Here is a 230,285-nt window from a genome sequence, read left to right on the forward strand (position 1 = left end):
ACATCACTATGAAAACTGTAGGTAATTACCTAATGTAACGTTCTCTAAAGTTGTGGGAATGTTTGTTAGCTGGGGACATACAACAGAGAAGGAACAATAATTCGCTGGAGCTGTCAGAGTATCTAATTATTACATTGTAGGCATTTAGCAGAACAATTAGGGTTAAGTGCCTTGCTCAAAGGCACATCAACAGATTTTTCACCTTTCTCACCTTTCGTTTACTGGCCCAACACTCTTAACCGCTAGGCTACCCATCTTCTGATACACAGAGCTGTAGCTAGCCTCTACTACAGGCCTCATCATGAGACCCTTTCTACCGAGAGTCCTCAGATCTGAGGTTCACACATTTTTGTATCGCACTTTGAAAAAAACTATTTTTTTACATTCATATTTAAATATCAACAAGCCTTGATTGAGCGTGAGTGTTTTAATTGGCTGATGGAGATTTGCTGATGCTGACCCCACACATGCAGCTCTCAAACAGACTCTCACCTTGGAATTATATGGGTTAACTCTGATATTGTATGAGGAAAGTACATTTACTGTAGATTTGGGCCTCCTGTTGGTTACAATCCCACAGAAAAGTCAGCCAGTTATTTCACATTGATTTCCTTAAGGAAAGCCCCAGGTCCAGTCCCCTCCAAAAATCTTTGACAGACAGGTAAGCATTTCACTGTAAGGTCTACACCTGTTGTATTCGGCGCATGTGACAAATAGAATGTGATTTGATAACGCTTAAATGCTTTAATCCATTAAACATTAAATTTGATTAGGCCTCTCGGTCCAGGCATTGAAAATCTGTGTATTTTGTTTAGATTAATCGACAGAGGCAAGCGAACACTGTCATTGTGGCTGCATTGTAAAGTCTCAGTCCACAGAATAAGGCATCCATTATAGATGGAGTTTTAGGGGTTTTAGACTGGGTTTCTGTATAAGCACTTTGTGACCTTTGCTGATGTAAAAAGGGCTTTATAAATACATTTGATTGATTGATTGATTGATAGCACAGGCGGTCTGTGGCACCTTAATTGGGGAGGACGGACTTGTGGTAATGGCTGGAGCGAAATAAGTGGAATAGTATCAAATACATCAAACACATGGTTTCCATTTGTTTGATGCCATTCCCTTCACTCTGTTCCAGGCATTATTATGAGCTGTCCTCCCCTCAGCAGCCTCCACTGATTGATAGAGCCTGTAACCAACAGCTATGCATGCACTTTCTTAAGGTGGCTACACAGTGTTGTCCATGGATATCTTTTTCTACATTTTGCTACATTGCCATGGCAGCCAGCTGTGAGGCAATGTTTCCAGGGCAACAGAGGCCCTCACCCCTCCAACCCCCCACAACCCTGTGTAGACAATCAGGACAGAGATGGAACAAAGTCTTACTGTGTTTGTGTGTGTGGTGTTGTGTGTGTGGTTGTGGTTGTGCGCATGCTGCACATGTGTTCTTGCATACATGTGTGTTTATAGAAGTGTTGGTTAATGGAAGAGACTTGGGTGAGGTCACTCCTGGACTTGACATGCACCACGATAGCTGCATCATGCAGGAGCAGTGAGTGGGTCCAGAGTCAAGCCCAGCCAATCTCATATGGCTATGCTTGTGTAACGGATGTGAAATGGCTAGTTAGTTAGCGGGTACGCGCTAACAGCGTTTCAATCAGTTACGTCACTTGCTCTGAAACCTAGAAGTAGTGTTGCCCCTTGCTCTGCAAGGGCCGCGGCCTTTGTGGAGCGATGGGTAACGATGCTTCGTGGGCGACCGTTGTTGATGTGTGCAGAGGGTCCCTGGTTCGCGCCCGGGTCGGGGCGAGGGGACGTACTAAAGTTATACTGTCGCTCTGGATAAGAGCGTCTGCTAAATGACTTAAATGTAATGTAAATGTTACACTTGTTTTTAGAGCGTGTCCATCTCATCTGCCAATGTGTGCTTGTCTGTTGGCTTTTCCAGCTTTGAGATATTTAGATTGACGTCAGTGAATTTGATTAGAAAAGATCATCTCTGTGGTCAAGATGATCCATGCATACACTGCAAGAGTGTAAGCCAGATTGTCACTAGGTAAACTCTCTCCCCAACATGATTATGCTTTTCTTCACATATTCAAATAGGTGATCAGGGCCGGCCCTAGCCTTTTTGGAGCCCTAAGTGAGATTTGGTTGGGGGGCACTTTGCATTCAAAACATTTGAGAATAATTAAAGTTTTAAAGTACATTTCCTGCAATTCTACCCATTTGCCATGGGGTGGAGAGCCATTTTCTTCAGTTTCAAAGCTGTGCCTGCGAGCTGGCCCTGTAGGGGATCAGTGCCTGTGTTTGTTGCTGGTACTCTATGTTCCTGTCACAGTGAAGATAGATAGCGTATCTCTACAGGTAGCAATCACGTAAGTCTCAATCCTCTCTCCTGTATCTCCCTCCAACTCCCACACTCCTTCTTTCAATCTCTCGCCCTGACCATCCCTCCTTCTTGTGCTTTTCCGATTTCCCTGTTTTCAAGGACACTTACATGGCTCTGCAGCTTCAAGGAACAAATGCAACGCTTACTGGTGAACATGTCATGTAAAAAATGTTCTAATTGGCGAAAAAAATCAAGGCATTATCGACTCTTTAGCGGTACCCCCACACATATAATCACAGTGCCCATCATTTAATCTGAAGCTGAGGCAGCATCCTTCAGCAGCATCCTGCCATATGACCACATGTTTAGCTATTTTGCTATTGTTTATTTTACTGATCTCTTCTTCCTAAGTATTTGTGTGTGCTGTATGCTATTGTTCTCTGTCTTTTTTTGGGATGGTTCCCAAGCTTTTTGGAAGCATTTTGGCAAGTCCAGGCTGGCCCATTTTGTAAACATTGAAATGTTTGTGGATCAACAATCTTTCCTGTATGTAAGTCTTTCTGTAAATCTGATTCAGTGAGAGTAACACGCATCTCTGCACAATCGCAATCCAGTATGTAGCCATGGAAACCTGAAGTCTCCTCTTTGATGAAAGCAAGGACATTTTTCATTGGGTGGCATAGTTAAAAGAGTACAAACACCGATCCTACTGAACTAGAATGAGAGATTATATTTATATGACTGATCCATCCATTACCAATGACTCAAACATGTAATTACAACAGGTGTTGCATCACAACCATTCATCTACGTAGGGCCTACCTACACTGTGGCCTGAGAGTTTAAGAGCTGCATTCAAATGTGCTTTTCAGCGCCAACGTATTATGGTCCAGTCATTGTGTAACATTATTTGGTGATTGTCCCTTTCTTTCTACATGTCATGTCTGGTCTTTGTCAACCCAGTGCTTTGGCCCTGCTGCAGATACTCTGTCTCCTTTCATCTGTAAGCTTCGGTCCCCACAGAGGCCCAAAGATAGAAGCACATCCCCTGTTCTTCCCTCAGAGACTGGCCTGAGAGAGAGAGCGAGATGAGGTGTTTGGGGGGATAGACAAAGTCACAAAATGCATTTAGCAGTAGAGATGGAAAGTGGGTTTTGGCTGAGGCAGGGGAATAAGGGAGATGAAGAGGCTGCTATACTGAGATATAACAAACTCTAATTCTGTTCAATTAGATATGCTCCTAATGAATGGGGCTTTGTTTTGTTTTGGGTTGTTTGTGTTTGGGTATGTGGTAGCTGAACAGACTTGACAAGCACCAAACCACAAATGTAACGTCTGATAAGCATCATTATTCTGTGCTATTCTGGTAGGGTAGGCATGATTCATCTTATTTTTCAAGAGGTTTGGGGTTTGTTTTGAATATAAAGACCAAGGAAAGAGTAAAGGCCGAGAGGGGCTCAGACAAGGGGGCTTTCTTTACAGCAGACACAATAACTTGAACGACACAAAAGCTTTCAAATCAAACACTGTCATGAACTCAAAAACCCAGGTAAATGTCAGTATCTCTATTGCTGGGAATGCCACGATGCCTGTGTGTTATAAATGCACAGTCTATTGATTCACACCCTCACTTATATTATCTCCTCTCTCTCCTCCAGCTGTCCACCACTTTCTGAAAAGCGGTGTGTTGGTGTCTCAGGAGGACAGGGACCTGGAAACAAGCAGATAGGGAGCAGGAGCTATAGGAGCTACAGGGGCCACGGTGTCTATCTGCTCCTCAGTTCCCCTGTGAGGCTGTCTTTGTGTCAGGGATCAAGAGGTGAACACACACACAGACAAGGACTGTCTAACAGCAGGACTGCACCACTTTGCAGGGAACTGGAGGGACACTGGGCAGAAGGTTAGCATCTGGCTGGCAGAGAGAGGGAAGAGAGTGAGTAATGTGGTGGGCAGGCGACTGCAGTGCCGAGATTACAGATTAGGGAGAACAGCAGGTCAGGGCACATCATCCCGACAAAGCCTGTACTTCCACCAACACTACACAGCAGAATTAAATTAAACCCTACAGCTACTGGCAGGCAGTGGCCCAGCCTCACATACACATACACTCACACACAAATAGACAAAGAATCTCCACTGCTGGACAGCTGCTGAGCTCCCCTTCCCTCTTGTCCTATTTGATGTTCAGTGCCAGATGGGATTTTTTTCTTCTGATTGATTTGTCTTTTTTCAATCCAGTCACTCATAGCCTCAGTTCCTTTCAGGGCATTCATTGGTAAGCCCTTTTAAGGTCCTCATATTTAATTTTCTTAAGACTCTGTGGCAATCCTCTTTGTCATTACGGCCAGAATGCTTTGATTACTTTAGGAGGTTTTACAGTATTGCTTTTTCTCTGGCTGAAGAGCACTGGAATTCTGATGGTCGCGCAGACTTTTTGAGTCTGCACTGCTATGAATATTTGTGCCCATATTCTCCTGTCAATCAGACTTGACATGTCCAGAGAGCTCCTCCCCCAGACAGACAGACAGAACGTGGATACAGAGCATCTGGAGGGCTGGTAGATGCTCAGTCTGCCACACAGAGATACAGACACACCACTCACAGCCTCGATGACAACTAGACTACAGGACACCTGGCCCTACGTTCTAGTGGAGGAGAACACAAGGTCCTGAGTAGCTCTGCTTTTTCTGCAAGTCTCAAAAACTCCAAAGTGGATCTTCTGACAGAAAAAATAAAGCTTGCGCGAGACAGGGGTAGAGAAGTGAGAAGAGAGGGGGAGAGGGGGAGACGTATTATTTGTTCAGGTTGACTAGAGACTCGATGGAGCTTCTTTCATGCCAGCCTGCCTGCAGTCGCCGCCGCCTTTTACCCTCCTTCTCCCATCTAGCCCGCTAGAGCATACTAATCAGAAGACTGCTTCAGCACTTGACAGAGGACCTCCAAACACTAGGGCGGGCTACTCACATGGACGGCTGAGATGACACTAATGACTCGCTACCTGACTCTTACCATGGATATCACTATAGGTGGATATGACTGCTAACACAGCGTGATAAGCTCTGACAGTTTATCAGACTCTAGCAGTGTACAATTTGTGCAGAGTTCATCAGAGTTTTGTATGTGCAGACACTGCTGGAGCTCCCATCGAGGCCTGGAGCAGTGCAGGGAGTGGAGAGCCGGGCTGGTGGGTGATAGGTGTGAAGAGCGGCAGCTGCGTACGGAGAGCGGGGAGAAGCAACAGACACAGACTCTCTGACAAACTGTTTAGTGTGAGACACTGAGAGACTCACTGTGGAGCAGCGACTCTCCCTCTGTCTGTCGCGCTGGGAGAGTGTTCTCTCTGAGCCAGCGTGAGCCAGCCAGCACACTGAGTGGAGCTGAGGCCAGCAGGGTGGGGACGGTGGCAGGAAACAGCGCATGGCATTGGGGGGGCCGGGTGCCCTCCATCACCCAGCACCGGGAGGGGCACTGGGGTTGGGGCTGGGTGTGGGGCAGCCCTGGAGGGGCGAGGGTCCAAAGGTCAGGGGAGCTGAGGCCCATGTTGACAGGCGGGACCAGCGTGGAGCGGGGTGGTCGGACGGCAGGGGCCAGGGCCGGCGGAGGGGGCATGCGGTGCTCATTGAGGGTGTGGGTTCTGCTGGGCTCCCTGGGCCTCGTCTTTCTCACCTCCCTCTTCTTCTCCATCTCTCTGAGGGGGGGCGTTGGCCTGCCCTACCTGGAGCCCCCCGGGTGGGAGAAGTCCAGCCGAGTAAAGCTAGTGCCCAACTACTCTGGTGTCCACCAGCTGGGCCCACTGGAGAGCACCCAGCAGCAGAAGACATGTGCCTGTCCCCGCTGTGTGGGGGACCCTGGGGTGTCGGACTGGTTTGATGAGAACTACGACCCGGACATCTCCCCTGTGTGGACACGGGACAACATCCAGCTGCCTTCAGACGTCTACTACTGGTGGGTGGTAAGTGATCCAGCTGAACAGCTTCTATGTTTTACTCCATTTTACCATCCTCTATCGTTCTTCTGGTCTCCCTGGAAAGAATGAGAGCAGCTCTGCCAATCATATTAAAGGAAGGCAAGCACATGATGGGTCTGTTAAAGAGGATATTGAGTAATGTCTGAAAATTGAAATTATCAAGTCAGACAAAGCTGTAGAGGTCCAGTGGAAAAATATCCCCTGTAATTCTGTTTGAATTACAGACAGGAAAGCACGCATAGGTGATTACGTAGCTAAAAGAGGTTGATATTTTTAACAGACATGAACACTGAAGTAGAAGACGTGTGAGAGAAAGATGCTGACCTGTGAGAAGTAGCATTTAGAAAACTAAATTAGTTTGTGTTTGGTCAGAAGTTTAACTTATTTAGTGTCACATCCTTGAGTTTCTGGCCTTGCTTTATATATTCTGAACAAAAATATAAACGCAAAAATGTAAAGTGTTGGTCCCATATTTCATGAGCTGAAATAAGAGCCCATACGCATTAAATGCTTATTTCTCTCAAATGTTGTACACAAATTTGTTTACATCCCTGTTAGTGAGCATTTCTCCTTTGCCAAGATAATCCATCCACCTGACAGGTGTGGCATATCAAGAAGCTGATTAAACATCATGATCATTACACAGGTGCACCTTGTGCTGGGGACAATAAAAGGCCACTCTAAAATGTGCAGTTTTGTCACACAACACAATGCCACAGATGTCTCAGGTTTTGAGGGAGCGTGCAATTGGCATGCTGACTGCAGGAATGTCCACCAGAGCTGTTGCTAGAGAATTTCATGTTCATTTCTCTACCATAAGTCCCTACGTAGATGGGTGGTTGTGATGCAACACAGTTGTTTTAGAGAATTTGGCAGTACGTCCAACCGGCCTCACAACCGCAGCCCATGTGTAACTGGCCAGTCATGTGAAGTCCATAGATGATGGCCTAATTAATTGATTTAAATTGACTGATTTCCTTTACTGTAACTCAGTAAAGTCGTTGAAATTGTAGCATGTTGTGCTCATGTTTTTGTTTAGTATATATCCCACTCGATAATTAGGTGATTGCAAACAGAGGCAGACCAGCTAGTGCCAAGCAACTAAGTGGTGTAATGTAAATGAGCTGGTGAAAGGATGAGATTAGAGAGAGGAGCTAATGAGGTAGGTGCACAGGAAAGGTGAAAGAGGGCATAGATTAGGGTTAATGGATCTCTCGAAGAGTTAAGTCGAGTCTTCACTGTTGAGTTGGTTAGTACATATATACCTAGTATATGGTCAAGGTGTTTGAGCAATGAAGAGCATGTCATAGTTTCTCTGCAATGGCGCCTGAGAGGAGCAGAGCAGGAGTGGAGCAGAGTAGTAAAGACACTGTTTGGCAGCAGCAGTAACCACTGAACATCTGCCAAGAATTAGTGACCCTGCAGAAAGCCGGTGTGCTGTGCCAGGTGCTGGTATCGAGGAGGGGGAGGGAGCAAGACAGAGTAAAGAAGAGAGAGAGCATTGGGGAGAGGTCATGCAGGGGAAACTTAGAATTGGGGAGGGGGTGGCACGGGGAGAAACTGGAGAGAGAGAGAGTGCTATGTGAGAGAGAGACAGAGAGTGCTATGTGAGAGAGAGACAGAGAGTGCTGTGTGTGAGAGAGAGAGAGAGAGAGAGAGAGAGAGTGCCGTGTGAGAGAGTGCCGAGAGAGACAGAGAGAGTGCCGTGTGTGAGAGAGAGTGCCGTGTGTGAGAGAGAGAGAGAGTGCCGTGTGTGAGAGAGAGAGAGTGCCGTGTGTGAGAGAGAGAGAGTGCCGTGTGTGAGAGAGAGAGAGTGCCGTGTGTGAGAGAGAGAGAGTGTGCCGTGAGAGAGAGAGAGAGAGAGTGCCGTGAGAGAGAGAGAGAGAGTGCCGTGAGAGAGAGAGAGAGAGAGAGTGCCGTGAGAGAGAGAGAGAGAGAGAGTGCCGTGAGAGAGAGAGAGAGAGAGAGAGTGCCGTGTGTGAGAGAGAGAGAGAGAGTGCCGTGTGTGAGAGAGAGAGAGTGCCGTGTGTGAGAGAGAGAGAGTGCCGTGTGTGAGAGAGAGAGAGTGCCGTGTGTGAGAGAGAGAGAGTGCCGTGTGTGAGAGAGAGAGAGTGCCGTGTGTGAGAGAGAGAGTGCCGTGTGTGAGAGAGAGAGAGTGCCGTGTGTGAGAGAGAGAGAGTGCCGTGTGTGAGAGAGAGAGAGTGCCGTGTGTGAGAGAGAGAGAGTGCCGTGTGTGAGAGAGAGAGAGTGCCGTGTGTGAGAGAGAGAGAGTGCCGTGTGTGAGAGAGAGAGAGTGCCGTGTGTGAGAGAGAGAGAGTGCCGTGTGTGAGAGAGAGAGAGTGCCGTGTGTGAGAGAGAGAGAGTGCCGTGTGTGAGAGAGAGAGTGCCGTGTGTGAGAGAGAGAGTGCCGTGTGTGAGAGAGAGAGTGCCGTGTGTGAGAGAGAGAGTGCCGTGAGAGAGAGAGTGCAGAGAAAGAGAGAGTGCCGAGAAAGAGAGCCGTGTGAGAGAGAGAGAGCTGTTAGAGCAAGAGCTGGGTGAGCGAGAGAGAGTGCTGGGTGAGAGCTGTGTGAGAGAGAGGTATTTAAAGGGGGTGTCAATTAGAGGTCGACCGAATATGATTTTTCAATACCGATACCGATACCGATTATTGGAGGACAAACAAAGCCGATATCGATTAATCGGCCGATTTATAAAATATATATATTTTTAAACATTATATATATATATATATATATATATATATCATACACACACACACACATTTTTGTAATAATGACAATTGCAACAATACTGAATGAACAATGAACACTTTTATTTTAACTTAATATAATACATAAATACACACGCACACAGCTCTGAAGTGACAATGATACTGAAGAGTCTGCTTAGGAGACAAATACTCTCAACTGTTTGAATAAAAATAGAGTTTAAGTTACCTGTGATGAATGTTGAAAACAAAAACTTTACTTTCTATATGCAGGAAATCCTATTTTAATAATGGGCATGGTAAGAATTGACAACCAAAGTGCGAGTCATAATTCCCATGACACCTAGCAAAATCTGAAAAGCGGTTCCTTCATTTATTCCATAGGATATTTTTAGATTCACTTAAAATAAGATCTGTGTTTCGTGTAGGCTTACATCACCGTGCCAATTTTATAACTGTGTAGATATCCATAGGACAAGGTAACTCTGATCAATATTGGCTAAATATAAGCGAAGATAAAAAAAATTGTAGAGTGGATTTATGAAAATATGTTGACAAACGTTACCTTATCCTAGTGAGATTTACACGGGTATCAAAACGTTGAGGCGGTTTAAGCCTGCACGAAACACAGACCTTATTTGAAGTAGATCAAGACATTCTCTATGAAAGACATGAACGGTAAAATAACGAAGGAACCCCTTTTCAAATTCAGTCCCAAGTTATTACAGGAATTATAACGCGTCGACTATTTCTCTCTAAACCATATACCTTTGACTAATCAGGAAACTATCACCTCGAAAACAAAACGTTTATTCCGTTCCGTATTTTATCTAACGGGTGGCATCCATGAGTCTAAATATTCCTGTTACATTGCACAACCTTCAATGTTGTCATAATTACGTAAAGTTCTGGCAAATTAGTTCGCAAAGAGCCAGGCGGCCCAAACTGTTGCATATACCCTGACTCTGCGTGCAATGAACGCCGATTTCAAGTTTTCATAACAATCGGAAATCGGTATTTTTGGGCGCCGATTTGTCTTTTTTTTTTTTTCACCTTTAGTGTCCTCTAGTGTCAATAGCCTGATGGAACTGTTTTGTTTGGGGGTTGGGATGTTCACATGTGCTCCTATAGCAAAGACTTGAAAAACAGACTCTGTTTCACCTTCAATGTAAATGTTTTGGTCACCTCTCCCTAAAACATCTGACCTCTTTTCACCTCCATTTAAATATTTTGTAACATCTTCTCTTTTCCATGAGTCAGTCACTAGGATACTAAAACCTACCCCTCTGCCCTCTTTTGACATCCTGTCCGAGGAATGAGAGAAAGTCTATGGTATTCTCCCAGTCCCTGACTGCTCTCCTGACTGTGTGGCCTCTCTGTCGCCCCCTGCTTGTAGATGCTGCAGCCTCAGTTCAAGCCCCACACTATCCAGCAGGTGCTGTTGCGACTGTTCCAGGTGATCCCTGGCCGCTCCCCCTATGGCTCCTGGGACCCCGCCCGCTGCCTGCGCTGTGCCGTGGTGGGGAACTCTGGCAACATGCGCGGGGCCGGTTACGGACCCACCATAGACAGCCACAACTACATCATGAGGTGAGGGAGAGCGAGGGGGTTTAGAACATAGGTTAGGTTAATCTGTTTAGTAGTTGAGGGGGTTTAGAACATAGGTTAGGTTAATCTGTTTAGTAGTTGAGGGGGTTTAGAACATAGGATATGTTAATCTGTTTAGTAGTTGAGGGGGTTTAGAACATAGGATATGTTAATCTGTTTAGTAGTTGAGGGGGTTTAGAACATAGGATATGTTAATCTGTTTAGTAGTTGAGGGGGTTTAGAACATAGGTTAGGTTAATCTGTTTAGTAGTTGAGGGGGTTTAGAACATAGGTTAGGTTAATCTGTTTAGTAGTTGAGGGGGTTTAGAACATAGGATATGTTAATCTGTTTAGTAGTTGAGGGGGTTTAGAACATAGGTTAGGTTAATCTGTTTAGTAGTTGAGGGGGTTTAGAACATAGGATATGTTAATCTGTTTAGTAGTTGAGGGGGTTTAGAACATAGGATATGTTAATCTGTTTAGTAGTTGAGGGGGTTTAGAACATAGGATATGTTAATCTGTTTAGTAGTTGAGGGGGTTTAGAACATAGGTTAGGTTAATCTGTTTAGTAGTTGAGGGGGTTTAGAACATAGGATATGTTAATCTGTTTAGTAGTTGAGGGGGTTTAGAACATAGGATATGTTAATCTGTTTAGTAGTTGAGGGGGTTTAGAACATAGGATATGTTAATCTGTTTAGTAGTTGAGGGGGTTTAGAACATAGGTTAGGTTAATCTGTTTAGTAGTTGAGGGGGTTTAGAACATAGGTTAGGTTAATCTGTTTAGTAGTTGAGGGGGTTTAGAACATAGGATATGTTAATCTGTTTAGTAGTTGAGGGGGTTTAGAACATAGGTTAGGTTAATCTGTTTAGTAGTTGAGGGGGTTTAGAACATAGGTTAGGTTAATCTGTTTAGTAGTTGAGGGGGTTTAGAACATAGGATATGTTAATCTGTTTAGTAGTTGAGGGGGTTTAGAACATAGGTTAGGTTAATCTGTTTAGTAGTTGAGGGGGTTTAGAACATAGGATATGTTAATCTGTTTAGTAGTTGAGGGGGTTTAGATCATAGGTTAGGTTAATCTGTTTAGTAGCTAGTAAGTTATATTATGTGTTGTGCTATAATGCTACTGTAGGCTATTTACAGTTTTTGTAGAGAGAGAGAGAGATTTTTATTTAACGAGGCAAGTCTTGTCTAGATGTCTTGATATCCCTCTGTTTGTGTGTTTGTCTATCATTGGAGCTGCTCCCAGTATGGTCTGATTACCTGTGTCTGTCAGGATCAACCTGGCCCCCACGCTGGGCTATGAGGAGGATGCAGGCAGCCACACCACCCACCACTTCATGTACCCAGAGAGTGCCAAGAACCTGGCAGCCAATGTCAGCTTCGTCCTGGTGCCCTTCAAGACCCTGGACCTGCTGTGGATCACCAGCGCACTCTCCACTGGACAGATCCGCTTGTGAGAGCAAAACTGCCAGCACACACACACAGTCCATTCAGTTCCGGTCCTTGCTGTTCTGCAGCCCTAAGCTAGACCAAAAAAATGCTGCTAGACTTTAAAAAGTCCCAGTAAGCAAAATGACGTTGAAAAGACAACTAAAATATTCAATTTAGGTTCTGAATGAATGGTGAAAGTATATATTTTCTGTATGTTTAGAATACTTATTTTCACTTATTTTTTTAGATGTTGAAATCAGGCTAATTTTTGGTTCTGAATGAAGGTTGAAAATACGTAATTTATAGATGTCTATGATTGGTTCAGTTTTGGTCCGTACCGGATGTGGAAATCAGGGCCGGTCCGGTCTGCACCAAAAAAAGATTGTCCAAAAGGCGTCAGCCTCAATCCGTGCTTACTGAGGTGCACCCTACAGTGTTGCCTGAAATTACATTTTATGAATGCCCATCTATGTGGTAAGCCTACCGTTTGTAAAATACCCCAAAAAAAGATGTCCAAAAGACGTTGGCCTGTGCTTAATGGGATGTAGCCTAATGTGTTGCCCCACAATGGAATTGTATGAATGCCCATCCATGTGGTAGTCCCACCATTTGTAAAACAGGCTGTTGCATTGGCTTTATTAGTCCTGATTCCTGTAACTAATCCATTTGTCTATTTAAGCTCTGAATATCAGCTACCCAACTTTATCAGAAGTTATCGTGAGCCTATTTGAAATGTGTTTATACTGCGGGAAATGCAGAAGTATTCTCTTTTTCGCTATGATCAGCTTGTCAAAAATGTACCGATACAAACTTGAAACCAATGATCATGACGATGGTTGTGATTGTCCATCCATGTTGTCCATTTTACTTTGACCTGTTCTGTTTTTAGGATATGTTGTTTGTTAACATGACAGCACATTTTTTATTTGATTGAGCACCATTTAGGTTACGCTATATGATTGGAGGTTAGGCTATATGATTGGAGGTTAGGCTATATGATTGGAGGTTAGGCTATATGATTGGAGGTTAGGCTATATGATTGGAGGTTAGGCTATATGATTGGAGGTTAGGCTATATGACTGCATATGTAAAAAAGTGTCCATCTCATTACTTTGTCATTTTATCTCCAGCCAGTAGCCTACAGAAAAGTCCACACACTCTTTCTACCATATCCTATATCTGCTACATGATTTATGTTAGATTATTTTCTTGACAGAACGTTGGTGGAGCTCCGCAGCGTTGCGTCCGCGGCGCGCTGGGATTGGACAAGCAAAATATTTTGCGCCCCTGCCTTTGACAAAGTGGGCACTGCTTATCACAGGGCGGAATCAACGCTCGCCTAAAAAGCCCTTATGCCCCTGGTTGAGAGAAATTGTCATTTTTGAGGGGGCAGAATTGTGTGAGGATTTATGTGTTGTTGTTGGAGTTGCGTCTTGGTCAGTTTAGCTCAGAAAATGCTGCCCTCGTCAATCTGCCGCCTTAGGCGGACGCCTAATCCTGCCTAGTGAGCAGGCTTGCCCCGAGTCCATTTATATTGTTTAACATAAACACACCTTTTCGCACTAGCACATTTTGTTCACATTCAAAGTGAACTGCTTGCTTCACAATCACACCTTCACGAACACATTCTCACGCTGCGCTCTCTCTCTCGCTGTCTCTGTCTCTCTCTCTCTCTCTCTCTCTCTCTCTGTCTCTCTGTCTCTCTGTCTCTGTCTCTCTCTGTCTCTCTCTCTGTCTCTCTCTCTCTGTATCTCTCTCTGTCTCTGTCTCTCTCTCTCTCTCTCTGTATCTCTCTCTGTCTCTGTCTCTCTGTCTCTGTCTCTCTCTGTCTCTCTCTCTCATATATTCCAGGTCAGAGCACATCATCAACAGAGCACTCTCTCTGTGGAAAAAGGAACAGCGTGCCATCTGTGAATCAGTCAATCATTTCACAGCAATTTAGAAATTAAAGGATAAAAGTGTGCTAAGTCTCTTTCGCTCTCTCTTTCAGTACCTACGCCCCTGTGAAGCAGTTTCTACGGGTGGACAAGGACAAGGTGCTAATCTATATTTATAATCTCCATCCAACCTTTGTCATGTATTTGTTCAATAGTGCAGAATTGTAAATAAATATGTCTGTCTCCAATATCATTGGTAAACCCAGCATGGTACACTGTGCTGCTATCTAATCTCCCCAGGTTCAGATCTTCAACCCAGCCTTCTTCAAGTACATCCATGACCGCTGGACCAGGCACCATGGACGCTACCCTTCCACAGGCATGCTAGTCCTGTTCTTCGCTCTGCACGTGTGTGACGAGGTGAGGACCTCGCTAACACACTTTCACACAAATACCCAATACAGACACATCTCTCTACCTGTTTTTAAAACGTTATCTTTATTCCAGGTGAATGTGTTTGGCTTTGGCGCTGACAGTCGAGGCAACTGGCACCACTATTGGGAGCAGAACCGCTACTCTGGAGAGTTCCGGAAAACAGGGGTGCATGATGCAGATTATGAGGCCCTGATCATTGACTCGCTGGTTAAGGCTGGCAAGATCACCATCTTCCCAGGAAAGTGACGAGGGCTGAAGGTGTGGTGGGCTGGACAGGTTTACAGGAACACTAGAACACCCATCACCACAAGGCTTTTTGATGTTGTCATCTGCTTCTTTGTGCTTTGCATAGAGAGGGATCCAAAACAGTACATTATACAATGCCTGCTAATCATGTTCCCATTGTGCAGGATGGTAAGATGATGGTGGTTTTGGGTCGAACTACATGTGATTACACTCTGCCCCCAACAGGCCTACTACCTCCATAGAAACGACAGAACTATAAAGGGGGCAGATAAGTCTGGCCTAGCCACTGTATGGACCTGTGAACCAGTCCCATCCACGATCCCCCCTCTTGCTCAGCCGTTGGGAGTTGAGTCATCACACGCCTTGGGGGTCTCACGCCCAGAGACTCAGTCCCCTCCCACTCTGTCGCCCCCACCGTAAATACCATGACAACCAGTGATGGTCACTGAGCTATCCCTGCCATGTCCACACTCACCTGCAGAGCTGCTGCTAAAGCCCTCTCGCTAGCCACACCTGCATGGAGCTAGGAGTACTAGGTAATTGAAGTTTACATGCTTTCAAGCCCAGAGGCTACTTCAAAATAAGAGTCCCTGTTGTAATTACATGACTATCATCTTGAAGGTATGTACAGCCCACAGGGATTTGACCACATATACGGTATTAACCGTTTTATTTGTGTTAACCATTTTAAGTGACTAATCATACTGCTGATTAGGTAAATTGGGGAGAGGCTTACACACAGTCAACAACACAAGCAGACACAGACACAAACACAAGCTGACATACAGATAAGAATTAAACCACTCACTCATTCACACATATACTGTACAGTGCCTTCAGAAAGTATTGCAGCCTGAATTCAAAATTGTTTTGTTTTTTTAAATATCACCAATCTACACATAATAGCCCATAATGACAAGGTGAAAATATGTTTTTCGATATTTTTTCAAATTAATTGTAAATGAAATATAGAAATATCTCATTTGCATAAGTATTCACACCCCTGAGTCAATACATTTTAGAATAACCTTTTGCAGGGATTACAGCTGTGAGTCTTTCTGGGTAAGTCTCTAAGTTTTGCACATCTGTATTGTACAATATTTGCACATTAATATTTTTTTAATTCTTCAAGCTCTGTCAAGTTGCTTGTTGATAATAGCTAGACAACCATTTTTAAGTCTTGCCATAGATTTTCAAGCCGATTTAAGTCAAAACTGTAACTACGCCGCTCCGGAACATTCAAGTCGTCTTGGTAAGCAACTCCAGTGTATTTTTGGCCTTGTGTTTTAGGTTATTTGAAAATATATATTTAACCATTATTTAATTAGGCAAGTCAGTTAAGATCAAATTCCTACCCCGGACGACACTGGGTCAATTGTGTTCCGCCCTATGGGACTCCCAATCACGGCCAGATGTGATACAGCCTGGATCTGAACCAGGGACTCTAGCGACGCATCTTGCACTGAGATGCAGTGTCTTAGACCGCTGTGCCACTCATGCAGCAGGTTATTGTTCTGCTAAAAGGTGAATTTGTCCCAGTGTCTTTTGGAAAGTAGACTGAACCAGTTTTTCCTATAGGATTTTGCATGTGCTTAGCTCTATTCCGTTTCTTTTCATCCTAAAATCTCCCTAGTCCTTGCTGATGACAAGCATACCTATGACATGATGCAGCCACCACTATGCTTGAAAATATGAAGAGTGGTGCTCAGTGACGTGTTATGTTGGATTTGCTCGAAACATAATACTTTGTATTCAGGACAAAAAGTGAATTGCTTTGCCAAATTCTTTTCAGTATTACTTCAGTGCCTTGTAAACAGGGTAAATGATTTGGAACATTCTGTACAGGATTCCTTCTTTTCACTCTGTCATTTAAGTTCGTATTGTAGAGTAACTACAATGTTGTTGCTCCATCCTCAGTTTTCTCCTGTCACAGCCATTAAACTCTGTAACTAGCATCATGGTGAGATCCCTGAGTGGTTTCCTTCCTCTCCGGAAACTGAGTTAGGAAGGACGCTTGTATCTTTGTAGTGGCTAGGTGTATTGATACACCATCCAAAGTATAATTAATAAGTTCACCACAAAGGGATATTCAATGCCTTTTTTTTCTTTCTTTTGTTTATCCATCTACCAATAGGTGCCCTTCTTTGCGAGGCATTGGAAAACCTCCCTGGTCTTTATGGTTTAATCTTTTTTAAATTCACTCCTCAACTGATGGACCTTACAGATACTTGTATGTGTGGGGTACAGAGATGAGGTAGTCATTCAAAAATCATGTTAAACACTATTATTGCACACAGAGTGAGTCCATGCAACTTACTGTATTATGTGACTTGTTAGGCACATTTTAAGGCTTGCCATAACAAAGGGGTTGTATACTTATTGACTCAAGACATTTCAGCTTTAAATGTTTGATTAATTAGTAAAAAATATCAGAAAACATCATTCCACTTTTATATTTTGGGTTATTTATTGTGTTTAGGCCAGTGACAAAAAATCAAAATGTAATACATTTTCAATTCAGCCTGTAACACAACAAACTCAATGGGGTGTGAATACTTTGTGAAGGTACATACACACTCTCCCACACAGACACGGGTTCACACAATGTTCTTGGTAAATTCAAGCTAATACCACTAAGAATAAAAGATGGCCTGCTGCCTCCTGCTGCCTGTTAAGGGATACTGCATCACTCTGAAGCCCAGACATTACGCATGCATAGGACAAACTGAAGGCTGCCTCTTCTGTGTCAAATGATGACCACTTGATAGCTGAGAGTAATATGGCTTAACATAACTAAACCGACTACTAGTAAAAAATGCCATTATATTTTCAGATCAGATCGCTAGTTACGAACAGAGTTTAGGAACTCTGACAAAAATGATGATATCATGTTGTTCTTATCAGACACCATGACATTGATCTGGGAAGGTCTCAGATCAGTGTAACTGACTCCATTACTATGTCTCATTTCTTTGTGGAATTTTAGTTGGTTTCAAGTAAGTGTCTCTACCTGACACACACGCCTACTTTAAGTATGTTGTGCTGAGGGCTGGCACAATTACCATGTAACCGTGTAACGGACGGTTATGGATGTAGACCGTCATGACTAAAATAACCCTCATAACCGTTTTTACAAAAATTGTGTGTGCGTGTGTGGAAAGAACAGCTGACTGAAGATGGGTCGGCCGGGTGACCGTGGTCATTTGGCTACCAATAGCCGTCATCCAAAATTCCATGACCATCTCAGCCATAGTTGTGCATGCGTGTGTGTGAGAGAGAGAGAGCGAGTGCCTGTTAAAGAAATGTGATTATCTTAGTTTTGTCAGTTTGATTTTCAGGAAGAGCCCTCATAACAAAGACACATATCAATTATTTACAGCCATGTGACAACACACACGTCCATGCTTGCGTGCCTTTTCCCATTGTTGGACATACAGTACCTTTTCTGTAGTGCACCATAAACCTCAGCTACAGTACAGTGCTATCTTAAGTTTTGGTAGTCATGCACATTCACACACCTACTATAAATACCTGCATGTGCTATTCAAATCTTACTGTTTGTTAGTCATGTCTCTTACACATGCACATTCTGAGGGATTCAAATGGCTTCTTTTCCCTGATTTAGACCACACACCGTACATTATACACACCCCTGGTCTCGGCCTGGCTGAGAGCTGTGCCTTCTGGACCCACACACATACGTTTCACTCTGCCTTTCTCTAGGAGCCACGTAGAAAGGCTTTCTTTTATGTTACTTTTTACACAGAACACATTACCTTGACATGAACTCTATCTGTGACGACTAGTTTTGGGTGATATGACGATGGCTGAATTAATTTGCTGTGCTCAATCTGTGTTTTGCCATTGTCGGTGAGCTAACGTGTTCCAAGATGACAGCCAATGGCAATGTATCTAGCTCTTAAAACACATCTCCACCATGTTTTACATGGAAAGTTTCGAAATATTCCCACCACTTTTCTGGGTGGTGCTGTCCATGCCAGAAATAGAATGTGCAATACTTCACCAAAGAGAATCAAACATAATTGACATTGTTCTAATGACTTCTATACCTTTAATTCCATTACTCCCTATCACTTTTGTAACTCCATAAATGTTTATCCAACAGTATATAAGGCCCATATGTAATGTATCAATAAAGCTAGCCCACTGAAGCTTAACGCCACGTCCTAGCTCAACTTGCATCATTTTGTTTTCACATAGTAAGGACACAGCATTTCCCCTATTATGTTGTTCAATTGCAGTGTACCTTCTGGGAAATTGACTGTGTGAAAGGTGAGATCCCTTTCCACTCTGCTGTTCCTGAGTGTATTGTTGGATAATGGATAGTTTTTTTTAATGTATTTGGGTTTATTGGTTCTGGTTTGTAGCGTTACCTAAATGGTTACTAATGACACATACTGTATCCATTCTGTTGCATTGTTTTGGTGGTCTGCATCTCCAGCTCTTCATTAGAGTTCTCTTGTGCACAACAACAGTATTCACCGACAACAGTGTTTTATAGTGTTACTATCATATTACTACTATTACCAATAGTATCCTCATTAGTATTATGACTATCATTGGGTCAGTCAGTACTCCATCTCTATTTTAAAACTCGATCTATATGATGGACTGTTTTTATCATATGCTATTGTAAAATAAAAGCAAAATGAAACAAATGTGGCTTTCTAGATCTTTTCTTAAAACCTCTTATGGCTGCAATCCTGTTAACGGGATGATATGACAACAGCCACTGAAAGTGCAGGGCGCCAAATTCAAAAAACAGAAATCTCATAATTAAAATTCCTCAGACATGTGTCTTATACCATTTTAAAGGTAATCTTGTTGTTAATCCCACCAAAGTGTCCGATTTTCAAATATGCTTTTCAGCGAAAGCACTACAAACGATTATGTTAGGTCACACCAAACCACAATAAGCACAGCCATTTTTTCAGCGAAAGATAGCAGTCACAAAAAGCAGAAATATAGCTAAAATTAATCCCTAACCTTTGATGATCTTCATCAGATGACACTCATAGGACTTCATGTTACACAATACATGCATGTTTTGTTTGATAAAGTTCATATTTATATAAAAACATCTGAGTTTACATTGGCGCGTTACATTCACTAGTTCCAAAAACATCCAGTGATAGTGCATAGCCACATCGTTTCAACAGAAATACTCATCATAAATGTAGATGATAATACAAGTTATACACATGGAATTATAGATATACCTCTCCTTAATGCAACCGCTGTGTCAGATTTCAAAAAAACTTTACGGAAAAAGCAAACCATGCAATAATCTGAGACGGAGCTCAGAACAATAGTAAAATTAGCCGCCATGTTGGAGTAAACAGAAACCAGAAAATACATGATAAATGTTTCCTTACCTTTGATGAACTTCATCAGAATGCAGTCCTAGGAATCCCAGGTCCACAATAAATGCTTAATTTGTTCGATAATGTCCATTATTTATGTCCAATTAGCTACTTTGGTTAGCGCGTTTGGTAAACAATTCCAAAGTCACAAAGCGTGTCCACTATAACGTGACGAAATGTCCAAAAGTTCCGTAACAGTCAGTAGAAACATGTCAAACGATGTATTGAATCAATCTTTAGAATGTTGTTAACATACATCTTGAATAACGTTCCAACCGGAGAATTACACTGACTTCAGTTGAGCGATGGAACGGAGCTGCCTCTCACGTGAACGCGCGTGTTCAATGCGTGGTCACCGCATGGCAGTGGTGAATCATTCCTGTCTCCTTCGGCCCCCCTTCACATTAGAGTCATCAGACAAAGTTCTATTGACTGTTGACATCTAGTGGAAGCCGTAGGAAGTGAAAACTCATCCATATCTCGCTGTAATTTCAATGGGAGCTTGGTTGAAAATCTACCAGCCTCAGAAAAAATCCAAACAGGAAGTGGAACTTCTCAGGTTTTTGCCTGCCATATGAGTTCTGTTATACTCACAGACATAATTCAAACAGTTTTAGAAACTTCAGAGTGTTGTCTATCCAATACTAATAATAATATGCATATATTAGCAACTATGACTGAGGAGCAGGCCGTTTACTCTGGGCACCTCTGTGCACCTTTCATCCAAGCTACTCAATACTGCCCCTGCAGCCATAAGAAGGTAAGTGGGGTAGTAGGAGCAGAGACAACATCTGCCCTGTACTAAAGCTTGACATCTTTACCTAGCATCTGACTGACCAGTCAAACAGGTCATCTTACAATACCATTGCCCATTAACTACAGGAGAAGAGAGATCTAACTACTAGTATTCGTGGAAAGAATGCAACAGAAATCAAGCGTTACCAGTATTTTCATTCCACAACATGGAATGCATCAGACATGGACGCAGGGTAAAGTTCAGGATGTGGGTGGCAGTGTGGTTACTCTTGATGGGCCTATGACCAGCCTGGGAGAGAGGCAGTGGAGGTTGGACAATAGAGAGAGATGTAATGAATTTCTTTCAATACCAAGTCAGTTGAGAAAATATCTCAAAACTGAGTCATAAAATGTACTTTTGAGTGATGTATTACCTCATACACGTGCAGGATGACGCAATTGCCCACCTCCAGAGTGCCATAAACTGTTCCTACAAGCTGCACATATCCACCACGAACCTGAGTGTTCTTCACTGTGAACTCCATCCTCTGAGGAAGGGAGTAAAATGTGGTGTGATATGGACCTCTCCTCCCTGTGGCGTGTCCTTACATTGTTTCAACGGTTTGATATGCTTGTTACAATAACGGCCATAGTTTGATTGTCCTGTCCTTACGTCATCCCCAGAGTCGTCCTTCCTCAGCATGTAGCCCCCGTTAAAGCTCTGTCCTCCCTGCTCAGCATAGAATGAGATATGGTCCAGCAGAACCCCACACTCCTGCCCTGTCATTACCTCATCCACGAAGGCACACTCCCTTCTCAGAGACAGTACTGTCCCCACAGCCTGCTCAAACTGTGGGACAACCACAGAAACATATAAAGAGATTAAAACACGTTACCAGTATTTTCATTCCACAACATGGAATGCATCAGACATGGACCAATCACAATGCATTCCTAGGAAGTGGCAATAAAATGCATTTCACAGATTTGACAATGTCATGTCATCCACGTAATGAATTAATTTACAATTATTTATTGGACACTACATATGAAAGAGACAACAAGACTGTTACAAAGCTAGCGGCACTTACAGATGCTAAGGTTGCTTCTGCCTTTCATGGCTACTGTAGTAGGTGTGAATCTACATTACAATCTCCCCACAGTCAGGGCAGGGAAGTGAGACACAAACACAATGACATGGAGAGACCACTGGAATAGAGAGGAACAGGCAATGAACAGAAGCAGTTTACCATGGAAATACTCAATCATTAGTTTAAAAGGGATGGTTTAAGAGGATAGTTGTTGGGCTTTGACTACTAGAGGACAGATCAGGTAGGAGGCTGTCGGGTTAGCATCTCGCATACACCGATCATCATTCAGTTACCCAATCAAAGTGATTAGCCTCCTTTGAGCACACAGACCATTGAAGGAGCCATCAGAATTGTGCATCGGCTCAAACCTTGATATCATCCTTAAATTGCAGATGCATCTCCCTTTCAGAGAAAGAGACAGAGGGCTTGTGCATCTTCTTACCTTTCTAACCATTAGATGGGTGAATGTTCATTTACAATTTCCTGCCTGGAATGTCCAGTCCAGAGTCACAGAGAACAGAGCTAGAACATTCCAGTGGGGGTGGTAAGGGTTTTCCCTACAATCCTTCACCACACCCCAGTCTCCATATTAGTTTTCACCCAGTTTAAGGCAGGCAAACTGGTTGGCCATCTGTGGTGTCTTTGCTATACAGTGTGTGTTCCTGCCAGTGCCCTGGGCAGACATAACCTTGCCACCACCCTTGCCATCCATCAGAGGGCTAAGCTCCTGCACACACTCACTGGCCTTCAGACCTCGGTTGGCAACATCTTGGTAGAGGAGAGTCAACAGATAAGATACTGTCCCAACAAAATATGCAAGTTATTGCATTAAGCACAAATAAGGAGCTCATCTGTGAATTATGGTGTGAATGGATGCAAATACACATGTAGGTTAGACGAATGGCTTACCTGGGGAACCTGGCATAAACAGATGATCTTTCCAGCTTCATTGTCTACTGTGAAGAGCATAGCAGCAGTCTGGGGGGACTGGGTCTTCAGCAGCTTCAGAGACTCATTCAGAGCCTGGGACAGAGAGATGCAGACAAACACCAGGTTAGAATTACACTTCTGATTAGAATTGAGGGATCTCTGTGCTGTGTTGTGGTGTTGTAGTTTTTGGGATGCCTTAGAAAAGATGCTATTGTTACCTTGGCAGAGACTCCATTTTCCATCTCCATGACTACCAGTGGCTGATCCATGACGCAAAGGTGAGAGGTCATAGGCCACTGAAAGTATGAGTAGGGGTATGTTATTTTCTGTTTGATCAAGTTTGTATTTACACAGATCTATGGTTTCTGGTGTTATTGATCTCAGGCCTTTTGTCTATTGTTTTATTTTCGCATTCCTGGGCTGCTTTGCTTCTTCTTTGGCAAACAACACCATTGCACCTTAACATTCCGCCTATCTCCCTTTTATTGGTATACAATATGTCACCCCAAGGCGCCTGTCATTATTTTCTCCTCCTCACAGAATACAATGTTTTCAAGCACGTATTACCAAGTCACTGTGTTGTTGCAGTCTCTGGGCATAGCGGTGATCTCCCAGTGGGAGAAAGATGAGATGAGGGAGGCTTTGAAGGGACTGAAGAAGACCATGGATGACCTGGACCGTTCCAACAAGGCTGATGTCCAGAAGAGGGTGAGAGAGAGCGGGGTGCCAGGTCTAGGCTAAGAGGGGTTGATAGAGGTTTTATGACCGTGTGAAGGGATTAGTACATGTCAGAAAATTGTATGCAGGGCCATTCTATAAGTATTGTTTTTCATGGTTGAGCTGGTATTTCATTGCTATGTGCTCTCCTCCCCCAGGTTCTTGAAAAGAGATGATTGACAGCAGTCCTAACCAGCATAGCACAGGCAATCTTCTCTGTGCGTCGCACCGCTCCTGTGCGCAGAGCACCCTTGGCGGTGAAGTCAAAGTGCAGGCGGTCAGGAGCCACCAGGGAGCCACGCTGGTCAGCCTCTCCCAGGACCCCCGCAGGGTAAAGTTCAGGATGTGGGTGGCAGTGTGGTTACTCTTGATGGGCCTATGACCAGCCTGGGAGAGAGGCAGTGGAGGTTGGACAATAGAGAGAGATGTAATGAATTTCTTTCAATACCAAGTCAGTTGAGAAAATATCTCAAAACTGAGTCATAAAATGTACTTTTGAGTGATGTATTACCTCATACACGTGCAGGATGACGCAATTGCCCACCTCCAGAGTGCCATAAACCGTTCCTACAAGCTGCACATATCCACCACGAACCTGAGTGTTCTTCACTGTGAACTCCATCCTCTGAGGAAGGGAGTAAAATGTGGTGTGATATGGACCTCTCCTCCCTGTGGCTTGTCCTTACATTGTTTCAACGGTTTGATATGCTTGTTACAATAACGGCCATAGTTTGATTGTCCTGTCCTTACGTCATCCCCAGAGTCGTCCTTCCTCAGCATGTAGCCCCCGTTAAAGCTCTGTCCTCCCTGCTCAGCATAGAATGAGGTATGGTCCAGCAGAACCCCACACTCCTGCCCTGTCATTACCTCATCCACGAAGGCACACTCCCTTCTCAGAGCCAGTACTGTCCCCACAGCCTGCTCAAACTGTGGGACAACCACAGAAACATATAAAGAGATTAAAACACTGACACAAGCAAGAAACTGATTTGAATAAATATCAAGCAAACCATCTTTGAGTTGGTTAATGAAATTGAGTTGATTTTGTTTGTGTCTTACCATATTTGCCACTGTCATCAGCACTGTAGCTGTACTTGGGTGAGTCGTCAGTAGCAGCGATGCCCTTATTGCGTAGGTCCTCGGTGGCATAGATGTCCAGCATGATGTGGTCCTCATCCCGAGCCCTTCCCTGGGACATGGAGGAGAAAGCCTTAGCCCAAATCCCCAATCTCAGTTCTATTTCCATTGCAAAAAACCTGCAACTAACTTTACTCTAATGCTGGATCAGTCATTCATTATGCTGAAGCATCATACTCATTCCTTGGATAGAAAGCCAACTTGCATGTTTAGCACCGATATCATATGGCTTTATTGAAGTGATTTTGACCTTCACTCCTATGTGGAAAGGAGCTTTTCAGTATGAATTACCACTGCAATGTGATGGATCTGTAATGTACTGTAAATACTGATTTATCTAATCAGCAGAGCAAGGCACTTCTCACTTAATAGTGCAATAATTGACTGAGAAATGCTGACAGATAGGAAAGCATTCCTGTCTTTGTACATCCGCAAGTCAGTACTCAAGACAGGCAAATTCACATAAACTCCCATGCCAATCCAAGGCTCTATCTTTTCTACTGGTCACCATTTCTCCAACATCCACCATCATCCCCCTCTGTAACGTCCACCATCATCCCCCTCTCCTCAGCGATGAGGGCAGTGAGATCCATTGGGGAAACCGTATGTGTTATACAGCAACCAGGCTGTGTCACCTACACAGGGAGAGAAAGAGGAGAGAAATGGGTTCAGAAACATTCTGTTTTGACAACAACTTAAATGTTTCTAATTGATCCCATATTCTAATGTGGCCCTTCAGTACCAGGGATGGTCTTGCTGTCTCCCAGACTCTGGATCTTTCTGTCCAGGATCTTTCGCCCCCTGCTGAGTGTCTTGAGGAACTGCTCCTCCTCCTCATTGACGATATCCTTCACCATGTCATGGTCCTTCTTTAGCTCAGGGACGTCATCACCTTGGAGAGAGGGGACCGCAGAGGAAGACAGGTAAGGGAGGATGACTAAGAGGGAGAGAGAGATACAGATAGTTAATAACATGAAGAGTAGGAGTGGGATGAGATTCCATACTAGGCACTCTACCACCACATCAACTAAGGTGGCAAAGAAGCCTCTATGAGTACCCAGCTTCTCGTGAGAGCAACACAACTGCACACAAACAGTGGGAGAGGGTTAACATGTGCACATTAACAGACTGATGTTCAGACAAGCATAGATCAAAGACAGCCAGACAGTTAAAAGGGCACCCTCTCCCTGTGTTGTCTGGCCTGCCCTCATCAGAGAGGGCGATGGTGATGGTGCGGGCGTGGTCAGCCAGGACACAGTAGGCTATGTCAATGCCATTTACGTCCTCAGCACCAACCGTTCCTGTGTAGTCCCTAGCTCCTGTGCCCTGTTTGGAACAACCACAGTGGTACAGTCAGCTAGGCCATTCAGAGCACAGAGAACACATGATTCAATTAATAATGACTGGCAGTGGTGCTTGCCTTCTGGATGGCCTGGAAGTAGGGGATGAACAGGTCTGTGTCATAGTTGGACATCTTGTTCTGCAGAACAGAGACAAGACGCTCCAGACCCATGCCTGTATCAACACTTCATAGGCAGGGGATTCAGCTCTGTCTCAGACTCCCTGGTGAGGGGGAAACAGGTTCAGTGACATCATAATGCTTGTATGTGACTGTGCGCATCTGCATATGTATTATACAGGACTTGAACTGTATGAACTTGAACAGGAGTAAGGCACCATGTGCGCATACGTTTATTACACATAAGACAGCTTATTGCAAGCCACTTATTTTCAATGTTTTACCTGTTGAACTGGGTGAACACCAGGTTCCAGATCTCCAGCACGTTGGGGTCGTCCATATGGACCAGGCAGGTAGCATCTCTCCCCCCGATACGGTCAAAGTGAATCTCACTGTAGGGCCCACAAGGACCTGTGTCCGCATCTCCCAGAAGTTATCCTTCATGCTGCCTGGCAGAATACGAGCCTGTCACCCAGAGAGGACACACAGGTAAAACAGGTGAGACCCAGAGGTGAGACAGAGAGGACACAGTGGGAGCAGGTAGGGAGGGAATGAAGGCACAGAGTGAGAAAATTACTGTTTTTGTAACCAGTAGAGTGCCATCTTCAGGTTTGAAAAGGTTACCGTACCCTGAGAGTAGAGGTCGACCGATTATGATTTTACAACTCCGATACCGATTATTCGCTGACCAAAAAAAGCCGATTTTTATATATACATCGGCCGATTTTTATATATACATATTTGTAATAATGACAATTACAACAATACTGAATGAACAATGAACACTTTTATTTTAACTTAAAACCTTTCTGGACTACCCATCCCGGATCCGGGATCATTCTCATCAGAAACGCTGACTAGCATAGCCTAGCCTAGCGCCACAGGGATATAATATAATTTCATGAAATCACAAGTCCAATACAGCAAATGAAAGATAAACATCTTGTGAATCCAGCCAACATGTCCGATTTTTAAAATGTTTTACAGCAAACACAACATATATTTATGTTAGCTCACGACAATAGCCCAACACACAACGCCATTTTGTTCACCGCAAAGATAGCTTTCACAAAACCCACAAATAGAGATCAAATTAATCACTAACCTTTGAACAACTTCATCAGATGACAGTCTTATCACATCATGTTATACAATACATTTATGTTTTGTTCGAAAATTTGCATATTTATAGCTACAAATCGTGGTTTTACATTGCCGCCATGGTCACAAATGGCAGAATACAAGACAATTGAATAGGCGATGCCTTTCACAGAGACCCATTTCAGAATTTTCACTTCCTGTTTGGAAGTGAAAATGAGTTCTGTTTTACTCACAGATATAATTCAAACAGTTTTAGAAACTTCAGAGTGTTTTCTATCCAATAGTAATAATAATATGCATATCATATGATCTTGGACAGAGTACGAGGCTGTTTAAATTGGGCACAATTTGTAATTGAAAAAAAGCTAACATTTAAGTGCCTTACTCAGAACATATGGTTCTTTTTAACATGAGTCTTCAATATTCCCAGTTAAGAAGTTTTAGGTTGTAGTTATTATGGGACTATTTCTCTCTATACCATTTGTATTTCATATACCTTTGAGTATTGGATGTTCTTATAGGCACTTTAGTATTGCCAGCCTAATCTCGGGAGTTGATAGTCTTGAAGTCATAAACAGCGCTGTGCTTCAAGCATTGCTAAGAGCTGCTGGCAAACGCAGTAAAGTGCTGTTTGAATGAATGCTTACAAGCCTACTGCTGCCTATCACCGCTCAGTCAGACTGCTCTATCAAATATCAAATCATATAGTTAATTATAATAAACACACAGAAATACAAGCCTTTGGTCATTAATATGGTAAAATCCGGAAACTATCATTTAGAAAACAAAACGTTTATTCTTTCAGTGAAATACAGAACTGTTCCGTATTTTATCGAACGCGTGGCAACCCTAAGTCTAATTATTGATGTTACATTGCATCACCTTCAATGTTATGTCATAATTATGTAAAATTCTGGAAAATTAATTACGGTCTTTGTTAGGAAGAAATGAGCTTCACACAGTTTGCAACGAGCCAGGTGGCCCAAACTGCTGCATATACCCTGACTCTGCTTGCACTGAATGCAAGAGAAGTGACACAATTTCCCTAGTTAATATTGCCTGCTAACATTAATTTATTTTAACTACATATGCAGGTTAAAAAAATATATACTTGTGTATTGATTTTAAGAAAGGCATGGATGTTTATGGTTAGATATATTTGTGCAACGATTGTGCTTTATTGGCGAATGCGCTTTTGTTAAATCATCACCTGTTTTGCGAAGTTGAAGTAGGCTGTGATTCGATGATAAATTAACAGGCACCACATTGATTATATGCAACGCAGAACAAGCTAGTTAACCTCTTAATATCATCAACCATGTGTAGTTATAACTAGTGATTATGTGAAGATTGATTGTTTTTTATAAGATAAGTTTAATGCTAGCTAGCAACTACCGTGATCCATGCAGCCACAAGGTCCTTTTGATGCTGCACTCGTGTAACAGGTGGTCAGCCTGCCACAGTCTCCTCGTGGATTGCAATGTAATTGGTCATAATCGGCACCCAAAAAGGCAGATTACCGATTGTTATGAAAACTTGAAATCGGCCCTAATTAATCGGCCAAGCCGATTAATCGGTCGACCTCTACCTGAGAGACTTATCAACCAACACATAGTGTTACTAACCACATTAACAAGAGTAGAAATGGGTCAGGATATTTGTATCATTCAGGTAGATTTGGATACCTAATAGCCCTATTAGTTCTGACCAGAACTTCCTACTCTTGAAACTCACTCACCCAAGGTCCAGCCAGATCTGTTTACACTACAGATCCGGCTCCAGCCCAGCTTCTTCGTGACCCCTGAAGTAGGTGACATACAAGCACTCGATGGGAATCCCAAACTCCTTAGTCAGCAACTCCAGGGCCATGGTACAGGCAAGGTGCTGCAGGGAGAGGAGTCAGCAGGAAAGGAAATGAGAGAAAGCAATTAATCTTTCTAACACGCATCCACATTTACATATTGTTAATCGTTGACACACATCAACACCTTCCATCTTGAGAGACTTGTTAAATGTTGCAGAATCATAACAGGTCAGATGACAACACTATCTAACAGGCGGTTGGTTGGTCTGCTTGATTTACCTTAAAGTAGTCTCCAAAGGACCAGGAGCCCAGCATCTCAAAGAAGGTGTGGTGGTACACGTTCTTGCCCAAATCATCCAGGTCATTGTGCTTGCCCCCAGCGCAGATGCACTTCTGTGTGTTAGCTGCATGCTTGAGTCTGGCCATGGGGTGGGACGGGTCAATGGTGTTCAGGACAACAGGTTTGAAATGGGAGGGGTTGGTGTGGGGACAGAGAGGGTAGATAAGAAAGATGGAGCGATAACCATTGGGATGAGTACAAGTTGGAATTTCTTCAAATAGTCTAATAACAGTACAACTGAAAAAAAGCTTTGAATATGGAAAAAACTGATATCAGGAGAGTGGAACTGGTATCTAGCTACTAGAACACATCTGCTTCAGGACAAGACACTCCCAGAGTGTATAATTCCACTTTGCTAAGACATAGTCACTAAGGTGAGAGGTCGTGATTAGCCAATGGGGCCACACTAACTATGGACCTGCAGAAGGGAGGGAGGGGGTAGGGATAGTTGGATGGGCGGTGATATTATTGTAGCGTACCTGGTTCATGCCAGCATTGGCGAAGAGTAGTGTGAGGTCGTCCAAAGGTATGGTGGCGGACGAGTGGACATACTGGTGGTCATAAAGACGGAAGAAGTCAATGAACTTCTCACGGATCTGAGCATTTTGTTGATATCGTTCATTATGGTAAGTAGCCTATACTAGAGAAATATTACATTTTATATCAAATTAGTTTGCTAATATGGGTGGTTGTTAATGGGGCAATTACCTTCACCACTGACTGTTCAAGTTTTACAGCTGGCTAGGCAGCTATAAATTCCTTGAACTCCCTTTGATATTATAAACTTTAATGCAAACCATACAGTTTACATACACTTAGGTTGGAGTCATTAAAACTTGTTTTTCAACCACTCCACAAATGTATTGTTAACAAACTATAATTTTGCCAAGTCGGTTAGGACATCTACTTTGTGGATGACACGAAGTAATTTTTCCAACAATTGTTTACAGACAGATTATTTCACATAGAATTCACTGTATCACAATTCCAGTGGGCCAGAAGTTTACATACACTAAGTTGACTGTGCCTTTAAACAGCTTGGAAAATTCCAGAAAATTATGTCATGGCTTTAGAAGCTTCTGATAGTCTAATTGACATCATTTGAGTCAATTGGAGGTGTACCTGTGGATGTATTTCAAGGCCTACCTTCAAACTCAGTGCCTCTTTGCTTGACATCATGGGAAAATCAAAAGAAATCAGCCAAGACCTCAGAAAAAAATGGTAGACCTCCACAAGTCTGGTTCATCCTTGGGAGCAATTTCCAAATGCCTGAAGGTACCACGTTCATCTGTACAAACAATAAAACGCAAGTATAAACATCATGGGACCACGCAGTCATCATACCGCTCAGGAAGGAGACGCGATCTGTCTCCTAGAGATGAACGTACTTTGGTGCGAAAATTACAAATCAATCCCAGAACAACAGCAAAGGACCTTGTGAAGATGCTGGAGGAAAGATGCTGGAGGAAACGAGTCGACATAACCTGAAAGGTCGCTCAGCCAGGAAAAAAACACTGCTCAAAAACCGCCATAAAAAAGCCAGACTACGGTTTGCAACTGCACATGGGGACAAAGATCGTACTTTTTTGGAGAGTTCTGATGAAACAAAAACAGAACTGTTTGGCCATAATGACCATCGTTATGTTTGGAGGAAAAAGGGGGAGGCTTGCAAACTGAAGAACAACATCCCAACCGTGACGCACGGGGGTGGCAGCATCATGTTGTGGGGGTGCATCATGTTGTGGTGCACTTCACAAAATAGATGGCATCATGAGGCAGGAAAATTATGTGGATATATTGAAGCAATATTTCAAGACATCAGTCAGGAAGTTAAAGCTTGGTCGCAAATGGGTCTTCCAATTGGACAATGACCCCAAGCATACTTCCAAAGTTGTGGCAAAATGGCTTAAGGACAACACAGTCAAGGTATTGGAGTGGCCATCACAAAGCCCTGACCTCAATCCCATTGAAAATGTGTGGGCAGAACTGAAAAAGTGTGTCCGAGTAAGGAGGCCTACAAACCTGACTCAGTTACACCAGCTGTCAGGAGGAACGGGCCAAAGTTTACCCAACTTATTGTGGGAAGCTTGTGAAAAGCTACCCGAAACATTTGACCCAAGTTAAGCAATTTAAAGGCAATGCTACCAAATACTGATTGAGTGTATGTAAACTTCTGACCCACTGGGAACGTGATGAAAGAAATAAAAGCTGAAATAAATCATTCTCTCTACTATTATTCTGACATTTCACATTCTTAAAATAAATTGGTGATCCTAACTGACCTAAAACAGGACATTTTTACTCGGATTAAATATCAGGAATTGTGAAAAACTGAGTTTAAATGTATTTGGTTAAGGTGTATGTAAACTTCCGTCTTCAACTGTAGGTATGCACGTCAGCTTTGACATCGGTTTTGCACATCGGCGTTAAACTAGACATCGGGCTGATGCCAATATTGGCATTTATAGCTAATATCGGCCGATTCCGATATGTTCACCGATATATCGTGCATCCCTAAATATTAGATTTTTTAGTGTTGCACCATTATTTTTACATAAAAGCTATATACAATTTCAGTATCATGTCTTAAGAGTGATGAACAGTGCCATCACCGTGGCCTCCGCAATGGATAAGTCGACTGAGACAGGCGTAAATCTTGTGCACCATGAAAAAAAGAAAAAATAATTGCGACTGTTCAAAAGAGACCAGGCCGGGATTTGAGAAGTCAATGAGAGAAGTGAAAAACTCTTCCTTAGTTGTTCAATTTCTCTAAAACTAAAGGCACAACCTAGATTCGAGCCAATGTCTTAAGCAGTTGAAAAATGTTATTACTCCAACCACGTGAGTGACGAACGTATTAATTTTCGTCAAAAACAACCTTGTATCAAAGGAGTGTCTTGGATTTGAGGACCTGCACATGCGCAGTTTGGCGCTAGATGACCGTTCGACCAGATGATGCGTTCTACGCATAGTTGCGTTGAAGAGTTCAATTGAACTCGACCAAAACAATGGAATTGCCATGGAAACACGTGGGGGAAAGAGCTGTGGGGGGGAAAGATCCTGAGTCTCCTCATTGCCCCCCAGCAAAATTAGACGACATTTAGGCTATTGTTTGTATGTGTATTTCACACTATGTTGAGGTAAAAATCAGAGTATAATGATTGTATGGGGATGTCAACCCTAACACATGTTCTTGTCATCGTTACCAATCAACTGAATTACAGTTAAAAACGAATTTGATTACAGCCACCGATTTCGGTATGCTAGCTGTGCTAACCAGCTTATGTGAACGGGAGTTAGCATTTAGCAGTCACATCTTCTTAACATGAATAGAGACAGCTTCTACATGTTATGCAACGAAAACAGCCAAACATATCAAAATCGGACTTACAGTGCATTCAGAAAGAATTCAAAACCCTTCCCCTTTTCCACATTTTGTTACTTAACAGCTTTATTCTAAAATCGATTAAATAAAATGTTTTCCTCATCAATCTACACACAATAACCCATCATGACAAAGCGAAAACAGTTTTTTTTTTTTGCAATTTAAAAAAAACTAAAACAAATACCTTATTAACATAAGTATTCAGACCCTTTGCTATGAGACTCAAATGAGCTCAGGTGCATCCTGTTTCCATTGATCATCCTTGAGATGTTTCTACAACTTGATTGGAGTCCACCTGTGGTAAATTTAATAGATTGGACATGATTTGGAAAGGCACACACCGGTCTATATAAGGTCCCACTGTTGACAGTGCATGTCAGAGCAAAAACCAAGACATGAGATCGAAGGAATTGTCCATAGAGCTCCGAGACAGGATTGTGTCGAGGCCCAGACCTGGGGAAGGGTACCAAAAACCATTTCTGCAGCATTGAAGGTTCTTCCATTCTTAAAATGGAAGAAGTTTGGAACCACCAAGACTCTTCCTAGAGCTGGCCGCCCGACCAAACTGAGCAATCGGGGAAGAAGGGACTTGGTCACTGTGAAAGAGCTCCAGAGTTCCACAGTGGAGATGTTAGGACCGTCCTGAAGGATAACCATCTCTGCAGCACTTCCCCAATCAGGCCTTTATGGTAGAGTGGCCAGATAGAAGCCACTCCTCAATAAAAGGCACTCCTCAGTAAAAGGCACATGACAGACTGCTTGTAGTTTGCCAAAAGGCACCTAAAGGACTCTTAGACCATAAGAAAGAAGGTTCTCAGGCCTGATGAAACCAAGATTGAACTCTTTGGCCTGAATGCCAAGTGTCACGCCTGGAGGAAACCTGGCACCATCCCTACGGTGAAGCATGGTGGTTGCAGCAATATGCTGTGGGGATGTTTTTCAGCGTCAGGAAAACTAATCGGGATCGAGGGAAAGATGAACCGAGCAAAGTACAGAGAGATCTTTGATGAAAACCTGCTCCAGAGCATTCAGGACCTCAGACTGGGGCGAAGGTTCACCTTCCAACAGGACAACCCTAAGCACACTGCCAAGACAATGCAGGAGTGGCTTCAGTTCAAGTCTCTGAATGTCCTTGAGTGGCCCAGTCAGAGCCGACTTGAACCCAATCAAACATCTCTGGAGAGACCTGAAAATACCTGTGCAGCGATGCTCTCCATCCAACCCGACAGAGCTTGAGAGGATCTGCAGAGAAGAATAGGAGAAACTCCCCAAATACAGCTGTGCCAAGCCTGTTTACATCATAACCAAGAAGACTCGAGGCTGTAATCGCTGGTTAAAGAGCTTTAACAAAGTACTGAGTAAAGGGTCTGAATACTTATGTAAATGTGATATTTCCATTTTAAATTTTTAATGAATTTGCAAACATTTCTACAAACCTGCTTTTGCTTTGGTATTTTGGGATATTGTGTGTAGATTGATGAGGGGGAAAAAACAATCTAATCAATTTTAGAATAAAGCTGTAACGTAACAAAATGTGCAAAAAGTCACAGGGGTCTGAATACTTTCCAAATATAATTCATTATGTTTAGCTGAGTGGAAAATGTAGGCTTTGATGAAGGTAATTGCTTAATTAATTAGTGCTGGGTATGTTCTGATGGGAGGGGCTTCCCCTACAAAAGGAGCCTCTCTTTCAGTTCAAGGGGGGAACCATTTTGGTTTGTTTTTAAGCTGTCTCCATAATGCATACTTAGGATGGCAGTACTGTTGTTTTTCTTCCGGATTCACTATATAAATAAACACCCTTGCACAGAAGTACTTTTGCCATCTTTTTATTTGATAGAGGTTAGGTTTTTCAGTTTAGGCTTCTGGCCTACTCTACATGACAAAGGGTATGGTTACATTAGTCTCACAAATATATTTAGTCTCCGGACTCTAGCAATACTTTTGGATTCAGAGACCCATCTTTCTTTGCCAAGGCTTGTAAATCCCTTCATAAGATCATCAAGAACAATAGAAGAAAAAAAACACATGATTTTGCAACTCACTTTCATTTTGCATTTACAGGGCAATTGTTTTTATATAGAAATATACATGATATGATATACATTGTTAATTGACAGTTCACTTGTTTCTCACAATCAAAGTGGCAATGCCTTTAACATCCCTTATTCTGTCTGCATCAAAGTCGACCATCAGTTTTCTCAGGCCTGCTCGGGTGGGCTTGAAGGACAACTTGACCTTGACCTCTTGACCTGGTCCAATGTCATCTCTGTAGGAGAAAAGAGATTGTTTCACTACAAGCACACATTGTTCTTTCAATTCAGTCTTGCTCTGTTCCACTAACGGTTAAAATACTAACGGAGGTCTCCTGCTGTATTCAACGAGACCATGTCAAACATGTCACGCTATACTGAACAAAAATATAAACGCAACATGGAAAGTGTTGGTCTCATGTTTCATGAGCTGAAATAAAAGATCCCAGCATTTTTCCATATGCACAAAAAGGTTATTTCTCTCAAATTTTGGGCACTCATTTGTTTACATACCTGTTAGTGAACATTTTGCCTTTGTCAAGATAATCTACATGACAGGTGTGGAATATCAAAAACATGATTAAACAGCAGGATCATTACACAGGTGTGCCTTGTGCTGTGGACAATAAAAGGCACTAAAATGTGCAGTTTTGTCACACAACACAATGCCACAGATGCCTCAAGTTTTGAGGGAGGGTGCAGTTGGCATGCTGACTGCAGGAATGTCCACCAGAGCTGTTGCCAGAGAATTGAATGTTCATTTCTTTACCATAAACTGCTTCCGTCTTTTTAGAGAATTTGGCAGTACTTCCAACCGGCCTCACAACCGCAGACCACATGTAACCACGCCAGCCCAGGACCTCCACATCCAGCTCCTTCACCTGTGTGATCGACTGAGACCAGCCACCTGGACAGCTGATGAAACTGAGGAGTGTTTCTGTCTGTAATAAAGCACTTTTGTGGGTAAAAAACTCATTCTGATTGGCTGGGCCTGGTTTCCCAGTGGGTGGGCCTGGCTCCCAAGTGGGTGGGCCTCTGTCCTCCCAAGCCACTCATGGCTGTGCCCCTGCCTAGTCATGTGAAGTCCAGAGATTAGGGCCTAATTTATTTATTTCATTTGACTGATTTCTTTAAATGAACTGTAACAGTAAAATCGTTTAAATTGTTGCATGTTGCGTTTATATTTTTGTTCAGTGTATTTTAACACCTCTTGCATGGAAGCCAAAAACCAGCTCATTCAGAAACATTGTCTGGTAATAGAAACTTTTTTGTAGCCATATATTTCTGGGAAAGGCCACACAAATTGTTTAACATTCAGGTCTGCTGGAATTTTAAACTCGATTAGCTGCCAGAAATGACAGTTGTGGCTATGTCCTGCTTAGGCTTGGGTGATATACTGTACCTTTTATACCGTATGCCGGGGTATTTCAAAATACAGATGGTATGATTTCAATACTCCCCTGAAAAAGTGTTTATTGGGTTGGGGGAAACTGATACGCCACTGCTTATAAATTAAGTATGACTATAAGAAATTAAGATGTGTCAAATAAATGAATCATCTCAGGACTCCAGCTATGCATTTTGTTTGCTAACTGGCTAGCTATGTGGCTAGATGTCAAAAACAAGCTTCTTGTTTACAGCAGAGACATTCAATCCCCTCCTGGATCAAGATCCCTGCTGCCTAAATTTGTATTTTTTTTGTGTTCTTTTAAATACCGCCCCTTGTGTGCGTGCACATTCGGAAATACCACGGATGGAACAATGAGCCAGATATTTCACCGGATGTATAAATGTGAAGCATCCGGTTGATGTTTCCACTCATTACCAAATATGATGATGAGAGGAAGCCCAGTGGCCGGCAGTGGGAGAAGATGGAGCGAAATGGATTTTTGCCGACATTCTGCACATTTTCTCATCTATAAAACATTTGAGCTCCATACAGTTTTCTGTTTCCAAAACTAAAATCTGTAACAAACCGAGTGGACTGCATTTTGTAGACTTTACCCTTTGCCAAAGTTTTAAAAATTGCAGTGTTTAGAAGGAGTGCAAGGGCGAATTGAGTATTTCACACGCACATTTCACAGAGTCGATATTCTCTAACAGAAATATGCAAATAAATGCTAGAACACACCAATAGGATTTCACTAGCTCATGCTTGGCTCTGCCCACCTTGCTTGTTCGGCCCACTATGATTAAGTTCTGGTCTATCTTGGGTTATTTATAAAAAATCTTTGGTAATACCATATACCCCAGTATGGTACAGAAAAGATATGACTGCCCAACCCTAGTGCTGCTATGAAAATGTGGATTTTTTTTTTCACACTTGAGCTACATGAGATGACCAAAAAATTAAGTAGGCTAGGTCCATCCAGGAAGTGTGATGTTTTGTCAAAGAATGTTAAATTCACCCAGACGGCCAGCAGAGAAATTATCCTGTGTTTAGTCTGAGGGCATATGTTTACACTGGCATCTCTTTTTGGAGGTTATGTGTGGTAACATTTGGCCTGTGGTCCTGGAGAGCCACGCGGGCCGGTATAATCATCTTTGGCCTGGAATGAGGAGGATATGTCAGGCTCTCTCTTTGTCTTTTTAAGGGAGGTGGAGCGAGAGAAAAGCAGATCTTGTTATTTTTACTCATGCAATGCGGTCAGACTATGTCCTTGCTGAGGAATTTACAGTGGCAGCCAAGAGCTCTCTGAGAGCTCTCTGAGAGCTCTTCCGGCGCCGACAGAGATGGCCGCCTCTCTTCGCGTTCCTAGGAAACTATGCAGTATTTTGTTTTTTTACGTGTTATTTCTTACATTGGTACCCCAGGTAATCTTAGGTTTCATTACATACGTCGGGAGGAACTACTGAATATAAGAGCAACGTCAACTCACTATCATTACGACCAGGAATATGACTCTCCTGAAGCGGATCCTGTGTTTTGCCTTCCACCCAGTACAATGGATCTGATCCCACCCGGCGACCCTAAACAACGACGCGGTAAAAGGGGCAAACGAAGCGGTCTTCTGGTCAGGCTTTGGAGACGGGCACATCGCGCTCCACTCCCTAGCATACTACTCGCCAATGTCCAGTCTCTTGACAACAAGGTTGATGAAATCCGAGCAAGGGTAGCATTCCAGAGAGACATCAGAGACTGTAACGTTCTTTGCTTCACGGAAACATGGCTCACTCGAGAGACGCTAACGGAGTCGGTGCAGCCAGCTGGTTTCTTCACGCATCGCGCCAACAGAAACAAACGTCTTTCTGGTAAGAAGAGGGGCGAGGGGGTATGCCTTATGATTAACGTGACATGGTGTGATCATAACAACATACAGGAACTCAAGTCATTCTGTTCACCTGACTTAGAATTCCTCACAATCAAATGTCGACCGCATTATCTACCAAGGGAATTCTCTTTGATTATAATCACAGCCGTATATATTCCCCCCCAAGCAGACACATCGATGGCCCTGAACAAACTTTATCTGACTCTATGTAAACTGGAAACCACACACCCTGAGGCTGCATTCATCGTAGCTGGGGATTTTAACAAGGCTAATCTGAAAACAAAACTCCCTAAATTCTATCAGCATATCGATTGTGCTACCAGGGCTGGTAAAACCCTGGATCATTGTTATTCTAACTTCCGCGATGCATATAAGGCCCTCCCCTGCCCTCCTTTCACGAAAAGCTGACCACGACTCCATATTGTTGCTTCCAGCCTACAAACAGAAACTAATACAAGAAGCTCCAGCGCTCAGGTCTGTTCAACGCTGGTCCGACCAATCTGATTCCACGCTTCAAGACTACTTTGATCACGTGGATTGGGATATGTTCCCGCATTGCGTTCAACAACAACATTGACGAATACGCTGATTCGGTGAGCGAGTTCATTAGAAAGTGCATCGGTGACATAATACCCACAGCAACGATTAAAACATTCCCAAACCTGAAACCGTGGATTGATGGCAGCATTCGCGTGAAACTGAAAGCGCGAACCACTGCTTTCAACCAGGGCAAGGTGACCGGAAACATGACCGAATACAAACAGTGTAGCTATTCCCTCCGCAAGGCAATCAAACAAGCTAAGTGCCAGTATAGAGACAAAGTAGAGTCGCAATTCAACAGCTGACACAAGAGGTATGTGGCAGGGTCTACAGTCAATCACGGATTACAAAAAGAAAACCAGCCCCGTCGCGGACCAGGATGTCTTGCTCCCAGACAGACTAAATAACTTTTTTGCTCGCTTTGAGGACAATACAGTGCCACTGACACGGCCCGCTATCAAAACCTGCGGGCTCTCCTTCACTGCAGCCGAGGTGAGTAAAACATTTAAACGTGTTAACCCTCGCAAGGCTGCAGGCCCAGACGGCATTCCCAGCCGCGTCCTCAGAGCATGCGCAGACCAGCTGGCTGGTGTGTTTACGGACATACTCAATCAATCCTTATCCCAGTCTGCTGTTCCCACATGCTTCAAGAGGGCCACCATTGTTCCTGTTCCCAAGAAAGTTAAGGTAACTGAGCTAAACGACTACCGCCCCGTAGCACTCACTTCCGTCATCATTAAGTGCTTTGAGAGACTAGTCAAGGACCATATCACCTCCACCCTACCTGACAACCTAGACCCACTCCAATTTGCTTACCGACCCAATAGGTCCACAGACAACGCAATCGCAACCATACTGCACACTGCCCTAACCCATCTGGACAAGAGGAATACCTATGTGAGAATGCTGTTCATTGACTATAGCTCAGCATTTAACACCAAAGTACCCTCCAAACTCGTCATCAAGCTCGAGACCCTGGGTCTCGACCCCGCCCAGTGCAACTGGGTACTGGACTTCCTGACGGGCCGCCCCCAGGTGGTGAGGGTAGGTAACAACATCTCCACCCCGCTGATCCTCAACACTGGGGCCCCACAAGGGTGCGTTCTGAGCCCTCTGCACGCCTCCAACTCAATCATCAAGTTTGCGGACGACACTACAGTGGTAGGCTTGATTACCAACAACGACGAGACGGCCTACAGGGAGGAGGTGAGGGCCCTCGGAGTGTGGTGTCAGGAAAATAACCTCACACTCAACGTCAACAAAATAAAGGAGATGATTGTGGACTTCAGGAAACAGCAGAGGGAGCACCCCCCTATCCACATCGACGGGACAGTAGTGGAGAGGGTAGTAAGTTTTAAGTTCCTCGGTGTACACATCACGGACAAACTGAATTGGTCCACCCACACAGACAGCGTTGTGAAGAAGGCGCAGCAGCGCCTCTTCAACCTCAGGAGGCTGAAGAAATTCGGCTTGTCACCAAAAGCACTCACAAACTTCTACAGATGCACAATCGAGAGCATCCTGTCGGGCTGTATCACCGCCTGGTACGGCAACTGCTCCGCCCACAACCGTAAGGCTCTCCAGTGGGTAGTGAGGTCTGCACAACGCATCACCGGGGGCAAACTACCTGCCCTCCAGGACACCTACACCACCCGATGTCACAGGAAGGCCATAAAGATCATCAAGGACAACAACCACCCGAGCCACTGCCTGTTCACCCCGCTATCATCCAGAAGGCGAGGTCAGTACAGGTGCATCAAAGCAGGGACCGAGAGACTGAAAAACAGCTTCTATCTCAAGGCCATCAGACTGTTAAACAGCCACCACTAACATTTAGTGGCCGTTGCCAACATACTGACTCAACTCCAGCCACTTTAATAATGGGAATTGATGGAAATTTATGTAAAAATGTATCACTAGCCACTTTAAACAATGCCACTTAATATAATGTTTACATACCCTACATTACTCATCTCATATGAATATGTATATACTGTACTCTATATCATCTACTGCATCTTGCCATCTTTATGTAATACATGTATCACTAGCCACTTTAAACTATGCCACTTTATGTTTATATACCCTACATTACTCATCTCATATGTATATACTGTACTCTATACCATCTACTGCATCTTGCCTATGCCGTTCTGTACCATCACTCATTCATATATCTTTATGTACATATTCTTTATCCCTTTACACTTGTGTGTATAAGGTAGTAGTTGTGGAATTGTTAGGTTAGATTACTCGTTGGGTATTACTACATTGTCGGAACTAGAAGCACAAGCATTTCGCTACACTCGCATTAACATCTGCTAACCAGGTGTATGTGACAAATAAAATTTGATTTGATTTGAGATGCTATCCCTCTCTAAATCTTCAGCTGCTGCACAGGGTGCGAGATCTTAAAGAGCCCTGGGTTTTAAACAGTTTCAGGTCTACATACATTCTCTCATTGCTGAAAAAGCATATACAAATTCAATGAAGATTGGATCTCCTCTCTCACATAGAGATACTTACGGTGCTTGGATCTCCCGCGCTGCTGTCAGACCTGCACCCTCCACAGTAAACACGCCCCCTCTGAGGGTAATAGGCAGTGGATTGGTGAAGCTGATGTGGGCAATCAATTTCCGAGATACAACTGCATCTCCCACTACCTGGAGAAAGAACATGGACAGTGCAGGCATCATCAGAAATGATAATTTCAGTAACAAACAACCTTAAATCAATATACTATAAGCCACTGTTTGCACTTGAACATATCCATTCTCATGACCAGTAGTACTCAATTTAAGCATTGCTTCACCAGAGCCATTTCCAGTTCCAGATAGTACCTTGACATGGAGCTGAGGCATGCTCAGTTGGATGTTGACCTCTTGTAAGACGACTTCGGGCTGGCCGCTGACCTGGAGTAGTGCTGTGACCCTGATCAGGTTATGCTCAGACACACATGCCCCGTAGTGAACGTACCGTAGCCGCAGCACTTCCTTATGAGCTGTGAGAATAATAGGGATGAGAGGAGAAAGTGTGTTATTGTATTGTTTCACACTTTTTCCATGGTATAGTTTAGCACTGTTTACTTGGTTCCTAAACATACAAGAACACCAGGGGTCAGACTGACCCAGTGCCACTAAAAAATAAATCAAACACAGGGTCTCACATTAGTTCCAAGTTTTCAGTCATGATTCTTGATTCCTCTCGCCTATTGCACAATGATAAACTTCACTAAAAAGTTTGATTGTGTGATGGCAGTTGAGGCCCACCTTTCTGGGCTGGCACGGTCAGGCTGGCAGTCTTCCTATGGCACTCCCCCCGGTGGAGGCTGTTGTAGGTGACAGCGTTGGACGTCACAGTCAGCTGCGCTGGGGTGTCCTCTCCACCGAAGTTGTGCACCTCCACTATCACATCAAAGTCTGTCCCCAGGATGGCCTGGGCGTGTTTGATCTTCAGCTCCAGCTGCCCTGGTGCTCCATTCGGCTGCGTTACCCGCCGTCCTGCCTTCTCATACACCTCACGCTCTTTCACTGAACCTGGTAGAAAGGAAGGAGGTTGTCATACTGTTAAATTAACGGTGTGTTCGTGTGGTATGTGTCCAAAGTGACACCCTTCCCTTGGGGGTATTTGTAGTGTGTAACAGTCTACTGTACTCTTTAGGTTCTCTTCCCATCTGTGCTAGTATTTGTGCAGGTGTGAACATTACAGTATGTTTGTTTAAAGGAAGGAAGTGAATACCTTCGGGGTATTTGTAATGTTTAGTGATGTCCTCTCTGTAGTCTCCGTACACGCTCTTGGTGCTGATGTTTTGGCCAACTGTATTCTGGTTGAGGGAAACTTGTGAGCGTTGGCCATCTGGGTAGACTATCCAGGTGACCAGGTCTGCGTTCACCTCAGAGAACACGAAGGCTGCATCATACTTCATCCCCACATCACCATCCCTCACTGCCTTCACTGGACAGGGCCCACAACAGTACACCCCTGAGAAGGAGGAGATAGGGATGAGGGCAAGAAAAACAACTTTACAGAAAAAACATGTATGAAATGTAACTTCCTGTAGTAGCCCAACCATAAAAAATAGATTTTAGAGGGGCTTAGTAAACCAAGGCTGGTCATGAATATGAAGTACCATCACTCCTCTCCTGTGGGGTGGGATCCAGAGCCTGCCACCCATCATAGCCTTTAGGAAGATCCTCCCTGTCCATCCAGGACTCCACCCAGCAATGGTAGTTCCTACACACACCCACACATACAGTGCTGATTCTGCATAATTCTAAGCTGATATCTAGAAATGAAAGCAACATGAAAACTATAGAAGTGTAGGTTGTGAGCCTTACCAGATCATGTCCTTCCTGCCTTCAGACACACTCTCCAGCTGCTCATCATACAGATAGTCCACATTCAGGTTGCCATCAGTGTCATGGGCAGAGGAGTAGTTTGTAACTGGGCGAGTGGGTATGCCCAGACAGCGAAGAACTGTGTGATGGGTGAGAGAAAGGAACCAATCAGCAAACAGCATATAGTCTGTTTATAGCTTAATATACTGTAGCTGAATGAAATATTTGATAGTGCAAATATAGAACCAGAGAGTGTTAGGAAATTAGCTGAGAGAGAGCCGAAGAGAGAGAGCCATCTTGTGTCAGTGTGTTGTCTCCTATTTTTTTATTTTATTTTTATTTCACCTTTATTTAACCAGGTAGGCCAGTTGAGAACAAGTTCTCATTTACAACTGCGACCTGGTCAAGATAAAGCATAGCATTGCGACACAAACAACAACACAGAGTTACACATGGAATAAACAAACGTACAGTCAATAAATGAATAGGGAAAAAATCTATATACAGTGTGTGCAAATGAGGTAAGATTAGGGAGGAAAGATAATAAATAGGCCGTAGTGGCGAAGTAATTACAATTTAGCAATTAAACACTGGAGTGATAGATGTGCAGAAGATGAATGTGGAAGTAGAGATACTGGGGTGCAAAGGAGAAGAAAAAAAATAATAATAATAATATGGGGATGAGGTAGTTGGATGGGCTATTTACAGATGGGCTATGTACAGGTGCAGTGATCTGTGAGCTGCTCTGACAGCTGATGCTTAAAGTTAGTGAGGGAGATATGAGTCTCCAGCTTCAGTGATTTTTGCAATTCGTTCCAGTCATTGGCAGCAGAGAACTGGAAGGAACGGCGGCCAAAGGGGGAATAGGCTTTGGGGGTGACCAGTGAAATATACCGCTGGAGCGCGTGCTACGGGTGGGTGCTGCTATGGTGACCAGTGAGCTGAGATAAGGCGGGGCTTTACCTAGCAAAGATTTATAGATGACCTGGAGCCAGTGGGTTTGGCGACGAATATGAAGCGAGGGCCAGCCAGCGAGAGCATACAGGTCGCAGTGGTGGGTAGTATATGGGGCTTTGGTGACAAAACGGATGGCACTGTGATAGACTGCATCCAATTTGCTGAGTAGAGTTTTGGAGGCTATTTTATAAATGACATCACCGAAGTCAAGGATCGGTAGGATAGTCAGTTTTACGAGGGTATGTTTGGCAGCATGTGTGAAAGATCCTTTGTTGCAAAATAGGAAGCCGATTCTAGATTTAATTTTGGATTGGAGATGCTTAATGTGAGTCTGGAAGGAGAGTTTACAGTCTAACCAGACACCTAGGTATTTGTAATTGTCCACATATGTGTCTCTCACCTGTACAGGCTACGCCTGAGAACACCCAGCACTGTCCGTAGCGCACCCTCTGTGCCCCGGCCTCACTCCAGCGCCTGAGGATGGGCACACTGCCAGTCCAACGTGTGGGCGGCACCCCGTCATCGTACTTCCCGTCCCAACGGCCAGACACCACGCCACGGTCATCATTAGCATTCACCTGCACAGGTGTAGAGTAGGTAGGTTAATTACTGTGAGATTATAACTATTCCCAATGTGTAGAAATAATGAAGTTGAAGGGTGAACCTTACCATGGCAGTAATTGTCCTGCTCACGTACACTGGGTCTGCTCGGTTGGCTGTGTCCATCTCTGGGTTTGTCAGTGCAGCAGGTGAATTGTCCAGGATTTCAAAACAGATGTCCACCACATCTTGTTCAAACTATGAACAATGACATGAGGGATTATACGTAAAAATATTATGAGAATGCATTAAGTGAGCTCATGATGACGTAGATACAAATCTCAAACTAGTGTTAAAAAATACATACATAGAATTGTTGATTGTGACTGTGACTCTATGTACTTTCTCCTCACTAGATGGAGACAATAAGCCATGCAGGTTGTTTGTCTGTCTCTTTCTCAATTTCTATGTGACTATGTCTCTGTCTCTCTCAGATGAGACAAACCCACGTTTGAGTGGTTGGCATTTTCACACATCCAGTGTAAAAATGTCTTACATCCACCAAAGACATTTCCTCTGCCAGCTGGTGCATGGTGTCTCCAAACGACACCAAGCTGTGACAATTCACACAGGCCACCATCAAGCCTTCAGACTTGACAGAAACCACTGGCTGCCAACACCCACCCACATGCCCCGTTGTTAATCTTTCTGTTTGGAACGCCTCAGCTAGAACTGTGATTCAGGCTGCACATCACTGAGATCTGGTTCTCATTGGATCGATGGGTTGATAATGGGATCAACAGGTTTGGGTTCTCTATTCTGTCTCAGCTGTGTTGGCTGTATGTCCTTCAGAAGTGCTGTTTGTTTGCTACCTGTCCAAAGTTCCAGGGTAGTGAGGAAATCTGGTCCCAGGAACCCTGGTAAAGGAGGCCATTTTCATTCAGGATGTACTCCTCTAGCAGCTCCTCATCAGGGAGGTACACAGAGTCAGCTGGGAGGGAGAACAACAAAGACCCAGAGAAGAGAGAGGCATTCTTATTGTAGTGATATCACACAACTAACAACTTTCATATAAGATATCTGATCCACTAATTTCATATTTTTCTATATGTTGTTATAATTTCATGTTCGGCTCAAATGTATTTCAAAGTAATCACAGGGACGGACACAAATACACAACTGAAGACAGTATCTTCCCTGACTCTGACCTTCTGAGAGTGGCACCTTCCTGAGCCCTCCACCTTACCAAAAGAGCAAATAAAACAGGACAGGGTGCAGTGCCACAACACTGAGCACTTTCAATATCTTTACTGATTCAACTAGTGTGTGTGTGCATGTGCACGCAGCGCATGCATGTGTCAGCTCACCTTTGCACCAGGGGTTGAAGAGCAGGTAGAACGACTCTGGTGTTGTCTTCTCCAGGATGTGTCCATCAGGGGAGAGGAGCAGCACTGTCACGCTGTAGATTCCCACAGGGGCGTCTGCTGGGCTGTGGATCGTCAGCAGCACCTCACTCTGAGCCCCCTGCTGGCGGAACCACCACTTGTCACTGCCAGCACGGGCATCCAACACCTTCACAACCACCTCACCCTCCTTACCTAAACACACAAACAAAACCACACATATACTGTCAGTCAAAGCTGTTTTACCAGACCATTTTATTTTTATATCTGTCAATCATAACTAACTCCTCCTCCCACTGTGCAGTAGTATCCACTCTATTGCTGACTTAAGCTTATGGTCCTTGTCCTTGAGTTGCTTACCTAGATGCAAGATCATGGCTAGTTTGTGTTTAGGGGGCAGGGTTGTGAAGCACTGCAAGGCAAGGGAGAAGGGCTGCCCCCTACGAACCAGCAGCCTTTCCACGTCCATCTCCTCTGTACGATGGGCATGGCTGTTCACCTGGCAAAGCAGGTCCATCCCCATGAATACACCTGGAACACAATGAAAGAAAAAGCATAGGGTTCAGTCACTTCTAATAAAAACCTATTCTACTGTATAGTTACAAATAATGAGTTCAAGAGGATGTCTTAGGGGGTAATCCGACCACACCTGTACTATTACTCTTGTAAATATTCATATTTCTAGAGAGATCTCTAGTTTAGTCATATCAATCACAATGGTCCCATGTTGTACAGGTCAAACCACAGAAAGGTCAGACAAGTCATTTATTTGAGCCTGACTATCAGTGTGAGTCATAAAGTCAAGGACCCCACTTCATATTTATAGAAGCTACTGTAGGTAGACAACTCCACTCAAGCATGTGGCACTGTGTGAAAACATTAACATTGCTGTTTTGATATTAAAGGGTTATGACAATGATTGTCAGAAATGTGTGTTAATACTATATTTTAACAGTAGCGCGGGAGAAAGCTTTTTTTAAAGAACAGAGGTGAATAACAAAGTTTGATGCTTTTTGGAGATGTTTTTTTATAAACCATCAAGAAATAAGTAAGTATAGACCTGGTTTGCCAGGTCAGATTGGCACAAAAGAGACCAATCTAAGCCATCAAACTGAAGTCATCCTTCACCCATTCCTGAGGTTAGACACACTTGTGTGCCATATACTATGATCACACACAGAGACAGAGACAGAGACAGAGACAGACACACAGACAGACACACAGACAGCGACAGACCAACTTTCATTTTTGACAAGGAGAAACACAGATATACTGTATATTCTGTTTAAATTTAGAAATGTACACATTTGAGAATAAACTTTGTCAGATAACACCTCTGCTCCATCCTCATATTTGTATGATTAGCGCATGTGAGCCTGTTTTTCTCATGCTCTCCTGGTATGCATTGCTTAAATTAGAATGAGTGACCTTAACACACTGCTGTGAATTCATCCGGCAGCACATTTTTTACAGATATAGAAATTGCTTGTAATATTTGTCTCCTCTACTTCGGAGGGCACTACCAATGGTTTTTAAAAATATGTGAAATAATGGTAAATCCCTTACCGTTTTGGTCAGTCATTCTCCACTCTTTGTGGTGAATAACTCCTCTGTGAATCTTCTCTTCTCTGCCGTGTAACCTCCTTTTATGATAAGTTTGACTCCTCTTTTGTCTTTTCACACAGTCCTGAAGGTGTATGCATCACTTTTCTACCCGTCTCCACCAGGACCCAGTATTTATACTGGAGAGGAATGGCCCTGTCCTAGTGCTCCAACACACATGTTCACCCATACACACCTCCCGTTCACTGTTCTCCCTGACCTCTGACATCACACTCTGTGGAGATCCAGAACAGAGGTGTATCCACAATCTGTGCGTGCGTGTGTGTCTACGTGCGTGATTGGATGCGTGCCCATGCGTGTGTGCGTGTGTGTACAAGCTTGAATTGGGAAGCACAAGCTCTGCCTACTTCAATATTTTACTTCAACTGAAAAAAGCATGAGAGCCCAAATATTTACTATAGTTTGTGTCAGCCGTGTGCGGGAACCTTTTTCTCCCACTGTGATCTAAGCTCAGACACTGTGTTCTTTGTTAAGCGGATAAAGGGTTCAGGGCATAGGGCACACTTTTACTAATCCAACAGTTTTCCAGTAAATGTTTTGCATCATATACAATTTTGCATACATGGCCACTTTTTTTCTTTCTGTATAAAGCCTGAAAGTCACCAATTACAAAATATACAAGTTGAATAAGTTTACAGCATGATATACTTGAGAAGGAAAATAAGATTTTGTTCAGCTGAATTGCAGTCCAGGACATTGACTGGAGCTATTTTTCCTGGCACATGGTAAAGCAAAATAATCAAACCCAAGCTGGTTTTAAATAAAAAGTTAAACATCCATTTAAACAAACGTTTAACATCAACTATAGAACATCGATTACACATCCAATAGAGTGAAAGCTGGGGCTCCTGAGTGTCTCAGCGGTCTAAAGCACTGCATCTCAGTGCTAGGGGCACCACTACAGACCCTGATTCAGCTCCTGGCTGTGATTGGGAGTCCCATAGGGTGAGGCACAATTGGCCCAGTGTTGTCCAGGTTATGGTTTGGCTGGGGTAGGCTGTCATTGTAAAAAATAATTTATTCTTAACTGACTTGCCTAGTTAAATAAAAAGATGAAAGTGTATTTCTACTAAAATTATGTGAAAAGTGGGAAGGGTATTTCTGCTAAAATACATTGTGTTGAAATATCATAATGGTGATCTTTTTACTTATCCATATGATGTCTCTATGTCCCAATGTTAAAGAATAATAGTAAAAGCAAGAAGGATTTTTTTTTATACTGGAACGCATGGTGTTGAAATATCATCTCATGTATCATCTGTCGTTCAATGTCATGTCATGAGGGTCAACGCTCCAAGTTCAAGTCGTTATTCAATTTGTGAGACTCAACTTTAAGTCCAAGTCATAGGATTCAAGTCCACTATTCTATTACTAATATACAATATAGTAATACAATATAATAGAGTACTTTTTGAGTGTGTACATGCTCACTATCAGTTGCACTTATTAGGCTGTGTGAAGTTACACTTTTTGAGTAATGGAATGGTGAGTGCGTATGAGGTATGTGTGTTTGCCAGCCAGACCGTGTGTCAGGAAGTCATATTCCAATAATGGAGTAAGGAGACACATTACAAGAGAAACAATATGAGGGAAATTTCTTCATCACCATGACAGCACCGAGCCCCCTTGCTACAGTGTGTGACATATTTGGTTAATTCTCAGTGACTATAAATAAGAAATGAGGCCTATGGAATTGCGTGAGTGGAAAGTGGAGGGGACAATAACATCTCTAACAATAACATCTCTAATCACTCTGATGGCAGTAGATTCTCACTGTGCTGTTACATCGCTTGGGTGGTGCTTGCTTTTGCTGACACACAGAAGCCCCTCTGTCCTGCTGACACAGGGGGCAAACAACCCGGTGATCACTCTGCCCCACCCAAAAGAGAGAGATAAGTGTGTTAGACACTGAACTGAGGAATGCTGTGACAGTAAGATTTCGGGAAAATTGGGTGTCCACCGCTCACAGAACTTCTTCCACATAGCACCTAGGTGACGATGACCAATCACACACCACTACTATGTGACTCCCTTATTGGGAGGTCAGAGAGGATATGAAAACAACATGGCAGGTTGTAAAGGTCAAGTCTGGTGTATAGTGATATACAGTCAGTGAGTGGATAAGCCAAGTTTTAATAAAATAATCACTGGTCCAAATGTTCACACCAGGGGGAGCAAGTAACTCTCCACTCTCCACAGACACTGAAACAATGCATCTTTCATCTTATTTCTCTCTCATGCTTGTGCAAACGCTGAGACATAAATACTCTTCTCCTGACAGAGCGGGAGTATTTTTGGAGCATAGCCCATCCTACCTTAGGAAGCATTGCAGCCTGTAGGCTGGTTGTGTAGACACACAGGGCAGGGACAACCCAGATCGAGTGACTCCCTGAAATTACACCCCAGGTGAGTCATGAATCCCCTCTTTCACTACAACAGTAACACTGAAGTACGGACAGCGAGTCAGACAGCTCTGTCAACATGTACACAGACTATGAATAAGAGATTTAAAGTTGTCTGTGGTCCTCAGGAGGTCTTGTTCTTGCTCCTTCCTCCCCCCAAGTATGCAGCTGTGGCACTTGGTGTGCAGACATCTCCATCAACACAGGCTGAGTGCGTGCTGCAGTGATGCCAGGAGGAGGTCACATCAGGAGACAGAAACCTCTGCTTAGAGTTTGAAACCACGTGCTAACGTTAGCTAGCTGCTAGGAATTATGCATGATAGCTAGCTGCTCATTTGCTTGCTTGCTCGCAGATAAACGTCCTTGTTTCATGATTTATTCAGTTGTTATTCGTCGTACTATTATCACTAACTATCTTTTCAACCGTCTGATTTGAACAGTTGTTATTCACCGTACCATTATCACTAACTATCTTTTCAACCGTCTGATTAGAACAGTTGTTATTCACCGTACCATTATCACTAACTATCTTTTCAACTGTCTTATTAGACAATTGCTAGTCCAAAGTCTGTGTTCATATATGGTAAGGTCTTCTGACAAACCGACGTCAGGATGGCCGAGCGGTCTAAGGCGCTGCGTTCAGGTCGCAGTCTCCCCTGGAGGCGTGGGTTCAAATCCCACTTCTGACAAAACTTTTAGGAAAGGAAATGTAATTGTCATTTTGTAGGTATCAGGAAAGTTACTGTTAACTAACCAGAAGTTAATCTACACCCACCAGTTACATGTGGTACTAGGTTATTTGTTATTTTGTCTCAACGTTAGATTTGGCCCTATGTGCGCGTGACAGACAACTGGGAAAAACTAGCTCCGACTGGGAAAAATCATTTTGAACAGTCATCCAACTCGGAATTCCAAGTCGGAAACTCGGACCGACGTCATGATTTGACCTAGTTTTTTTCAAAGTTCCCATGCCGTGTTGAAAAGAACTGGGAATTCTAAAAAAAAATACGAGGTCAAATCATGAAGTCAGAGATCTTCAGGTCAGAAAGTCGGAGCTCTAAAAAGAGTAGAAAGAGGCCAGAGTTCCCGAGTTGGAATTACGAGTTGGATTACCGTTTAAATAGTTTTTTTTCCCGGGTTCCCAGTTGTTTAGAACGCACTGAAGTCAGAAATCTGAGATTTCCCAGTTCCAAGTTGTTTTGAACGCGGCACCAGTTGTCTTGAAAGCACCAAAGGTAATGTCAAAGTAGCAAAGACAGTACAGCATGAAGATAGATTTAAACTGCTTCTCCAATAGAAATCCCCAATCACACTTGTAGGCGGTGTCATGGTGAAGTTGGCTAGCTAAGGTCATGCATAGAAAACGTCATCAGGTCTAACGGGGTCATGGCTAGAAGGGATCCAGTTTATGTCAAACTAACGTCAGATTTTATGCTTCGTAGCAGGTAAGGATAATTAACATCTCGAGTTAGGAGAATAGTTTAAGGTTAGGAAAAGGGTTAGGTTTGACATTAATTTGACAAAAGCTAGATCCCTTCTAGCCATGACCGTGTAACGGTCGTATCTCGCCGACCTGCGCATGTCGTCAAATCAAAGGCACTTTCAATTTAAAGTTGTTTTTCATAAAAATGAAAACATCTCAGTTTATCCCTTTCACGAGGTTGGAGTAATAACATGTTCAACTACTTAAGACATTGTATCAAATCTAATTTGTGCCTTTAGATTTCGAGAAAATTAATAACTAAGGAAGATTTTTTCACTTCTCATGGACTTCTGTTTGGCATTGAGGGATTCTGTATAATTGGATCATGGACTTCCTGTTCAATCGAGTCATACGGGTGAGGGTGGGTTCAGAATTGTCAATGTGGTTTGATGTGAACAGTGTACTCCTCAGGGAAGTGTGGTTAGTCCAGTGTTGTTCACCCTGATGATGACAGATGACATATTTGAGGTGGGACAGGGCGTGGGTGTGGCCTTGTATGCCGTTGATGGGGCTGTATGGAAGAGAGGTGGGAATGTGAAATATGTGATGACAAAGTTACAAGAAGCTGTGGGAGTTGTGGAAGATTTGTCTCTAACATGGGAGTTTAGGATGTTTGTGGCCATGTCCTGCTTTATGGTGTTTTCTAGGAGGAAAGTTAAAGATGCTAGGCTGAAAATATACGGTCAGGATATAGGTATGGTGTCTGAGTTTAAGTATTTCGTTATGTGGTTTGATGAGAGGCTTACATAGAAGAGACATGTTGATTATATTGAAATTAAGTGTAGGAAGGTGCTGAACCTCATGAGGGCAGTGGTAGGATATGATTGGGGGTCGGATAGACAAACACTGTTGTATATGTATCAGGCATTGATCAGGTCATCTTTGGATTATGGGTGCTTTGTATAAGGATCGGCAGCCAAAACGGTACTACAGCGCCTGGATAGGATACAGTCAAGGACACTGAGATTGTGTGTGGGTGCCTTCAGGACGACACCTAATGAGGCATTGCAGGTGGATAGTGGGGAACTGCCACTGAGGATAAGGCGGGACAAACTTGCATTAACGTACAAGGCGAGGTTGAAAGGGAGTTAAGAATGACATACTGCGGTCACGGCGACTAGGGAATGATGGGATCGAGGAGGGGGTAAGCAGAGGAGGGGGTAAGCAGAGGGGGGGCAAGCAGAGGGCGTACGGGTGGACAGTCGGGCAGAACCTGGTAGAATATGGACTGGGGGAGAGAGAGGTAGGGCTGTCAATTGCATTGGGGAACGTTCCTCTGTGGCTATTTCCGAAACCAAGTGTACATTAGATGTGGACATGATTGAGGGCAGGATAAAACTGCGTGACGACGTGAGATGGTGTGTGGAGACTGGAGAGATATATAGATAATCATTTTTATTCATTATTAAGGATATATACAGATGGTTCAAAGGATCCAGTCAGTGGTAGGGTGTAGAGGTCGACCGATTATGATTTTTCAACGCCGATACCGATTATTGGAGGACCAAAAAAAGCCGATACCGATTGATCGGCCGATTTAAAAAAAAAAAAAAAAAATGAATTTGTAATAATGACAATTACAACAATACTGAATGAACACTTATTTTAACTTAATATAATACATCAATAAAATCAATTTAGCCTCAAATAAAATGAAACATGTTCAATTTGGTTTAAATAATGCAAAAACAAAGTGTTGGAGAAGAAAGTAAAAGTGCAATATGTGCCATGTAAAAAAGCTAAGGCGCAGCGTGATTTGGGTTCATCATATTTTATTAAAATGTGAACCAGCAAAAAAATATATAAACAATACAACGAACGAAACGCTTCGTCATGCAAAATACATGCAACCAAACAAAGACTAGAGCCCACAACTGAAGGTGGGAAAAAGGGCTGCCTAAGTATGATCCCCAATCAGAGACAACGATAGACAGCTGCCTCTGATTGGGAACCATACTAGGCCAACAAAGAAAAAGAAAACATACAAAAAAAAACTAGAGTACCCACCCTAGTCACACCCTGACCTAACCAAAATATAGAGAATAAACAGGGATCTCTAAGGTTAGGGCGTGACAACTGCAGCTAATCAAGAAAGTAATAGGGCTAACAGAGTGTTGCATAGGAATATTACTCCTGAGAATCTAGTTGATTTCCAAAGGAAGATAGCTTTAGTACGTAGGGTCATTAAGTCTGTCAAGAGAAATGCTTGGAGACAGTTCTGCTCTACAATAGACAGGGGTACTGAGCTGGGGGATGTATGGTCTATGTTGAAGAAAATAACTGAAAGAAGCAAGTCAACTTAAATTCCAGTTTTGGTTGTGGGTCAAAAAATGGCCGTAACTGATGAAGAAAAAGCTGACTTGTTGGGGAAGACATTTGCTAGGGTACATAGTGGGGTTACTTTGGATCAAGTATATAAGCAACGCAGGTGTGAGATTTTAAATGCTCATGTTAATGTTAATAAGAAAAGGGATACTGCTGACTCTTCTTTGGATATTGATTTTACTGTTAATGAGATGCGTTCAGCCTTTAGGCTATGGATATACTGCCCCAGGTTATGATCAGTTGGCCATGTAATGTTTAAGCATCTACCTGATGAGGTCATACATGTTCTTCTAGGATTATTTAATAAGATTTGGAGTGAGGGGGTTATACCTTCTGGTTGGAAACGTGCAGTAATATTACCTTTTGTAAAGCCTGGTAAGGACTCTTCATGAGCGGACAGTTATAGACCAATAGCACTGACCTCTAACTTGTGTAAACTGATGGAAAAGATGACAGTCATATTTCCTGGAACATAGAGGTTTATTGAGTCAATGTCAAAGTGGATTCCATAAAGGTTGATCTACTTTTGATGCATTAGTAAAGGTGAGCAATCAATCAATCAATCAATTTTATTTTATATAGCCCTTCGTACATCAGCTAATATCTCGAAGTGCTGTACAGAAACCCAGCCTAAAACCCCAAACAGCTAGTAATGCAGGTGTAGAAGCACGGTGGCTAGGAAAAACTCCCTAGAAAGGCCAAAACCTAGGAAGAAACCTAGAGAGGAACCAGGCTATGAGGGGTGGCCAGTCCTCTTCTGGCTGTGCCGGGTGGAGATTATAACAGAACTATGCCAAGATGTTCAAAAATGTTCATAAGTGACAAGCATGGTCAAATAATAATCATGAATAATTTTCAGTTGGCTTTTCATAGCTGATCATTAAGAGTTGAAAAACAACAGGTCTGGGACAGGTGGCGGTTCCATAACCGCAGGCAGAACAGCTGAAACTGGAATAGCAGCAAGGCCAGGCGGACTGGGGACAGCAAGGAGTCACCACGGGCGGCAGTCCCGACGCATGGTCCTAGGGCCCAGGTCCTCCGAGAGAAAGAAAGAGAGAAGGAGAAAATTAGAGAGAGCCAAGATTTTCAAAATGTTCATAAATGACAAGCATGGTCAAATAATAATCAGGAATAAATCTCAGTTGGCTTTTCATAGCCGATCATTAAGAGTTGAAAACAGCAGGTCTGGGACAGGTAGGGGTTCCATAACGCAGGCAGAACAGTTGAAACTGGAATAGCAGCAAGGCCAGGCGGACTGGGGACAGCAAGGTGTCAGCATGCCCGGTAGTCCTGACGTATGGTCCTAGGGCTCAGGTTCTCAGAGAGAAAGAGAGAACGAGAGAATTAGAGAGAGCATACTTAAATTCACACAGGACACTGGATAAGACAGGAGAAGTACTCCAGGTATAACCAACTGACCCTAGCCCCCCGACACATAAACTACTGCAGCATAAATACTGGAGGCTGAGACAGGAGCGGTCAGGAGACACTGTGGCCCCATCCGAAGAAACCCCCGGACAGGGCCAAACAGGAAGGATATAACCCCACCCACTTTGCCAAAGCACAGCCCCCGCACCACTAGAGGGATATCCTCAACCACCAACTTACAATCCTGAGACAAGGCCGAGTATAGCCCACAAAGGTCTCCACCACAGCACAAACCAAGGGGGGGGCGCCAACCCAGACAGGAAGATCACGTCAGTAACTCAACCCACTCAAGTGACGCACCCCTCCTAGGGACGGCATGAAAGAGCACCAGCAAGCCAGTGACTCAGCCCCTGTAACAGGGTTAGAGGCAGAGAATCCCAGTGGAGAGAGGGGAACCGGCCTGGCAGAGACAGCAAGGGCGGTTCGTTGCTCCAGAGCCTTTCCGTTCACCTTCACACTCCTGGGCCAGACTACACTCAATCATATGACCTACTGAAGAGATAAGTCTTCAGTAAAGACTTAAAGGTTGAGACCGAGTCTGCGTCTCTCACATGGGTAGGCAGACTGTTCCATAAAAATGGAGATCTATAGGAGAAAGCCCTGCCTCCCGCTGTTTGCTTAGAAATTCTAGGGACAATTTGGAGGCCTGCGTCTTGTGACCGTAGCGTACGTATTGGTATGTACGGCAGGACCAACTCGGAAAGATAGGTAGGAGCAAGCCCATGTAACGCTTTATAGGTTAACAGTAAAACCTTGAAATCAGCCCTTGCCTTAACAGGAAGCCAGTGTAGGGAAGCTAGCACTGGAGTAATATGATCAAATTTCTTGGTTCTAGTCAGGATTCTAGCAGCCGTATTTAGCACTAACTGAAGTTTATTTAGTGCTTTATCCGGGTAGCCGGAAAGTAGAGCATTGCAGTAGTCTAACCTAGAAGTAACAAATGCATGGATTAATTTTTCTGCATCATTTTTGGACAGAAAATTTCTGATTTTTGCAATGTTACGTAGATGGAAAAAAGCTGTCCTTGAAACAGTCTTGATATGTTCGTCAAAAGAGAGATCAGGGTCAAGAGTAACGCCGAGGTCCTTCACAGTTTTATTTGAGACGACTTTACAACCATCAAGATTAATTGTCAGATTTAACAGAAGATCTCTTTGTTTCTTGGGACCTAGAACAAGCATCTCTGTTTTGTCCGAGTTTAAAAGTAGAAGGTTTTCAGCCATCCACTTCCTTATGTCTGAAACACAGGCTTCTAGCGAGGGCAATTTTGGGGCTTCACCATGTTTCATTGAAATGTACAGCTGTGTGTCATCCGCATAGCAGTGAAAGTTAACATTATGTTTTCGAATAACATCCCCAAGAGGTAAAATATATAGTGAAAACAATAGTGGTCCTAAAACGGAACCTTGAGGAACACCGAAATGTACAGTTGATTTGTCAGAGGACAGACCATTCACAGAGACAAACTGATATCTTTCCGACAGGTAAGATCTAAACCAGGCCAGAACTTGTCCGTGTAGACCAATTTGGGTTTCCAGTCTCTCCAAAAGAATGTGGTGATCGATGGTGTCAAAGGCAGCACTAAGGTCTAGTAGCACGAGGACAGATGCAGAGCCTCGGTCTGACGCCATTAAAAGGTCATTTACCACCTTCACAAGTGCAGTCTCAGTGCTATGATGGGGTCTAAAACCAGACTGAAGCATTTCGTATACATTGTTTGTCTTCAGAAAGGCAGTGAGTTGCTGCGCAACAGCTTTTTCTAAAATTTTTGAGAGGAATGGAAGATTCGATATAGGCCGATAGTTTTTTATATTTTCCGGGTCAAGGTTTGGCTTTTTCAAGAGAGGCTTTATCACTGCCACTTTTAGTGAGTTTGGTACACATCCGGTGGATAGAGAGCTGTTTATTATGTTCAACATAGGAGGGCCAAGCACAGGAAGCAGCTCCTTCAGCAGTTTAGTAGGAATAGGATCCAGTATGCAGCTTGAAGGTTTAGAGGCCATGATTATTTTCATCATTGTGTCAAGAGATATAGTACTAAAACACTTAAGTGTCTCTCCCGATCCCAGGCCCTCGCAGAGCTGTGCAGATCCAGGACAGCTAAGCCCTGGAGGAATACGCAGATTCAAAGAGGAGTCCGTAATTTGCTTTCTAATGGTCATGATCTTTTCCTCAAAGAAGTTCATGAATTTATTACTGCTGAAGTGAAAGCCATCCTCTCTTGGGGAATGCTGCTTTTTAGTTAGCTTTGCAACAGTATCAAAAAGAAATTTTGGATTGTTCTTATTTTCCTCGATTAAGTTGGAAAAGTAGGATGATCGAGCAGCAGTGAGGGCTCTTCGGTACTGCACGGTACTGTCTTTCCAAGCTAGTCGGAAGACTTCCAGTTTGGTGTGGCGCCATTTCCGTTCCAATTTCCTGGAAGCTTGCTTCAAAGCTCGGGTATTTTCTGTATACCAGGGAGCTAGTTTCTTATGACAAATGTTTTTCGTTTTTAGGGGTGCAACTGCATCTAGGGTATTGCGCAAGGTTAAATTGAGTTCCTCAGTTAAGTGGTTAACTGGTTTTTGTCCTCTGACGTCCTTGGGTAGGCAGAAGGAGTCTGGAAGGGCATCAAGGAATTTTTGTGTTGTCTGAGAATTTATAGCACGACTTTTGATGCTCCTTGGTTGGGGTCTGAGCAGATTATTTTTTGCGATTGCAAACGTAATAAAATGGTGGTCCGATAGTCCAGGATTATGTGGAAAAACATTAAGATCTACAACATTTATTCCATGGGACAAAACTAGGTCCAGAGTATGACTGTGGCAGTGAGTAGGTCCAGAGACATGTTGGACAAAACCCACTGAGTCGATGATGGCTCCGAAAGACTTTTGGAGTGGGTCTGTGGACTTCTCCATGTGAATATTAAAATCACCAAAAATTAGAATATGATCTGCTATGACTACAAGGTCTGATAGGAATTCAGGAAACTCAGAGAGGAACGCTGTATATGGCCCAGGAGGCCTGTAAACAGTAGCTATAAAAAGTGATTGAGTAGGCTGCATAGATTTCATGACTAGAAGCTCAAAAGACGAAAACGCCATTTTTTTTTTTGTAAATTGAAATTTGCTATCGTAAATGTTAGCAACACCTCCGCCTTTGCGGGATGCACGGGGGATATGGTCACTAGTGTAACCAGGAGGTGAGGCCTCATTTAACACAGTAAATTCATCAGGCTTAAGCCATGTTTCAGTCAGGCCAATCACATCAAGATTATGATCAGTGATTAGTTCATTGACTATGACTGCCTTTGAATTGAGGGATCTAACATTAAGTAACCCTATTTTGAGATGTGAGGTATCACGATCTCTTTCAATAATGGCAGGAATGGAGGAGGTCTTTATCCTAATAAGATTGCTAAGGCGAACACCGCCATGTTTAGTTTTGCCCAACCTAGGTCGAGGCACAGACACAGTCTCAATGGGTATGGCTGAGCTGACTACATTGACTGTGCTATTGGCAGACTCCACTAAGCTGGCAGGTTGGCTAACAGCCTGCTGCCTGGCCTGCACCCTATTTCATTGTGGGGCTAGAGGAGTTAGAGCCCTATCTATGTTGGTAGATAAGATGAGAGCACCCCTCCAGCTAGGATGGAGTCCGTCACTCCTCAGCAGGTCAGGCTTGGTCCTGTTTGTGGGTGAGTCCCAGAAAGAGGGCCAATTATCTACAAATTCTATCTTTTGGGAGGGGCAGAAAACAGTTTTCAACCAGCGATTGAGTGCTGAGACTCTGCTGTAGAGCTCGTCACTCCCCCTAACTGGGAGGGGGCCAGAGACAATTACTCGATGCCGACACATCTTTCTAGCTGATTTACACGCTGAAGCTATGTTGCACTTGGTGACCTCTGACTGTTTCATCCTAACATCGTTGGTGCCGACGTGGATAACAATATCTCTATACTCTCTGTAATGAATGAAGTTGAAAAAACTCTGATCATGAAAGAAGTAATGGTTCCTGTCTTTTTTTTTTACATTGAAAAGGCTTATGACACTACAGTATGTGGAGAGAAAGCCTACTGATTAAGATGGAAAGACTTGGTATTGGTGGGAGATTATATAACTGGGTTTTGACCTACTAATTTAATTGCTCTTTTTGAGTTAAAATAGGATCCATTTTATCTGATGCCTATGGAGTTGACAATGGTACTCAAGGCAGGGCTATCAGTCCAATTTTGTTCAACATTATGATTAAAGATGTGTTTTTGAATGTAGGTAGGGGGCTTCCCTATATGCTGATGATGGAGCTATTTGGAAGAGGGGAAGGAATGTCTCTCATGTGATCAAATCTATTCAACAAGCTACAGTGGATGTTGAAAGAGGGTCGATTGACTGGGGTTTTAAATTGTCAGTGGCAAAGACTTGTTTTATGTTCTCGAAGAAGAAAGTTGCTGATAATATACAGTTGTTTCTGTATGGACAGCCTATGGGGAGAGTTTATAAGGACAAATGTTTGGGTCTATGGTTCAATGTCAAAAATCATGTCCTAAATGTTTAAACAAAGTGTAAGAAGGTAGTGAATCTTATGCGCTCGGTCTCTGGTTATGAATGGGGTGCTGACAGACAATCGTTGATGGATATTTATAGAGCTCTGATCAGGACGACAATTGATTACAGGTGTATAGTTTATGGAACAGCGTTGAAGACTTGGCTTCAGAGCTGGGCAGAATCCAGTATTTAGCTTTAAGGATATGTATTGGTGCATTTAAATCAAGATCTGTATGTGCCTTACTAGTGGAGGCAGGTGAGATGTCTTTGGATATACGGTATAAAAATGGTCATTAGCTTATTAGGTTGAAAAGCTGTGAGGTTGAGCATCCCACTGCTACTGTTCTAGATGACTGTGGGAATATACTAGTAGACAAGGCAGTGGTTTTGGTTGGACAGTTGGAAAGCTTGCTAATGAGAGTGGTTTGAGGAAGTTAGAGGTTGGCCCTTCTGTGGTGATAGGGACTGTTCCTCCATGGTTACTCCCTGATCATGTTGTTGATCTAACCTTGGTAGGGAAAGGAAAGATTGGTCAGAGGTCAGTGATATAGGGAAACTGGTTGACAATTACATTGGTAGAAGTTTTTGTGCTTTTCACAGATGGATCCAAAGACCCAGATAGCACAGGAGCAGGCGTTTACGTTCCTGAATTTGATGTGCAGATATGTAGAAGACTAACAGATGAACGAACTGTCAGTATACTCAGTTAAGATTTAGACATTTCTCCAAAAAGTACGATCTTTGTCCCCATGTGCAGTTGCAAACCGTAGTCTGGCTTTTTTATGGCGGATTTGGAGCAGTGGCTTCTTCCTTTCTGAGCGGCCTTTCAGGTTATGTCGATATAGGACTCGTTTTACTGTGGATATAGATACTTTTGTACCTGTTCCCTCCAGCATCTTCACAAGGTCCTTTGCTGTTGTTCTAGGATTGATTTGCACTTTTCGCACCAAAGTACGTTCATCTCTAGGAGACAGAACGTGTCTCCTTCCTGAGTGGTATGACGGCTGCGTGGTCCCATGGTGTTTATACTTGCGTACTATTGTTTGTACAGATGAACGTGGTACCTTCAGGTGTTTGGAAATTGCTCCCAAGGATGAACCAGACTTGTGGAGGTTTGCAATTTCTTTTCTAAGGTCTTGGCTGATTTCTTTTGATTTTCCCATGATGTCAAGCAAAGAGGCACTGAATTTGAAGGTAGGCCTTGAAATACATCCACAGGTACACCTCCAATTGACTCAAATTATGTCAATTAGCCTACCAGAAGCTTCTAAAGCCATGACATAATTTTCTGGAATTTTCCAAGCTGTTTAAAGGCCATGTCAACTTAGTGTATGTAAACTTCTGACCCACTGGAATTGTGATACAGTGAATTCTAAGTGAAATAATCTGTCTGTAAACAATTGTTGGAAGAATTACTTGTGTCATGCACAAAGTAGATGTCCTAACCGACTTGCCAAAACTAGTTTGTTTAACAAGAAATTTGTGGAGTGGTTGAAAAACGAGTTTTAATGACTCTAGCCTAAGTCTATGTAAACTTCAACTGTACATATGAGATGAGTAATGCAAGATATGTAAACATTATTAAAGTGGCATTATTAAAGTGATCCATTTATTAAAGTGGCCAATGATTTCAGGTCTGTATGTAGGCTGCAGCCTCTCCGTGTCAGTGATGGCTGTTTAACAGTCTGATGGCCTTAAGATAGAAGCTGTTTTTCAGTCTCTCGGTCCCAGCTTTGATGCACCTGCACTGACTCGCTTTCTGGATGGTAGCGGGGTGGACAGGCAGTGGCTCGGTTGGTTTTTGTCCTTGATGTGACATCGGATGCTGCAGGTGTCCTGGAGGGCAGGTAGTTTGCCCCCGGTGATGCGTTGTGCAGACCGCACCACCCTCTGGAGAGCCTTGCAGTTGTGGGCGGTGCAGTTGCCGTACTAGGTGGTGATACAGCCCAACAGGATGCTCTCAATTGTGCATCTGTAAAAGTTTGTGAGGATGTTAGGTAACAAGCCAAATTTCTTCAGCCTCCTGCCTGTGTGGGTGGACCATTTTAGTTTGTCTGATGTGTACGCTGAGGAACTTAAAACTTTCCACCTTCTCCACTGCTGTCCCGTTGATGTGGATAAGGGGGTGCTCCCTCTGCTGTTTCCTGAAGTCCACAATCATCTCCTTTGTTTTGTTGATGTTGAGTGAGAGGTTGTTTTCCTGACACCACACTCACTTCAAGTGCCCTCACCTCCTCCCTGTAGGCTGTCTTGTCGTTGTTGGTAATCAAGCCCACTACAGTTGTGTCATCTGCAAACCTGATGATTGAGTTGAAGGCGTGCATGGCAACGCAGTCATGGGTGAACAGGGAGTACAGGAGGGGTCTGAGCAGTTTGGAACCAGTTTTGAGGATCAGCGAAGTGGAGTTATAGTTTCCTACCTTTACCACCTGGGGGCGGTTCCAATTATTTTGGTAACGAGTTTATAATAGCAGTAAGGCACCTCGGGGGTTTGTGGTGCGTAAGAACAGCCCTTCTTACAGTTCATCAACTGTAATGTATTTGTCTGTGTTACAGTGAGGCTGCACCTGCAGAGGAGCCAGATGAGCTAAGGTAGTTGTCTATTATTACATGTGTATTTTTTCTGTAATTTTCAATAGTTCATAGCAGATTTATATCTCCAGTGACTCACTGGATGAGGACCCACAAGCTGAGAACATGGCTTGCCAAATTATGCTCAGGTATAGACTTGCTATCTGAACTTCAGTCACTTTAGTGTTTTTGTGGGTTTACATTATTTGGTTTAACATCAGTCACTAGCTCCCAAATACAATCTTTCGCAATGAATACTCAGTTTCTGCCCCGTCTACTCTACACTTAGGCCATGCAAGTACATTTTTCTGTCAGCGTTATTAACTCCCAAGTATTCATTTGCAAACAAAAAAATAACTCCCAAGTATTCATTTGCATGGCCTGTATTTGGAATAGAAGATGTAGAGCTGATAGTACTAATTTTAAAAGCATTTTTCTTCCCTTCCTTTTCACCTTGCAGTTTTGGTGAAGAGGTGGCGGCAAACGTACCACACCTTGACCATGATTATGATCAGAATCCTCTGCCTGCGGAGGAGCAGCTTGAAGAGGCATCAACGAGGTTGTTCGTCAGGCTGAGGAAATTGCGAAGCTTCAGGCAAACCAGTTCCTCCTTCTATGCTTCCAGTGTGAAAAAAGAAAAATATTTACACTGAATTTAGAGACTACAGTACTATAAAGCTGTTTTTCTGGCTTTACAGCCAACAGCAGAGACCATGGATAGATGGAGTCAGGTACAGTGCTTAAACAAAACAGATGAATACCCACTTAGAGTTGGCTTTAAAGCTTAACCCTAATGGATCAGTTCTTCCTCTTTCTGTGCCGTGTTAGACAGGGCCTCCTTGAACTGGATTTAGCTGTTCGTTTCAATGTATCACACTCCACAGTCACTTGGGTAGGATATGTGTCACCTGGGTAAACTACCTTTACTTCATGCTAGGATCCCTTCCAATTTGTCCCTAAAGGGTAACTGTTAATGAGCGGATGCCCCTCTGTTTCAGGAACACATTCCCACATACCAGAGTAATACTGGACTGTACTGAATGAAATACTTATGGTAGAGAAATTAACATTAAATTCTCTGGCAACAGCTTTGGTGGACATTCCTGCAGTCAGCATGCCAATTGCACACTCCCTCAAAACTTGAGACATCTGTGGCATTGTGTTGTGTGACAAAACTGCACATTTTAGAGTGGCCTTTTATTGTCCCCAGCACAAGGTCCACCTGTGTAATGATCATGAAATCAGCTTCTTGATATGCCACACCTGTCAGGTGGAGGAATTATCTTGGCAAAGGAGAAATGCTAACTAACAGGGATTGTAAACACATTTGTGCACAACATTTGAGACAAATAAGCATTTTGTGTATATGGAACATTTCTGGGATGTTTTATTTTAGCTCATGAAATATTGGACCAACACTTTACATGTTGCATTTATATTTTTGTTCAGTATAGATGAGGTAATGCGCTGAGAGCGCACACGATGACAGACTTTATAGTTACTTTGCGCTCTAGTTTCCCTCTTGAGATGTTCTGCGTCAGACTGTCTCCATACCACTGTAAAGGTCCATCTCATCTTGATTCAGAACAGTTGTAAAGCTACTGGGCTGTGGAGGCAGTGGAAAGGTGGGTAATCATCAGTGGGGGTGGGCTCTGGCACATTGAGAGTCTGATATTCCAAGGCAGATCACTATACTGCAAGGGTACACTTTGGCTGATGTGCTGGAGTGCATGAATGTGCTTCCAATGTCAGAGGTTCTTAAGGCTTTGTGCAAATTCTTCGCAAGGCAGGGGGAGTGGTACTGGGCAGTAGAGGTCACTTACAATCCCTCACCTGTCTGGGGTAAAGAAGTTTTGCTCTGCGTGGGAGGGACAGTCTTGCATCCCATTTTGATGTAGTTTGCTAGTGTACAGCAAACCAATAAGGTGATTACACTGTCCTTGTCCAGCTTTGCAGTTGCACTATGACTTTTCAATGAAGGGACTCTCAGGCAGTGATGCCAATTTAGCAATTTTGTTGCTAGATTTAGCAACTTTTCAGAGTACCCTGGCAACTTCTTTTTCAAACAGCACCTAGCAACAAATTTAGCTACTTTTAAAAATGTATTTGGAGCTTTTAGCAACTTTTGGAAAGTGACTCAAACGCTAAAATGCACTCATTTTCCCTCTAAATGACACAAAAACAATTTTCGCTGTCACATACTCAGTCACAACACACGTCCTGGCTGCAAAAGTGCATTGTGAGTGACATCAGCAGCAGGCGCTCAGCTCTTGCACAGGCAGCAGCAGGCCAGCAGCAATTTCAGCAAATTAAAAATCATTGTTGGCTGACTGCAGCAGCAGTAGTATGCGTTCGACGAGACAAACCCAAAGAATATAGTTGGTCACAAATGTTTGATCTTGAACAGAGCTTACAACATCAATCAACATGTCTCAATCAAAATTGTACAGCCAGAAGTACAGAAAAGAGTGGGAGTCTGTACCTGAGTTTAAAGGGTGGCTGAAGCTAGTAATTGGGGATGATTGTCGGGCATACTGTGTGTACTGCAAATTAGATATGCTTGCAAAAATGTATGACATCAAAAAACATTGTGCTACAGCAAAGCATATAAATAAATCAAAATCGTACAACCCCACAACGCAGTCTACATTAACACAGTTGGTTAAAAAAGTGGATAACTGCAAAAGCGCAGAAGCTACTATGGCAATGGCCACTGCAGAGCATTGTTCGCTGCTAGCATGCGACCATTTAGGTATGGCTTGCAAAGCTGCCTTTTCAGATTCTGTGGCAGCAACAAACTTCCAAATGCACCGCACCAAGTGCACAGAATTGATTAGGGGAGTACTGGCTCCTTATTTTCTCAAAAGGGTAACATCAGATGTGGGGGATGAGAAGTTCAGTCTCCTTTTGGATGAGTCCACTGATGTCAGTGTCTCAAAATACCTGGGTGTGGTGATTCGGTATTTCAGTGCAAAAAAAATAACCGCTGTGTCCACATTTCTCGCGCTGGTTGAATTGGAGGGGGGCGATGCCAGATCAATAGCAAAGGCGGTAGTTGAGTTTCTTGAGAAGTGTAATCTTAAAAAGAGAATCTTCAGGTTATTGGCACTGATAATGCGTCCGTGATGACTGGGGTGCACAACGGGGTGCACATGATTTTAAAGGAAGAATGTGCATTGCCCAATTTGGTACTCATCCGCTGTGTGTGCCAGTCTTTACAATTGGCTGTCTGTGCAGCATCCAAAGAAACCATTCCTAGGAGTGTTGAGTACTTAATCAGGGAAACCTACAACTGGTTTTCCATTTCCCCAAAACGGCGCGAGGCGTACAAAGCAGTGTATGCCACCATTAATTGTGGCCAGAAACCCCTGCAGATCACCAAAGTGTGTGCCACATGTTGGCTATCGATTGAGCCTACGGTAACTCATATATTGAGCCAGTGGGAAGAACTGAAACTCCACTTTGAGTTGACCAAGGCCAGTGAGCGTTGCTACATGGCGGATGTGCTCCACGCCATGTACATGGACAAAACCAACTATGTCTACCTGACATTCTTGAAATCAATTCTGTCTGGCGTACAAGTTGCAGTGAAGTCGTTTGAGGGAGAGCAAACAGATCCTGTCAAGCTTTTGGACCTCTTAACATCAATTTGCAGCAGAGTAGTCAACCCTATGGCAAAAAATGATGTCCTGAAGGATGCCATTGATGGACATCTCAGTCCATCACCATACCTTCGGTACCTTTTCGAGAGCACGGTGTACCAACTCAGTCTTGCGCCAGAGGACAAAAAGGTCATTCGGAGACAGTGCATCAACTACATTGTTGCTTTAAGCAAGGAGCTGCAAGCAAGGCTCCCAGACAACCTTGAAGCCTTGCGAAACATGGCCTTGTTCAGTGTTAAGGAAACGCTAAAGCACAATAAAGGCACCACTGAAATGATTAAAGTAGCTGAGCTACTGGGATACCAACCCCAAACAATTGATAAAATTGTTTCCCAAAGGAGAAACATCCATCTGTTTAGGTGGGACTCAACTGAAAATACAGTCGAGTTTTGGAGTGAAGTCAATAACTACACAGACTCTTCCGGGTCAAATCCATTTGAAGAACTGTGCAAAGCTGCACTCGCTGTCCTCTCCTTGCCACACTCAAATGCGGAGGTTGTTTCGGCGGCTGTTCAGCCAAATGAGTGTGGTCAAGTCAAAGTTAAGACATAGAATGTCACTGCACACTCTCAACTCCATACTCCTGGTGCGGTATGGACTGAAATGGCTGGTGATACCTGTTACCAGTGTCATGACGTTGGCAGTGGGGGTAGGTTTATGACAGTCATAAATACCTCTTTCCCCCTTTTTCTCTCTCCCTACTATAACTGATGTGACATAAGGAAACCCATGGGTTAACATAGAGATTCTGGGTAACATCAGAAGTTGGGGGAAATGAACTATATTCTGGTAGTCCGACCAACAGTGTCAGTTCGGTTGCCCTCTGACACATTCTCATCAAGGATAGAATGACATAAACTCTACTGTGGAAAGTCTAAACGTCAGAGGTATCGGATTCACATGGAATTGTTGTTTAATTCAAATGTTTGAATATGACATTATTTGTGAAGAGATGAAATTTAATTTTAGCTTCCAAATGAGAGATGTGTTTTCATAAGTTTGGGCTTCTGGTCAACTAGTGGCCCGCCCCTGTGAAGAGGCATGGGTTATAAACTTTTCAGACACACCCCTCTCCCTCCACTATAAAAGCCAAAGGACAAGAATATAACTTCCTGTTCCGGGTACGCTAGGATGACGATCCAGTGTCAGAATGGTTCAGATAATCACTATAGATGAAGCCAACATCAGCATGGACTTTGATTGTGAATGGTATGAACTTTGAACTCGTATTCACTACAGAAGTGATATCTCCTAGCCTTTGAGTTAGCAACAGCTAAACGCAGGTTCGGAAGGACAGTCCAAGTACCCCGTCTAATACACACAACGTTATCCCGTGACTACCAGAGACATTCTTCAAAGGACAGAGGACTCGGGTTGGCGACACGGTCCATCTACCACCAACCTACTGAAGCGCAGCTCAGAGTAAATATGTATTGCATTTTCCTCTTCAAATGGGCGGTAATTTAGAATGCATAAGATACTGTATTTACGATAGTACAGCTCGCCTATGTTCAAGTCTCTCGCTCTTTCACTAGGACTCAGCCCCCCTTTCCTTTGTGTAACAAGCTGTCATATCTATTCCGCCCGCTAGGGACGTTTTTCTGTGTGACGTAATTTGTGATCAAGTTATGAGTTAATTGTATATGTGTGATTCTGTGTGATTAGTTAGGTATTTAGTAAATAAATAATTAAACCCAATTTTGTATTGCTGATTCAACTTGTTAGCCAGGATTCTTGCAGATAATCAAGGACTTACAACTTTCAGATGAGACTGAATAAAATGACGATTAATGTGACTGCTATTTAGTAAAATATTACTAAATCTTTAAGAGTTTATTCGAAAGATAACAGCTCTATAAATATTCTTTCGTGGTGTCCCTCTCTAGTTAATTCATATTTACATGATTAGTTCAATCAGGTAATATTAATTACGGAGAAATTATTTTATAGAATAGCATGTCATAGCAATTAATCTGGCATAGTCAAAGACACAACATATTGGTGCCCCCTGTGAGGAGTCTAAGATAGAATGAGGTTTTCATTTTGATTCAGCCTGTATAAAATTGAAAAGCAGATTACATAATATACCACGTTTATTATACACATTTTTGGAGTGATAGACAAGCATTTTTGGGTGTGTGTGCTTTAGATTCCCCCGCCCCACGTTGTTCTCTGACGTAGTCAGTGGATAACGTAAGCGAATACATTTCTTGTATGAGGCTGAGAAAGCTAATTATAGAAATCTGAGAAATAGTGCGTTTGGCCAAACGCAGGGCTATTTCTGCCTGGCGCGTTTCATACGCTGGTAGGGCAGGTCATTATTAATTTCTCGAGCGAGGACAAAGAGCCAGCCGATTGAAATTCAGGAGATATAGCGCGACCAGCGATAATTATCTCTCTCTCTCTCGCGATTCAACGCGAGGAGACCACGGTGCATTTCATGTTTGCCGCGTGTTCCGGTTAAAACATCGTCAAAAAACGCCGAAAAGGGTTTGAACATAATACGTTATTAGTAAAACCTTTTCCCTGCCAAGGGAATCCTACGTGCTACATTTTCAGGATCAAAGGAGGGTTAGCTGGCACGAGGTGCTAAAGCTAACAGGGAAAATAGCATTTTTTTCTTCCTGGTGCCACGCTGAAATTCCTCCGCCTAGCGGAACAGAAGTCCCGCACCGGGTAGTTCCGTTTTATTTCAGCGTGTGAAGTCAGTGACCGCTGAAGTGTGCCCAGGATATTCGTTCATGAAGAATTATTCAGGTCACACTCAAGTCATTACTTATGATATCCAGACGAATATCAATGTCTTATCCAATTGAACTAATACGTGTAAATCTGGCCATTTACATTCTGAAATAGATATTTTAAATAATATCCAAATTGTTGAGTTCTCTAAATAAGACATTGCAAACTTTTTCCAAACTAATCTAGATGAAGCAACTTCTCAGGTTAATTAAAGTTTAATTCACAAATTGCCTATACAGGTTTGATTTATCATTAAATTGATCAATCAGTAAAATTTGGGTTTTTCAAAACCCATTCAGTAATCCAGTATTGACAGAAGCCCCGCCCCAGCGGGAATCCCATGTGGTTTCGGCCTTAGGGAGAAGTGCCACAGTGTTGAATGTGCCCAACATTTGGTCTACTGTTTTACACTTATGATATCCAATCAACAGAGATTTTATGGATTATCGTCTCATTCAATTTAATAAGTTAAATTGTTGAACATAATTTAATGTTCTTCCAATCAAATGAGACACTTTTAAACTTATCATATTAACCTAGATGAAGCCACATCTCATGTTAATTAAAGTTTAATACCCAGATAGCCTACACAGGTAGGATTAATCATTGGCATTGATTAATTAATTCAATTTGCTTTTGCAAATTCATTCACGTCCAACTTCCACATTACTGGTACAGTACTGGTAGTTCGTCAACATCTATAAATAGATGATACTTGTCTTTGCAGCTTCCAATTAATTCCAAACCCAAACTTTGAATAAATTTAGGGAAAATTCTTCCTCTAAACTTTTCTAATAATGTGCAAGCTATCAAAGGAGGTGATCACCACTCCTCCGCTAAGTAGTGAACCTCCACCCATAAAAGGATTAATCTCTGACCTCAGCAGCGATACCAACCCTAATTATGCCATTAGTGAAAAAACAGCCGAAATTGCGAACGCTCTCCAAAATCAACCATCAAACGCAGGCTTTGTGACGGTTCTCCCCACTTTTGCACTGATGTATCGCCATAAAAATGTGGCATCGGTTCAATACCACCGTGCACAGCTGAAGCACGTGCCAGTCATGGCTAGCATCAGGGGACAGGTGGAGAGAACTGAGCAACTATTGACAAAAGCAGGAAATGAAAACATTCTGCTAGCCGAGGAACTGCGTTTGAAATCTGAACAATTGAAAGTAATTGCAAATACTTATGACGATGAACGAGCACAAACTCTTCAACAAAATCGTTGTCTCCAGGAACAACTCGATTTAGCCAAAACTAAATACGAGGTAGTCCACTCCAAACTAGATACATCTGTTGAGTTATCTACAAATAGGAGCGCGCAATTTGATAACATGCAGGCAGTTTTATTGAACGTTACTCAGAGTAACACGGTTCTACTCAAAATTCTGCAGACCAAAGACGATCAGTTGATGAACACAATGACGAAGTTGGATGACAAATCAGCAGAACTCATTGAAGTCGCTGAACAAATGAATGATGAGAGAACTCGGGTGATGAAGATGGAAATCTCATCACTGAATCTCTCGCTCCGTACTCAAGACCTTTATCTGCAAGCCATGACAGATAAGTTTGAGACTGAAAAGAGCAAGTGCGACACTCACGTGTCCAAAATCAGTACTCTAAGCGCTCAAGTGGACTCTGCAATGCAGCAGAATACCACCCTTAGGTACCATCTGGAGGAAGTCCAGAAGGGTCACGCTCTACAGCGTGACTATCCATCCAAGCAACCGGAGCCCGGTACTCAAAGGAGTGAAGACGATAGGTTTCAGACATTGCCTCCGTCAGGTGTCCCCCAGTCTTCTCCGTTTGGCCATTCGGCACTGAGTAATATGGCGCCTCTTGGCCAACAAAGCCAAAGCTTGGCTTCTCCTCTTGGTCTTTTGGCCCCACTTTCCCCACAGGATAAAGCCCACCCTCTCCGCCCTCTTGACGCGAAATACCTTGACAAACTCGTCAAGTATTTCCCCACCTTTGACCCCGTTCCAGGTCAGCCAAACGATACTGAGACGTTCCTAGCTGACATAGAGGACGTGTTGGATGGCTACCCGAACGCTACGGGTTCTGACAGGGTTTACCTGTTGAAGCGAACGTCGAATAGACACGTGACAAGGTTCATTCGCCTACAACAGAAACACGTGCTAAATGACTACGCTAAACTTGCCACAGCTTTGAAATTAGAATTCAGTGGTTCTGCAACTCGCAAACACGATAGCTCACTGGCTAACACGGTCAAACAAGCTCGGAATGAACACCCACAAGCTTACTATCATAGGCTTCGTTCAGCTTACTTTGGCCTACTCACTGAAACAGGCATGGAAGACCTGTTACCATTTAAACAAATGTTCCTGTCGAACATGTATCCCACCTTCATTACCTACTTGGGCACTGCAGCCCACATTGGGTTGCCTATCTTACAACTCAGAGAGCTTGCAAGCACAGCTTTTGAGGCATCAAAAGCTCGCAACGCCAAGAGCCCTGACCACTCGGTTTTGAAGTTTGACCAGGAGCACTCACTCCAGTCAGAGGGTGCAGTATCAGGTATTGGAGCGTTAAGAGATGACGCACAACAACAGTTTCTACCACGAAACCATGATTCCAATAACCTCCGCGGTCGAAATAACCGTAAAGCACGTCGCCATCAAAACGACTACCGCTACAATCGACCTGTTCACTACGTTCCTGCACCCAACCCACACAAAGTGTCAGAGCACAAGGGTAACAAAGGGTTGAAGGATGATCAAAACGTAGACCAATGTTCTCCAGAAGTTCCACTTGGTGAAGAACTAAAGCGAGAAACATTTGAGAAAAGGGTAAAAGATAAGTCACAAGGACTAGACAGGGAATTACCGGACTCCAGGTCCGCAGGAATTAACACCCATAGCAAGGACGTTAAAATTCAAATCCCTCCTGCTTTCACTCGAGACCCTATCCAGGGCCCGATTGACCAAGAAACAAGCCCACGGGCTTCGTCTATAAACTCTGATACAAAGGTTGCGAAGAAAAAGGTCAAACGCTTCGTTAAAGCCAAGCCCACTCAAAATCGTAAAAGTCAATCTGCTTCCACCTTGAACAGAATTGACACATCACGTTGTTGCGAAAGACCACTCCACTTTGTGGGGAACATGTCCACTAAACACGAATCGAAACGACCATACCTGGAAACAGTCCTGGAGGACTGCTTAACTTGTCATGCGCTAATTGATTCGGGTGCGACAATATCACTCATCTCTCAAACATTGTTTGATGATCTAAAAAGGGCTTTGAAGCCAACTAAACGTTGGTTAAAAGTGGAACGATGCGACACTACACTTCGAGGGGTCACTCAGACTACCTCGCCTCTCACATTGAGAGTCATGCTGAAACTACACTTCAAGGACTTATCGCTCGTCCACCCTGTGTATGTTACTAGCCTCGAAACTGTACCCCTGCTACTTGGAGCAGACTTGATGGATCGGTTACTCCCATTGATGGATTGGAAAACCAACCAGGTATGGTCACAGGCCACAGTGCCTTCTCCACCGACCACACTGTCTTTCCCTAACGCTAGCTGCAATGCAGTCATTCACGAGGGGTATCTGTCGAAAGCACCCCTTGGGAAAAAGACGTTTAAAAACCTGTTGGGGCAGAATCAGATCCAAGGAGATATTACGATATCTCAACACATTCCATCAGCCAACCTGATTGACCATTCTTTTCAGGATTTCGAGCCAGCTGTCTCTGTTAATAAGCAACTTCCCTCCTCCGTGCAGTCGTGCAATACGGTAGTTGAGATGAACTCCTCTTGCCCTTCAGACATTTCCGCAAGCACTGCGGCCGTCTCAGCAAGAAAAACATCGATGCGCAGAGTATACTCTGCTTCCGATGATACACCTTCCGCTTTGTGGGGGACTGTCAACCCTTACAATGACACTAATGGCGTCAGTCCAGCAACTGACCCGATGACTCCCACTGGTGAAACACTTTGCGATATCACAGACCGATATCCTCGTCTCAGTTCGCAGGTACTGAAGCGGTTGCCACATGCGGTGGTGACTGACAGACCTCGACAGCCACTGAGGGTGTTGAAGCACAAACACCAGGAGATTTGGTTGAAAGGTTGCAGCCATTCTCATAATAACGCGGCCACTGACAACTCGTACATAGGGTCCGAACCTTTCGTTTGCGCCTCGGATACCAACACCACATGCTGGTGGGGGGGTCCCGAGACACAAAGGGGGGGAATAGTAGCCCAGACCCATGATGAGCCGTATCGAGGCCGGTGGGGGGGTCGAGACTACGGACAACACCGTACGAGGCCGCCAGAGCATAAATCAAATCTAGTTGTAAACTCCCCTTTGAGAACAGTGAGGAGCAGACATAATCCCTGTCTAGGGGCCTCTTAGAACACATCTAAGATAGTACTGAGGTGTACCACACTGGTCGTAAAGGAAGTCCAGTGGACTTGTCCACCTCCAAAACAAATGGCAACAATAATCATTCCTTGCCTTGTGTAGTAGTCACTACAAGACAACTAGTAAAATGCCCTAATCATGTATTCCTGTAGGATAACATTTCAGAATAAATCGGTAGGACAACTGGACCCCTTGAGTACCAGTACCAATACCACAGTCAGTCCAGCAACACTCAGTAGGAGGATTAGTAACCTCACAAGTTAAATTGCTATTGATAATAGCAACATAGGAGTCACTCAGAGTGCAGCACGGGGAAGGGAATCTCCATTGCACTCTTCCAATGGTTACACACGCCACTAATAAATAGAACCCTCCGTTCAGGAGAAAAGTTATTAGAAGTCAGGAACCACGATCACACCATGTACGACTGGTCTAATACTTACAGTACTTCCGTCATGAGGTTAGCTCCTCCGTGGATAACATAGCTATGAAGAATACTTCTTCATACCTACTGCCACTACAATAGTGGAAGACAGTGACTGGTAGTAAAACCACTACAGACTCCCTCGACACCAATTCTGACTGACCTCCAGGCATTGACCTGAAAATTACCTGACGACGTCAGACTCATTCTGAACAAGTTGTAATCTGCCAGGATACTTGGTTTCATTCCCTTGACATGTGTGCTTGCGTAAGCATAAACGCACATGTACAACGGAACATCCAATTAGGATTTATGCTAGGATCACTTAAGGGTCCGAGCAAAATACCAGCCTTAGTAAAGTTGAACATTTATTTTGAGGCCTTTAACTCTACAGCTACAGAACTCACCAGTTTTCTTCTCAGAAGTCCATAGGTCATCCCTGTAGACTGCCCAAAACTAGTGCCTTACAGCTGTAGACGTATCATATAGTTATCAACTTAGGATAGTACCCTAACCAACACCCCGCAAATTAGAAGAGCCCTAGATATGACATTAGACAATGCCATGATAGGGTCATTTTGCCAAGTTATTTTGCCAATAACTATATTTTGTTTTGTTTATGCTTTCATTTATTTTGTTTCATTTTCTTCGGCATGTAGAAAGTGATAGCCATAAACAACTTCCCCATACAACCATCAGTTAGTGCCACAACGCCGCTCATTTGGGAGGAAATGTAATGATATATTTCATGAGTGTGTGTGCGTGCGTTGTTAACATCTGCCTAAGTTACTGCCCAGATCTTCCAGTTTGGACGACCAGACTACGGGTCCGGAACGGCGATCCCAATCCGGACCTCCGCTGCCCAGCCATGGAGCAGACTTCTTCATTTGCAGACACCCTACCCGGGTCGACCACACCAGAGGGGGGACTGCAACAGCGATCACCAACTGGACATCTGCTGTCCAGCCATGAAGCAGACTTCTTCATTTCCAGACACCCTACCCGAGTCGACCACACCAGAGGGGGGACTGCAACAGCGATCACCAACTGGACATCTGCTGTCCAGCCATGGAGCAGACTTCTTCATTCGCAGAAACCCTACCCGGGTCGACCACCAGATGGGGACCACAACGATGGTCCACAACCAGGACAACCCACGGTCATTTTTATGTTGGTTTGCAACATGCAGGTTAATCGCAAGATTGAACCCAACATGGGGGGACTGTCATGACGTTGGCAGTGGGGGTAGGTTTATGACAGTCATAAATACCTCTTTCCCCCTTTTTCTCTCTCCCTACTATAACTGATGTGACATAAGGAAACCCATGGGTTAACATAGAGATTCTGGGTAACATCAGAAGTTGGGGGAAATGAACTATATTCTGGTAGTCCGACCAACAGTGTCAGTTCGGTTGCCCTCTGACACATTCTCATCAAGGATAGAATGACATAAACTCTACTGTGGAAAGTCTAAACGTCAGAGGTATCGGATTCACATGGAATTGTTGTTTAATTCAAATGTTTGAATATGACATTATTTGTGAAGAGATGAAATTTAATTTTAGCTTCCAAATGAGAGATGTGTTTTCATAAGTTTGGGCTTCTGGTCAACTAGTGGCCCGCCCCTGTGAAGAGGCATGGGTTATAAACTTTTCAGACACACCCCTCTCCCTCCACTATAAAAGCCAAAGGACAAGAATATAACTTCCTGTTCCGGGTACGCTAGGATGACGATCCAGTGTCAGAATGGTTCAGATAATCACTATAGATGAAGCCAACATCAGCATGGACTTTGATTGTGAATGGTATGAACTTTGAACTCGTATTCACTACAGAAGTGATATCTCCTAGCCTTTGAGTTAGCAACAGCTAAACGCAGGTTCGGAAGGACAGTCCAAGTATCCCGTCTAATACACACAACGTTATCCCGTGACTACCAGAGACATTCTTCAAAGGACAGAGGACTCGGGTTGGCGACACGGTCCATCTACCACCAACCTACTGAAGCGCAGCTCAGAGTAAATATGTATTGCATTTTCCTCTTCAAATGGGCGGTAATTTAGAATGCATAAGATACTGTATTTACGATAGTACAGCTCGCCTATGTTCAAGTCTCTCGCTCTTTCACTAGGACTCAGCCCCCCTTTCCTTTGTGTAACAAGCTGTCATATCTATTCCGCCCGCTAGGGACGTTTTTCTGTGTGACGTAATTTGTGATCAAGTTATGAGTTAATTGTATATGTGTGATTCTGTGTGATTAGTTAGGTATTTAGTAAATAAATAATTAAACCCAATTTTGTATTGCTGATTCAACTTGTTAGCCAGGATTCTTGCAGATAATCAAGGACTTACAACTTTCAGATGAGACTGAATAAAATGACGATTAATGTGACTGCTATTTAGTAAAATATTACTAAATCTTTAAGAGTTTATTCGAAAGATAACAGCTCTATAAATATTCTTTCGTGGTGTCCCTCTCTAGTTAATTCATATTTACATGATTAGTTCAATCAGGTAATATTAATTATGGAGAAATTATTTTATAGAATAGCATGTCATAGCAATTAATCTGGCATAGTCAAAGACACAACACCAGCATAAACTACCAAGTGAAGTTCTGCAGCAGTTTGGCACCATAGCAGCATACAGCTTTAAAACTTATTGCGAATCATTGGGACGCTAACGTCCCATCTGGCCAACATCCGGTGAAATTGCAGAGCGCGAAATTCAAATTAAATTACTATAAATATTTAACTTTCATGAAATCACAAGTGCCAAACATCAAAATAAAGCTTAACTTGTTGTTAATCCAGCTGCCGTGTCAGATTTCAAAAATGCTTTACGGCGAAAGCAAACCATGCGATTATCTGAGGACAGCGCCCAGCACACAAATGCAAAACAAATCATTTTCAACCAGGGAGTTGCGACACGAAAGTCAGAAATAGTGATATAATATATGCCTTACCTTTGAAGATCTTCTTCTGTTGGCACTCCAAAAGGTCCCAGTTACATTACAAATGGTCCTTTTGTTCGATAAAGTCCTTCTTTATATCCATAAAAACTCAGTTTAGCTGGCGCGCTTCAGTCAATAATCCACTCGGTTTCCCTCCTACAAAATGCATACAAAATGAATCCCAAACGTTACCAATAAGTCAATCAACGTTTATAATCAAACCTTAGGTACCCTAATACGCAAATTCACAATCACATTTAAGACAGAGAATCGTTATTGTCTTTACCGGAGATTAAAAAAAGAACGCCCTCTTTCGGCCAGGCGCTTGGAAACACTACAGCCAAAATGGGAGCCACTAGAAAAACTACAACTTCTCCCTAATTTTTCCAAAAACCAGCCTGAAACTCTTTCTAAAGACTGTTGACAACAGATGCTGCAGCCACATGATGTCCAAAAGTACAGCCTGGTCTCATAGACTAGACGTAACATAGTAAAGGTAAATCCGGACACTCAAATTAGTATGTGTTACGTTTTGGTATGGTGGTTGGTCGGGGTGGATGGGTAGACCTATAACACGAACGTCTAGTAACCCAAAGGTTGCGTGTTTGAATCTCATCACAGACCACTTAAGCATTTTAGCTAATTAGCAACTTTGCAACTACTTACTATTTGTTTGCTACTTTGCAACTACTTAGCATGTTAGCTAACCCTTCCCCAAACCTTAATCCTTTAACCTAACTCCTGACTCTAACCCTTGGCTCCTGAGTGGCGCAGCAATCTAAGGCACTGCATCTCAGTGCAAGAGGTGATCGCTATAGTACCTGGTTTGAATCCTGGCTGTATCACACCGTGATTGGGAGTCAAAGAGGATGGCACACAATTTGCCCAGTGTCATCTGGGTTTCGCCGGAGTAGGCTGTCATTGTAACTGATTTGCCGAGTTAAATAAAGGTAATAAAAAAAACTAGCTAATGTTAGCATTAGCCACTTAGCTAACATTAGTGTTATCCACCTAGCTAACGTTAGCCACAACAAATTGGAATTCGTAAAATATACGTTTAGCAAATTTGTAACATATTGTACAAATTGCAATTCGTAACAGATCATTTTAAATGGATGATGGACATCCACAAATTAATACTTGTGGTGCTTTCAAGACAACTGGGGGAAAAAATAGGTCAAAAACTAGGTCAAAGTCAAAGCTCTAGAAAGATGCCCGAGTATCCGAGTTGGATGAACGTTCTAAATTATTTTTCCCATAAGGAGCTTGTTCCCAGTTGTCTTGAAAGCACTGAAGTCAGATAATTCAGACAAGTTGTTTTGAATGTGGCAGTACCATACGAAATGTAACATATCATACTATAATTTACATTTACTATGTTACATCTACCCCTTTGTCAAGGTTGCAGCCAGCCAGCATAGAATAGGGCTAATGACTTATAACGTGAGCTAATGACTGTTTAACCCAGTGATGTAGCCGAGTCCGAATCAAGTCCCAAGTCCCCTGTGCTCGAGTCCAAGTCCGAGTCACCAATGGTTGAGTCACGAGTCCCTATGGCTAGTCCAATATCCAAGTGCTCAAGTCTTGGTTCAAATACTCAAGTCTGAGTCACTGGGTCCACATTAACACAAAATAAAGTTATTTATCCAGTCAGATATAGTGTAGTGGCAAGAGGGATTTAGTCAACATATTGTTTGCTATCCCTTATCCTTTCTTTCTGTGCCACCAAATGTGCCACCAAAAACGTTCTCAAACATTGCAGATAGAAATTCCATGAATAGAGCTGACATTCAATAGTGTGCAATTCAGGGCGTTCCTGCATGTGGGCATTCCTGCATCCCATTGGTTTTTGCATGAACTGAGAAAACACTGTCCCTCAGTCGCCCCCGCCTCCAGCTAGCACAGCAGGGGGGAGGGAGGGAGGCTGGGGCGACACGTTAACTAGCTAGCTTGCTTGTTAGGGACACCATGCGTCGCAACCCTCTCCCGCCTGCTGTGTACTGGACTAGCTGGCTAAGCTAGCACACAGTCTCCTTTTCTACCGACTGCCAAACACTTGCCCTCGCAGTCGTTAACAGAACTGCGGGAAAACAGTGCCTTACAGCCGGGGACAAAGGACACTGTCTACCGGTGTAAGGCTAACTAGCTACCATTATCGCCCCTCCCCTTTTTCTGTTGGATTTAGTTTATAAATTGACCAATAGAAGTATTAAGAGGGGTTCCTGCAGATGCAGGAATGCCCACATGCAGGAACGCCCGGAATTACAGGCCGCAATTGCACCCTTCTCACGTTATTCCTTATTCAGTATGTTCTACATAGAAATATGCTATCTGAACGTTCCAAAACGCTGCATCCCGCTGAACGCGGCACATATTGTTGACTGAACAAGGTGTAGCCTTAACAAATGGTTAAGGGTCCGTCCACAATTAGTCTTGTTTTAGAACAGCTTTATTAATGTAAAATGTGACCTGCCAATGCATGATAGAAAGAAAAAGACATAGTGCCATATAGGTCATATCTTTCCACGGTAATGGCTAAAATCAAGACGTTTTCTCAAAGGAAAAGTGGGACACTTGGCTAGTGCGTTGTCTACAGAACCTGGCTATGAAATGCAATGGTCATCTCAGTTTCTGGACTTGAACGCCATTGAAAACCTGTGATTTGAATTGAAGAGTGCAGTTCATAAGCATAGGCGAAGGATATCAATGATCTGGAAAGATTATGTATGGAATGATCTAAGATCCCTCCTAATGTGTTTTTCAATCTCATAAAACATTTTAGGAAAAGGCTCAGTGACGTTTTCCTCGCGAAGTTGAGGTATTGAAAACACGGGTGCCAATACTTTTGAACCCTATCTTTTTGAGAAAAAATATGATTACTTTTTAAACAAAATCTCTTTGTCTGAGTAATTGTATTAGTATAAAATAGGATTAAAATTGTTTTTATGTAGCATACAATATAGCTCAGTATGTGTTACTTATTTTATACAGTATTTTTTGCTCATCTTTATCAAGGATGTCAATAATTTTGGACCTGACTGTAAATTCAAATCTATGTAGTGTTTTCAGTAGTTAATTCATTTTGCGCCATGTAGCGGTGTAGCTAACTACTGGAACTACACACTACTTTTTTTGCAAAAATAAAATATATACAATAAAATATACAGTCTATCTCAAGGCCTGCTGAGACTGCTGAATACTGTTAAATAGCCATCACTAGCACATTAGAGGCTGCTGCCCTATATACATAGACTTAGAATCACTGGCCACTTTAATGATCGAACAGTTAAGTAAACTATATTTTTCTTGAGGGAGGCTTTAGTTCTTCCTGTGTGAGGTAATTGGTAGCTTGGTAAACTATATATTTTCAGAGTAGCTTCCCCAACACTGCTCATTCCCCCCCTAGGCAACCCCGATTGGCATTCCACCCTAGGCAACCCCGATTGGCATGATGACTCCTTGCTGTTCCCAGTCCACCTGGCCGTGCTGCTGCTCCAGTTTCAACTGTTCTGCCTGCGGCTATGGAACCCTGACTTGTTCACCGAACGTGCTACCTGTCCCAGACCTGCTGTTTTCAACTCTCTAGAGACAGCAGGAGCGGTAGAGATACTCTTAATGATCGGCTATGAAAAGCCAACTGACATTTACTCCTGAGATGCTGACGTGTTGCCCCCTCGACAACTATTGTGATTATTATTATTTGACCATGCTGGTCATTTATGAACATTTGAACATCTTGGCCATGTTCTGTTATAATCTCCACCCGGCACAGCCAGAAGAGGACTGGCCACCCCTCATAGCCTGGTTCCTCTCTAGGTTTCTTCCTAGGTTTTGGCCTTTCTAGGGAGTTTTTCCTAGCCACCGTGCTTCTACACCTGCATTGCTTGCTGTTTGGGGTTTTAGGTTGGGTTTCTGTACAGCACTTTGAGATATCAGCTGATGTAAGAAGGGCTATATAAATTGATTTGATTGGCAGGACAAAGGCCTACAGAAGATAGCTACAGTTGATGTTGGAAGTTTACATACACTTTACATACACAATTTCTTGTTAACAAACTATAGTTTTGGCAAGTCGTTTAGGACATCTACTTTGTGCATGACACAGATATTTTTGCAACAATTGTTTACAGACAGATTATTTCACTTATAATTCACTGTATCACAATTCCAGTGGGTCAGAAGTTTACATACTAAGTTGACTATGCCTTTAAACAGCTTGGAAAATTCCAGAAAATTATGTCATGGCTTTAGAAGCTTCTGATAGGCTAATTGACATATTTTGAGTCAATTGGAGGTGTACCTGTGGATGTATTTCAAGGACTACCTTCAAACTCAGTGCCTCTTTGCTTGACATCATGGGAAAATCAAAAGAAATCAGCCAAGACCTCAGAAAAAAATTGCAGACCTCCACAAGTCTGGTTCATCCTTGGGAGCAATTTCCAAACGCCTGAAGGTACCACGCTCATCTGTACAAACAATAGTACGCAAGTATAAACACCATGGGACCACGCAGCCATCATACCGCTCAGGAAGGAGACACTTTCTGTCTCCTAGAGATGAACGTACTTTGATGCGAAAAGTGCAAATCAATCCCAGAACAACAGCAAAGGACATTGTGAAGATGCTGGAGGAAACAGGTACAAAGTATCTATATCCACAGTAAAACAAGTCCTATATCGACATAACCTGAAAGGCCGCTCAGCAACGAAGAAGCCACTGCTCCAAATCCGCCATAAAAAAGGCAGACTACGGTTTTGCAACTGCACGTGGGGACAAAGATCGTACTGGAGAAATGTCCTCTGGTCTGATGAAACAAAAATAGAACTGTTTGGCCATAATGACCATCATTATGTTTGGAGGAAAAAGGGGGAGGCTTGCAAACCGAAGAACAACATCCCAACCGTGAAGCACGGGGGTGGCAGCATCATGTTGTGGGGGTGCTTTGCTGCAGGAGGGACTGGTGCACTTCACAAAATAGATGGCATCATGAGGCAGGAAAATGATGTGGATATATTGAAGCAACATCTCAAGACATCAGTCAGGAAGTTAAAGCTTGGTCGCAAATGGGTCTTCCAAATGGACAATGACCCCAAGCATACTTCTAAAGTTGTGGCAAAATGGCTTAAGGACAACAAAGTCAAGGTATTGGAGTGGCCATCACAAAGCCCTGACCTCAATCCTACAGAACATTTGTGGGCAGAACTGAAAAAGCGTGTGTGAGCAAGGAGGCCTACAAACCTGACTCAGTTACACCAGCTGTCAGGAGGAATGGGAAGCTTGTGGAAGGCTACCCGAAACAACATTTGACCCAAGTTAAACAATTTAAAGGCAATGCTAACAAATACTAATTGAGTGTATGTAAACTTCTGACCCACTGGGAATGTGATGAAAGAAATAAAAGCTGAAATAAATCATTCTCTCTACTATTATTCTGACATTTCACATTCTTAAAATAAATTGGTGATCCTAACTGACCTAAAACAGGGAATTTTTACTAGGATTAAATGTCAGGAATTGTGAAAAACTGAGTTGAAATGTATTTGGCAAAGGTGTACGTAAACTTCCGACTTCAACTGTATATACCTACCTACCTGTACTCAAACTGGTGGCTGTTGTTAATGTGTCATTAATGTGTTAATGTGTCGAGAGAGAGAGAGAGAGAGAGAGAGAGAGAGCGAGAGAGAGAGAGAGAGAGAGAGAGAGAGAGAGAGAGAGAGAGAGAGAGAGAGAACATAAGACACCTGCCAGTCTAGAAAAGCAACCCAGGTGGTAACAACGGCTGCATTCCCCAGATCTGTATATTTGCTCTGGAAGGGTTCTATTCTCTGACTAGAGACAAAAGGAAAGTTAGTTTGTTATTGTTGTCCATTATTGTGTGGATTTGAAGGAGTGATGTCAGACTTTCCAGATAATGTGGCCACCGAGACCAGCTCCCCCCAGTCCCAACAGGGAGGGTCCAGCTTTCAGCTTGCCAGTATTTCCATGGACCTGGGCTTGATCAAGAGCATTCCTGGAATCCTGATGTTGGCTGAGATAGTGAGTGACAAATACCAGTTTCACCTTTGTATTTACTTTATCCATCATCAAATCAAGTTTATCGGTCACGTACACAGATTTGCAGTTGTTATCGCAGGTGCAGCTTGTGTTTCTAGCTCCAACAGTGCAGTAAACCTAGAAATAAATGTTTTTGTCTCCTGTACCCAGTTCATTTTTCCTTCTTTCTCTGTCCTACTCCTCATCTTCTAGGCCAATCTATATATATGTATCTTTTCAGAATCCCTGTTTTCCTCTATCTTATTGTTTTGTACGGGCTTGAGTTATACCTAGTGGTTGCTAAAAGTTGTAGTAATGGACACACACAGGGACATTAATCAGGTGACAGCTTGTTTTATTTTATAGTTTTATTTTTATGCAAAACGTCCTGTGTCTTGAATATGTTTTATGTTGACATATTTACATAATGTATTGATAATTAACAGTACATTCAGAGAGTCATATATAAAGCAGATATTTCAATATGATGCCACTCCCTTTGAACCTGTAGTACATGTGACTGACCCGGCTAGGTGGGTCACTGCACTAGGCTTCATATCACACCCTTCATAGCCATTTCAATAATTACATGAGAAAGAAATATCAGAACTCACACTGTTCCACTTGAGTACAGTGGTACATACTTGTTAAATGTGTGTATCAACAGCCATTACCCATGATTATAGACATCTCATAACACAAGACATCACATTCCTATAATTGAGCATTACCAATAACATTAATATGAATTGCTGGACCCTGTGATGGTATTGTGCAATCATGTCAATTGTGCAATCATGCCAGATATTTTGAACCCTGATGATTTTGTGAGCCCATATCTTGGATCTTCTATATTCATTATAGGTTTACTGCAGTTGATTGTTAACAGTTCACGGATATACGCCCACACACCCTATACAAAACCAGGCAGGCACACTCAAACACACACACCTTAAATTGACACAACTTAAACAAACCTGCCTTAGGCCTCAGATTGACTCCTAATAAAGCCTTTCACAGTACCAGTCTGTACTGAACAAAGATAAATTAATCGAGGGACTACCTGAAAAGGGGTTAGTTTGAAAAGCATTTGTTTAGGAAGTGATCATGCTATACTGTATAAAAGTAGACATTCTCCTGACTGTGGGCCTATACTTTGGCAATATTATGTCCTCATGTGTACACTGTAGACAAACGTAGGCCTACATGACAGTACACTGTAGACAAACGTAGGCCTACATGACAGTACACTGTAGACAAACGTAGGCCTACATGACAGTATACTGTAGACAAACATAGGCCTACATGACAGTACACTGTAGACAAACGTAGGCCTACATGACAGTACACTGTAGACAAACGTAGGCCTACATGACAGTACACTGTAGACAAACGTAGGCCTACATGACAGTACACTGTAGACAAACGTAGGCCTACATGACAGTACACTGTAGACAAACGTAGGCCTACATGACAGTACACTGTAGACAAACGTAGGCCTACATGACAGTACACTGTAGACAAACGTAGGCCTACATGACAGTACACTGTAGACAAACGTAGGCCTACATGACAGTACACTGTAGACAAACGTAGGCCTACATGACAGTACACTGTAGACAAACGTAGGCCTACATGACAGTACACTGTAGACAAACGTAGGCCTACATGACAGTATACTGTAGACAAACATAGGCCTACATGACAGTACACTGTAGACAAACGTAGGCCTACATGACAGTACACTGTAGACAAACGTAGGCCTACATGACAGTACACTGTAGACAAACGTAGGCCTACATGACAGTACACTGTAGACAAATGTAGGTCCTACATGACAGTACACTGTAGACAAACGTAGGCCTACATGACAGTACACTGTAGACAAATGTAGGTCCTACATGACAGTACACTGTAGACAAACGTAGGCCTACATGACAGTACACTGTAGACAAATGTAGGTCCTACATGACAGTACACTGTAGACAAATGTAGGTCCTACATGACAGTATACTGTAGACAAACGTAGGCCTACATGACAGTACACTGTAGACAAACGTAGGCCTACATGACAGTATACTGTAGACAAACATAGGCCTACATGACAGTATACTGTAGACAAACGTAGGCCTACATGACAGTACACTGTAGACAAACGTAGGCCTACATGACAGTACACTGTAGACAAACGTAGGCCTACATGACAGTATACTGTAGACAAACGTAGGCCTACATGACAGTACACTGTAGACAAACGTAGGCCTACATGACAGTACACTGTAGACAAACGTAGGCCTACATGACAGTACACTGTAGACAAACGTAGGCCTACATGACAGTACACTGTAGACAAACGTAGGCCTACATGACAGTACACTGTAGACAAACGTAGGCCTACATGACAGTATACTGTAGACAAACATAGGCCTACATGACAGTACACTGTAGACAAACGTAGGCCTACATGACAGTACACTGTAGACAAACGTAGGCCTACATGACAGTACACTGTAGACAAACGTAGGCCTACATGACAGTACACTGTAGACAAATGTAGGTCCTACATGACAGTACACTGTAGACAAACGTAGGCCTACATGACAGTACACTGTAGACAAATGTAGGTCCTACATGACAGTACACTGTAGACAAACGTAGGCCTACATGACAGTACACTGTAGACAAATGTAGGTCCTACATGACAGTACACTGTAGACAAATGTAGGTCCTACATGACAGTATACTGTAGACAAACGTAGGCCTACATGACAGTACACTGTAGACAAACGTAGGCCTACATGACAGTATACTGTAGACAAACATAGGCCTACATGACAGTATACTGTAGACAAACGTAGGCCTACATGACAGTACACTGTAGACAAACGTAGGCCTACATGACAGTACACTGTAGACAAACGTAGGCCTACATGACAGTATACTGTAGACAAACGTAGGCCTACATGACAGTACACTGTAGACAAACGTAGGCCTACATGACAGTACACTGTAGACAAACGTAGGCCTACATGACAGTACACTGTAGACAAACGTAGGCCTACATGACAGTACACTGTAGACAAACGTAGGCCTACATGACAGTACACTGTAGACAAACGTAGGCCTACATGACAGTACACTGTAGACAAACATAGGCCTACATGACAGTACACTGTAGACAAACGTAGGCCTACATGACAGTACACTGTAGACAAACGTAGGCCTACATGACAGTATACTGTAGACAAACGTAGGCCTACATGACAGTATACTGTAGACAAATGTAGGCCTACATGACAGTACACTGTAGTCCTTTCCAGCTGTCAATGACCAAATGCGACCTCTTTGGCCTCATGGGTGGAATGTTATTAATATTTCTCATAATTTCATAATTAAGATTTTTTGTAACTGACGAAAACCTGGTGTTTCAATGTCAAACAGTTTTGTTATATTTCAATCTTCTGTGATGTGTAGAAAGTGTAATATTGGTATGCAAACTCAAAATTGAATAGATTTCAACTCTATATCTGACATGGTACAGGTGTCTTCTTTTATTTAAGCTCATAACCATGTGTGTGAGGTGTATACTTCTGTTTTGAAGTAGATTTGTTTAAGACCACCAATAATCACTCTGTTTGGCCCTTACTGATTTAGCCCACTGCAATAAAAGGTTAAAGCTTGTGTAACACCTTTAATATTTGCTGTGTGTGCTTATACTGTACTGTATATTAACACGCTCACACTCCTCTGAAACTCAATAGTGAGAGAAGAAAAAGTCATTGACAATTTATGAGATATATCAATGTTTTGTAACAACATATGGCACCTGATTTTTCATTATTAATACATTCGATGTGACAAAACTTCATGTAAGTAGAGTTATGCAAATTTTTAAAAAACAGAACAACTATTAAAACTCAATTCATTTGAATGTTGTCATATTGAGTGGTTAGAGTTAGAGATACAATATGAGAGGGTATAAGAAGGAGGATGTTATGCTTACCATTATCAATCTTTGACACGTTTACCAGGTGTGTGGGTTAACCTGCAGATCAAAACTTGATCCCTAAATACATATTTGGATTATGCTTTTTTATTGAGAAAGAGTTCTGTTTGCCCTCCTGATCTTGTCTGGGGTACTAAGTAATACTGTCAAGGTTATTTGACAGAACTATTATATTCCTGTCTGTGCTGCTGATTAATGCTCAGTGGGTAGTGTAGATTACTCCCAGGTCTTCTACACTGCTCTTCAAGAGGACACTGACTTGATCTGGCGTGAAGACTTGGATTAGAGACTCAATAGAAGGTTCACCTGTTCAAATGTCACCTAAATGTTTCTGAACATGTACCTTGTTCTGTCTTACTCTCCTCAGGGTCTTGGCCTGCTGCAATGGGCTCTAATTGCCAGTGCCTCCTCCCTTATTCCTGCCTATGGCTGGGTGATGTTTGTAGCCGTTACACTGTGGCTGCTCACCATTATCCTCTTCTTCATGCTCTTCTTTGGCGCCTATCACAAACTCAGCTCTGTGCCCTGGCCAATGTTGGTGAGTGTCCTAATCCACTAACCTCTGGTGTGATTGCTGACCTGACCTCAGGCTTATGTCATGTGTGGGTCGTTCTATAACAATTATTTCTTATTTAACAGCTTTATGTATTTTGGTATTTTTACTACATAAAATAAAAATAATTGTGTTGCTTTTTTGTCACTAGCGTTACCTATATTTTAATGACGATTCCGGCTTTCCAGAATGTAATTTGACTATTTAATTTGCATATATAATCAAAGACAGAAAGCGTTAATAATAATATTAAGAAATGTTTTTGATTAGTAATAATTGACATTAAACAAAACACTTTTTTCTATAATAACACCAGTGACGGTAACACCAGTGACCGTAGCACCAGTGACGTCAACACCAGTGACCGTAACACCAGTGACCGTAACACCAGTGACCGTAGCACCAGTGACCGTAGCACCAGTGACCGTAGCACCAGTGACCGTAACACCAGTGACCGTAGCACCAGTGATGGCAACACCAGTGACCGTAGCACCAGTGACCGTAACACCAGTGACCGTAGCACCAGTGACGGCAACACCAGTGACCGTAGCACCAGTGACGGCAACACCAGTGACCGTAGCACCAGTGACGGTAACACCAGTGACCGTAGCACCAGTGACAAATCTGTGTATATAATGGCGCCGAAGTAGATGGCTGCCGTTTTACGATCCCGTAACCAATTCCAAATCAAATCAAAGTTTATTTGTCACGTGCGCTGAATGCAAATTGTCCGGGTAGCCATTTGATTACCTGTTCAGGAGTCTTATGGCTTGGGGGTAAAAACTGTTGAGAAGCCTTTATCTAGACTTGGCACTCCGGTACCGCTTGCCATGCGGTAGCAGAGAGAACAGTCTATGACTGGGGTGGCTGGGGTCTTTGACAATTTTAGGGCCTTCCTCTGACACCGCCTGGTGTAGAGGTCCTGGATGGCAAGCAGCTTAGCTCCAGTGATGTACTGGGCCGTACGCACTACCCTCTGTAGTGCCTTGCGGTCAGAGGCCGAGCAGTTTCCGTACCAGGCAGTGATGCAACCAGTCAGGAAGCTCTCGATGTTGCAGCTGGAGAACCTTTTGAGGATCTCAGGACCCATGTGATAGCAATAGCAATTGTGCTATTGTGTATGTTTTTTTGTGTTATTTATATCTTATTTTGTATATAATGTTTCTGCCACCGTGTCTTATGACCAAAAAGAGCTTCTTGATATCAGGGCAGTAATTACTCACCCCGTACTGGAGGAATTCTTCTTCTTCAATGAGTCGGACTGGAAGGATTTACTTCGGACGCCTGACAGGGCCCTCATCCCCGTCATTCGCAGGAGGAAAAGATGGAGATATCGGGGACGACAGTCCGGTTGCCTTGTCGCCGAGAAGGTAATTTACCTTTACCATCGGTTCTATTAGCCAACGTACAATCAATCAATAATAAAATAGACGAACTACGAGCGCGTATATCCTACTAATGGGACATTAAAATATGTCATATCTTATGTTTCACCGAGTCATGGCTGAACGACGACATGATTAACATACAGCTGGCAGGTTTTAAGCTTTTTCGGCAGGATAGAACAGCGGCCTCTGGTAAGACAAGGGGCGGCGGCCTATGTATATTTGTAAACAACAGCTGGTGTTGTTCTCTAGGTTTTGCTCGCCTGAGGTAGAGTATCTCATGATAAGCTGTAGACCACACTATTTACCAAGAGAGTTTACATCTATATTTTTCGTAGCTGTCTATATACCACCGCAGACTGATGCTGGCACTAAGACCACACTCAATGAGCTGAATACAGCTATAAGCAAACAGGAAAATGCTCATCCAGAGGCGGCGCTCCTAGTGGCCGGGGACTTCAATGCACGTAAACTCAAATCCGTTTTACCTCATTTCTACCAGTGTGTTAAATGTGCAACCAGAGGGAAAAAACTCTAGACCAACTTTACTCCACACACAGAGACGTATACAAAGCTCTCCCTCATTCTCCATTTGGAAGATCTGACCATAATTCTATCCTCCTGATTCCTGCTTACAAGCAAAAACTAAAGCAGGAAGCACCAGTTACTCGGTCAATAAGAAAGTGGTCAGATGAAGCAGATGCTAAGCTACAGGACTGTTTTGCTAGCACATACTGGAAAATGTTCTGGGATTCTTCCGATGGCATTGAGGAGTACACCACATCAGTCACTGGCTTCATCAATAAGTGCATCGATGATGTCGTACCCATAGTGACCATACGTACATACCCCAACCAGAAGCCATGGATTACAGGCAACACCCTGAGCTAAAGGGTAGAGCTGCTGCATTCAAGGAGCGGGACTCTAATCCGGAAGCTTATAAGAAATCCCGCTATGCCCTCCGACAAACCATCAAACAGGCAAAGCTTCAATACAGGACTAAGATTGAATCGTACTACACCGGCTTCGGCGCTCGTTGGATGTAGCAGGGCTTGCAAACTATTACAGACTACAAAGGGAAGCACAGCTACGAACTGACCAGTGACACGAACCTACCAGACAAACTAAATTACTTCTATGTTCGCTTCGAGGCAAGTAACACTGAAACATGCACGAGAGCACCAGCTGTTCTGGACGAATGTGTGATCACGCTCTCCGTAGCTGATGTAAGATCTTTAAACAGGTCAACATTCACAAGGCCGCAGGGCCAGACGGATTACCAGGACGTGTACTCTGAGCGTGCGCTGACCAACTGGCAACTGTCTTCACTGACATTTTCAACCTGTCCTTGACTGAGTCTGTAATACCAACATGTTTCAAGCAGACCACCATAATCCCTGTGCCCAAGAACACTAAGGCAACCTGCCTAAATGACTACCGACCCGTAGCACTCACATCTGTAGCCATGACGTGCTTTGAAAGGCTGGTCATGGCTCACATCAACACCATTATCCCAGAAACCCTAGACCCACTCCAATTTGCATACCGCCTCAACAGATCCACAGATAACGCAATCTCTATTGCACTCAACACTGCCCTTTCCCACCTGGACAAAAGGAACACCTATGTGAGAATGCTATTCATTGATTACAGCTCAGCGTTCAACACCATAGTGCTCTCAAAGCTCATCACTAAGCTAAGGACCCTGGGACTAAACATCTCCCTCTGCAACTGGATCCTGGACTTCCTGACGTGCCGCCCCCAGGTGGTAAGGGTAGGGAACAACACATCCACCACGCTGATCCTCAACACGGGGGCCTGTCTGGGGTGAGTGCTGAGTCCCCTCCTGTTCTCCCTGTTCACTCATGACTGCATGGCCAGGCACGACTCCAACACTATCATCAAGTTTGCCGATGACACAACAGGGGTAGGCCTGATCACCGACAACGATGAGACAGCCTATAGGGAGGAGGTCAGCGACCTGGTAGTGTGGTGCCAGGACAACAACCTCTCCCTCAACGTGATCAAGACAAAGGATATGATTGTGGACTACAGGAAAAAGAGGACCGAACATGCCTCCATTCTCATCGACAGGGGTGTAGTGGAACAGGTTGAGAGCTTCAAGTTCCTTGGTGTCCACATCATCAAAAAACTATCATGGTCCAAACACACTAAGACAGTCGTGAAGAGAGCACGACAAAGCCTATTACCCCTCAGGATACTGAAAATATTTGGCATGGGTACTCAGATCCTCAAACGATACTACAGCTGCAACATCGAGAGCATCCTGACTGGTTGCATCACTGCCTGGTATGGCAACTGCTCGGCCTCCGACCGCAAGGCACTACAGAGGGTAGTGCGTACAGCTCAGTACATCACTGGGGCCTAGCTTCCTGCCATCCAGGACCTCTATACCAGGTGGTGTCAGAGTAAGGCCCTAAAAATTGTCAAAGACTCCAGCCACCCTAGTCATAGACTGTTCTCTCTGCTACCGCACAGGCAAGCGGTACCGGAGCGCCAAGTGTTGGTACCAAAAGGTTTCTTAACAGCTTCTACCCATAAGCCATAAGATTCCTTCCACTTGTTTTCATTTGTTTTCTTAAAACTTCTTAAAGCATTGTTGGTTAGGGCTTCTAAGTAAGCATTTCACTGTCAGGTCTACACACCTATTGTATTCGGCACCTAAACATTTGATTTGATTTGAAATATATTTGATTAGATTAGATTTTTGCAATATAACTGTCTGACATATGTTTCATTAACAATAAAACACTTCAATTAAAACAAAAACTTTTTAAAATAGTTTTTCCTGGTGGTTAAGGCGGGGGACAGAAAAGACACCATTGTCGTAGAATGACCCGTCTAGTCCCTGCTATGCTGCATTTTTGCTATACATTTATTTCAAAGTTATTTTGTCATTGTTATTCAATGTAAAATATATTTTAAATAAAATGTAGGCTGTATTCATCAACATCTGTTTTCTATCTTGTAGGTTATGGTGTATAATGCTATGGCAACCGTTTTGTACCTCACAGCATTTCTGGTCAATGCTGCATCAGTCGCTCCTTACATTTCAACATACTTCTACGGCCATATGGCAGCTGCTGCGGTAAGTCTAGAACAGACAACTTAATATCTACAGATATACAAAGACATGCAGACACTCAACATTCAACAAGCGCTCCCTTACATAGGGCCACATAGATTGAGACTGAGTACATTACGTTCAATACTTGCACATTTTTTTATAGTCACAAGATAACCTTCAACAGGATGTGCTGATATCTATGTTCTGGGTAGGATGAATAGAAACCACAAAAGTGTGTTTCTGGCCCTTCTACTTTCTGGCACTCCTAAATGTTTGACTAAAGAGGCAGGACTGATGCGTCATGTGCACACCTGACTGTGACAGGTTCAAAGATAAAGAGAGAGGGAGAGGGAGCTAGAAAAAATACAAGGTAGATGTGCTTTTATGGTGTGGTCTCTCTCCATGGCAATCCTGGCCAGAGTCCATTTGCTATTTACAATGAGGCACATGACCAAGCCCATTGATCTTCCTGGGAGGAACAAGCCAGTCACCATAACATTGGCCCTGTTGCACAAGACCCAGGGCTATTGGAGTATATCTAACAGGGTTTGTCAACAGTAATTGCTCCTGTAAGTCGCTCTGGATAAGAGTGTCTGCTAAATTACTAAAATGTTAATGTTTCACCATGCATACATATGTAGGATCTTAATTTGAACCAGTTTGCTACAGCAGGAAAAATAATCCTACTGCAACAGGAAATGTGAATTATTATTATTATTATTATTATAAGAATGGACATTTTTTTATGGGGTTGATACATTTTTCATAAGAAAAACAAAATCTAAATGGATATTAAAAACTTCACAAGCTTTTTAAACCTCAAATACACTACAGTTCTCCTACAACAAGGTGATCAAATTAAGATCCTACATCATAGCGTGTTCAAAGACTTGTATCTCCTGCCTTTCACAACCCAGGAAAACAGTAGCCAGGTGACTCTAGCTAATAAAGATTCCCCTCCTATTTTCACAAACATCACAGTTTGATGTAGGTCAGGGGTCAGTATTTATGTGTATGTAGATAAAACATTTTATTTTTGCTTTGTGGAGAATGTAGCTACAATATACAGTACCAGTTTGGACACATCTACTCATTTAAGGGTTTTTCTTTATTTTTACTATTTTCTACATTGTAGAATAATAGTGAAGACATCAAAACTATGAAATAACACATATGGAATCATGTAGTAACGAAAAAAGTGTTAAATGTTTTATTTGAGATTCTTCAAAGTAGCCACCCTTTGCCTTGAGGACAGCTTTGCGCACACTGCATTCTTTCAACCAGCTTCATGGGGTGGTTGCCTGGAATGCATTTCAATTTAGGTGTGGCTTGTTAAAAGTTAATTTGTGTCATTTCTTTCCTTCTTAATGCGTTTGAGCCAATCAATTGTTTTGTGACAGAAGACAGATTTGGTAAAAGACTAAGTCCAAATTATGGCAAGAACAGCTCAAATAAGCAAAGAGAAATGACAGTCCATTACTTTAAGACATGAAGGTCAGTCAATCTGGAAAATGTCAAGAACTTTGAAAGTTTCTTCAAGTGCAGTCACAAAAACCATCAAGCCCTATGATGAAACAGGCTCTCATGAGGAACGCCACAGGAAAGGAAGACCCAGAGTTACCGCTGCTGCAGAGGAGAAGTTCATTAGAGTTACCAGCCTCAGAAATTTCAGCCCAAATAAATGCTTCACAGAGTTCAAGGAACAGACACATTTCAACATCAACTGTTCAGAGGAGACTGCGTGAATCAGGTCTTCATGGTCAAATTGCTGCAAAGAAACCACTACTAAAGGACACCAACAATAAGAAAAGACTTGCTTGGGCCAAGAAACACGAGCAATGGACATTAGACCGGTGGAAATTTGTCCTTTGTTCTGATGAGTCCAGATTTGAGATTTTTGGTTCCAACCGACGTGTCTTTGGGAGACACAGAGTAGGTGAACGGATGAACTCCGCATGATTGGTTCCCACCATGAAGCATGGAACAGGAGGTGTGATGGTGTGGGGGTGTTTTGCGGGTGACATTGTCAGTGATTTATTTAGAATTCAAGGCACACTTAACCAGCATGGCTACCACAGCATTCTGCAGCGATACGCCATCCCATCTGGTTCGCACTTAGTGGGACTATCATTTGGTTTTCAACAGGACAATGACCCGACACACCTCCAGGCTGTGTAAGGGCTATTTGACCAAGAAGGAGAGTAATGGAGTGCTGCATCACATGACCTTGCCTCCACAATCACCTAACCTCAACCCAATTGAGATGGTTTGGGATGAGTTGGACCGCAGAGTGAAGGGAAAGCAGCCAACAAGTGCTCAGCATATGTGGAAACTCCTTTAAGACTGTTAGAAAAGCATTCCAGGTCAAGCTAGTTGAGAGAATGTCAAGAGTGTGCAAAGCTGTCATCAAGGCAAGGTCAAGGTGGCTACTTTGAAAATATATTTGGATTTGTTTAACACTTTTTTTGCATGAATCCATATGTGAATCCATCCATATGTGTTATTTGTTCTGATGTCTTCACTATTATTCTACAATGTAGGAAAAAAAAGAAAAAAAACCTTGAATGAGTAGGTGTGTCCAAACTTTTGACTGGTACTGTATGTTTGTGTCATGTTTGTTGCAAGGCATATGGCATGACAACAAATGATGACAGAGGAGTTGGCTACAGCCCAAAGAGATCTGGCACCTAGTACTGGCAACCTGCCTGCATATCATCAACATTGCTAGTCAAAGATTCAACAATCTCAATTAACTGGCATTCGAGGAAGAATAATGAATACAGGCATGTACTGTATCTTATGATAATAACATTCTTCTCTCATCTGATTGTCTCTTACTATGTGTTTGTCTCTTGTTCAGTTTTTTGGCATTGTGGTGACTTTGTTATATGGAGCCAGCACCTTCTTTTCCTATTTGGCATGGAAGGGGGATGGAGGTAATGCAGCCAGCAACTCTGGTCCTGCATAGAACTACTCTACTATCTGTCCTGATAAACCCTCTCCATACAGAGAGACTTGGACAGTGTGAACCGAACAGTGTGACAAGTAGAGGAGATTCCAAACCTGTTCATTAAAGGATGAGTGTTTTTATATACGGTATACTTTTTTAAAAGAAGCTGGACATCAATAGTCTTTTTTATGTCAAAATGGTGACTGGAGTGAAGACTGGAAGCATTTTGCAGACCCTTTCAAAGTTGGTTGCTATGGTAACCCCACCACTGCACATCCATCAGTACACACACTCATCATGACTCACTCACATACATGCTCCCATACATAACATAACCACTATCATCACATACTGTAGGAAAGTGTAATGAATGATACATCTATTTATACTGTAATAAAGGAGGTAGGTAGCCTAGCGGTTAAGCGTGTTGGGCCAGTAACCGAAAGGTCGCTGTTTTGAATCCCTGAGCCAACTAGGCTGATGTGCCCTTGAGCAAGGCACTTAACCCTAATTGTTCCAAGGTTGCCTTCAATAAAGGCTGATCCTTGGCCATGACCCCACTCTCTGTGGGTGTCTCGGGGGGGGGGGGATATGCAAAAAACACATTTCTAATTCACATGTGTTTAATACACACTTGTGTATGTGTGAAATAGGACAAATGTAAGCACCCACCTAATTATTATAATACTTGTAGATACACAGGGATCCCAATGTGCAACACACGTTCAGAAACGTATATTTATATATTCTTTTTTTTTCTCACCATTGTGAAGACCAAGAGAATCATGTGTACTGTTTATCCATATCAGTTCACCTTTTCAAATAAAGTAGATTGTGATTTTACAAAACTATTTCATGTCTTTATTTGAAACACTTATTTACAGGCAATGGGACATAAGACTATGTACAAACCAGTGAAATAAATACATTTAATTAAAACACTTAAAATATTACCCTCAGTAAAGACTGCTACATAGGACAAATGTGGTACTAGTATTATTGAAATTATTTTACAGAAAGGGAACCCATTGGTTCAAATGAGAAAGAAGGATCTGAGAAAGCACCATCGACCAAACAGCCTAGGACTGAATGTACCAGGTTTCTTCTTTCAGGCTTCATATACTGTTTGTTGTGGAGGGCTATGAGTACAATCAAAAAAACATTTCTAAAGTGTTTTCCCATTGCTGGTGCATATAGTTCTCCTAACCACCAATGCCAAGGGCTGAGCAACTAGGCTACTGTTTAGTCTGTCTAAAATGCTTGACCTACAAACACCTGGCATACGTGTTAATAATGTAACAGGCACAAAACTCAAGTCATCGAGCACAAATGTAATAAAAAACGCTGTACCCCACCCTGAGGACAAAGGTGTCTATCTTAACCAGAGAAAGGCTATTTGTAAAATATTGTAAAACAAAGACAAACCTGACTGATACCATTCCCATTGCAAACCTACAACAGTTCAAATACAAAAGCTGGGGGAAAGGCATGTTCCCTGTGGTCCCCTGTGACTGGAGGGCATGGGCAAGACAAGCAATTCTGTTCTGTTGTCAGCAGCACAGTGCACTATTGGTCAATGTGTATGTTCATGTGTTTGGGGATGACTCTTCATTAGTTACTTCAGTTTTGTTGTTGTTCTGGAGGTGATGGGTTTTGAGGATGTAGAGCTGAGAGACCTCACCACTAGGCCATCACTGAGGTCAAGCCCTCGGCCCTCCCTCTCCTGCAGACAGATGAGGCATGGGTGCTGTGACACAACATCACACAACCACAAAGAGACAGAATCCTCTCTACAAATTTCTCTCAAATCACTAGTACATATCCTAAAATATACTGTCATAATGTAATGTACATCCAATTCCAAACATTGAGTTTTTACTCACTGCTCTGTAATCAATGAACATTTCCTTGAAGACCATGAAGTCTGTAAAAGTAAGCAACATGTCGAAGATGTCTCCTGACACTTCGTCTTTGTGCTGCCTGAAACATAGAAAAGAGAGAGAACATTTATTTTTGTGAAATTAGAAACAAATAAACTTTGCACTCTGCAGTTAGATGTATTTGGTTTACAAGGGGCAATGTGCCGCCTGGTGTGCCGCCACCTGGCCTACTGTGCCACAGAGTGCAGTGGTTCCCAGCGAGGGGTGCTAGGACCCCTGGGGGTACTCGTGCAGACTCATGAGACCATAGGCTTTCTGGAAGGACAAAAGAGCTGGTGGTACTGTAACCGAAAAAAGGTTACTCCTGAATGGAAACGGTTTACATACTTGAGTAATTGGGTAAATGTGCTCATGTTGAAACCGGGAATTCTCTCCATCAGCTGCTGCTCAAGTTGTTTCTCAAGCAGCTCAATCTGAAGAGGTAGAAGTAAACATCAGAATATGTACGACACCTTCACATAGATCGTTTTTTCAGACCTTCTACCTTAGTTGACAGTTGATGAGGCAGGCAGATGAACAGAGTATAGTGCCTTACATATTCGTTGAAGATTGGTGTATAGGTGAGTTTGTTCTCCTCTGAGTCATCAAACTCCAGGTAGTGTTTCTCCATGAAGCTCTGTTGCATGTGCTGGAAGTCGTCCTCTGAGGAGGAAATTGAGTAGCATTAGCAATAGCGAGTTATCCATTTAACGTTGATACACTGAAACATGTCTAGAACACAAAACAAGTTTTTTTGTCCAATTTACCCATGATGATGTCTTCAATACTCCCAATGACAGCATCAAAGGCTGCATCTGAATCTGATGAGCTGGGGAGGATAAATCAGTCAAGCAACCAAACATGTAACGACCCTGGGTTTATAAGTACAATATAAACATTAATCATTCTCTTCTAAATTAACGTTACTTCACTCACTCACTTCCTCATAGACATACAGACACGCATGCACACAAACATACATACATACTTTGAAACAGCAAAATTCTCCTCATCCAAATCCACCATTTCAACGATGTTCTCGCCACCACCCAGCAGATCTTTCAAAAAGACAAGACATTGCACAATACATTAGAAAACGATAGCATTTCAACATTTGATGCTAGCTAGCCTAGCTGAGCAATCATTGCTATATTTCTCTGACTTTATTTTCGTATGACTTAAAATCAGTCAAGAACTCACTTCGCTCTTTAACGTCCATTCTTAATCTATTTAGTTAGCAAACTACGTGGCTGTATAGCTGATTGATTTTCTGTAATCGCTACCAAGGCAACAAAAAAAAACGCTCCCTTCAGTAAATTCAGTCCGGTAAAGAAACAGATCCCAGCTGATTAGTTCCGGAAGTACAGTACGGTCAGGCCATAGAATTGAGAATTATAATAATTTGATAGCACCTCTATGGGTCAGGCACTCAACATCGTGTAAACTGAAATTAATGTTAAGTGCGTTTAAGTCCTTTATTGCAATCATGGACTGTAAATTAATTTTCCCTTTTCTGTACCATGATATTGCAGCGTACATATGTAATTAATTCTGACTGATGGGTTTAGTTGTGAATGTAGCCCATGGCTAAATCATGTCAATAATAATGGCATCTTTGACAAGCAACATAAGATTACAGTAACTGTCCAGTGAAAATCTCACTTTTAAAAGTTCATATTCCCAAATAATGTTCTCATCCTATAATCGTATTTGTAGTCAAAGAACACATTGGAGAAAAAACACAGACTGTTTCAGAAACGCTTGCTGTGGGGATGAGCTCCCATGAATAGTTTTAATGACCGGTTTACACCCACACATTCTGTTGTTGGGGTACTCCCCAAAAAAACTGCTTTTTAAGATCATTACTTAAATAGTTTTCCTTCCAAAAAATGTTCACTCATTGTTTTTAATTATAGTTCATAGAAATCTGGAAACACTGGACAGTTACTTGAATACATTTATTATTACAAATATCACAATTCAGAAAACAATGATCAATCAGTAAATCACATCTTTGGGACCCCTGGGGCTACTCCATTAAGACGTTAAGATAAATTGAAAGTGCAATTGTTTCATAAGTTCTTCCATGACTCATTTTCTGGAATGGAGACAATTGGCCCTCCAAATTTGCACTGTGACCAAATGTAGTCATTCATACTAACAGAGATGTGTGATATCTTCTGACAACATCCTCTGATTCTGAATGATTTTCCACAACCACTTCAGGCTATCCTGGGAATCAAAACTATCCCAATTAGCTGTGATTTCAATAACTTAATTTCAATCAACTTAATTTAGTTTTAATTGCACGTACACAAATATGATACTTTTTGAATCAGAGTTCTTTTGTTAATTTTGCAATCTAATTTATAACAGAATGATTATTCAATCAACTCAGAAATGCTTCAAGTAAAGGAGAGCGCGAGAGATGGAGAGTAATAGACAAATCTGTGCTCAGTTGGTATTGTATGTTTGAGCAGGGAGTTAAAATAGTATTTTTGTTGTTGTGCCTTTACGTTTAGTCAGAAAACAAGAGAATCACAGATACATTTAAAACGTTTGAGCAGAGATACACAGGACACATTGACCAGATCCTGAGGGAACATTAGGCAGATCCATGTGCAGATACTGTGTGAGTTTATGACATTAAGATTGATGAGGCAATTCTGGAAATGCTGCTGCCTGCTAATATCTCAAAATTGCCTTCCTGCCCTCTCACTCTCCCAGCACTTTCTTGCTCTCAGACTGGTATGGGGCCCATCTCCTCACAGAGAGAACGCTCCATGGAGTGCAGATGAAGAAAAGGTTACCCCTCCTTGTTCTATTCTCCCTACATAGTCTCTCTCCTGGGGGTCTTCGTCAGGTCCCACCAGCACTCCCTCCTCAAATTAGGCCCAGGGTCCGGTCACAAATCCTAGCACAGCCCCATTGTCCTATTGGTTGGGATTGGAGGAGGGGAGGGTTGGGGAGGAGTATTCATGTCCTGGTTTGGAGGTGATGTGTCAAGACACGTGTGAGATGAGTCTGACACGTGTCTGAATGTCCTGGCGACACAGCGGGCATGTCTCCAACTGTAAGGCACACTCCATACACATCCCACTAAGGAGACAGACAAACACACAGAGGCCATGTAAGGAGCTGTAACACATAGGCAAATGGCTAGATAGGTACAAGTGGTGAAAAAGAGAGGGAAGTTGTTGTACCTGTGTCCGCAGGGTCTCAGCTCCGTATCGGCCATCTGGTCACAGCAGAGGGTGCAGCAGTTGTCTCTGATGCTCACCTGCTTCAGCAGGGCCAGGCGCCGGTGTCTGAGGGAAACACACAAGCAGAGTCATGAAAAGCTACATAGGAGTTCACATAATGTGCAGTTTTAATGTGCAGTTGTTCAACCAGAGTGATCATTTAGAGCCTAACCATTTCCCTCAAGGCTCCATTACCTCAGACTTACCTGGGAAGGATAATCTTCTCATCAGACGCCAGCGAGGCAAAGTCATTGAAGGTGCTGAATTTAACAGATGGGGGGTGGCGGAAGGGCTTCGCCCCAAAGTTAAACTCACATTGTTGGTAGGACATGAAACTTGCTGCTGCAAAGAAGCCAGACCTGAGAAAGAGATGAAGTAGAGAGACTAAGGTAAGTGGAAGAATAGGGAGGACATTGGATGTGGCAGTGAGTTACTGAAATGTACAGCATGTGAATACTTGTGTGGGGTGGATTATGTCCATAGAAGGGAGCGAGCAGGAGTAGGGTGTGTATACTCACGTTGCTGAGGAGAACACCTGCTTCTCTGGGGGGAGTTCATGTCCATTCAGGTAGAAAAGCATCTGCTTCTTACCGAGGTCCAGTAGGAAACCGATGACATCTCCTACAGATCAACAAGAGTGTAAAGCTTAAGCATAGGCTTGTAAGGGCCAGTAGCTCAGTAACAAATGTGTGTAAGCTGAGGTCCCAACAGTCATCTCCCATTACAGCCAGCCTCTCTGAGCTACATAAATCCTGTATGGAGTTCGGGTAGAACTTACCCTCTTTCCAACAGGGGTGGGAGTGTGGCTTACTGCGAGCATTGTACCAGATTAGCTGCCTGCAGCCATCATATGCACATGAATATTCGTCATCTCCTATCCCATAGCCCTCCTGAAACACACACATTATGGCATTCAGTCTAGCATGAATAAACACTGCTTGCTGTGTGTATCAGTAAAGAATGTGAACACTTACATGGTTGAGGAACTTGCTATCCTTGGTGGCCCAGCCAATCTGCATGACCCCTGAGGTGACCACAGTGACCTCATAGTACCACACGCCTGAGTCCACACAGAAGGTACAGCGGACACTCTCGAAGGAGGATGCGTCGCAGCGCGCCTTGGGAGGGGAGAAAAGGGCAGATCTGTTATCTCTATGGAAACAAGTATTATACCCGTCAGTGTACAGTTGTGGCCAAAAGTTTTGAGAATGACACAAATATAAATTTTCACAAAGTCTGCTGCCTCAGTTTGTATGATGGCAATTTGCATATACTCCAGAATGTTATGAAGAGTGATCAGATGAATTGTAATTAATTGCAAAGTCCCTATTTGCCATGCAAATGAACTGAATCCCCCAAAAACATTTCCACTGCATTTCAGCCCTGTCACAAAAGGACCAGCTGACATCATGTCAGTGATTCTCTTGTTAACACAGGTGTGAGTGTTGACGAGGACAAGGCTGGAGATCACTCTGTCATGCTGATTGAGTTCGAATAACAGACTGGAAGCCTCAAAAGGAGGGTGGTGCTTGGAATCATTGTTCTTCCTCTGTCAACCATGGTTACCTGCAAGGAAACACGTGCTGTCATCATTGCTTTGCACAAAAAGGGCTTCACAGGAAAGGATATTGCTGCCAGTAAGATTACACCTAAATCAACGATTTATCGGATCATCAAGATCTTCAAGGAGAGCGGTACAATTGTTGTGAAGAAGGCTTCAGGGCGCCCAAGAAAGTCCAGCAAGCGCCAGGACTGTCTCCTAAAGTTGATTCAGCAGCGGGATCGGGGCACCACCAGTACAGAGCTTGCTCAGGAATGACAGCAGGCAGGTGTGAGTGCATCTGCACGCACAGTGAGGCGAAGACTTTTGGAGGATGGCCTGGTGTCAAGAAGGGCAGCAAAGAAGCCACTTCTCTCCAGGAAAAACATCAGCGACAGACTGATATTCTGCAAAAGGTACAGGGATTGGACTGCTGAGGACTGGGGTAAAGTCATTTTCTCTGATGAATCTCCTTTCCGATTGTTTGGGGCATCCGGAAAAATGCTTGTCCGGAGAAGACAAGGTGAGTGCTACCATCAGTCCTGTGTCATGCCAACAGTAAAGCATTAAAGCAACCAACAGGGTTGCTTCTCAGCCAAGGGAGTGGGCTCACTCACAATTTTGCCTAAGAACACAGCCATGAATAAAGAATAATACCAACACATCCTCCGAGAGCAACTTCTCCCAACCATCCAGGAACAGTTTGGTGACGAACAATGCCTTTTCCAGCATGATGGAGCACCTTGCCATAAGGCAAAAGTGATAACTAAGTGGCTTGGGGAACAAAACATCGATATTTCGGGTCCATGGCCAGGAAACTCCCCAGACCTTAATCCCATTGAGAACTTGTGGTCCATCCTCAAGAGGCGGGTGGACAAACAAAAACCCACAAATTCTGACTAACTCCAAGCATTGATTATGCAAGAATTATTATGCAAGAATGGGCTGCCATCAGTCAGGATGTGGCCCAGAAGTTAATTGACAGTATGCCAGAGCGGATTGCAGAGGTCTTGAAAAAGAAGGGTCAACACTGCAAATATTGACTCTTTGCATCAACTTCATGTAATTGTCAATAAAAGCCTTTGACACTTATGAAATGCTTGTAATTATATTTCAGTATTCCATAGTAACATCTGACAAAAATATCTAAAGACACTGAAGCAGCAAACTTTGTGGAAATTAATATTTGTGTCATTCTCAAAACTTTTGGCCACGACTGAAAAGTTTTAGGTACACGCCCCCCCCCGTTGACGAAAATGGATAGCTCCTATAGACAGTGAGTCACGTGGCCGTGGCTTGCTATATAAAGCAGGCAGACAGGCAATGAGGCATTCAGTTACTGTTCGATTGAACGTTAGAATGGGCAAAACGAGTGACCTACGCGACTTTGAGCGTGACGTGGTATGATTGTCAGTTCCTGGCGCGCCGGATCCAGCATCTCAGAAACGGCCGGCCTTCTGGCCTTCTCACACACACACAACAGCGTCTATGGTTTACCGATAATGGTGCAACAAACAAATAACATCCAGTCAGCGGCAGTTCTGTGGGCAAAAACAGCTCGTTGATGAGAGCGGTCGAAAGAATGGCAAGAATCGTGCAAGCTAACAGACGGGACACAAACAGGCAAATAACAGCACAGTACAACAGTGGTGTGCAGAACGGCATCTCGTGAACGCACAACTCGTTGGTCCTTGTCACGGATGGGCTATTGCAGCAGACGACCACACCAGGTTCCACTCCTATTAGCTAAAAGCAAGAAGAAGCGGCTCCAGTCGGCACATGATCACCAACACTGGACAATTGAGGAGTGAAAAACATTGCGATGAATCCCGGTTCCTGTTGCATCATGCTGATAGCAGAGCTAGGATTTGGAGTAAGCAGCATGAGTCCATGGCCCCATCCTGCCTGGTGTCAAAGGTACAGGCTGGTGGCGATGGTGTGGGTAATGTTTTCCTGGCACACGTTAGTTCCCTTGATACCAATCGAGCAATGCTAGAAAGCGACACCTTGAAGAATCCATGCCCCAAAGAATTTAGGCTGTTCTGGAGGCAAAGGGGGGGGTCTGACCTGGTACTAGATGGGTGTACCTAATAAACTGGCTACATAATAAACTGACTACAGTGTAATGCTGGCCTTTCCCATGACTGGAACATATAGTATAATAATTCCTTATGTGTGCAACACAGTGCCCCTACAGAAAGTTGAGTTTGGATCACTCTAGTCACTGCAAGACCACTGCTCTGTTAGGCTTGTTGGATAGTAAGGCTGGGACAATACCAGGATCACAATATTCTTTCCATGGCAAAAATGAAAACCCGAAGCAGAACAAACTCTTTGGTCCTTTAAAAACCTGCTGTATGTAAAATATTGTGCTATAGCTTGGAAAAGAAATAAATGTGACTCTGGATGACAGCATAATGTTTGTTTCCAACATCAGGGAAGTTTTCCTAAAGAAGTTACATCCGCTTCGTGTTTTGTTTCCTTGCCACGATACTAATGAGATCGAGATGCTGGTTTTGTCCCGGCCCTTCTACATAGACACCCCTCACCTCGAGTCCACTAGGAGAGATCTTAAGATACTCGCTGACGTCGTTGCTGTTCAGCATGGCATTGATGTTGCTCAGGTTCACCTTCTCATAGGTGAACTGACGACCATCTTTCAGGACTGAGGAGAGGGAATGGTATAAGTCAGTCTCTCACACACACACACACACCTCCTCAACCAATCTCAACTGTGCTGCTAAGTGCATATTCTGAAGGCACATCACACCCTGCAAGGAGCTTAAAGCCTCTTCACACAAGGAACAATGGACTGCTGCTAAAGCCAAGAGCACTGTGGGGAAATCTGTTGTGTGGGGAAATGTGGATGAGAACTGTCCTCACTAACATGATGTAGTCTACTACTCACAGAGGTTATCCAGGCTCCATTGGGAACAGAAGCCGACCTGGCGCTTCAGGTAGTCTGTGTGGTCAGCCCACGATTCCAGAATCCCCAGCCGGTCACCTATACACGACTCGGACACTGTTAGCTTGTTCTCACCTGCAACAGTGAAATATGACAGTTAGTTGTCCGTTTCATGGCCAATGTACAGGAGTTGGGGACAAACTTACTGGTCTGTGAGAACTTCTCCAAGGCTATGAGGGCAAAGAGCATAACAGTAGGATGTGCCTCAGAACTCTGGGAACAGAGATTGACATAAATTAGACAAGGTCTCATCCTCATTCTACAGAAAAACGACATGCAACCCAAGTACATGACTATTGACAGCTTGTAACAGAATTTATGATATTCTAGATCTGTGTGTTCTCTCACCAGGCTCTCCAGCAGGTACTCCAGGGTTCCAGGGCTCAGGAGTCCAATGCTCGCTGGACCTGAGAGATGAGACATGTGGAGTGGGTGTTAGGAGGAGAAACAATGCTCAGGGCCACAGTAAAAGCACAGGATTGCACCAAGGTTACCTCAGATCTTCCAGAGAAAGAAAAGGTGCAGTTCACAGTTTGGGTTGTAAACAAACAGACATTTTTTATTTAACTAGGCAAGTCAGTTAAGAACAAATTCTTATTTACAATGATGGCCTAGGAACAGTGGGTTAACTGTGTTGTGGGTTAACAACTCTGTGTTGTTTTTGTCGCACTGCGTTGCTTGATCTTGGCCAGGTCACAGTTGAAAATGGAAACTTGTTCTCAACTGGCCTACCTGATTAAATAAAGGTGAAATATACATACAGTGGGGAGAACAAGTATTTGATACACTGCCAATTTTGCAGGTTTTCCTACTTACAAAGCATGTAGAGGTCTGTAATTTTTATCATAAGTACACATCAACTGTGAGAGACGGAATCTAAAACAAAAATCCAGAAAATCACATTGTATGATTTTTAAGTAATTAATTTGCATTTTATTGCATGACATAAGTATTTGATACATCAGAAAAGCAGAAGTTAATATTTGGTACAGAAACCTTTGTTTGCAATTACAGAGATCATACGTTTCCTGTAGTTCTTGACCAGGTTTGCACACACTGCAGCAGGGATTTTGTCCCACTCCTCCATACAGACCTTCTCCAGATCCTTCAGGTTTCGGGGCTGTCGTTGGGAAATACGGACTTTCAGCTCCTTCCAAAGATTTTCTATTTGGTTCAGGTCTGGAGACTGGCTAGGCCACTCCAGGACCTTGAGATGCTTCTTACGGAGCCACTCCTTAGTTGCCCTAGCTGTGTGTTTCGGGTCGTTGTCATGCTGGAAGACCCAGCCACGACCCATCTTCAATGCTCTTACTGAGGGAAGGAGGTTGTTGGCCAAGATCTCGCGATACATGGCCCCATCCATCCTCCCCTCAATACGGTGCAGTCGTCCTGTCCCCTTTGCAGAAAAGCATCCCCAAAGAATGATGTTTCCACCTCCATGCTTCACGGTTGGGATGGTGTTCTTGCGGTTGTACTCATCCTTCTTCTTCCTCCAATCACAGCTAGTGGAGTTTGGACCAAAAAGCTCTATTTTTGTCTCATCAGACCACATGACCTTCTCCCATTCCTCCTCTGGATCATCCAGATGGTCATTGGCAAACTTCAGACGGGCCTGGACACGTGCTGGCTTGAGCAGGGGGACCTTGCGTGCGCTGCAGGATTTTAATCCATGACGGCGTAGTGTGTTACTAATGGTTTTCTTTGAGACTGTAGTCCCAGCTCTCTTCAGGTCATTGACCAGGTCCAGCCGTGTAGTTCTGGGCTGATCCCTCACCTTCCTCATGATCATTGATGCCCCACAAGGTGAGATCTTGCATGGAGCCCCAGACCGAGGGTGATTGACCGTCATCTTGAACGTCTTCCATTTTCTAATAATTGCGCCAACAGTTGTTGCCTTCTCACCAAGCTGCTTGCCTATTGTCCTGTAGCCCATCCCAGCCTTGTGCAGGTCTACAATTTTATCCCTGATGTCCTTACACAGCTCTCTGGTCTTGGCCATTGTGGAGAGGTTGGAGTCTGTTTGATTGAGTGTGTGGACAGGTGTCTTTTATACAGGTAACGAGTTCAAACAGGTGCAGTTAATACAGGTAATGAGTGGAGAACAGGACGGCTTCTTAAAGAAAAACTAACAGGTCTGTGAGAGCCGGAATTCTTACTGGTTGGTAGGTGATCAAATACTTATGTCACACAATAAAATGCAAATTAATTACTTAAAAATCATAGAATGTGATTTTCTGGATTTTTGTTTTAGATTCCGTCTCTTACAGTTGAAGTGTACCTATGATACAAATGACAGACCTCTACATGCTTTGTAAGTAGGAAATCCTGCAAAATCGTCAGTGTATCAAATACTTGTTCTCCCCACTGTATATATATATTTTAAACTGCCTTGTTCAGGGGCAGAACGACAGATTTTTACCTTTTCAGCTCAGGGATTCGATCTAGCAACTTTTCGGTTACTGGCCCAACGCTCTAACCAATAGGCTACCTGCCGCCCCTACATTGATTAATAGAGGCAACCCCTGTTGGGTATGTCAGACAGACTGAATCATTTCACCCTGACCACCCTCCACAGCCCAGTGCTGCAGGCTCAGCAGAGCTGTCAGAGCAAAGGCAGAGCACTTTGGCCATGTCATGACAGACCAACTCAAACCTGCTGGATCAGCGCTTTCAGTTCACACTGACCACTTGATATGCTAAAAACTGGTTGAGCAGCTCGGGTCAAATAACCTGGAGCATTAAAGAGCATTTTCATACATATTCACGCGGTATATTCTGTGAGTTGGTGTGTGTGTGTAAGAGAATGAGGGAGATCAGGTTGCATCCACACTCACCAGCCAGTTTCTCAGCCAGGCAGCCCAGTACAGCTGTAGTGTTGCGGTGCTTGGAAGGGATGACAGCATCCTGGTGGGCCACAGTGGAACTCAGGCTCAGCATCCCGGACAGCTTCTGTAGAGCGTCCTAACAAAGTAAGGGAAACAAGCACTTATGAAAGTCCAACACAGAAAAACCTTTAGATTGGCAATGTTCAAATCTACTTAATACCCACTTTCTCTGTAAGCCTATATGGAATAAAACAGGTAAAGCAACAGGCTACACTGACTAGATAAACAAAAACACTGAATCCCTCTCAATAGAGAGTAAAAATTCTGAGCCAAGACTGTGGGTTTCTCTTTTTCAAAAGATGAATCTTTAAGAGACAAAAGTACAGTGCTGACTCAAAGCAGAGAAATACACTAAAAGTTGGCCTCCAGCAGAAAAACCCTGTACTTGACAATAAGATTGGCGTGTTGTGATCAGCTGCTCTCAAGGAGTGCGTAGGAGTGGACAATCATGCTTTGGGAATTTGCGCTTTGAATTAAGAGTACTGTGTAGGCATAAGGCAAGGAAGATGGATCGTAGCGACATTACAGGTAGGGCCCTATAAAATCTGTTTAAAAAACCCAGAATTCCATTTAGTTTTTCCCCAAATTCCGTTCTCCTTTGTTTTTCAAGGTATCCGTTTTCCCCATTTTTTTCAGGTTTTCGCTCAAAATCACACTTAGAACATACTATTTAGTTTTTCTAGAAACTAAGTCCACAACAATGATTATACCACATCCGGAGACCTCTGTTTCTGTAGCGCTCATGTGAATGCAGTGCCCCCCCCCCCCCCCTCTCCTAAATTTAATAGTAAAGACGTACTTTAACTGTAAAAATGTATTACCCTTTTAAAATGTGCCATGAACACAACCAGTCATGTTTTCATCGGATTGTCAAAACAAATCACTTCAAAAAGTAGGTTACGTTTGCACATTTATCCAAAATACATTTCAGCATCTGAACAGTGCACTCATTAACTTTCTAGCAAAAACTCTCACTGGAGAAAGTACCCGAGCGAGCGAAACAGCACCCCTCTGTCTTAATATACACTGAGGGTACAAAACATTACAAAACACTGCTCTTTCCATGACAGACTGACCAGGTGAAAGCTATGATCCCTTATTGATGTCACCTGCTAAATCCACTTCAAATCAGTGTAGATGAAGGGGAGAAAGGTTAAAGAAGGACTTTTAAGCCTTGAGACATGGATTGTGCATGTCAGCCATTCAGAGGGTGAATGGGCAAGACAGAAGATTTAAGTGATTTACAGTGGCCGATTTACAGTTTGTATCAAATCAAATGATACAAACCCCCCAATAAATCCATTTTAATTCCAGGTTGTAATGCAACAAAATAGGTAAAATGCCAAGGGGGATGAATACTTTTGCAAGGCACTGTAGAACGGGGTATGGTAGTAGGTGCCAGGCACACCGGTTTGAGTGTGTCAAGAACTGGAACAGTGCAGGGTTTTTCACAATCAACAGTTTCCCGTGTTTATCAATAATAGTCCACCACCCAAAAGGACATCCAGCCAACATCAGACAACTGTGGGAAGCATTGGAGTCACTTGACAACTTGTAGAGTACATGACGCAATGAATTAAGGCCGTTATGAGGGCAAAAGGGGGTGCAAAGCATTATTAGGAAGGTGTTCCTAATGTTTTGTACACTAAGTATATGTAGAACATGTATCGGATTCATTGCCATACTCTTCTTGGCCAGAAAGCAGGTGGTGCTCCAATAGTGCTCACTAGATTAGTGTCTTAGGTGCAACAGTGTGTGATGATTATTTTTACAGTCTATGGTAAGGATGGTCAGGAAATCATTGATTAAAACCCAATCAAAATAGGTTGATGCATGTCGATTGTGTAAAGAGGACACCTCATAACAGAATGCAATATTGCAAACTAGCATACAGAACCACTCCTTCCCGATCTGAAAACAGCGATGAACATAACATGTAGCAACAACAGGCATGTGGGGGGAGGGTTCTTGAAATGTAACAGGCATGTGGGGGGAGGGTTCTTGAAATGTAACATCCAATCAAAATCTTGCCGCTTGCAGTCAGCGAACCATTCAAACCATTTTTACAATACAAAATCCTCCAGACCTCCAAGAGAGGCGTGACAGCAACATGATTTTTAGTTATGGCATTGCCGACATGAGACTACTACTAAACTAACATATGCAATTTTTTTAAGATGGTCATACCAAGGAAATTTAGGTATTTGATTTGGAATTTTAGGACCCCTGTATAAAGGAAACATGAAGAAACATTGAGTTTGGGCTTACTGCTATTAGCCTATAGACACACTGAATAACAGATTCATACACGGAAAAACAGATGGTAAATGTTTTTTATAAAAAAGGAAGTCTGTTTTGAAGTGTCTGTCCTATATCTAAGAGATAAAAGAAAGCTCAGGATTTAAAAAAAATGTAACTGTGGAATTACCTGTATACCTTGGACTATAAATTCCATTAATTTTTCGTCACGGTACCAGGTTACCTCCAGAGTCCCTGTGACACTTGTGTGTGTGTGTGTGTGTGTGTGTAGAACAAAATGGAGTACACCATAGTGTTCGTGGGAGTCTCATCTTTCAATAGAGGGGTAATATTAATTTGTAGGCCAAACCGTTTGGTTTTTCCATGAGAAGACATATTTATTTTTGAGACATCTCCAGGTCTGACAAACAGTGCTGTAGCACTGCCACCTTCCACCGCGGATTCCGGAAGACCGACATCGGCTGATGCGGTGGATAGAGACGCAGCCCATGCAAAAAAAAACATCTCTAGCTTAACATGGGGATTTTTTTTTGCATTTATTATACCTCGAGCAGAGCTTGGTGGGCATCAAGCGGATAAATTATTATTACATTTTTTATGCCCAGCTCATGAGGCCCCTTGATGATGTGAGGCCTAAGGCAATTGCCTCGTCTGCCTAATGATAAGTCCGCCGTTGCCTCTTCAGAAAGTTTTAGGGAGGCCTCCCGAGTGGGGCAGCGGTCTAAAGCACTACAGACCCGGGTTCGATCCCAGGCTGTGTCAAAACCGTCCATGACTGGGAGTCCAATAGGGCGGCGCACAATTGGCCCAGTGTCGTCTGGGTTAGGCCGGGGGAGGGGGCTCTACCTGGCTCATTACGCTCTAGCGACTTCTTGTGGCGGGCTGGGCGCCTGCAGGCCCACCTCAAGTGTTTCCTCCGAGACATTGGTGTGGCTGGCTTCTGGTTTAAGCGAGCGGGTGTTAAGAAGCGCGGTTTGATGAGTCATGACTTGACCTTCGCCTCTCCCAATCCCATTGGGGAGTTGCAGTGATGAAACAAGATCATAATTGGATATCACGAAATTGGGGAGAAAAAGGGGGTAAAAAATACAAGGAACGTTTTAGGGAAAATACAAATGACTGATGTATTTGTCTTGTGAAAATCGTGGGCAAATGAATGCATTTTTTAATAACTTGAATACATTTAGTTGATTTCCTACATTTCAATACATTTTTGAATTCCTTTTGAAAATGTCTGGATTTTGTCCACGTTCTCCAGAACGCAGATTTTATCAGGCCCAAGTGGGAACTAGAGACCCAGATGGTAACTAGTACTTACTTTTGTGGGCAATGGGCACTCGTCAAGCAGCAGGGTGATCACAGCTGGTCCCAATGGGTCGTCCAGTGGTATCACCCGGATAAGAGACTGGACCACCTCCAACCAGCCGTCATCTTAGGTAGCATAGGGGATGGGACAGGGGAGGGAGTGGAGGTTAGCAGCGGAGAGCAAAACTGGTAATTAACAGCCCCATTGCTCTTTGTAGTTAGTTGTCAAACTTGATGCAGATATGCGGTCATTGAGGTTGTTGAAACATGTCTGCTTGGGGGCTTTCTTGTGCATCATCACTCAACTGGCCAGAAACCGAAACTCATTTACGGTTGAATTCTGTTGAAAGTGAGCAATTTTGGGGTTTCTCTTCCTCCTGCCAATCCTCAATTCAAAAGAATTGACTCATTTCTAACCTTTCCCTGTGATCAGACTATGCAACCCACTGTGTACTTCCCTCTGTGGCAACAGCAGCACATAAGGCAGATTGATGTCTTTTACAGATATCCACAACATCATTGATGAACATAAGAAAAGCTGAAATGCGGTGGTGAATAAAATACTAGTGACCCTTTATATCCCACCACCAGCTACCCCACTCCTATCCCTGATAAGGCCCAGGAATAACTCCATTCTTCCCTTTCCATAGTGGAGAGTCAACACCTGACTGCCCTGCCCCAAACCTACAACTCTCTCAACCATCAAAGGAAGAGATGCACTTATAAAGTAAACAGCACAGTTGTGGCAATGAGAGGGGACGAGACATGCTGGAGGGCAGGATACAGTAGTTAAGACCCAGTTAGGCTGTGCTAAATCCACCTCTTAGATACCAGCCAAAGAAAGGCTCAGACCTGCCACTCACGAGCATAATGCTCTGAAAGCATGGGTCTTGTTCTCAAAATGAACAGCTTTAACGGGGAATAGTAAAAGGTTACAAACAAGACTCTTCGGTCTCTCTTTAGGGAATGTAGTCTTTCTTGTCGTGATGTGTTTTATTTTACTTATTTGATTTCTTTTTAAATCACAGTCCCCGTCCCCACAGCTGGCCTTTTGCCTTTTGGTAGGCCGTCATTATAAATAAGAATTTGTTCTTAACTGACTTGCATAGTTAAATAAAGGTTAAATCAAAAATAAAAGGCTCATTAATGTAGAATGAACACATTCTAGCTGAAGGATCAGATGAGATTGACTAATAGGCAGGCAGAAAGGCACATTATGGCCTGAGGACAGAGACTGACTGGGTAGCCAGCATTAGCATCATTATGTCGGCTAGAAGAGCCTTGAACAACCTTAAGATCCACTAGTCATCGATATCCGTAGGTTACAGCTGACAAGAGGCCTCACTAAGTATTTAATTTGACACAGAGGAGATAAAGCATCAGAGGACAGAGTTCCTCTTACTGTTCTCATAAGCAATCATAAGTACATCTGTCTTACCCGTTTCTGCCATCTCATGCAGCGTGATCATGGAGTAGGGAGGCTCTTGGTCACTGACAAAAAAACAAAATGTGATGGTGAACAGAGAATCTTGTGACAATGAAGTTCAATCATTGGTTACGTCTGGTCTAAGCAGTTACGAAATTCAGATGACAAGTCGGAGGCAGAGAGAGTGGAGCAGTGTGATGGATGTGCGTGCGACTGTTGTCGTTTTGTCTGCGAGCGAGACTGGCCCATCGGCCTCCCTCACCCTGCCTGTAAATCTGACCACTAACAGCAGTAATACTGATCCCTGGGGAACCCCTCCTGGATAACCCAAGAGGAGAATCTGTCTTCAAATCCAATCTTATTGGTTGCATACACATATTTTTCTGCTGTTATCACAGGTGCAATCCTTATGTTTCTAGCTCCAACAGTGCAGTAAGACAACAATACACACAAATCAAAAAAATAATTAGTCTGGAATATACAGTACTATTCAAAAGTTTACACCTACTCATTCAAGGGTTTTTCTTTATTTGACTATTTTCTACATTGTAGAATAATAGTGAAGACGTCAAAACTATGATAACACATATGGAATCATGTGGTAACCAAAAAACAAAAAGGTTTTAAACAAATCAAAATATATTTGATTTGAGATTCTTCAAAGTATCCACCCTTTGCCTTGATGACAGCTTTGCACTCTTGGCATTCTCTCATCCAGCTTTATGAGGAATACTTTTCCAACAGTCTTGAAGTAGTTCCCACATATGCTGAGCACTTGTTGGCTGTTTTTCCTTCACTCTGCGGTCCAACTCATCCCAAACCATCTCAATTGGGTTGAGGTTGGGTGATTGTGGAGGCCAGGTTATCTGATGCAGCACTCCATCACTCTCCTTCTTGATCAAATAGCCCTTACACAGCCTGGTGGTGTGTTGGGTCATTGTCCCGCTGAAAAACAAATGATAGTGGGACTAAGCACAAACCAGATGAGATGGCGTATCGCTGCAGAATGCTGTGGTAGCCATGCCAGTTAAGTGTGCCTTGAATTCTAAATAAATCACAGACAGTGTCACAAAGCACCCCCACACCATCACACCTCCTCCTACATGCTTCACGGTGGGAACCACACATGCGGAGATCGCCCGCTCACCTACTGAGTCTCACAGACACGTCGGTTGGAACCAAAAATCTCAAATTTGGACTCATCAGACCAAAGGACAGATTTCCACCGGTCTAATGTCCATTGCTCGTGTTTCTTGGCCCAAGCAAGTCTCTTCTTATTATTGGTGTCCTTTAGTAGTGGTTTCTTTGCAGCAATTCGACCATGAAGGCCTTATTCATGCAGTCTCCTCTGAACAGTTGATGGTGAGATGTGTCTGTTAGTATGAACTCTGAAGGATTTATTTGGGCTGCAATTTCTGAGGCTGGTAACTCTACTGAACTTATCCTCTGCAGTAGAGGTAACTTTGGGTCTTCTCTTCCTGTGTCAGTCCTCATGAAAGCCAGTTTCATCAAAGCGCTTGATGTCATTTCTCTTTGCTTATGTGAGCTGTTTTTGCCATTATATGGACTTGGTTTTTTACCAAATAGAGCTATCTTCTGTATACCACCCTTACCTTGTCACAACAACTGATTGGCTCAAACACATTAGGAAAAGAAATTCCACAAATTAACTTTTCATTTAAATACATTCCAGGTGACTACCTCATGAAGCTGGTTGAGAGAATGCCAAGAGTGTGCAAAGCTGTCAAGGAAAAGAGTGGCTACTTTAAAGAATCTCAAATATAAAATATATTTTGATTTGTTTAACACTTTTTTGGTTACTACATGATTTCCATATGTGTTATTTAACAGTTTCACTATTATTCTACAAATGTAAAAATAAAGAAAAACCGTTGAATGAGTAGGTGTGTCCAAACTTTTGACTGGTACTGTGTGTATAATATATACATACACGGTCAAAAGTTAACATCTCAATTTTTCCAGTTTTTATTGAAATTCACATTTTAATGTCTTAATGTACTCTGAAATTAAATCATAGAAAAAATAAACAATTGGGGACCAAAAAATTATGTATTAGTTTTGTTTAACAAAATGTAATCTACATTTTTTACTCAAAGTAGTCACCTTTTGCAGTTTTAACAGCCGAACACACTCAAGGCATTCTTTCAACAATGGAAATCAAATATTGTTCGGAAAGTTCTTCCCAACACTGTTCTAGAAGTTCCCACAAATGTGTTGCACTTGTAGGTTGCTTTGCTTTCACCCTTCTGCCCAGTTCATCCCAAACCAGCTCGATGGGGTTTAAGTCTGGAGACTGTGCTGGCCATTCCATGATTTGAAGCCTACTGTGTTGTTCTTTTCTTCTAAGGTAGTTGTGACATAGCCTGGAGGTATGTTTTGGGTCATTATCTTACTGTAGGATGGACCCCTGACCAACTAGGCGTACACCAGAGGGTATGGCATGGCACTGCAAAATGCTGTGGTAGCCGTTTTGGTTCAGGGTGCCGACTCTGGATCCAGCCAAAGAGCCCCAGACCATCACACATCCTCCTCCATGTTTGACAGTTGGTGTCACACACTGAGGAACCATCCTTTCGCCTACTCGACAGCATACAAAAACCCTGCGTGATGAACCGAAGAATTAACATTTTGAGTAGTCCACTGGCAGTGCTTCATGGCCCAGGCAAGCCTCTTTTTCTAATTTTGCCATCTTAGCAATGGCTTTCTTACTGCCACTCGACCTGTCAAACCTGCAGCTCAAAGTCTTCTCTTCGCAGTTGAAACTGAGACTTGCTTACTTCGACCAGTGTTTAGCTGTGCTTGAAGCTGTTGTCCTGTGAGCCACCTATCACGCAAGCTGTTGACTATCAGAAATGTGTCTTCTGATTCTGTTGTGGCTTTGGGTCTGCCAAACCTCTTCCCGTCAGAGTTTCCAAGTGCATTTTGATGGTGTAGGAAACTGTACTCACTGACACCTTGGCTTTCTTTGCAATTTCTCTAAAGAGAATAACTACACTTTTAGGGGTTATAATGGTCTGTCTGTCACCTTTTGTTAATGCCTTTTCCTCACCATTATGATAGCAATATACTACTTCCTGCTGTACAATGTCCAAATAATGCTTAAGAGGGTGTAGTAACACAGTCTGTTCCAACACTGCTTTTATACAGACAGAAGGTTTTTGTAAGTAATCAACAAAAGTTGGGACACCTGTAGGAATTGTTAGTATCAAGGCTCAATTTACTTCCATTGCTGCAGAACAGCTGTAAGTTGTTAACCCATTACTTGTTCCATGAAAAAGGCCTTTTTTTAAATAAAACTCTGAAATGTACATTATTTTTCAGTTTTTGATAAAACTTTTTCTTTTTTTAACCTCTGGCAGTTTCCCGCTTACCTTTGTACCATTTCAGGTTATTACCTGGACTTGATCGGCTTCAAACTCACTAAAAACTGGAAAAATGGGGGTGTTCTAAAACTTTTGACTAGTAGTGTGTATGCATGCATACATACACTCACCGAACAAAAATATAAACCTCAAGACCATGTTAATGACCATGTTAATGCCTGAAATGCCAACAAAAGGGAGTGCATAATCTGAACAAACTATACTACAGTCCTGACACATAATATTCAACTACACTTGTGAAGAGAAGCAAAGTTTATTATGCATGCCACGGCCACTTGCTTAGTTGGAAATTACATTTCAAACACTTACTTGTCAACTAGAGTCCTGATGACAGCAAGTGTGTCCAGCACCAGCCCGTCCACATTTTGTTTCTTCCGGCGAGGTTCATGGGGTCCCCGTCCACGGCGGGGCGGTCTGACTGGGTCCCGGGGCCGACTGGTTCGTGCCTCCGGGTGATCAGCAGCGGTGTGATCAACTCGCCTGAGCTGCCCGCGAGTTGCCGATCCATCATCCACATCACTGTCTTCTCTACAAACACAGCTGTTTCCCATGGTTCTGGTTGTCCTGAGGCTTTCCCAAACCTGTAGTGAATGTAGCTGCTCCAAAGAGAGCAGTAGAACCTGTTCAAGGTGCAATCCAAGAAGCTACTATCATATCATTTGGCGCACTCGTGGAGGCGTCTCATGACGATCCGGGTGGGGACGTCAATCATGGTGCTACTCTGCAGATGGATGGCAACTAGGAGGAGTGGCACAGATCAGCAGTGTTACAGTGAACAATAATCGTCATACAGGAAGGAAGTCCACTTTCCAAACTCTGACCTGTGTAAAATAACATTGATGAAAAGAATACATGTTCAAGATAAACAAAATGCACTGAGAAATTAAAATATGTAGCTAGCTAGTGTTGTTGATTAACATTAAAGAATATACTAGTTAGCTAACATTATATACGGCTATTTGGTACAGTTTAGTTGTTAGATTTCAGTCAAATTTACCTGGCTAGCTAACGTTAGTTAGATAAGCTTGTTATGACTAATTTATGCCAAGGCTAAATTGACTGGCTGTAACAACATCCATGTTGAAAAGGATAATGCGAGTTAGCTGGTGCTAACGTTACACAAAATAATGGTAAATAGCTAAAACAGCCATGTTGAAACTGCTAATGCGAGTTAGTTGTCTGGTTAGCAGCTAACGTTTACGTTACACCAAAGATAACAGCTAACCCTTTTGTCTGTGGTTACGCTGTTGACCCCAAAGGAAGCTATTTATTGTATATAATGAGACGTTTTATTGAACTGTAGCTAACTACAATTAGTTTAACGTTACCAAATGAGTAAGCTAACCTGCTGACTGTTAGTCAGATAGCTAGCTAATTTAATAGCTAGCATTAGCCATTTTTCACACCCCCATGTTACATGACAACATTAAATGTGGCTAAACTAGCTAATGTTTGCTCTCATGAGATGCTTGTTGGTTCTATATGGGCGTGAAAATAATAGCTCACGAGCTAGCTACTTACCTTGCAAAATAGCTGGTAATGTCCTCAGATAGTTAACGAGTTACGACAATAATCAAGATGAATAGGCCCCTGAAAAGCTTTACGAAAAACGCTTTTACTTTAAACTAGCTATCTACCCGTTAGCCAAGCTAGCTAGGTAGCTAACTAAACAAAAAGGTGAGCTTGCAAGCACAAACTAGTTAGTGTAAAGTTAGATGGTTAACAATCCCATTTAATCTGCTCTTTATTGATTCAATCGGGTATAACGCCCTCAAACCCATTTCTTTAATTTCGTGTACGGCTGTACTGATAACTAACTAGCCTAGTTCCGTAGCGTCAGCTACCCCCCACCCCCCCACGATCAGCTGTCTTCAAATGAATGGGTGGTGCTGATGTCAATGCCAATGGAAGTTTTCTCAACATTCAACACATGACATCCAGCATTCTTCTACAACCAGTAAATTACAGTTTTATGATTTAGAATGTGTAATATGTATGTGGAAACGAGATTGTTTTACAGGTAGCCTAAATGAAAATAAAGTATGTGCGTGCATTCAACCACAGCTTTCAGTTGTATAATCAGCATAACGGTAGTTATTTTACTCTGAAAATGCATACTGCAGTTAAAATAATGGTTCGTTGGAGTTACAATATTTTGGACACTATATAAGTATGTATTATCATAGATTGCTACAATTATTCAGCCCATCGAAGATCGGTTTAAACTATCGCCCTTGGTCCTTCACAAATTTATAGTATGCGCGGAGCATATTTACTGTGACACGACGAGGCTCCGTGGATTAGGTAAAATTAACATAGCCAGCTAGCTATGGTGTTGTTTTTGTACTAACTATTACGTTAAAAAGAAATGACACATTGTAACATCATTGGTTAAGTTTAACTATTTCAATCATTTTCGAACCTCATAAGTTTTTGTTTGGACATGATAGAAGCGGTATTGCCACGATTTATCACCGTGTTTCGTGCTGGCTAGTTTAGCTAACGGTGTTGGCGCAGCGTTTTTAAACTGTAGCTAGTATGTTTGGTGTTGGCTACTATAAAGCTCTCTGTAGCTACACAATGTTTTTTTCTTGCTGTTTTTTTGTTAAACGTATGTCAATGTGTCCATATTTTAGTTAACGTTAGATTGCTGCGTTAGCTAACATTAACGTGTAATGTCTTCGTGTTTCGTTTCCAATTGGTTAGCTAATCCATTATCTTGATTTGAGCCAGTAATAACTATTGAGTGACCAGTTAGGATATAGAAAACCTAGCCATTAGGTATCAATTTAGGCCTAACGGTTACTCAACCACCCACAGAATTTTGATCTGCCCGGAGTACCCCTGAAGTACACCCCCCCCCGTGTATTTTACCAGTAAACCTATGGTCTCATGACATAAGTATTCTCCAGTACCACCCCTATGGATAGGCCAAGTACCCCCGGGAACGACTGGTTTAGTAGGTAATGTTATACCGAGATACTTATTTGGAAACGCAAGTTACAAAAATAGAATGAGTATCAACCATAATAAAAACAACCCATACTTCAGTAATTTGTTTGATGTTGTATGATTGGTAGAAGCTAGCTAAAATATAATTTGATAGTAGACCGCTATTTAACTACACTTGCTACAAACACATTTATTGAATCGACCACTAGAGGGAGGCATAGCCTCATCCATTGTCAACAGGCTGCAATGTTTTTACTTAATTTCTTACAAGGTTTATACTCTAACCAACCATGTAGAGTGTTGTGTGTAGCATTTTTTTGACTCTTATACTCTAATTGTTAATCTGACTTCCTACATTTCTCCCTTTTCCTTTGCATTCATATGCTTTGCATTTTTCAACACATTACTCTGAGTTATTTTCAATTCAACAGATGATTTCTTGACTTGGTGTCTTGTCTACTTGAGTGAGTTGAGACAAAGTAAGTTCTCAATCTCCACTGTATACCTCTATTTTGATGGATAAAAAAACTTTGATCAATGATAAAAACTCTTTCTTAGTATAGATTCGTAACATGTTTTTCGGTTAGTCTATTGTGGATGCTACTTGCTGCTGTTAATGCTCAGATTTGTGCATGCACCTTTACTTTTCAAGGAGGGAGATGGCAGTGCCAGCGGCCGGGGGCGTAGACCTCAGTCGGAAATTTGTGTCAGAGACTGTGATCGAGGAGAAGAGGAAGCAAATACAGGAGGAATGGGAAAAAGTTAGGAAGCCAGAGGACCCAGAGGGTAAGCAATCTGCCACTAACTCCTCTCTTCCTCAAAAAATGCACACAGACACAAGCAATATCTTACATCATGCCTGTACACTTGTCTCTACCTTGTCCCCTACCTAGTCAATACTGCTAACACTGCTAACACTGCTAGCTAGCCAACTTCTACCGAATAGCAGCACTGTAGAAACTATTACATTACAACTGAACGATTTGATTAGTGTAGTGTTAGCTGGCTAGTGTTAGCTAGCTACATAGTTGTCTTTGCTGTCCTTGTATCTAGGACAATTGTGTAGTTAGACTAATTATCTGGCCAGTTACCGAGGGTACCTAGCCAGCTACACTTTCAAACAAAGTCAACAACGCAGCCACTGCTAGCCAGCCTACTTCAGCAGTACGGTATCATTTAATCATTTTAGTCAATAAGATTTTTGCAACGTAAGCTTAACTTTCTGAACATTCGAGACGTGTAGTCCACTTGTCATTCCAATCTCCTTTGCATTAGCGTAGCCTCTTCTGTAGCCTGTCAACTATGTGTCTGTCTATCCCTGTTCTCTCCTCTCTGCACAGACCATACAAACGCTTCACACCGCGTGGCCGCGGCCACCCTAACCTGGTGGTCCCAGCCCGCACGACCCACGTGGAGTTCCAGGTCTCCGGTAGCCTCTGGAACTGCCGATCTGCGGCCAACAAGGCAGAGTTCATCTCAGCCTATGCTTCCCTCCAGTCCCTCGACTTCTTGGCACTGACGGAAACATGGATCACCACAGATAACACTGCTACTCCTACTGCTCTCTCTTCGTCTGCCCACGTGTTCTCGCACACCCCGAGAGCTTCTGGTCAGCGGGGTGGTGGCACCGGGATCCTCATCTCCCCCAAGTGGTCATTCTCTCTTTCTCCCCTTACCCATCTGTCTATCGCCTCCTTTGAATTCCATGCTGTCACAGTTACCAGCCCTTTCAAGCTTAACATCCTTATCATTTATCGCCCTCCAGGTTCCCTCGGAGAGTTCATCAATGAGCTTGATGCCTTGATAAGCTCCTTTCCTGAGGACGGCTCACCTCTCACAGTTCTGGGTGACTTTAACCTCCCCACGTCTACCTTTGACTCATTCCTCTCTGCCTCCTTCTTTCCACTCCTCTCCTCTTTTGACCTCACCCTCTCACCTTCCCCCCCTACTCACAAGGCAGGCAATACGCTTGACCTCATCTTTACTAGATGCTGTTCTTCCACTAACCTCATTGCAACTCCCCTCCAAGTCTCCGACCACTACCTTGTATCCTTTTCCCTCTCGCTCTCATCCAACACTTCCCACACTGCCCCTACTCGGATGGTATCGCGCCGTCCCAACCTTCGCTCTCTCTCCCCCGCTACTCTCTCCTCTTCCATCCTATCATCTCTTCCCTCTGCTCAAACCTTCTCCAACCTATCTCCTGATTCTGCCTCCTCAACCCTCCTCTCCTCCCTTTCTGCATCCTTTGACTCTCTATGTCCCCTATCCTCCAGGCCGGCTCGGTCCTCCCCTCCCGCTCCGTGGCTCGACGACTCATTGCGAGCTCACAGAACAGGGCTCCGGGCAGCCGAGCGGAAATGGAGGAAAACTCGCCTCCCTGCGGACCTGGCATCCGTTCACTCCCTCCTCTCTACATTTTCCTCTTCTGTCTCTGCTGCTAAAGCCACTTTCTACCACTCTAAATTCCAAGCATCTGCCTCTAACCCTAGGAAGCTCTTTGCCACCTTCTCCTCCCTCCTGAATCCTCCTCCCCCTCCCCCCCCCCCCTCCTCCCTCTCTGCAGATGACTTCGTCAACCATTTTGAAAAGAAGGTCGACGACATCCGATCCTCGTTTGCTAAGTCAAACGACACCGCTGGTTCTGCTCACACTGCCCTACCCTGTGCTCTGACCTCTTTCTCCCCTCTCTCTCCAGATGAAATCTCGCGTCTTGTGACGGCCGGCCGCCCAACAACCTGCCCGCTTGACCCTATCCCCTCCTCTCTTCTCCAGACCATTTCCGGAGACCTTCTCCCTTACCTCACCTCGCTCATCAACTCATCCTTGACCGCTGGCTACGTCCCTTCCGTCTTCAAGAGAGCGAGAGTTGCACCCCTTCTGAAAAAACCTACACTCGATCCCTCCGATGTCAACAACTACAGACCAGTATCCCTTCTTTCTTTTCTCTCCAAAACTCTTGAACGTGCCGTCCTTGGCCAGCTCTCCTGCTATCTCTCTCAGAATGACCTTCTTGATCCAAATCAGTCAGGTTTCAAGACTAGTCATTCAACTGAGACTGCTCTTCTCTGTATCACGGAGGCGCTCCGCACTGCTAAAGCTAACTCTCTCTCCTCTGCTCTCATCCTTCTAGACCTATCGGCTGCCTTCGATACTGTGAACCATCAGATCCTCCTCTCCACCCTCTCCGAGTTGGGCATCTCCGGCGCGGCCCACGCTTGGATTGCGTCCTACCTGACAGGTCGCTCCTACCAGGTGGCGTGGCGAGAATCTGTCTCCTCACCACGCGCTCTCACCACTGGTGTCCCCCAGGGCTCTGTTCTAGGCCCTCTCCTATTCTCGCTATACACCAAGTCACTTGGCTCTGTCATAACCTCACATGGTCTCTCCTATCATTGCTATGCAGACGACACACAATTAATCTTCTCCTTTCCCCCTTCTGATGACCAGGTGGCGAATCGCATCTCTGCATGTCTGGCAGACATATCAGTGTGGATGACGGATCACCACCTCAAGCTGAACCTCGGCAAGACGGAGCTGCTCTTCCTCCCGGGGAAGGACTGCCCGTTCCATGATCTCGCCATCACGGTTGACAACTCCATTGTGTCCTCCTCCCAGAGCGCTAAGAACCTTGGCGTGATCCTGGACAACACCCTGTCGTTCTCAACTAACATCAAGGCGGTGGCCCGTTCCTGTAGGTTCATGCTCTACAACATCCGCAGAGTACGACCCTGCCTCACACAGGAAGCGGCGCAGGTCCTAATCCAGGCACTTGTCATCTCCCGTCTGGATTACTGCAACTCGCTGTTGGCTGGGCTCCCTGCCTGTGCCATTAAACCCCTACAACTCATCCAGAACGCCGCAGCCCGTCTGGTGTTCAACCTTCCCAAGTTCTCTCACGTCACCCCGCTCCTCCGCTCTCTCCACTGGCTTCCAGTTGAAGCTCGCATCCGCTACAAGACCATGGTGCTTGCCTACGGAGCTGTGAGGGGAACGGCACCTCAGTACCTTCAGGCTCTGATCAGGCCCTACACCCAAACAAGGGCACTGCGTTCATCCACCTCTGGCCTGCTCGCCTCCCTACCACTGAGGAAGTACAGTTCCCGCTCAGCCCAGTCAAAACTGTTCGCTGCTCTGGCACCCCAATGGTGGAACAAACTCCCTCACGACGCCAGGACAGCGGAGTCAATCACCACCTTCCGGAGACACCTGAAACCCCACCTCTTTAAGGAATACCTAGGATAGGATAAAGCAATCCTTCTGACCCCCCCCCTTAAAAGATTTAGATGCACTATTGTAAAGTGGCTGTTCCACTGGATGTCATAAGGTGAATGCACCAATTTGTAAGTCGCTCTGGATAAGAGCGTCTGCTAAATGACTTAAATGTAAATGTAAATGTCTCTTCTAAACATCTGCATGCCTCTGGTTTCTGTATGTTTGTGATGTCTCCCTGATACAGAGGCTCCTGAGGAAGAGTATAATGGGCGTTCACTCTTTGAGCGGCTACAGGAGCAGAAGGACAAGAAGCAGGAGGAGTATGATGAGCAGTTTAAATTCAGTAAGGGTTCCTCTCTCGTTTCTTTGTCCTTCTCCACTTTCCTTCCTATCACATTCTGGGATGTCACATTGGCTGTCTCAGATTAAACTTGCATTTTTCTCGCATCTATGGAATGGCGGGGTTGAGTGAATGCCAAGAGTGTGCACAGCTGTCATAAGGGCAAGGGATTTGTTTAACACTTTTTTTGGTTACTACATGATTCCATATGTGTTATTTCATAGTTTTGATGTCTTAATGGTGCCGGAGGAGATGGCTGCCCTTTTTACAATCCCCTAACCAATTGTGCTATTGTGTTTTTTCGCATTTATTTCAAATCAAATTTATTTATATAGCCCTTCTTACATCAGCTGATATCTCAAAGTGCTGTACAGAAACCCAGCCTAAAACCCCAAACAGCAAGCAATGCAGGTGTAGAAGCACGGTGGCTAGGAAAAGCTCCCTAGAAAGGCCAAAACCTAGGAAGAAACCTAGAGAGGAACCAGATTATGAGGGGTGGCCAGTCCTCTTCTGGCTGTGCCGGGTGCAGATTATAACAGAACATGGCCAAGATGTTCAAATGTTCATAAATGACCAGCATGGTCAAATAATAATAATCACAGTAGTTGTCGAGGGTGCAACATGTCAGAATCTCAGGAGTAAATGTCAGTTGGCTTTTCATAGCCGATCATTGAGAGTATCTCTACTAGAGGTCGACCGATTAATCGGAAGGGCCGATTTCAAGTTTTCATAACAATCGGGAATTGGTAATTTTGGACGCCGATTTAAAACATTTTTTTTTTTTTTACACCTTTATTTAAACTAGGCAAGTCAGTTAAGAACACATTCTTATTTTCAATGACGGCCTAGGAACGCTGGGTTAACTGCCTTGTTCATGGTCAGAACGACAGATTTTTACCTTGTCAGCTCAGGGATTCAATCTTGCAACCTTACGGTTAACTAGTCCAACGCTCTAACCACCTGCCTCACGAGGAGCCTGCCTGTTACGCGAATGCAGTAAGAAGCCAAGGTAAGTTGCTAGCTAGCATTAAACTTATCTTATAAAAAAACAATCAATCAATCATAATCACTAGTTATAACTACACATGGTTGATGATATTACTAGTTTATCTAGCGTGTCCTGCGTTGCATATAATCGATGCAGTGCGCATTCGCGAAAAAGGACTGTCGTTGCTCCAACGTGTACCTAACCATAAACATCAATGCCTTTCTTAAAATCAATACACAGAAGTATATATTTTTAAACCTGCATATTTAGCTAAAAGAAATCCAGGTTAGCAGGCAATATTAACCAGGTGAAATTGTGTCACTTCTCTTGCGTTCATTGCACACAGTCAGAGTATATGCAACAATTTGGGCCGCCTGGCTCATTGCGAACTAATTTGCCAGAATTTTACGTAATTATGACATAACATTGAAGGTTGTGCAATGTAACAGGAATATTTAGACTTATGGATGCCACCCGTTAGATAAAATACGGAATGGTTCCGTATTTCATTGAAAGAATAAACGTTTTGTTTTCGAGATGATAGTTTCCGGATTCGACCATATTAATGACCTAAGGCTCGTATTTCTGTGTGTTATTATGTTATAATTAAGTCTGATTTGATAGAGCAGTCTGACTGAGCGATGGTAGGCACCAGCAGGCTCGTAAGCATTCATTCAAACAGCACTTTTGTGCGTTTTGCCAGCAGCTCTTCGCAATGCTTCAAGCATTGCACTGTGTATGACTTCCAGCCTATCAACCCCCTTAGATTAGGCTGGTGTAACCGATGTGAAATAGCTAGCTAGTTAGCGGGGTGCGCGCTAATAGCGTTTCAAACGTCACTCGCTCTGAGACTTGTAGTTGTTCCCCTTGCTCTGCATGGGTAATGCTGCTTCGAGGGTGGCTGTTGTCGATGTGTTCCTGGTTCGAGCCTAGATAGCGGCGAGGAGAGGGATGGAAGCTATACTGTTACACTGGCAATACTAAAGTGCCTATAAGAACATCCAATAGTCAAAGGTATATGAAATACAGATCGTATAGAGAGAAATAGTCCTATAATTCCTATAATAACTACAACCTAAAACTTCTTACCTGGGAATATTGAAGACTCATGTTAAAAGGAACCACCAGCTTTCATATGTTCTCATGTTCTGAGCAAGGAACTTAAACGTTAGCTTTCTTACATGGCACACATTGCACTTTTACTTTCTTCTCCAACACTTTGTTTTTGCATTATTTAAACCAAATTGAACATGTTTCATTTTATTTGAGGCTAAATTTATTTTATTGATGTATTATATTAAGTTAAAATAAGTGTTCATTCAGTATTGTTGTAATTGTCATTATTACAATTTTTTTTTTTTTTTTAATCGGTATCGGCTTTTTTGGGTCCTCCAATAATCGGTATCGGTGTTGAAAAATCATAATCGGTCGACCTCTAATCTCAACCGCTCCTGCTGTCTCTAGAGAGTTGAAAACAGCATGTCTGGTACAAGTAGCACGTCCGATGAACAGGTCAGGGTTCCATAGCCGCAGGCAGAACAGTTGAAACTGGAGCAGCAGCACGGCCAGGTGGACTGGGGACAGCAAGGAGTCATCATGCCAGGTAGTCGAGGCATGGTCCTAGGGCTCAGGTCCTCTGAGAGAAAGAAAGAGAGAATTAGAGAGAGCATACTTAAATTCACACAGGACACCAGATAAGACAGGAGAAGTACTCCAGATATAACAGACTGACCCTAGCTCCCGACACATAAACTAATGCAGCATAAATACTGGAGGCTGAGACAGGAGGGGTCAGGAGACACTGGCCCCATCCGATGATACCCCCGGACAGGGCCAAACAGGCAGGATATAACCCCACCCACTTTGCCAAAGCACAGCCCCCACACCACTAGAGGGATATCTTCAACCACCAACTTACCATCCTGAGACAAGGCCGAGATTAGCCCATAAAGATCTCCGCCACGGCACAACCCAAGGGGGGGCGCCAACCCAAACAGGAAGATCACGTCAGCGACTCAACCCACTCAAGTGACGCACCCCTCCTAGGGACGGCATGGAAGAGCATCAGTAAGCCAGTGACTCAGCCCCTGTAATAGGGTTAGAGGCAGAGAATCCCAGTGGAGAGAGGGGAACCGGCCAGGCAGAGACAGCAAGGGCGGTTCGTTGCTCCAGAGCCTTTCCGTTCACCTTCACACTCCTAGGCTAGACTACACTCAATCATATGACCTACTGAAGAGATGAGTCTTCAGTAAAGACGTAAAGGTTGAGACCGAGTCTGCGTCTCTCACATGGGTAGGCAGACCATTCCATAAAAATGGAGCTCTATAGGAGAAAGCCTTGCCTTCAGCTGTTTGCTTAGAAATTCTAGGGACAATTAGGAGGCCTGTGTCTTGTGACCGTAGCGTACGTGTAGGTATGTACGGCAGGACCAAATCGGAAAGATAGGTAGGAGCAAGCCCATGTAATGCTTTGTAGGTTAGCAGTAAAACCTTGAAATCAGCCCTTGCCTTAACAGGAAGCCAGTGTAGGTAGGCTAGCACTGGAGTAATATGATAAAAAATGTTGGTTCTAGTCAGGATTCTAGCAGCCGTATTTAGCACTAACTGAAGTTTATTTAGTGCTTTATCCGGGTGGCCGGAAAGTAGAGCATTGCAGTAGTCTAACCTAGAAGTAACAAAAGCATGGATACATTTTTCTGCATAATTTATGGACAGAAAGTTTCTGATTTTTGCAATGTTACGTAGATGGAAAAAGGCTATCCTTGAAACAGTCTTGATATGTTCGTCAAAAGAGAGATCAGGGTCCAGAGTGACGCCGAGGTCCTTCACAGTTTTATTTGAGACGACTGTACAACCATCAAGATTAATTGTAAGATTCAGCAGAAGATCTCTTTGTTTCTTGGGACCTAGAACAAGCATCTCTGTTTTGTCCGAGTTTAAAAGTAGAAAGTTTGCAGCCATCCACTTCCTTATGTCTGAAACACAGGCTTCTAGCGAGGGCAATTTTGGGGCTTCACCATGTTTCATTGAAATGTACAGCTGTGTGTCATCCGCATAGCAGTGAAAGTTAACATTATGTTTTCGAATGACATCCCCAAGAGGTAAAATATATCGTGAAAACAATAGTGGTCCTAAAACGGAACCTTGAGGAACACTGAAATTTACAGTTGATTTGTCAGAGGACAAACTATTCACAGAGACAAACTGATATCTTTCCGACAGATAAGATCTAAACCAGGCCAGAATTTGGGTTTCCAATCTCTCCAAAAGAATGTGGTGATCGATGGTATCAAAAGCAGCACTAAGGTCTAGGAGCACGAGGACAGATGCAGAGCCTCGGTCTGACGCCATTAAAAGGTAATTTACCACCTTCACAAGTGCAGTCTCAGTGCTATGATGGGGTCTAAAACCAGACTGAAGCATTTCGTATACATTGTTTGTCTTCAGGAAGGCAGTGAGTTGCTGTGCAACAGCTTTTTCTAAAATTTGAGAGGAATGGAAGATTCGATATAGGCTGATATAGTTTTTTATATTTTCTGGGTCAAGGTTTGGCTTTTTCAAGAGAGGTTTTATTACTGCCACTTTTAGTGACTTTGGTACACATCCGGTGGATAAGGAGGATTTATTATGTTCAACATAGGAGGGCCAAGCACAGGAAGCAGCTCTTTCAGTAGTTTAGTTGGAATAGGGTCCAGTATGCAGCTTGAAGGTTTAGAGGCCATGATTATTTTCATCATTGTGTCAAGAGATATAGTACTAAAACACTTGAGTGTCTCCCTTGATCCTAGGTCCTGGCAGAGTTGTGCAGACTCAGGACAACTGAGCTTTGGAGGAATACGCAGATTTAAAGAAGAGTCTGTAATTTGCTTTCTAATGATCATGATCTTTTCCTCAAAGAAGTTCGTGAATTTATTACTGCTGAAGTGAAAGCCATCCTCTCTTGGGGAATGCTGCTTTTTAGTTAGCTTTGCGACAGTATCAAAAATAAATGTCATTGTTCTTATTTTCCTCAATTAAGTTGGAAAAATAGGATGATCGAGCAGCAGTGAGGGCTCTTCGATACTGCACGGTACTGTCTTTCCAAGCTAGTCAGAAGACTTAGTTTGGTGTGGCGCCATTTCCGTTCCAACTTTCTGGAAGCTTGCTTCAGAGCTCGGGTATTTTCTGTATACCAGGGAGCTAGTTTCTTATGACAAATGTTTTTAGGGGTGCAACTGCATCTAGGGTATTGCGCAAGGTTAAATTGAGTTCCTCAGTTAGGTGGTTAACTAATTTTTGTCCTCTGGCGTCCTTGGGTTGGCAGAGGGAGTCTGGAAGGGCATCTAGGAATCTTTGGGTTGTCTGAGAATTTATAGCACGACTTTTGATGCTCCTTGGTTGGGGTCTGAGCAGATTATTTGTTGCGATTGCAAACGTAATAAAATGGTGGTCCGATAGTCCAGGATTATGAGGAAAAACATTAAGATCCACAACATTTATTCCATGGGACAAAACTAGGTCCAGAGTATGATTGTGACAGTGAGTAGGTCCAGAGACATGTTGGACAAAACCCACTGAGTCGATGATGTGGACTTGTCCATGTGGACTTTTCCATGTGAATATTAAAATCACCAAAAATTAGAATATTTTCTGCTATGACTACAAGGTCCAATAGGAATTCAGGGAACTCAGTGAGGAACGCTGTATATGGCCCAGGAGGCCTGTAAACAGTAGCTATAAAAAGTGATTGAGTAGGCTGCATAGATTTCATGACTAGAAGCTCAAAAGATGAAAACGTCACATTTGTAACATATTTTGTACATAATGTTTCTGCCACGTGTCTTATAACTGAAAAGAGCTTTTAGATATCAGGACAGCAATTATTCACCCCGTACTGGAGGATTACTTTTTTTTAACGAGTCGAACGGGAAGGATTTACTTCAGTCGCCCAATAATGCCCTCATCCCCGTCATTCGCAGAAGAAAGAGACGGCGATATCGGGGACGAAGGTCTGGGTGCCTTGTAAGGATCCGACGTTGAGCGTGTAATCTGCCTCTACCATCGGTCCTATTAGCCAACGTACAATCAATGGAAATAAAATAGACAAACTACGATCAAGTATATCCTACAAACGGGACACTACAAACTGTAATATCTCAGCGGCTGAACGACGACATGAATAACATGCAGATGGCGGGTTTTATGCTTTTTTGGCAGGATAGAACAGCGGCCTCTGGTAAGACAAGGGGTGAAGATCTATGTATATTTGTAAACAACAGCTGGTGCACGAAATCTAAGGAATTCTCAAAGTTTTGCTCGCCTGAGGTAGAGTATCTCATGATAAGCTGTAGACCACACTATTTACCAAGAGAGTTTTCATCTATATTCTTCGTAGCTGTCTATTAACCACCACAAACCGATGCTGGCACTAAGACCGCACTCAATGAGCTGTATACAGCCATAAGCAAACAGGAAAACGCTCATCCAGAGGTGGCACTCCTAGTGGCCGGGGACTTTAATGCAGGGAAACTTAATTAAGTTTTAGCTCATTTCTACCAGCATGTTAAATGTGCAACCAGTGGGGAAAAAAACTCTAGGCCACCTTTACTCCACACACAGAGACGCATACAAAGCTCTCCCTCACCCTCCATTTTGCAAATCTGACCATAATTCTATCCTCCTGATTCCTGCTTACAAGCAAAATTTCAAGCAGGACGCACCAGTGACTCGGTCAATAAGAAAGTGGTCAGATGAAGCAGATGCTAAGCTACAGGACTGTTTTGCTAGCACAGACTGGATTATGTTCCGGGATTCTTCCGATGGCATTGAGGAGTACACCGCATCAGTCACTGGCTTCATCAATAAGTGCCTCGATGACGTTGTCCTCACAGTGACCGTACGTACTGTTAGGTTCTAATTTTCAGAGTAAATAACTCACGGACACTAGAGAAGTTTAAGTCTTCCCAAAGGGTCGATACAGCTGTAATTCAGACACAGACATGGCTTCCCCCGTGGTAGTATTCATACCCCACTTTGGGTGGAGTCTCCTCCTTATCGCTAAACATTGCATCATTATTCCTAGGCAGGGAGCTAAGTGATATGAGCCTTCAACGGTCTCTCCCCTTACCAGTACTGCCACATGCGATCGTGTTCCCTGCACTCGGCCCCTCTCCATCTTCATTATGGCACCCCTCATGTCTCTTTTGTAACTAATGTTCCTATACTTCTGAGTATAACAATGTTCCAAGTTTAATCCAGAATCCAACAGTACATACCCCAACCAGAAGCCATGGATTACAGGCAGCATCCGCACAGAGCTAAAGGGTAGAGCTGCCACTTTCAAGGAGCAGGACTCGGAAGCTTATAAGAAATCCCGCTATGCCTTCCAACGAACCATCAAACAGGACTAAGATTGAATCGTACTACACCAGCTCCGAAGCTCATCGGATGTGGCAGGGCTTGCAAACTATTACAGACTACAAAGGGAAGCACAGCCACGAGCTGCCCAGTGACACAAGCCTACCAGACGAGCTAAATTACTTCTGTGCTCGCTTCGAGGCAAGTAACACTGAAACATGCATGAGAGCATCAGCTGTTCCGGATGACTGTGTGATCACGCTCTCCGTAGCCGATGTGAGTAAGACCTTTAAACAGGTCAACATTCACAAGGCCGCAGGGCCAGACGGATTACCAGGACGTATACTCCGAGCATGCGCTGACCAACTGGCAAGTGTCTTCACTGACATTTTCAACCTATTCCTGACTGAGTCTGTAATACCAACATGTTTCAAGCAGACCAGCATAGTCCCTTTAGGTAACCTGCCTAAATGACTACTGAGCCGTAGCACTCACGTCTGTAGCCATGAAGTGCTTTGACACCATCATCCCAGAAACCCTAGACCCTCTCCAATTTGCATACCGCACCAACAGATCCACAGATGATGCAATCTCTATTGCACTCCACACTGCCCTTTCTCACCTGGACAAAAGGAACATCTATGTGAGAATGCTGTCCATTGACTACACCTCAGCGTTCAACACCATAGTGCCCTCAAAGCTCATCACTAAGCTAAGGACCCTGGGACTAAACACCTCCCTCTGCAACTGGATCCTGGACTCTCTGACGAGCTGCCCCCAGGTGGTAAGGGTAGGTAACAACACATCCACCATGCTGATCCTCATGGGGCCCATGCTCAGTCCCCTCCTGTACTCCCTGTTCACTCATGACTGCACGGCCAGGTAAATTTGCCGATGACACACAGTGGTTGGCCTGATCAATGACGAGACAGCCTATAGGGAGGAGGTCAGAGACCTGGTCGTGTGGTCCCAGGACAACATCTCCCTCAACGTGATCAAGACAAAGGAGAGGATTGTGGACTACAGGAAAAAGAGGACCAAGCACACCCCCATTCTCATCGATGGGGCTGCAGTGGAGCAGGTTAAGAGCTTCAAGTTCCTTGGTGTCCACATCACCAACAAACTAACATGGTCCAAGCACACCGAGACAGTCGTGAAGAGAGCACGACAAAATCTATTCCCCCTCAGGAGACTGAAAATATTTGGCATGGGTCCTCAGATCCTCAAAACGTTCTACAGCTGCACCATCGAGGGCATCCTGACTGGTTGCATCGCTGCCTGGTATGGCAACTGCTCGGTCTCTGACCGCAATGCACTACAGAGGGTAGTGCGAATGGCCCAGTACATCACTGGGGCCAAGATTCCTGCCACCCAGGACCTCTGTACCAGACAGTGTCAGAGGAAAGCCCATAAAATTGTCAAAGACTCCAGTCACCCCAGTCTGCTGCTAAAGAAAAACCCTTGAATGAGTAGGTGTGTCAACTTTTGACTGGTACTGTATATATAATAAAAATTTATTGGAGTGGTGGAAACTATTTAGCAGTAGTGGGGCGCCGCTTCTAAATTAACATTTGAGGAATTTTGAACACGGGTCAGAGTCTGGACCCGTTAAGGACAAAGTATTTCATGCTCTGGTTGTGTGTATATGTGCACATTTTTATATTATGAACCTGTTTATGTGAACAGATGGAACTATGTAATACATCAGAAGAGGAGAATATTATCTAGTCTTGGAAATGACTCAAGCCTGCTTCCTGGCATAGCAGCGTCCCTGCTTTTCAGTTTCCCTGGTGACCAGCCTACTATTAGTAGTTACCCTTGTGGCCGAATGTGTGTTGTAAAGTTATATGCTCTTTAGTAAGGCCATTTCAGGAAACTAGAAAGAGCTTTGTTTTGTATTTTCATATGGCATAACCCTTCTCCAACTCCACTTGACTTAAGTTGAAATGATCAGAGTATTGTTGTATTGGTACTATAGTGCTTAGATATTTTTTCCATAGAAATGTCTTTTCACCAACAGAGAACATGGTCAAAGGCCTGGATGAGGACGAGTCTCACTTCTTGGATGAGGTCTCCAGGCAACAGAGCCTGGTGGAGAAACAACGCAGAGATGAGGAGCAGCATGAGCTAAAAGAGTACAGAATATCCTTTCAGTTTCAGCTGTATACTCACTCCATCACTGTAATTCTTTATCACACACACACAGAGCAAAAACAGTGTATCCATTTTCATGTCATTTATTGGAAGAACATTTCTGTCAATATGGCAATATTAAAAGCCAATTCATTCTTGATCCGTAAATGTAGTCGGAGGCTTTGTATGGAGGGTGTGATGCAATTGCGGACCCTCTGGAGGCATGCAGGGTCCAAATCAAGCTCCGTATTGCATTTGTAACAATGCGAAGGGCACTGTATAGCTCTGCATTGACATGATTGGTTGACTGTAGGTGAGTGCGGGAGGTCATGTATGAACTCAAACTCACTTCCTTGACAACTTCTTTCACAACAGCTCTGCGCTGGCCCATGAAGCGCAAGAAGTATGAATGCCCTGACTTCTGCAGAGGCCATATCACCGTAAATGTCTGCATTGGCCTTGCAGCGTCAGATTGACCCTGAGTCACACAAATAATGGATCTACAATGCATTCAGAAAGTATTCAGACCCCTTGACTTTTTCTACATTTTGTTATGTTAAAGCCTTATTCTAAATTTGATCGTTTTTTTCTCCTCAATCTACACACAATACCCCATAATGACGAAGAAAAAAATATTTTTTAGAAATGTCAGCAAATTTATAAAAGAAAAACAACTGAAATATCACATTTCCGTAAGTATTTAGACACTTTACTTTGTTGAAGCACCTTTGGCTGTGATTACAGCCTCGAGTCGTGTTTGGTATGACGCTACAAGCTTGGCACCTGTATTTGGGGAGTTTCTCACATTCTTCTCTGCAGATCTTCTCAAGCTCTGTCAGGAAGCACAACTATTTTCAGGTCTTTCCAGAGATGTTCACTCCGGTTCAAGTCCGGGCTCTGGCTGGGTCACTCAAGGACATTCAGAGACTTGTCCCGAAGCCACTCCTGCATTTTCTTGGCTGAGTGCTTTGGGTCGTTGTCCTGTTGGAAGGTGAACCTTCATCCCAGTCTGAGAACCTGCTCCAGAGCACTTAGGACTTCATCAAGGATCTCTCTGTACTTTGCTTCGTTTAACTTTCCTGATTCTATCCTGACTTGATTTGACTAGTCTCCCAGTCCCTGCTGCTGAAAAACATCTCCACAGCATGATGCTGCCACCACCACGCTTCACCGTAGGGATGGTGCCTGGTTTCCTCCAGACCTGACACTTGGCATTCAGGCCAAAGAGTTCAGTCTTGGTTTCATCAGACCAAAGAATCTTGTTTCTCATGGTCTGAAAGTCTTTAGGCGAACTACAAGCGGGTTGTGGTGCCTTTTACTGAGGAGAGGCTTCCGTCTGGCCACTACCATAAAGGCCTGATTAGTGGAGTGCTGCAGAGATGGTTGTCCTTCTGGAAGATTGACCATCGGGTTCTTGGTCACCTCCCTGACCAAGGCCCTTCTCCACCGATTGCTCAGTTTGGCCAGGCGGCCAATTGTAGGAAAAATCTTGGTGTTTACAAACTTCTTCAATTTAAGAATTGGATGCAGTTTGTCACAGTGCCATCCGTTTTGTCACCAAAGCCCCATATATTACCCACCACTGCGACCTGTACGCTCTCGTTGGCTGGCCATCGCTTCATACTCGTCGCCAAACCCACTGGCTCCAGGTCATCTACAAGTCTCTGACAGGTAAAGCCCCGCCTTATCTCAGCTCATTGGTCACCATAGCACCACCCACCCATAGCACACGCTCCAGCAGGTATATCTCACTGGTCACCCCCAAAGCCAATTCCTCCTTTGGGCGCCTCTCCTTCCAGTTCCTTGCTGCCAATGACTGGAACGAACTGCAAAAATCTCTGAAGCTGGAGACTCTTACCTCCCTCACTAGCTTTAAGCACCAGCTGTCAGAGCAGCTCACAGATCACATACTTATGTCAAGGTATTTCTGTTTTTTTTAAACTACATTTGAAAACTTGTTTTTGCTTTGTAATTATGGGGTATTGTGTGTAGATTGATGAGCAACATTTTTTATTTAATCAATTTTAGAATAAGGCTGTAACTTAACAAAATGTGGAAAAAGTCAAGGGGGTCTGAATACTGTCCGAATGTACTGTATGTGTGATCCAGCTACTCTTATACTCTCTCCATGTGTTTCTTTATCTCAGCCACAGGTTTTTGGTGTTGAGCTTTTTGCTCTCTAGCAGTAGATTTAGGCTTGTCCTACCCCTCTACTCCCACTTTCACCTTAGTTAAGTTGATAGTCAGGAGGAGTGTGTCAGTCTACAGGCTTCAGGTCAGAATGGGTGTTCTTCCACCTTGTTAGTGCTCATGTTCTCAAACATGACTTACAGCACACCTCAAACACTGAAACACAGAGAACCACATTCTACATGATGAGAAACCATTAGATCAAACAATATACAGTATGGGTAAGATTATTGTTTAAAGATGCCTGCATAGACAGTGACAGACAGGTAGTGACTAGTGAGAACTTGATTTGGCATATGATCATGATCTCCTCACAGCGAGGAGATGATTAGTCACTAAGTTGACACTGTTTCTTGTTGAAGTAGCTTTGCAACTTGATTTTTGTTGGTTTGTTCCTCAGGAAGGACACTGGTAGCATGTCATTTTGTTAAGCAAAGTATGGTCTTTTCTCCTGATTTGTAGTGATTTTAATGCATCTATTCTAAAGTGTGCTGTATGCTTTGCATGTCCACTTAACTGATATGAATGTATGTTAATGTATGCAAAGCCACTCTCATGTCACAGATATTTAGCACTGCTCTGAGCTGTGGTCCTGTGGTGATTCATTCTAAATTCAGCCATAGCTAATAATGTCAATGACTCGATAGCCTTCATTTGTCTCGTTCAGGCTGTCATGTAACATGATGCAGGGGGCATGATCAGAACATTATGCTATCATGTAAGCAAGAAAATACATGTTACCTCTCTCTTTCCACTGACAATCAGGTTTGTCTGCAGATGGAGGAGGATGTGTTGTCGTGGCAACCAAATCCTACAGAGGGCTGGCTTGTACGCTGATGGGAGACAGTTGAAGCGCTTACCGCTGAGAACCTCCATCAAGCCCTCTTTCGTAATATAGTCATTTGTCCTAAGATAGTTTTCCCACCAGTGTCACAGGTTTTTCTTAGCTCCAAAGTGTGTCACTTTTCTAGGGCAGTGATTGAGGCCCATAGACTAGTAAGTGGAAAGAACAGGCTGGGTTTATGAGGACACACCTGGACTGTGGCGAGAGCTCTGTGTACCATTTTGTTTTCCTGTACTCACTCACCCAAACCTATTGGAAATTCCATTCTGACAGTCAGTGCCAGCCCAGTGGGCAATATCCTGCTTGAGTCAAGTGAGATGTGACTTAATTGTGAGTCAACTGGTGTCCCCATCACTCCTATCAGCAGTTTGTCACATCTAGGATCTGCACGTCTGTGTGTTCTCCATTTCCTCCTTAACTCCAGGATCTCACAGTGCTCTGAAAAAGCTGGCATCCAGTGAGAGTCGGAAGGAGCCAGAGAGGAGAGTGGGACCTAGACCAGCTGAGGTCAAGACCAGTCACCTGTCCCAGGCCCATCTGTTGGCCGGGGCAGTCAAGCGACGCAGGTGAGGCCAGGGGCCAGGTTAATGAGAAGGGTGTGCTTGAAAGGATGCACATAACTCTGCAGTATTGAGTTGTATTGGAGTCGCAGTCTTCAATCATTTTCCACACACAGTCTATGCCTGTATTTAGTTTTCATGCTAGTAAAGGGCCGAGAATCCACTATTACGTAGGTATGTGGTTGCAAACGGTATCAGTGTCTTAACAGCGCGATTTGCCAAGGCAGGATACTCTAAGCGCAGCCCTATCCAGACATCTGGCAGTGGCATCTGATTTAAATTAAATTTTTTGCAGAACCGCTTGTTGCAATTTCGATGAGGCTCTCTTGTTCAGATATCGGTAAGTGGACTGGAGGCAGGGCATGAAAGGGATACCGAATCCAGGTGTTTGTGTCATCTGTTTCGGGAAAGTAATTGCGCACCCAACTCACTCGGGTGCTTCGCTATATCACATTTGACATTGTCCGTAAGCTTGAGTTCATTTGCACACAAAAAAATCATACAATGATGGAAAGACGTGTGTTGTCCTTGTTAATGCAGACAGAGAAGAGCCCCAACTTCTTAATCATAGCCTCAATTTTGTCCCGCACATTGAATATAGTTGCGGAGAGTCCCTGTAATTCTAGATTCAGATCATTCAGGTGAGAAAAAACATCACCCAGATAGGCCAGTCATGTGAGAAACTCGTCATCATGGTCAGAAAGTAATGCTCAGTAAAGAACTTTTAAGCTTGTCTCTCAATTGAAAAAAATGTGTCAATACTATCAAGGCCCCTTGATAACCAGCGCACTTCTGTATGTTGTAAAAGTGTTACATGGTCGCTGCCCATATCATTGCATAGTGCAGAAAATACACGAGAGTTCAGGGGCCTTGCTTTAACAAAGTTAACCATTTTCATTGTAGTGTTCTAAACGTCTTTCAAGCTGTCAGGCATTCCTTTGGCAGCAAGAGCCTCTCGGTGGATGCTGCAGTGTACCCAAGTGGCGTCGGGAGCTACTGCTTGCACGCGCGTTACCACTCCACTATGTCTCCCTGTCATGGCTTTTGCGCCATCAGTACAGATACCAACACATCTTGACCACAAAAGTCCATTTGATGTCACAAAGCTGTCCAGTACTTAAAAAATATCCTCTCCTATTGTCCAGGTTTCCAGTGGTTTGCAGAAGAGGATGTCTTTCTTAATATACCCCCCATAAATGTAATGAACATATACCAGAAGCTGTTCCAGGCCCGTCACGTTTGTTGACTCATCCAGCTGTAATACATAGAATTCACTGGCTTGTATGCAAAGCAGTACTTGTTTCAAAACATCTCCTGCCATGTCACTGATGCATCGTGAAACGGTGTTGTTTGATGAAGGCATTGTCTGTATAGTTTTTTGGGCCTTTACCCCCAGCATTGTCCTAGCCATATCTGCGGCAGCAGGAAGAATTAAGTCCTCCACAATAGTATGGGGCTTGCCTGTCCTAGCCACTCGGTAGCTCACCATATAAGACTCTTCTAGCCCCTTCTTATTAATGGTATCTGTTGCTTTTATTCATGTCTTACTACTCAAAAATCGTCTTATTTTTCAAATTGGCATGTTTTGTTTCTAAATGTCTGTGCAAGAGTGAAGGTTTCATTGAGTTGTGAGATAGTACTTTTGCACATATAACACACCGTGGCTGAGGAAAGGCACTGCTCCCAATATAAGTGAACCCCAAATCAATGTATTTCTCATCATATTTGTGCCTCTCCTGCATTAAGTTGTGACATTATGAGTAGCCGTGATATGAGTCCCTGTCATAACTGTCAGTGTCCATGCTAGCTGGGCTAACAACAAATGTAGAATTACTGATGCTAGCATTGGATGTACTCGTGGAAGCAGAACAACATTTTCAATGACGGCCTAGGAACAGTGGGTTAACTGCCTTGTTCAGGGGCAGAACGACAGAATTTTACCTTGTCAGCTCGGGGACTCGATCTTGCAACCTTTCGGTTATAAGTCCAACACTCTAACCACTAGGCTACCTGCCGCCCCAGTAGAGCTGGTATGTGTCTATGGACGCGGGCCTTACTTTTTTTTTAACCATTTATCAATTTTTTGAGCAAACGGAATGAGCAGCAGCTACGTTTGGCTACATATGGACCGGTCGTGGAGTTCCCACGAGAGTAACGGTTAATTATTTGACTAGGCTACCTGTATTTGACATTTTTATTTCGCTGAACACTAGATGGTTTAATTTTATTTTTGGCAGTGAAATGAGGCTGCTCAGGCGAGGGGGGGGGGGAAACTCACCCAAATGTGTAGCCCCGTTAGAAAATATAAATTTATTTAAAAAAAAATAATAATAATAATTGTGTACCCCAGACGGAATTGCGCGTACCCCAGTTTGGGAATACCTGTGTTAGAGGAGGTCACAATTATGGGGAGTGGTAGAGTAGGCTATGGCTTTCAGTATGGAGAACAGTGAATTGATCTGTAGGTTTCTGTGCCTTGTCTTACCTTTCTCTCTCCTGCAGCTCCTCACAGTCCTCAGACAATAGCAAGAAACAGAAGGTTGAGGAGTCTGCAGCATGGATTGGGGGCCAGACAGGTGGGCTGGAAGCGTCTCATATCACGGCTACTCATAATGTCACAACTTAATGCAGTAATAACACAAAGACTTATGTCTCAAACATTATGTGTTCACTGATATCAGTAAGTGTGACTGACAGTGTGTTGTGCTCTCAGAGCAGGAGGCGGGCGGAGATGCGGGTGAGCAGACCTCCACAGTAAAGACGACAGGCATCCTCCACCTGCCATCGGCCGCCGTGTGTGTGGGCATCCTGCCGGGCCTGGGAGCCTACTCCGGCAGCAGTGACTCTGAGTCCAGTAGCGACAGCGAAGGTAGTGTGGACAGGAGCATCTATAAAGAGAGAGTCTGCAGATAGACACACACATTCACACAGTCTGCCAACACTTCTACTCCCATTGCTTTCACAGCTATATGACTTACTGTTGCTCTGTCATTTTGCAGCGTTTTTATCAAGTGTTTTCCAGCCCAAAGCTGCATCGTTGTGATTTACTTTCTTCATAATCACTAAATAATTAAAACCCCTTAAATGAACTTCAATGTCATTGTGGTTTTGATGTTGTGCATCCAAATATGACACCCCCCCCCCCTTCCTCCCAATATGACATCTCACACAGTTTAAATCCCTGGCAGCCTAACCTGATGACATCCCCCTGCGGCTGCACCTGTGCTATTGGCCAAGGGAACAGTGACTGACAGCTTGGGATCAAGGACATGACTGCCACATCACATTCATACCAAACCTTAGAAAACATCAAGAAAGCAAGCCTGAGCTTTGTGGGCAGTCTCAGATGCAATGTATGTGGAAATATTTTTCCTTTTCTTTTTGTTTCTTTTTGATGCATCAGTGCAAATAATTCTGGATTTTAATGGACTTCTCTCCATTGAAATGTGTGTTTGATCATTGGAGGGTTGAGGCTTGGGGAGAAGAAAGTAAAGCGTTTTCTCTTTGTGTATTTGGTGTGAAGAGTTGAATAATGAATGAATGATAAATGGAATGAAATACAGTTTGAATAAAATGGAAGTGATTTCTGTTTGTACTCATTCACGTGCATTCTTTAACCAATAAGAATAGAATGTAGGAATACGTTTCTCAGGGTGCTCTTTGTAGGAAGCCTTGTTGGTACTGCATACACATCTTAAGAAAATCTTCTCAATTGGATAAAGTGAAAAGTTGATTTAACCAGGCATATCCAGGATAAGGTTGTACTGATTGTTTCAAACTAACTTTCTAAAATTTCCGCTTGCTTTTTAAAATTTTCAAGCAGAATTAATTCCTTGTGTTGCCTCGACCTTATGTTTCAGTTAAGCACACAGCACAGTGACATTTCTGTATGTTTATTGACCTGAGTGGTAACAAATACATGGTGAACATTATAAAATCAATAACGCCTTCAAGGTACAGTACAAGTACAACAAATTACAATTCACTGCATAAAAGGTACATAAAAACTTTTCATAAACATTTTCTTTTGAAAACAGAACATTGTATAAATTTACATTCAGGGTAAAGTATACGCATTTCTCATTTTTCCTTCAGGGGACTGCAAAGTATTTTACTGTATTTCTCTTCCACAAAGTCTTGCTTTCAGATAAGATGTTAAAAAATCAGATGAATACATATTAAAAAACCTTTTCATGCACTTTTTCATTGTGTTTTTCTTGTAAACAGTGAATAGACATTTGCAACATGCATGATGATGAACCAAGGCCTTGGGATTTCACTCCGATGCTGTGTTGCTAGGCGACAGGTTCCTCTGTTTGAAGTACTGTGTGACCTGTTGCGGCAGCTCAGCCAATACTGATTTGGCTAAAGTTTCCTTCGGAGCCTGTGAGAACAAGACAGAAAAGTAAAAGTCACATTGAACTCTCTAAATATCAGTGCCTCTACAATAAGAATGCATTAGAATCAACTTTCATCCAGTTAATGGTTTAGAAGTAAGATATGGCACTCCATCTCTCCATACTCTGAATGGAACATTTTTCTCATTTTCAGCAGATGGACTGAAGCTAGGATGTGCTCTCTCCTACTGTTGAGGAAGTCACATGGCCTACAGATCACCCACTCCCAAGGCTCTTTACACTCACAAAGTCAATCCATATCAGGATGTGTCATCTCTATTTTGTCCAGCAACAACAACCTGTCGTTATACAGTGGGGCAAAAAAGTATTTAGTCAGCCACCAATTGTGCAAGTTCTCCCACTTAAAAAGATGAGAGAGGCCTGTAATTTTCATCATAGGTACACTTCAACTATGACAGACAAAATGAGAAAAAAAATTCCAGAGAATCACATTGTAGGATTTTTTATGAATTTATTTGCAAATTATGGTGGAAAATAAGTATTTGGTCAATAACAAAAGTTTCTCTCAATACTTTGTTATATACCCTTTGTTGGCAATGACAGAGGTCAAACGTTTTCTGTAAGTCTTCACAAGGTTTTCACACTGTTGCTGGTATTTTGGCCCATTCCTCCATGCAGATCTCTAGAGCAGTGATGTTTTGGGGCTGTTGCTGGGCAACACGGACTTTCAACTCCCTCCAAAGATTTTCTATGGGGTTGAGATCTGGAGACTGGCTAGGCCACTCCAAGACCTTGAAATGCTTCTTACGAAGCCACTCCTTCGTTGCCCGGGCGGTGTGTTTGGGATCATTGTCATGCTGAAAGACCCAGCCATGTTTCATCTTCAATGCCCTTGCTGATGGAAGGAGGTTTTCACTCAAAGTCTAACGATACATGGCCCCATTCATTCTGTCCTTTACACGGATCAGTCGTCCTGGTCCCTTTGCAGAAAAACAGCCCCAAAGCATGATGTTTCCACCCCCATGCTTCACAGTAGGTATGGTGTTCTTTGGATGCAACTCAGCATTCTTTGTCCTCCAAACACGACGAGTTGAGTTTTTACCAAAAAGTTCTATTTTGGTTTCATCTGACCATATGACATTCTCCCAATCTTCTTCTGGATCATCCAAATGCTCTCTAGCAAACTTCAGACGGGCCTGGACATGTACTGGCTTAAGCAGGGGGACACGTCTGGCACTGCAGGATTTGAGTCCCTGGCGGCGCAGTGTGTTACTGATGGTAGGCTTTGTTACTTTGGCCCCAGCTCTCTGCAGGTCATTCACTAGGTCCCCCCGTGTGGTTCTGGGAGTTTTGCTCACCGTTCTTGTGATCATTTTGACCCCACGGGGTGAGATCTTGCGTGGAGCCCCAGATCGAGGGAGATTATCAGTGGTCTTGTATGTCTTCCATTTCCTAATAATTGCTCCCACAGTTGATTTCTTCAAACGAAGCTGCTTACCTATTGCAGATTCAGTCTTCCCAGCCTGGTGCAGGTCTACAATTTTGTTTCTGGTGTCCTTTGACAGCTCTTTGGTCTTGGCCATAGTGGAGTTTGGAGTGTGACTGTTTGAGGTTGTGGACAGGTGTCTTTTATACTGATAACAAGTTCAAACAGGTGCCATTAATACAGGTAACGAGTGGAGGACAGAGGAGCCTCTTAAAGAAGAAGTTACAGGTCTGTGAGAGCCAGAAATCTTGCTTGTTTGTAGGTGACCAAATACTTATTTTCCACCATAATTTGCAAATAAATTCATAAAAAATCCTACAATGTGATTTTCTGGATTTTTTTTTCTCATTTTGTCTGTCATAGTTGAAGTGTACCTATGATGAAAATTACAGGCCTCTCTCATCTTTTTAAGTGGGAGAACTTGCACAATTGGTGGCTGACTAAATAGGTTGACATAACGTTAAACAGTCAACCACAATGTGTTTTAGACTACAGGGGAATAAAAACAAGACACATTTTTAAACCACTTTTGTTTCCCCCTAAGTGTATTAAACATATGAGACACTCACATTTCGGAAGTCCCTGAAGGGAACAAACTGCACGATGTCTCTGACTGCCTCCTCTCCTGTGTAGGAGCGTAACACGCTGCTGTCCCCATCCAGGAACTCCATGGCAGCAAAGTCTGCATTGCCCACTCCAATAATGATGATTGACATGGGGAGTTTGGCTGCCTGAACAATGGCGTGGCGGGTCTCATCCATGTCACTGATCACCCCATCTGTGATGATCAGCAGAGTGAAGTATTGCTGCAGGGGGAGAAAGAATGAGAAGAAGAGAGAGAGGGGGCGGGGGGGCGGCAGGGGAGAGAGAACGGGGATTAAGCTTTGGGGATGATGTGAAGAAGACTTGAAGGGAATATAATCATGTTGGGACAGAGCAGAAAAGACTGGACAAATTGTTCAAACAGAAATGACGTTTAGCCACAATGTATTCAACTGTTCGGTTTAGACACGTGGATTACTGTGTAGGTATGATGGCTACCACCACACCTCGGAGGTGTCACTGGAATAAGTTAAAATGAATGCAATTAATGTCCAAGCTGTGTCCTCATTGTGAACTTACACAGTGCTCAGTAGACACACATTTCTTTAATTGCTTTTTATGCACATTAACTCCAAACACCCTAGAACAGCACAATCAGATTAGTGATGATTGCATTACATTGCGGAGATATTGTTGTACATGTGGAGAGTGAAGATGAGAAGGAGAAAGAAGGAGCTTCAATACTATCCCATTCCACTCCTGCAAAAGAGGAGGGTGGGGGGAGAAGGATTTCCTGTTCTTTCTGCTGCAGTTTGCTGATAGTCATATTTAGAATGGAGATTTACATTTGCTCAGTGTTGCATCATAATGAAATCTTCCTCCAGCTGTAAGGCTGGTTAGCGAGCAGACAGCAGCATATTCACACTGAACGATCTCACACATGACCTGGAGAATTAACTGACTGGAGCCCAAGAAAGACTCAGTCCCATACGCACAAATGTCAAAGGCTGTACTGGTCTTAAGGGATCCACAGATTTCTTAATCATACTCTGGTACGCAGAACACAAGCAGTAAAATCATGTCTATGTGTGATGGTCAACGGTGTGAGTCAGTGTAAAGCTATGGTCTGTTGAGCTTCATTCAGTTCTGTGGGTTTATTATGGCCAGGTCCAAAACATGAGGGCTGGAGAGAGCAGCACTTGTACAGGATGAGAGGGTCTCGAGCTGACTCTCTGAACACAGCCACTGACACATAGACCCTCAGCAGTTCCCACGTTCCATATTCACACAGAGAACTTGTGTCTATGTAGAGTACTTCAAACATGCCTTGCATAACAAAGACTAAAATAAACACAATTTTACCCCCCCTCCCCAAATGGTGCCTCTCTCTTTCTTCCAACACACTCTGTTCTCGAAAGGAAACAAAGCAATCTGACTGACATCAAATCCCCTCCCTTCCAGTCCTGGTAATCATCCAAATGGGAGGGCTAGACCTATGTTCATAAAATACGCTGTTTTTTTGTCCATCTTTGGCCATGCAAATTCATTTGTCAGTGTAACAGACCACACAAACATGTCCCTCTGGGTGAAAAAAAGCTCTATTACTGCTTGGTAATAAGTGCTTTAAGTGTGGAATACACACATTCGGAGGCCATGATTAACTCTCCTGGCCTTCTGGCATGGCTGGCATGGTTGATGTGATGCTGTGACGTCAAGCCCTGCGGGCCAATGTGTCACAGCTCCCCACCATCCTCACACTTATCAAGGGCACTGAGCTAAGAAGAGAAGGGGGGCTGACTTATTTTCACATCGCAAACACACACACATAAAATACACACAGAAGCACACACACACTAAGTTCATACAGAAGCACATGCATGTGTGCTCACACATGCAAACGCACACATTCACTCTCAATCGCACTAAACATGCACAAACAGGGTTGGGGAGTATCCATTACATGTGGAACACTTCAGGCGCCGACAGAGATGGCCGCCTCGCTTCGCGTTCCTAGGAAACTATGCAGTATTTTGTTTTTTTATGTGTTATTTCTTACAATGCTACCCCAGAAAATCTTAGGTTTTATTACATACAGTCGGGAGGAACTATTGGATATAAGAGCAACGCCAGCTCACCAACATTACGACCAGGAATACGACTTTCCCGAAGCGGATCCTCTGTTTGGCCTACCACCCAGGACAATGGATCGGATCCCAGCCAGCGACCCAAAACAACAACGCAATAGAAAGGGCAGATGGAGCGGTCTTCTGGTCAGGCTCCGTAGACGGGCACATCGCGCACCGCTCCCGAGCATACTACTCGCCAATGTCCAGTCTCTTGACAACAAGGTAGACGAAATCCGAGCAAGAGTTGCCTTCCAGAGAGACATAAGAGACTGTAACGTTATTTGTTTCACGGAAACATGGCTCACTCAAGACACGCTATCTGAGTCGGTACAGCCACCTGGTTTCTTCACGCATCGCGCCGACAGAAACAAGCATCTCTCTGGTAAGAAGAAGGGCGGGGGTGTATGCCTTATGATTAACGAGACGTGGTGTGATCATAACAACATACAGGAACTCAAGTCCTTTTGTTCACCTGACTTAGAATTCTTCACAATTAAATGCCGACCGCATTATCTACCAAGAGAATTCTCTTCCATCATAATCACAGTCGTGTATATTCCCCCCCAAGCAGACACATCGACGGCCCTGAAAGAACTTCATCGGACTCTATATAAACTGGAAACCACATATCCTGAGGCTGCATTTATTGTAGCTGGGGATTTTAACAAGGCTAATCTGAAAACCATGCTCCCCAAATTCTATCAGCATATCGATTGTGCTACCAGGGCTGGCAAAACCCTAGATCACTGTTATTCTAACTTCCGCGACCCATATAAGGCCCTCCCCCGCCCTCCCTTCGGAAAAGCCGACCACGACTCCATTTTGTTGCTTCCAACCTATAGACAGAAACTAAAACAGGAAGCACCCGCGCTCAGGTCTGTTCAACGCTGGTCCGACCAATCGGATTCCATGCTTCAAGATTGCTTCGATCACGTGGACTGGGATATGTTCCGCATAACGTCGAACAACAACATTGACGAATACGCTGATTCGGTGAGTGGGTTAATTAGCAAGTGCATTGGTGATGTTGTACCCACAGCGTCTATTAAAACATTCCCCAACCAGAAACTGTGGATTGATGGCAGCATTCGTGCAAAACTGAAAGCATGAACCACTGCTTTTAATCAGGGCAAGGTGACCGGAAACATGACCGAATACAAACAGTGTAGCTATTCCCTCCGCAAGGCAATCAAACAAGCTAAGCATCGCAATTCAATGGCTCAGACACGAGAGGTATGTGGCAGGGTCTACAGTCAATCACAGACTACAAAAGAAAAACCAGCCCCGTCGCGGACCACGATGCCTTGCTCCCAGACAGACTAAACAACTTTTTTGCTCGCTTTGAGGACAATACAGTGCCACTGACACGGCCCGCTACCAAAACCTGCGTGCTATCCTTCACTGTAGCCAACGTGAGTAAAACATTTAAACATGTTAACCCTTGCAAGGCTGCAGGCCCAGACGGTATCCCCGGCCGCGTCCTCAGAGCAAGCGCAGACCAGCTGGCTGGTGTGTTTACAGACATATTCAATCAATCCTTATCCCAGTCTGCTGTTCCCACATGCTTCAAGAGGGCCACCATTGTTCCTGTTCCCAAGAAAGCTAAGGTAACTGAGCTAAATGACTACCGCCCTGTAGCACTCACTTCCGTCATCATGAAGTGCTTTGAGAGACTAGTCAAGGACCATATCACCTCCACCCTACCTGACACCCTAGACCCACTCCAATTTGCTTACCGACCCAATAGGTCCACAGACGACGCAATCGCCATCACACTGCACACTGCCCTAACCCATCTGGACAAGAGGAATACCTATGTAAGAATGCTGTTCATTGACTACAGCTCAGCATTTAACACCATAGTACCCTCCAAACGTGTCATTAAGCTCGAGACCCTGGGTCTCGACCCTGCCCTGTGCAACTGGGTCCTGGACTTCCTGACGGGCCGCCCCCAGGTGGTGAGGGTAGGTAACAACATCTCCACCCCGCTGATCCTCAACACTAGGTCCCCACAAGGGTGCGTTCTGAGCCCTCTCCTGTACTCCCTGTTCACCCACGACTGCGTGGCCATGCACGCCTCCAACTCAATCATCAAGTTTGCAGACGACACTACAGTGGTAGGCTTGATTACCAACAACGACGAGACGGCCTAAAGGGAGGAGGTGAGGGCCCTCGGAGTGTGGTGTCAGGAAAATAACCTCACACTCAATGTCAACAAAACAAAAGAGATGATCGTGGACTTCAGGAAACAGTAGAGGGAGCAGCCACCTATCTACATTGACGGGACAGTAGTGGAGAGGGTGGAAAGTTTTAAGTTCCTCGGCGTACACGAACAAACTGAAATGGTCCACCCACACAGACAGCGTGGTGAAGAAGGCGCAGCAGCACCTCTTCAACCTCAGGAGGCTGAAGAAAATCGGCTTGTCACCAAAAACACTCACAAACTTTTACAGATGCACAATCGAGAGCATCCTGTCGGGCTGTATCGCCGCCTGGTACGGCAGCTGCTCCGCCCATAACCGTAAGGCTCTCCAGAGGGTAGTGAGGTCTGCACAACGCATCACCGGGTGCAAACTACCTGCCCTCCAGGACACCTACACCATCCGATGTCACAGGAAGGCCAAAAAGATCATCAAGGACAACAACCACCCGAGCCACTGCCTGTTCACCCCGCTATCATCCAGAAGGCGAGGTCAGTACAGGTGCATCAAAGCGGGAACCGAGAGACTGAAAAACAGATTCTATCTCAAAGCCATCAGACTGTTAAACAGCCATCACTAACATTGAGTGGCTGCTGCCAACATACTGACTCAACTCCAGCCACTTTAATAATGGAAGAATTGATGTAATCAATTTATCACCAGCCACTTTATATAATGTTTTCATACCCTACATTACTCATCTCATATGTATATACAGTACTCTATACCATCTACTGCATCTTACCATCTTGATGTAATGTATCACTAGCCACTTTTAACAATGCCACTTCATATAATATTTTCATACCCTACATTACTCTTCTCATATGTATATACTGTATTCTATACCATCTACTGCATCTTGCCTATGCCGTTCGGGCATCACTCATTCATATATTTTTATTTACATATTCGTATTCATTCCATTACACTTGTGTGTATAAGGTAGTTGTTGTGAAATTGTTCGGTTATATTACTTGTTAGATATTACTGCATGGTCGGAAATAGAAGCACAAGCATTTCGCTACACTCGCATTAACATCTGCTAACCATGTGTATGTGACAAATACATTTGATTTGATTTGATGCAACTGATTACAAAAAACCTGGTAACCGTAATCCATTACGTTACAAACTAAAATATTGCAATCAGATTACAGATACTTTCGGATTACTTTTAAGCTCAAATCTGATATTGCTTGTTCTGATATTTCTTAATATCTTCCTTTTAACTTTTTAGACTATTTCTGTATTTTTTTGTATTGCTAGGTATACATGCACTGTTGGAGATAGAAACACAAGCATTTCACTGCACCTGCGATAACATCTGCAAATTTGTGTACGCGACCAATAAACTTTAATTAGATTTCAGACAACCAGTGAAAAATGCGCTCTTGCAACAGCTGTGTGCAGATCCCAGCCAATGGAATAACAGTTTGAGGGAGTTCCTCCCTTGTAAACTCCTCTGTGGTATTGTGCTCCACACATACTGTCAAAAACAAGTTTAATTTAAGAAGACCCATGAGTAGAGCTTTTATTGCTCAATCTAGTTCATGTTGATTTTTTTTTTAATCCAAAGGCCTAATGGAACCATCAGCGGTGGCCCACCCATTAGGGCGTTAGGGGTGGTACCACACTTGTGATTGGTCCCAATTTTTGGTCTTTTTTTGTATTTTATAAAATAAAAATATGTATAGATTATATCATTCATGGATTATGTTTTAAATGCTCATAAAAGTGCAGTAAAAGTGTACATTTTCCTGTTAAAAAAATATTGTTCAAAACAAGCCGTTCAGTTACTTAGTACTCTGTCCCTCAGTTACTGCCAGGCAGCTCCATGGGCGAATAGGCAATGCGAACATTGCTTGGATTGCTTTGCCAGCCATTTGCTATGAGGGGGAACTGCCCCAATGTAAATTGCAGGATTTCATAGCATACATTTTAACAGCACAAAGTAAATGGACGGTCCTGGGGCGCTCAAATGTGCATTCAGTCAGAACTTCTGGATATTATTTAGTCCCCTCCTCCCAATGAGTCTCTCCTGCCCAGTGGTGACCTGTCATTCAGGTTTCGAGCCCGACCTGTTTAGTATTTATTTATTTTAAATAATTGGCCTATTTTGCATTTTATTTTGGCATTCATTTGTGTTACATACCAGTTTGCAAACAATGTAAAACATTTTTTATCATCCTTGAGTTAATAAAGCTGCATACAAACATGGTCTCTTGAGTAAGGCAGCTCCAAAATGCAGCTGTTTCAGCCTAGAACAGTGCTTTCAGTAGTGGAGGGGCAGCCAGCAAAAGCACAGCACTTAGACGTTGGTAATTTTCTCTAGTTGCGCCGTGATTGGCTCAGTGTTCTGTCACTCATGGGGACACTACGTCGCCACAGAATCTTCAAGTAGAGCTAGGCAGTTCAAGCCCCCTTGGGTGCAGCCACAGATTTACATTAGAAGCGCCCATCCAAGAAGGCTCAAGGTCATTGGCCACAGATAAAATTACATCAAATCATGCTATATCTACCATAGCTTTGATTGGACTGATAATGTCAACATCATACTTTCAAAATCTTAGCTAGCTAGCTAGACAAGCAGTCATTATCATGAATTATGTTGACAATCTATTGGCAAATCCTTTTCAGTCCTTGTCATTTGAAGAGAAACTGTAGATAAAACGTATCGGTGCTCATTGGCTATTGGACATAAACATTATACAACAAGTCGGGAATCCAAGTCTGGGTTTAAGGATTTAAAACGTCTGTGTGAAAGGGTCTCTTTTCCAAGCTTAAAAGGATAAACATTCTCACGCAACACCATGGGCCAGAAAAGGTTGAATACATTGGCTATGCTGTCAATCCAGCATGACTCATGCCTCGTTCAAAACAACTGGAAACTCGGAAATTAGACATTTCCGACTTCAGTGCGTTCAAGACAACTGGGAAAATACGTTTTGAATGGTCATCCAACTCGGAATTCCAAGTCAGGAATTCGGCTCTCTTTCTAGAGCTCCGACTTTTCGACCTGAGGATCCCTGACATCATGATTCAACCTATTTTTTTCCAGAGTTCCCAGTTGTCGTGAAAGCACCATAAATCCAGAGAATGCCAGATTTTGATGACAAAGTTTGCCCACAAGAAGGACTGCCGCACCACCTTCCTGTTCGAGTGAGCGAAGCACAACAAAGAGGAGTCTAAAAATAGGCCTCTGTCTTGTATGCTGCTGCATAAATTATGTAATATTCCATGGAGATACACAACATGACTAAAAGTATGTGGACACCTGCTCGTCAAACATCTCATTCCAAAATCATGGGATTAAATATGGAGTTGGTCCCCTCTTTGCTGCTATAACAGCGTCCACTCTTCTGGGAAGGCTATCCATTAGATGTTGGACCATTTCTGCGGGGACTTGCTTCCATTCAGCCACAAGAGCATTAGTGAGGTTGGGCACTGATGTTGGGCGATTAGGCACACCGATCTCGACAAACCATTTCTGTATGGACCTCGCTTTGTGCACGGGGGTATTGTCATGCTGAAACAGGAAAGGGCATTCCCCAAACTATTTCCCCAAAGTTGGAAGCACAGAATAGTCTAGAATGTCATTGTATGCTGTAGCGTTACGATTTCTCTTCACTGGAACTAAGGGGCCTAGCCCAAACCATGAAAAACAGCCCCAGACCATTATTCCTCAACCACCAAACTTTACAGTTGGCACTATGCATTGGGGCAGGTAGTGTTTTCCTGGCATCCGCCAAACTCAGATTTGTCTGTCGGACTGCCAGATGGTGAAGCGTGATTCATCCCTCCAGATAACGCGTTTCCACTGCTCCAGAGTCCAATGATGGTGAGCTTTACACCACTCGAGCTAACGCTTGGTATTGTACATGGTGATCTTAGGCTTGAGTGTGGCTGCTTGGCCATGGAAACCCATTTCATGAAGCTCCTGACAAACAGTTATTGTGCTGACGTTGCAGTTTGGAACTCGGTAGTGAGTGTTGCAATCAAGGATAGACAATTTTTACGCGCTAGGCGCTTCAGCACTCAGTGGTCCCGTTCTGTGAGCTTGAGTGGCTTACCACTTCGCGGCGGAGCCGTTGTTGCTCTTAGACGTTTCCACTTCACAATATCAGAACCTACAGTTGACTGGGGCAGCTCTAGCAGGGCAGAAATTTGACAAACTGACTTATTGGAGCTGTAAGTAGTCCATGTGTCTCATTTGGTTTCTCTCCCCCTCAGAACTTAGCCTATACTGTTCTGAATTGGTGGTGCACATGTAGCCTATAGTCAGTTTTAGAGAAATGTCATCATCGAATATTGTAAAAGTTTTCATTGTCTGCTTATACATTATTTATCCTACGTTTCTGACTTGGTGTACAGTCGTGGCCAAAAGTTTTGAGAATGACACAAATGTTAATTTTCACAAAGTCTGCTGCCTCAGTTTGTATGATGACAATGTGCATGTACTCCAGAATGTTGTGAAGAGTGATCAAATGAATTGCAATTAATTGCAAAGTCCCTCTTTGCCATGCAAATGAACTGAATCCCCCAAAAACATTTCCACTGCATTTCAGCCCTCCCACAAAAGGACCAGCTGACATCATGTCAGTGATTCTCTCGTTAACACAGGTGTGAGTGTTGACGAGGACAAGGCTGGAGATCACTCTGTCATGCTGATTGAGTTCGAATAACAGACTGAAAGCTTCAAAAAGAGGGTGGTGCTTGGAATCATTGTTCTTCCTCTGTCAACCATGGTTACCTGCAAGGAAACACGTGCCGTCATCATTGCTTTGCACAAAAAGGGCTTCACAGGCAAGGATATTGCTGCCAGTAAGATTGCACCTAAATCAACCATTTATCGGATCATCAAGAACTTCAAGGAGAGCGGTTCAATTGTTGTGAAAAAGGCTTCAGGGCGCCCAAGAAAGTCCAGCAAGCGCCAGGACCGTCTCCTAAAGTTGATTCAGCTGCGGGATTGAGGCACCACCAGTACAGAGCTTGCTCAGGAATGGCAGCAGGCAGGTGTGAGTGCATCTGCACGCACAGTGAGGCGATGACTTTTGGAGGATTGCCTGGTGTCAAGAAGAGCTGCAAAGAAGCCACTTCTCTCTAGGAAAAAGATCAGGGACAGACTGATATTCTGCAAAAGGTACAGGGATTGGACTGCTGAGGACTGGGGTAAAGTCCTTTTCTCTGATGAATCCCCTTTCCGATTGTTTGGGGCATCCGTAAGGTGAGCGCTACCATCAGTCCTGTGTCATGCCAACAGTAAAGCATCCTGAGACCATTCATGTGTGGGGTTGCTTCTCAGCCAAAGGAGTGGGCCCACTCACAATTTTGCCTAAGAACAAATCAAATCAAATCAAATGTATTTGTCACATACACATGGTTAGCAGATGTTAATGCGAGTGTAGCGAAATGCTTGTGCTTCTAGTTCCGACAATGCAGTAATAACCAACAAGTAATCTAACCTAACAATTCCACAACTACTACCTTATACACACAAGTGTAAAGGGATAAAGAATATGTACATAAAGATATATGAATGAGTGATGGTACAGAACGGCATAGGCAAGATGCAGTAGATGGTATAGAGTACAGTATATACATATGAGATGAGTAATGTAGGGTATGTAAACATAAAGTGGCATAGTTTAAAGTGGCTAGTGATACATGTATTACATAAAGATGGCAAGATACAGTAGATGATATAGAGTACAGTATATACATATACATATGAGATGAGTAATGTAGGGTATGTAAACATTATATTAAGTGGCATTGTTTAAAGTGGCTAGTGGTACATTTTTACATAATTTCCATCAATTCCCATTATTAAAGTGGCTGGAGTTGAGTCAGTATGTTGGCAGCGGCCACTAAATGTTAGTGGTGGCTGTTTAACAGTCTGATGGCCTTGAGATAGAAGCTGTTTTTCAGTCTCTCGGTCCCTGCTTTGATGCACCTGTACTGACCTCGCCTTCTGGATGATAGCGGGGTGAACAGGCAGTGGCTTGGGTGGTTGTTGTCCTTGATGATCTTTATGGCCTTCCTGTGACATCGGGTGGTGTAGGTGTCCTGGAGGGCAGGTAGTTTGCCCCCGGTGATGCGTTGTGCAGACCTCACTACCCTCTGGAGAGCCTTACGGTTGTGGGCGGAGCAGTTGCCGTACCAGGCGGTGATACAGCCCGACAGGATGCTCTCGATTGTGCATCTGTAGAAGTTTGTGAGTGCTTTTGGTGACAAGCCGAATTTCTTCAGCCTCCTGAGGTTGAAGAGGCGCTGCTGCGCCTTCTTCACAACGCTGTCTGTGTGGGTGGACCAATTCAGTTTGTCCGTGATGTGTACACCGAGGAACTTAAAACTTTCCACCTTCTCCACTACTGTCCCGTCGATGTGGATAGGGGGGTGCTCCCTCTGCTGTTTCCTGAAGTCCACAATCATCTCCTTTGTTTTGTTGACGTTGAGTGTGAGGTTATTTTCCTGACACCACACTCCGAGGGCCCTCACCTCCTCCCTGTAGGCCGTCTCGTCGTTGTTGGTAATCAAGCCTACCACTGTAGTGTCGTCCGCAAACTTGATGATTGAGTTGGAGGCGTGCATGGCCACGCAGTCGTGGGTGAACAGGGAGTACAGGAGAGGGCTCAGAACGCACCCTTGTGGGGCCCCAGTGTTGAGGATCAGCGGGGTGGAGATGTTGTTATCTACCCTCACCACCTGGGGGCGGCCCGTCAGGAAGTCCAGGACCCAGTTGCACAGGGCGGGGTCGAGACCCAGGGTCTCGAGCTTGATGACGAGTTTGGAGGGTACTATGGTGTTAAATGCTGAGCTGTAGTCGATGAACAGCATTCTCACATAGGTATTCCTCTTGTCCAGATGGGTTAGGGCAGTGTGCAGTGTGGTTGCGATTGCGTCGTCTGTGGACCTATTGGGTCGGTAAGCAAATTGGAGTGGGTCTAGGGTGTCAGGTAGGGTGGAGGTGATATGGTCCTTGACTAGTCTCTCAAAGCACTTCATGATGACGGAAGTGAGTGCTACGGGGCGGTAGTCGTTTAGCTCAGTTACCTTAGCTTTCTTGGGAACAGGAACAATGGTGGCCCTCTTGAAGCATGTGGGAACAGCAGACTGGGATAAGGATTGATTGAATATGTCCTTAAACACACCAGCCAGCTGGTCTGCGCATGCTCTGAGGACGCGGCTGGGAATACCGTCTGGGCCTGCAGCCTTGCGAGGGTTAACACGTTTAAATGTTTTACTCACCTCGGCTGCAGTGAAGGAGAGCCCGCAGGTTTTGGTAGCGGGCCGTGTCAGTGGCACTGTATTGTCCTCAAAGCGAGCAAAAAAGTTGTTTAGCCTGTCTGGGAGCAAGACATCCTGGTCCGCGACGGGGCTGGTTTTCTTTTTGTAATCCGTGATTGACTGTAGACCCTGCCACATACCTCTTGTGTCTGAGCTGTTGAATTGCGACTCTACTTTGTCTCTATACTGGGACTTAGCTTGTTTGATTGCCTTGCGGAGAGAATAGCTACACTGTTTGTATTCGGTCATGTTTCCGGTCACCTTGCCCTGGTTAAAAGCAGTGGTTCGCGCTTTCAGTTTCACGCGAATGCTGCCATCAATCCACGGTTTCTGGTTTGGGAATGTTTTAATCGTTGCTGTGGGTACGACATCGTCAATGCACTTTCTAATGAACTCGCTCACCGAATCAGCGTATTCGTCAATATTGTTGTTGGACGCAATGCGGAACATATCCCAATCCACGTGATCGAAGCAGTCTTGAAACGTGGAATCAGATTGGTCGGACCAGCGTTGAACAGACCTGAGCGAGGGAGCTTGTTGTTTTAGTTTCTGTTTGTAGTCTGGAAGCAACAAAATGGAGTCGTGGTCAGCTTTTCCGAAAGGAGGGCGGGGGAGGGCCTTATATGCGTCGCGGAAGTTAGTATAACAATGATCCAAGGTTTTACCAGCCCTGGTAGCACAATCGATATGCTGATAGAATTTAGGGAGTTTTGTTTTCAGATTAGCCTTGTTAAAATCCCCAGCTACGATGAATGCAGCCTCAGGGTGTGTGGTTTCCAGTTTACAAAGAGTCAGATAAAGTTCGTTCAGGGCCATCGATGTGTTGCTTGGGGGGGAATATATACGGCTGTGATTATAATCGAAGAGAATTCCCTTGGTAGATAATGCGGTCGACATTTGATTGTGAGGAATTCTAGATCAGGTGAACAGAATGACTTGAGTTCCTGTATGTTGTTATGATCACACCACGTCTCGTTAATCATAAGGCATACACCCCCGCCCCTCTTCTTACCAGAAAGATGTTTGTTTCTGTCGGCGCGATGCGTGAAGAAACCAGCTGGCTGCACCGACTCCGTTAGCGTCTCTTGAGTGAGCCATGTTTCCGTGAAGCAGAGAACGTTACAATCTCTGATGTCTCTCTGGAATGTTACCCTTGCTCGGATTTCATCAACCTTATTGTCAAGAGACTGGACATTGGCGAGTAGTATGCTAGGGAGTGGAGCGCGATGCGCCCGTCTCCGAAGCCTGACCAGGAGACCGCTTCGTTTGCCCCTTTTACGGCGTCGCTTAGGGTCGCCGGCTGGGATCAGATCCATTGTATTGGGTGGAAGGCAAAACACTGGATCCGCTTCGGGAAAGTCATATTCCTGGTTGTAACGATGGTGAGTTGACGTTGCTCTTATATTCAGTAGTTCCTCCCGACTGTATGTAATGAAACCTAAGATTATCTGGGGTACCAATGTAAGGAATAACACATAAAAAACAAAATACACAGCCATGAACACAGCCATGAATAAAGAATGGTACCAACACATCCTCCGAGAGTAACTTCTCCCAACCATCAAGGAACAGTTTGGTGACGAACGATGTCTTTTCCAGCATGATGAGGCACCTTGCCATGAGGCAAAAGTGATAACTAAGTGGCTCGGGGAACAAAACATTGATATTTTGGGTCCATGGCCAGGAAACTCCCAGACCTTAATCCCATTGAGAACTTGTTGTTGACCCATCTTTTTCAAGACCTCTGCAATCCGCCCTGGCATGCTGTCAATTAACTTCTGGGCCACATCCTGACTGATGGCAGCCCATTCTTGTATAATCAATGCTTGGAGTTAGTCAGAATTTGTGGGTTTTTGTTTGTCCACCCGCCTCTTGAGGATTGACCCTGCAAATATTGACTCTTTGCATCAACTTCATGTAATTGTCAATAAAAGCCTTTGTCACTTATGAAATGCTTGTAATTATACTTCAGTATTCCATAGTAACACCTGACAAAAATATCTAAAGACACTGAAGCAGCAAACTTTGTGGAAATTAATATTTGTGTCATTCTCAAAACCTTTGGCCATAACTGTACAGGGAGAATACTGTAACAATGGCCCATGTTCTGTATTATGTCGCTGTCCATTTCAAAAGTGCTGAACAAAAGCTTGCTAATTCATGTCTTAATTCAAAATTACGGCTTGCCTCTTATCCACTCATCGTTCCATTATGCTATAGTTTGTACATCTCAATTGTTATATTGCTTATATAGGTATATCTCATCAGTAACTTAATCATTTTAGGCAATGTTGGAATGATGCATTTCTTTGTTTTGCTTACTTTGTGTATTATAATTAGCTCATTGCTTTTCTCCACAACAAGGGGATACTATAATGTTGTTGGGTCCGTAACCATGTTTCCCAGTGATTGACCGATAGAATTCCAGATGCTATTCCGAGGGTTGTTTTGTCTTTTAGACCACATAGGCCTAATAAAATACTTCATATGCTAAGCTAACCACATCTCTTTCAATCTCTCTCTCTCTCTCTCTCTCTCTGTGGTGACTTAAAGAAGGGTAAAGTGAAGGCCTCAACATCTTGCTGAATTTATCTGAACTAACACCTTTCTGAATTTCTGTCTGTGTCCATTTTGAAAGTGCTGAATGAAGGCCTACCTTGTTGCAGCTCGTTTGCTTGCACTTGCTTATACTTACAGCTAAGTGTTAATGATATAAGAATAAACATTATGAATATACTGAATGTAAAAAAGTTTGTGTATGGTTCAAAAGTCTAAACTCATGTCGGCATTAGTTATTGTTGAAGGAGAGTGAGGTTTTATCAAGTTACACCAATTAACAAGGAGTCAGTAGAAACCATATTTATTTAAGCAAGTCAGCCATGTCAACTATGGTTTTTAAAGAGGCAGTAAATGAGGCTGAATTAACGTTTTTGCTGCAAATGATGCTCCGTTTATAACCAGGTGTAGCAGTGATAAAGGAAAGCTCTGCTGTCAGGACAGCTTTATGTAGACCATAACAGTTTGTGGGCACCGTTTGTCACTGTTATAGTGCAATGAATGTATTTTTTAGTGTTGTGTTGTGTAGTGGCTTTGCTGGCATGCATCTAAAAAAAATGGCTGAGGTTTCCCCCCCAAGATTTACATGCTAAAATCGCCACTGCTAGCGCCAGACAGCTTACCGCATGTGAGACTAGATCTGCTCTATCAGGTACCGATGGCGCTAAAGCAAGAGGCTAATTGTAATTAACATGTAAATAAATAAACATAACAATCATGGGAGCCTGGGACCTGATAAACCGGACAACTACTTCCAACAACAGTCGAAGGACAGAGGGATACACTAGCTAGAACCGTCTCAATGCAGATCTGGTAGGACAAAAATTGACAATTGTTTCCCCCCATGTTGTTCCACAGGATCTATTGTAGGTGACGAGGCAATGTGGTGTGGACTAAAACACCATAAAACCAGGTGTATCACAAAGCATGATCAAATGAATTAGCCAGCTACACAAATTTTAAGAAACATTGAGAAATAGTTTGGTAAATTTTCTGGGTCAAATTAACTAGTTATCTAAATTTGATAAGCAGCTAGCTAGCTAGTTAGCTCCCAGCTCCAATCTCAAGTTTTTCTAAACTAATATCTGACAACTTAAATATGAAGGTATTTCAGAATTAATGTTAAAGCTGCAATATGTACATTTTTTGGTGACTGACCAAATTCACATAGAAATGTGAGTTATCATTCTCATTGAAAGCAAGTCTAAGAAGCGGCAGATCTATTCTATGTGCGCTATTTCTATTCTTCCAGGTCTTAAGGTTAGCTTTTGCGTCTTTTACTTTTGGTTTGTACACCAACTTCAAACAGCTGAAAGTACAATGTATTTAGTTATTGAAAATACATTTCACAGCGGATTAATGGTACAATGATTCTCTACACTTGCTTGTTTAGTCACATAAACTGAAATTAGGTGAACTACTAGAATTTTAGAAACTAGGAAATGGTGGAGTGAATTATGCAATTTGCACCTTTAACTAGCTAGCATATAATGCTTTGTGACATTATGTTAGCTAGCTATCCCCAGTTAAATAATGTGTTTTCACTTATTGCATCTTCATGCTGCTTGTTGCATTCTCCCTGGTGCACTTGTTCGTCTGTGAGCTGGCTGCTCGTTCTAAATAGTATAATCTAATCTGTTCAAAACAGTGGCAGCATGTGTATCGGTGGTTATCCGTTTTTTGACATGCAAAAGTGAAACAGGTGTATTTATACTGTTGTTCAAATGCACAGATTGCTTTATGCATTATATTTTCTCAAAGAAATTACCGGTAGTTTCGAAGACTTGACATCATATTTCTGTCATGCTACTTTGTTGATAACTCCAACCACCTCGCGCCCTGGCTATTCAGCCAATCAGCGGCCGCCACTGGGACACATGCTTAAACTCACTTTTGATAGACTTCAACAGCTGCAAATTATCGAGATATCAAAGTGTTACCCATAGAGATCCTATTAAATTAATTAAGTATTCTAATTCCTATTCTATGGTGTCACCAACAAAAATGTAAACAATTGGCCTACTGTATAGCAAATGCAGCATATGGCATTAATTCTTCACATCATACAAATACAGTGGTGTAAAGTACTTAAGTCAAAATACTTTAAAGTACTAGTTTTTGGGGGTATCTGTACTTTATTTTACTATTTATACTTTTGACCACTTTTACTTTTATTTCATTACATTCCTAAAGAAAATATTGTACTTTTTACTCCATACATTTTCCCTGACAACCAAAAGTACTCGTTACATTTTGAATGCTTAGCATGACAGGGAAATTGTTAAATTCACACACTTATCAAGAGAACACGTGGTCATCCCTACTGCCTCTGGCCTGGCAGACTCAATAAACACAAATGCATCTTTTGTAAATAATATCTGAGTGTTTGAGTGTGCCCCTGGCAATCCCTACATTTTAAAAACAAGAAAATGGTGCCATCTGCATTGCTTAATATAAGGAATGTTTTATTATTTATACTCTAACTTTTAATACTTAAGTATATTTTAGCAATTACATTTACTTTTGATACTTAAGTATATTTAAAAACAAATACTTTTAGACTTTTACTCAAGTAGTATTTTATTGGCTGACGATTAAGGTATCTATACTTTTACTCAAGTATGACAATTGGGTACTTTTTCCACCTCTGTGCAAATAGCACTTATCGGTAGTGCTCAAAACATGCCATTCTATGAGAGAAGCATTTCTTTTTCAATCATGTTTTGAAGCAATGAGCCCAATAAGTCCTCCATGACAAAAACATAAACAACAGAGTAGGCTAATATATCCTTTGTTTGGGGGTTTTGTTCAGGTAAAACAAATAGACTAATGTATAAACGCAGCAAAAAAAGAAACGTCCTCTCACGTGTAAATATTTGTATGAACATAAGATTCAACAACTGAGACATAAACTGAACAAGTTCCACAGACATGTGACTAACAGAAATGGAATAATGTGTCCCTTAACAAAGGGGGGGTCAAAATCAAAAGTAACAGTCAGTATCTGGTGTGGCCACCAGCTGCATTAAGTACTGCATTGCATCTCCTCCTCATGGACTGCACCAGATTTGCCAGTTCTTGCTGTGAGATGTTACCACACTCTTCCACCAAGGCACCTGCAAGTTCCCGGATATTTCTGTGGGGAATGGCCCTAGCCCTCAACCTCCGATCCAACAGGTCCCAGATGTGCTCAATAGGATTGAGATCCGGGCTCTTTGCTGGCTATGGCAGAACACTGACATTCCTGTCTTGCAGGAAATCATGCACAGAACGAGCAGTATGGCTTGTGGCATTGTCATGCTGGAGGGTCACATCAGGATTAGCCTGCAGGAAGGGTACCACATGAGGGAGGAGGATGTCTTCCCTGTAACGCACAGCGTTGAGATTGCCTGCAATGACAACAAGCTCAGTCTGACGATGCTGTGACACACCACCCCAGACCATGACGGACCCTGCACCTCCAAATCGATCCCGCTCCAGAGTACAGGCCTCGGTATAACACTCATTCCTTCGACGATAAACGCAAATCTGACCATCACCCCTGGTGAGACAAAACCGCGACTCGTCAGTGAAGAGCACTTTTTTGCCAGTCCTGTCTGGTTCAGCGACGGTGGGTTTGTGCCCATAGGCGACGTCGTTGCCGGTGATGTCTGGTGAGGACCTGCCTTACAACAGGCCTACAAGCCATCAGTCCAGCCTCTCTCAGCCTATTGCGGACAGTCTAATCACTGATGGAGGGATTGTGCGTTCCTGGTGTAACTCGGGCAGTTGTTGTTGTCATCCTGTACCTGTCCCGCAGGTGTGATGTTCGCATGTACCGATCCTGTGCAGGTGTTGTTACACGTGGTCTGCCACTGCGAGGATGATCAGCTGTCCATCCTGTCTCCCTGTAGTACTGTCTTAGGCGTCTCACAGTACGGACATTGCAATTTATTGCCCTGGCCACATCTGCAGTCCTCATGCCTCCTTGCAGCATGCCTAAGGCACGTTCACGCAGATGAGCAGGGACCCTGGGCATCTTTCTTTTGGTGTTTTTCAGAGTCAGTAGAAAGGCCTCTTTAGTGTCCTAAGTTTTCATAACTGTGACCTTAATTGCCTACCGTCTGTAAGCTGTTAGTGTCTTTACAACCGATCCACAGGCGCATGTTCATTAATTGTTGGGAAACAGGGGGAAGCATGGGAAACAGTGTTTAAATCCTTTAAAATGAAGATCTGTGAAGTTATTTGGATTTTTACGAATTATCTTTGAAAGACAGGGTCCTGAAAAAGGGATGTTTCTTTTTTTGCTGAGCTTATTTCCAAGTCCTATTCTTGAAGATCAAGGAGTATTTAATTCATTCGAATGACTGGAAATCTGACAAACTTTGGTTTTTAATGTAAATATATAGCCTCATCTTTTTATTATGTCTCTATTATGAAGTAGGAAGCAATGTGTTAGAAGCCTACATAATCCCTAAAGTAAAATGCTAAATTTGTTTACGGCCAGCTACAGTGAGCTCCAAAAGTATTTGGACAGTGACATATTTTGTTGTTGTTTTGGCTCTGTACTGTCAGCTTTAATTTGAGGGTATTTTCATCCATATCGGGAGAACCATTTAGAAATTACTGCACTTTTTGTACAATACAAAAGTATTGGGACAAATTCACTTATGTGTATTAAAGTAGTAAAAAGTTAAGTATTTGGTCCCATATTCCTAGCATGCAATGACTACATTAAGCTTGTGACAGTACAAACTTGTTGGATGCACTTGCTGTTTGTTTTGGTTGTGTTTATCATTCTTTTGTGCCCAATAGAAATGAATGGTGTCATTTTGGAGTAACTTTTATTGTAAATAAGAATAGAATATGAAGAGAATATAATATGTTTGTAAACACTAAATGTTTGTAAACACTTAATGTGGATGCTACCCAGTGCTTGAATTGGCATGACAAAGGTGCAGAAGCTGTAGGTCCATTAGAATGCTAGAAATACCAGAATACAGTATTCTATAGAGACCTCTGGTTATTCACTAAATAAAGGGTTAACACATTTTGACAGATGGAATTTCATGACTTCTCCATGACAACCACATTTCCATGACCAATAATTGGTGTGGTCTCTATGTAGCCTACATAAAAAGGTCAGCATAAATGTGGAGAGCTACTGGGTGTGCTGGCTTTTCATCCAGCCATGAAACACACCTGAGCTTATCAAGGTCCAGTTTAGCATCTGATGTTTCGGCTACATAGTCATTGTATCATTTCAAATTCAGAGTGCTGGAGTACAGAGCCAAAACAACAACAAAAAATTATCGCTGTCCCAATATTTTGGAGCTCACACTATGTAAACTCTCATTGATTTATCTTGCAATAGATGTTGTTCAATTGGTAATATTCATTTTTGTCTTCGTTTAATGCCTCTGAAGGGGAAATCAATCTAACAGTAACTGAAAGTAATCAGATTATGTTACTGAGTTCGGGTAATCCAAAAGTTACATTATTGATAAAAAATTTGGACAAGTAACTGTAACTGTAGTGGATTACATTAGAAAGTAACAAACCCAACACTGTACACAAATATGCATGATTTTACTCAAATACACACAGACAGATATACGTTGACAAGTTCACAAACACAGCAACACACACATACGGCTTGGCTATTGTCTGTACTAACTGCTCTCTAGTCATCTCTGTAGTCTTGTCAGTAGTTTCCTCCCACACAAACACAGTCCCACAGATATACTGGCTGTTGCGGCCCCTTGCTCCTGCCTGCTTCCCATCAGAAGGGCCACCAGAGCTGGCCTATGTTTGATAGAAGCCCCCGCTCCCATGCTGTGGACGCTGGGAAGTCTGCTCCTTTAATGTAGTTACAGGCACGCTCATTAGTGAATCATTATCTAAGAGACAGAGACAGACACAGCTACCACGCTGAAGCACAGCCGTTTTGCACACACTCACACACAGCCAAAATCATTACCTAAGGCAGGGACAGGGACAGACATCTACAGTGCCTAGCAGGTGATTTGCGAGTGCACACATGCACACACCAAGGTATTTATCTCTTCCATTTCTAAAACCTTGTGAAGTGAACACAATAGCTAATTTATCTTGTTTTTACAGTTAACATAACAGCAAATTGCAGTAAAATTCTCCTTGGTCTTTCTCTATTTCTCTCCTATTTCTCTGGGGTGACAGGGTGCAATTAGGGACAAAAAGCTCACAGGAGCCTCTGAAGAATGCTTAATAATAACAAGCTATTACTTGTCAAACTCACATGCTGTGTACATCTGAATGTGAAGCCAGGAAACAGAAGGTTCAATGAGGGGTCTGGGCTGTATTTTCACTATTTTTAGGGTATAAGAATGTTAGCTACTGTATATCCTTAACTTTGCACATTATGTCCTGGTCAGTCTTCCTTCCCTGGAGGAAAATACTCTTTAACAGTCTCATTCTAGTCTGTTTAAACTACAGTCTCTTGTGTCTCAGTTGGTAGAGCATGGCGCTTGTAATGTCAGGATTGTGGGTTTGATTCCCAAGGGGAAAAAGTAGTCACATTTATGCACTCACTACTGTAAATCAAGAGGATCTGTTAAGTGACAAAATGTAAGAGTCACTGGGCTCGTTTGAGTGGTAAGGAGAAAGCAATAGACTGTAGACTAAAGTCGAGGTGGTTTTCCAACAGCAAGGCTCGGTGCAACATGCCTGCGTTGCCATTGTTTATAAAAGTTGTTCTTTAAAATGTTGAAATAAACATGTCTCCAATCCCCATTTCACACACTCATGAACATGAGTGTCACGTTCCTGTGTGTCAAACAAAAACACCCCAATGATTGGTTGACAATCATTGCAGGTGATGCTCCAGCATGAATTGGTGAAGAGCAACTGTAGAAATGCGCAGTCGACTGCAGCCGAAACTTCATGACCTTTGATCACATGATTTTTGATCACATGTAGGCACAAGTCGGACCATTTTTATCCCCATAATACAACACACTTTGAAAGGCGGTGAACAATGATGGTGCCCAACTTGACAAAAGTGATCTCCTCAAATGTGGCCACTGTCACATCCTTACTGTCACATTCTCCAGTGCTGCATCTCTGTCTAGAGTCAGAACCTCTCCTGTAGCAGAGACAGACAGAGAGATGGCAAACAGAATGGAGCAGAACTCTGGGCCTTCGCCTCATTAGTCATTAAAACCCATGAACAACAAAAGGAAAAGAGGGAACATTTGTTCACTGAATCACCTTCTATAAATAACTAGAATTGAAAGGGGGGTTTTAATGGCTGCTCTCTTCTCCTCTGGGCTGGTAATAAGAGCGATTTTCAAAATGCCTCTGCTGACTTTGAACTGACAACCAGAATCAGAGTTTTGAGGTTTTTCCACACAGCAATTAGGATCTGTTAGTGCTGGATCCAACTTCCAGTCTTACATACCCTGTCCAAAACGCACGCACACACAGACACAGACACACACACACACACACACACACACACACTCACACACACACACACACACACACACACACACACACTCACACACACTCACACACACTCACACACACTCACACACACTCACACACACACACACACACACACACACACACACACACACACACACACACACACACACACACACACACACACACACACACACACAAAACACACAGCTTGCTGATAGGCCCGTGTGAACAGCAGTAAGGGGACTCATTATTTTCTAATTACAGCATGCTGAGCAGCTCTGAGGGAAACAAGCCTGTCTGATAAACACAGGAAACAATTATTCGTACAGGGAAGGCTGTCCAATGAGATGGACTCTTTACTCTGTAACTGTTATGACTTTACCAATAAGCTAGAGCCTGTTATGTCTCATTATGCATGAGAGGCAGAATACAGAGCACTATTGTTGTAAAAACAGGCATGAGTACAAAGTGTTTGAATAGGTTGCGTATAGAGTTGATGATGTAGACATCACTCCAGCTATTTCCAATATTGTTAAATATGTTTTTTGAGTTGCTTCAGCAAGGGTGAGGGTAAGTTTCCATGGATATGGAATCTTCTATAAAAACCTCTACCTGGACCAAGAAGACGTCATGTAATGGCTCAGTGGTAGGGTACCTGGGAGTAACAAGAAATGTCTAATTGCTGACACAAAAAAGCAACATTTGGGGAAAAAAATTGGTATGTGGATGAAGGTCATACTTAGGCAAATAAACTATAAAGGGAAATAAATGGCTACAGTTTACACTTTTTTTGTAATTTCATGAAATGTTGTTTTAGAAAAGGGTCTTTAAAAAAAAGTACCTGGGTAACTGCCCCCCCCCCCGGTAGTAGATTATGGCATAGGGTTCCACACAAGTGTTAAAATCCATTTATTCAGTTTTATTTTGAAATTCTTTAGTTAGTAATACATTAAAGCGAAGTCTAAATGTCTTGTTTTTATTATTTAAATAAAATATGGGGAGGGGGAATGGTGTTGCACATGTCACCATTAATATCCATACTATGAGGAGATGTGATGTTAAGTCCCTTGTTTTAACTGACCTGCACATTCATTTTCTTTGTTCTTTCTTTGTTGATCCTTTTCCATACAGTACATTATGTAAATTACACTAAATATGATTTAAATAATGCAAGATTTTACATCCCAGCAGTCTTTAAAATTACATTCAGGAGCAAAAGGGTTTCAATAGTTGTTTTTAATTCATTAAAAAAATATTCATTAGAATATAATATTGGAATGGAATATAACTAATAACATTAAATAACATTGGAATTGAATAATTCATAATAATAACTTAACTAATTAATTCAGTGTAACATTGGAGGCAATTCTCTTATGCTCTGCTATTGCACGATTCTAATTTGTACATAGGTCACAAAACAAGCTATCCCCAGTCAAATTGGAGCACAACTCATGAGCCCACCTCCTGCACTGCTCACACCTAATCCATGTCCCCACCTGTGACTGAAAACAAGGGGAGAGATGCCAATTGAAAAGCTCTCTCTTACAAACATGGCTAGCTATCTAGCTATATGACATAAAATGCAAAAGGCTATAAAGTAACTTTTTTTTTCTTCTTTTTTTTTCTTAGGGGTGTATCAGCTTAATATTGCGGAAAGAATGTTGCTTCCAATGTAATTGTCTGCATCATTTCCAATCCCCCATATTTTTTGGGGTAAATATATATATCCATACACGTATGCATACATATACACATATATACATACACATACCTATATAGACATACATACTTTTTTAAAGAATATACCTTTATTATTATTCCCCGCAAACCCTACCACCGATCCCCCAATTGGAGTAAACTGATAAACATTTCTGTTTTTACCTTCAATTTATACATCTTATACACATTTTACAGACACAGTCTACTTTATAATAGTTCTCTCTTGTTTGTTCTTAGTCCTTCCTCTATTTCTGTTGTCCATCCAGTTTGATTTCCACTTGTAACTGTGCTATTTCACAAAAGCTCCGCACCTATACACATTTCACAGATCCCGTATGCCCTACATTGTTTATCTTGTTATTAGTCCCACCCTTCAGCTCCACTCAACCCTTCCCATCTATCTTCCAACATCATCCATTTCGGATTTTTATTTGCCATATATTTTTCAACTGTGCTGTGATGCTTCACAAAAGATTTGAATCTTCCTATTCTCATAGCTTCCACGGATTGTAAATTAAAAATATTTTTTTTTGCTAAAATAATTATTATATTATTGATTGATTGACTATGGCTTTTCAAATCCCCCAGTATTGCTATCTGTAGTGTTAGTTCTACGCAAATGTTGCAATTCTTCAGCCATTCCTGGACCTGTGACCAAAAACGAGCTACATACGGACAATACCAAAATAAATGATCTAATGACTCTGCCTCCTCACAGCAGAATCTGCAGAGCTGGGAAGATTGTATCCCCCATATATATAACATTCTATTAGTTGCAAGAATTTTGTACAGTAATTTAAATTGAAAAATTCGAAGTTTTGAATCCGGCGTTGTTTTGCGTATCAATTCATAAACCATGTGCCATGGAATGGGTACATCGAAAATCTCTTCCCAACTATTTTGCAATTTATATGGCACAGCTGTCAGTTTTTTGGTCCTTAAATTAAATTGGTATATGTTTTTATTTATCACACTTTTCTTTAACCATTTATGTTCTTTAATATAGGGCCCGACATACAAGTTCCTTACTTTTTTCCCCTTCTACTTGCCTCTTCCATTTTTGTGGTAATGCTGCAATTAATTGGTTGTAATTTTGGGTAGAGCAGACATTTCCAAATGTCTGTGTTAGCTGCATGTGTGACATTACTCCACCAGTCCTATTTATGATATCATTCACAAAAATTATACCTTTTTAAAAAATTTCTTCGATAAATACAGTTTTTTTATCAATTACTATATTTGAATTTAACCACAATATTTGTTGTACTATTTGTTCCGTCCTTTCAGGTGGATTAAACTGAAATTGCAACCAACTTTCTCAGGCTTGTTTAAAAAATAAAGATATTTTGGAGATTATTTCCTTTTCAAACAACCGAAAGTGAGCAGGTGTAATCTGAATAAAGGGAAAAAGGCCCTTCTTGAACATAGGATGAGACATTCGTACCAATTTACTAGAGAACCAGTTTGGATTTAAGTATAACTTTTGTATGACTGATGCCTTTAGTGAGAGGTCTAATGCTTTAATATTTAATAATTTCTGCCCTCCGAATTCATATTCGTTATATAAATAGGCCCTTTTAATTTTATCTGGCTTGCCGTTCCAAATAAAATGGAATATTTTTTGTTCATATAATTTAAAAAGCAGGTCACTAGGTGTAGGCAAAACCATAAGCAAATAGGTAAACTGTGATATGATTAAAGAGTTAATCAGGGTGATTTTCCCACAAATAGACAGGTATTTTCCTTTCCATGGTAGCAAGATCTTATCTATTTTTGCTAACTTTCTATAAAAATTTATTGGAGTGAGATCATTTCTTTCTTTTGGGATTTGTATACCGAGTATGTCCACATCTCCGTCAGACCATTTAATTGGTAAACTACATGGCAATGTAAAATGTGTATTTTTAGTGATCCAATACGTAATATGGTACATTTATCATAATTTGGTTTTAATCCAGAGAGGATAGCAAATGTATCTAGATCCTCTAAGAGGCCGTGGAGAGACTCTAGTTGTGGTTTTAAAAGAAAACATGAATCATCAGTGTACAATGACACCTTAGTTTTTAGGCCCTGGATTTCTAATCCCTTAATATTAATTGTTTGATCTAATTTTAACAGCTAACATTTCGATGGCAATAATAAATAGATATGCCGATAGTGGACAACCTTGTTTTACTCCTCTAGATAGTTTAAAACTTTCTGAGATGTAGCCATTATTTACTATTTTACACCTAGGGTTACTATACATAATTTTAACCCATTTTATAAGAGATTCCCCAAACTTGAAATATTTACATTTATATATAAACTCCAGTCGTACTTTATCAAAAGCCTTTTCAAAATCAGCTATGAAAACCAGGCCTGGTGTCCCCGATATTTCATAGTGTTCTATTGTTTCCAGTACTTGCCTTATATTATCTCCAATGTATCGTCCATGTAAAAAACCTGTCTGATTAGGATATCTGACAAAACTTTTTTTATTCTATGCGCCAAGCATTTTGCTAGGATTTTTGCATCACAACACTGAAGTGTAAGAGGTCTCCAATTTTTTAAATGGACTGGATCTTTATATATACCACTTGGGTCCTGTTTCAGTAATAATGATATCACACCTTCTTGTTGCGTGTCTGATAATCTATCATTTATATAGGAGTGGTTAAAACAAGCTAATAATGGTCCTTTGAGTATATCAAAAAAATGTTTGTATACTTCCACTGGTATGCCATCCAGTCCTGGAGTTTTCCCATCCTTAAAGGCCCCAATTGCATCAAGTAGTTCCTCCTCTGTAATTAGGCCTTCACATGAGTCTTTCTGTACAGATGTTAATTTTACATTATTATTAGGAAAAAAATCCATACAATTAGTTTCAGTTAGTGGAGATGGAGGAGCCTGAAACGAAAACATATTCTTAAAGTACTTTACTTCCTCTTTCAAAATATCATTTGGTGAATCATGCGTGACTCCATCATTTGTAACAAGTTTTAATACGTTTTTTTTGGTAGCATTTCTATATTGAAGATTGAAAGAATTTGGTGCATTTTTCCCCATATTCCATCCAGTTCGCTTTATTTTTATAATATATTACACTGGATCTTTCTTGAATAAGTTCCTCCATTTCTTTTTGTTTTTCCTCTAACTTATTCTGTGCCTCTATGGTACCGTTTTTATTGTTATCTAACTGTACTGTTAGTCCTTCAATTTCCTTTGTTAATATGGACTCTTTTGATCTAAATTGCTTTTGTTTTATAGATGAGTACTGAATTGCATGGCCTCTAAAGGCACACTTAAAAGTGTCCCATACAATATGGGGATCTGCTGTACCTATGTTATGTCTAAAAAAGTCAGTTATAAATTCTTCTGTCCTAGTTCTAAACAATTTATCATCTAGTAGGCTTTGATTAAATTTCCAATATCCTCGCCCACGTGGAAATTCTGTAAGAGTAATATATATGCCAATTATGTGATGGTCCGACCGCATTCTGTCCCCTATCAAACACTTTTTAACTTTTGGTGCCAGAGAGAATGATATAAGAAAGTAGTCAAGGCGACTAGCTTGATTAAGCCTCCGCCATGTATATCTCACTAGGTCTGTAACGGTCGTCGTAATCCTCCTCCTCGGACGAGGAGGAGAGGCGAGAAGGATCAGACCAATACGCGGAGTGATTTGTGTCCATGATATTTTAATGACTCGAAACTGAACACGAAACAAAACTAACATAAAACAACCGACAAACAGTCCCGTGTGGCACGAATGCAGACACGCGATACAACCACCCACAAAACACACGTGAAACCCCGGCTGCCTTAGTATGATTCTCAATCAGGAACAAACGATCTACAGCTGCGTCTGATTGAGAATCATACCAGGCCGAACACAAAAACCCCAACATAGAAAAACACACATAGACCAACCCACCCAACTCACGCCCTGACCAACTAAATAAATACAAGAAAAAAGGAAAACAGGTCAGGAACGTGACATAACCCCCCCCTTAAGGTGCGAACTCCGGGCGCACCCGCATAAACTCTAGGGGAGGGTCTGGGTGGGCGTCTGTCCACGGTGGCGGCTCTGGCGCTGGTCGTGGTCCCCAACCCACCATAGTCAAACCCCGCTTCCGTGGTCTCCTCCCAATGGCCACCCTCCATGTCAAACCCACTCTACCAAAAGGCAGCACCGGACTGAGGGGCAGCACCAGACTGAGGGACAGCACCAGACTGAGGGACAGCACCAGACTGAGGGACAGCACCAGACTGAGGGGCGGATCCTGGCTGGCTGGCTCTGGCGGATCCTGGCTGGCTGGCTCTGGCGGATCCTGGCTGGCTGGCTCTGGCGGATCCTGGCTGGCTGGCTCTGGCGGATCCTGGCTGGCTGGCTCTGGCGGATCCTGGCTGGCTGGCTCTGGCGGATCCTGGCTGGCTGGCTCTGGCAGGTCCTGGCTGGACGGCTCTGGCAGGTCCTGGCTGGACGGCTCTGGCAGGTCCTGGCTGGACGGCTCTGGCAGGTCCTGGCTGGACGGCTCTGGCTGGTCCTGGCTGGACGGCTCTGAAGGCTCAGTACCGACGGACAGCGCTGGGCAGGCAGACAGTTCATACAGCGCTGGGAAGGCAGACAGTTCAAACAGCGCTGGACAGGCAGGCAGCTCAAACAGCGCTGGGCAGGCAGGCAGCTCAAACAGCGCTGGGCAGACGGCAGACTTTGGCCGGCTGAGACGCACTGTAGACCTGGTGCGTGGTATAGGCACTGGCTGCGCTGGAGAGAGAACCCGGAGAGACAGCCTGGTGCGGGGGGCTGCCACCGGTGGACTGGTACTTGGAGGTGGCACCGGGTATACCGGACCGTGAAGGAGGACACGTGCTCTTGAGCACCGAGCCTGCCCAACCTTACCAGGTTGAATGGTGCCCGTAGCCCTGCCAGTGCGGCGAGGTGGAATAGCCCGCACTGGGCTATGCTGGCGAACCGGGGACACCATCTGTAAGGCTGGTGCCATGTATGCCGGCCCGAGGAGACGCACTGGTGGCCAGATGCGTTGGGCCGGCTTCATGACATCCGGCTCGATGCCCAATTTAGCCCTACCAGTGCGGCGAGGTGGAATAGCCCGCACTGGGCTAAGCACGCGTACTGGGGACACCGTGCACTTTACCGCATAACACGGTGTCTGACCAGTACGACGCCCTCTCACTCCACAGTAAGCACGGGGAGTTGGCTCAGGTATCCTACCCGGCTTTGCCACACTCCTCGTGTGCCCTCCCCCAAGAAATTTTTGGGTCTGACTCTCGGGCTCCCAACCGCGTCGCCGCGCTGCCTCCTCATACCAGCGCCTCTCTGCCTTCGCTGCCTCCAGCTCCGCCTTGGGACGGCGATATTCCCCTGGCTGAGCCCAGGGTCCTTTGCCGTCCAGGATCTCCTCCCAAGTCCAGGAGTCCTGGTTTTTTTCCCACTGCTGTCGCTGCCCGTTTGCACTCCGCTTGATCCTAGATTGGTGGGTGGTTCTGTAACGGTCGTCGTAATCCTCCTCCTCGGACGAGGAGGAGAGGCGAGAAGGATCAGACCAATACGCGGAGTGATTTGTGTCCATGATATTTTAATGACTCGAAACTGAACACGAAACAAAACTAACATAAAACAACCGACAAACAGTCCCGTGTGGCACGAATGCAGACACGCGATACAACCACCCACAAAACACACGTGAAACCCCGGCTGCCTTAGTATGATTCTCAATCAGGAACAAACGATCTACAGCTGCGTCTGATTGAGAATCATACCAGGCCGAACACAAAAACCCCAACATAGAAAAACACACATAGACCAACCCACCCAACTCACGCCCTGACCAACTAAATAAATACAAGAAAAAAGGAAAACAGGTCAGGAACGTGACAAGGTCAGGGTATTTAAGTCTCCATATATCCACTAATTCCAATATATCCATGACATTCCTGATTTCCTTACGTGCCTGAGGGTGATAGTTTGTAGTGTGATTTCCTTTCCGGTCCATAGAGGTATTTAAGACCGTATTAAAATCTCCCACTATAATAATAGAGTCTAGTGTTGCTTGTAGAGTTGATACATTCTTATATATATTGTCAAAGAAGTTTGGATCATCATTATTCGGACTGTATAGGTTAATAAGCCATATCTGTTTATTGTCCAATAACATATTTAAAATAATCTATCTACCTTGAGGATCTGTTTGGACAAGTTGCACATTTGGATCAAAATGATTGTTAATTAAAACCATCACCCCTTTTGAATTTCTTTGCCCATGGGAGAAATATATTTCGCCCCCCCAGTTCTTTTTCCACAAAACTTCATCTAAAACTGTTGAATGGGTTTCCTGTAAACAATAGATATTATAATCCTTCTCTTTTAGCCAGGTAAATACTGATCGTCTTTTCTTATTATCTGCTAAGCCATTACAATTGTAACTGGCTATACTTATTTCACCACTTACCATAATGAGACACACCTTTCAATTATTTTTATCAAAATATATGTTTGTAAACGTCCTATTAAAAAGTAACATAATGATTGAGTGTCTATATAGTTGTACCATGATATTTGCATTTCTACTAAGTAAACCTCCAATTGGTCCCTACTATTCCACCCGCTAAAAGCCCTCATCTCGAGTTGGGTTGTCATCCCAATGCCCGGCAGACCACCCTCGACCCCCTGTATCCCATAGCCCTGGACCGACTGGGATCCATCCTTTGAAAAGAGCACACAGTGCCATTTACCGAATTGAAGTAGATCCATTGCCAAATGCATTTCCATCGCCCTCACCTCGATTTGTATTATATATTGCTGTGGATCATCCTCTATAGTCCCTAACATCTTTTACTTCTTCCTTCGCAACAGTTGTGGGATACACACATACACCCACACACATTCAGCCCTTACCCCCACACAACCATAAGCTCACTTCCTCAACAATTGCACCATCCCAGAGCCCAACTCAAGATAGGTCATGATTTACAAATGTACTTGCAGTTGCAGCTGCATGAAAAGGCCTGCAAGACCGCGCAAAAAATGAGCATAAATGTAGAGATTTATTTACCATTGTCACATCCTAGATGATGGAGGTCAAATGTATACCTTCTTCCTGAAACACCCACAATACGGTCATCCGTCATGACCATGTTCCCAAGCATCTCCATGCAGTCCGACTTTGATTTCGTGCCACCAGGGCCACAATAATATACCCCTTCTCTGAATGTCCGAGTGTGACCCCCTCCCCATGGGTTACTGCAGCTAGTGTTGCCAGCACTGCCACTGCCTGGGTGGGGGCACCCCACCGGAATCCCCACCGGCTAGGTACAAGGTCGTCAAGGTTCTCATTAGCAGCTTTGAGAATTTCCTTGTTTATTATGCTCTCCCTTTAGGGGGCTTTGGCTTTGCAGGACCAACCCTGCCAAGCAGGCTCAGAATCTTGAGGGGGCAGTGCTGCTCTTGGTCTCTGACCTCATTTTGGCTGCATACAGACCGCTTACAGCATGCACATAAAACAGTTAGGGACTTCTCCTTAGTATCTGGGCCATTCATGTGGGTGTCTAGGGTATAGGGCCATGGACCGTACCATTAAAATAGGATAATAAATAATTAGATAGAATTTATTTTAAAAATGTAGTTCCCCATGATAGGACAATAAATAAATAAGACGTATAATTCATTATAAAAGTATATCCATCATCTGAACAACATTGAAAGCCCTCTCATACCCGACTCACAGCAATACATTGGCTCTGGGATATGCAACCATTTCATTACTCTCTCACTCAACTTTCCAAACATAACAAATAAAATAAACACACACCACACTATCTAGCTATATGACATAAAATGCAAAAGGCTATAAAGTAACATTAACTGTAAAGCTATCAGTCACCAGTGGACACATTGACAACTGCAATTAAGTTACGTTATATTTTTTATGTATGTTACGTCAAACGATCTGGTAGTAAGGTTGCTAGCTAGCACTCCTAGCAGCTTATGCTAACTAGCTAGCTGGCTAGCATTTACTGCTAGGGAAGTTTCTAGCTAGAAAGTTAACATAAACTAGCACTAACTAGGCTAGTCATTGTCTAAATGACTAGTAGAAACACATTCATAATGGGGGGGGGGGGGGGGGTGTTGCCCCCAACACACTCATCCAACATATTACTACTTTAAGAAAAAAATGTCTCTCTAAACAAGTGGATTATTTATCTTAAGGCTTTCCTACTTGTATATTTAAAACAATTATAGATCTATCTTCATTGGAATATATCTACAACTTTTTCAAAATGTAAGAAAATTATATCAACTTACCACAAAATCGTTTTGTTGAAATATCTCCAAAAATTGTGATGACACAGAAGATTTTTTGTTGTTGAGCAAGAGCAGTGTTGAAAAAATGTTGAAAAAAGTGTTGAAAAAATTATTTGGTGACATCTTGTGGTCTTAATGTGAATTACAGGGGGTGGGGGCAGTTACCCCAGGGGGTTAGTTACCCCCTAGTACCCTATATACCTCTTCAACCTTGTGAATGTTTAAAGGTTCTGTGACTTCAGGAGCTCTGGGTTACTGTTGGCAAACCCATCACATGATCAGCATGTGCTACCACATCTGGCCCTGGGCAGTGGAACAGTGCTTGTGTTTACTACAAAGTGCACCCGCCTTTAAAGTCAATAAGCATTGGTCATGTGGGGGGATTTACATATAATTTGGAACTGGTAATGTTGACTCATTAATAACATGAGTCGGATAGACATCTTTAACAGGAAAATGACAGATTCAATAAAATGAAAATGGATAAGCAATAAAACAATGAAACTAGAAATCCTAATAGTGATAACAAGCATTCCTCACCGCAGCAGTCTCCTGTTGAAGGGCCTGGGTGGCAAAGCGGGCCACATGGGTGATGATGGGGGAGAAGTTCGTGGGGCCGTAGAAACGGATGTGAGGCAGGCAGACAGAGTAGGCCTGGGCAATCCCCTCCACGCCTGACCATAGGAAACAGGAATCACACATGGAAACCAGCACAAACCAGCACCCTCACCAGCAGACAGAGGGCTAAATATGGTAGTTCTCAAATAAATGCGAAATAACACCCACTCCATGGATAAAGCAAGAAACAAACCCTAGTAAGTGCAGCCTGCAGTGAGTACATTGTAATAAGGTTTTTAACGGGGGTTATAGAAAACATAATAATTGCTCACCTTGGCAGAATGGATTGGTGGGGTCAAAGTTGATGGCAAATTCATGAGACACCTGCAGGTACAGGAGACAAAAACCAAGCCTCAGGTGCAGAAATTGTACATTGAGAATTTCCAATGGCTGTTAGAGACTGTAGAGGAATGTGGGAGCACTAGAAATATGCATTTCCATTGTATGATTGTAGCAGGTGGGAAAAGCAGTGAATTATGTGACAAGCATTTTCTCTTCCTCCATTCCCCCTGCTTCACATGATCTATTCTTTCTTGCTCTCCTCCTCTCCAAAACCATTACATACATTCCCATCCCTGCAGTGCCCTTTCATTCCAATTGTTTCAACCTCTCCCTCTCTTCTTCCTCTAGTCCTCTCAGACCACTGATGGATTTAACCTCCCTAAACACTTCCCATAAAGTATCTGAACGCAAGGCTAAATATTCTGTCCATTTCTGTTGCTCAGCCTCCTCATTCCGTTGTCCTTTACATCAGTGCAGTGCCATGGCAACCCAGATGGGATTACAGTTGCATAATTATTGGAATATGCATGTTTTATACATACTCTGTGATGCCGCTGTCTTCCAGTCTCCCTCTTCTCTTTAGCATTCTTTTTGGCTCTACGTCTATCATATGTAGTGTGCCGTGAAGACACACCCTCACATGTAGACAGTTTATACACTTACTTTCCAGTCTGGAGGGAGTTGAGCCCCAAATCCCAGAGCAGGAAACATTTTGTCACTGAGGAAGGAGGGCAACAGATTGACAGTAAAAAGCAACTTCATCAGAATTCAACATGCAATTTTGCATTATGGAATGTCTCAATAAACTCGGGATGGTACTTTATCAGAAACAATGAGTGACATAAAGAATATGACTGAGTAGACAGAATTAGAAGAGTTGAAGAGACCTTTTAGTGACTTATGACTGTGATGTATAAAATATAATACTTTATTTATCTGTGATTTGATCATATTGAGTCCTGTTATTACTGTTTACACTAATGGGACTCACGTGTCATAGTCCTGGATGATCTGGCCCACAGCCAGGATGGCGGACAGGTACTCATTGCTGCCCAGAGGGTTGATGAAGTGAAGAGAGGAGGCCTCCCGAGGGTTCCCATTAGACGCTGTGAAATCAATGCCAACCTACAGGAATAGCAAGACAGGAGACAGACATGCTCACAAACACAAACAAAGCCTATAAATCAGCTTAAATATGAACAAAGGTGTGGAGCATATAAAAAGATTCCAGTGAATCCTACAGAGCCTTATTTCAGGATCCTGTCCTCGGGCAAAGATGGTTACAATATAAACATGGTAATTAACTCAAAGATTTCAACTAACAAGCCCTCCCAAGCCCACATCTTCATTCAGTCCATGCTAATGCCTTTAACCAACAATCCTATCAAAGAGCATGGCTTCTACTCAGATCTCCTCCAGTTCCTACCAAAGTTGTGGCTGATAACTAGACAGCCTCTATTAGACAATAGATGGACAAGGTGAGGAGAAAAAGAGAAGAGAGAGAAAGAGAGAAAGAGAGGGTGAGAAAGACAGAAAGAGAGGGAAAGGGAGAGAGAGATGAGATCTGACAGAATCAGGGTGCCACTTCATATGCCCAATCCCCTGCGTCTCAATCAAGCCCTAGGCAATGTGATGAGTGTGCTGCTACTCTGCATGAGCAGGGAACTGACTCAAATCTTTAGCTTTATCTCAATTTAGTCCAGATGAATGACCATGTTTCTTAACCATACCTTTAACTCTGGGTACAGGGTTCTGAAAGGGCTGGCCGGTGCTGTGATAACAACCTAATGTACAATCAGATGACCTCATGAATGATAACAAGTCTTAACACTGGTCTCCTAAGCACCGCTCCACACGTTCCACGCAGGTCTGACCTGTAGGCTAGTTTGACAAATAGTCTAAAGCTGCTTTTAATACAATGCTATACTACTGTGTTATATAGTCAATACATTTTCCCATGCAACTACTGCAAACATTGTAGTCTCTAGTTCCAGTCTATATATGAGCAGGGTTTTCATCTGCATCTCTGTAGAGCAGATTTCCCCTCTAACAGATTAGGATTAGGTGCATGCTAAATCTGATTGAATGCAGTGGAACAGAGAGAGAGAACATCTTTCTCTGTGAGACAAATCAAAGAACTCTGACAAAAGAAAGCAGATTAAGAGAACTGCAGGATGCACCTTTGAGGATTTTGATTCACATTCTTTCTCAGACACCGATCTTGACTGAATTATAACATGCAGGTGTGAACTCTTTAAATAATTGTAATTATCATATTGGATTAAGGTAGATGATTAAGGTGTTACTACTGGTGTTTTGAATATATTTTTTAATACAAATATAATTGTCCCAGTATAAATTGTAGTACCTCCTCCTTTAAAATGGGAAACATTTTGTAAAACTGTCAGGATTCATTTCAAATTTCCTGCCTAGCAGCTAGGTTTTTAGAAAATGTAAACTAAAAGGACAAAAACATTATGGATACATTACAAACAGAAAAGCCAAACCATGGAGATAGTCTCCAGTCATGTTCCTATTATTGTTTTCAGTCTCTCTCTCTCCCTTTTATTCCTGCAAAGACATAGTCTCGCTTCGGCACAAATCACAGTAACTATGGCAACACAAATGTTCCATTTGCTTTAAAAAAAATTCTGACAATAACACGGGGAGAAAATCATTTCTTGAACAGGACCACACATAGAGCCTGCTAATCAGAACAAGGTCTGTGGTCCACAACCACATAAATAAACACATCTGGCCACATACAAGTAACTAAAGAGGTGTGGCAGAATGAAACGTTAATGGAAAGTTGATGTTGCTATTCAGGGAATAATAAAATACAAGTGGAGCTATTTTGCTGAGAAAATAGGAAAATAGATCATGCACATATTTTGGCACCACAAAGGGAACAGATCCTCGGAGTATTTCACAGTAGCATGGATACGTAAATGGTGGTAGACAATGTTTCAGCACAATTGGAGATAAATACACTGGCTGGCCAATAATAGAGCTCTGACACAAAGGTGTGACATCACCAGGGACGCACAATGTTTCTCTCATCATCTGAGCCAAAAATAGACCAATGACAATTTTCTCCTACTATGGAGAAATCTGAACCTATAGGATCTTAATTTGACCTGTTTCTCACAGCAGGAAAATAATCCTTCAGCAACAGGAAATGTGAATTGTTGTGTGGATTATACATTTATAGTTAGGGCCAATCAAGTCTGACATTTTAAAGTGGAAATTATACATTTTGGAAGCCTTTTTAAACCTTGAAGATCCTACACCTGTACCATGTTTCCAAAGATTTACAGTACTATAGTGTGCATTCAATGAATGAAGTAACATATGCAAGTGTGTTATGTTCAAATTAAAAAAATACATGTTTTTTTGTTGTTGGTGTAAGTCAAAAATAAAATCAAATAAAATTGTATTCGTCACATCACTCTCATGCTTCGTACAACAGGTGTGGACTAACAGTGAAATGGTTACTTACGAGCCTTTCCTGACAATGCAGTCAAAGAAATAGAGAAATAATAGAACAATAAAACATGTAATAATTATAAAAGTAATAATAGACACACAATGAGTAACAACAACTTGGCTATATACAAGTTAGTGCAAAAAGGGTCAATGCAGATAGTTAAATAGTTAAGAAATAGCTACCTGGACTAACTATTAAGCAGGTTTGTAGCTTGGGGGTAGAAGCTGTTCAGGGTCTTGTTGGTTACAGACTTGTCGTACCGCATCGGTACCTCTTGTCGTGCAGTAATAGAGAGAACAGTCTATGACATGGGTGGCTGGAGTCTGACCATTTTTAAGGTATTTTTCTGACACCACCTGGTATAGAGGTCCTGGTTGTCAGGGAGCTCGGCCCCAGTGATGTACTGGGTCGTACGCACTACCCTCTGTAGCACCTTACAGTTGATGCCAAGCACTCTGAGGAACCTGAAGCTTTCGAGGTTCTCCACTACAGCTCCGCCGATGTTAATGGGGGCGTGCTGGGCCCTCCATTTCCTTTAGTCCACGATCAGCTTCTTTGTCTTGCTGATGTTGAGGGAGAGGTTGTTGTACTGGCACCTCACTGCCAGGTCTCTGAACTCCTCCCTTTAGGCTGTCTCATCACTATCTCATCATCAACAGTGATCAGGCCTGGGTGCAGTCGTGGGTGAACAGGGAGTACAGGAGGCACTGGCGTACCCGACAGCCCCCGGAAGGCGGAGGGGCTCACGAGTTCTGGGGGCCAATGCGCCTTTCACCGATGTCTATTTTTTATTAATTTAATAAATAATTTTGACAGTAACAGTAGTGAGTCACTGATACTTCCTGTTTGAGATTTTGCTTGTAAGCAGGAATCAGGAGGATAGATTTTCCAAATGGAAGGTGAAGGAGAGCTTTGTATGTCTCTGTTTGTGGAGTAAAGGTGATCTAGAGTTTTTAGTCTCTAGTTGCACAGATGACATGCTGGTAGAATTGAGATAAAACGGATTTCAGTTTTCCTGCATTAAATAACCGGCCACTAGGAGAGTGGGAGTACAGGGTCAGAGTTTACAGGTAGAGAGTGGGCGTACAGGGTCAGAGTTTACAGGTAGAGAGTGGGAGTACAGGGTCAGAGTTTACAGGTAGAGAGTGGGCGTACAGGGTCAGAGTTAACAGGTAGAGAGTGGGCGTACAGGGTCAGAGTTAACAGGTAGAGAGTGGGCGTACAGGGTCAGAGTTTACAGGTAGAGAGTGGGAGTACAGGGTCAGAGTTTACAGGTAGAGAGTGGGAGTACAGGGTCAGAGTTAACAGGTAGAGAGTGGGCGTACAGGGTCAGAGTTAACAGGTAGAGAGTGGGAGTACAGGGTCAGAGTTTACAGGTAGAGAGTGGGAGTACAGGGTCAGAGTTTACAGGTAGAGAGTGGGCGTACAGGGTCAGTGTTAACAGGTAGAGAGTGGGCGTACAGGGTCAGAGTTTACAGGTAGAGAGTGGGAGTACAGGGTCAGAGTTTACAGGTAGAGAGTGGGAGTACAGGGTCAGAGTTTACAGGTAGAGAGTGGGCGTACAGGGTCAGAGTTTACAGGTAGAGAGTACAGGGTCAGAGTTTACAGGTAGAGAGTGGGAGTACAGGGTCAGAGTTTACAGGTAGAGAGTGGGCGTACAGGGTCAGAGTTTACAGGTAGAGAGTGGGCGTATATGGTCAGAGTTAACAGGTAGAGACTGGGCGTACAGGGTCAGAGTTTACAGGTAGAGAGTGGGCGTACAGGGTCAGAGTTAACAGGTAGAGAGTGGGCGTACAGGGTCAGAGTTTACAGGTAGAGAGTGGGAGTACAGGGTCAGAGTTTACAGGTAGAGAGTGGGCGTACAGGGTCAGAGTTTACAGGTAGAGAGTGGGCGTACAGGGTCAGAGTTTACAGGTAGAGAGTGGGAGTACAGGGTCAGAGTTTACAGGTAGAGAGTGGGCGTACAGGGTCAGAGTTAACAGGTAGAGAGTGGGCGTACAGGGTCAGAGTTTACAGGTAGAGAGTGGGAGTACAGGGTCAGAGTTTACAGGTAGAGAGTGGGAGTACAGGGTCAGAGTTTACAGGTAGAGAGTGGGCGTATAGGGTCAGAGTTTACAGGTAGAGAGTGGGCGTACAGGGTCAGAGTTAACAGGTAGAGAGTGGGCGTACAGGGTCAGAGTTTACAGGTAGAGAGTGGGAGTACAGGGTCAGAGTTAACAGGTAGAGAGTGGGCGTACAGGGTCAGAGTTAACAGGTAGAGAGTGGGCGTACAGGGTCAGAGTTTACAGGTAGAGAGTGGGCGTACAGGGTCAGAGTTTACAGGTAGAGAGTTGGCGTACAGGGTCAGAGTTTACAGGTAGAGAGTTGGCGTACAGGGTCAGAGTTAACAGGTAGAGAGTGGGCGTACAGGGTCAGAGTTTACAGGTAGAGAGTGGGAGTACAGGGTCAGAGTTTACAGGTAGAGAGTGGGCGTACAGGGTCAGAGTTTACAGGTAGAGAGTGGGCGTACAGGGTCAGAGTTTACAGGTAGAGAGTGGGCGTACAGGGTCAGAGTTTACAGGTAGAGAGTTGGCGTACAGGGTCAGAGTTTACAGGTAGAGCGTTGGAGTACAGGGTCAGAGTTTACAGGTAGAGCGTTAGAGTACAGGGTCAGAGTTTACAGGTAGAAAGTGGGAGACACATTGAGGTGAGTGATGACATACTCACAGTGAACATGATTTGGCATCCACCTAAAATATAGTCCAGGAAAGTATAGTCCCTTTCAACCTGAGGAGAAAGTATTCAAAGATTATTCTAACGCTGCTCATACCATTCCATCCATACTGTAGCAAGTTCAAATTATTTTTCCTATAGATAAATAATTGGAGAAGGCAAGGAAGTGGCACTTTGATAGGATTGAGTAGTCTCCATATTCAGTAATTGGCTGCCTGAACAAAGGTGATTACTGCAGGCAGCCCCTGGTTGACTGTGTGAGACTGATAGGTGTTTTGTGCTGATATTAATAAATACATTTAACAGCGATTTGAGCCATTACTCTAATCCCTGCCTGCAGCAAAACCAAAATTACAGGCATTTTGTTTGTAATAAAAAAAAATAAGGCTAAGGCTTTAATGTGCATTCATAATTTAATTAAAAAGCAGTTTCCTTTTAGACTTAATTTGCATTTTGCGGTTGCCATAGTGGGTTAACTAATTAGTCATGAAGAGGGATAGTGTACACTATATTTATTAGTCTCTAGGTGTTTTGGTTCACCTTGCATGACTTCAGAATGATGATTCCAGAGTTTTTGTAGCTCTTTTTCTTCTTCTGTTTCTTGGGATTAATGCATTCAAATTCGATCTGGAGCAGAAGAACACAGAGTAAGAAATGACCACTGGGACCCTCTGCACATCCACACAATGTACACTCTTTCTCACATCGGCTGTATTTGCATTTCTGCCATTAGCTAATGACACAAGGTTTTCAACAGGAAGTCAGGAGCGAAAAACGTAAGTCAAATACAGAGCTGTTCTCTCTCCAGGTGTGGCCGGGCTGTAAAATAAAGCATAACCCAACATGTATTAGTGAGGTTAAAAACAAGGCGTAAATAAGCACTTGTGAATATCCAAATGAACAGGTGTCCTCCATTCAGAAATGGTGAGCTGTGTTAACTGCAGTGTCTTAAGTGAGTCATCCACTCACAGTGAGGAGAACACTGAGAGTTGAGACAATGTAAAAAATTGTGTTTGATCCACATCACAGCATGACTAAAGCATGCAGAACAAACCCCCATAGATAAACTGGAGTAGCTCTCAAATCCATCCCTCACCTCCAGTGAATTTTGGGCTTCACTCATCTTGTTGACAGCGGTCTGAAACTCTCCAATGAAGTCATGGCCTCCATCGTTGTCGTAATCATAGCACAGTACCTAAAATACGAGACAACATACAGTAATACCACAATAAATAACTTCTTAAAATGTATTTGGCTTTTTACATACTGTATCTAAAGGGGATTCCATGTTCATACCATCGCCCTCAGATGAATGCACATGTTGATAAACCTTACTCACCTTGATGCTCCTGTCCACGTCCCCGTTACAGAGGGAGATGAGTGGTACTGTGAAGGGCTTCCACACCGGGTCCAGAGTGTTCTTTATCACCTGCAGCACAAAAACAGGTACAGTGAGAAAACTTATTCCGTGTTACTTGGAATAAAGAACTTAGAAGCCAATCCAAGGCTATCCAGTTACTGTTGTCAGCAGGTGGTAATACACCTTGTTAAGTGATATAACACACTCAGTTCTGCAGTGTTGAAATTTAAATCGTTTAAACAGCCACCCCCGACCAACTCACCTCTGTCCTGTGGACTAACATCCATTTCCCATCATCTCCTTGCTTATGGAACTCTAGGTAGGGGTCTGATTTACCAAAGAAATCCTACAAAACAAAACAATCTGGTGTGAGAATGGCCCACATAGCTGCCAGCATACCATTATAAAAATACAAATAAAATTGTGTGAACTAACACTTGCACTTGACTTTTTTCCCTCTTACTATCTCTGACTTTGCAACTTTGAGGGAAAATGTACATACTATGATTGTGATATGTGGTTGTCCCACCTAGCTAGCTTAAGATGAATGCACTAATTAAAGTAGCTCTGGATAAGAGCATCTGCTAAATGACTAAAATGTAAAATGTAAATGGACTAAATATTATTGTTGTTCCAAATATTAAGTAAGAACTTTTTAACAGAGATGATAATATAGTAGCAGTAACTCTTACCTTCTTGTCAAGCTTTCTCCCACACAATGTCAATGTGATTATTCTATTGTCTGACAGTTCCAGCGCAGTTATCTGCATACAAGACAAACTGTTACTGGGTTGTACTACGTAACACTGCACCATGTTACAGAACTGTGTGTGTGTGTGTGTGTGTGTGTGTGTGTGTGTGTGTGTGTGTGTGTGTGTGTGTGTGTGTGTGTGTGTGTGTGTGGACATGTTTTTGGTTCTTGGATTTCTTTGTGGGAATGAGGTATATAAGCATGATGTTCTCACTGTGATGGTTCCCTTCCCAGCTGGCTTGCTATTGGCCAAGGTCAGTGGTCGGTGAAGTTTCTTATTGGACACAATCTAAAGGTCACAGACCAGAGAGAGAAGTGAGTGAGGGGTGAAATGCCCAACTGCAGATAAACATAAGCAGGTGATAAACAGGTGCAGAAAGGTGTCACAGACAGATTATTAGAACCACGTGACAGGTAGCATACCACCCCCAGTGTACAGATGTACTCTCCTAGGAAGTCATGCTCATACAGCTGGCTGCTGCACTTGTCCTCATCAAACAGGGCAAACTTGAGCTTCTGGACTTCCTCAAAATGGTAGTCCACCTTAAACTTCACCCCAAACACTGGATTCAGGTTATTCACTGCAGTCTCTGTTCGACCAATCTGAAAATAATACACAGGAATACACTATGTTTTTCTCAAAGAAGTACTGTACTCACACACAACCACCGCGCACACACAGCGGAGGTGGAGGGTGGACATGTGGGGGTGTTGAAGGTTGATAAGGTTTTGTTCATGTGAAAGATAAAACCAGGTGGTGGTGACTAACACAGTGTATGTCTGACTCACACTGATAGAAGATGTACACATACTCATCACCCCCTCTTGTTCTCCCATCGCTGAGCCTAGGGCGGAGCAGACTGTATATGTTTCTTCTCTGCTCTGTCTGTTTGACTGGAACCCCTAGTCTCTGTGTCTCTCCCCTCACCTTCTGATTGTTACCCCCTCCCCTTTCTGTGTTATCACACTTCCCTCTTTACCCCCACAGAACAGATGGCCACTCCACCCAGAGTGAACCCCTCTCTCACGCCCAGACGGACAGGGAGAAAAACCCTTCACTTTAACAACCCTTCACTTCTCAATGCCTGCTCTGCCGTGTGTGTATTGTTGTGTGTTTCATATGCTGTAGCTTTCATCATGATCCAAAGAGAAACCATTGTGAGGATTATTATTTTACACCTCTGGAATAGCACACACGTACTTTTTATACATAGGCTACCCGTTTTCAAAACCCACTGTGTATATTCCATGTCCCTTCCCTGTTTGCCTGTTAGTTCCATTCCTCATTTCTCTTTCCACGCATTAAGAACATCATGATTCCTTTGTTTCCATCCACGTTTCCATGGTTACTGCAGCAACCGCTATGCTGGTTTCATGTTGGAGCCTGCCCTGTTGACCGACAGCTCAGGCCTGCAGGAACACACTCAGCCTGCTTCAACAGAACACTACCCAGGCAGGCAGGCATGTTTTTCCCTGGCACTGAGAGGGTACCCCGAGCGCACGCACGCACGCACGCACGCACGCACGCACGCACGCACGCACGCACGCACGCACGCACGCACACACACACAAAGTCATGAGCCCTGATGAGCCCTGCCGAGTTCTACAATTTCTCTTCTTATAATGTGATTTTAAACCTAACCCTAACCACACTGCTAACCCTAACCTTAAAATCATTTTTTTTTCATGCATTTTTACAATATAGCCAATTTTGACTTTGTACCTGTGTTAGGCAACACGGCTTCAAAGACAGCTGTGGATTAACGTTTCTCCATAGTATATTGATATTCCACTATTTTCCTGGTTTATACAGAACACTCAGTGTTATTGCGAACTTGACTAGTAAGTGATAAAACATTGAGAGCATTCAACAGTGAGAGGAAATTTCTTTGTAATGTTTATTTCACCCTCTCAAGTGGTTTGCTTTTCATGTTTAACTCTCTCTTTTAGCATCTCTCAGTATCATCTTTGTTCCAACTTTCATCATAACCACAAATTCTTCATCTTTTTTACCTTTATACTACCCCTCCAGTCAGTCACCCATTCCTTCTACTTTTCCAGCAACCATTTCCCTCATCTCGCCATTAATCATTATCCATCCACCCTTTTCCACCCATGTCCACCCCTCCCCTCATCACCTCAACCCAGCTGCTGTCCACCTCATTGAATAGCACACAGAAGGGGTCTGACTTGGAGGTCACATCTCTGTCCAGCAGGTTGCCGCAGCACACAGACAGCTCCACCCTGGTGACGCAGTGCTGAGGACCCACGGTTGGCCCAGAGTCGGGCCCCGTGCCTAGCGTGTAGGCCATGCCGGCAGGAGTGTCAGCCCTCCCACAGCCTGGGAACATACACAGCAAAGAGAAACAGCACTATGAATCACATTACTGTAGCACTGAGCATTCTGTAGACACATAGATTCAAAATAAGGTAGAGAGACTGACAAAAACATGGGGATGCTTAATGCAGGGTGGTTAATGACAGAACATTCGAGACCTACAGTATCATACATTCTCATATTCCATATTCAATAGAACATAAAAATGTAATTTTATCCATGTGCAGTATCCAGAGAGTTGCCTAAATCAATTCAGCTGCAGGAAAAACAAAGGTCAGGGCCACGCACAGAATAATTTATCTAGTACAGTGGTCCATCATGTGTCATATGAGAGAATAACTAATGAGATCTGTACTCTGTCAAACATTCATGCACAGGTAACGTAATTTGTAAGGACATGATGAGTATGGTGAGAGCTCTTGTTGCTAAGATACTGATGTGCCATTGTGGAAGACCCTCCTTCCACTGCTAGTGGAACCAGGAAATTGGTTATATTCCCTAGAGATCACAGATGTGCAACTGCATATGTTATAGCACCATTTATTAACTTAAGTAATTAATTATAAGGTTATAATAAAACCACTGTAAATACAACTAAAACCAAAATGATTATTTACCTACATTGTCATTTTCTGATATGGTTAATGGACTTTTTTATGTAAGCACCATATGAGGCTCTCTATGAAGCTCTTACCATATAAAGGTCTTCCATTACCAGTAATTAGCTTCAACCAAAGCAAATGGCAAAAGTGTACAATGGGAGCATACGGACGTGTTCCGTAACATAAACACACACATCACACACTGCCAACCAAATCATAATCAATCTTCATGGATGTATGTATGCGCAAGCAAGTGCGCAAAAGTAAAGTATCATATTCTCAATCGCTTGTATAATGTAAACGGTTAAATGTTGTTTTGGTATCCGTAAAAATATTATACTGAAAACAACAGCATAGTATTGCTCACATACCTAAAGTATAAATGGGGATAACTCACCCCATATCCCTAAACAGCCCCTCAGGTTCAGTCCATCCAACATTACAGTAAAAAAAAAAGACTCTTCACACCTAAGGCAAAGCTTTGGCCATATATACCCTGACCATAAGTGCCATTTTTAGCATAATAGCCACATTCTATGTGTTCACTTCTGATGGCTGATGATGTAATGGAAAACTTGTATTGTTACCAAATCAACAGCATAATCATCCTTATCCTTATACACACAGAGAGATCGACAATCCAAACACATGTGCGCGCGCACACACACACACACACACACACACACACACACACACACACACACACACACACACACACACACACACACACACACACACACACACACACACACACACACACCAACAACCCCTTATCGCTCAAACTGGAAACTGTGCCTCACTCACCTTAATAGCACAGTAAACACAACGTACATGGTCATTTACTCTAACACTCTAATTACCTGTCTGCCCTGGTGTATGCTGACAAGTGGCAGAAATTGAGCATTTTCTTTCCCAGGGTACAATAAGCATATTTGTGGGGAATAGGGGAATGGGGCAATACCATGCAGTGTTTTCCCTAGGATTTTTTTCAGCAGTGGTGGCTACTAGCATTAGCACAATGACATGCTAGCTGTTCCCATAGACTTCCAGTTATTGAGCCAAAGCGCGTCTCACTTTTAAATGGATGCTGGGGAAACATGTAGGGGGAAAATATAGGGGAAACATCGCTATGGGATATAAGTAAGTGGCTACAGAGGAGAGGCAGACACTGCAATTTTAAGAAAGCCTAGAACTGTCAGTGATTGGAATGTGAAAAGACAATGCCACATACTGTTTGTGTATCGAAGTTCAAATAGAAACTTTGATACTTTACCCTCTTAGTTAGAATTATTTTCATGTCCGTCGCTGAATACGCAATTATATAATCACATACCGAAAACTGAGTTGAATACAGTAGGCAACCTAAAAAACTGGCGATCTGTGAGTTATAGACCCAGGTCACCACCCTCAGTGTCATGTCATCTTCCTGTCTGTGTGGCAGAGGAAGTGGCCTCCCCACAGATAAATAAAGGGCTGGTTGTCTGCAAACCTAAAGTCCCCCCCCCCCAGGTGCCCCTTGGGCAAACTTTTCTCAGACCATTCATTCAGATGGTAAAAATATTAAATTGGCTCTTGTCCCAGTAATAATGCTACATGGGCAAATGGTCCAGGCTAAATCAACACAAAAACTGTGAGAAATATACATAGATTGCTATTTATCAAGATTATTATCAATCAAGACCATTTTCAACCCATGATGAAAATTGAATTCCCATCTTCACTAATCTCAGTGCTTAAGGACCAGACTGACTGCATCATCTGCTCTACTGTGAGAGAGCAAATGTCACTGGAGAATACTTATGAGGGTGGGTGAGAAGGGAACAGATTTTCTCCACCTTTGATGGTGGCGTACAATAGAAATTGTATAGATTTCACAGTATATTTTAACAACCAAAAAATACAGAGAGAGCTGGAGCAATGCAGAGAGCGAGAGACCAATAGAGATAAGCTATGTCCATATTTGAATAGACAGACAGGAGTGAACCAGAGAAGTAAAGACATGGGTCTCTGAGAAGACTGTGACATTTCTGCTTTAGAGCTAGTGACAACTGTCTCTGTTTACTCTTGTGCTTGACAACTTGAGCTTTGTGAGGGTTTTCTGTAGATCTGTATGTGACACAAACATTATGTTCACAATAACCTCTGACATATCCTGTGTGCAAACCTAAATATTTCCATCAGTTTACAATTTCAGAAGTAGTACATTGAGAATTACAATATATCAATATCCCAGTGAATAGCAATATTTGAATTTGCAGTACAACTTTGAACACCTTGCATTTGTATTTCAGAGTCATGAATTTACTTAATGTACATATTTACAGACATAATATGCATACCGTTAATAGCATATGATAAAAATACACTGCCCAAGAGCCCCAATATTAACTTACCTTAGTAAATGTGATTTAAGTACTACTCTACCCACTTCTCTTCTCTGAAGATTCCTTATTTCTTGATAGCTCAAACACTTTTCTCCCTATGCACAAATTGACGTTATTTTCATGATGTCCAAAAATATCATCAGGGGAAAACAATTTGTTGTCGTTCGCCACGAGGGCAGGTCATTCTGCGCTGTGACAGTCTCTAGCCGAGTGGTGTAGAGGAGCGATACTGGTAGTCGCGCGTTGCTCTGAACTCCGCCCGAATCACACGCGCTCTATTCTGTTGAGAATTGCCTTCAGCTAAATGAAAATATAAATGCTCTGGTTTGTTAATACATATTGGTAATACAAGCTATATATTTTCTTAACATATAGGCTTTTTGTGTAATCAGTAATAACTCAAAGAGGGCCAAATTCTGTACATCTCAATGCCAATATGTTTGACACAGATGTACAGTATATTACATCACATGACATAGTTGAAGGTCACTCAACTTTTTGTTGGGGTGGTGGGAGAAAATACCCCAGTGCTTGATTGAATCTGGTGCACTGCTGTCTCATTTGCCAAAACACTCTGTCAGTCTCAATTTACAAGGTACAATATAGTCAGCACCTCATCATTTACATCAGTGAGTAATGGTTATTTTGTCAAATAAAGAAGACAAAAAAATGATTAATTGTGTAAACATTTCAAACGGAGATGACTGGAGGTTCTTTTTTCTTGATTTAGTATAGAACCTTATATTGTGAAATTGTATTGCCATCTAGAGGTAAGTTCAGATAAAGAAAATCACTATTTACATAGCATATAATATGAAAAAGAAGACTTGTCTCACACTTTATTACCAGTGCATGTCATAATAAAACATCAAAATGGACATTACAAAAACAAGTAAACAAGAAATGTGCCACACAAGACAAAACACAACAAGTGTAAGGAATAAATTAGCAGATAAAATGCACTATTGGTTAGTAAGCATTTCACTGTTAGTAAGCATTTCACTGTAAGGTTTACACCTGTTGTATTCGGCGCACGTGACAAATAAACTTTGATTTGATTTTGATTTGAAACATGAGCAATGACAGAATTAGAATCCAGCAGTTCAAGAGAACAAATTGACTTGGTCTCACCGACCCTTTTAGTCAGATGTGAAAAATAAATAATTCTGCAAAACTTAAGCAATCAATGAATCCCAGATTCAAAATCAATACAGAAATAAATATGAGTGGATAGAGACAACACACGGACCTTTCCAGGAAGAGGAAGAAAGAGAGATAGAGACCAGTTCCCAGGGTTGGAATAAAGGTTCACTGCCCCCCCTACAAGGATCATTTTATTGTTTGATTTGATGACCTGCTGTAATTTTAAGGAAATGTGGTCTCTAAGTGCATAAACTATTATAAAAATAAAAGTGCAAGTTGACTGTTCTGCTGACACACTGAATGAGTAGATCATAGACTACGTGGAGAAGAAGTTGAGCCTCTTCTCCCTCTGTCTCAGTCTCTGGGCATCACAGGTAGAGATACTATTCCTCCACAGTCTGGTCAAACAGGGAGAGGAAAGGAGTATTACTGGAATTGTACACAACAAAGATAGTACCCAATTGCTGATTGATAGTCAGCATAAGTACATTAATACGATTGACATAATTCAACTAAACATTTTCCAGCTACATTTCCAAGCCACCTCTGGTCTCTTGGCCGTCCCACCCCTACAGGAGAATCTCTGCCCATCTTCCGAAAACATCTGAAACCCTACCTCTTCAAATATTATCTCAAATAAGACATCTCAGTCTTACCCCCCCCAAAAAAGGTTCCTTGCACTTATCTTTTCCTACTAGCACTGACTTTGCTGATCATTTCTTTATTGAGGAAAAATGTAATTACCACGACATGTGGTTGTCTCACCTAGCCATCTTAAGATGAATGCACTAACTAACTGTAAGTCGCTCTGAATAACAGCATCTGCTATATGAATAAAATGTAAATGTACCTGATTACTTCAAGCGACGGACAAGACTGTAAGCTTCTGGCAAGTGCCTCTGCTCCAGTAGTGCTGATACTGTTCGACTCAAGACTAAAATCAAAGACATAAAAACAATGATCTGATTATCAGGTCTATTTAGGACAAGTCAATGTGCATAACTGTAAACTGAACACTCACTCAAGTCTCCTTAGCTTCTGGCATTGTGGTAAAACTTCAGAAAGCTTCACTGCGACATCATCTCCACAGCCATTCCACGCAAAACTGACACAATTAACAGGGAGTGAAAGAGAGAGTAATGGAATTTGGTCAAATTGGTCATGAACATGAGAACCAGAAGAATAAAGCTCTTTGCTGCCTATATACGGTCCGCCTGACACTGTGGCCCTGCCCTTACCTGACATCCTCTGCACAGACACAGTAAGCCAAGCTGGCAGCTAGACCAGTGAGCTCTGAAGTCCCTATGGAGGTCAAGCTGAAAGACAACAAGTACATTAACAGCTAACCTCTCCTTTGCATTCCCCAAGATTGAGCAGAGAATACACAGTCAGTATGTAGCAGATTACATTGGGTATATCTTACTGTATCTTTGTCAAATACTTCATGAAGATCAGAGCATTGGAGATACTGACAGATCCTTCTCTGCCAATCGGGTTCTCGGAGAGACTTTTCGCAAAAACACAACGGTGAACATAAACAAGGGTTAGGGTTGCAGTTACATTGCAATAGATGCATAAAATCAATAAATAAACTTAACACAATCCAAGCCAAACAAAAAAACTGATGGGAATAGACTTACTCTAGAACCCTGAGGTGAGTGAGAGTGGGCAGAACTCGTCCCATCTTGGCAGCACATGCTAGGCTGAGTTTATTTCTGGACAGACTGAGATATAATGTAATGGGTCAGGCGGTGCATAGTTTGCAGTCAAAATTCTAACCTTTTATTTTTGTCCATTTTGAAAGCCCATTAGAAATAGGGAACTATGGATAGATATTTGGAACTTGGCCTTACTGGAGTACCTCCAGTTCTGTGCAGTTAGCCAGGGCCTGGACCAGCCTCTCTCCTGCTTGGTCACCAATATAGTTATCTGACAGGCTGACACACAAAGATAAAGAAGTTAAATGACGTCCCAGTCTGTGTGTTTTACACAGAAATCTGGGTCAACACTCTCCTCTTCTAATGATTGAGAGAGAAACAGGTTCACTTCATATCATAGCTCATAATATCAGTATGTTTCATCAGTATGTTTCCTCTGAACCAGTTCAGGAAGTAGAATAAGCGGAACTTTGTGAGGACAATATAATAAAGGTGTGTCTTTACAAACCAATCAGCACTTTGAACCCTCTCTATACAGTGCATTTGGGAAAGTATTCAGACCCCTTGACTTATTTTTACATTTGTTACGTTACAGCCTTATTCTAAATTGGATTAAATCGTTTTTTTTCTCATCAATCCACACACAGTACCCCATAATGACAAATCAAAAATTGTTTTTTATACATTTTAGCAAATTTAATACAAATAAAGAACAGAAATACCTTAATTACACAAGTATTCAGACTCTTTTCTATGCGACTCAAACTTGAGTTCAAGTGCATCCTGTTTCCATTGATCATCCTTGAGATGTTTCTACAACTTGATTAGAGTCCATCTTTGGTGAATTCAATTGTTTTGACATGATTTAGAACGGCACACACTTGTCTATATCAGGTCCCACAGTTGACAGTGCATGTCAGAGCAAAAACCAAGCCATGAGGTCAAAGGAATTGTCCGTAAAGCTTGTGTCAAGGCACAGATCTGGGGAAGGCTACCAAAACACTTCTGCAGCATTGAAGGTCCACAAGAACACAGTGGCATCCATCAATCTTAAATGGAAGAAGTTTGGAACCACCAAGACTCTTCCTAGAGTTGGCCACCCAGCCAAACTGAGCAATCGGTGGAGAAGGGCCTTGGTCAGGGAGGTGACCAAGAACCCGATGGTCACTCTGACAGAGCTCCAGAGTTCCTCTGTGCAGATGGGAGAACCTTCCAGAAGGACAATCATCTCTGCAGCACTCCACCAAGCAGGCCTTTATGGTAGAGTGGCCAGACGGAAGCCACTCCTCAGTAAAAGGCACATGACAGCCCGCTTAGAGTACGCCAAAAGGCACCTAAAGGACTCTCACCATAAGAAACAAGATTCTCTGGCCTGAATGCCAAGAGTCACGTCTGGAGAAACCTGGCACCGTCCCTATGGTGAAGCATGGTGGTGGCAGCATCAAGCTGTGGGGACTAGTCAGGATCGAGGGAAAGATGAATGGAGCAAAGTACAGAGAGATCCTTGATGAAAACCTGCTCCAGAGTGCTCAGGACCTCAGACTGGGGCGAAGGTTCACCTTCCAAGAGGACAATGACCCTAAGCACACAGCCAAGACAATGCAGGAGTGGCTTCAGGACAAGTCTCTGAATGTCATTGAGTGGCCCAGCCAGAGCTTGGACTTGAACCGGATCGAACATCTCTGGAGAGACCTGAACATTTAAAAAAAAAATTTTTTTTATTTCACCAACCAGGTAGGCCAGTTGAGAACAAGTTCTCATTTACAACTGCGACCTGGCCAAGATAAAGCAAGGCAGTGCGACAAAAACAACAACACAGAGTTACACATAAACAAACGTCAAGTCAATAACACAACAGAAAATCTATGTACAGTGTGTGCAAATGTAGAAGAATAGTTGTGCAGCGACGCTCCCCGTCCAATCTGACAGAGCTTGAGAGGATCTGCAGAGTAGAATGGGAGAAACACTCCAAATACAGGTGTGCCAAGCTTGTAGCGCCATAACCAAGAAGACTCGAGGCTATAATCGCTTCCAAAGGTTCTTCAACAAAATACTGAGTAAAGGGTCTGAACACATGTAAATGTGATATTGCTTTGTCATTATGGTGTATTTTGTGTAGATTGATGAGGGGAAAAAACAATTGAATTAATTTTAGAATAAGGCTGTAACGTAACAAAATGTATAAAAAGTCAAGGGGTCTGAATACTTTCCGAATACACTGTACCTCTTTCATGATGACAAATTTAAAATGTCTGCCTTAATCCTAAACACACCTAAGTTGTACCCATGAAGCCCATTAGAATATTACCTGGTACTTTGACAGGTTCTAACATTGGATAATTTGACAGATTGCTGATGCATGTCTTAGCTAAATTTGACACATTCAATTATGTTGACTATTTTTTGTCCAAGTCTGTTCCCTAGCCATTCCTCCAGTTCAATAATCCCTGGACCCTACCTGATCTTCCTCAGGCCTGTCCAGGTGGGCAGGTGTTTGATAAGCTCCTCCACTCCTTTATCTGACATCCTCATCCCCTCCAACCTGCAGGCCAGACACACATTGACAATACCACATCAGAAGTGATGGCTAGTTCATGCAGAAGTCAGATACTACTTGACATGCGTGTTATCATTATTCTACTCACTCAATCTCCTACATTGCTCTGAGCCCCTTCAGAGAGGCCAGTAGGACCAGTGTGGTCCCCTCGTCTGGGGATCCAGTCACCATGGTTACTTTCTTATTCAGACTACGGACAGATCACAAATCATTGGCAAAGATAACACTCTACACCACATTTGTCTCAGGCATGGCAAGGCCCACTACATTCTCTATCAGGAAGCTCTACTCACTTTAGCCTCTTCAAGGAGGTCATAGCATGGAGCCCCTGTGCCAAGGAGACTGTGCTCTTTTGATCCAGCTGTGCAGAGTCAAGGCTGTGGACAGGATACAGGTATTTAGCTCATACCCTTACCCCAGGTCACACAGTATATCATAGGAATAGCTGTCAGTCATGGTGGTCATGCTGTGCTGCAGTGGAAGGTCAGAGTTGGTGAGGGAATCTCAAGAGTGAAAGTTTTTTACCTGATCCCCTCCAGAGAGAGACACTGTCCAAGCCCTTTGACCAGGTCCAATGCTCCTGCCGCTGTCCAACCAGAGCACAGGGAGAGACTGGGGGACAGAGGGATCAACATTAGTATTGTTGTGTCACTGGCCAGGTGGGTGAATACAGGTAGGGCTGATATGTAGAGAAACAAAGCGTGTCAGTTATTACTTGATTGTTCTGATATTTGGTAGGTTCTGGAGTGTTCTGGTCAGAACTACAGCTCCTCTGTCACTGATCACATGACCAGAAAAACTAAGGGGGAGAGAGTGGTGAAAGGTCAGAGTCAGGGCCAGAAATTAAACATAAGTAGGTATAGAGAGAATTGACAATGACTTACTTCAAGCTCTCAATGCTTTTAGCCTGCAACAACCCCTCGGCGAGGAGCAATACCACATCTTCAGATGTTTCTTTTGACTCAAGACTACAGAAAAATATAAACATGTTTATATTTTTCATGTTCAGCCTAAGATATTAATCTTTGGCCAAAAAAACCCATGTAGAGCCCTTCCAACCCCCAAAATTCATAACAACATAAGCCTCACCAGAGTTTCCTCAGACTAACTAAGGATGGTAAGACAGAGCAGAGAAACTCTGCTCCCACTCTACCGATGCTGTTGTGTGACAAACTAGAGGAAAATAAGAAATAGGTATAACTTAATACAACTAAATTAAATTAGACATTGCAAACACTTTAACAACTTCCAAAGTAGTCCTAGGTCCCTTCTCGCAGATACTTACTCTAGGTCCTGCAACAGAGGGCATCTCTGGAACACAGTCTGCAGAGACACTAGGTGGTGCCCTTGTACTGCACAGTCTACTAGACTGAAACACAAGAGGCAGGAACATGTAACAGGGAGAATATGCAGTAACCATCTGAGCCATCTTACACACATTCCTGTTGATGTAGGAATAATAGAGGAAGCTGCCTTCACCTGATGGTCACGGTAGACAGAGAGCCAGCCATGTCTGCAGAATCACCACTGAAACACAAATAAAGCCAGCTCAGTTAAAACAGAAAGAGCTGTTATCTTTATCTTCACATCTAAATATATTTTGCAAATGGACAACGAAAATGTATTTCAGCTTTACCTGGTAGGAGTGTGATTTGTGCATTTTTCCAAAGTAATGTGTACAGTGGTGTGGTTTACCCTGCAAAATAAGTTCACACATACATTATGAATGTCATGTTCTATTTTACTATACTTCTAAATATTACCCCAATGCCAACATGAATTATCACCTGATGGTGTGTATGTTGGGGTTCAGGTTCAAGCAGCAGGAGACCAGGTTAACAGCTGCTTCTGCTGTGATCCACGTCTCCTCAATACTGATGGGAAATACACACAGCCTGTTAACCTGAATCATACACACTCACACAAGAGATCCCACACACAAATGCTATTCCCATATCCTCCTCACCTGATATAGCGTTGGACATGACCACACCTCAGCTGCTTCACCAAGTCTTCAATCACCTGAACATTCAGTCCATTGTTTCTTATACTGAAGGGAAAAAGTCTGTAATTTCACTTCCTATAACTTGCAGAGTCAATCACCAGTGTGTGTGTGTATATACGTGTGTGTGTGTGCTTGCGTGCGTGCGTGCGTGCTCACTCCAGGGTGTGTAATGAGGACAGGGCAGTCAGGCTGTTCTGTAGAGCAAAGAGGCCTTCTCTCTGCATGGTGTTACAGGATAACCTACATACACAAGAGAAAACAGTGTTCCCCAGAATCATACAGGAATAATATACTATAAAGTGTTGGTCACATGTTTCATGAGCTGAAATAAAAGATCCCAGAAATGTTCCATACACACAAAAAGCTTATTTCTCTCAAATTCTTTGCAATTTTTTTTTTTTACATCCCTCTTAGTGAGCATTTCTCCTTTGCCAAGATAATCCATCCACCTAACAGATGTGGCATATCAAGAAACAGATTAAACAGCATGATCACTACACAGGTGCACCTTGTGCTGGGGACAATAAAAAGCCATTCTAAAATGTGCAGTTTTGTCACACAACACAATGCCACAGATGTCTGAAGTTTTGAGGGAGCATGCAATTGGCATGCTGACTACAGGAATGCCTACCAGAGCTGTTGCCAGAGAATTGAATGTCAATTTCTCTACCATAAGCCGCTTCCAACTTAGTTTTAGAGAATTTGTCAGTATGACAAACCGTCCTCACAACCGCAGACCAGATGTAACTACACCGGCCCAGGACCTCCACATCCGGCTTCTTCACCTGCGGGATCGTCTGAGGGGAGGGGGGGCTGAGGAATATTTCTGTCTGTAATATAGCCCTTTTGTATGAAAACACTCTTCTGATTGACTGGGCCTAGCTCCCCAGTTGGTGGGCCTATGCCCTCCCAGGCCCACCCATGGCTACACCCCTGCCCATAGATTATGGCCTAAATTCATTGATTTCAATTGACTGATTTCCTTATAAACTGTAACTCAATAAAATTGTTGAAATTGTTGCATGTTGCATTTATATCTTTGTTCAGTATATTATCATCCTTCTACTGCCAGTCATGCTGTACTTCTGTGATTCTTTCAAATTCAGTGGTGTTATTTTAACTTTTTCAAATTTAATGAGTTTCAGGTTCATTATCTCAAAGGTCAAGCAGTTTTCCCAGTCCCATTCTCACCTCTGTTTGACCAACTGAGCAGCACAGCTCTTCAGAATCTCTGCTAGTCTCTGCAGATGGTCAGCCCAAAAATGACACTCTCTCAGACTGAAGGGTCCAGGGAACATGAAGCAGAAAAAGAAGGTGAGAGACTGAAGCTGTGGGGAGATGGATTTCATTTCTATGAGTTATATGGGAGAGGTTTGATATAATTTATACTGGCAATCCTTTCAGTTTTGATATGTTATTTTTCTGAGAACAAAATAAACAATGCTTCCTGTTTGCCTAGCTAAATGAGTTTACAGTATGGCATTTGTGTTGTTACTTCAATTTATGAGCAGAAAGTAGCCTTTTTGTTGTCTTACCTCAGAGTTTTGCCACAGTCACTGTCCTGTTCAAAGCGGATGAGCGACCTCTTCTCAGTTCCCAAACTACAGACAGACAAAACAATACACAGACTTACAGCACAAACTATATGGCAGGGGTCCCCAGTTACATTCAGCTGTGGGACGATTTTTCCTTGAGCGGATGGTCGGGGGGCTGGAACATAGTAATAAATAATTTGTACAAATTGATCGCAAGAATCAAAATCAAATCAAATCAAATTGTATTTGTCACATGCACCGAATGCAACAGATGTAGACCTTACAGTGAAATGCTTACTTAAGCCCTTAACCAACATTGCAGTTTTAAGAAAAAAAAGTATTTACTCAAATAAACTGAAGTAAAAATTAAACAAATCAAATAACAAATAAATAAGGAGCAACAATAAAATATCAGTAACGAGGCTATATACAGTGGGTACCGGTACAGAGTCAATGTGCGGGGGCACCGGTTAGTCGAGGTAATGTAGGTAATATGTACATGTAGGTAGAGGTAAAGTGACTATGCATGGATAATACACAGAGTAGCTGCAGCGTAAAAATGGGGGTGGGGGGGCGGACAATGCGAATAGTCCGGGTAGCCATTTGATTAGCTGTTCAGGAGTCTTGTGGACCTCTTATGTCCTTTTTGACCTAGACTTGGCGCTCCAGTACCGCTTGCCGTGCGGTAGCAGAGAGAACAGTCTATGAATAGGGTGACTGGTGTCTCTAACAATTTGATGGGCCTTCCTCACCGCCTGGTATAGAGGTCCTGGATGGCAGGAAGCTTGGCCCCAGTGATGTACTGGGCCGTACGCACTACCCTCTGTAGTGCCTTGCGGTCGAAGGCCGAGAAGTTGCCATACCAGGCGGTGATGCAACGAGTCAGGATGTTCTCGATGGTGCAGCTGTAGAACTTTTTGAGGATCTGAGGACCTAGGCCAAATCATTTAAGTCTCCTGAGGGGGAATAGGAGTTGTTGTGCCCTCTTCACAACTGTCTTGGTGTGTTTGGACCAAATAATGTGATGATGTGGACACCAAGGAACTTGAAGCTCTCAACCTGATCCACTACAGCCCCGTAGTCCACAATCATCACCTTTGTCTTGATCACATTGAGGGAGAGGTTGTTATCCTGGCACCACACTGCCAGGTCTCTGACCTCCTCCTTATAGGCTGTCTCATCGTTGTCGTTGACCTACCACTGTTGTGTTGTCTGCAAACATAATGATGGTGTTGGAGTCGTGCTTGGCCATGCAGTCGTGGGTGAACAGGGAGTACAGGAGGGGACTAAGCACGCACCCTTGAGGGGCCCCCGTGTTGAGGATCAGCGTGGCAGATGTGTTGTTACCTACCCTTACCCCCTGGGGGTGGCCAGTCAGGCAGTCCACGATTCCATTGCAGAGGGAGGTGTTTAGTCCCAGGGTCCTTAGCATAGTGATGAGCTTTGAGGGCGCTATGGTGTTGAACTCTGAGCTGTAGTTGATGAATAGTATTCTCACGTAGGTGTTCCTTTTATCCAGGTAGGCTCGTGTCACTGGGCAGCTCGCGGCTTTGCTTCCCTTTGTAGTCCATAATAGTTTGCATGCCCGCCTCATCCGACGAGCGTGTGCAAGGCTTGAAATGATTATGTTTTAGTCAAATATATCTGTTTGGACATCTTGCAGTCAATTTGCCGTCTACAAATTATTTGTAATTATGTTCTGCCCCAGACCATCTGCTCAAAAAAAGAATAATGTAAATTACTTATTTACATTTTTTAATAAGTTTGCAAGCATTTCTAAAAACCTGTTTATGCTTTGTCATTATGGGGTATTGTGTGTAGATTGATGAGGATTTCTTTTCCACATTGTACATAGAATAATGGTGAAGACATCAAAACTATGAAATAACACATATGGAATCATGTAGTAACCAAAAAAGCATTCAACAAATCAAAATATATTTGAGATTCTTCGAAGTAGCCACCCTTTGCCTTTATGACAGCTTTGCACACTCTTGGCATTCTCTCAACCAGCTTCATGAGTTAGTCACGTGGAATGCATTTCAATTAACAGGTGTGCCTTCTTAAAAGTTAATTTGTGGAACTCCTTTCCTTCTTAATGTGTTTGAGCCAATCAGTTGTGTTGTGACAAGGTAGGGGGGTATACAGAAGATAGCCCTATTTGGTAAAAGACCAATTCCATTGTCACGATCGTTATAATAAGTGGACCAAAGCGCAGCATGATCTGTGTTCCACATCTTTTTATTTCTAAGTGAAACTCACAGCAAAACAAAACAATAAACGAAACATGAAGCTAACAATAGTGCTAACAGGCAACTATCCATAGTCAAGATTCCACAAAGCACAAAGGGGGAATGGCTGCCTAAATATGATCCCCAATCAGAGACAACGACAAACAGCTGCCTCTGATTGGGAACCATACCTGGCCAACATAGAAACATAATTCCCTAGATGGCCCACCCTAGTCACACACCGACCTAACCAACATAGAGAATAAAAAGCTCTCTATGGTCAGGGCGTGACATTCATATAATGGCAAGAACAGCTCAAATAAGCAAAGAGAAACGACAGTCCATCATTGCCTCAAGACATGAAGGTCAGTCAATCCAGAAAAATAAAGAAAAACCCTTGAATGAGTAGGTGTGTCCAAACTTTTGACTGGTACTGTATATATACACACACAGCGCATTCGGAAAGTATTCAGACCCTGTAACGGCAGATTTCCTCCTCTTCGTCTGAAGAGGAGGTGTAGCAGGGATCGGACCAAAGCGCAGCATGGTTAGTGTTCATCATCTTTAATAACAACGAAAAACGTGAACACTACAAAATACAAAACAATAAATGTGGAAAAACCGAAACAGTCCTATCTGGTGCATAGACACAAAGACAGAAGAAAACCACCCACAAAACCCAACACAAAACAGGCTACCTAAATATGGCTCCCAATCAGAGGCAAACAACTAACACCTGCCTCTGATTGGGAACCATATCAGGCCAAACACAGAAACAGGAAAACTAGACACACAACATAGAATGCCCACTCAGCTCACGTCCTGACCAACACTAAAACAAAGAAAACACAAAAGAACTATGGTCAGAACGTGACAGACCCCTTGACCTTTTCCACATTTTGTTACGTTACAGCCTTATTTAAAAAAAAAAAAAAAATCTTCATCAATCTACACACAATACCCCATAATGACAAAGCAAAAACTGTTTCTTTGAATTTTTTGCAAACGTAATAAAAATAAAAAACAGAAATATCTATTTACATAAGTATTGAGACCCTTTGCTATGAGACTCGAAATTCAGCTCAGGTGCATCCTGTTTCCTTTGATCATCCTTGAGATGGTAACTACAACTTGATTTGAGTCCATCTGTGGTAAATTCAATTGACTGTACAAAGGCACATATCTATCTATATAAGGTCCCACAGTTGACAATGCATGTCATTGAAAAAACTGAGATTGAAAGAATGGTCCGTGGAGCTCCAAGACAGGATTGTGTCGAGGCACAGATCTGGGGAAGGGTGCCAAAGAATGTCTGCAGCATTGAAGGTCCCCAAGAACACAGCGGCCTCCATCATTCTTAAACGGAAGAAGTTTGGAACCACCAAGACTCTTTCTAGAGCTGTCCGCCCGGCCAAACTGAGCAATCGGGGAGGAAGGACCTTGGTCAAGGAGGTGACCAAGAACCCAATGGACTCTCAGACCATGAGAAACAAGATTCCCTGGTTTGATGAAACCAAGATTGAACTCTTTGGCCTGAATGCCAAGCGTCATGTCTGGAGAAAACCTGGCACCATCCCTATGGTGAAGCATGGTGGTGGCAGCATCATGCTGTGGGGATGTTTTTCAGCGGCAGGGACTGGGAGATTAGTCAGGATTGAGGGAAAGATCAACGGAGCAATGTCACGAATCCCGCTTCCTGAGTCTGGGTTTGCCTGTGTGTCTGTCCTGGAGTGTGTTTCAGGTGTCCTGGAACGCACCCTGTCTGGTTGCCGGGCGAATTAGCTTGTTGGGAGATTGATGTTCACCCGCACCTGTGTCCCATCAGTATTCTGCACACCTGTCCTGATCATCATCTCTCCCCTTCAAAAGCTCTGACCTGACTTCCATTCCCTGCCGGATCGTTAGCCATGAATAGTATGTTGTGCCATAGTACCAGACTCAAGTTGGATAGTATTTGTTTTGTTGTTTTTGTTTACGTATTGCTTGCCTTGAACTTACCTCCGTTTGTTTTGCCTTCAGTTACTCACCTGGATCATTCACCCCATTCCCGCCTGGTTGACGGAGGATTCCGCTACTCCATTGGATTCACCTATTTCCTCTCATCAATTCACCACCGCTGCCCGCTACGCCATCTGGATATATCTACCCTTTCACATTTAATTGTAAATAAATACTCACCTTCTTCCTACGCTCCTTGTCCTGGTCTGCTTCTGGGTTCGATCTTGAAAGAACGTGACAGAACGATCCGGCCAGTGATGAACCCAGCGGACCTGGACTCCGTTTGCCATGCAATCACCCAGCAGGAGAAGATGTTGGGACAACACAAGACGGCGCTACACGAGATAGCGGGTTCGATCCGAAACTTATCGGATAGATTAACGAGTATCCAGGATCAGCTCAGGTTGCCGGTGGATCATCTACCACCTGTTTCACCCATATCACCTGCCGATTCGGGAGCGGGTTCCTTCCGTGAGCCCAAGGTTCCGACACCGGATAAGTACGAGGGAGATCTGGGAGGATGCCGTTCATTTCTTTTGCAATGTGGGTTAGTTTTTGATCTGCAGCCCTACTCTTACGCCACAGATAAGGCTAGGATAGCTTTTGTTATTGAGCTGCTGCGTGGTAGAGCTCTTGAATGGGCTTCAGCTGTTTGGGAACGACGGGACACCTGCATGACGTCATACCAGGGGTTCACGGCAGAGATGAGAAAGCTTTTTGACCATCCAGTCCGAGGTAAGGACGCAGCTAAACGTTTGTTCTCTCTTCGCCAAGGAACTCTCAGTGTGGCAGACTTTGTGATAGAATTCAGGACATTGGCTGTGGAGAGTGGTTGGAATGAGGAATCACTACAAGCGGTTTTTTACCAGGGGTTGTCGGAGCAACTCAAGGACGAGCTGATCTCCTATCCAGAGCCTAGTGACCTAGATAGTTTGGTCACCTTAGCTATCCGGGTAGATAATAGAGTCCGAGAGAGAAGGAGGGAGAAGAAGTGTGGTAGTTCGGGACATTACATCTCCGTTTTTCCTCAGCGCCCGTTAAACTGCTCGGCTCGTTAAGTTTGGGAGGTTTGTTAGCGAGCCAGTTTCAACCTCTTAAGAGTCCTGTCAGACCTCGTTTCCCTGCTACCCTCATAAATAAGGATCAGAGTTTAGCGATTAACGCTTTCATCGATTCAGGTGCCGATGACAGCTTCATTGATGCCGACTTAGTGGAACAGCTGGGGCTTTCCAAGGAGCAATTACCGGAAGCCATTGAAGCAACCACTCTGAACGGCAGTGTTCTGGCACGGATCACTATGAGGACTGAACCGGTTAAGATGTTGTTGTCGGGGAATCATTCAGAGGTTATTTCTTTTTTCATTTTGCCTTCCCCCCATGTACCTCTGGTTCTTGGATACCCCTGGCTAAAGGAACACAATCCCTCGTTCGATTGGGTGACTGGAAAGGTAACTAGTTGGAGCATTGAGTGCCATGCTAACTGCCTCAGGACTGCCTGTTCTCATGCTGTCCCCAGTCGGGTCTTTGAGTCTGCTTCTCCTGATTTGTCCCTGGTTCCTGAAACATATCACGAGTTGGGTGAGGTGTTCAGTAAGCAGAAAGCTCAGTCACTTCCTCCCCACCGACCTTATGATTGTACTATTAAGCTGTTCCCTGGAGCTGCCTTTCCCAAGGGGCGGTTATACAGTATTTCTCGACCTGAGCGGGAAGCCCTGGAAACCTACATAAAGGAGTCTCTTGCTGCAGGTCTCATTCGTCCCTCGTCATCACCCCTGGGAGCTGGATTTTTTTTTGTGAGTAAGAAGGATGGCTCTCTTCGACCGTGTATTGATTATCGGGGGTTGAATGATATTACGGTCAAGAACAAGTACCCCTTGCCCTTGATGAGCTCCGCTTTCGATTCTTTACAGGGTGCTACTGTGTTTACGAAGCTTGATCTACGCAATGCGTATCATCTGGTTCGGATCAAGGAGGGGGACGAGTGGTTGACTGGATTCAATACACCTATGGGACATTTCGAGTACCTGGTGATGCCGTTTGGACTTTCCAACGCTCCAGCAGTGTTCCAATGTTTGGTGAATGACGTGCTGAGGGATATGATCGGTCTGTTTGTGTTCGTTTACCTGGATGACATCCTGATTTTCTCCAAGGAGCTTTCCAGCCACATCCAGCATGTTAAGCAGGTCCTGCAGCGGTTATTGGAGAACCGTCTGTTTGTGAAGGCAGAGAAGTGTGATTTTCACGCCCACACTACATCCTTTCTCGGGTACATCATCTCCAGGGGAGAGATCAAGATGGACCAAGAGAAGGTTCGGGCGGTTCGGGATTGGGTCCAGCCCGGTACGAGATTGCAGCTCCAGAGATTCCTGGGGTTTGCGAACTTCTATCGGAGGTTTATCCGTGATTACAGCCGGGTGGCCGCCCCATTAACTGCTCTGACGTCTTGCACCAGAAGGTTCTGTTGGACTCCTGAGGCAGACCGAGCATTTCTGGATTTGAAGAGTCGATTCACCAACGCCCCGATTCTCTCTCAACCTGACACTTCCCGTCAGTTTGTTGTTGAAGTGGACGCGTCTGATGTGGGGGTGGGCGCCATCCTGTCCCAGCGTAGCTCCACTGACGGTAAACTCCATCCCTGCGCTTTCTACTCTTGTCGTCTTTCTCCAGCTGAAAGAAACTACGATGTGGGTAACCGGGAGCTTCTCGCTGTGAAGCTTGCCTTGGATGAGTGGCGTCACTGGTTGGAGGGAGCGGAGCAACCGTTTGTGGTCTGGACTGACCACAAGAATCTGGCTTACATGCAATCGGCTAAACGTCTCAACTCCCGTCAGGCCAGGTGGGCTTTGTTTTTTGGACGCTTCAATTTTTCCCTGACGTTCCGACCTGGGTCGAAGAACGGCAAGGCGGACGCCTTGTCCCGGATGTTCTCCAAGACGGAGGAGAGTGGGGCCAAGACTGAGACGATTCTTCCCCAGAATCTTGTCGTGGGAGCCGTTACATGGAGGATTGAGGAGGATGTGATGGCGGCCCTTCGGACGCAGCCCGGCCCTGGTAACGGTCCACCCGGTCGGTTGTTCGTGCCTGAGTCGGTCCGTTCTGCTGTTCTTCAGTGGTCCCACGCCAGCAAGATAGCTTGTCACCCTGGCGTTGCTCGGACTATGGCGCTACTGCGCAGACGATTTTGGTGGCCTGCCATGGGAGAAGATACCCGGAGGTTTGTTGCCGCATGTCCTGTTTGTGCTCAGAACAAAAGTACCAATCGGCCCAGCTCTGGGCTTCTTCACCCTCTACCTATTCCTCGGCGACCTTGGTCGCATCTGGCCCTGGATTTTGTCACGGGATTGCCCCCTTCTGTTGGGAACACGGTCATTCTGACCATTGTGGACAGATTCAGCAAGTTTGCTCATTTTGTTCCTCTCTCCAAGCTTCCATCGGCTACGGAGACGTCTGAGATCCTGGTTAGGGAGGTTTTCAGGGTCCACGGATTGCCCAGTGACATTGTTTCTGACCGTGGTCCTCAGTTTACCTCTGCTGTTTGGAGATCTTTCTGTTTGGCCATTGGAGCTACAGTCAGTCTCACTTCTGGATTTCATCCTCAATCTAATGGTCAGGCGGAGAGAGCCAACCAGAAGATGGAGTCCACGCTGCGTTGTCTTGTCTCTTCTGATCCTACCTCTTGGTCATCTCAATTACCCTGGGTCGAGTATGCCCATAATACCCTTCCGTCATCTGCCACTGGGATGTCCCCCTTCCAATGCCTGTACGGTTACCAACCTCCTTTGTTTCCTTCTCAGGAAAGGGATCTCTCGGTTCCCTCTGTCCAGACCCACATTCGTCGTTGCCACCGGACCTGGCATCGGGCCAGGAAGGCTCTCCTTAGAGTGTCTGACCGGTATCAGATCCAGGCGAATCGTCGCCGTATTCCTGCCCCAGCTTATACGGTCGGAGATAAGGTTTGGTTGGCTACACGGGATCTTCCTCTACGGACTGAGTCGAGAAAGTTGTCACCGAAGTTCATTGGTCCGTTTGTAGTGGAGAGAATCATTAATCCTGTTGTGGTTCGACTCAAGTTGCCTGCAACTCTTAGAGTACATCCCACCTTTCATGTCTCCTGCCTCAAGCCGGTTCACCTCAGTCCTCTGTTGCCCCCTCCTCCTCGTCCTCCTCCTCCTCGGATGATCGGAGGTGGTCCTGTCTACACGGTGCGCCGCATCATGGACTCCAGACGGCGGGGTCGAGGGTACCAGTATTTAGTGGATTGGGAAGGATATGGTCCAGAGGAGAGGAGTTGGATTCCTCGGCGTCAGATCCTGGATGACGACCTGCTTCGTGACTTCTACCGCCTCCACCCTGGCGCTCCAGGTAGTCCGCCCGGTGGCGTTCGTCGGAGGGGGGGTACTGTCACGAATCCCGCTTCCTGAGTCTGGGTTTGCCTGTGTGTCTGTCCTGGAGTGTGTTTCAGGTGTCCTGGAACGCACCCTGTCTGGTTGCCGGGCGAATTAGCTTGTTGGGAGATTGATGTTCACCCGCACCTGTGTCCCATCAGTATTCTGCACACCTGTCCTGATCATCATCTCTCCCCTTCAAAAGCTCTGACCTGACTTCCATTCCCTGCCGGATCGTTAGCCATGAATAGTATGTTGTGCCATAGTACCAGACTCAAGTTGGATAGTATTTGTTTTGTTGTTTTTGTTTACGTATTGCTTGCCTTGAACTTACCTCCGTTTGTTTTGCCTTCAGTTACTCACCCGGATCATTCACCCCATTCCCGCCTGGTTGACGGAGGATTCCGCTACTCCATTGGATTCACCTATTTCCTCTCATCAATTCACCACCGCTGCCCGCTACGCCATCTGGATATATCTACCCTTTCACATTTAATTGTAAATAAATACTCACCTTCTTCCTACGCTCCTTGTCCTGGTCTGCTTCTGGGTTCGATCTTGAAAGAACGTGACAAGCAAAGCACAGAGAGATCCTTGATGAAAACCTGGTCCGGAGCGCGCAGGACCTCAGGCTGGGGCGAAGGTTCACCTTCCAACAGGACAATGACCCTAAGCACACAGCCAAGACGATGCAGGACTGGCTTCGGGACATGTCTCTGAATGTCCTTGAGTGGCCCAGCCAGAGCCTGGACTTGAACCCGATCGAACATCTCTGGAGAGACCTGAAAATAGATGTGCAGCGACGCTCCCCGTCCAACCTGACAGAGCTTGAGAGGATCTGCATAGAAGAATGGGATAAACTCCCCAAATACAGGTGTGCCAAGCTTGTAGCGTCATACCCAAGAAGACTCGAGGCATGTATAAAGAAAGATGAACTACAATAGTTGTGGGTTCATTTCAGTCGACCCAGAACTAAAGTATTGCATCATTTTTGACTGCACCATGTACACTTAGCAAAAAAAATAAACGCAACATGTAAAGTGACATACAAATCATTAAAATCCAGACGGAAAATATTTACACAAGAAGCCACCTAATAGCACACAATATATGCTGCCAAAGATGCTACAACAATGTACTGAGTAAAGGGTCTGAATACTTATGTGAATGTGATATCAGTTTAAAAAAAATATATATATTTGCCAACATTTCTAAAAAACTGTTTTTGCTTTGTCATTATTGGGTATTGTGTGTAGATTGATGAGGGGGAAAAACAATTTAATCAACTTTAGAATAAGGCTGTAACCTAACAAAATGTGGAAAAAATCAAGGGGTCTGAATGCTTCCCAAAGGCACTGTATAACTTCATTACCTGGCCCTAGAAGTCATACATGCGTAATAGGACCATTATTCTGCATTGTAAATTGACGTGGAATTTTATGATTTTTTTCACAGAAAACCGATGATAAATGGCCCTGTAAACGTTAAGCAAAATTGTCCATTTGTCACATCCCTAGTTAGTAGAATAATGAACGGATTAGCAACATTTGGGCAACGTCAGACTTTTAGAAGGTTAGTAGGAAAGTTGGTCATTTAAACCACCTAAATATACTCACATTCACTGAACATTTAGTTACTCAAACGTTAATTTCCCAACTGCTTTTTCTATAATCCTACAGACTCTTGATAATTCTCCATACCTTATTTTTTTTATTTAACTAGGCAAGTCAGTTAAGAACAAATTCTTATTTACAATGACGGCCTACCCCTGCCAAACCCTAACCCGGACGACGTTGGGCCAATTGTGCGCCGCCCTATGGGACTCCAATCACGGCCGGTTGTGATACAGCCTGGAATCAAACCAGGGTCTCTAGTGACACCTCTAGCACTGAGATGCAGTGCCTTAGACCACTGTGGCACTCGGGAGCAGCGAGCACCTTAAACACATGGTCAAATATATACTGGAGTTGCTTACCAAGACGGCATTGAGTGTTCCTGAGTGGCCTAATTACAGTTTTGACTTAAATTCGCTCCAAGGGTGGAGCGATAACCCACAGACACTCAGCCCTCCATGGTATGAGTTTGACACATGTAGGCTAAATGGTCAACGGAGTTACCTCTTGACACGATCAAAACTATTCCTATTGCATGCTGCATATGTTAAGTGCACATGAAAACAGATATTTCTCTTATTTCAGTCTTTGGGAGCTATCTATATCTGTTCCTTCAGACAGCAGCTCGCAAGATGCTACGTTTACATCGTAGATTGTAGTCATCAAGGCAAAGGGTGGCTACTATGAAGAATCTCAAATATAAAATACATTTAGATTTGTTTAACACTTTTTGATAACTACATGATTCCATATGTGTTATTTCATAGTTTTAATGTCTTCACCATTATTCTACAATGTAGAAAATAGTAAAAATAAAGAAAAACCCTTGGATGAGTGGGTGTTCTAAAACTTTTGACCGGTAGTGTATATAGTGCTATTTATATTGTTTTTACTACCATTTTCATTATTTTATTTCACTAGTCCTGCATGTTGGAGCTCGAAGCCTAATAATTTTCACTGTACCCTGCAATCACACCTGCAACCCTGTACATGTGACTATTGTACATGTGACTATTAAACTATCTGAATCTGAATCTAATTTAACTTCTAACCCTAACCTATAACTCTAACCCCAAGCCTAGCGTTTGCAACCTAGCCCCCTAGCTGACTTTAGCAACAACAAATTGGAATTCATAACACGTTACACATTTGCTAAAATTATGATATTGTACATTTTGCAAATTCCTAACATATTGTACAAATTGTAATCCGTAGCATATCACACAAATTGTAATTCGTATCATGTCATACCAAATGAATGATGGACATCCACAAATTAATAGATAGGCTACCATACGAAACGTAACACATCATACTAAATGGAGTGTCTCGGATTTATGTAAGGAATCATACGAAATGCTCTCCCTTACGAAAAAAAGACAGCAGTCAGAGTGCAGCATAACGGCAGTGTACTTATTAGGGGTTATAACTGCAGTTAGAGTGCAGTATAACTGCAGTATGCAGCAAATACTGCGTCCCCAAAAAAACTGTGTGTAACTGCAGTTAGAGTGCAGTATAACTATTCTGCAATTACTGCGTCCAAAATACCACAGTCGACTACAGTTACGGCACTTTTACTGCAGTTTCAAAACTGCAATATTTTTTGTAAGGGCTGAGACTACTTTGTAATAAGTGATCCAGTACTGAAAAGCACCCCAAAAGGTTTCTTGAAACTGCCCGGTTACTGCAAGGTTACTGCAAGTTCCCAAATGCGTAGCCTTGCTTCACACGGAAAGGTCATGCAAGATAAGGTGAGGAGGACCTGTGGTCTTGTGTCGCGCGTTAGGCTGCTGCGTAAAGTATAGCCTAGACTCATTTTAAAATAACGAATGTAAGTGTTATAAAATGTATAGCAAAATAATAACTTACCAAATGTTGCTGCTTGTCGCATCCCTGCAGAGCAGCCTACAATAAAGTGAAACTCAAATCATGTGAATGGGGCATAGGGAAGATGCTTTTACTTTCGTTTCGTTTTTGAGGAGTGTTAATTAGGCTATGGCATTATTATGGTATTATGACCCTTATACGAATAAACTATACATTTTTAAAACAGACGTTTTAAAGAGTTATGAATATACACTGAGTGTACAAAACAGTGTGACATCAGCCAACTTGACATCGCTTTCGACATCTTGTAGAGTCCATGGCCGACGAATTGAGAGTGTTTTGAGGGCAAAATGGGGTGCCACTCAATATTAGGAAGGTGTAACTAATGTTTTGTAAACTTAGTGTACTGTATGTAGACTATATATAGGCCAAAGTTGTGAGCGTATTGCGCGAAGAGGGGTTGGGCCCGTGGGAGGGGCAGGTGACATCACAATACATACTTCTTTCCTTTCGATAAGTACAAATCATATCAAACAATTGCAGACTTTACCGTGAAATACTTATTTACAAGCCCTTAACCAACAGTGCAGTTCAAGAAGAGTTAAGAAAATATTTACCAAATAAATAGTCAAATATAATAAAATAAATACACAATAATGTAATAATGAGAAGGGGGTACAAGTACCAAGTCAGTGTGCAGGGGTACAGGTTAGAGGTCATTTGTGTACATGTAGGTAGGGGTGAAGTGACTATGCATAGATAATAAACAGCAAGTAGCAGCAGTGTACAAAACAAATTCTGGGGGGGGTGTCAACATAATAATCCATTTGATTAATTGTTCAGCAGTCTAATGGCTTAAGGGTAGAAGCTGTTAAGGGGGCCTTTTGGTCCTAGACTTGGCGCTCTGGTACCGCTTGCCGTGCGGTAGCAAAGAAAACAGTCGATGACTTGGGTAACTGGAGTCTCTAACAATTTTATGGGCTTTCCTCTGACACCGCCTATTATATAGGTCCTGGATTGCAGGAAGCTTAGCCCCAGTGATGTACTGGGCCGTACGCACTACCATCTGTAGCGTCTTACTGTCAGATGCCAAGCAGTTGCCATACCAGGCGGTGATGCAACCGGTCAGGATGCTCTCGATGGTGCAGCTGTATAACTTTTTGAGGATCTGGGGACCCATGCCAAATCTTTTCAGTCTCCTAAGTGGGAAAAGGTTTTGCCCTCTTCACGACTGTCTTGGTGTGTTTATACCATGATAGATTGTTGGTGATGTGGACACCAAGGAACTTGAAGCTCTCGACCCGCTCCACTACAGCCCCGTTGATGTTAATGGGGGCCTGTTCGGCCCGCCTTTTCCTGTAGTCCACGATCAGCTCCTTTGTCTTGCTCACATTGAGGGAAAGGTTGTTATCCTGGCACCACACTGCCAGTTCTCTGACCTCCTCCCTATAGGCTGTCTCATCGTTGTCGGTGATCAGGCCTACCACTGATGTGTCGTCAGCAAACTTAATATTGGTGTTGGAGTCGTGTTTGACCACGCAGTCGTGGGTGAACAGGGAGTACAGGAGGGGACTAAGTACACACCCCTGAGGGGCCCCAGTGTTCAGGAACAGCGTGGCATACGTGTTGTTGCCTACCCTTACCACCTGGAGGCGGCCCGTCAGGAAGTCCAGGATCCAGTTGCAGAGGGAGGTGTTTAGTCCCAGGGTCCTTAGCTTAGTGATGATCTTTGTGGGCACTATGTTGTTGAATGCTGAGCTGTACAGCATTATCACACAAGTGTTCCTTTTGTCCAGGTGGGTAAGGGCAGTGTGGCGTGCGATTGAGATTGCGTCATCTGTGGATCTGTTGGGGCGGTATAAGAATTAGAGTGGGTCTAGGGTATCCAGGAGGAAGCTGTTGATGTGAGCCATGACCAGCCTTTCAAAGCACTTCATGGCTACCGACGTGAGTGCTACGGTGCGGTTATCATTTAGGCAGGTTACTTTCACTTCCTTGGACACAGGGACTATGGTGTTCTGCTTGAAACATGTAGGTATTACAGACAGTCAGGGAGAGGTTGAAAATGTCAGTGAAGACACTTGCCAGTTGGTCCGCACATGCATTGAGTAAACGTCCTGGTAATCCATCTGGCCCCGCGGCTTTGTGAATGTTGACCTGTTTAAAGGTCTTGCTCACATCGGCTACCGAGAGCGTTATCACACAGTCATCCAGAACAGCTGGTGCTCTCGTGCATGCTTCAGTGTTGCTTGCCTCGAAGCGAGCATAAAAGGCATTCAGATCATCTGGTGGGCTCGCATCACTGGGCTGCTCCCGTCTGGGTTTCCCTTTGTAGTCCGTAATAGTTTTCAAGCCCTGCTACACCGACGAGCGTCAGAGCCGGTGTAGTAGGATTCAATCTTAATTCTGTATTGACGCTTTGCTTGTTTGATGGTTCATCTGAGGGCATAGCGGGATTTCTTATAGGCGTCCGGATTATAGGCGTCCCCGTTCTTTGAAAGCGGCAGCTCTAGTCCTTAGCTCAATGTGGATGTTGCCTGTAATCCATGGCTTCTGGTTGGGGTACGTACGGTCACTGTGGGGACGACGTCGCCAATGCACTTATTGATGAAGCCGACAACTGAAGTGGTATACTCCTCAATGCCATTGGATGAATCCCGGAACATATTCCAGTCTGTGCTAGCAAAACAGTCCTGTAGCGTAGCATCCGCGTCATCCGACCACTTCCTTATTAAGCGAGTCATTGGTACTTCCTGTTTTAGTTTTTGCTTGTAAGCAGGAATCAGGAGGATAGAATTATGGTCAAATTTGCCAAATTGAGGGCGGGGAGAGCTTTGCATGCATCTCTTTGTGTGGAGTAAATGTGGTCTCAAGTTTTTTTCCTCTGGTTGCACATGTGACATGCTGGTAAAAATTTGGTAAAACTGATTTAAGTTTGCCTGCATTAAAGCCCCCGGCCATGGCCTCCCGGGTGGCGCAGTGGTCTAAGGCACTGCATCGCAGTGCTAGCTGTGCCACCAGACACTCTGGGTTCGAGCCCAGGCTCTGTCGCAGCCGGCCGCGACCAGGAGGTCCATGGGGCGACGCACAATTGGCCTAGCATCGTCCGGGTTAGGGAGGGTTTGGCCGGTAGGGATATCCTTGTCTCATCGCGCATTAGCGACTCCTGAGGCGGGCCGGGCGCAGTACACGCTGACCAGGTCGCTAGGTGTACGGTGTTTCCTCCGACACATTGGTGCGGCTGGCTTAGGGTTAGGGTTAGATGCGCAGGTTGGATGCGCACTGTGTTAAGAAGCAGCCGGCTGCGACAGAGCCTGGGCTCGAACCCAGAGTGTCTGGTGGTTGGGTTGGGTTGTGTTTCGGAGGACGCATGGCTCTCGACCTTCGTCTCTCCCGAGCCCGTACGGGAGTTGTAGCAATGAGACAAGACAGTAACTACTAACAATTGGATACCACGAAATTGGGGAGAAAAAGGGAAAAAAAGAAAAAAAAAGGCCCCGGCCACTAGGAGTGCCACTTATGGGTGACCATCTTCTTCTTTGCTTATGGCCTTATAGAGTTGGTTGAGTGCGGTCTTAGTGCCAGCATCGGTCTGTGGTGGTAAATAGATGGCTACGAATAATATAGATGAGAACTCTCTTGGTAGATAGTGTGGTCTACAGCTTATCATAAGGTACTCTACCTCTGGCGAGCAATACCTCGAGACTTCTTTAATATTGGACATCGCGGACCAGCTGTTATTGACAAAAAGACACACACCCCCACCCCTCGTCTTACCAGACGTAGCTTCTCTGTTCTGCCGGTGCATTGAAAGTCCCTCCAGCTCTATATTATCCGTGTCGTCGTTCAGCCACGACTCGGTGAAACATAAGATATTACAGTTCTTAATGTCCTATTGGTAGGATAATTGTAATCGTAGGTCATCAATTTTATTTTCCAATGATTGTTTATGGAAAGTAGAATTGATGGCAGTGGGAGTTTACTCGCTCGCCTACGGATTCTCAAAAGCCAGCCCAATCTGCGTCATCTTTTCCTCCGTCTTTTCTTCACGCAAATGACGGGGTTCTGGGCCTGTTCCCGGGAGAGCAGAATCTTTCTGGTCATACTCATTAAAGGAAAAAGCTTCTTCCAGTTCGTGGTGAGTAATCCCAGTTCTGATGTCCAGAAGCTCTTTTCGGTCATAAGAGACGGTAGCAGCAACATTATGTACAAAATAAGTTAAAAAATAAGTTACAAACAACGCAAAAAAACGAACAAAATAGCACAACTGGTTACGGGAATGTAAAACGTCAGCCATCCTCTTCGGTGCCATCTTAACATTACATTGTCCCTCTATATGCTATTAGATATACTGTAACTTATCTTCCATATCTCTATTACTTTATAAAAAAAGGGGGGGGGGGTTAATCCTTCATTGTGTTAGGAGCAGGGCCACGCAATATCTACCATATTGAAACACTAAAAGTCACTTTACATATACAGTTGAAGTCAGAAGTTTACATACACCTTAGCCAAATACATTTAAACTCAGTTTTTCACAATTCCTGACATTTAATCCTAGTAAAAATTCCCTGTCTTAGGTCAGTTAGGATCACCACTTTATTTTAAGAATGTGAAATGCCAGAATAATAGTAGAGAGAATGATTTATTTCAGCTTTTATTTCTTTCATCACATTCCCAGTGGGTCAGAAGTTTACATACACTCAATTAGTATTTGGTAGCATTGCCTTTAAATTGTTTAACTTGGGTCAAACGTTTTGGGTAGCCTTCCACAAGCTTCCCACAATAAATTGGGTGAATTTTGGCCCATTCCTCCTGACAGAGCTGATGTAACTGAGTCAGGTTTGTAGGCCTCCTTGCTCGCACAAGCTTTTTCAGTTCTGCCCACAAATGTTCTATAGGATTGAGGTCAGGGCTTTGTGATGGCCACTCCAATACCTTGACTTTATTGTCCTTAATTTTTAACGAGTCACCAACCCGGATCCGGGATCACCCCCCACTCCCCCCCCACTGAGTAGCATAGCTAGCATAGCGTCACAAGTAAATTGTAGCATCTAAATATCATTAAATCACAAGTCCAAGACACCAGATGAAAGATACAGATCTTGTGAATAAAGCCACCATTTCAGATTTTTAAAATGTTTTACAGGGAAGACACAATATGTAAATCTATTAGCTAACCACGTTAGCATAAGACACAATTTTTTTACTCCAACAGTTTTTTCCTGCGTCAGTAGCTATCACTAATTCGACTAAATAAAAATATATATAGCCACTAACCAAGAAACAACTTCATAAGATGACAGTCTGATAACATATTTATGGTATAGCATAGTTTTTTTTTGAAAAATGTGCATTTTTCAGGTATAAATCACAGTTCTACATTGCAGCTGCAATCTGAAATAGTGCTGACGCAGCCAGAACAATTACAGAGACCAACGTCATATAACTAATTACTTATCTTAAAACATTTCAGAAAAATACACAGCGTACAGATATTGAAAGCCCAACATCTGGTGAATCCAAACAATATTTCAGATTTATTAAATGTTTTATAGCGAAAACAAAATGTAGCGCTAAATTAGCATAGCCACGCCAGCCAGAACCAGCTGGGCGCCCGCGACCAGTTCACATGCACGACAGATATATGAAATAACATCGTAAATTGGGTCTTACTATTGCTGATCTTTCATCAGAATGTTGATCAATGTGTCCTTAGTCCTGATGAGTCGTTCAATCCATTCATAATGGCAACTTTCCCTCTTCATTTAGCATATGTACTGGTCGACTGGCCAAAGTAAAAAAAGTCACAGAACGGAACACGGCAAAACTCCCGAAAAAATTCAAATAATCTGATTAAACTATATTGAAAAAACATACATTAAGATGATATGGTCACATGTATCAAACAAACTTCGAGACGGAGATAGTTTTCATCCGTAACGGCAGCAAAACAGTAGACAATCGCACCTCCAAATAGCGCGAATCAGAGAACCGGAAGTTGTCGGTCACGCCAAAGAAATAGGTCTTATTTCACGTCAGTACAAGGTAAACAAAAAATTTCTCCTCTGACGTCCTCTTGACACCCAGAGGAAGACGAATGAAGTGTGTTTCGGGTCATAGGTGGCGTGACCATATATAGGCAGAGCGTTGAAGCGAGCATACACATCTTGCATTCTTCTTCTTGGTCAGGGAAAGTGCTGTCAAATGACTTCTGTTTAACTCAGAGACAAAATTGAAACGGTTTTAGAAACTATAGATTGTTTTCTATCCAATGGTATTAATTATATGCAATCTATTTTGTGAAGTGCCCAAGTCCCTCCTGCAGCAAAGCACCTCCACAACATGATGCTGCCTGCTGCCAAGCCCGTAGTCTGGCTTTTTTATGGCGGTTTTGGAGCAGTGGCTTCTTCCTTGCTGAGCGGCCTTTCAGGTTATGTCGATATAGGTCTCGTTTTACTGTGGATATAGATACTTTTGTACCTGTTTCCTCCAGCATCTTCACATGGTCCTTTGCTGTTGTTCTGGGATTGATTCGCACTTTTCGCACCAAAGTACATTCATCTCTAGGAGACAGAACGCGTCTCCTTCCTGAGCGGTATGACGGCTGCGTGGTCCCATGGTCTTTTATACTTGCGTACTATTGTTTGTACAGATGAACGTGGCACCTTCAGGCATTTGGAAATTGCTCCCAAGGATGAACCAGACTTGTGGAGGTCTGCAATTCTTTTCTGAGGTCTTGGCTGATTTATTTTGATTTTCCCATGATGTCAAGCAAAGAGGCACTGAGTTTGAAGGTAGGCCTTGAAATACATCCGCAGTTACACCTCCAATTGACTCAAATTATGTAAATTAGCCTATCAGCCATGACATAATTTTCTGGAATTTTCCAAGCTGTTTAAAGGCACAGTCAACTTAGTGTATGTAAACTTCTGACCCACTGGAATTGTGATACAGTGAAATAATCTGTCTTTAAACAATTGTTGGAAAAATTACTTGTGTCATGCACAAAGTAGATGTCCTAACCGACTTGCCAAAACTATAGTTCGTTAACAAGAAATTTGTGGAGTGGTTGAAAAACGAGTTTTAATGACTCGAACCTAAGTGTATGTAAACTTCCGACTTCAACTGTAAGCAATAAAATCACATTAAAAAAATATGTATACACTAAATATAAGCACATACGAACCATGGAGAACACTAAATATGATGACAGACTAACCAGGGAAGTAAACTAGAATGAGGATAAAATCTAAGACAACCAGGTAAGCCTGTATGAAGACGTGTGTCTTTAGTGTTGACTTGAATATGGTTATGGTGTAAAGGGTGTGTACGGGAGGCGAAGTCAGGTGCAGGAGAGCAGAGTGTAGTGAACAGGCGCACTTTAATTCCGTTCCACAAAGTACAGCACATAAAAACAACGTGCCAAAAACACGGAACATGGCATAAGTAAAGCGCCCGACAATAATCCACATCACAAACAAACAATTACACACAAAGACATGGAGGGGAAACAGAGGACTAAATACATGCAGTAATTATGGAATGAAAACCAGGTGTGTAAGGGAACAAGACAAAACCAATGGAATATGAGAAATGGAGCGGCGATGGCTAGAAAGCCGGTGACGTCGATCGCCGAACGCCGCCCGAACAAGGAGAGAAGCCGACTTCGGTAGAAGTCGTGACATATAGATTGGGAGGTTCTGACATGGGCTCTGGCTGGGCCACTCAAGGACATTCAGAGACTTGTTTCGAAGCCACTCCTGCGTTGTCTTGGCTGTGTGCTTAGGGTCATTGTCCTGTTGGAAGGTGAACCTTCGCCCCAGCCTGAGGTCCTGAGCGCTCTGGAGCAGGTTTTCATCAAGGATCTCTCCGTACTTTGCTCTGTTCATCTTTCCCTCGATCCTGACTAGACTCCCAGTCCCTGCCTCGGAAAAACATCACCTAAATTGTTTACGAGCAGATCATAGCGAAAAAGAAAATACTTCTGCATTACCCGCTGTGTAAATACATTGCAAATAGGCCAAGGATAACTCCTCCTGATAAAGTTGGGTAACTGATATTCAGAGTATAAATAGCCAAATTGATTAGTTACAGGAATCAGGAATAATAAAGCCAATGCAACGGCCTGTTTTACAAACAGTGGGCTATTCATAAAATTCCATTTGTGGCCGATATGGTAGGCTACACCTCAGTAAGCACGGAACAACGTATTTTTTGGGTTCTGTCTTGACCGCAGTCTTTTTTGGGGGGTGTTTTACAAACGTTAGGCTGGCCACATAGAAGGGCATTCCTAAAATAACATTTCAGGTAACACTGGTGTCAAACTCATTTCATGAAAGGCCTAGTGTCTGCAGGTTTTTCTTTTCAATTAAGCCCTAGACAACCAGGTGTTGGGAGTTCCTTACTAATTAGTGACCTTCAGTCATCAATCCAGTACAAGGGAGAAGTGAAAACCCGCAGACATTCTGTCCTCTTTGGAATGAGTTTGACAACCTGTGCTATAGGCTATACCGCACAGACCGACGCTGACACCTTTTTTTGGTCCTGTCTGAAGGTCTTTTTTTGGTGCAGACTGGCCTTGATTTCCACAGACATTGGTTTTTGGTCCAGTCCGGACCAAATCTGAACAAATCATAGACGTGCAGGTTTGGTTCAGATTTTGTCCGGTCTGGAACAGCCCTGATTTGGAGCAAACATAGACGTCTATAAATGACGTCTTTTCAACTTTCATTGAAAAGGGGCGGCAGGTATCCTAGTGGTTAGAGCGTTGGACTAGCAACCGAAAGGTTCAGCTGCATTTTTTTTGTCTCGCCTATAATTACACTATTCGTTTGTGTTTCTTACATCTGCAAACAGCTAGTTTGTCTTTTCTTAGTAAGTTGGGCTTAGAACTTGTTAGCTGCTAATGCTAATCGCTAGCTAATACATGTACTGAGTCAGAGCAAACATAACTAGCTATATAGCCTGATTATACCAGTGATGGTGTAGATCTACATCTGCATTTTTGTGCAACAGTACAGTATCTTCTAAATCAAAGAGGAATACGTGAAGCAAGAACATGTTAACTATGAAGTAGCTAAGAGAAAATATTAAATGTAGCTAAAGATTATACGGTCCCCTAGTCAACACTTTGGTTCCTACCCTGTCACAATAAATCCTCCCTGGCATTTTTATAGGATGTCATGTCAAACACTGATGTCATGGCAGCGTTATCAGAAAGCACAACATGATTTTCACTGCTACACAGATGACACAAAACTTTACATTTCTGGATAAATCATTAGACTGTATTAGTGATTTAAATACTTGGATGGCTCACAACTTCCTCCAGCTAAATCAAGACAAGACCAAGGTACTATTGTTGGAGCCAAAGCACAGAGAGAGAATCTGGCCGCACATTTTAGTTAACAGGCAATAAAAATAAAACACCAGGTAAAAAACCAAGGTGTTATTTTAGATTCTGAACTCATTTTTGAATCACACATTAGGAATGTGACCAAAATAGCTTTTTACCACCTAAGGAACATTGCCACGGTGTGGCCGTTTCTCTCTCAGGCTGATACAGAGAGACTCATCCATGATTTTATTACAAGCAGGCTTGACTACTGTAATGCTCTCATGTCTGGTCCACCCAAGAAAGCCATTGGTCAACTGCAAAATATACAGAATGGTGCAGCACAGGAACTGACCAAGACCAGATGAAGAGCCCACATTAAACCGGTTTTAAAGTCTCTTCTATTGGTTTTTAAATACATGATTTAGCACCCCAATACATGTCAGACATGCTTTTAAGTTATGTACCCACTAGGTCCCTCAGGTCCTCTGGCACTGGCCTTTTAACTATCCCAAAGCCTAGGACCAAGAGGCATGGATAGGCAGCCTTTAGTTACTATGCCCCCAGCCTCTGGAATAGCCTGCCAGAGAACAGCAAAAACTGTGGATATTTTTAAAAGAGATCTTATAACACACCTTTTTATCTTTGCTTTTCCTTAGGGTGCTTTTTAGTCATTCAGTTTTCTATTTTTTGTTTTTGTTTTTTTATACACTTATGTTTGTTGTCTAGTACATATCAGTTTTTATTTTCATAGTTTTTTCCTGTGAAGCACATTGTGTTGCATTCCATGTCTGAAATGTGCTGTATAAATAAAGCTTGATTTGATGACTAAAGTGTCTTATTAGGAAGTTTGCTACGTTGCTGAATGGTTTGTACTGAACGACACGTTTCTCCAAAACATTCTTGTAAGTTCTTGCACAGACTTTGAGTTATGTTTGCTCCCATTTGGTGGGTGCGGCTTGAGGCAATGAGTGACGTGACCATGCTGATAGCGTTCCCCAACCCACAACCTCCTCATTTTACAACTGGTCGTTCAGTACAGCACCGTTTCCGTTCAATTGAATGTTCCAGAACATAAAAACATACTAAATGCAGCCCAGAACCCTGGCCAGTTGCATTCAGCCCTATTCAGCAAAATGGCGTACTTCAAATTCAAATATGTCCTGCTTCATGTGCCATTGGGAATTTTCCATAGGAATACATGGATGACGTCAATGCTATCACTATTCACTGGTTTTAATGTCAACAATTTAAAAAATATATATACAAGAAAAAATATTTTGGGGGAAATTATACCACCACCCAAAAGGGCACTTTGGAGACTGGAAGGGCAAAGGGGCATGTGCTCTGCATAGGTAGAGTCCTATCTGTACACGTGCCTGGTTAGGAGGATATCAACATCCTCCCCTCATTATGTAAATCCTGCAATAAAATGCTAATTAATTACTTAAAAATCATACAATGTGATTTTTCTGGATTTTTGTTTTAGATTCCGTCTCTCACAGTTGAAGTGTACCTATGATAAAAATTACAGACCTCTACATGCTTTGTAAGTAGGAAAACCTGCAAAATCGGCAGTGTATCAAATACTTGTTCTCCCCACTGTATATAGATGACAGACATAAATAACATAACGTTTTGTTGTAGGCTTCATAAGTCATCATCTACCCAAACTCCACAAACGTGACCATACCTACTCGTTCCTGTATGAAGTCAGCCAGTATGTTTGCCACATTATTGATCTCCTTGCAGATCTGCAATTAAGTAAATACGTTCCTTATGAATAACATTGTTTCATTATTTGTTGCAGCTGATGAGTTCATGTGTCAGCAGGGTCGCATTAACCAAACAATAGAGGGCAGAGTTGAGCTGTCAGTTAGTCCTCTTTCCAACACACTGGCCTTTTTTGTCGTTTTGGCAAAAAGTATGTTCTCCGTCCTCTCTCTGTCAAGGACAGTACAGTATGACGATAGGCATTAACTGATTCTCCAATAGAAATCCGCGATCACACTTGTAAGTGATGTCATGGCGACGTTGGCTAGCTAAGCAAAGGATAATCTGTCAATAGGCAAACGGAAGACGGTCAGATGAGACAGATATTTCACCATGACACTTCACAATGTTTAAATGTGAAGCATCCGCTTGGCGTTTCAACTCACTACCAAATATGGAAGATCACTGGCCGGCAGTGGGAGACGATAAGGCGAGATCGATTTTGCCCGACATTCTGCTAATTTTCTCATAGATTAAACATTTGATCTCAATATACATTTTTCTGTTCCCAAAACTAGAAGATGTTACGAACATAGTGGACTAAGTTTTGTAGAATTTACCCTTTGCTAAAGTTAAAAATAATGGCGTTGTTTAGAAGGAGTGCAAAAGCGAATTGAGTTATTGCGCACCTCACAGAGTAGGCCTTCTCTAACGAAAATATGCTTTGCTAGAACGCGGCAATACTAGCTCGTGCTTGGCTCTGCCCACCTCCTTGCTTCTTCTGACCACTGACTCATTTGTTCATGTTTGAAACAACGGGCTGTGGTCTATCTAGGTTTAGTTATAAAAATCTTTGGTTCTCCCTTCCTCGATAGCCTCCTTTTGGTGTATCCTTCTCCTTCTTCTTCTTCGGAGTTTAACAGCGGTTGGCATCCAAAATGTTGCTTTACCGCCCCCAACTGGACTATCATATAAATCCATTATACTTTGTAATACAAAATACAATTAAAATAATAATTAAAAAAAATATATATATAGATATATATATATGCAAAAAAAACAACCTTCAAACTAACCCTATACTCATTAAAAGCATTACCCCATTCCACTACTTGATCCTATCTACTCCTGCACCATGCCAATGGCCTGGGACACCACCACTCAACACACCCTGTAACTCTTCTGAAGTCAAATCTCGTATACCCAAATAGTTCTCTGTAGCTGCCACCACAGCATCTATTTTCTGTGATTTACGTTCCATTTCTGCGGTACAGTTGATAACCATTGCTCTGAATGCTAAGAAGTCAACATTACTGAAGCTTAAATCACTTGCTTGCTATTTGGGGTTTTAGGCTGGGTTTCTGTACAGCACTTTGTGACATCAGCTGATGTAAGAAGGGCTTTATAAATACATTTGATTGATTGATCACTCGTTGGCCTATCCCTCTGTGCTGGCACAGATGTACTACTCACAGGGATCCTGACCAATCCTCTTCTACTTTCTTCACTGCCTCAGCATACGACACCTTCTGCACTACTCTGACTCTAGCCACCTCAACCTGCCTCTCTCGCATCGGACACTTCCGATCCCCAGCAACATGGGCACCTCTAGAGTTGACACACACAACTTTTCCACCGAAACTACACAATCCTCTATCCCATGCCCTCCTGTGTAACAGTATAACTTTAAACCGTCCCCTCGCCCCGACACGGGCGCGAACCAGCGACCCTCTGCACACATCAACAACAGTCACCCACGAAGCGTCGTTACCCATCGCTCTACAAAAGCCGCTGCTCTTGCAGAGCAAGGGGAACCACTACTTCTAGGTTTCAGAGCAAGTGACGTAACTGATTGAAACGCTATTAGCGCGTACCCGCTAACTAGCTAGCCATTTCACATCCGTTACACCTGCACACTTCCCACATTTGGAATCTCCCTCCTACAAACTGCTGCGACATGACCATAAACGTTGCATCTGAAACACCACAGTGGGTTCGGCACAAAAGCTCTAACAGCATAACTGATATATCCTAACATTACTTTGTCGGGTAAAGACTCAAAACTCAAAAGGACTGACAGTGACTCCTCTGTTTCATAACGCTCACCACCGGGTCTGCATCTCACCAAACAGCGGGCATCACAAATACCAGGAATCTTTAACTTCAATTGCTCCACCTCCACACTTAATGCTTCCCCAGAAATCACTCCTTTCAATTGTGCCCTGTTCCAAAGTGCAAAGCAAGAAACAGATCTTGACCCAAGTTGCATGACACGAAGCACCCGCTCCTGTTGATCAGAAGAAACACACACAAATATCACTACAGGTTACCTTCACTGATTCAACTGTACCCAACTCCTTTATCACCAACCCTGAAACCACAAATGGATCTGCCAAAAGGCAAGGATCAATTTTCTTCAAAAATGTCACTCCTACTGGACCAGATTCCTCATCATGTCCATTGATGCACCACACCTTCCATCTCACTTAACTCACTCTCCTTCACTTTCATTTCACCTCCTTCACTTGATCTGGAGCACAGCTCACTTTGTTTGCACTTGACTCTTCTTCAACACCCAATTTCCATTTTTATAGCCATTTCCTCAAATTCAATTCCAACCTCAGTTTTCCTCATTTTCTTTAACCTCTTCTTCCTCTTTTTTCCCCCTCCATTCCTCCTCAGAAATCCATCTTTCTGTGTCCCTGTCCCAATATTCCTCTTCTCCGGACATTGCTCCGGTGAAATTCCGACATAACATCTCATAATGGTCCTTCTCTCCTCGGAAACTTGTCTTCTTTGGGCGCAGACATTTTGAGAGAATGAGCAGTGGCCACACTGTGTATCCTACCGCAGAAGAGTTTTGGTATCTGCCACACCACGTTGAATCAGCTGTTGTATTGTCAGAGGAGAAAATCATACACACATTAAAAAAATATGCTAATTATCCTTTATCTATAAAATGTCTTACGCAATAGAAGTCCCACTCAACCTGAAGGAATAAGCTACTAAAACCTTTTGGGGTGCATTTCAGTACTGGATCACATATAACAATGTGGTCTCAGAGTATTTTGTATTATTCTGTACATAAGTCCGAGACACTCCATTTATGGTCACTTAAGTAAGGTGGTTGGTCAGATAACGTGAATGTCTAGCAACCTAAAGGTTGTGATTTCAAATCTCATCATGGACAACTTTTCAACTCCTTACTACTTTTTAGCTACTTTGAAACTACTAAGCATGTTAGCTAACCCGTCCCTAACCCTAACCCTTTTAGCTAACCTTTCCCTAACCTTAACCCTTTAACCTAACTCCTAAACTTAACCCTAACCCCTAACCCTAAAGGCATCAGCATGCTTCAGTTCGGCTGATCACATACTCCCTTAAAATACCTTCACTTGAAAAACGAGAAAAAGTCAGCAATAGTACTGTTTGTCCATCTTGAGACGCCGTAGCCAATATACACTTCCTCAAAATAGTCGGAATTAATCTAAGATATCTCAAGAAATCTGTCATTAATTTAGAAGTTTTTGCAGAATAGATCTTAGTTGCGCAATTTTACATTTAACTAAGATGTTTGGTGCAGTATTTCTCAATAAAAAATAGTATGAAAACGAGTTGTCTCTCATTGAATGACAACAAAGACTTTATTGAAGAAAGCCTACTGTTTGACCAATCACCGACGAAGGGGCTTAGACTTCAGCTCCGAACTTCGGCTTGCCCCCTGAAAAAAAAAATGTGCGCCCGAAAAGCCAAAAACCCCTCACTGAAGTCCAAAACGAACAAAAACGTCACAAAATGTTGTCATAATATATGCACAAACTCTTCTGAACTGTTTCGGCTGGGAAGCATGCGGACTCCTTAACCCCTAGTTTAGCTAACGTTAGCGAGCTAGCTAACATTAGCCAACTAGCTAGAATTCGTAACATATTGTACGTTTTGCAAATTCGGAATATATAATACGAACTGTAATTCGTAAAATGTAAATAGAGAATAACACAAAATGCTCTGAGACCAGGTTGTCCCACTGGGAACACCATGTCAATTCAACATGGAGAATTGGTTAATATTTGGTAGATAGCCTATGTTGATCAATGAGATTCCAACTTATTTTCACCCACTCAAAAAGACAGCCAAAAATTTGTTGAATTCCGAATGTGTTATCACTGCTTCAACCATCTAAAAGCTCAACCAAATTCCAAAGAAAAAGCAATGCCTGATCTTTCGTTTAGTTGTCACCTAAATATGTTATCAGTGCACGTTCAACCATTTCAAAGCACACCAAAGTTCAAATGGGAATACAATGTCAGATATTTTGTTTATTTATACAACAATTTAATGAGTCATCAATTTGCTTGATCTAATATCACAACTAAATTACCTGGGTTGCAATTTGTAGAGATTACATTAAAGCACATGGTGCAGGTGATCAATACTGTTTGAGATTCTGTGTAGATTATTATAGCAATTGTGAAGATTTCCACAGACCTGAGACCCTGAACAAGCAAACCTTCTATAATTACATAAGACATTTATTGTTACAGTAACCTCAATGTGTCCATGGATGAGTTACTCATTTTAAGTTTGAATAAATACTGTTTCATTAGTTTGTAAGATAGCCTTAATATTAGGTTATTTACTGTCTTACAAAATAAATATTGAATTGTGTTTGGTTGACAACTACAACATTAACATTGAAAGGAGATGTATCTACTGCTTGTATAGTTAGATCTGAGCAACTGGCTTAATCCTATTCTTTTACTTTTATTTTGGTTGAGATGTAGACGAGAATCCAACATATAATTTGTTAACTTGTTGACAAGTTAATAGGCTATTTACCGTATTGCAAAAGTGCTATTGACTTGTTTAGTTGTCAACTCAACCAAATATCAACTTTTTAAGGAGATATATCTTCTGCTTTGATAGCTCCATCTGTGCCACTGAGTCTGGCTTTAATTCCAGTTTGTCTACAAATTAATAATTGATATGTTGGATTCACATCTCAATTTCAACCAAAAATCTATGTTAAAGAAAAGGACTAAATCAAATCAAACTTTAAATGCACTTTAAATACAGTTTGATTTGATTTAATCCTATTCTTTAACTTTTATTTTTGTTTGAGATGGAGATGTGAATCTCCATCTTGAAATCAACCTAAGCTTGAATCCCTAAGCCTTTTAATTTCAAACAAGCACATTTTTGCCCACATTCACTCTCCTCGCTGCCTCTCCTCGATTACCTTTGACCTTTTTCAAAAGGAGGTGAGAGAGGGTGGAGAAGAGGGGATGCAGGAGTTGAGCAAATCTAATTGAGTAAAGGCCAATGAGACATATACCACAGATAGAACAATGAGACAGATATTTCACCAGATGTATAAATGTGAAGCATCCGCTTGGCGTTTCCACTCACTACCAAATATGGTAGTGAGAGGAAGCCCAGTGGACGGCAGTGGGAGAAGATGGAAGGAGTTGGATTTTTGACAGACATTCTGCAAATGTTCTCATCGATTAAACATTTGATCTCAATACAGTTTTCTGTTCCCAAAACTAGTCTGTTGTGAGCAGAGTGGACTACGTTTTGTAGACTTTATCCTTTGCCAAAGTCTTAAAAAATTGTTTTGTTTATAAGGAGTGTAAAGGTGAATTGAGTTATTGCACACGCGCACTTCCCAGAGTAAGCGTTCCCTAACGGAAATATGCAGATGTGTGCTATAACGGCCCAATAGGATCTCGCTAGCTCGTGCTTGGCTCTGCCCACCTCCTTGCTTGTTCTTCCCATTATTTGTTCCCATTCCAAACAACAGGGTGTGCTCTTTCTTTCTTATTTTAAACTTCCCTCTTATGTCACTCACCTGGCTTTTAATAACCAACTTCACTGTGAAGGTGATAAAGTCTGTAAACAGCCTCTTCAGCCAGCCAGGTCTACAGACAGAATGTAAAGCATAGGTTTTGTATTTTATGCAGCAGTTTTACTTTTCTTGTCGAAAAACAGAGAGCACTAGTCTGTTGTGAGCAGAGTGGACTACGTTTTGTAGACTTTATCCTTTGCCAAAGTCTTAAAAAATTGTTTTGTTTATAAGGAGTGTAAAGGTGAATTGTGTTTTTTGTTTTTTGACAAGTGTAATATATTGCACAATTTTCTCTAGGTTTCATGTTCACGTTCACTCACTCTTTGTCTCCCTGCAGCAGGAGATTGAGCTTGTGGAAGGTGAGGTAACAGACTGAGGTGTCAGTGGCAACTTTCTCTTTTCCACAATCTGAGACATAGAAAGACTGGTCAGTGCCAAGAAATACATTACAACACATCACAATAAAACTGTGTTTATAAGATTCCTTTAAACTCTTGAGGAGAATGAGAATGAGAGTGAACATTGAAAACTACAAAAACAATGGACAGAAAAATCTACTTACAAAGTTTGGGGTTACTGCCGAGATCAATATGTGACTCAATTTCAAAATCTACTGAATGTCCCACGTTGACACTGCAAACAGTGACACATGGCAGTGTTACCAGCACACAGTTATCTAAGGTCAACATACAAGCCTTAGTATTAAAGCTAATACTCAACAAAACAGTTCAACTACCAAGTCAGTAAAATCTAATGTTTTTATTCAAACAAAAACAATGCAATAAGGAAGCTATAAAGCACTTTCAGCATCAGGTGAGAGAGAGAGGAGAGAGAGAGAGAGAGAGAGAGAGAGAGAGAGAGAGAGAGAGAGAGAGAGAGAGAGAGAGAGAGAGAGAGAGAGAGCATGCACAGGACTCCATGGCAGTGTGAGACAGAGAGAGAGAGAGACAGAGAGAGAGAGAGAGAGAGAGAGAGAGAGAGAGAGAGAGAGAGAGAGAGGAATAAAGTAGTCATACTCACAGACCACTGCTGCAGAGTAGGTCAGCCTATAGACAGCCCCAGTGAATCTGTATGCAGAGACAGGATTCAGACAGGAGCGGGATATCCCAACCAGGCCCAGGAACAGGAGCAGGACTGGGAGTGTCATCAAACACTTATCCATCACACAAGCAGCTAAATTAATACTGACTTCAAACTGGAACCCAGAGCTGTGTAGTGTCTCCTCAGAAACTTGCAACTGATCCAGGCTGTGTTGAGCATGCCAAACAGACAAGAGGAGGAAGAGGGAGGGAACAGAAGACACCTCCAGGGAGATGGGGGATGGATTGAGGCTAACCTTTGATAAACTAAACATCACAAAACTGCCCCAGTAGGCTATAATTGGGCCTCAACCAGGCCAGAGTTGAAGTCTGAGGATTTGGTTGTTGTTTTTTTGCGTGGTCTTTCTGTCCCCAGGCAGCTACTTCTGTACATGTGAGGTAGGGTTATTATAGGACAGTACATAACAGAGATGTACCCCCAAAAGATTATAGGGCACATTCTCAGAAACTCCCATACCATCCAGTGACAGGAATGCCAGTATTGACTCAGACCCATCATGATGAAACTATAGAGAACCAATTAGTCAATTTAACTTCCTGAGAAAATATGTACTTTCCAGTAAATAAGTACATGACAGATATGAGTAGTTGCAGAGTGGACTGGGTCAGAGGGAGCAAGTCTCTATGGACCAGAAGTACTAGCTGAACTCTCTAGCCTCAGCTAGCCTGCCTGGACAACTCAGAGGAAGCAATGGGGAAAAGGAGTGAAATGTACTACAACCCCACACGGTAAACACAGAATGCAGTTTGCAAACCCCACATTTCTCCAACAGGTCAATGAACTTTGGATTGCAAAAGCTGTAGAGTTGGAGTGGAGGAGGGTTACCCTTGTGAACTTAAAACATTTTCATGAGATATGCTAAGAAAATTAAAAACATATTTATCTGAAACAAGCTTGTGTTATTGAGTACTGTAGATGTGATATAGTATTTGTTCTGTTAGTTGACTAGTAAATTACTGTTTCTTAAGAGGCAATCCTTTTAAATAAGTACATTAATTGCATCTATTAATGCAAGTCTCCATAAAATATTTATGATATAGTAGCATCCCCTAAACAGCTGTTTTACCAAAATAAAAACAAAAAGACAAATCAAATTGGGATTAGTGTATACTAATCCCAATTTGATTAGTATACACTAATCCCAATTTGACACTAAATTACAATTAGTGTATACAGTGCATTCGGAAAGTATTCAGACCCCCTGACTTTTCCCACATTTTGCTATGTTACAGCCTTATTGGGAACTGGGAGACTAGTCAAGATCGAGGGAAAGATGAACGGCGCAAAGTACAGAGATATCCTTGATGAAAATCTGCTCCAGAGCACTCAGGACCTCAGACTGGGGCGAAGGTTCACCTTCCAACAGGACAACGACCCTAAGCACACAGCCAAGACAACGCAGGAGCAGCTTCGGGACAAGTCTCTGAATGTCTTTGAGTGCCCCAGCCAGAGCCCGGACTTGAACCCGATCGAACATCTCTGGAGACACCTGAAAATAGCTGTGCAGCAACGCTCCCCATCCAACCTGACAGAGCTTGAGAGGATCTGCAGAGCAGAATGTGAGAAACTCCCCAAATACAGGTGTGCCAAGCTTGTAGCGTCATACCCGTGAAGACTCGAGGCTGTACTTGCTGCCAAAGGTGCTTCGACAAAGTACTGAGTAAAGGGTCTGAATACTTAAGTGAATTTAATCCGTTTTTATTCTTAATAAATTAGCAAACATTTCTAAACCTGTATTTGCTTTGTCATTATTTGGTATTGTGTGTAGATTGATGGGGGGGGGGGCGACAATTTAATCCATTTTAGAATAAGGCTGTAACAAAATGTGGAAAAAGTCAGAGTCTGAATACTTTCCAAAAATAATCACAATACATATTTTTGTCATCTGTATAACAAGGGAGCAAGTTCGCTATGCATGATTCAATTTTGTTTTTAGACGGACACAGCAGTCTGGCCTAAGCCCCACACAACTGCATGTTCCTGTGTTTACCATAATTCAACTTTCATAGTCATATAGCACTATGAGCATCCCAGAATTTAACCCAGATGAAAGCAAGCTTGCATAATAAGATATGTTTTGTAGTGTGCAGATGTGATCGTACTTGGTAACTCTTGCATTGTTATATTTTTTAAAAGAAAGGAATGGCCAGCCAGCGGTTCCAGTTGATTGGTGTTCATTCTGACAATAGACACAAGGAAGCACATTCGATGTGCAGGACCACTCTAGGTTGATGGCTGCAGATTTGTGATTGATTGCTTGCATTTCAATATCAGACCGGGTATTTTTTTTATCAAACATCTTTACAATGACAAAAAGAGTACAAAATACAATAAATGTGACGGTACCTGACGATAGAAACAAGGAAGCACGTTAGAGGTGTAAGACAACAGTATGTTGATGGCTGTAGATTCGTGACTCGTTTGGAAATAGCAGGGAGCTAAAGCGACCATTAAAATTAGAGCATGCTAGCTAACTCGCTCTTACAGCAATTACATGACCAATATCTAACAGGTAGCATACACATACAGTACCAGTCAAGTTTGGGTTTTCCTTTATTTTTACTATGTTCTATTATCTAGAATAATAGTGAAGACATCAAAACTATGAAATAACACATATGGAATCATGTAACCAAAAAAGTGTAAAACAAATCTACATTTATTTTATATTTGAGATTCTTCGAAGTAGCCACCCTTTGCCTTGATGACAGCTTTGCACACTCTTGGCCTTCTCTCATTCATGATGAATGATTTCCCAACAGTCTTGAAGGAGTTCCCACATATGCTGAGCACTTGTTGGCTGCTTTTCCTTCACTCTGCGGTCCAACTCTTCCCAAACCATCTCAATTGGGTTGAGCTTGGGTGATCATGAAGGCCAGGTTATCTGATGCAGCACTCCATCACTCTCCTCCTTGGTCAAATAGCCCTTACACAGCCTGGAGGTGTGTTTTGGGTCATTGTCCTCTT

At 43.1% G+C, this 230,285-nt stretch overlaps 7 protein-coding genes, 1 long non-coding RNA gene, 1 other non-coding gene and 2 pseudogenes across 16 annotated transcripts; 4 read left to right on the forward strand and 7 right to left on the reverse strand.

Moving 5' to 3' along the window:
* The first annotated feature begins 5,847 nt into the window (after positions 1-5,847).
* Positions 5,848-15,625, forward strand: LOC120053442 (CMP-N-acetylneuraminate-beta-galactosamide-alpha-2,3-sialyltransferase 2-like). Its single transcript, XM_039000566.1, has 6 exons — positions 5,848-6,287; positions 10,406-10,599; positions 11,871-12,050; positions 14,019-14,064; positions 14,206-14,325; positions 14,413-15,625. The coding sequence occupies exons 1-6, from the start codon at positions 5,874-5,876 to the stop codon at positions 14,584-14,586; spliced, it is 1,128 nt and encodes a 375-aa protein (XP_038856494.1). The 5' UTR covers positions 5,848-5,873; the 3' UTR covers positions 14,587-15,625.
* Positions 15,626-22,385: 6,760 nt separating this feature from the next.
* Positions 22,386-34,720, reverse strand: LOC120053211 (annotated as a pseudogene).
* Positions 34,496-47,488, reverse strand: LOC120053443 (protein-glutamine gamma-glutamyltransferase 2-like). The gene is made up of 13 exons (XM_039000567.1): positions 47,318-47,488; positions 46,112-46,282; positions 45,716-45,946; positions 45,221-45,339; positions 44,478-44,606; positions 44,209-44,386; positions 42,852-42,990; positions 42,644-42,747; positions 42,253-42,495; positions 41,784-42,050; positions 41,355-41,515; positions 41,041-41,177; positions 34,496-34,938 (listed from the first exon to the last, which is right to left on the reverse strand). The coding sequence occupies exons 1-13, from the start codon at positions 47,331-47,333 to the stop codon at positions 34,791-34,793; spliced, it is 2,043 nt and encodes a 680-aa protein (XP_038856495.1). The 5' UTR covers positions 47,334-47,488; the 3' UTR covers positions 34,496-34,790.
* A 2,894-nt stretch (positions 47,489-50,382) lies between these two features.
* On the forward strand, positions 50,383-50,465 carry trnal-cag. The gene has a single exon. It is a non-coding gene; the product is annotated as a tRNA-Leu (tRNA).
* Positions 50,466-51,169: 704 nt separating this feature from the next.
* Positions 51,170-95,162, forward strand: LOC120053894 (plasmolipin). Its single transcript, XM_039001187.1, has 5 exons — positions 51,170-51,614; positions 82,175-82,323; positions 86,694-86,864; positions 91,257-91,373; positions 94,213-95,162. Exons 2-5 carry the CDS (start codon positions 82,180-82,182, stop codon positions 94,318-94,320), a joined length of 540 nt encoding a protein of 179 aa, XP_038857115.1. The 5' UTR covers positions 51,170-51,614; positions 82,175-82,179; the 3' UTR covers positions 94,321-95,162.
* Positions 95,141-97,590, reverse strand: LOC120053893 (ADP-ribosylation factor-like 2 binding protein). The gene is made up of 7 exons (XM_039001186.1): positions 97,422-97,590; positions 97,210-97,279; positions 96,989-97,050; positions 96,778-96,884; positions 96,570-96,655; positions 96,186-96,282; positions 95,141-96,025 (listed from the first exon to the last, which is right to left on the reverse strand). Exons 1-7 carry the CDS (start codon positions 97,438-97,440, stop codon positions 95,918-95,920), a joined length of 549 nt encoding a protein of 182 aa, XP_038857114.1. The 5' UTR covers positions 97,441-97,590; the 3' UTR covers positions 95,141-95,917.
* A 570-nt stretch (positions 97,591-98,160) lies between these two features.
* LOC120053891 lies at positions 98,161-117,111 on the reverse strand (annotated as a pseudogene).
* A 367-nt stretch (positions 117,112-117,478) lies between these two features.
* On the forward strand, positions 117,479-139,403 carry LOC120053892 (PSME3-interacting protein-like). Of its 5 annotated transcripts, none has more exons than XM_039001180.1 (9): positions 117,479-117,551; positions 118,631-118,678; positions 118,852-118,985; positions 122,659-122,757; positions 132,098-132,219; positions 135,677-135,810; positions 138,307-138,380; positions 138,518-138,673; positions 138,977-139,403. In XM_039001180.1, the coding sequence occupies exons 3-9, from the start codon at positions 118,859-118,861 to the stop codon at positions 138,979-138,981; spliced, it is 717 nt and encodes a 238-aa protein (XP_038857108.1). In that variant the 5' UTR covers positions 117,479-117,551; positions 118,631-118,678; positions 118,852-118,858; the 3' UTR covers positions 138,982-139,403. The 5 variants fall into 5 exon arrangements, with proteins under 5 accessions (XP_038857108.1, XP_038857110.1, XP_038857113.1 ...); XM_039001182.1 differs by having other exon boundaries at positions 117,480-117,551; positions 138,993-139,403; XM_039001181.1 differs by lacking the exon at positions 117,479-117,551 and adding an exon at positions 117,568-118,210.
* Positions 139,404-139,687: 284 nt separating this feature from the next.
* Positions 139,688-188,568, reverse strand: LOC120053895 (copine-2-like). Its single transcript, XM_039001188.1, has 16 exons — positions 188,381-188,568; positions 185,186-185,388; positions 183,471-183,650; positions 183,262-183,336; positions 182,989-183,060; positions 182,559-182,642; positions 182,276-182,365; positions 182,033-182,131; positions 181,477-181,563; positions 180,931-180,990; positions 175,729-175,862; positions 175,401-175,455; positions 174,728-174,779; positions 174,378-174,511; positions 142,218-142,454; positions 139,688-140,188 (listed from the first exon to the last, which is right to left on the reverse strand). The coding sequence occupies exons 2-16, from the start codon at positions 185,357-185,359 to the stop codon at positions 140,081-140,083; spliced, it is 1,641 nt and encodes a 546-aa protein (XP_038857116.1). The 5' UTR covers positions 185,360-185,388; positions 188,381-188,568; the 3' UTR covers positions 139,688-140,080.
* A 610-nt stretch (positions 188,569-189,178) lies between these two features.
* On the reverse strand, positions 189,179-201,714 carry LOC120053896 (protein NLRC5-like). Its single transcript, XM_039001189.1, has 22 exons — positions 201,679-201,714; positions 197,270-197,335; positions 196,926-197,012; positions 195,891-195,974; positions 195,696-195,779; positions 195,517-195,603; positions 195,366-195,425; positions 195,209-195,256; positions 195,015-195,098; positions 194,819-194,902; positions 194,614-194,697; positions 194,445-194,528; positions 194,255-194,341; positions 194,023-194,106; positions 193,631-193,714; positions 191,368-191,451; positions 191,155-191,238; positions 190,938-191,021; positions 190,753-190,830; positions 190,536-190,619; positions 190,365-190,448; positions 189,179-189,912 (listed from the first exon to the last, which is right to left on the reverse strand). Exons 4-22 carry the CDS (start codon positions 195,956-195,958, stop codon positions 189,831-189,833), a joined length of 1,518 nt encoding a protein of 505 aa, XP_038857117.1. The 5' UTR covers positions 195,959-195,974; positions 196,926-197,012; positions 197,270-197,335; positions 201,679-201,714; the 3' UTR covers positions 189,179-189,830.
* Positions 201,715-217,208: 15,494 nt separating this feature from the next.
* Positions 217,209-228,539, reverse strand: LOC120053897. 4 transcript variants are annotated; one of them, XR_005477555.1, is made up of 6 exons: positions 227,238-228,539; positions 226,780-226,850; positions 226,538-226,625; positions 226,221-226,290; positions 220,353-220,413; positions 217,233-217,246 (listed from the first exon to the last, which is right to left on the reverse strand). It is a non-coding gene; the product is annotated as an uncharacterized LOC120053897 (long non-coding RNA). The 4 variants fall into 4 exon arrangements; XR_005477552.1 differs by lacking the exon at positions 220,353-220,413 and having other exon boundaries at positions 217,209-217,246; positions 227,238-228,534; XR_005477553.1 differs by lacking the exon at positions 217,233-217,246 and having other exon boundaries at positions 220,188-220,413; positions 227,238-228,535.
* Between the last annotated feature and the right edge of the window lie 1,746 nt (positions 228,540-230,285).

The sequence above is a fragment of the Salvelinus namaycush genome, chromosome 9, assembly GCF_016432855.1.
Source record: "Salvelinus namaycush isolate Seneca chromosome 9, SaNama_1.0, whole genome shotgun sequence".
Taxonomy (NCBI): Eukaryota; Metazoa; Chordata; class Actinopteri; order Salmoniformes; family Salmonidae; genus Salvelinus; species Salvelinus namaycush.

What these genes read in the sequence shown, in the direction of transcription:
- LOC120053895 (XM_039001188.1), bottom strand. Translation starts at nt 185,359, where the DNA reads ATGGCCTACACGCTAGGCACGGGGCCCGACTCTGGGCCAACCGTGGGT. An exon ending in TGGACAGCAGCTGGGTTGAG is followed by an intron (nt 183,651 to 185,185) that starts GTGATGAGGGGA and finishes TATTATTTTCAG; the next exon opens with ATTGGTCGAACAGAGACTGC. An exon ending in GATGCCAAATCATGTTCACT is followed by an intron (nt 175,863 to 180,930) that starts GTGAGTATGTCA and finishes CTATTCCTGTAG; the next exon opens with GTTGGCATTGATTTCACAGC.
- LOC120053442 (XM_039000566.1), top strand. Translation starts at nt 5,874, where the DNA reads ATGTTGACAGGCGGGACCAGCGTGGAGCGGGGTGGTCGGACGGCAGGG. An exon ending in TCCACTGGACAGATCCGCTT is followed by an intron (nt 12,051 to 14,018) that starts GTGAGAGCAAAA and finishes TCTCTCTTTCAG; the next exon opens with TACCTACGCCCCTGTGAAGC. An exon ending in TACGGGTGGACAAGGACAAG is followed by an intron (nt 14,065 to 14,205) that starts GTGCTAATCTAT and finishes TAATCTCCCCAG; the next exon opens with GTTCAGATCTTCAACCCAGC.
- LOC120053443 (XM_039000567.1), bottom strand. An exon ending in ACATTACAAATACCCCGAAG is followed by an intron (nt 42,051 to 42,252) that starts GTATTCACTTCC and finishes CCTTTCTACCAG; the next exon opens with GTTCAGTGAAAGAGCGTGAG. An exon ending in TGCCTCAGCTCCATGTCAAG is followed by an intron (nt 41,178 to 41,354) that starts GTACTATCTGGA and finishes TTCTTTCTCCAG; the next exon opens with GTAGTGGGAGATGCAGTTGT.
- LOC120053896 (XM_039001189.1), bottom strand. Translation starts at nt 195,958, where the DNA reads ATGCAGAGAGAAGGCCTCTTTGCTCTACAGAACAGCCTGACTGCCCTG. An exon ending in GTTAGTCTGAGGAAACTCTG is followed by an intron (nt 194,698 to 194,818) that starts GTGAGGCTTATG and finishes ATTTTTCTGTAG; the next exon opens with TCTTGAGTCAAAAGAAACAT. An exon ending in AAGTATTTGACAAAGATACA is followed by an intron (nt 190,831 to 190,937) that starts GTAAGATATACC and finishes GTTGTCTTTCAG; the next exon opens with CTTGACCTCCATAGGGACTT.
- LOC120053893 (XM_039001186.1), bottom strand. An exon ending in CACCAATCTTCAACGAATAT is followed by an intron (nt 96,656 to 96,777) that starts GTAAGGCACTAT and finishes CTACCTCTTCAG; the next exon opens with ATTGAGCTGCTTGAGAAACA. An exon ending in ACATTTACCCAATTACTCAA is followed by an intron (nt 96,283 to 96,569) that starts GTATGTAAACCG and finishes TCTATGTTTCAG; the next exon opens with GCAGCACAAAGACGAAGTGT.
- LOC120053892 (XM_039001180.1), top strand. Translation starts at nt 118,859, where the DNA reads ATGGCAGTGCCAGCGGCCGGGGGCGTAGACCTCAGTCGGAAATTTGTG. An exon ending in GGGGCAGTCAAGCGACGCAG is followed by an intron (nt 135,811 to 138,306) that starts GTGAGGCCAGGG and finishes TCTCTCCTGCAG; the next exon opens with CTCCTCACAGTCCTCAGACA. An exon ending in ATGGATTGGGGGCCAGACAG is followed by an intron (nt 138,381 to 138,517) that starts GTGGGCTGGAAG and finishes TTGTGCTCTCAG; the next exon opens with AGCAGGAGGCGGGCGGAGAT.
- LOC120053894 (XM_039001187.1), top strand. Translation starts at nt 82,180, where the DNA reads ATGTCAGACTTTCCAGATAATGTGGCCACCGAGACCAGCTCCCCCCAG. An exon ending in TCCTGATGTTGGCTGAGATA is followed by an intron (nt 82,324 to 86,693) that starts GTGAGTGACAAA and finishes TACTCTCCTCAG; the next exon opens with GGTCTTGGCCTGCTGCAATG. An exon ending in GCCATATGGCAGCTGCTGCG is followed by an intron (nt 91,374 to 94,212) that starts GTAAGTCTAGAA and finishes TCTCTTGTTCAG; the next exon opens with TTTTTTGGCATTGTGGTGAC.